The sequence below is a fragment of the Heloderma suspectum genome, chromosome 2 (assembly GCF_057233095.1).
Source record: "Heloderma suspectum isolate Gila_16-S chromosome 2, 16-S_ref, whole genome shotgun sequence".
NCBI classification, from domain to species: Eukaryota; Metazoa; Chordata; class Lepidosauria; order Squamata; family Helodermatidae; genus Heloderma; species Heloderma suspectum.
In genome coordinates this window covers 25,868,301-26,108,261 of record NC_139459.1, presented here as the reverse complement: position 1 = coordinate 26,108,261, position 239,961 = coordinate 25,868,301, and the positions used below count along the sequence as shown (strand labels likewise).

At 44.6% G+C, this 239,961-nt stretch overlaps 1 protein-coding gene across 1 annotated transcript; it reads left to right on the top strand.

Annotated features, from left to right (window-relative positions):
- The first annotated feature begins 1,130 nt into the window (after nt 1-1,130).
- Nucleotides 1,131-235,745, top strand: ADAMTS12 (ADAM metallopeptidase with thrombospondin type 1 motif 12). Its single transcript, XM_084833026.1, has 23 exons — nt 1,131-1,361; nt 4,970-5,331; nt 65,752-65,923; nt 124,511-124,707; nt 132,726-132,809; nt 134,640-134,764; nt 144,761-144,910; nt 146,554-146,697; nt 151,250-151,394; nt 151,567-151,659; nt 160,024-160,169; nt 162,821-162,990; nt 176,768-176,901; nt 186,462-186,582; nt 196,899-197,143; nt 201,108-201,249; nt 205,829-205,955; nt 212,808-213,018; nt 221,425-222,528; nt 230,147-230,299; nt 232,577-232,750; nt 233,283-233,436; nt 234,965-235,745. The coding sequence occupies exons 1-23, from the start codon at nt 1,235-1,237 to the stop codon at nt 235,111-235,113; spliced, it is 4,629 nt and encodes a 1,542-aa protein (XP_084689152.1). The 5' UTR covers nt 1,131-1,234; the 3' UTR covers nt 235,114-235,745.
- Nucleotides 235,746-239,961: the final 4,216 nt, after the last annotated feature.

Sequence of the window (239,961 nt, the reverse complement as noted above, 5' to 3'; positions counted from 1 at the left end):
GAAGAACTTCCAGTTGTTCAGCAGTGGAAGAGGATGACTTGGAAGGTGATGGACTCTCCCAAATTAGAGGTTTTTGAGCATAAGCTGGATGGCATAGCAGTGGGTTTTCTGCATCAGCAGGAGATTGGCTAAATGACCTTTTAGGTCACTTCCTGCTCTATGGGCTTTTTACACAAGGCTGTTAATCTGCCGCATCTACTTTTGTTTTCAAAACAGAATTGAGATATGAGCACTACATGAGGAGCATTTCCTTTCCTGCTTTTCCTCTACATAACCTCTAGGTAGCACTGTGGTAAAGCAAAATAGTGCAACTACACAAGAGGAAATCATGCTTTCTTTTGCTTTCACAATGCAATGCTGCATTTTCCCTGCTCTAAAAAAAATATCTGAATGTGGTGGTTAGACACAGAAGCAAAACTGGAGGGTCACAACATCATCTAAGAAACCTGCAAACTGTGAGTGGGGAATGACAAGCGTCTGACAAATGCCTCATGTAGAAAAACATTATAATTCCAAAATTAAAGCCTGGTTGCAGTTGCAGGGGTCTAGAACATTTTTGCTCTGGTTTGGAATTCTCCTAGAGCCAGAATGAGCTCTTTTCATATTTATGACATTTCCCAGACAGATCCTGGAGCACAGCTCTCTCTCTCTCTCTCTTTGGTCTGCTGATGTTGTTCATGTGAATGTTTTGTATGTGCCTTAGAAAACAGAATGCAAAGTAGGAAATGCAGGAAGTGCTTTTTAGGCTGCAATCCTCTACTCACTTGGAGGAGGCCCCAGTGAACTCAATAACCACTTCTGAGTAGACATGTATATCAAGACATGTGTTTTAGACTCTTAGTATTATGGGTGCAAACATCCTTGCCCTTCTCATCTGCTTTCTCCATATGCAAATACTCTAGCAGGCAGAAAGGAACACTTAACTAGCAGAAGGGAGGATTTCTTACGCCCCACACACAACTGCATTCTATCATCTCTGTGTGAAAGAGAGATTCCCTCGAAGCAACTTCCTCGCTAGACCCTCCTTCTGCAACTCCAGAAATCAGACACCAGGACTTCTAATCACTCCCCCTTTCAGGAAAAACCCTCTCTGCCTTTCGCCTTTGAAAGCAGTCCCCCCCCCCCTCTGTGCATTAATTTTCACAGTCCTTGGCCATGCAACTTGACCGTTCTTCTTTCAACGCAGGGCACCTTTAAATAAAGAAAGAGGCGCTCAGTTTCCTGCAACTAAAACATGTCATGTATCCAGAGAAACTGGATTGCGAACTTTTCCTTTTGGGTTCACCTCCTTAATGTCCAGGCGTTGTGCTACGGTAGGAGTCCTCCACCGGGCTGCTTTGTCTTTCCAGACAAGAGGCAAGGTCAGTGGCTTCTCTTGTTTTTAATTACAACAGCTGCATTTTGCAGATGAAAACGTGGCATCTTTCCTCCACATGCCTGTGTCCTTGCTCTTAAATATATATCTATAACGAGGGCCCCATCAATAAGGAAACGTATCTTTTGTACAATACATCTGCCTCCTGTATTTGCACTATTTCATTGCTTATGTGTAACTCTTTTATTTTATTTTATTTTATTTTTGTAAACCATTCCCTACCCAGCCTAGGCAGCTCTCCAAGCAGACACAAAGACATTCTAAACCCTTCAAATGCGAGGATGGCCACAACCACAGCCATCCCAAAGACTGTGGGATATCCACAAAATGCAAGCCTTACTTAAGTTGCAGTTGCACAGCATTCCTGCAGTCAGGCAGCCTGCAACGTTTAACCCATTCCCAAACGGTTAAGACAAAACAAAACACAAAAAACCTGGCTTGTTAATGATAATTATTCATGGTGAGATCTACTGCTGTCCTGTTTTGAGGAGGTTGTTTTTCAACACTCTGTCATTTAAACAACTAATTTTCCATGCAATTTTCCTTCTAATATTCACTGTTCTTACTAAATAATGACAAAATCTTACTCTACCTCCACTGTCATGCCCTCTTCCATTATTAAAAAGGAAGGAAGGAACTGCAGTTCAGGCAGTTTATTCATAGCGTCAACCACAAATGAAAACAGTACGTGGGTGGCTCTAGAGAAAAGCCACCTATGGAAGGGAAGAACTCTGTCGTCCAAATTCAGACCCAAGAAAGGCCAAACGAGTGTGATGAATATAAAGTATGCAGATCAAGCACATTTGCATGTGCCCTGCTTTTGGCTCATAACCCATTTTACTTCTGCTTGACCGAGGAGCAGCACTGGCAGTGGTAAAAAAGTCCTGCCCCGTGAGGACGGGAAACTGTATTTAACCACTGCTCGGATTACTGACATTTTAGCAGGCACTGTTCACACAGTTTCAAGAACGTATTTAGCGACCGTGGTATCCTTCTGGACCGGCTCTCTGGGATGGGATTTGGGGGCATGGTGTTGCATTGGCTCTGGTGCTGTTTGAGGGTCCAGAAGGTGGTGCTGGGTGACTTCTGAACCACCTTTTGGCATTTGGGGTGCCTCAAGGTTCTATCTTCTCCCCCATGTTTTTTGCAACATCCACAGGATACTATTAGGCAAAGTCATCCGGAGAGTTGGGCTGAGGAGTCATCAATATGTGGATGACATGCAGAGCGACCTCTCCCGTTTTCTAATCGTAAGGCAGTGGTAAAAATCCTGTCTGGTGGCACTTTTGGGTAGATGTGCTAAAACTTAATTGAGACAAGACTGCATGCACAGTTTGGCTTCACTTGTCCTTTGCCTTCGCTGCAAGGGGAGATGAGGGACAAGTGTGCAGCTTCCACTCCCTCAGGGAATTTCCCTTGTTATCTCCGATCTGTGATCGGAGATAACAAGGAGATTGCCCTCTGTGCTGCTCACCCTCCATTGGGAGGGGAGTGGCATGCAGGGGAATCTCTTTGTTAACTCCAGTCACAGGAGATTCCTCTTCCTACCTCCTCCCAAAGTTCCTAGTAGCTGCCAGGTGAGGGGGTGGAGTTCTGGGAGGGGCCTTGGGAAGGGGAGTGGGCAGGGCCCTCAGAAAGTACCTAAGCCTCCATGGGCTGAATGGGCAACCTTCATGGGCTGGAAGTTGGCCACCCATGAGATAGGTGTTTGGTCTGATCCAGCAGAGCTCTTCTTATGTTCATGAGCCTGTTTAGTTTTGCCTTATTTCATTGTCAGTATAGGCATCCCACCAGAGTTGTCATTCAGAGAGTTTCTTACAACACTGTGGTTCTCAATTAAAAGAAATAAACACAGCACACAACTCAGCTGAGTCTAGTAATGCACAATTTGAATTTGAGATGAAGAATGCAAAAGCTGGTGCATGTTGTCCTAATGGTGCCAGAGCAGAAGGAAATGGCTTCTAATAGTGAAAAAATATGGTGCAAACTTTAAAATACTTGTAAAGGAAATTAACTTTTGAGACAACAGTCAGACTAGCATAAGAAACAACATACTAATTTTTTTTAATATAAAATGAGTTTTTTTCATGCTCACTGGTCGGGCTGGTCTTATTACAAGGCAGTTTGCACCACCAGCAACCACTCTGGGCACTACAGGCCACCCCCCTGCAGGGCCTTGAAAGGCCTCATATGGTTGCTGAAACCTCTTCCCAGACTTCGGCAAGGGGGGGCGGTATGCTCCAACCAAACAGGAATTGACTCTTTTCTACATCCTGTGAGATTATTGGCTTTTCTACATGAGGCTGTTAATCTGCTGCATATACTTTCGGCTTCACTGCAGAACTGAGATGTGAGCACTACACAAAGAGCAGTTCCTTTCCTGATTTTCCACTACATAACCTCTAGGTGGCACTGTGGTATAGCAGAGTAGCAAAAATACACAAGAGAAAATCACACTTTCTTTCATCTGAAGAAATAATACCCCATTTTCCCTACTCTAAAAAACCTTGGGGGAAAGTGCTGTTCACAAACAGAAGCAAAACTGGAGGGTCATGACATCATCTAAAGAACCTCTAAACAACCGTGAGTACCCAATGATGATTGCACAACAACTGTCCCATGTAGGAAAGCTCTGTGGCTCATTCCCCTCTCAGAGTTTGGGAAGAGGCCTCAGCAATCACGTGGAGCCTTCAGTCACCAGATAGGTCATTTCTGCCTGCCCTGTAATAAGACTAGCCTGACAAGTGGGAATGAAAAACCCTGTTTTGCATGAAGCTGGATATTGTAGCCTTTAACATGTTAAAAGCAATAAATAAAGGAGATACTATTCTAAAAAAGAAGATTTTGCTAAATCCTGGGGAAATGAAAGGATCTTTACCTGGTGCTGAAAAGACATTAAAGTAGGCAGTCTCTGGGATCAGGGACAGCATTCCATAACTGGGATAAGGCAGTACTAGATGGGTTTTCTTTTGTGACCCCTCTCCACAGGAGGGAACTCTGGTAAGGGTCTCAGTTGAGAATATGAGGGCCTGGCTTGGTATGTATGGAAAGAGGTAATCTTTCAGATATCAAGGGTTGCAGCCATACTTAGAGTAGACCCACTGAAATCAATGGGACTTAAATTAGTCATGACTAACATCCCATTGATTTCAGTGGGTCTACTCTAAGTATGACTGTGTCTCCTCTTCACCACTGTAACCTGCTTGTTCACCAACCTCTTCCTCTGGCCCAGACAACAGAGGTGTTGAGAAAGAGCAGTGAATGCCACTGCCTACTTGCACACTGGATCTCTGCCTGTCAAGCAAGCAGGTGGTAACAATGATGAGAAAGAGTTGGTGACAATGGCAGTCAGAAGGTAGACTCACTGAGGAAGGGACCCTCCAAACCTGGAGCAGGCACTGTCTGGAATCAGTCCCAAGACTCAAGCTAAGAAGGCCTTCAAAGGCCAAAATCAGCCCTTTGAACTGGGCTTGGAAATAACAGAATAACCCCTTGTAGGCCTCCCTGGTTATAAAGTGCAATAGTCATGTTAATAACTACTCTTCCACGATGATAAAAAGTTACATGGCTGTTTTGTCTTCTTTTCTTTCCTAGATCATTTTATTAAAACACTGCAAGACTACCAAGTGGTCAGCCCAGCAAAAGTCAATGCAGATGGACGTTTTCTCTCCTACAGTCTACACCACCATGCTCTAAATGTCAGAAGGAAAAGAGAGGTCAGGAGAAAGGACAGTAAAGTGTATTATAAAATTAACCACAAAGAGAAGGAGCTCTTCTTTAACTTAACTCTCCATCAAGGGTTGCTATCCAATAATTATATTCTGGAAAGGCGATATGGCAACCACGGTGCTGCAAAGATTGTACCACGCCTGGAAACTTTGTGTCACCTCACTGGGACAGTCTTGCAGCCAGGTTCCGGGAATGGGAAAGCGGCGATCAGCACTTGCAACGGGCTAGTAAGTGACCATTGCTTTGAGAAGTTTATTGCTATTGGTGTTTATTGGTGTTTATTGGTGTTTAAACTTTTTTGAAGTTTATTGCTATTGCTTTAACTCCATTGTCATCTAGCGGTCCAGCTGCCTCCCTAGCTGGTATCCTGCTTCTGATATATTTAAATCTTTATTGTTGGACTTGGCGTTGTCTGCTTGCATCTCCTCTGTGCAAGTTTGTGCTCCTTGATGTTGTCCTCATTTGGGCAAGACTTCCATTTTCTGAAGGAAGCCCTCTTTTCTCTCATAGGTTCCTTGACACTGCTTGTAACTGTGCTGGTAACCTCTTGGACTTGGTGCTACCTTTCCTAACCTGTGATATATATTCTAGCTGAGCTTCTAATATTGTGGTTTTGAGTAACCTCCAAGCATTTTGAGAGGATTTAACCCTCTTGACTCCCATTTCAACTTCCTTTTCACCAGTTCCCTCATTTTAGAAAAGTTTCCTCTTTTGAAGTCAAATGTGACTGTGCCTGACTTTCTGAGCAATTATTAGGTCCTGGGCAATACCACTTGGGATTAAATCCAGGGTTGCCTCCCCTCTGGTTGGTTCAATGACCGACTGTGCTAGTCGTTTGAACAGTCATTTAGGGCACTGAGAAATTTAACCTCTTTGTCGTCACTGGAACATACATTTATCCAGTCAATGTGGGGGTAACTGAAGGCACCGAATATTTCAACTGTCTCCATGTGGGGACAAAGACCCTGATAAGAATAATATAAACATAGCCCTGCTGGATTAGACCAAGTGTCCATTCATTGTTCTTGTTCCCAACAACTCCAGCCACGTGATTTCTGGGAAGAAAGGCATTAAAGCAACAGCTGTTGCCTGGCCAGAGGTTCACTGCCTCAGAATCTCGAACTACCATTTATCACTTGTAATTGCTCTTGATAGGCTAATCCCCTATACACTTGTCAAACCCTCTCTTTAGAGCCACCTGAGTGGCCACCAGCATATATATGAAGGTGGGGTGGGGGGAATTGCCCTGACGTGTATCACTCTACACCAGCCTCTCTTAACCCAGTCCCCTCCAGATGTGTTGGACAGCAACCACATTATCCCCAGCTAGCAATGGCCATCTGGTCTTCCCTTACATTGAATGTCATTCACCATTTTGTTGTCCGTGCATTAACATAGGTTGGAGAGATCTTTTTGGACCTCTTCAGTCTGCTTGGGTTTTCACTTTCCTCATAACCTGACCCATATACTAAGCTAGTCAGGCATGGAACTTTTCTTTCTTGAATGTTGAAGACAGAGTTTAAGACTGGCTCAAGGCCAACCAGAATACCTGGAATGCAGGGATTACTGGATTTTTGGAATAGTCCTTAATCACAAAAAGAGATGTGCTGTAACACGCTTGCAGCAGGCTGCAGAACTCAAGTCCAGAGTGTGTTCTCAATCCTTAGCACTCTCTTATGTCTGCAAATCAAACTATGCCAATGTAAACATGTGTGGAACATCCCCCCTCCCTCCCCGCTCCCATCCCATCAGCGGGAAATGAAAATTCTTTTCTTTGGAAACATTGCTGGCCTGCAAAATATCCTGGAACTGTTCAAAAGCAAACTTGAAAGCAGGCCTGGTGTAGATAAAAATGCTGTCCTGTGAGCTCAACACATGAAAGAATAAGGAAAACTATCTGGACAATTTAAATAAGGTTTCCTACAGTCAAGGAGGCAGAAGATATAAGCTGAATGGGCTGTATCCAAGAGTGCTGTTCCACCACCAGAAGGGAACCACTGGTGGAACAGGTTTCCCTTTTCCCCATGCAGCCCCCCAGATCTGCTCTGGAGGGTTGAAGGACCCTCCAGAGCAGATTTAGGGCACATGTGGGGGGCTGCATGGGGGAAAGAGGGACGGGGTTGGAGCCAGCGGAGTGCATATGATCCGTCTATGCATAATCTCTATGTGGTAAGGGAGAGGACACACCTGTTGGCCCTCCCCTCCCAACTTGCACACCTTGATCTGAACCCCTACACAGAGCTGCACACCTGTTGGCATTCTCTGCTCCCTCATTTTGCAGCGGACAGATTGCTCGTACACATGTAGGCTCTGTGCAGTGTTTCAGATCAGTGCATGGAGGTGAGGTGGGTGTTCCCAGCCTCATCCGTACGTTACTTATACATGGATATGTTGTGTGTACAGGTTCTATCTCTGAGTTAATAACAATGAGGAACACTGTTATGGCGCCTTGAAGACAAATTTTAACATTAAAATTTATGGACTATTTCACGAATGATCATGCCATGATAAAATACGTCAGTCTTGAAGGCACCACGACAGTTGGTCTTGCTTAACACACATTAATAATATGTCATTAATAATTTATTGTAATTAAATTAATGATCATTAATTCATTCTTTTAAAAAATAAATATCAAGTATTACTCAAGTCATTATTTTGCCAATGGGCACAGATTTGCTGAAATACCGTTGGTGCATTCCCTCCCCCGCCAAGTTTACCAAGCCATTAGTACCCAGGCTATGAAAAAAGATTTAAGTCCAAAATGCCATCTGTTTCCTTTGTGTGGTTTTGCATATGAAGAGTAACTTGCTAAGATATAAACTGGCAAAAAGAAATACACTCTTTCTTCTGCTTTACAGCCCTGCCTTCCACCCAGGTTGATTGCTCCTTTTTACCCTATAACATTGCCCTACAGTGTGTTTATGGATTTACAAAAATTGGGAGATAAATTTGTAAAGTTATTGGTTGGAGTATTAACACAAGGTACCTCTTTAGAGTTGATTTGTATATGTGAGAAAAGAGGGAATGTGTCATATCTGTACAGGATATCTTTGATGTATTTCTTAACTATTATAGTAAGTTATATGGTTCTGATAATGCCAGATCTGAAGAGGTAGGAATATTAGTCTTTAGGAATACCAAGGAATTCAGAAGATCATAGAAAGGAATCAGATAAACCAAATAGCAAGGAAGAAGTTGTGTGTGTGATTAAGAAATTAAAATCCAATAGCGGACAATCCTATGTATGATAATTCAGAAGTAAGTTTCATGGTGTTCAGTGGGTCTGGTAAATTCATACAGGATTGCAACTTAAAGGCACACCAGGGAATTATGGGTTGTATCTAATGGCGTCTGCCCACCAGCGTAACAGTCATGGCTGGTGGAATGGATTCTTTCCTCCCCACCCCCGCATGCTACTGCATCCCACTCCCCAAATTGGCTTCAGAGGGTTAGCGGAACCTCTGGATCAGTTGGGGGGGAGTGGGGTGCAGGGGGATGAGGAGACAGTGAGGTCTTCTTGCGTGAGCAGAAATCCACTTGCATGATGTTGAATGGAGCCCTATGTTAAAACACTTCTGTGGGAATACTTTCCATTAACCACAGTGTGAGTACTTCTGAGTAAATATTTGAAGAATTGGCTGCATGTTTCTCTAGGTACATATTTTGTCTTCTGGTATGCGGATGTCCCTGTTGTTCCTAGAAAAAGGGTTGTCCCTTGAACATGGTTCTTTGAATCTTCATTACTTTTCCTTGTAAGCCAAAGAGCAACTTATGCTAGGACCTGAACTTGTGGGTGGAAGGCATGTTTTAAAACCTGAAATGTTTTGATGAGTAGCAGCACCCATCTGGCTGAAATGCAGCTTTCCGACTGGATGACATTCCTCTCTTGACACAGATCAGCACTCCAAAACTGAATTATACACTAGAACAGTTTGGTGGAGGCTGTTGACTGACTGTACTCTATCAGGCATCATTTATCTGCCTGGCTGAGTAATTTTTTTTTAAGGGTATGGAGCATGGCTGTGTGTATGGAGCTCCCCTATTCATTCTAAGATAGGAAGCTCGTTTGCACACCTCCTCCTACATGTAATCATACAATCATAGAATCGTAGGGTTGGAAGGGGCCTACAAGACCATTGAGTCCAACCCCCTGCTCAATGCAGGAAGCCTGATTCCCAGCGGTCTCCCATCCAAGTACTAACCAGGGCTGACCCTGCTTAGCTTCCGAGACCAGACAAGATCGGGCACATCCAACTGCTCCATTTATTAGCCTGGCTGTGCATGCAAGTGATCCACCTCTGAACACACACCGATCTCTGGATTTGGGTGTGAGCCTCTAAAGTTTTGCTCCTTAGTTCAGCTGCTTCTCCCTGCTTTGCTATCTTCCCCCCCGCCACCTCATGGTGTTGATCTAGCCATGGGCCTGTCTGGATACCCAGGTGAAGCCTGGAGCATCCTGGAATAGATTGATTATTTACTTATTTAATTTATTTATATGTTCTACATAGCCTGCTTTACAATGGAAACATTTTAAAGATGGCTTTACAAAATCACACTTAAAACAACAAAACATAAAACAATGTTAAACCCAGGTTGCACTCAGATCCAGTTATTAATTTTGGAAAAGAAAGATAATGGAGTTCAGTCTCTCCCCTCCCCACTCAGAAGTCCTGCTATTTCACCCGGAAGTGTTGCTATTCATCCCAGATTGTGGAATCTACCCGTGGTTACTTAGTGATTTGGAAAAGAAACTCTGTACATGTTTAAGGGCATTTTTACGACATTATCACTTGAGAGATTCTCAGGCTGAGTTCTAGTGGGCCGTGGAATGTGTGTAACTTGTGGAATGTGCGTAACTTGTAGAATCAAGAATTCAGTTTGGTGATACATTTTAGTAGGGTAGTTAGGGCTCCTTCACACTGAGCTTTTATCCTGAGATTGAGATTGCTCCTTCATGGAAGTTTGTGGACTCTTTACATGATGCCGTAATCACTCAATTAAGGCGTCTCCCGCACTAAATGCCCTTTGTTCCATTTTTAAATAGATCGCAGATAATGAGCTATCAAATTACTCCCTTGTGTTCCTCTTCAGTTTCCTCCATGAAAAGAGTAAAAGTGGCAAGAAGAGGAGTGAGATCAATGAAAGATAATGGAAGACTCAGATAAGGGGAGAAAGAGGGGGAAGGGAGCAGGGGGGAAGGGAGCAGGGGGGAAGGGAGCATGTGAAAAAAGGGAGTTGTCGTGATCCTGCATTTAAAATGGAAGCAGAAAGCCCCATTTTAAATGCAGAATTTAGACTGGTGTAGAGATGGCCTTAGACAAATGCAAACTGTTGTCTGGGAAATTCTTTTTTTGTTTCTGTTTACTGTGGTAAACAGCATTTGAACATCTAAGAAATGTTTTCCCACTTAGCAAAATAGTGTAGGGTACTATTATTTACTTATTTAAATAAGTAAATATTTACTTATTTAAATAAGTAAATAAGTAGCACAAAAATGCGAATTGTCTCTTTGAAGAATAACCAGTTTGAGGCAGTTTCCTAGGTAATACTTGATAGCTGGGCCAAACATTTTGCAGACAAATACCCACCTACTCAATACAGGCTTTTTAATGCTGTTGAGTGGGTAACCCCTGTGCAAAACACTTGTACAGGAAGCCCCGTTGACTGCAGTGGGACTTGTTACTGCATGAACATGCCTAGGACTAAGCTGAATGCTACTGTGGGTCTCATAAAGGCAGTATTCTTGTTAAATGTGATGCTGCTGGTGAAGATGTTTCCTTTTAAAGGCTAATCATTCTCCACTTTCACAGATGAATAAACACTGGATAGTGATTCATAGGCTATGGCAAAGGTCACGTTCTCCATCTCGCAGAATGTTGCCCCTTGCAATCACTTATTAAAAACTAGAAGAAGATCCTCATAGAATACAAAGAAGATAATGAAAAAAACAAGAAAAACAACAACAGTGTAACTTAATATGAAACGAACACTGTTTCATCCCTCCTTTCCAGGCAGGTGGGAAGCTTAGGGTGGTCTTTGTAACATCAGTTTCCTTTGAAGGAGAGAGAAGTGAAAACTTAGGGAATCCTTGTAGCCATTTTTTTATATACAAAACAAATGGGATCTGCAACAAAATGTTGCAGTGTGGAGTTCAGGATTCCAGCAATTCCATTCCATCCCCTCCCCCCCCAGCATTCTGTAGACACTGAGCATGCTCAGTCCCCATTAGCATGTTTTAGTATCTCCCCCTTACTTAGAGGGGGGTTTGCCCCTAAAGATTTTTTGGGTACTTCTGCAAACCATGGGGTTTCACAAAGCCTGCTGATATCATCCTGTTGTGTGTATATATAGGATCATTGTAATGGCACTCACAGCCTGAACATTGGAAATACAGTGATGTACAGGTTGCGCAGGTATTGAGAAAAGGGTGCAGCAGGAAGTATTCAAACAATACTCATTCCCAAACAGCATTAGTTGCTTAATGCAGGGCTTTCTTCACACGGAGCTTGTGTTCTTCTTCAGAACATATAAATAAAGAGGAAAAGCAGCAAGAAGAGGAGCAAGATCAATGAAAGATAATGGAAGACTCGGATACGGGGAGAAGGAGGGGGAAAGGGAAGCCGGTGAAAAAGGGAGTCGTCATGATTCTGCATTTAAAACGGAAGCAGAAAACCCCGTTTTAAATGCAGGATTTTAGGCTGGTGTAGAGATGCTCCAGGTGTGGGAACTGCATTTTCACTCTCCTTGTGTGTTGTGTTGCCGGTGTGGGGGGTACCACCTCCTTGCATATTCCAAAAAAAAAAAAAAGCATTTTGGGAAGAAGACTGTTGAACCGTTCTCCCTGAAATGTTCTCTCTCTCTCTCTCTCTCTCTCTCTGGGGGTGGGTGTGCATGTCTGTGTGGGGGTGGGGTGGGGGTGGGGGTGGGAAGGCTTTGAGGCTGGTGAGAGGATCCTTCCAATAGGTGAGTCTACCACCAGCATCATCCTGAAGTGGTACAGTCAGTACAGGAAAAACTTTGCCACTAGATAGTACTGAATTATATGCATGGGCCTTCAGTTACACTCGGAGGGCCTTAATCAAACTTCACACAAGCTAAGGGGAAGCCATGGTCCAGTGGGATCTGGATGGCCACAGGTTCCCTACACCCGAAATAAATAGTGCAGGCTCTCTACACGCTAACCACTACAACCCCTGTAGCTCTTAATGACTGTAGAGTTAAGTGGTAGAATTCTGTGCTGTTTTGTGTCGGTTGCTGGAAAGGTGGGCTGTCCTTGCAGGCTGCTCAACTCACAGCTAGTGATGAATAAAACTCCATGGTCGCTTGGAGCAGAGCCTAGGGTTAAACCTCAGGGCCAAGGAACAGGGCCCCCAAATGGCCATCCAAAGAGCGGTAGGTGACAGAGCAGTGGCAAATGGGCCCTGCGTCACCACCTGGGCATGACGGGGACCACCAGGACTGATGCTGCTTGCTGCAGCATCCTTTCTTCTTACTTTAAAAGAGTTATTTTGCATTTTTATTATTAGAGTTAAGGGGCAGCTGACTGGGCATGTCCATGGTTACAGATGTTCATATTATTTTTGCTTTAAAAAGATATTACCATTTTCTACTGCAAAATGATGCTTGTTCCCAAGTAAATGCGTTTAGCATCAGCGTAGCAGACGCAAACTCCCTTTGATTCTTGTAGACATGATGGTGCTATGAATTGAGTTTAAAATGCAAAATTGCACATGTTCAGAGTATTTCTTTCTTTCTTTCTCTTTCTTTCTTTCTTTCTTTCTTTCTTGCTTTTGATCAGGGTTGACAAACAATTTTGTTTTGATTCTTTGCTCTAACATATCAGGAATGTGGAAGCAGTTGTAAAGCATGGAATGGCGGGGAGGGGAGAAGAGAAATGTTAGCTGAAGTAATACACAGCTGAAGTAATACCCATGGCTAACTACAGCTCCCCCCCCCCCCGCACCCCCAGTCAGACCATCAAAGGTACAATCCTATGCATGTTTAGACAGGAAAAAAAAGTCCTGCATGCTGGAAGTTGTAGGAACTTTTTCTGTCTAAACATGCATAGGTTTGCACCCTAAGTCTAGCATCGAAAATTAACTAGCTGCCGGACAGCCTGAGAGGTTCAGGCCCAATTCCAGCCATTCCTCCGGCCTGTTCAACCCCAATCCATCTCCAAACCAAATTTGGGAGCTGCACGTGTATGTAAGGAACAATCAGCTCTGTGATTAGTGAATGTTCAGTGATTAGCGTGCCCTTGAGCATCCTAGCTCAGAGTCCTGATTAATTATCTCAGAAGCCACTTCTACGTTTTTTCCAAGAAAAATTCCAGTTTCTCAGTCAGCAGTTTCACTGTTATAGCAAGGGCAATAGTGCTCCTCGTCATTTTTAGCAACCTGTATCTCTCTCCTCCAGCTCAGAGGAAATTTTGCTTATAACAGTCAATCAGCCTTATGTGCTAGATGAAAACCTTCAGGTTCCAGCATCCTGTAAGCATTTTGGACATTTTGTGCTAGCTTTAAGGTCAGAGTCAAACCAACCAAATCAGGAGAGCTAGGGTAGCCAGGTGTCCTACTTTATAAGGGACAGCCCTCTGTTTTGGAGAGCTGCCAAAGGACAGTTCTCTATTTGAAGGTGTGCTCTATGTGAAGAGGTGCCCAGTCTGGTTCAAATTCAAAGAACCATAAGGAGGGAGAGCAGCAGCCAGCAGGGGCCTAGTAGCTGCACATCCAAATTTAGCACCTGGACAGCGGACTGAGCAGGGACACAGGCCACCTACTCCATGTTCTCTACTGCATTGAGATGCATTGTGTCTCTATTTCACACAATTATTATTTCTAAATTTGCATGCATATATATATATATATATGTGTGTGTGTGTGTGTGTGTGTGTGTATGTATGTATGTATATATATATATATATATATATATTTGCATATGCAAATTGGTGTTGTCTTTTGTCCTCTTTTTGGGTGATGCATAAGTGGCCACCCTAGTGATCACAGGCCATTAATATCCGATATAATATGAAAATACAGCCCAGGGATGTATATCCAGATCTAAACTCCATGTCCATATGAGCCCACTGACTTCAGCAAAATTTGTACGTGTTCAAGCACTGCAGCACCTATTTATTGAGGATCTGAGCAGCCAACCTAGATAAGCATCTGTAGTCTATATTTGTTGCTGCAGGGCAGAAGAAATTAGACTGAATGTCCTTTGAAGTAGTTTCTGTGAGATTATACACACACACACACACACACACACTGAAGAAGCATACTTGGAAATGTCACCCCGTGTTTCATCTACCTGAACATTTGTTTGTCTTTAAGGTATAATCTGCTGTCAAATTCTGTATTAGCCTGAAGCCTTGTTCTTCAAATATTCAAAGCCATGGTGATTAGAAAGCTTGTGGAATTCTTAGGCTGCAATCCTAAGGGAGCAAATTTCACTGAAATCAGAGGGCCTTGCTTCCAAGTAAACATGTTTAGGGTTGTACTGCTGGTTAATACTTCAGACTTTTTTCTCATCTAACCAGGCTGCTATAAAATTGAACAGAAAAAAAGAGACACTGCTTTTAAAGGATGTCAGAAAGCAGGCAGTGTTTTATGAAAACTCATTGTACATGTGTTGTGGTGGTGTGTGTGTGTGTGTGAGAGAGAGAGACAGTCAGACAGACAGACAGACAGACAGACGGAGAGAGTGATATTGGGTGTGGGAGAATTGCAATCTCTTACAGATCTGTCATCTAATTGGAGCTCCAGCACAGCTGATGTTTGTGCAACGCACTAGCAAAACAGTAACTCCCATTTCAATTAGTGAGGGAACAGAGGCACCTGCCAGGTTGCAACCTGGAGAGGGATGCCAAACGGCCATCAAATACCATGTAGCATATTGACATGTAATGATGTAACATATATTTTTTTTTAGTATGGAACAGGCATGTTTTCAAGATGGTAGATGAAAAGTTAGGTATCCATTTGCTCAGAAGTGTCTGGCTCTAACTAGGTTCATCTCTTTACTATGCAAACACAGAGTTAATTACAATAGAGAAGTCAATTTAGCAAGCCAAAAGTCAAGCACAATGTTACTGAGCAAACATGGGCTTTCCAGAGAGAAATCAGAGTTGTAACCAAGGTCAAACACACGGGATATCAGTGAAGTAGAATCAGAGTCCAAAAAGCAGCGTCAGGCAGAAGTCCAAAGATGGATAACACGGTAGTCCAAACACGAGTCAAGGTCAGGGTACAAGATATTGGAGCTGAAGGAAACTGCTTTGTTTACAGCAAGGGCTAGACTGATAGATAATGCACACTTACACTACCAAAGCCTCCTGAGCCCACCCAAGGCTCAATTGCAATACATTCCAAGCTCTACTTCCAAAGAGTTCCCACCTCTTGAGGACCCTTTCTTTGGAGTTGGGTACTTCTTTGTAAAGGAGCCCTCCTAATCTACCTTTTAAAGCAATGGCACTCTCTAGGACAGGGTAGTCACTCAGCCTCTGAAACAGAACTCTCCTCTTTTGGTGGGAAAAGACCCATGGTCCTTTTCTAAGGGCCCAGGCTTCCTCATGTCTCCTGACAGAGGAGGATCTATGACATCATCTGTCTCAGGGTGTTCTAGCTCCTCAGAGGAGGAGGATCCCTCCACTGGGGGCATGACAAGAAGCTTGGTGAGGGCAGCTGGCTAGGTAGAGGGGCACCAGTGCATAGGGCATATAAGGCACAGAGCAGCCTTATACCAGCTCAGTGTCAATCTATTTGTCTATCATCTAGCCCAGGATTATGTCTCTGAGTAGCAGTGGCTCTCCATGGTCTTGAGCAGGGGTCTTTCATATGACTTGCTAGCTGCTCCTGTGAACTCAAGATTCCGGGGATTGAGCATGGGACTTTCTGCATGGGAGCTTGTGCTTTGCCAATGAGCTGTGATGCCTCACCAGCTTCTCATTAGCCCAATGCCTCCAGTATTACATTTAGCAATGTAATACTTCTGTGCATGAGGAAAAAATTGTAGAGATGAGTTGCCTTTGGATAATTGCTGCATATTAGATAGGCCAGGTTCTGAGCAGCAGTCATCCATTTGAGCAGCAAAAACATGGAATTTCAGTACCGGTAACTTTTTAACGGTATCACAGATTGCTCCCTAAAAGGATCAGTCAGTGACCCAGTTCACATGTCATGACTACTCAGGGTTTGTTTGAATCCTGGGTCGTTGTGAATGGATGGGAGTGAGTGTGTTGGCTCCTGCCCACCTCTTCTATATATATTTTTTGTGCTTCCACATACATACATGGAATTTGGAGACCTGGCAGCCCCTATGGAGCTGACTGAACCTGCCAAATTTCAGACAGTTAGGTTCAGTGGCTTTTGTGCTAGCCATGTGTAACGTTTCCTTTTCTCAAACACTAAAACAAAAAGTAAAAACTGCCAAGCTACACAGGGAATTAGAAATCCCAATCAGAAGGTATTTAAGGTGATCATTAGGGGGTCACTATTCCTAATCTCTGGTGTAGGTTTTTTTTGAGGTGCAAAAAACCTGTCTCCCCCTACTTTTCTACTCTTACATGCCCACTGTTGGGAGCTTGCTTGCAATGAAATTTTGAAGAGGAAAAAGGTAGGGAAGACAAAGCTTGTCTTCCCTTCCTTCTTCCTCTTCAAAATTTCATTGCAAGCAAGCTCATTGGCTGAATCCTGGTGAAGTCTTGGCACAAATGAAGTTATGGGGAGGAAGATACAATGAGAACTTGTGCCTAACAAGGAGGAGGTAGAGAGGAGTTGCACAAAACAAGACATCTGTTTTGATGAAGAGCTGCTGGAGGATGGTAGGATGAGGAAGGATGGTTGCATGGAGGGGAATAGAATTGGTAGGGGGAGAATGTAAGTGCTTAGTGGTGAAAGAAAAGCATTCTGCATATGCTCAGAGGCACTCTCTATTTAAGAACATAAGAAGAGCCATGCTGCATCAGACCAAGGTCCATGTAGTCCAGCATTCTGTTCACACAGTGGCCAATCAGATGCCCATGGGAAACCCACAAGTAGAACATGATTGCAATAGCACTTTCCCACCCATGTTCCCCTGCTGCTAATATTGGTGAAATGTAAATAAATTCTAGTCATTCTATATTTGCATGTATGTATATCCTTCAGAAACTTTGCAGGTTTCTTGCCTGGGAGTAGGTGTGTACGAACCCCACCTACCTGGCTCCGCTGGGGGTCCGCGGGGGGGGGGAGGCGATTCGGTTCTCCCCCCCGGAATCCTCCCCGGCCAGCTCCTCTCCATAGCCGGCTCCGTAGCCTATCACAGTAAGGCAAAGGGACGCAAACGTCGTCCGCTATGCCGGATGCCATTTGCGTCCGAAGACCGCCATGGATGGACCCAGCCAGACCTGGACGCAGCGGTGCCAGTAGGATCTTGCCGAGTCGGACTTCGTGGGGTGGGGTGGTCCATTCCGCCACGGACTCCGGGGGGGGGGCAGATTCTAAGAATCTGGGGCCCCCAGAGTCCATGGCGGAATTCTCCGCCACCCCTACCTGGGAGACACCTCTAATGACGTATGCATTTTCATACAAATGTACCCAAAAAACTACTGGGGAAGGGGTGGAGGGAAAGCAAATCACTCCCTCCCCAAACTGGACAACTCCCCTTCCATATGAACTGCTGCGCTTATCCTTCTGAAACTTTGCTGGTTTCTTACTTAGGGACAACTCTAGGCTGTCTGTAATTTTCAGAACAATGGTCCACAAGGAAAATAAGGACAGAAGTATGTCCTCTTTTAGAGCCCTCAAAATGGCTCTAGGCCACCCTTGCACAAAAATCCTTGTGGCTATCATTTTGAAATTTGTAGACATGATCTCCTCTGATGGGGCAATGAATCCTGAAATGTGTATCCAATTCTTCCAAGTAATAAACATTTTATTGGCAGTTCCCTTTAAAAGAAAATCAAAATATAAACCCTGCACCTATGTTTTTGTCATTGGGCAGGTGTAATCCCCTTCTAGGGGGCTACTATGCCTGAAATTATCATCCAGTTCTGACCAAGAGAAAAAAGTTACAGTTTTAAAAAAAATGTCCAATGGTAGTCAACAGGAAGCATAAAGATTCATTTTTCCACACCGTGACTGAGGTTTGGTGCTGAGCTGAAATGGTCTGACTACAAATTGGCCTGAGTAGAAGCAGGATGTTTTCCAAAATGCTGAATCGGGGTCTGAGTTGAAGTGGGGTGGGGGGGTCAGTGCACACTTCTTATGTATGTAATCTATACACACACGCAAGCATACCACATACACACACACACCACACACACGCACACACACATATCATAGAATAGTAGGGTTGGAAGGGGCCTACAAGGCCATCGAGTCCAACCCCCTGCTCAATGCAGGAATCCAAGTCAGAGCATCACAGACAGATGGCTGTCCAGCTTCATCTTGAATGCCTCCAGTGTGGGAGAGCCCGCCACCACCCTAGGTAATTGGTTCCATTGTCGTATTGCTCTAATAGTCAGGAAGTTTTTCCTGATATTAGGGATGTACGAAAATCACTTACCATTTCACGGAAACTTTCGTGAAGGGGGGGGAGGCGCTCCGTCCTTCCCCCCAGGAATCCTCGATGGCCGGCTCCGCTCCGCGGGGATTCCGCAGAGCCACCGGCCAGCTCCGCCAGCAGCCAGACATCCAGCCACTGGCTAACAGGGACGCAAATGGCGGCTGCCGTAGCTGCCACTGTTTGCGTCCCTGTATTCAGCCGTGATAGTCTACGTAAAGACTTACGTAGCCTATCACGTCTGGGTTTAAAAAAAACCCAATGCTTACACAAATGGTGGCGGCTACAGCCTCCGCCATTTGCGTTCCTTATTTTTGGCCGTCTTAGTCTATGTAAATATTTATGTAGACTAAGACGGCGAAAATAAGAGGGAATGCAAATAGTGTAGCGGGCGCTATTTGCATTCTCCTTTATTTTCACGGACTTAGTCTACGTAAATATTTATGTAGACTAAGACAGCCAAAAATAAGGAACGCAAATGGCGGCGGCCATAGCCGCCGCCATTTGCATACGCTTTTTTTTTAAAAACCCAGACGTGATAGGCTACCTCAATCTTTACGTAGCCTATCACATCTGTGTAAAACAAACAAACACAGAAGCGACCAGACTGCAAATGGCAGCGGTGGCAGCCGGTTGGAAGACCAGCCGCCGCCACCGAAGCCGCCGCTGGAGCTGCCGCCATCCGGAACATCCGCCCAAAGGTAAGTCTCATCCCAGGGGGGATCCGCGGGGGGCAGGGGGGTGGCAGGCCGTTCCTCCATGGATTTCGGGGGGCCGAATGCACTGGCATTCGGCCTCACCGAGATCCATGGCGGAATTCTCTGACATCCCTACCTGATACATATATTAGAGGTATACTTAGACTTGGATATATTATAAAGAGAGAGAGAGAGAGAGAGAGAGAGAGATGCAAATTTGTGTTATGGACCTGTGCCCCAGATCTTATAAGAACCTAGCAACACCCCTACTCCCATTCATTCATATATACCTATGGTTTAGTTCAGTTTATTGCTTGTTGACCAATCAGGCCATATGCATACAGAAACATAATAAAATACCCCTCTTAAACAAAAAGTGGCACCAAACATATGTATGTATGTATATATATATATATATATATATATATATGGGAGGGGAATTATAACAAAGCTAATTAAAACATTTCATAGGGGACTATTAAACATTTCACAGAGTCTAGGCAATATTTATTGACATATTATATATGTTAGCAAGTAAATATATACACATGGTTTAAACATCCCATGGATAGTTATGACATGTGAACCAGCTCAATGAATATGTTGTGTTTTATACTTCATCTTATGTTTTGGAAGTTTCTCTTGAATTTGTGTAGTCTGGTCCCTGAAAAGTAGAGGTTGCTAGTTATTTCATTTTTATTACTTCTTGTCCTGCCTCTCCTCCATCTTCCGTTTATCCTAACAATCCTGCCAAGTAGGTTAAGGGTGCTGGCTGGGGAATGCTGGAAGTTGTAGGACTTTTTTTCTGTCTAAACATGCACAGGATTGCGCCCTAAGATGAGAAAGTGTGACTGTCCCAAAGTCACTTGACAAGCTTCATGGCTGAATGAGGATTTGAAACAGGGTCTCCCCCTTCATTGATCACTGCCTTGTTGTGGCGAAGGGGCTTGCGTAACTCAGTGAAGCCATAAGCTATGCCATGCAGGGCCACCCAAGACGGACAGGTCATGGCAGAGGGTTCTGACAAAATGTGGTCCACTGGAGAAGGAAATGGCAACCCACTCCAGTATTCTTGCCAAGAAAACCCCATGGAACGTACCACAAAGATAAAAGATATGATGCTGGAAGATGAGTCCCTCAGGTCGGAAGGTGTCCAATATACTACTGGGGAAGAGCAGAGGGTATAAGAAGCGCCAGAAAGAGTGAAGCGGCTGGGCCAAAGCCGAAAGGACACTCAGCTGTGGATGTGTCTGGTGGTGAAAAGAAAATCCGATGCTGTAAAGAACAATATTGTTTAGGAACCTGGAATGTAAGATCAGTGAATCTAGGTAAGCTGGAGGTGGTCAAACATGAGATGGCAAGATTGAACATCGACATCTTGGGAATCAGTGAACTAAAATGGACAAGCATGGGCAAATTTAATTCAGGTGACCATTATATCTACTACTGTGGGCAAGAATCCCTTAGAAGAAACGGAGTAGCACTCATAGTCAATAAAAGGGTGGGAAAAGCAGTACTGGGGTACAATCTCAAAAACGATAGAATGATCTCAGTACGAATCCAAGGCAAACCATTCCACATCACAGTAATTCAAGTCTATGCCCCAACCACTGATGCCGAAGAAGCTGAGGTTGATCGGTTCTATGAAGACCTACAACACCTTCTAGAAATAACACCAAAAAAGATGTCCTCTTCATCATAGGGGATTGGAATGCTAAAGTAGGAAGTCAAGAAATCACCGGGATAACAGGCAAGCATGGCCTTGGTGTATAAAATGAAGCAGGACAAAGGCTAATAGAGTTTTGCCAAGAGAACACGCTGATCATAGCAAACACTTTTTTCCAACAGCGCAAGAGGCAACTGACATCACCAGATGGTCAATATCAAAATCAGATTGATTATGTCCTTTGCAGCCAAAGATGGAGAAGCTCTATAGAGTCAGTAAAAACAAGACCTGGAGCTGACTGTGGCTCAGATCATGAGCTTCTTGTTGCAAAATTTCGGCTTAAATTGAAGAACATAGGGAAAACCACTAAACCATTCAGGTATGACCTAAATCATATCCCTTATGAATATACAGTGGAGGTGAGGAATAGATTTCAGGGATTAGACCTGATAGACAGAGTGCCTGAGGAACTATGGACGGAGGTCTGTAACATTGTTCAGGAGGCAGCAACTCAATCCATCCCAAAGAAAAAGAAATGCAAGAAAGCCAAGTGGCTGTCTGATGACGCTTTACAAGTAGCTCAGGAAATAAGGGAAGTGAAAAGCAAGGGAGAAAGGGGAAGATATATCCAACTGAATGCAGAGTTCCAGAGAATAGCAAGGAGAGACAAGAAGGCCTTTTTAAATGAAATGAGCAAAGAAACTGAGGAAAACAACAGAATGGGAAACACTAGAGATCTCTTCAAGAAAATCGGAGATCTCAAGGGAACGTTTTGTGCAAAGACGGGCATGATAAAGGACAAAGAAGGCAGGGACCTAACAGAAGCAGATGAGATTAAACAAGAGGTGGAAAGAATACACAGAAAAGCTATACAGGAAAGATCTTAATGTCCCTGATAGCCATGATAGTGCAGTCACTGAACTTGAGCCGAACATCCTAGAGAGTGAAGTCAAGTGGGCCTTAGGAAGCATTACTGAAAACAAAGCTAGTGGAGTATTCCAGCTGAGCTACTTAAAATCCTAAAAGATGATCCTGTTAAAGTGCTGCACTCAATATGCCAACAAATTTGGAACACTCAACAGTGGCCACAAGACTGGAAAAGGTCAGTTTACATTCCAATTCCAAAGAAGGGCAATGCCAAAGAGTGTTCAAACTACCTACAATTGCACTCATTTCACATGCCAGCAAGGTGATGCTCAAAATCCTACAAGCTAGGCTTCAGCAGTATGTAAACCGAGAACTACCGGAAGTACAAGCTGGGTTCCGAAGAGGCAGAGGAACTAGAGACCAAATTGCCAACTTTTGCTGGATCATGGAGAAAGCAAGAGAATTTCAGAAAAACGTCTATTTCTGCTTCAGTGACTACGCTAAAGCCTTTGATTGTGTGGATCACAACAAACTCTGGCAAATTCTTAAAGAGATGGGAATACCAGACCACCTTACTTGTCTCCTGAGAAACCTGTACGAGGGTCAAGAAGCACAGTAAGAACCAGACATGGAACAACCGATTGGTTCAAAATTGGGAAAGGAGTACGACAAGGCTGCATATTGTCGCCTTGCTTATTTAACTTATATGCAGAGTACATCATGAGAAACGCCGGGTTGGATGAATCACATGTCAGAATTAAGATTGCTGGGAGAATTATCAACAACCTCAGGTATGCAGACGATACCACTCTAATGGCAGAAAGCGAAGAGGATCTCAAGAGCCTCTTGTTGAGGGTGAAAGTGGAGAGTGCAAAAGCTGGTTTGAAACTCCACATTAAAAAAACGAAGATCATGGCATCTGGCCCCATCACTTCCTGGCATATAGAAGGGGAAGAAATGGAAGCAGTGACAGATTTTATTTTCTTGGGCTCCAAGATCACCGCAGACAGTGACTGTAGCCATGAAATTAAAAGACGCTTGCTCCTTGGGAGGAAAGCTATGGCAAACCTAGACAGCATAGTAAGAACTAAGAAGCAGAGACATCACCTTGCCGACAAAGGTCCGCATAATCAAAGCTATGGTTTTCCCAGTAGTAATGTATGGCTGTGAGAGCTGGACTATACGGCTGAGCGCCAAAGAATCGATGCTTTCGAACTGTGGTGCTGGAGAAGACTCTTACGAGTCCCCTGGACTGCAAGGAGGTCAAATCAGTCCATCCTAAAGGAAATCAACCCTGAGTGCTCATTGGAAGGACAGATACTGAAGCTGAAGCTCAAATATTTTGGCCACCTAATGCGAAGAGAAAACTCTCTGGAAAAGCCCCTGATGCTGGGAAAGATTGAAGGCAAAAGGAGAAGGGGACAGCAGAGGATGAGATGGCTAGATAGCATCACCGATGCAATGAATATGAACTTGAGCACACTCCGGGAGAGAGCAGAGGACAGGAAGGCCTGGCGTGCTATGGTCCATGGGGTCACGAAGAGTCGGATACGACTTAATGACTGAACAACAACAACCCCCCATTCTAAATCCAACGCTCTAACCCATCTTTCTCCAGACTGCCACCCTCCAGTTGTTTAAACTACAACTTCCATCATCCCCAGCAAGAGCTTGTTAGCTGGGGATGATGGGATTTATAGGCCAGCACATTTGGAGACCACCAGGTTGTGCAAGGCTGCTCTCTAACCAGTAGACCATCTTGGTTCTTTGCTTTGTCAGTATAGCCCTATCATTCCATAATCTGTATGGAACTGCAAGTCCTTTTAAAAGAAAAAAATAATAGTCGATTTCCCATTTCTTTGCATTGTTTCAGGGGATCTCTCCTGTTAGGGGATGTTTGAATGCAGTAATAGTGCATTCAACTCACTACTAAGTAGAGAAAATTAGCAAGGTCATAGTGGACTTGGATGCTAAAAGCTGCAGTATCAATGATAACAATGGAAAAGTAACCTAAACCAGATGATAGCCATGAATAAACTGACTTGTGTGCTGCCTGTTTGGAGTCTGCATAGAGAAGGCTTTCTTTTCATGCTGGTGTTCTCTCCTTCCTTAGCTGTACAGTAGAAACATTATCATCTGGGCTCAGTTTACAGATTTAATAAGAAAATGCTTGGCATGACACACTGTTCAATTGCTGCCAAAAGCATAGGACAGAAACCATTAGCACTTGGCAGTGTAAGTATAATATAGCGAGATCCTCTTCTGTGGCTTTTTGTTTTGTGGCCCTACGTGGTCTGTTTGTCATTATTTGTCTGTCTGTTTGTCTGGTGCCCTCAAGTTGTGTGGATGCTGGGAGTTGTAGTTGAGCACATCTGGGAGGATTGGGTTGGGGAAGTCTGTTATAGTCCATTCCTGATTCTGAAGTCTCTTGCACCTCATGCTGTAGTAATGTAAAGTTCCTGCCAGCAATTTTCTTTCTCACAGCTCTGCTGCCAAATGTGTACCTGCCAACATTCAAAAGCCCCAGAGGTATATATCAAAAGTTTCTCCTCCTGCTCTAGAAATTCCTCTCCTCTGGCTTATTCATAGGGTGGCTGTGTGTCCTACTTTAGAGGACAGTCCTCTATTTGAAGGGCTGTTGGGTCCAACTCCAGTTTAAAGATAAAGAGCCATAAGAAGGGAAAGCAGCCTTGAAGCTGCCCATCAATGGTGCACACCTGGACTGAGTAGGCCCACCAGTCACCTGTTCACAGTCATTCCCACTATGGTGAAACATATAATATTATTATTTAAATTACAGCAATGATTTCTGACTTTGCACCTATACATATACATTAGCATCTACAAATACTAGGCAAACCTATGTCCTTTGTTGCTGTTGTTGCTGTTTGTATTTCCTCTGGCTTTTTGGTGACACATAAATGGCAACCCTGCTTGTTCAAGGGTTTTGGAAGTCCACGTGTCTCAACCAGTGCTGGACATAAAGCCAAAAATAGAGGAATTCTTACATTTGCATTCCCTCACAGATGCAATAAATCTTGGCCTTGTCAGTTGATTAAAGGAATCTTAGTCATTTCATTGTATGTGTTTTTAGCAAGTAGTTAAATTTTGCATATGAATAAAACAATAGTTCTGGAAAGAGAAAAATGCATCTGTTTTTTGTTTCTCGGTGATGCACATCTGTCACAGTAGGCCCCATTTTGGAAGAGGCATTTCCTCTGGTTGTGGGAGGAGGGGGAATGCCTGTTTTATGAAGGGTTGTTGGCCTACAGGAAAAGTCCATCAGGGGCTGCAGTATAATGCAGTATAATAGCTGATTGGGGTGGAGTTTGCAGCATTCCAGAACTGTAGTGACGGCCACCAATTTGGATGGCTTTCAAAGGGGTTTTAACAAATTTGTGGAGGATAAGACTATCAATGACTACTAGTTCTGTTGGCTATACAGTGGCGAGAAAACATTTGTGAACCTCGTAGGATTGTCGCATATTTCCAACCTAAAATGTTATAGACCTAAATCTAACCCCATAATTCTAGATAAAAAAAAAAATAGATAACCTGATTAAACAAATGACACACAAGCATGATGCTTTTTCAACATTTATTTATCCACAACTGATTCAACATTCAATATCCATGTGTGAAAAGGTATGTGAACCTTTAGATTCAGTACTTGGTGGCACCCCCTTGAGCAGCAATGACTTCAAGTAAGCGCTTCCTGTAACTATTGGTCAGTCTCTCACATCGGTTTTGAGGAATTTTGGCCCATTCCTCCTCACAGAACTGCTTCAGTGCAGTGACATGTGAGGGCTTTCTTGCATGAACACCTCGCTTCAGGTCCTGCCACAACATTTCGATGGGGTTTAGGTCCAGACTTTGACTAGGTCATTCTAAAACACAGAATTTCTTCTTCCGCAGCCATTCTTTTGTAGATCTGCTTGTATGTTTAGGATCATTGTCTTGTTGCATGACTCACTTTCAGTTCAGCTTCAGCTCACAGATGGATGGCCTGACATTCTCCTCTAGAATCTTCTGATACACTGCAGAATTCATGGTTGTGTCAAAGATGGCAAGCCATCCAGGTCCTGAGGCAGCAAAGCAGGCCCAAACCATCACATTCCTACCACCATGCTTGACAGTTGGAATGAGGTTCTTCTGTTCAAATTCAGTGTTTGTTTTTCAATAAACATAACGTTTCTCAGTGAGGCCAAAATTTTTACCTTTGACTTGTCTGTCCAGAGAACATTGTTCCAGAAGTCTTGGGGATCACCTCTGTGACCTTTAGCAAAGATGGGCGGCAATGTTCTGTTTAGAGAGCAGTGGTTTCCTCCTGGTTGTCTTCCCATGAACACCATTCTTGTTCAGTCTTTTTCTGATTGTTGAGTCATGAACACTCACATTAGCCAAGGCAAGAGTAGCCTGCAGATCCTTGGATGTTACTGTGGGGTTCTTCTTTATTTCCTTGAGGATGCGCTGGTTTGTTTTTGGAGAGATTTTGGTAGGATGACCACTCCTGGGTAGAGTGACTCTGGTCTTGAACCTTCTCCATTTGTAGACTATCTGTCTGACAGTAGATTGGTGGAGCCCCAAATCCTTAGAAATGGTTTTGTAACCCTTTCTAGACTGATGAGCAGCAATAACTGCTTTTCTGAGGTCCTCACAGATGTCTTTTGATTGTGGCATGACATATTTCCACACAACCTCGTGGTGAAGACCAAACTCACAAAGTTTCTTATCCTTTTATAGGGTGGGGGCTGCCAAATGCACCCCTGAAGATCTACCTGATTACTTAAACACCTGATTCTAATTGAGCTGATGCAACTAGGGGTTCACTTACTTTTGCACATACCTGACTCTTAAGTACTCATTGTTTGCCTAATGTATACATTATTTTATTTCACAAGACATGGAATTGGTTAATATAAACCCTATTGGATATTTAGAAAAGGACTGGTTATGATTCACGAAGGCTATCATGGTGAAACTATGGAATTTCCGTAATTATCATTAGGGTTCACAAACTTTTTCTCACCACTGTATGCTACCTTCAATATCAGAGGCAGTATGCCTATGTACACCAGTTGCTGGGGAACATGGGTGGGAAGGTGCTGTTGCACTTATGTTCTGCTTGTGGGTTTCCCGGGGGCAGCTGGTTAGGCACTATGTGAACAGAATGCTGGACTAGATGGACCCTTGGGCTGATCCATCCAGCAGGGCTCTTCTTATGTATTTATGTATTTATGTATTATTTAAAACATTTCTATCCTGCCCTATATCATTAAGATCTCAGGGCAGATTACAGATAAAATCAATGTAAACAGTATAAAACAATAAATAATTTAAACACCTAAAATATATTAAACAATTAAACAAGCTAAAACCAGTTAAAATCTAAAACAATAAAACAGTTAAAACAATGTGCTAGGGAATGCATTTAGCCCTCAAAGGCTTTGGTAAAAAGCCACATTTTTACTTGGTGCTGAAATGAGACCAATGTCTGTGCCAATCGGGACTCCAAGGGGTGGGCATTCCACAACCGGGGTGCCACAGCAAAGAAGGCCCTGTACTTCTGTTTACACTTCTGTATGTACTTTTGTTTGCAGTATTGCAGGATTATATAGCACTCTTTGGCACCCCATTGCTGCAAGCCACATGTGGCCACAGGCTGCAGGTTCTCCACCCCAGATTTATAATTTCATTCAATGATAGCCAGAGTAATTGTAGTGGTGGAGTTGCACCAAAGAGATCCTGGTTCAAATCCCCACTCAGACATGAAGTTCACTGAATGGAATACAACATGTTGCTGTTTCTTGGCCTAATGTATATCATAGGTTTGTTGTAAGAATGGAAAATGTGATAACCCCTTTTCCCTGAGCTTCATGAAGGAATTCTGGGCTACAAATGTACTAAATAGTTAGGTATTTCTTAGCTCTTCATAGTGTTCCATTTGTGGAGGGAGAAGGAATTGGAAGTTAACTTGTACTGTAGTAATGCAACACAAAAGCAACGTGATAGAATCATAGAATAGTAGGGTTGGAAGACCATCGAGTCCAACCCCCTGCTCAGTGCAGGAATCCAAGTCAAAGCATCCCTGACAAGTGGCTGTCCAGCTTCATCTTGAATGCTTCCAGTGTGGGAGAGCCCACTACCTCCCTAGGTACCACCCTCCCTAGGTAGCATACCCTGTATGCTACCACCTTCTATTCTCTAGGAAAGGCTGACTGGGGGACACCAGGGATTGTAGTCTAAAATATCTGGAGGGCACTACGTTGGGGATGTTTACTCTAGGACAAAAATCCCAGTTTTCAATCACCCCCCCCCCCCCGCAATGATTTGCTGTGGTGTGTGTATTTGTCCTTGTGTTTGTGTAGGTCTATCTCTTTCCAAGCCTTTCCTGCCATACACAATAGAGAGGGGCTGTCATTATCCCTTTCTTTCTTTATTGCTCGCAGCATGCCTCCTTACTTCTCAGAATGAGAGGCCATGTTCAGCATCTCAGCGAAAAGAAAGAGCAAAACCGTTTCTGTTGCTCCCACACAGCTCCAATCGAGATGCACAGGTTATTATTCTGAGACAACCTCTTTCCTACATAAATGTACTATTCTAGTTATCTTCAGACTCCTATATACAGCCTCCTCATCAACTTTAAATTTTTTAACTTTATTAATATCAGATGTATTGACACACATTTAAAACATAAATAAATGAAAGAGTTTAAACAGCATTATATAACACTGAGAAAAAAAATAAGGTCGGTTATTATGAAAATCTCCATTCCAAAAATTAATAAGTGGCAACAATTTTTCCATAAACTTTTAAAAACTTTTTTTATTGTAAAATTTCAACAAAAGAAAAGAAAAAATGTGGCTACATGATTTGAATATCTCAATTTCAATACATACAAATGAAGTGTGTGTGTGTGTGTGTATATATATATATATATATATATGAAAATACAGGTTTCTAAGAACTATACATGAACTTCAACAAAAGTGGGCTAAGGCACAATCCTATGCATATTTAGAGAGAAAAGGCCTACAACTCCCAGCATGCTGGGAGTTGTAGGCCTTTTCTCTGTCTAAACATGCATAGGATTGTGCCCTAAATATCCAAATAAGTATCCATTTGCAGGTGGCAGTTCTACACCATCCATTCAAATATTGAAAGTGTTGTAAGGTCTTCAATATATTACATTCTAGGAGGTGATAATTTATCCTTCCAATGTTGTAATATCAGTCTTTTCCATAAACATACCAGTTTAAGAGTTATGTTGCACTCTTACAAATTTACTTTTGTGGACACAGGTATTTCCCTTTCCCCCACCCCTTTTTTAAAACTAATCTATAGTTTGGGCAGTATGTCCTGCAGATTTCCAGTGGTGGTTCTTGCTGCAAACAGCAGCCATAGGGGTGCAATTTGAGATTCATTGCCCAGAAGTTCAAACGTAGATACTGTGCAGCAGCTTTCCCCAACCTGGTGCCCTCCTAATTCGTTGAACTGTAGCTCCCATCAACCATTGATGGGCCACTGAGCACTGCTGGCTGGGGATGCTGGGAATTGAAGCCCAACACATCTGGAGAGCACCAGCATGAACAGGGTTGATGTTTGTTCCTTGGCTTATCGGAGTTATTATCTTTGTTTTCACATTAAAACAAAAAACAAAACTAAATGACTATATAACTGCCTTTGGCAGTTATCTAAATCCAGGGAATGGGAAGAGTGGGATATAAGGGAAGCTCAAGTCCCAACGAAATAAAACTACGTGTTCTTGTTGTTCCATGTTCCAATGGCCTTTTTGGCAGCTGGATAGTTCAGCTGTCTGGAATCCTTTGCATATAAATACTGAGCTATCTCATTGGGTGTTTCAATGAGTGAAGGATACTAAGTATGGTGTTCTTATGGAGATGAAACATAAATACATTTTAGGAACGATTAAGGCAGGACATACAAAGGAAGATTCATTGCCAGGGAACTCTATTCTGCACAGCCACCTTGCTAGAGAGTAGCCAAAGTTTAGGAACAGCCCATGAACCAGTCTTTTAAAGGATCATCCAGTGAGGCTTGCACTTTCCTTGTGGGCTTATAGTACTGGATGGATTCCAGTTGTGCACAATATCCTGTAAAGATCAATTATCAACAAGTCCAACCACATGCCTCTGGTCATTCTCCCCACTCCCCCCCCCCCGCCCCGTGTGCTACCCAGTAACAAAAAGTTCTCTGGGCAGCTCATGAACAAAGAGAAGCAATTACATAAAAATATAATACCATAAATCCAAAACTTATAAAATCTAAATATACAGGATAAAAGCCAGCAGCAGAGAATAAAACAATCTCATAGCACCAACAAAATTTTCAGATTTTAAACTCCAAGAATGTCAACAGTTATATTAAAAGATGTTATGATTAAAAAGCTGATTTTTTTTTTTAAAAAAACACCATTACTGATAAGACTCCTCAGAGCCAATTTAGCATCTCTGCAATCCTTGAGAGAGCTAAATAACTCCCAGCCTCAACCTTGGCCTAGGGAGGGCTAACTCATCAAAGTGGTCAAAGCTTTCACTATGCCCCCTCCTCATTTAAATAAATGTATCTCTGAGCACTGTAATCTCCACCAATCCCCAGGAAAACAGAGCTTGCCTTAGTCATAGAATCATAGAACAGTAAGGTTGGAAGGGGCCAATAAGACCATCGAATCCAACCCCCTGCTCAGTGCAGGAATCCAAGTCAGAGCATCCCTGACAGATGGCTGTCCAGCCTCGTCTTGAATGCGTCCAGCGTGGGAGAGCCCGCTACCTCCCCAAGCAACTGGTTCCATTGTCGTATTGCTCTAACAGTCAGGAAGTTTTTCCTGATGTTCAGCCGGAATCTGGCTTCCTGTAACTTGAGCCCATTCTTCCGTGTCCTGCACTCTGGGATGATCGAGAAGAGATCCTGGCCTTCCTCTCTGTGACAACCTTTCAAGTACTTGAAGAGCACTATCATATTTCCCCTCTGTCTTCTCTTCTCAAGGCTAAACATGTCGAATTCTTTCAGTCTCTCTTCACAGGGCTTTGTTTCCAGTCCCCTGATCATCTTTGTTGCCCTCCTCTGAACCCTCTCCAGTTTGTTCGCATCCTTCTTAAAATGTGGTGCCCAGAACTGAACACAGTACTCCAAATGAGGCCTAACCAGTGCTGAGTAGAGGGGAACTAGTACTTCCCAGGATTTGGAAGCTATGCTTCTATGAATGCAGCCCAAAATAGCATTTGCCTTTTTTGCAGCCACATCACATCGTTGGCTCATATTCAGCGTGTGATCGACCACAATTCCAAGATCCTTTTCGCTTGTAATGTTGTTGAGCCACATATCCCCCATCTTGTAACCGTGCATTTGGTTTCTTTTTCCGAGATGCAGAACTTGGCATTTGTCCCTATTAAATGTCATTCTGTTGTTTTCTGCCCAGTGCTCCAGTCTATCAAGATCACTTTGAATTTTGTTTCTGTTTTCCAAGGTATTAACTATCCCTCCCAATTTTGTGTCATCTGCAAATTTGATCAGCATTCCCTGCACCTCCTCCTCCAAGTCACTGATAAAAATGTTGAAGAGCACTGGGCCCAGGACTGAGCCCTGCGATACCCTGCTTGTTACCTCTCCCCAGTTTGAGAATATGCCACTGATAAACACTCTTTGGGTCCGATTCTGTAGCCAACTATGGATCCACTGGATTGTTGTTTCCTCTAGCCCACTTTGAACTAGTTTGCTCATCAGGATATCATGGGGCACTTTGTCGAAAGCTTTGCTGAAGTCGAGGTATATTATGTCCACAGCATTCCCACAGTCCACAAGGGAGGTTACCTGATAAAAAAAAATGAGATCAGATTCGTCTGGCAGGATTTGTTCTTGACAAATCCATGTTGGCTTCGAGTAATCACTGCATTGTTTTCAAGGTGCTTACAGATGGATTGCTTTATCATCTGCTCCAGAATTTTCCCTAGGGATGGACAAAAGTCCCTTACCTGGTCCCGCAGCTTGCTTCGCAGTGGGGGGGAGGTGCTCCGTCCCTACCCCCGAAATTCTGGGCGGGAGGGTAGGTGCCCCATCCCTCCCCGCCGAAATTCTGGCCGGGGGGGGAGGCGCCCCGTCCCTCCGGCCGCGAATCCTCCTGGCTGGCCGGGACGCAAATGCCGGCGGCCATAGCCGCCGCCGTTTGCGTCCCTGCAGTCAGCCGTGATAGGCTACGTAAATGTTTACGTAGTCTATCACGGCTGACTTTGGGGGGAAAAAAAAAAGCGTGTACGCAAATGGCGGCGCCCATGGGCGCCGCCATTTGCATTCCTTGTTTGGGCACGTGTAGTCTACGTAGAAATTTACGTAGACTACGGCGAAAATAAGGGCAACGCAAATAGCCGCCAGGGACATTCGCGCAAGGTAAGTCCCATCCCGGGGGTGGGGGGCGGACCATTTCTCCACCAATTTCAGGGGGCTGAATGTGTTGGCATTCGGCCTCCCGGAGATTCGTGGAGAAATTCTCCGACATCCCTAATTTTCCCAGGGATTGATGTCAGACTGACTGGTCTGTAGTTCCCAGGTTCCTCCTTTTTACCCTAGTAAGAAGCATAGATATCACCTTGCCGACAAAGGTCTGTATAATCAAAGCTGTGGTTTTCCCAGTAGTAATGTATGGCTGTGAGAGCTGGACTATAAGGAAGGCTGAGTGCTGAAGAATTGATGCTTTTGAACTGTGGTGCTGGAGAAGACTCTTACGAGTCCCCTGGACTGCAAGGAGGTCAAATCAGTCAATCCTAAAGGAAATCAACCCTGACTGCTCATTGGAAGGACAGGTACTGAAGTTGAAGCTCAAATATTTTGGCCACCTAATGAGAAGAGAAAACTCCCTGGAAAAGCCCCTGATGCTGGGAAAGATTGAAGGCAAAAGGAGAAGGGGACAGCAGAGGATGAGATGGCTAGATAGCATCACTGATGCAATGAATATGAACTTGAGCACACTCCGGGAGAGAGCAGAGGACAGGAAGGCCTGGCGTGCTATGGTCCATGGGGTCACGAAGAGTCAGACATGACTTAACGACTGAACAACAACAACAATAACATTAGCCCTCCTCCAGTCACCTGGCATGTCACCCGTCCTCAATGATTTCTCAAAGATAATAGACAGTGGCTCTGAGAGTTTTTCTGCCAGTTCCTTTAGTACTGTAGGGTGCAGTTCATCTGCCCCTGGAGCTTTGAACTTATTCAAAGTAATCAGATGTTCCTTGACCACATGCCTATCAAACTCAAGCTGCGATCCTGCCCCTTCAGCCTGTACTTTGCCTTTACCAGGGGAGTCATAGACCCTCTTTTGGGAGAAGACTGAGCCAAAGTAGGAATTGAGCACTTCTGCCTTTTCTTTGTTATCTGTTATCATTTTGCCGTCCTTATTTAATAGCTGAACCACCATTTCTTTCCTCTGCCTTTTACTATGTATGTATCTGAAGAAAGCCTTTTTGTTGCATTTAGCATCCCTTGCTAACCTCAGCTCATTCTCAGCTTTAGCCTTCTGGATGCCATCCCTGCAATTTTGTGCTACCTGCCTGTACTCTTCCTTTGTTGCTTGGCCTTCCTTCCACTTCCTATATGTGTGCTTTTTTGTTTTCAGGTCATCTCTAAGCTTTTTGTGAAGCCACATTGGTTTCTCCTCTTCTCTTCCACCTTTTTTCTTGTTGGAATGGTTTGTAATTGTGCTTTTAGAATTTCCTTTTTTAAAAGCTCTCACCCATCTTGGACTCCTTTTCTCATTAGAGTCGCTTGCCATGGGACCTTACTTATCATTGTTCTGAGTTTATTAAAATTGGCCTTCCTAAAATCGAGGGTACGCATTTGGCTACACTCAGCTTTTGCTTCCTTTACAACCAAGAACTCAAGTATAACATGGTTGCTTTCCCCCAGAGTTCCTGTAACTGCTACTTTACCCACTAAGTCATCTCTGTTGGTTAGGATCAAGTCAAGGATAGCCGATCCTCTAGTTCCTTCCTCTACCTTCTGTTGGAGGAAGTTATCCGTAACACAAGTCAGGAATTTCTTGGAGGGGCCATGTTTTGCAGAATTTGTCTCCCAACAAATATCGGGGAAATTGAAGTCCCCCATTACTACTGCATCATGCTTCCTTGAAACCTTGGCTATTTGCTTTTCAAAAGTTTCATCCTTGTCTTCTCCTTGACTGGGTGACCGGTAGTAGACTCCGACCACCAGGTTCCTTTTATTCTTTGCTGCATTTATTTTAACCGAGACGCTCTCGATGGGGCCACCAAGCTCATCCTCCTGTATTTCTGTGCGGAGATATGTATTTTTCACATATAGTGCAGCCCCACCTCCATTTCTATTCCTCCTGTTCTTTTTGAACAAGTTATATCCTTCAACTGCTGTATTCCAGTCATGAGAGTCATCCCACCAAGTCTCAGTTACACCTATCAAGTCATAATTTCCCTCCTGTATTTAGAGTTCAAGTTCGTTCTATTTGTTTCCCATACTTTGGGCATTACTATATAGGCATTGAAGACCATGTTCTTCATAGCCTGGCTTTCTTCCTACATGTTTGTGAAGACTATTATTGGACGCTTTTCTCTCGGTTGCGGTGCATGAGCCTTCGTCCATTGTTACCCCCAACTTTATGTCTCCCTTCCCCATTGGATTCAGTTTAAAGCCCTCCTGCTAAAGTTCTTCATGCTGTGGCCAAACACATTCTTCCCAGCCTTTGTGAGGTGCAACCCATCCCTTGCCAACAGTCCAAAATTTACCTCTATACCACTGCTCCAGGGCCTTGTGTTTGAGACTCCTTCCTAAAGGTATCCCTAAAACAGAGAAGACATACCCCCCACACTTACTGTTGTGATCTTAGTGACAGCTTGCCCTGTGTTCAAGACCTAAGATTAACAACATGCAGTTGCTTGTAAAAGAAAGGGGAGTTGCATCATGCTAAAAGAAGCAGCAGCAGCAGCAAAGAATCCTTCCAGTATATGTCATTGTTGGAGGCCATAATTTCTCCCCAGCAAGCGAAGCAGATAGAACACAGAACCGTGGGAAAGCAACGAGGTCTACAGCCATGCCAGTGTTAAGGAGAGGAATTTGTTTACAAGCTGCCTCCTAGCCTTCCACAGTCATTTATGCAGATCGAGGAGCCAGCCTATGAGGTGGCATCATTTGTCACGGTTCACAAGCTGTCCTCAAAAGGCTTCGCGCGGAAACAACTGTGTACTTCACAGAACTGAATGAAACTGCTAGTCCAGCTACAAGATCAGATCTGATTCAGAGAAGGGATATGATCTTCAGCCTCATGTGCTGTATGTTTTGCTGGGCTGTACATCCAGTTAAAAATGATCAGGGAGAAATGATTCAGCACCCAGAACCCAGCATCTTTAGGCAGATGCCAGGGCATTTCTGACACTTGCCTTGTCCCCACCCCAATTACCTTAAAAAAAATCAGCACTGCAGCACTAAGGGTGCAATCCTATGCAAGTTTAGACAGAAAACTAGCTGCTTGGGTTATGCTGGGAGTTGTAGGTTTTTCTCCTGTCTAAACTTGCATAGGATTGCACCCTGTCTTCCAGCCACAAACTTAGTTTCTACCAAATGCCCTAGAACAAGTGCAGAATCTCATGCCCTTTTGGAGTCCCAACCTGACCCTCCAGAGTTCCCCAGTTGGCCCCAGCCCCCTTTCCCTCAGTCCCTTTCCCCCAACCACCGATCATTTGGGCGGGCTGTGTGTGTCGCCATGACAACGGAAAGAGAAGCACCAAGTTTTTAAACAGGAATCAGTTTTGCTGCGCTTTGGTCCATGCAGAGCTCCACGAGTGGGCGAGTGCTCTGCACCTGTAAAATCGCTTCACAGAACATATTTTGGGATAGGGGTGGGGGTTGGAGTGAATGTCACCTGACTGGCAGGGGCTGCTCAACCAATAAGAGAGGCTTCCCCCCCCCTGCTCTCACCCCACCTTTCTCCTTTCCCCTGAAGTTCCAGATGCACCTGCATTTCAGGAGCAAGCCTCATTGAGCACAATGGGAGTTACTTCTGAGTAGACACACATATGACACATAGACACACTGGCAAGAACTGCTTTAAGCTAAAATATGCTGATATTTTGGGTCCTGCCCCTTTTGCCTTCAGCCCTGCCCACCACTGGAATGTGGCCCTCAAGGGCTTCTCTGAAATGGAGTTTGGTCCTTGCTTTGAAAGATGTTCTGCACCCCTGCCTTAGGCACTGAGCTGTTCTAGAGCACTGTGTACTAAAAAAAAAATGGCTGTCACAAAAATAGGATGGCTAACAGTGAAGGCCACAGGTTTTTTGTTGTTGTGTGTGTTGTGTTTGTGGCAGTACCCTTTAAAAAAAACCTACAATGCCCCATAATGACTCAACTTCTGAGATGATGGCCAGGAGCTGTTTGGTGCCTGGAGGAACGCTTTGTGATTCCAATGAGGTAAGACCCCCACTGGCCAGGGGGCCCGCTAATAGAGGAGAGGGGCCCACTGGATGACATTTTGCGAAGTGTCCCCCCAAGTCTAGAACCTGCCCTGAGGTGATGGAAAAATATCTCTGCCTGAGAATCCCTGGAGAGTTGCCACCAGTTAGAGTAAAGCTACAAGGACAAACAGTCTGATCTTCCTATGTTCCCTGTGGAAGTTTGAACATTTGCTCATGGGTTGTTGTTGTTTTAAGGTGGCATATCTGAAAGACAGCTTGGCTGAAACTCATGGAGATCGCCAAAGAGCTATACAGGGCACTGAAACCCCTACCCCTGGAAGTCGTACTCAGCCAGTCTCTGGCTTCTGAGATTTCACCAGCTGTAGCACCCATGTTTTCAAGCGTATCTTTGCAGACAAAAGGTCTAGAAATTGGTTGGTGTTTTTTACATCCCATTCTGTGCTTGTGTCAAACCAGGCTATTCTGCAACATGATGGCTCTGTATCATTAACAAAAGTGTTTGATGAAGTGGAGAGCATCCAAAGCAAAAACACAGCCCTTGTTTTCTCACAAGGACAAATGTTGAATCCATCTTAAGACCAGTTCGACATGCACAAGTCCAATGAATGTATTCATGCTGGCACAGTGTGGTTGTGAAAAATGGACTTTCGAGACTCTTTGGTGCTTTAAAATATATTTAAAATTCCACTCCCACTCCACTTCAAAAGTGAAGAGCTTTTTTTCACCCAAGTAGCACATGGTCAGGAGAGCTGCTTTTTACCATCTATGTGTGTCAGGGTAGAAACTGAGCCAATAGAACCCCAGAGCAGTTCTGATTCTGAGGAGGATCAGCAATCCGTGGGAGAGGAGCCAGCTCATCCCTCACAGGCACAGCAGCTGGCAGAGATTCCTCCTGCCAGCATTCCTGAGATAGGTAGTGACCCTGGCAGTGAGCAAGTGTGGGAGGGGGGCTTGCTAGATGCTCGACGCAGACGCAGGGAGCGACGAGCGATGGAGGGCGCAGAAAGGAGGCGTAGCGCCTGTTTGGTGCACAAGCAACGGCCGCGTCCCGTGGACCCAAGGGAAAGAGGGAGGATCTCTCCCTAGCCCATACGTTCAGGGTCTTCAAGTGATTCTCCTTCAAACGGGGATCAACTGCCTACCCGGAGCATAGGCTACTCCGCTGTTCATTGCTTAGTTGCTGGTGATTAGCATCTGAAAGAGTCATTAAGTTGTAAAAGGATTAAAGCCTTGAAAAGAATCATTTTGTCTGTGTCTTGAGTTGGCTATTGGAGTCTACTGAAAGAGGCTGCTAGGGCGCTCCTGACAATGTGACAGTCACAGTCACACTGGCCCAGTTTGCATGATCACCGTGGCTTAAACAAGCCATGGTGGCTAGTTTAAGCCACAGCATGTGCCAGCACATGCCAGGCACCATTTGCCGAATTACCCACCCAGGTGCAGCTTGTCATGTACGAATCCAGGGGCATGGTTTGTTTGAGGACAAAACTGTTAGAAAAGTCTAGTGTGACTTACAGCAGAGTTGTCTTATACAAAGAAAGCGTAGTAACACAGCATTTTGTATTCGAGGGAATAAACACAGGCTAGAGCCAGTTTAGAAGACATTCAAATCAACTTATTTTATTAGTGTTTCTATGCCAATCATTGAAGAAGGCTCTCTAAGACTGTTTAACTACAAGCATCCCCTAGAACTGGGTGCATGAGTAAACACCTGAGATATAGTTGCTTCCCGCCCTCAGGAAGAGAGCACATGTTGCTTGTTGCAGAGGCAAAAAGGAAGAGGAAGGGGAGGGAGTAGGAGAAAGGAACCGATCAAGTTACAGGACAACAAGAGGGATGAACAAGACAAGTGGCTGTTGATACAGCACGTTCTCTATTGCCCCCTAGTGTCTGGAAGCATGCAGAGTAGTTCCTATTATCCAACAGGAACAACCCTCAAATACCCCAACAACAGGTGATTATGCAAACTGGGTCATCAAATTTAATGGTTTTAGGACTTCAGTCTTTAGGTCTTCTGTTTTGTACCATCTGAAAAGATAAGCAACCTATGAACTGAAAAAAAAAAGATGGTATTATGACTTAGCATGCTTAAGAGCTTAAAGGGAGAACAGCTTGTATGCAATGAAAACGTTATCTTAAATTGCTCTCTTTGCAAGTATAATCACAGGCTGGTCTTTTTGTTTTTGTTTTGGATGCTCTCTACTTCATCAAACACTTTTGTTAATGATATGGAGCCATCACATAGCAGAATAGCTAATCTACATAACTTGTCTGTTCTTATTTTAGTGAGTTCTCTTTCCTTCTCTGAGGGTTCCTTGTGTTTTAAATTTTATTATTTATTTATTTATTTCCTAAAATGAGAATGTCTTTGCAACGATGTCCTTGTTTGCGTTTTATCCAGAGCCAGCCACACAACTTCTGAAGTCTCAACAGACAGGTCTCTATGGGAATTAATAGAGCACAAATATATGATGATGATTGATGATGATGTCTACACCACAGTGCAAACTCTAGTTTCATGCCATTCTTCTCTCTGTCTACCCCCATACATGTTACAATTCAGAAGGAATGCAGAGACATATATCAGGAGCAGCTCTGTGTGTCTTGTCACAAAATATCTAGTGAAATGCTGATATTTATCATTAAGTTATGATATGTGCTACGATCAGGTCATTCCTTCCAGGAGATTGGGTTTTTGGTTGTTTTTGTTTTTTTAGACATGAACAGAGAGTTGTACTAACATGGGACAAACAGGATGGTCTGTCAAGCAGATAGAATCATAGAATCATAGAATAGTAGGGCTGGAAGGGGCCTACAAGGCCATCGAGTCCAACCCCCTGCTCAATGCAGGAATCCAAGTCAGAGCATCCCTGACAAATGGCTGTCCAGCCTCGTCTTGAAGGCCTCCAGTGTGGGAGAGCCCGCCACCTCCCCAGGTAATTGGTTCCACTGTCGTATTGCTCTTACAGTCAGGAAGTTTTTCCTGATGTTCAGCCGGAATCTGGCTTCCTGTCACTTGAGCCCATTATTCCGTGTCCTGCACTCTGGGATGATCAAGAAGAGATCCTGGCCTTCCTCTCTGTGACAACCTTTCAAGTACTTGAAGAGCGCTATCATATCTCCCCTCAGTCTTCTCTTCTCAAGGCTAAACATGCCCAGTTCTTTCAGTCTCTCTTCATAGGGCTTTGTTTCCAGTCCCCTGATCATCTTTGTTGCCCTCCTTTGAACCCTCTCCAGCTTGTCTGCATCCTTCTTAAAGTGTGGTGCCCAGAACTGGACACAGTACTCCAGATGAGGCCTAACCATATCTTCTGGGACCTCATTTCACAAGGACATGTCTGTCAAAATATTCTGCCATGGCTCTGCCTTCAAGTATGTCCATCCTGCAGCACGGATTGCCGGTTATCCAGCCTGTAATTGAATTGCCTGGAAATCCCAGAAGAATTTCAGAATGTACAGTAGTTTCTCGCCTCCCCCAGTGACATATGGTTTCATTACCCTGCTTGAATCCTCTGGAGATGCATATTCTGCACAATATGTGCCTGTCAGCATGTCAGACCTGGCTCCTGCCAAGTCAGTGGGGGTGAAGTGAAGGGGGCAAGGTAACAAAGCTATGTGCAAGAGAGTCAGGCTAAGCGAAGTCTGTGTCAGAGAGCAGCGCTGGGTATCAAACCCCTGCATCAAACTTGTACACAGTTCAAGCTCTGCAACATGGTCAGAACCAAGCCACTGACAGCCTCACTGTGTTGACTCTCTTTGCACCAAGCTACCTTTGTTCTTCCCAGTAGCAACGTGTGGCTGTGAGAGCTGGACTATAAGGAAGGCTGAGCACCGAAGAATTGATGCCTTCGAACTGTGGTGCTGGAGAAGACCCTTACGAGCCCCCTGGACTGCAAGGAGGTCAAATCAGTCCATCCTAAAGGAAATCAACCCTGAGTGCTCATTGGAAGGACAGATACTGAAGCTGAAGCTCAAATATTTTGGCCACCAAATGCAAAGAGAAAACTCTCTGGAAAAGACCCTGATGCTGGGAAGGATTGAAGGCAAAAGGAGAAAGGGACGGCAGAGGATGAGATGGCTAGATAGCATCACCGATGCAATGAATATGAACTTGAGCACGCTCCGGGAGAGAGCGCAGGACAGGAAGGCCTGGCGTGCTATGGTCCATGGTGTCACGAAGAGTCGGACACGACTTAACGACTGAACAACAACAACCTTCATTCTTGTGAGCAAAGCACACACCTTCTAGAACACGGGCAGGGAAGCAGTTTTAGGTGGGGGCCCGAATTGCCTCCCACCAGGCCCTCTGAGGACTGAATGATTGCAGTGGATGTGGCCACGCCTACTGACATCATTGCTCCGCCCCCGCACATTTTGCCTTTCTCCATGCTGAGTGCTTCTCTCAGCACAAAGAAAGGGACCCAACCAGTGCCAGGAGGAGCAGCCACTCCACGGGCCGGTGGTTCTCCTCCCATGTTCTAGAACAAGCAACTGGGACTACAAAACCTACGATGCAGTGCAGCTGTGCATGGAATACACATGTGTAAAAATATACATGGTTCAGTGAAAAATTGCAGAACAGTTGGAGATGGGCATAATTGGACAGGCAGATAGGCTTTCATAGAATCATAGGGTTGGAAGGGGCCTACAAGACCATCAAGTCCAACCCCCTGCTCAGTGCAGGAAGCCTGATTCCCAGGCGGTCTCCCATCCAAGTACTAACCAGGGCTGAGATCAGGCATTTCCAGCCCTCTTCCAGGGCATCTAGTCTCTGAGGCTAGGAAAATAGAACTGTATTGGAATTTCTCCCGCAATATTAGTATTTGACCAAGAAATATGTTTAAGTCTAATTAATTCTGGTAGTGAAAAGAAAATCTGATGCTGTAAATAACAATATTGTTTAGGAACCTGGAATGTCAGATCAATGAATCAAGGTAAGCTGGAGGTGGTCAAACATGAGATGGCAAGATTGAACATCGACATCTTGGGAATGAGCAAACTAAAATGGACAGGCATGGGCGAATTTAATTCAGGTGACCATCGTATCTACTACTGTGGGCAAGAATCCCTTAGAAGAAATGGAGTAGCACTCATAGTCAACAAAAGGGTGGGAAAACCAGTACTGGGGTACAATCTTAAAAACGATAGAATAATCTCAGTACGAATCCAAGGCAAACCATTCTACATCACAGTAATTCAAGTCTATGCCCCAAAGCTGAGGTTGATGGGTTCTATGAAGACCTACAACACCTTCTAGAACTAACACCAAAAAAAGATGTCCTCTTCATCATAGGGGATTGGAATGCTAAAGTCGGAAGTCAAGAAATCACCGGGATAACAGGCAGGCATGGCCTGGGTGTACAAAATGAAGGAGGACAAAGGCTAATAGAGTTTTGCCAAGAGAACACGCTGATCATAGCAAACACTCTTTTCCAACAGCACAAGAGACGACTCTACACATGGACATCACCAGATGGTCAATATTGAAATCAGATTGATTATGTCCTTTGCAGTCAAAGATGGAGAAGCTCTATACAGTCAGTAAAAACAAGACCTGGAGCTGACTGTGGCTCAGATCATGAGCTTCTTGTTGCAAAATTTCGGCTTAAATTGAAGAACATAGGGAAAACCACTAAACCAGAGCGCAGGACAGGAAGGCCTGGCGTGCTATGGTCCTTGGGGTCACGAAGAGTTGGACACGACTGAACGACTGAACAACAATTCTGCTAGGTATGAATTATTTACCTGTCTTTTGGAGTTGTCCCGCCAACCACCAAACATATTCATGCTGGGCAACCTGAATAGATTTATCTAGCCTTATCTCACTTCTTTGTTCTCCAACATACGAACAGAACTTCAATCCTTTTTCTTGAATAGGCTGAGTGGATCCAAGCACCTTGTGTTTTGAGATGTAAGTTACAATCATTAAGAAGGCGGGTCCACCTACTAGGTAATTTTCTGATTTGCTGGCTAAACCACTGACATCAGAAATGGAGGTTATCACATTATTAGACAGCCGAACCATTGGTCTCTGCAAAGGGGCTGGCTTTTACTGAGCAGAGATCCCCATTAAAAACAAAAAGATCTCCTCAATCCTTCAAGAGCTTTCCTAAGCCAGCTGAAGAACATTCTCTCTGCAATAAACTTGGCATATACTCTATGACCCAAGACTGTACTCAAATACGTAATGTGACTAGATAAGTTAGACTAACTTTTTATTTTATTTGGATCTGTCTCTCTCTCTCTCTCTCTCTCTCTCTCTCTCTCTGTGTGTGTGTGTGTGTGTGAGAGAGAGAGAGGGAGAGGGAGAGAGATTGCTGCCTTCCCTGTCCCCCCCCCCTTTCCTCTTTATATTTGGACATTTGGCTGTGTTGTTTTAAAAGGGATTTCTCATTGAACTCTTTCTTACATGAAAGATCACATGGTTACAAAGCTACCACTTGTTTCAATTTTTTTAGAAAGGTTTTCTGTTTCTGGTCTTTGGGAAGGAAAGCCCAGAATACCTTTCTTTTTCTTTCTTTTTCTAGGTCTTGGCTGAAGGGAGGGGCCCTTGGTAATAGGGCTCAGAAACTCCCCAAGAAACTGGACAGACTAGGGTGTGTCAGAGGTTCATCCTGACTGGTGGCAGCCTATCAGAAATTATTTTCCTGGGGAAGCCACATAAACAAGGGGTCCACCAGGAAGAAAGGTTATTGCACCTCTTTGGGGGTGTTTCCACCAGCAATTTACTCTGAGCCGGCTGCATGTTGAGGTCATTAGGGATACATGACGTTGTGGCCATCTAGCAGCCACCCCGGAGCTTATCATGAAAAAAATGGATTTCCTGAGACTGCTTAAAGTCCGATGCTTTTCCTTAAGTCGGGTTCTCCCCAGTATAGTTGCCATGTGCCCCAACCTTTGCATTTAGCTCTGGTAGGCTAGCCCTGCCCAGGGCTGTGCCTTTCACCATGACCCCAGGCAAGAGGTGTTTCCTCCCATTGCACTAATGAGACTTGCCCTCTGAATGCCCACAGAAATAACAGCGAAGCCCCTCAACTGACAGGCACATCTTAAAGCCCAATTCCTTAAGTGGATTCATTGGTTTAGGATCCACTTCAGAGCTTCCTTATAGAGATCCTGTGTGTTAAAATGGGGGCTGGTTTCCATCTCTTTCCCACAACAAACCCATTAGTGTCTCCTCAGAAGTAGCTCCCATTGTGCTGAATGAGGCTTGCCTTTGAATGAGGCTTGCCATCAGAACTTACAGAGATTCCCCCTCAATTGAAATGGCACATTTTAAAGCCAATTCCTTAAGTGCGATTAAGTGTGATCTCTCATTACCTTAGGAAGAAAGTACTTCACAGCTTTGTTATAGATATCCTGTGGATTACAATGGGGGCTGGTTTCTGTCTTTGTGTTTACTGCTGTCTTTCCCATAACAAACCCATTATTGTCTCCTCAGAAGTAACTCCCATTGTGGTCAATGAGGTCCTGTGGGTTAAAACGGGGGCTGGTTTCAGTCTTTGTGTTCTCCCCCCTGCTCTTTCCCAGCACAAGCATATGTGTGTCTACTCAGAAGTAACTCCCATTGTGCTCAAGGAAGCTTGCTCCTGAAATGTAGGTGCATCTGGACTTTCAGGGGACAGGAGAAAGGGGGGGAGCCTCTCTTATTGGTTGAGCAGCCCCTGTCAGTCAGATGACGTTCACGCCAACCCCCACCCCTACCAGGAAGTATGTTCTGTGAAGCAATTTTTACTGGGCTGGAGAATCTGCTCATGGAGCCCTGCTCGCAGCAAAGCCGATTCCTTTTAAAAAAATCTGGTACTCTTCCATTAGCTTCTTCTTCTGTTGTCATGGAAAGATGGCCCTTGTCTCGTAACAGTGGTAGATTAAGCATACCACATAGTATTAATATTGTTTTGCAAGGTCCTTTAAAAGAATGTGTTAAAATGTATGGTACATGTATACAAATAACATTTCCTAAAGTTTAAATTACTCCATGTAGATGTTCTGTCAAGTAATTCTTAATTTAAAACTCCCCACCACCCTTACAGTTTAAGAAAAAGAAAGACTTTGAATTTTGTTTCTGTCTTCCAAAGTATTAGCTATCCCGCCCCATTTTGTGTCATCTGCAAATTTGAGCAGCATTCCCTGCACTTCCTCCTCCAAGTCATGGTTGAATCCACAGTGGCATGCCATAAATGGCTTCCATAAACCCATCACTAAGCTACTTCCCAGAAGGGATTTTGTGGGGCAGGGTGGCGGGGGGGGGGGAGTTATACAGGATGTGGCACGGTTGCATAAACAAGATTATTACAGTGCAATAAGCTAAATGTTAACGGTTATTGGTCCATGCATAAGCCAACAGACAGCTGACTCTGAAGAATTAATCTCTGTTAAACTCTGTTCCATATTTTGCAATTATACACAGCACAGAATTGGTAATGCTTCTGAATTACTTCACTGATTTCCAGGCCTTTTGGTGGAGGCAGGGATGGGAGAGTATATAGACGACTGAGCAATACATCACATCCCTACTTTTTAAAATCTACCTCTGGGCAGAGTTGAAGGATTCATTTCATTCCAATAACTCTAGCTGGGATTCAAGAATTACCTAAGTAGTAACAGTGGAAGAATAATTCAGCATTACAATAATCCAGTCTAACTGAAGCACGGATCACTGGATCCCAGTCTGTCTTCTCCAGGTTAGACCACAGCTGGTATATCATCTGAAGCTGATAAACAGCACTCCTAGAAACTGCGATCTCCTGAGTATCCAGGGAAAGTGATGGACCCAAGGAGTATCCCCAAGCTATGTAGCTGCTCCTTTAAGGGTAGTGCAACCCCATCTAGAACATGGTGAATCACCTCACCAAGATCACCTGTATTCTTGTCTATTACTACTTCTGTCTTGTCTGGATGAAGTTTCAGCTGGTTAATACCCATCCATTCCTGAGCTGATTCAAGACCCTGGTTTATCACATCCACTGCCTTCCTAGGATCAGATTATGGGAATGAGAGAGAGCTGTGTATTATGCTCAAAGACCCTTAATGTTTGGGAGCCAGCACGCAGGACAGGAAGGCCTGGCGTGCTATGGTCCATGGGGTCACGAAGAGTCGGACACGACTGAACGACTGAACAACAACAACAACAACTGCACAGTAGAAATTCCCTAAAAAAGCAGGGATAGTCTACCATGGGAATGCAAATAGACAGCAAGGGGACATATTCATTCATTTTTAAAATGTTCAGCCTACATTATTATTCCATAGGATTTTCAAAGCAGATCACAAAGTGGGGGTGGGGATACACTAAAATCACAATAAATATTCCAATGTCAAATGAAAAAATAACCAGAATGAACAGGGATTATACAGTGTCTAATATGCAGCAGCCAGGCCAGGACTAAGTTTAAGGATTAAAAAATCCACTACATGCCTTATTTAAAGAAATAATTATACATTTTTGTTATTAGTGGTATTAGTATTTTATTTATAGAGAACCATTAATAATAATAACAAAAACAACAACAACACCATCATAATCAACACCAATAATGCCATCACCATCAGTATAGTTGAACATATATTCAGTTAATTGCACATAATCATTTGATGCACTTTATTGTCTTTCAGTTAACACAGATGCACTATAAACAAAGCCCAGGAGACTACCAGGGGAGCCTTAAGGGATTTAAAAAGAGAGTGCTTGAGACTTCACAAGACAGTGTTTTACCTGTCATGAATTTGACTTTTAATTAGGTTTGTTTGGTCTATGCAGAGGCGAGTGGATGACAAAGCTGAATAGCATTCAGTTCTTGCTTAAGCTGAAAGCCATCTTGTAAGTCATTTACTAGAACACATTAATCATAAGTGTGTGACATGTCCTGAAGTATAGGTAATTCTTCCTTGTAATAGGATCTTTCTGTTGTACCTAATCTACTGTTTTCATGTTGCAATGAAAATGATTTGGGGGAAGGGGAGGAGGACCTGTATTCATTTCACAGAACTGAAGACCTTCTTTTCCATCAAAAAGTTTAATGTATTTCCTTTAAAATAGTACATAAATTTGATTTGATAATATGACTTGTTCATTAACCACACTCTGAATTTAAGAAGTATGAGTACATAGGGCTGCCACATTTCCGACTTTACGAAGGACAGTCCCCTGTTCACATCCAGTTTAAAGATCAGAACCACCAGAAGGGAGAGCAGGGAGGGGCCTTGCCTTGAAGTTGCCCATCAACAGTTAGCATCTGCAGAGCCACAGGTCACCTGGTCACACTCTTGCCCACTATGATGAGATGCATTGTATTACTATTTCAGTTATAGCATTTATTTCCAAATTTGCAACGATGTATATAAATTCACATATACAAATATTATGCAAATCTTTGTCCTCTCTTTTTTTGGTGATGTGTTAAGTGGCCACCCTAATAGTACATGCCCATGAATGAATGATTGTCTTGATTGCAGGAAGTGTGAATAACCACATTCCCCATTACCTACTGTCAATTTTCAGTCCAGGATGGGAAGGAAGAGGGCAGAAAGCGAAGCAGAATGCTTGAGGAATGAAAGGAGGGAGGGAAAAGAGGAAAGGAAAGAAGGCAAGGAGGAGGAAAAGAAATGGAAGGAAGATGAACAAGCACGTGGCTAGGTTGGATTACTGGAGGTGGGATTACTGTAAAGCGTGCTATGGAGGTCTTCCTTTGAAAAGTGTTCAAAATGCAGTAGCTAGTGATAGGTGTCACTACTCCCTTTTAGAGGATTTGCATGGGTTACCAGTTTGTTTCCCCCCTCTAAATAAATTCTCATGTACACTTCAGTACAATAATTTTTGGTTGTTTCCCCAGAACTGAATTGTTGTTCAGTCGTTCAGTCGTGTCCGACTCTTCGTGACCCCATGGACCATAGCACGCCAGGCCTTTCTGTCCTGCGCTCTCTCCCGGAGCGTGCTGAAGTCCATATTCATTGCATCCGTGATGCTATCTAGCCATCTCATCCTCTGCCGTCCCCTTCTCCTTTTGCCTTCAGTCTTTCCCAGAATCTGGGTCTTTTCCAGAGAGTTTTCTCTTCGCATTAGGTGGCCAAAATATTTGAGCTTCAGCTTCAGTATCTGTCCTTCCAATGAGCAGTCAGGGTTGATTTCCTTTAAGATTGACTGATCTGACCTCCTTGCAGTCCAGGGCACTCGTAAGAGTCTTCTCTAGCACCACAGTTCGAAAGCATCAATTCTTCGGCGCTCAGCCTTCCTTATAGTCCAGCTCTCACAGCCATACGTTACTACTGGGAAAACCATAGCGTTGAATAGACGGACCTTTGTCAGCAAGGTGATGTCTCTGCTCCTTACTATGCTGTCTAGGTTTGCCATAGCTTTCCTCCCAAGGAGCAAGCGTCTTTTAATTTCATGGCTACAGTCACTGTCTGCGGTGATCTTGGAGCCCAAGAAAGTAAAATCTGTCACTGCTTCCATTTCTTCCCCTTCCATATGCCAGGAAGTGATGGGGCCAGATGCCATGATCTTCGTTTTTGTAATGTTGAGTTTCAAACCAGCTTTTGCACTCTCCTCTTTCACCCTCAACAAGAGGCTCTTGAGATCCTCTTCGCTTTCTGCCATTAGGGTGGTATCATCTGCGTATCAGAGGTTGTTGATAATTCTCCCGGCAATCTTAATTCCGACCTGTGATTCATCCAACCCGGCGTTTCTCATGATGTACTCTGCATATAAGTTAAATAAGCAGGGCGACAATATGCAGCCTTGTCATACTCCCTTCCCAATTTTGAACCAATCGGTTGTTCCATGTCTGGTTCTTACTGTTGCTTCTTGACCCTCGTACAGGTTTCTCAGGAGACAGGTAAGGTGGTCTGGTACTCCCATCATTTTAAAAATTTGCCAGAGTTTGTTGTGATCCACACAATCAAAGGCTTTAGCGTAGAACAATGAAGCAGAAATAGACGTTTTTCTGGAATTCTCTTGCTTTCTCCATGATCCAGCGAATGTTGGCGATTTGATCTCTAGTTCCTCTGCCTCTTTGAAACCCAGCTTGTACTTCCGGTAGTTCTCAGTTCGCATACTGCTGAAGCCTAGCTTGTAGGATTTTGAGCAACACCTTGCTGGCATGTGAAATGAGCGCAATTGTGCGGTAGTTTGAACACTCTTTGGCGTTACCCTTCTTTGGGATTGGAATGTAAACTGACCTTTTCCAGTCTTGCGGCCATTGTTGAGTGTTCCAAATTTGTTGGCATATTGAATGCAGCACTTTAACAGCATCATCTTTTAGGATTTTAAATAGCTCAGCTAGAATACTGTCATCTCCGCTAGCTTTGTTGTTACTAATGCTTCCTAAGGCCCACTTGACTTCACTCTCGAGGATATCCAGCTCAAGTTCAGTGACCGCACTATCATGGCTATCAGGGACATTCAGATCTTTCCTGTATAGCTTTTCTGTGTATTCTTTCCACCTCTTCTTAATCTCATCTGCTTCTGTTAGGTCCCTGCCTTCTTTGTCCTTTATCATGCCCGTCTTTGCACAAAACGTTCCCTTGAGATCTCCGATTTTCTTGAAGAGATCTCTAGTCTTTCCCATTCTGTTGTTTTCCTCGATTTCTTTGCATTGTTCATTTAAGAAGGCCTTCTTGTCTCTCCTTGCTATTCTCTGGAACTCTGCATTCAGTTGGATATATCTTATTTATTTATTTATTTATTGCATTTATACCCCGCCTTTCTCCCTCTCGCAAGGAACTCAAGGCGGCTTACATTATCCTCCTCCTCACCGTTGTATCCTCACAACAACAACCCTGTGAGGTAGGTTGGGCTGAGAGTCTGTGACTGGCCCAAAGTCACCCAGTGAGCTTCCATGGCCAAGTGGGGACTAGAACCCGGATCTCCCAGCTCCCAGTCCGTCACTCTCACCACTACACTACACTGGCTATCTTCCCCTTTCTCCCTTGCTTTTCGCTTCCCTTCTTTCCTCAGCTACTTGTAAAGCCTCATCAGACAGCCACTTGTTTTTCTTGCATTTCTTTTTCTTTGGGATGGATTGAGTTGCTGCCTCCTGAACAGTGTTACGGACCTCCGTCCATAGTTCCTCAGGCACTCTGTCTATCAGGTCTAATCCCTTCAATCTATTCCTCACCTCCACTGTATATTCAAAAGGGATATGATTTAGGTCATACCTGAATGGTTTAGTGGTTTTCCCTATGTTCTTCAATTTAAGCCGAAATTTTGCAAGAAGCAGCTCATGATCTGAGCCACAGTCAGCTCCAGGTCTTGTTTTTACTGACTGTATAGAGCTTCTCCATTGTTGGCTGCAAACGATATAATCAATCTGATTTCGATATTGACCATCTGGTGATGTCCATGTGTAGAGTCGCCTCTTGTGCTGTTGGAAAAGAGTGTTTGCTATGATCCGCGTGTTCTCTTGGCAAAACTGTATTAGCTTTTGTCCTGCTTCATTTTGTACATTTTGTTCATTTTGTAACAAGGCCATGCCTGCCTGTTATCCCAGTGGTTTCTTGACTTCCTACTTTAGCATTCCAATCCCCTATGATGAAGAAGACATCTTTTTTTGGTGTTAGTTCTAGAAGGTGTTGTAGGTCTTCATAGAACCGATCAACCTCAGCTTCTTCGGCCTCAGTGGTTGGGGCATAGACTTGAATTACTGTGATGTTGAATGGTTTGCCTTGGATTCGTACTGAGATCATTCTATCGTTTTTAAGATTGTACCCCAGTACTGCTTTTCCTACCCTTTTGTTGACTATGAGTGCTACTCCATTTCTTCTAAGGGATTCTTGCCCACAATAGTAGATATGATGGTCACCTGAATTAAATTCGCCCATGCTTGTCCATTTTAGTTCGCTGATTCCCAAGATGTTGATGTTCAATCTTGCCATCTCATGTTTGACCACCTCCAGCTTACCTTGATTCATTGATCTGACATTCCAGGTTCCTAAACAATATTGTTCTTTACAGCATCGGATTTTCTTTTCACCACTAGACACATCCACAGCTGAGTGTCCTTTCGGCTTTGGCCCAGCTGCTTCACTCTTTCTGGCGCTACTTGGAAATACCCTCTGCTCTTCCCCAGTAGGATATTGGACACCTTCCGACCTGAGGGGCTCATCTTCCGGCGTCATCTCTTTTAGCCTTGTGATACGTTCCATGGGGTTTTCTTGGCAAGAATACTGGAGTGGGTTGCCATTTCCTTCTCCAGTGGACCACATTTTGTCAGAACTCTCTGCCATGACCTGTCCGTCTTGGGTGGCCCTATGGCTTCACTGAGTTACGCAAGCCCCTTCGCCACAACAAGGCAGTGATCCGTGAAGGGGATGCAATACATGCATTCTGTCAGTGCGCTATGACAGCTGTCCCCAACCTGGTTGCCTTCCAGATGTTTTGGACTTCAACTCCCATCAGCTCCAGCCAGCATGGCCAGTGGTCAGGAATGCTGGGGGTTGTAGTCCAAACATCTACAGGGCACCAGATTGGGGAAGGCTGCTCTATGCTGTACTGCTTAAGGCTCCTCATCCTTTTTGATTTTAGGAAAGATAGTTGTTTGTTCTTTCTTTCCTCTTTCTTTTTTTGGTTCAACTTAATTGCATCAGACGTATGCAGCTGTTGCTTGCATACATCTTTGTACCTACACAGGTGCTGCTATTGCTAATGATATTTGCTATACAGATAGCATGCCTTATCTATTACCATTTTATCCGACCTTTTCTCCAAGGAGCTAGGGCAGCATATGCAGGATATCTTTTCAACAACCCCCTCTGAAGTTGAGAGAGGATGACTGGGCCAAGGTCACACACTGGCTGTGTTCACATGTAATATCAAAGCATGGTTTAGTGTTACAAGGATGAGCCATAGTGAGCCTCAGGCTCATGCACTTCTCCCTCCTCTCTCTTCCTCCAGTATGGCTCCAAGGAAGAAATTGGAAGCTTCCATTTCTGTTTTATATGAACCACGGTTTAGCGTTTTGTGGTTTATCTTAACTATGTTTTCTTGAAACAAACCAGCTTCAGAAATAATGGTTTGAAATTAGCTTGTTAATTATGGAAATCATGCCCAGCACGTACCATGATTTGAATAAGCCACAGTGGCTTATCTAGATCATGTGCAACAGCCCACTGTGTGAATGTAGCCACTGAGTGAGCATCATTTTAAAGGATTTGAACACAAGTCTCCCAATCCAGATCTAACTCTCTTGCTGCTATACCTCACTGGCTGTCAACTTAAAAGGTAAGGTTTTAATTTGCAAAGTGGTTTATAATTTTTATTCTGTTAGCGCCATGATATTAGGCTGACCACTGTTATTTCCATTTTGCAGATAAAGAACTGAGACTGAGAGTTTGACTTGTTTCAAGGCCTGGGTCTCAAATCCAGGTTTCCTAGATCAATGTCCAGTTCTTAACGGTTCTACCCTTAAGATCGGCCATACATATATGTGTATATATATATATATATATATATGTATATACAGCACTGTGCAAAAGTCTTAGGCCACCACCAGCTTTGTTGTTTTAGCAAAGTTTTAATGACTATCCATAATTATTTTTCTGTCTCTCTATTAAGATACAAACAGAAAATACAGGAAATACGTACAGGCAAAAGTCAGTATTCAGTGTGACCTCCCTTGGCTCTAAGCACATCTTGAACTCTTTTGGGGAGACTATCCTGAAGTTTTCTGAAGTAATCTTCTGGTATATTATACCAGGCTTCTTTCAGCACTTCCCAGAGTTCTTCTTTAGATGTAGGTTGCCTTTTTTTCTTTCTCTGTCCAGGTGATCCCATACTGCCTCTATAATATTCAGGTCTGGACTCTGCGGAGGCCAGTCCATGACTTTCAGTGTTTTATCAGCTGTTTTCCTCGCTAAATATGATTTCATTGCATTAGCAGTGTGCTTGGGATCGTTATCATGCTGAAAAATGAAACCATTCCCAATCAGGCGCTTTCTAGAAGGAATGGCATGATGAATTAAAACCTGTCTGTACTTTTCAGCATTCATGATCCCATCAATACAGACAAGATCACCAACACCATTGGCAGAAATGCAGCCCCAAATCAGGACAGACCCTCCACCATGTTTCACTGAAGGCTGCAAGCACTCATTCGTCCATCTCTCTCCAACTCTTCTTCTCACATATTGTCGACGATTGGACCCCAAAATTTCAAACTTGGATTCATCACTCCATAATACTCTTTTCCACTGATCCTCATTCCTATCTTTGTGAGCTTTAGCATATTTTAGCCTTTTCACCCCGTTCCCCTTCTGCAAAAGTGGTTTCTTGGCTGCTACCCTTCCACGAAGACCATTCCTGGCCAGGCGCCTGCTGTTAGTCTCGTGTAAGGGGAGGTCACACTAAATATTTGCCACTTTTGCCACTTTTTACTGATTTTTTTTCTATTGTGGAATACTGCATACAAATTTCCAGTATTTTCTGGTTGTATTCTAATTAAGAGACTGAGAAATAATTATATATAGTCATTATACAATTGCTAAAACAACGAATCTAATGGTGGCCTAAGACTTTTGCACAGTACTCTGTGTGATTTATACCCCACCTTTCTACCAAAAATGGTACTCAAGGAGGCTTACAAAACAATTTAAAATAGATTGAAACAATAAAACACATTAAAATACATAAAAACACAACAATTAAAATAAAAACAGCACCGAACCCACAGACCCACTGATAGGCCTTCTTGAATCAAGTGTTCTTTGCCTGTAAAGGCAAAGAACACTGTAAAACTTGTAACCTGTAACCTTTTGCCTGTAAAACTTGTAACCCAGAATATTTTTTGATAGTCCAACAAAGTGCTGAGTTAGTGGGGCAAACCAAGAACAGAGTATTGCAGTGATGTTATTCAGGCTTCCACAATAACGTTTGTAAAGAACTTTGCAAATTAAAATTGAGATCATCTTGGCGATCTAGTCACATAATTTTCATTGAGCATTAAATATCGAGCAGGTAAATGTATAACTGCGACACTATTAGTAACAAGAATTGAACTATTCACAATAGAGGATGTATTGCCTCATGGAGTCTTGCTGATATGACATATACTTCATCTGTGACTCGTTACTTATGCAACATGTACTATGTTCCCTCAGGATTTCATTTATTAGGAGAAGTATATCAGGATAATAAAAAAAAAGAAGACAAATTCCATTAACAGACCTTCAGCTTATTACGGAGAGAGCCCCTGAAATATGAACAATCCATTCAAACTATGAAAGACAAAGATTTCCTACTGTGTTTTCAAATGTCACATGGCACTTACGAAGCACATACCAAACCACCCCCAAAATAATGGTTTTCCCGGAATGGATTTTTCTTCTTTTGTATCCTTTCATACTAGCTGGATTAATATTGTCCCTCAAAAGCTGAATTTTCATAAAAGGAAAAGATCACTGATTTCGCTACAAAGCCAAGGACAATTTCAAATGCATATCAAATTCTTCTCAAAACCCCACAAGGACATACACAACTTCAGAGTGTATTATGATGGTTTTCACCCACCCCACCCACAGCTCCAGCTCCCCCCCTTCCTCAATTTAGAATATGATTGGGATAAAACAAGAAGGCAAATTCCTCATCAGGATCCTTTCAGAAATAGACAAAGAAACCATTTATCTTAACATATGCAACTTATCTAAATCTTTTTTACATGAGATGCCACCTTGCAGGAATAAAAATGGATAAAGTAAGACTGTTTCTAAATGCAGCTTTTTTTGTGCAAATGTGCTTTATAATATAATTCTCTGTTACAATCCAAGCACTCTTAAGAAGATGGAAACATAAGTGAATAATAATTCAATGTAATCAGGAATGCCGGCAGGAGGAATCTCTGCTAGCTGCTGTGCCTGTGAGGGATGAGCGCGCTCCTCTCCCACGGAATGCTGTTCCTCCTCAGAATCAGAACTGCTCTGGGGTTCTATGGGCTCAGTTTCCACCCTGACAGGTCATTGGTTCCATTGTCATATTGCTCCAACAGTCAGGAATTTTTTCCTGATGTTCTGCCGGAATCTGACTTCCTGTAACTTGAGCCCATTACTCCTGTGATGTGTCCTGCACATCAGCACCCGTTTGGCGCGCAAGCAACGGTCATGTCCTGAGGACCCTAGGGAAAGAGGAAGAAACTCTCCCTAGCCCATAAATTCAGGGTCTGCAAGTGATTCTCCTTCAAATGGGGACCAAGCTGTCAGGAGCACCCTGGTGGCCTCTTTCAGTCTACTCCAATAGCCAACTCAAGACACAGACAAAAGGATTATTTTCAAGGCTTTAATCCCTTTACAACTTAATGACTCTTTCAGATGCTAATCACCAGCGACTAAGCAATGAACAGCAGAGTGACCTATGCCCCGGATTAGGCAGTTGATCCCTTCTGCCGGATTCTCCGGAATCACCGGAGTGATTCTCCTTCAAACTGCCGGATTAGGCAGTTTGAAGGAGAATCACTTGCAGACCCTGAACTTATGGGCTAGGGAGAGTTCCTCCCTCTTTCCCTTGGGTCCTTGGGACGCGACCGTTGCTTGCGCGCCAAATGGGCGCTACGCCTCATTTCTGCGCCCTCCATCGCTCGTCGCTCCCTGCGTCTGCGTTGAGCATCTAGCAAGCCCCCCTCCCACACTCTGTCACTACCAGGGTCACTGTCTATCTCAGGAATGCCAGCAGGAGGAATCTCTGCCAGCTGCTATGCCTGTGAGGGATAAGCGCGCTCCTCTCCCACGGAATGCTGTTCCTCCTCAGAATCAGAACTGCTCTGGGGTTCTATGGGCTCCGTTTCCACCCTGACATGACCTAGGGAGGTGGTGGGCTCTCCCACACTGGAGGCATTCAAGACGAGGCTGGACAGCCATGTGTCAGGGATGCTCTGACTTGAATTCCTGCATTGAGCAGGGGGTTGGACTCGATGGGCTTGTAGGCCCCTTCCAACCCTACTATTCTATGATTCTATATGGCCATGGAGGTATGGGGAAGTAGAATTGACCCTGCAGCAGAAAAACCCACACCCATTCTTCTAGGGAAGTATGTCTGTCTGTCCGCTTCCCCAACCTGGTGCCCTCCAGATGTGTTGGGCTACAGCTCCCATCATTCCCAGCCAGCAATGGCCATCCTGGCTGGAAATTATGGGAGTGGTAGTCAAGCATATCTGGAGGGCTCCAGGGTGGGGAAGGCTGCTATATGCACTCTTAAGAAGGTTCTGTGTCAAAGAACTGTCTAAGCCAGAGGAAGGAGGTTCTGTTCCCTTGAAAGCCAAAATGTAATTCCCTCCCAAGCACTGCCCCAGTTTTCTTTGATAAGGTATCTTGGCTGCAGTAGGTCCTCGCTTCTGGGTGCAGGCTTTGCCTGATGGAGAACTCTGAGAATCAGGCTTTCTTCACATGGAGCTTTTATCCTGCAATTGGGATTGCTCCCTCATGGAAATTTGGGGGCTCTTTACAAGACACCGTGACCCTCCAGGGTGTCCCCTGCACTAAATGCCCTTTGTTCCGTTTTTAAATAGATCACAGATAATGAGGTATGAAATTACCCCATTTGTGTTCCTCTTGAGTTCCCTCCGTGAAAAGTGGAAAAGCGGCAAGAAGAGAAGCGAGATCGATGAAAAATAACCGAAGACTCAGATATGTGGAGGAGGGAGAAAAGGGAGGGGGGAAAGGAAGCCGGAGGGAAAGGGAGTCATTGTGATCCCGCATTTAAAACGGAAGCAGAAAGCCCTGTTTTAAATGCAGGATTTTAGGCTGGTGTAGAGATGCCCTCAAGCTGTGCATATAATTTTCTCTATCTGCTTTTTCTACACACACACTCACACACCCTTACATTGTGCCTGAGCATTTGATCATGAATGAGACAGGAGAAAGATTCTTTCTTTCTTTCTTTCTTTCTTTCTTTCTTTCTTTCTTACTTACTTACTTACTTACTAACATAGCATCTCTTTTACTTAGACAAGTGTTTCTTCGGTAAATTACTATCAGAACAGGCCATTTGGGCCCACTTGAATTAAATCCAGGGCAGTGTTCCAGGTACACTCCATTCCTCAGTGCTGTATTGTCTCAGCTAAGCTACTCAGAAATTTCAGATTTTAGGAATCCTTCAATGACAATTACACTTCCCTGTGCTTCAGGCTTTTGTGTGTATAGAATATTGTTGTTTTTTAGTTCTGACAATACATCTTTCGAAGAGAAGAGAAGATTCTAGAGAAGAGAGATCATCTCATGCTTTTTCTCTTTGTTCTGCTGCAGTTAATAATTACAATTTCTTCTGTTGCGTTACATAGGGCTTGTCCTCTCATATACAGGACCATCAAGCAACAACAGATTTTATGGGTCTGATACAAAATTTGTATTCTGCCTTCCCACCCACCCCTGCCCATTTTCCTTAGAGGCTCTGGGCTCTCCGTGTGGCCCCTCAACCATTTAAAACAAAAAACCTTGCATGCAGACATGGGAGATTTATCTGGTGGGCCTCCTAAACTCCAGCCCCTCCCCATTACTTCCTTATGTTAGCCATAAAGGCTTTATAGAACCTCCATGTTCAGAGGCAGTATACCATTGAATACTACTTTCTGACCTACTTATGGGATTCCCAGAGATAGCTGGTTGACCACTGTGTGAAACAGAATGTTGGACCAGCTGCATCTTTGGTCTGATCCAGCAGGGCTCTTCCTATGTACCCGTCTTAATCGTGCCTCTGTAGGCCTGGTTATATAATTCACAACTTGAGGCCAGTTCATAGTACAACCATTCTGCTCCCCCAGGCTGCTACAGGGCTTAGTACAAATGGGTCATCTGAAGTTACAGGGTCTGTATGCAGGCTGCATGCTTTGTAGGATGTGGGGAGTGCGATTCTGCTGGGTAAAAAGATGTGTGCTCCCAGCATTCCTGGTTTCCCAGCAGAACTGCTGGAGATCCAGCCACATAGCCACTTCTGGGAACAGCGGGGGAAGGGGTGTGGCCTGTGGTGTGTACCAGTGTGGGCAATGCAGCCCCCCAATGCACCAAAGTTGCCTGCCTCTGCTTGTAAGTTTGGGTAACTTAAAAAGAAAAGGCATAATAGAGCCAGAAGGAGCTCTTAATAGTCTGTGGCAAAGTATGCCAGGCATATCAGTTATTAGGAAATTACAGGTAAGTGGTCCAGAAAGGTTAGGAGATGGCTGGAGAAGATCTCATCCATATTCCCCACTTCAGCCGGAGTGAGGTGGCAAGCTTGATGTGTGTACAAAGAAGGCTGGCCCTACCATTGGACAGAGTGAGGTGGTTGCCTCAGGCAGCAGATACTGAGGGGTGGGGAACAGACAAGAGCTGTGTGTGCAAAGTGGCTTGCCCTGCACTTCCTAACCTAACCTGCCACCCTTAGTTGGAGTGGAAGATGTTGTTCCATCACCATTGTTGAAATAAGATTAAAAACTGCCAGTCTGGTTGGCTTTTGTATTTGGAATAGGGAGCGTGGAGCTATTTTCACCTCAGGCAGCAAATGTCTCAGATCAGCTCTGTGCACAAAAGACAGAAGTAACAGTTCTAGTGTAACAGACAGAAAGAGGCAGAGAGCTAGTTTTGAGATCTGGACCGTGCCGGGGCTGGGGCTGCCTACCTGGAGTTCCAATGTGAGGCAGTGGAATCTCTCTTTTAGAAGTTAAGCTTTGCTTTCCCCTCTGCTCAACTTGCATATTTGTAAATAAATAAACTCAAACATTACAGAAAGACTGTAAGTCTCCAGTGATTTCTTCCTCCATAGGAAGCCAAGTCCTGGTCAGCTTTGTCCCTGGAACATCTCACTGCTCGCATCTCACTGAGGGCAAGCATAGCAATATATCTAATTTCACCTCAAGCAAAATTTGGAGGTGAATCTGAAGTCTCTTGCTTGGGAGAAATATATGAGGAATTCTGAGGAAAGTAAAAAGGGTTCCATAAGACTGAGGGCCAAAGCAGACATTACTTTAAATGTGTGTCTAGCAGCTATGTTGTCTTTTCAGTTTTTACTTTAGAGTAGGGACAGGGGTCACAGTCCTGATCTGAAAAGTCCCCTTACCCTTAGGGTCCTGATCTGTAACGGAGGTCCTGTATGGGGACTGGGAGGAGTAGTTGCCAGACACAGATTTAAAGTAATGTCTATTTTGGCCTTTTAAAGAAGTTCTCAGGGGAGTTCTGTGCATTCCTGCTTCAGACCCATAGACTATTTTAATGCAGGTAATTAGTCAAGTTACAATGTGAAAGTGCTGTAGCTATGCTGCATGTCTCTTTCATCTCTCATGCAGCGCTGGAAGTCCCACTGGGAGTCTATGCCTGGTTCACACACAACGAGAAGCCACCGTGGGTGAATTTCCCGGGGGGCTTCTCACAGCTGCCATTTTGAATATTTGGGGTGTGGCGTAGCTTCTGGTGATGTGCAAAGCTGGCGAGGGGGTGGGTTGTTGGGATGGTTGACAAGCCACCCATAACCCTAAAACAGCCAATGGGTTCTGAGCAGCTTGTCAACCACCCCAACAGCTCACCCTCGCTGGGTTTGCACAGAATGGGAAGATGTGGGCGGCTTGGAATGGTAACTTGGTGTCCATGGGTGCCGCAACCCACCATGGCAAATAAGCTGGAGGGGGGGCAGGCTGCAGTGATCGTGCGAACCAGGTCTATTTCTGGTGAAGAATCCCTCTATGCAGTGGGCTGATAAGACATGTAACAAGAGTTGACCTTGAACTTTTTGGAGATGCCTGCTTGGGAGAAAAATCGAACAAATTTTCAGGGAAGAAAAAAAAATGTTTCTCAGGTTTGTGGACCTTAGACATGCAAATTGTTTTATCTGTTTAAAATCTTTCCAAGCCACTTTTCTGTTGTAACAATATACAAAGCACCTTATAAAAAACAAAAGAGTGTTATAAAACAAAGCCAGAAGCAAAAGAGAAAAGAAAAAGAAACAAGATTTAAAACTTTAAAGCAGAGATAAATAAAACTCATTTTAAATTAATATAAGTCGGAACAGCAATCACTGAAACGCTAAAGAAAAATCTACTAAAAGAAGGAGGTCACATGATTTGTGTTTAAAATATGTTGGTGCCTCCCTTGCCTGTCACACACCATCTGCCATTAGGTTATGGCTTCTCACTCCTTATTGTGCTGGTTAGCAAAAATTGTTGAATAAAGCGGACAGATCCAGAAAGTGAAGGGCTTGGCAAACATTACTGAGTCATAAATGGATAGTCCCCTGATTAAGCAGCCAGAACTATAAAACAGCAGAGCAAATCAGGCCAGGCTTCTAACAGAATGAAACCACCAGCACCACCACTGCTACAGAACATGCTGGTCTTTTTATACACACACACATGCACACACACAAACAGGCTAAAAGGAAACTTATTTGGCGCCATGTGGTTGTAGCTGTCATTCCCCCCCCCTTACAACCCCTGTTTGCACCCTATGCTCTCTGATGCACCCAAAGCCGTTAATTAGCTCTGTATCTGAATGACCCCTACTAACTTCTTTAAGGCACACTCCTATGCACGTTTAGACAGAAAAAAGGCCTAGGACTCCCAGCATTCCCCAGCTATCATGGGAGTTGTAGGACTTTTTTTCTGTCTAAACATGCGTAGGATTGTGCCCCTAACCCCCCCCCCCAAACAAATAAACCCATAGCTTGCACCTTTACATGGTGTGATCCCCTGCCATTGCTGTTTGGTTTCATGGCTGCTCAAGCTTCCCTGTGGTTGCTCTTTACATAACAAAAAAATATATATTGTATGTACACAATCAGTGTCATGTCTAATTTGGCCCTGTGTGTTGGTGTACAACCTCATGCAACATTTATGTGCTTTAAGATTATTATTTTTGTAACAGAGAATAATCTTCCAACACTCTGCAGCTGGTCCTTTCTGGCAAAAGTTGGCTCCTTAGTTTGAAGTTACTGGTTTTCTTTTACCAATTGTCTCCCTTGTTCCTCCTCAGCGATAATCAAGGAGGCAAGCTGGAGTTGCAGCCATGTGGTGCTGTCAGTGTGCCCATAACATGGAGAGTGCAGTGCAGCTGTTTCTTTCCAGCACCTGGGAAATTGAGCAAGCTACAATTATGAAGTGGGAAACAATCACTTTTCCTCACAGGCACTGGGATTAAACTGTGGCTGGCATGGTGATGTATGGAGATAGAGAAATGTTTTTGCAACACAGTTTCTCAAATATGAATAGCTGGCCCAAAACGTTTTGGGGGCAAATGCTGTTTCTTGGCAGATATATATCTTTTAAAAGTATTTCATGATATTTTGCTCTTGCCTTTGCCTCTGGCAACAAACTATCTTGGCCTGCCCTTCGTGTAGGGCTTTAAGTACCAGCAGTTTGAAGCACCAGCACCAATGTAAGTCTTTATTCTTTAAGCAAAAATGAGCTATGATCCCGTTTGTTTATTTGTTTATTTATTTGAAACATTTCTATGCTACCCTTTTATTAAAAACTTCCCAAAGTCTTACAGTCCGGGCCAGAAATATGGGAACAAGGATAACTGTTCTGGCAGTTGGCCTCTGCACACCACCACATTGAAGTTGAAAGGAAACACACCCAGATGGGAGCGAAGTCAGGACTTTCAGCTGTAATTCAAGGGGTTTGACAAAAGTGGGGCACTAACCATTCAGGAAGGACAGCCAGTGGCATGCACACACCCCCATCGTTGGTGGCTCAAAAGTAATGGAACGAATGGCTGACAAGCAGCTGCATGGCCAGGTGTGGCCTGTTTCCTGGGTACCCCATGACCAATCAAGCAGATAAAAGGCCTGGAGGTGGTTCTGACTGTTACATTTGCATTTGGTAGCTATTCACTGGAACTCCCAACATGAGGTCCCAAGGGGTGTCCATGGGAGTGAAGGAGGCCATCATTAGGCTGAGGAAACAAAATAAACCCATCAGAGAGATAGCAAAAACATTGGGAGTGGCCAACACAACAGTTTGGAACATCCTGAAAAAGAAGGAATTAACTGGCAAGCTCAGCAACAGCAAAAGGCCTGGAAGACAACTAAAGTGGATGACCACAGAATTCTGCTCATGGTGAAGAGGAACGCTTTCATAACATCTAGCCAGGTCAAGAACACTCCTGAGGAGGTAGGCATGTCATTGTCAACATCTACAGTCAAGAGACGGCTTTATGAATGTAAATACAGAGGCTTCACAACAAGGCGCAAACCACTGGTAACAGGCCAGATTAGCCTTTGCCAGCAAACACCTAAAAAAGCCTGCCCACTTCTGGAATAAGATTTTTTGGACTGATGAAACCAAGATTAATGTGTACCAGAATGATGGGAAGAGAAAAGTATGGAGAAGGTAAGGAACAGCTCATGATCCAAAGCATACCACATCATCTGTCAAACATAGTGGAGCCAGTGTTATGGCATGGGCATGTATGGCTGCCAATGGAACCGGGTCACTGGTGTTTATTGATGACCTGACTGCTGATAAAAACAGCAGGATGAATTCTGAAGTGTATAGGCCTATACTTTCTGCTCAGATTCAGCCGAATGCTGCCAAACTGATAGGACGCCACTTCATATTGCAGATGGATAATGACGCAAAACATACAGCTGAAGCTACCCAAGAGTTTCTCAAGGCAAAGAAGTGGGATATTCTTCAATGGCCAAGTCAGTCACCTGATCTCAACCCAATAGAGCATTCTTTTAACTTCCTGTAGACAAGACTGAAGGCAGAAAGACCCACAAACAAGCAGCAGCTGAAGGCAGCTGCAGTAAAGGCCTAGCAAAGCATCTCGAGGGAGGAAACTCAGCATTTGGTCATGTCCATGGGTTCCAGACTTCAGGCAGTCATTGACTGCAAAGGATTTTCATCCAGGGTTTAAAGGCGATCCTTAAGTTTGAGATGGTGTTGGTTTGTTCCATTACTTATGAGCCACCAACGATGGGGGGAGGGGGTGTATGCCACTGGCTGTACTTCCTGAATGGTTAGTGCCCCACTTTTGTCAAACCCCTTGAATTACAGCTGAAAGTCCTGACTTTGCTCCCATTTGGGTGTGTTTCCTTTCAACTTCGATGTGGTGGTATACAGAGGCCAACTGCCAGAACAGTTATCCTTGTTCCAATATTTCTGGCCCTGACTGTATGTCTGTATTCTAAACTAGCTGGAATTTCTAGACGTTCTTCAAGGGCAGCCCCAGGCACAATGCGTTGCAGTAGTCCAGCCTTCCCCTCCAAATGTGTTGGATTACTATTTCCATCATCTTCAACCAGCACAGCCACTGGCATGCTGGGTATGGATGATAGGAGTTGCAATCCAACACATTTGGAGGGCATCCAGGTGGGGAAGGCTGCAGTAGTCTAGCCTGAAGATGGCCAGGACATGACTAAGGATGGCAAGTTGTTTCTATCCAGGAGGGGCTGCAACTGGTGCACAAGCTGGTGAAAGGTGCCTTGTGCCACGGACACCATTTGGGCATCTAACAACAAAAATGGATTTAGGAACACCCCCAGGTTGTGCGCTTGGTCCTATAGTGGGACTGCAACCCCATCCAGAATATGTTGTACACCTATGGCCTTGAGATAAAGGGATTTAACTCCATGTTGGATAACTTCCAAGCACTCTTCCTTTTAAAAATTAAGCAAAACTTAAACATTAAGTAGTGCTTCTTCTCTTTTCTCTACTGTTTGCTAGTTTGGATTCTGACAAGGTTGTCACATTAATAAAATATGTGAAGTCTTTCTTTGTTTAATTTTATGATGTTCTCAAGTTCCTGATGGTTTGTTTGTTTTTTGATAAGAGGGAAGAGTGTATGAATAATAATAATAATAACCTTCAAACATACAGTATGAAAGTTATTACATAGAAAAGGGAATGCTCACAATACAGACTGTCCAGAAGTAGCAAGGTAATACTTTAGGTAGATGATTAAAATTTCCATCTGCTCAGTGCAAACGATCACATTTCAGGCTATACCAGAGGATGGTACAGTAGCTAATGAATACATTATGAGAATTGTATGCAGCATGAACATCCAGCTCTATGCAGTGGGAACTTGTCTGCACAAATTGTACCAACAACGTTGGTGAGCCTAGGAGAGGGAAAAAAGTTATATATAAAGGAAATTAATAAGTAGCTGTTAACATTGTGCCTGTGGCCTTTTTCCTTGCTTACCTTGGGTCAGAACTAACTTGTTAACCTGCTTGAATTTGTAATTTCAACTTGTAATGGCTTTAAACTAGCTAGAAAAAAGAAATGAAATGGGTTGTCTCACCTAAAGTCTTCCAAACACTGGATAGCTTTTTTATTATATCACAGGATGGTGTCATCAATGCATATGGCAGTGTACAGAGAAGCATAAGGGGGAAATTATAGCTTCTGACCCTGCGGAGCTTGCATTCTAAATTTCCACAGTGGGGAAGGTAACCAGCGGAAATAAGGGATGACAGAATGGAGAGGGGCTATTTCAGAGCCATAGCTTCTGTGGAACTCTTATTTCTGGTGGTACGCTACACAATTTTCACACTGTTTTACTGCATAAAGAGGTATTATTTGCTGAATGCCTATTTTCTTTCTGCATTGGGTTTTATTAGGCTACTTTTGCCATGATGAAAATGGGTGCATGCTGTGGGAATAAAGCTAATTTACCTAAGGTTCCCCCCCCCCCGCTCCCTGCTCCATCCCTTCTGAACAGAACTCCAGCCATACTCCAGCCAGCCATACAACTGGTGCAAGAATACCAGCTGGCATTTTCAAAGCTGTGTCATGCATTTTCATTGCTTTAATGTGATGGGTTCTTGGTGAGAATTTAATTGCCCTTTTGTGTATTAATATCTTTATACAGGATGGAAAGAAAGATCAATATAGCATGCAAATTGTCTAGTGGAAAAGTAATTTCCCTGATGCTGTCCAGCATAGGAGTACCTAATAGAAGGTGATTGTGACTCATCCTAGCCTGGAAGTGGTTGATGAGATTGGAAGGATTTGCTCACACACACACGCGCGCGCGCGCACACACACACACACAGGTTTCTAGTCATGTAGATAATGGTGAAAATGTGAGTGAAATGACTGCTATACAATAAAATAAAGATAAAACTAACTAGGATTCCTCAGGGGAGGCATCTTACAAGATATAGGAATAAGGATCATGTGGTGTGTTAACTGTGCTGTTGTTGTTGTTTTACATCTGGCAGTGGAAGTATGTTCTCTCTTCGAATTGCTTTACATATCAAAAAGCTGGTGAATTTCTTAACATTATCTAAATTTAATTCCTACTGCATTTTCACACAAGCCTTTCAAATATGTGTTCTTAGATAGTGGTGTGCAAAATTTAAGCTGAGATGGTGAATGGTTCAGGAAGCAAAAAGGTAACCGAACAACATCACAAAAGGATATCTAAAGAACAACACACCATAATATATAATATATATTATTTCTTTGCCAAAGCAAAGGGTAACAATATCGCAGCAGTATTCCAAAAAAGATTTGCAATGTAATGCAAGTAGATGCTAACAATTCTAGCACGTGTATGCTAGAATAACTTGGAAAATACAGAAAAATAGTGTGATTTTCTAGCAATTGTAAGTGTTTAACCTAATACAGAGAAGAAGAAAGCAGAGGGGAGAAGGATCCACTTGGAGGGTTTTGAGGTGGTGATTTTACAAATGAGTCACTTCCTAGGGCAATTTGGATAGGGAAGGGAGCAGATGTTGGGGTGCAAAGAGGTAGGGATTTGAGAGCAGAGGCAGAGGAATTTGGGAAATAGGAGACAGAGTGAGTGATGGTGAGGGAAGGAATGTGGAGAAGGGAAAATCTGGCAAGGATAGAATGAAAACTCTGGCACATAGTAGGGAGAGAAAAAGGAAAAGAGCATTCCAAATGGCTTATGGACCAGTGGAGGAGGTGAGACGATTTGGACTTCAGCTCCCAGCAGCCCTAACCAGCATGGCCAATGGTCAGGAATGCTGGGAGTTGCAGTCGAAAACTTCTAGAGGGCACCAGGTTGGGGAAGGCTGGGTTAGTAAGTAAAATATACCTGTTCTTTAGTCTATGGAGCATTAGATGCAGTAGTGTAGTGGTAATTGCAAACACCCATTACAATAGTCCCCATAGCCCCACCCCCAAGGAGAGTCCAAAAACATTTTTGTGTGATCGTAACAACAAAGCGGTTCTAGTAGTCTTCATCTTCATCAGGAGCAGGTCTTTAGTAATTGCCAATTCAGGATTTTCTTGTGCTGTCATCGTGAATCAATCTGAATGAGGTAAATACTCCGGCTGTCACTCTGATAGGCTTGTGGGTATAATTTCTGGCTCTGGCAGCCACTAGGAACACAGCGCCTGCCACTGATGAGCAAAATGACTAGATACCTGTATATCCAGAGAACAGGATGGCAACTTTGTGGGTGATAGTGGTTCTGCAATAAGGTGTCCAAAGGACAGTGTAATTCAGATATGTTGTCTACTGTTTCTGTGTATACTATGCCTTGTCTCTTTTTATTCTCAGACTGGATACTTCAATTTGCCTGATGGAGACTACTTCATTGAACCAGTGAAGAACTATCAGTCTGAAGAAGGGGCTTACCCTCATATAGTCTACAGGGCAAATATCTTTAATAACATTTCACGGAAACGACGGGACACCTGGGTGAAAACAGAACAGACTTGTGGAGTGAACGGTACACATTTAAACACTTACCAAACCATTTTTGTTGAACAATCCAACCCAAAGGGAAACTTTCTCCCTTGGCTTTTCCATATTACATCTGAGGCTTTTCCATATTACTCAGTAAAATAAACTGAAACATTTAAAAAAGGCCATTGCTTCTTTTAAAGAATTGTGGGAACTGCAATTGTTCAAGAATCTTAAGGAGCTTTTATTAAAAAATCTCCTCCCAGCCCTACAGAACCACAGTTCCCAGTGTGCGGTGTTATGTTAAGGAGTTATGACAGTTGAAGAGATGTGAGGCTGGTTGATATATGTACCAGTAGGAGAAGGAGCACCTGAAAGAAAGCTGACAGGTATGCTATGGTTGTCCCTCATTTTTGACTGTGTCACCTGTGCTGATCTTCATCTTAGCATTAGATGGGTCCAGGTTACTTGAAGGATCGCCTTCACCTGTACCAACCTGCCTGCACTCTTGAGATCAGCATAGGTGTGTATCCACTTGTCGGAGTGATTAGGCTGGTGTGCATGAGGGATAGGGCCTTCTTGGTAGTGCCCCCTATTTGTAGGCCTCTATCCCAACTGATGTCATTACAGACCTTCAAGAAAGCCTTCAAGACATAGCTGTTTGCCTTGGGCTATAACTGAGTTAGGATTCTAGTAATTTTGGTTTTACAGTTGTTTTTATTATTCTTATTGTTTTATTATGTTTTGTGGTTTTACATTTTGGGTTGGGAGGGTTAAAATAGCTGGCATATACGTCTTTTAAATAAAATAAATAAATTGGTATGAAGACCACAGTGATCACTTTCATCCTGGAAATGCTCTAAGAAACAAATCCATATGCAAGATGGAAAAAAAACAGGTTCCATCAATGCTGCTGTTGCTGTTGTTGTTTAGAAAAACTAGAGATAAACCATAACACATGTACAGCAAGGACTGAAACACTAGATTTTGTTGTGCAGGATGGGATGGGCAGCCTATGACCCATTGGCCCTTGATGTCCTTTTGAGTAGGCTTTTGCTAGCATTCCAAGAAGTTCAACTTGCATTTTTGAAGATAATTATCTAGTTTGCAGAGGATTGGTTTCAAATAATGTTGACAGAATTTCTAAAGGATATGAAATGAGCAAGTTTATTAAAACTCATCTATGTTAATCTTTTCACTAAAATTCTTGTGTGGCTTAATCAGATTTGTTCACATTTGAGAGGAAGTTTCTGAATAAGAATATGATGGACTTACAGTGCAATCCTATGCATGTCTACTCTGCTTTCTGTTCCACCCCCCTTTTTTCAATTCCCCCCTCTATTGTGGGGGATGTTAAATGATGGCCTGAGGGTTTGGGAACAATTATGCTCTGTGTGTGTTATAAAAGCCTCCAATACCTCACTGTTTTTTCTAATTTTTCCTTCCTTCCCTTTCCTTCCCTGCCCCCTCATTTTTATTTTTATCTTTCAGTTTTTCAGTCTGCTTTGCACTCATGATCTTGAAGTTATTTACTCCAATTTGTCTTTTTCTGTGCAGCGGGTTGCTGGTGGAGTAGACAAGTATAGGCTCAAAGGAGTGCTTCTCTGATGCTGTATGAGTCAGAGACACTTCATACACACACCCTTTGCTTTGAACTCATGATCTTAAAGTTAACTTGCATGCCTTAATTTGCCCTTGCTGTGTAATGGGTTCCTGCTGTGAAGCAAACCTCTTGGTTCCACCTACAGTACAGTGATCCCTTGGTTCCACCCACTGTTAAACTGTCCTTCTCTCCACCCCATCAGCCCCAACAGACACCAGCCAACACTGCTCCATTGGCTGACATCACCACTCTGTTCTCCCAACTACTGAAAAGAAAGTTTGCAGCTATTGTGCAGGGACATTCGGTATGGGGGGATGCAATGTTTAGGTGGTGGGGACTGAATTTTGTGTGAGGAGTATTCTAGTAATCTTATAGTAATACAAGATGGTCCAAAAGCTTTTAATCTCCCCCCGCCCCCCCGGCACACACATACTTTTAAAAATTTCTTTAAAGGTAAATCCTGCCACATGCTTTCAAAGTAGGGCTGGAAGAATGTCCCTGGAAATGTCACTACGTTCCCTCATAACCTTGTTTCCAGGGATGTCATATGTAAAAGAAGATGGCTTCTACCATGGGCCCCACAGTTCATAAACAGCCCTCCTGTTCTGCTCCCACCTCTTTTGCTCCCCAGCCCAGGGATTCGCCCCCTCCCCCCTTAAACATCAGAGAGAATCTGCAGGATGGTCAGGTAGCCTATTTTATAGAGGACAGCCCTCTATTTGAAAGGCTGTCCAAGGACAGTCCTCTATTTTGAATATGCCCTCTGTTTGAAGGGCTGTCCAGTCCAAGTACAATTTAAAGATAAAGAACCCTAAGAAGGGAGAGAGGCCGGGGCCTTGGTGATACTCATCTTGGTTAGCAACTGGACAGCAGACTCAGTAGGCGTATCACCAATATCTTCCCCCAAATCGTGAGATATATTGTATATCTAATTATTTCTAATTTTGCATCTTTCTTTATGTAAATTAGCACATGCAAATCTGTGTCCTTTTTATTTCCCTTTTTTGGTGATTACTAGAATGCTGCAATTCCTCTTTCTGGGGGGCAATGTACGTATAACTGGCCACCCTACAATCGAGACATCAGACTATACACCTTCCATAGCCTCTCCTTTCATTCAGATCTGGTCATCTCTGTCCCTGGATGCTGTCCCCTGCCTTCTGTTCTCCACCACTCCGCCCCCATTCCTCTTCTAGGGTCTGTAAAGATGGGGTTGGTGAAGGAGACAGTTCCTCAGTGGTCCCCCATCTCCCACCCAAATAAGGACTGCAACTCTCTCAAGACGTGCTGTGTCAAGGAAAGAGTTTTGTGGGCCACAAAAAGTAACAGCAGGAAAGGCAAGAGAGACACACTCTGAAGTCCACCTCAGTAACAATGGTTGGGCAAACAGAGCCCCTGTCTTCCTCCTGTCTAAAAGACTTTTAACTTCTTTGCCTAAAGGACCTAACAGAATTTTGGGGCTTGACAGCTATCAAGAAAAAGGCTGAAAACCCAACAGAATAGCTGCAAACTTTCTCAGCAGTTGCTGGGGGGACAGAGAAAAGATGTCATGATCCTGTCAGCCAGGGAGGGAGGCCTTTTCAATCTCCACTGTTGCTAGGCTACCTTTAAAGTACATTTTCTTGAAAACTGCTAGAGTAACTATTTTTGCTCCTCTCCTTATTGACTATGTAATTGAATATAATTATTAAGCTGATACTGAACCTGGAGAGTCAGGAAAATTCCCCATTGTGTTAATGACTTGAAAACTAAATGCACAAGTGGCACGAGTTTGTTTATTTACTAAGGGCCAAACTACAAGTTACATTAAATAAATGTGTAGTTTGCACATCTCTCTCTCTCTCTTCTTAAAACAGGAGCTACAGGGGGAAAGCTAGATCAGAACCATTTAGAGTGGGTTTAACCCTTTCTCCCTGCACCACGAATCACTGTTGAAGCTGATGTTTGCCCTGGGAGGGAAGCTACTTTTGGTATCAATAGCCGCTTCCCTCCCATGGCAAATAGCAGATGGTGGGGAGATTTTCATCAGGTCTACAGTGCAGCAAAAAAGGGTTCAACCCCATTCACCCTCATCACAGTACTGATCCAGATTGCCCTCCTGGTGCCTTCTCTTTTAAAAAATGATGCGAGTGCCAAGCATGCCTGTTAACATAATGTGTACGTAACGAACTCTGTGATGTTTCATCTAAAATGGCTGGTCTGAATATGGAGGATGCCACTTGTTATCGAACAAGGGCTGTGCCTTTATCAGTTCTCCAAAGGTGCGCACACAGACAAATTGTTTCTCATAATCTAGTCGAAGGCAAGCTTCTCCAACCTGATGCCCTCCAGATGTGCTTGGACAGCAACTCCCATGATTCCTACCCAGCATCTGGAAGGTGCTAGGTTGGAGAAGGCTGGTGTAAGTGGTAGGTGCACCAGACAGTGATTTAGAAACATAAGGAAGCCTGTTACAGGACTGCTGCTTGTGCTCCTGCCGGCAGGTTTTGGATTTCATGAGGAACTTTCCAAGACTCTATAAAAACACAGAAAACAACTGTTTGCCAATGACTGCAGTAAAAATGTGTGCTATGGGCAGTAGGAAGCAGACAAGAATGTTTCCACATCTCAGACCAAGTATCATTTCTACAACTCTAAGGGTGCAATCCTAAGAATGTTTAGACAGAAAAAGGCCTACAACTCCCAGCGTACCCCAACCAGCATGGCTGGCTGGGGCATGCTGGGAGCTGCAGGCCTTTTTTCTGTCTAAACATGCATAGCATTGTGCCTTTAACCGCTTCTTTTAGACTTCCTGATTAAGCATAGAAAGAGGGAGGCAAGTGAATACCACCTCAGAGCCTGCTCCAGCTGGACCGCCTACCCCAAGAGGGCCATTCCTCCCACTGTGAGTAGGATTCTGACCACTTGTGATTTTGAAAAGATTTGGATTGTTTACTGTGATTTTTTGGTGATAATTGATATCACTTGTAAGCCGTTTTATAAGGATTTGTATCCTGAAATGCGAGATACAGAGCTTTTCTACACGGGGCATTTATTGTGTGTTCGTTATTCCTTACTCACGGTTGTTTACAGGTTCTTTAAACAACGTTGTGACCCTCCAGTTTCACTTCTGTTTTTTCAGAGGACTTTCCTGGATTATTATTGTTGTTGTTATGGGGGGGGGGCTTTTCTACACAAGGCTGTTAACCTGCTGTATTGACTTTCAGTTTTGTCAATGGGGGGGGGGCTTTTCTACACAAGGCTGTTAACCTGCTGTATTGACTTTCAGTTTTGTCAATAGAATTGACAAAACTGAAAGTCAGTACAACAGAATTGAGATCTGAGCACTGAATTAAGAGCGTTTCCTTTCCTGCTTTTCTGCAACATAACCTCTAAGGATAGCACAATCACACAAGTGGGAAAAGTGTTTTTGCTTTCACAAAGTTTTTTTGCTTTTAAAACTCACCCAAACTGCTGTTTAAAAACAGAAGCAAATCTGGAGGGTCATGACATCATCTAAAGAACCTGGAAACAATCATGAACAACAATAGCAAATGCTATTTTGGGCTGCATTAATAGAAGCATAGCTTCCAAATCCCGGGAAGTACTAGTTCCCCTCTACTCAGCACTGGTTAGGCCTCATCTGGAGTACTGTGTCCAGTTCTGGGCACCACACTTTAAGAAGGATGCAGACAAACTGGAGAGGGTTCAGAGGAGGGCAACGAAGATAATTAGGGGACTGGAAAAAAGCTCTCTGAAGAGAGACTGCAAGAACTGGGCATGTTTAGCCTTGAGAAGAGAAGACTGAGGGGAGATAGGATAGCGCTCTCAAGTACTTGAAAGGATGTCCCAGAGAAGAAGGGCAGGATCTCTTCTTGATCATCCCAGAGTGCAGGACACGGAATAATGGGCTGTAATAAGTTACAGGAAGCCAAATTCCGGCTGAACAACAGAAAAACTTCCTGACTGTTAGAGCAATACGGCCATAGAACCAATGACCTAGGGAGGTAGTGGGCTCTCCCACACTGGAGGCATTCAAGACGAGGCTGGACAGCCATCTGTCAGGGATGCTCTGACTTGGATTCCTGCATTGAGCAGGGGGTTGGACTCGATGGTCTTGTAGGCCCCTTCCAACCCTACTATTCTATGATTCTGTGATTCTATCTGATTAGGGAATGACATGCACACAATAAATACCTAGTGTAGAAAAGCTCAGGAAAATGGAGTATTATTTCTGAAACCAAAAGAAAATGTATTTTTCTACTTGTGTAATTACATTATTCTACTGTAGCACAGCGCCACTTAGAGTTTTATGTCAAAAAGTAGAAAACTGTGTAGAGCTTGGATCTCAATTCTATGACAAAACCGAAAGTAGATACAGTGATTTAACACCCTTGTTTAGAAAAGGTCATAAATAGCTATAATAATAATACATCATAATAATCCACTCTGTAATTAACAACAAAGTCTCATCGCACCTTATTGGATGCCATATACATCTTGTGGCATAAGCTTTTGTGGACTAGAATCCACTTCCATGAAAGCTTATGCCACAAGAAAGCAGTCAGTCTTTAAGTGGCAATGAATCACTTGTTATTTTTGTTGCAACAGTCTATTATGACCATTCCCATGTGGGCTATGATGAAGAGATTCACAGACAAAAGGATGGAAAATCACCTACAGTGGTAATATTACCACTACCACTCAGTTTAGGAGTGGACACTGCTCTTCTATCAATTTGGGTCTGTTTGGTGGTGGTGGTTGTTTTACAAAAAAAGATTTGTGAACCCCCCCCCCCTTTCTGGAGTAAGGCTTCCTGTGAAGAATTTGACCTCCTTGAGTAGGAAACCAGACTGGCAGTGATAGTGGAAGTATTCATATGACATCCTGGGGTGTGTTTTCATGAGCGATTTACTCCGAACTGGCTGCATGTGGAGGTCATTAGGGATACATGACTTCGTGGCCATCCAGCAGCCGCCCTGGAGTTTATTGCGGAAAAACTGGTTCTTCTGAGACTGGTTATAGTCTGACTTTTCCTCTTTACTTCGGCTCGGTTATGGTCCTGTTGGGGTGTGTTCCATCACACACACTTGCATCGGTATCATAGTCCTGCCTGTGACCTCACTGACCCAACCTTTTCCCTCCCTGTTTTCCAGAAGTTTCACCACCATTTTGGAGCAGGATGCCGAGGGACCAACTTTTAAAAAAACTATGAAAACAAGCGCTACATCAGTAATGCGTATAAGTGTACTATCGTGGGCAAGCAAGTGCTCCCACGACAGCCTGAAAATCAAGTTTATCTCAGGTCGCTTCCCAGGAACTACACATGGGGAGGATCCATGGCTAATGTTCCTTTGTGCAAGCATCATAGTCCAGTTTTTGTATTACACTAAGGTTCTATCTCATTATAACACTGTTGCGCAGTTCTTCCATCAAAATGCATACCCTCTATGTCAGTATCTTGTTATCACTCTATCACGCAATAGCACTAACATGCATTTGCGCCATTGCACATTAGTTCAGGGGTTCCTGCTAACTCCTGGTGTAGTCTATGAGGCTTGTTCCCATAAGTGCACTATCATGCGTTTGTGCTATCGTGCATTTATTCAGGGGTGCCTGCTAATGTGGAAGCCTGGTATTTAGAGGGAAAGGAAAAAAACAGGCGGAATTGGGCATAGGTCCAGGAAGTCTACTCAGAAGTAACTCCCATTGTGGTCAATGAGGCTTGTTCCTGAGATTGCCATTGAGGGGAGTAGAGCCTGGAGGGGGGAGCCTTTCTTATTGGTTGAGCAGCCCCTGCCAGTCTGATGACGTTCAGTTCCAGTCCCCCTACCCCACTCAGAAGTATGTTTCTGTCAGCGACTTATAATGGCGCAGCGCAGTCCTTCGTGGAGCCCTGTGCAGAGCCATGCCGATTCCATGAAAAATCTGATATTCCTTCGTTTGCTTCACCCTTCCGTTGTCATGCAAACACAGTCCTAGAATGTTGTGCTATGGATCCAAGATAGTGCCATCCGTAAAAGATTCTGATCTAGGGAGGAATTCGTTGAATGTTCCCACTGTCACTACAGTCTATCACCACCATCTGGGGATGGGGGAAGTGGGAGCTTTACTTTGGTATAGCTAGAGATGAGAAGGCCTGGAAAAAACAAACAGAAAAATTAGGGGAAAATGTTTTTTTCTCCGTTTTTTCTGAGGACCCCTTTTGGGTTTGTTTGTTTTTTTGTGAAAAAATGGAAAATTGGACAGCTTTGGATTATTAAATATTTTCTTTTAGAATTTAAGACAAAGTGCTTATATATCCAGCCTTTACTCTCCCAAAATGATTTCTAAAAACTATGTAATAACAACACTTTTATAGAAAGATTAGAGATGTAAAAAGTCTGGAAATAATGAAGCCATGGGGGAATTTTTTTAAAAAACCTCTCTGTAAGGTTCCCAGTATAGTTATTTCTTTCTTTCCTTATTAAAACTATTAATCTAAAGTATATTTTACTGATCGACATTTAGGCTCAATTTCCCAACATCTGAGTAGTGTCACCATTGTACATTCTTGTCAGTAAATGTGCATTCTTGACAGTTTGGGTTTCACTCTATAGAATCTTGTGTTTCTGTGCTTGTTCTGGTTAGTTGCTGTAGCTGTCAAATAATGTAGTTCTAATCTAAAACCCTCATGTGAAAAAAACACTGGAGGTTATCCAGCTCTTGTCACCAGATGTGACAGAACAGCATGTGGGTTACCCCACCTGAGTTTCTTTTTTTAAAAAATAACTTTGAGGCTTGAGTCTATATTACTCACTCCATGAAGTTCTCAATTAGACCTCAACACTAGGGAATGCTGCCTCAGCTATAAAACTTTTTAACTGCTGCCACTAGATCAAACCCGCTCTTCCTACTTCAAAAACTCAGTAGCCTAGTTCCTGTGGTGTAGGCATGAAACTGAACTACCACTAGAGACAACTTTTCAAAGTGAACAAAAAATAAGATGTTCATAAATGGAAATTATTTACAAAAGTGAATAAAATGTTTCTCTTCAAATAATAGGTTGAGATTGGTTAAAGATTCTTAATTAAATATGTTTGCTTACCATTCCTAGGTAGGGATGTACGAATCTTTTACCTGGCTCTGCGCAGGGGCATCCGCAGTGGGGGGAAGGCGCTCTGTCCCTCCTCCCGGAATCCTCCCTGGCTGGCTCCGCTCTGTGGCGGCTCCGCAGAGCTGCCGGCTGGGGCCGGCCGCAGCTGGAGTTCTGGCCGCGGCCGGGCTGCTGCAGCCACAAATGGCGGCCGCCATAGCAGCCGCCATTTGCGTCCTTGCTAGCAGCTGTGATAGGCTACCTAAGTATTTACGTAGCCTATCACGGCAAAGAGCAGGGACGCAAATGGCAGCCGCTACGCCATCTGCGCCCCTGCTCTTTGCTGTGATAGGCTACGTAAATACTTACGTAGCCTATCATGGCTGCAAGGTCGCAAATGGCGGCCGCAGCAGCCTGGCTGTGGCCGGCCGGGAGACCAGCTGCTGCTGGAGCTGCCGCTGCCGCCGCTGCTGCTGCATCCACCCCAGGTAAGTTCCGTCCCGGGGGGATTCCACGGGGGGGGCGGGAGGCCGTTCCGCCACAGATTCCGAGGGGATTCCTCACTGGAATCCGTGGCAGAATTCTCTGCCATCCCTATTCCTAGGCTGAGTCTTTTCTGGCTAAATAAAATCTCAATAGCTTTTCCTTCAAATCAGATTTCCCTAAGCTCAACCTGACAAACAGGAACAGGTTTAGGAATTTCCCTAAAATTCCTCTTCCTCTGCCTCCAGTTCTTCCTGCTTCTAGGAAGATTCAGATGTTTCAGGGACTACTTCCTGATGTTCTCTCTGGTCAGTTGTTAAACAGGAATGTAAAATATGTTCTGTATATCTTGGTTTGCTCCTAAAATTATCATGTTTGGTATATTAAATGTGAACATATAGTTTATTCAGACAATAATTACAAATTTACTAACTGAGTTTACTTTTAAAAGTGTTTAAATATAACGATAATTTTATGATCAAATCAACTTATACATAAAATAACTTTTTTAAAGCAGTCCTCCCCAACTTGGTGCCCTCCAGATGTTTTGAACAACAATGTCCAGCATTCCTGACCATTGGCCGTGCTGCCCGAGGCTGTTGGGTGCTGAAGTCCAAAATATCTGGAGGGCACCAGGTTTGGGAAGGCTGTCCTAAGGCAACTAAGGGTGCAATCCTATCAGGATAGGCTATCCAATGCAGGGCAGGAGCAGGAGGGGATCGTCACCTTCACACTTCAGCCACCCTGCATTTGAGGCTAGACAGCCAATTTTGTCTGTCTAGCTGCAAGAAGTCGGAGCGGGGTGGGGGAGATGCTGGATGATGCATAGGAAGCATGAGACCGCACTTCCACTAGCCCCGCCCCCAGGACGTCCTGTTTTCGCCGCTCTGCGCTCCTCTTACAAACATGGAGCATGGGGCTGATCCGCTCTGCCTACAAGGCAGCGCGGGAGGGGATGAAGGTCGGTTCTCAGGGAACCTACCTATCCTATGGCCATCTAGTTGCTGACTAGTGGCCATAGGATTGTGCCCTAAATGACTTTGTATCTGTAAAGAGTGCTAAATTATTATTATTATTATTTTTACATCTCCAGGCATAAGTGCAGGGCTGTATAGCAAGAGCTCCCCTCTTAATTCTGCCCCCCCAACCCCAAATAAACCCTCAAATTCATGCTTACATTCAACTGAGCAGAAAATTCAGCGACAATCCTAAAACCGCAATTGGCTGGAAATAGTGGAAGAATAGGGACAAAATTGTACTGAATGCTGAAGGGGAAAAATAGTGAAGTGGTTGATATGCTCACACAGGACTCTCACATCTCTGGAATGACTTGCATTGTTCAACACAGTGGAAGTTGTCCCTGCAATTTCAGCGCTACACTCCCCTGTTGATGTCATTTATTGAAATGTTACCACTCTTAGCAGTGAACAAGTGAAATTTGCAAGGCTTCTGTCACCCCTGCATGGGAAAATAAGTACTCTGTGAAAACTGTTATAAAAGAAGAAATAATAATCGGTGAGGAGCGGCATTCACATGTGTTAAGTGGGGTGATTCATATGGTTCAAACCTGCTCTCGAACCAGCTTCTAGTCAAAATGAGTTATCTCCAAAAAAAATTACAGCTAGGCCACCACCCTGCTATAGTCTGCCATGAAAACGCCAGCGAAAGCGGCGTCCCTCTAGGGGTCAATAATGACCTGGTGCTTGCACAGGAGGAACCTTTCCTTTCTACACAATGTAGGAATAAAACATGTCCTTTGCAATTGTCTGGGTAAGGGAAGGTGTCACAGACAGTTCTGGGATTTCTGGTTCACTCATTATTGTGCTGCGTAACTTTATCCATTTAATAGAAGATGGTGAAGGAAAGTTCAGAAACCGAGCTGGAAAGTCAACAAAAGTAATCTCGTTTGTGATAGAAAGCATTATAAATTGTTAATGGTGTGGGAGTTTTAAAATAAAACTTGTTAGCCTTTGGCTTATTCAGCATCACAGATAATCTGTTGAGGAGACCCAGCACTTAAATATATTAAGAGACTGAAAAATCATTGCTATCTCTTACCAATTTAAAATTATCTACCTCACTCAGCCCCCACCATCAGCACAACTCTCCCTCTCTACTCAGTGTAAGTTACTCAACCTTGAAATTAAAATACCTTCAAATAATAATATACAGCTGCTAGGTGTGCATAGACCTCCTGATCCCCATATAGGTTGGCCAGGTGTCCTACTCTATGGAGGACAGTCCTCTATTTGAGGGTGTCCTCTGTTTGAAGAGGTTTCCAATCCAGGTGTTACGGTTTGACTTTCTTTGAGGTATCTGTCTATAGTTCAGTACTTTGGGAGTATTTAGCTACCTGTTTACTCTCTATAGCAGATTGAAACACTTCTAAACAAAGTGTACACCTAAGGTTGTTTAATGGGCTGCAAGCCAGGTTTTGTACTAACAAGAATTAGTAAAGGAAAATCTTTTTTGATCCATGTATCATTCTTATTAGAAATATATTTATAACATCACATCAAAACATATTGTGCATATAAAACACTTTGTTGTGAAACAGAGCATTGCCAAAGATCCTTTGATCTTAATAGCTTAAAAAGGAATAGAATTTCTTAAACATTTATTGTTCTTAGACTTCTAGTCTTAACACCTTAAAAAGAAGAGATCTCATGCTAAGTACGAAGTTCTCTATTCAACACTGAATAGGCTATTCAGCTGACAGGTACACAGGCCCAGTGAGCTTCTAGTGAGAAGCTCTCACATTCTAAAATTAGCACACATTTATACTTTTTTGTGTAGAAATGACTTCATAGCTAATATTATCTACTGTCCCACAAATTAGGGCTCACAGTCTTAATTATTTCATTGTTATTAAATATTCTTTAAAAATTAGTACATAAAGGCTTATACGTACACCTTTCAGCCTAGATAAGATCAGTGTTGAATTTTACCTTTGAGAAGATTACTCAAAATTTGTCAATTAAAGACTATACATTTTTTAGATATCTGTATACCAAGCTTTTTGATGTGTATACTTTACACAATATTTTTTGCTGATTAACTGATAAATGAAAACTTCCAGTACACTTTTGACCTGGAATAACACAGTCTCACACCTGCTCATTAGTCAAATAACTTTTTGGCCCAAGTGATAGGGCTTTAAATTAGCATTTTCTCTTGGATACCATCCAGGTCATTTTGACCATTATTTTTATGCTAGTTACCCAGAATTCATTGTGAATCTGCTTGTGTCTCTGTGTTGTCTTCTCGTTAATATAATTTAATACAATACTTCTTATTTACATTTTCAAATTCTTAATTATCCATCATTAATATTTGGCATTTGCATTTCATAATAAGACATCTTATATTGTTTTAAGAGAGGTGGGTTAGCATTTTTTCAATAGTCTTCTCAGCAAGTCCAATAAAGCAAAATCAGCTATTTCCTAAAATCCAGGACACAAGTCAGGTTTAAAGCCAAAGACTCATAAGGAAGGAGAGCAGCAGGGGCCTTGAAATTGCCCATCCACATTTAGCATTTGTAAGGCAGACTGAGCAGGCAGACAGGTCATCTGGTCACAGTCTTTCCCACTATGATGAGTTGTATTTTATCTTTATTTAAATTCTAGTTGTTACTTCTACATTTGTACACGTACACACACACACACACACACACGTGTGTGCAAATTGGTGTCCTCATTTGTCCTCTTTCGGGGGGGGTGATGTGTTTTGTCTTTTTTGGTAATGCATAAATGGCCACTGCAACAGCCTGGCAGTCTGCTTGTATATGCCTCTGCTGACATGTGCGGTCAAAGGGATGGGGGAAATAGGGCTTGACCGAGCCCTATGGCAAGCTGTCTGCACACAGGCACTGCACTCACAGTTGACTGGATCATGCCCTATGAATTAAAACAGCTTTTAAACTGTTTTCATCATCATGGCTTCCTTCTGTGGTGTGGAATGAGGTTGCTCATGATGGCCTCAGATGCCAGGCAGGGCTCTCTGCCCCAGTCATCTCCCCTGTCATCTCCCTCCCTCTCAAGGGCCTCAGTCTCAAAGTGTTCTCATTCTTTGTTATGTTTTTCTGGGTTCGCAGTCTGAGCTTTTCTACATGAGGCATTTATTGTGCGCTGATGCTTCCTTACAGTTGTTTACGGGCTCTTTAGATGACATCGTGACACTCCAGTTTCGCTTTTGTTTTTTTACAGCACTTTCCCAGGGTTTTTTAGAATGGGGAAAATGGGGTATTATTTCTCAAAGTGCTGTCTCTCCTTGTGTATTTGCACTATTCTGCTATAGCACAGCTCCAACTAGAGGTTATGTAGCAGAAAAGCAGGAAAGGAAGAGCTCTTTGTGTAGAGCTCAGATCTCAATTCTGCTATGAAACCAAACGTAGATACAGCGATTAACATCCTCATGTAGAAAATCTCCCTCTTTCTTGCTCCCAGAGAACTCCAGAGGTGCATGTCATCTTCATTCCTAGCCTGGCTGCCTTTTAAATACCTGACACGCGGTTTTGTACTCGCCCTGTCCCTCTCCTTCTCCTTGTGAGGCATCTGGGCCATGTGCCGTTGGAGGCAGCATCCCTGCCACTTAGGCAATGGAACCACGCCTCCAGAATCTCCCTGCCATGGGCCAGTATTGGCCCCATTGCTGGGACAACCACTCTGCTGCCATGTCACTTTGGCAGCTGCAGCTTTTCTTTGGGCAGCAGCACCAGTGCATCTTTTAAACCAAATTTCAATCAGGTTTAAATGTGTTCAAATAGGCCATAGCCCTCACATCTGTCCAGTGAACCATCCTGACATCAGAGGACCCAGTGCTTCATGAAGGTTTTTGTTGTTGTTGCTATCTCTCTCTTTCTCCTTCTTTCTCTCTCTGTCATATTGCTACCCTTATGTGATCTCAGACACCACAGTCTAGTTGCCCTGAGGTTAGGGTTAGGCCAAATCTGTTGAAGCATGACACACTTAACCCCCACCCCACCCCCGCCGTTAAGACTGTCCAGCCTTTTTGTGTCGCATTCCTTCAGAATTTAGTCATGGACAGAATTTGCCAGCACCAGCTGTTTCTTTCTAATTGCCTGTGGAAATGGAAGCTGTTCCCTCACTCGCCGCAGTTGTGCAGGACTTGTTCTTGGTGTTTTTTGGTGTTTTTTTTAAGTTCTATTGCCAAGTTAAATAGTCTGCAGAGTCTCACTTGGAAGGAAAAGCAATGGCCATCATCTGTAAAAGGGAAGAGCATGGCTTGTCAGTATGTGCACATCTCCATCCTAGTCCAATTCCCAGGAAGGCTTGCAGAGAAATCCAGGAATGGGGTCATGTCCTGAAGCACTAAGATATCAGTATATCTACATCTGCATTTCCCAAATTTGTTTTAGCTGAAGTACATGGTTTGGAGGAACGCTTCACTCTTACACCCCAAAAGGTTTACATTAGAATAGGAATTGCCCACCCTTGGTAGAGTGCTTCGGAACACCCCTTGTGCATTCAGCCAGCATAGTGTGAAGGCCAGGCCATGGGCAGCAGTCTGAGGGGACAACGTGGGGCAATCCAGTAGTCAGGCTGAAGAGTAACCGAGGATACAGGAACATGCCAGAGCTTAGGAAGACCTTGTTTCTCAAGCAAACCAAAGCTCAAACAGGAAGCCTTTTATGCTCCTTCCTCCCAAAATAATCCAGTGACCAACCTGGGGGAGCCAAGTGAGTCCACGATATAGAGGTATGTCACTGAGAACGCTTGCCACATGCAGCTCAGTGCTTCACCACACAGGGCAGCCACACATAGATCCAGCAGCTCCTGAAAAGTAGTTACTCATGTAGAGAGAGGACATGTTCCTCCTTCTGCAGATTTGTCAGTCTTGAACAAACAATGGGGAAACAAGAGGGGGGTGGGGAGAGTGGGAGAAAAGAGGTGGGAAGGATTTATATGGGCAGTTTACTGTCTTTTTGAACCCGATTATCCAATTATCTGAGAGGTGTCAGGCCAGTAAAAACAAATACGGCAGGTTGGCAAACATACACGTACCTGAGGGATACTGGATTGGCGTGCACACACTCCAGATTTGGGTTTGGATTTGGATATTGTTGCCCTTGGACCCAGCCTGGTTGTGACGCTGCCTAATTAATCTACTTGGCCTAAAACAGGGGTGCAGAACTTTAGGGCTGGGGGCTGAATCCGACTCTCGGGAGGCAGGGTCCCAATATGGCCCTCTGTGGGTCCCCTGGCCTCAGCCCTTTTCCCCCAAACACCAATCATTTCATGGTTTTCTGGCTTTTGTGCGCCCCCCCCCCCCATTCTAAAAGGCTGAAATGCCTCAGCTAACTATTTGCTACTGGCAGTCTGGCAGTAAGAGCTTTAAGATAAAATATGCTGGTATTTTTGTTTTTGGCCCTGCCCCTTTTGCCTTTTGGCCCCTCCCACCATCAGAATATGTTGTGGCCCCCAAATGGAATTTGACCTGTCAGACTGGAAGAGGTTTGACACCCCTGGCCTAAAAGCTACTCTCTGACCTCTGTGCAGCTGTGGCCGTTCCTTCTATGCATTTCCTCCAATGAACAACTGTAAGGAGCTAAAAGCCCCAAAGTTTATATATCCCCTTCTTCTCCACTCTAGGCAGCAGATACATTTATTTTAGCTCATTCTAAAGAAATCTGATTCCAGTGCTCTAGGAAATTAATTAGAGTACAATTCATAGTATTCTCGCCTCTACCCAACCCAGGCCATCATCTTCATTTTGTGAGGGGAAAAGGCAATATGTTCCTTGAAAGGGGATAGCACAATGGAAATTAGAAGTGTCGGCATTTGGAATACATTTTCATCTTAGCCAGACGACTGAGTTTGATTAGCTGCATGAAAAGCCTGGTCCTCTTCTGAGAAACCATTACCATAACGGCCGCATATGTTATGAGCTTGGCTCCCTGTACAATTGGAGCTTTTGCTGTAGAAATGACTGAAACGATAATGCAATGACCTTAATTATTCCTTCTTATGAATATTATCTCGACTGATCATTTCTGCCTGGACGTCTGAAAAACATAAAAATGACAAAAGCATGTATTCGTTTATAGAAGGTTTTGTTTGTTTGTTTGGCAAAGTTCATGCACTTAAGACAGCCAGATGAGTTACAAACACTGCTTGTTATTCCTGTTGCTGTAAGTAAAAGAATTTGCCTGCATAGAAAGCTACTTGTTCATAGATACTCGCTCTAAGACTGAACCAGTTGCACCAACCCTTTTGATATACTCATGGCCATGGAGGCTGGTGGCTCCGATTTATTTATTTGTTTATTTATTTATTACATTTCTATACCACCCAATAGCTGAAGCTCTCTGGGTAGTTCACAAAAATTAAAACTAGAAGGTACAGCATAAAGCAATATAAAATATGAAAGCTTAAAACTACAATTTAAAAGGACAACCAAGATAAAACCTAGCAGCAGTGCATAGATTTAAAATACTGATTTAAAACAGCAGAGCTGAAAAAAAGACTAGAATGCTAAAATGCTGGAAAAATGGTCTTCACTTGTCACTAGAAGGAGTACAATGTAGGTGCCAGGCAATCCTCTCTAAGGAGCTCATTCCACAACCAGGCTGCCACAGCAAAAAAGGCCCTCTTCCTGATAGCCACCAATGTCAGTGGGGCAGTAAATCCTCTCCAGTCAGAACTCTAAAGGAGCTATCCAGCTGGTTCTGACTGAAACCCGGAGCAGATGCACTGCCCCACTGACATCGGAGTCACCAGCCTCCACTGATTCACGGTCAAACTACACGTTACTATAAAGACTTAGTTAACAACTAACATACAGTGGAGGTGAGGAATAGATTTAAGGGATTAGACCAGATAGACAGAGTGCCTGAGGAACTATGGACAGAGGTCCGTAACATTGTTCTGGAGGCAGCAACTAAATCCATCCCCAAGAAAAAGAAATGCAAGAAATCAAAGTGGCTGTCTGATGAGGCTTTAGCTAAGGAAAGAAGGGAAGCGAAAAGCAAGGGAGAAAGGGGAAGATATATCCAACTGAATGCAGAGTTCCAGAGAATAGCAAGGAGAGACAAGAAGGCCTTTTTAAATGAACTGAGCAAAGAAATAAAAGAAAACAACAGAATGGGAAAGACTAGAGATCTCTTCAAGAAAATCGGAGCTATCAAGGGAACGTTTTGTGCAAAGACAAATCCATCAATCCATCCCAAAGACTCAATCCATCCCAAAGAAAAAGAAATGCAAGAAAGCAAAGTGGCTGTCTGATGAGGCTTTACAAGTAGCTGAGGAAAGAAGGGAAGCGAAAAGCAAAGTAGAAAGGGGAAGATATATCTAACTGAATGCAGAGTTCCAGAGAATAGCAAAGAGAGACAGGAAGGCCTTTTTAAATGAAATGAGCAAAGAAATCGAGGAAAACAACAGAATGGGAAAGACTAGAGATCTCTTCAAGAAAATCAGAGATCTGAAGGGAACGTTTTGTGCAAAGACGGGCATGACAAAGGACAAAGAAGGCAGGGACCTAACAGAAGCAGATGAGATTAAGAAGAGGTGGAAATATACACAGAAGAACTATACAGGAAAGATCTTAATGTCCCTGATAGCCATGATAGCGCGGTCACGGAACTTGAGCCGGACATCCTCGAGAGTGAAGTCAAGTGGGCCTTAGGAAACATTAGTAACAACAAAGCTAGCGGAGATGACGGTATTCCAGCTGAGCTATTTAAAATCCTAAAAGATCATAGAATCATAGAATAGTAGGGTTGGAAGGGGCCTACAAGGCCATCGAGTCCAACCCCCTGCTCAATGCAGGAATCCAAGTCAGAGTATCCCTGACAAATGGCTGTCCAGCCTCGTCTTGAAGGCCTCCAGTGTGGGAGAGCCCACCACCTCCCCAGGTAATTGGTTCCATTGCCGTATTGCTCTGACACTCAGGAAGTTTTTCCTGATGTTCAGTCGGAATCTGGCTTCCTGTAACTTGAGCCCATTATTCCGTGTCCTGCACTCTGGGATGATCAAGAAGAGATCCTGGCCTTCTTCTCTGTGACAACCTTTCAAGTACTTGAAGAGTGCTATCATATCTCCCCTCAGTCTTCTCTTCTCAAGGCTAAACATGCCCAGTTCTTTCAGTCTCTCTTCATAGGGCTTTGTTTCCAGTCCCCTGATCATCTTTGTTGCCCTCCTTTGAACCCTCTCCAGCTTGTCTGCATCCTTCTTAAAGTGTGGTGCCCAGAACTGGACACAGTACTCCAGATGAGGCCTAACCAGTGCTGAGTAGAGGGGAACTAGTACTTCCCGGGATTTGGAAGCGATGCTTCTATGAATGCAGCCCAAAATAGCATTTGCCTTTTTTGCAGCCACATCACACTGTTGGCTCATATTCAGCTTGTGATCGACGACAATTCCAAGATCCTTCTCGCTCGTAGTGTGGTTCAGCCACGTATCCCCCATCTTGTAACTGTGCATTTGGTTTCTTTTTCCTAGGTGCAGAACTTGGCATTTGTCCCTATTAAATGCCATTCTGTTGTTTTCTGCCCAGCACTCCAGTCTATCCAGATCACTTTGAATTTTGTTTCTGTCTTCCAAAGTATTAGCTATCCCTCCCAATTTTGTGTCATCTGCAAATTTGATCAGCATTCCCTGCACCTTCTCCTCCAAGTCATTAATAAAAATGTTGAAGAGCACTGGGCCCAGGACTGAGCCCTGCGGTACCCCACTCGTTACCTCTCCCCAGCTTGAGAAGGTCCCATTGATAAGCACTCTTTGAGTCCGATTCTGTAGCCAACTGTGGATCCACCGGATCGTTGTTTCATCTAGCCCACTTCGAGCTAGTTTGCTCATCAGGATATCATGGGGCACTTTGTCGAAAGCTTTGCTGAAGTCGAGGTATATGATGTCTACAGCATTCCCACGGTCTACAAGGGAGGTGACTTGATCAAAAAATGAGATCAGATTTGTCTGGCAGGACTTGTTTTTGACAAATCCATGTTGGCTTCGAGTAATCACGGCATTGTTGTCAAGGTGCTTCCAGATGGATTGCTTTATGATCTGCTCCAGAATTTTCCCAGGGATTGATGTCAGACTGACTGGTCTGTAGTTCCCAGGTTCCTCCTTTTTACCCTTTTTGAAGATAGGGACAACGTTAGCCCTCCTCCAGTCATCTGGCACTTCCCCTGTCCTCCATGATTTCTCAAAGAGAATAGACAGCGGTTCTGAGAGTTCTTCTGCCAGTTCCTTTATGACTCTAGGATGCAGTTCATCTGGCCCTGGAGATTTGAACTCATTCAAAGTAATGAGGTGTTCCTTGACCATATGCCTGTCGATCTCAAGCTGCAATCCTGCCCCTTCAGCCTGTACTTCGCCTTTGCCAGGGGGGTCATAGACCCTCTTTTGGGAGAAGACTGAGCCAAAGTAGGAATTGAGCACCTCTGCCTTTTCTTTGTCCTCTGTTATCATTTTGCCATCCTTATTTAATAGCTGAACAACCATTTCTTTCCTCTGCCTTTTACTATGCACGTAGCTGAAGAAAGCCTTTTTGTTGTTTTTAGCATCCCTCGCTAACCTCACCTCGTTCTCCGCTTTAGCCTTCCTGACGCCATCCCTGCAATTCTGTGCTACCTGCCTGTACTCTTCCTTTGTTACTTGGCCTTCTTTCCACTTCCTATATGTGTCCTTTTTTGTTTTCAGGTCATCCCTAAGCTTTTTGTGAAGCCACATTGGCTTCTTCTGTTGTCTTCCACCTTTTCTTCTTGTTGGAATTGTTTGTGATTGTGCATTGAGAATTTCCTTTTTTAAAAGTTCCCACCCATCTTGGACTCCTTTTCTCGCTAGCATTGCTTGCCATGGGACCTTACTGATCATTGTTCTGAGTTTATTAAAATCAGCTTTCCTAAAATCCAGGGTACGCGTTTGAGTACACTCGGCTTTTGCTTCCCTTAGAACCAAAAACTCAAGTACAACATGGTCGCTTTCCCCCAGAGTTCCTGTAACTGCTACTTTATCCACTAAGTCATCTCTGTTGGTTAGGATCAAGTCAAGGATAGCCGATCCTCTAGTTCCTTCCTCTACTTTCTGTAGGAGGAAGTTATCCGCCACACAAGTCAGGAATTTCCTGGAGGGGCCATGTTTTGCAGAATTTGTCTCCCAACAAATATCGGGGAAATTGAAGTCCCCCATTACTACTACATCATGCTTCCTTAAAACATTGGCTATTTGCTTTTCAAAAGTTTCATCCTTGTCTTCTCCTTGATTGGGTGGCCGGTAGTAGACTCCGACCACCAGGTTCCTTTTATTCTTTGCTCCATTTATTTCAACCCAGATGCTCTCGATTGAAATAAATGGAGCAAAGAATAAAAGGAAACAAGATGATGCTGTTAAAGTTCTGCATTCCATATGCCAACCAATTTGGAACACTCAACAGTGGCCACAAGACTGGAAAAGGTCAGTTTACATTCCAATTCCAAAGAAGGGCAGTGCCAAAGAGTGTTCAAACTACTGTACAATTGCGCTCATTTCACATGCCAGCAAGGTGATGCTCAAAATCCTACAAGCTAGGCTTCAGCAGTATGCGAACCGAGAACTACCGGAAGTACAAGCTGGGTTTCAAAGAGGCAGAGGAACTAGAGATCAAATCGCCAACTTTCGCTGGATCATGGAGAAAGCAAGAGAATTCCAGAAAAACGTCTATTTCTGCTTCATTGACTACGCTAAAGCCTTTGATTGTGTGGATCACAACAAACTGTGGCAAATTCTTAAAGAGATGGGGTATCAGACCACCTTACCAGTCTCCTGAGAAACCTGTACGAAGGTCAAGAAGCAACAGTGAGAACCAGACATGGAACAACCGATTGGTTCAAAATTGGGAAAGGAGTACGACAAGGCTGCATATGGTCACCCTGCTTATTTAACTTATATGCAGAGTACATCATGAGAAACGCCGGGTTGGATGAATCACAGGTCAGAATTAAGATTGCTGGGAGAATTATCAACAACCTCAGATACGCAAATGATACCACCCTAATGGCAGTAAGCGAAGAGGATCTCAAGAGCCTCTTGTTGAGGGTGAAAGAGGAGAGTGCAAAAGCTGGTTTGAAACTCAACATTCAGAAAACGAAGATCATGGCATCTGGCCCCATCACTTCCTGGCATATGAAAGGGGAAGAAATGGAAGCAGTGACAGATTTTATTTTCTTGGGCTCCAAGATCACCGCAGACGGTGACTGTAGCCATGAAATTAAAAGACGCTTGCTCCTTGGGAGGAAAGCTATGGCAAACCTAGACAGCATAGTAAGAAGCAGAGACATCACCTTGCCGACAAAGGTCCGTCTAATCAAAGCTATGGTTTTCCCAGTAGTAACGTATGGCTGTGAGAGCTGGACTGTAAGGAAGGCTGAGCGCTGAAGAATTGATGCTTTCGAACTGTGGTGCTGGAGAAGACTCTTACGAGTGCCCTGGACTGCAAGGAGGTCAAATCAGTCAGTCCTGAAGGAAATCAACCCTGAGTGCTCATTGGAAGGACAGATACTGAAGCTGAAGCTCAAATATTTTGGCCACCTAATGCGAAGAGAAAACTCTCTGGAAAAGGCCCTGATGCTGGCTGAAGGCAAAAGGAGAAGGGGACGGCAGAGGATGAGATGGCTAGATAGCATCACTGATGCAATGAATATGGACTTGAGCACGCTCCGGGAGAGAGCGGAGGACAGGAAGGCCTGGCGTACTATGGTCCATGGGGTCACGAAGAGTCGGACACGACTGAACGACTGAACAACAACAACTAATTTAAATAAATACATAAATTAAATAACTATGCCCCCCCAATCTAAAACAGCCTTCCCAGCCTGATGCCCTCCAGATGTGTTAAACTACAACTCCCAGCTTCCCCCAGCCAGCATGGCCAGGTTGGAGAAGGCTGGTTTAAGTAAGCTCAAGAAACCTGATCCAAATTGGAACTCAAATTGGACCCCTTCCCCCCCTGCAGTCCTGATCCACCCCCCACCCCCATACACACACACACACACACACTTGCAATTTGCATTACCAAAAGGATCCGGAAATCCCCCTGTGCCCCCCATGCTAGGGACCCAATCCATATCAGGTCCCCTACACTTACTTTTGAGTAGGAAAAAATAGAGGCTGCTAGCTACATGATTAAAGTAACATTTGGCTTGCCCCTGCCCTGAGAGCATTTTAGTGCATGGAAAAGCTGGTGGCTGCCCCCCCCGCCCCACCTTGCCCATGAGTGAACCTACCCAGTGATGTCTCTGTAATGCTAAGTGGTTCACAAAACAATTTAAATACAATAATTAGAAATACAACATTCCAGTAATTTAATTACAGTTCATTTAAAACAGATGGGCAACTTTGGGAGGTCCAGGGGCTATTTTTGTCACCCGGATCTCCTCCCCCTGCTGGCACCAGTCTCCTGGGAGATCCAAAAATGATATTTAAAAGAAAAAGTGGTGGGAGGGAATGGTGTCCATAGCACAAGGTAGAGCCCCCAAAGTCAAAATTTTGCAAGCTAAATTGGACACTTTTAGGGTTCTGTTGTTGTTGTTGTTCAGTCGTTCAGTCGTGTCTGACTCTTCGTGACCCCATGGACCATAGCACGCCAGGCCTTCCTGTCCTCCGCTGTCTCCCGGAGTGTGCTCAAGTCCATATTCATTGCATCGGTGATGCTATCTAGCCATCTCATCCTCTGCCGTCCCCTTCTCCTTTTGCCTTCAGTCTTTCCCAGCATCAGGGGCTTTTCCAGGGAGTTTTCTCTTCGCATTAGGTGGCCAAAATATTTGAGCTTCAGTTTCAGTATCTGTTCTTCCAATGAGCACTCAGGGTTGATTTCCTTTAGGATGGACTGATTTGACCTCCTTGCAGTCCAGGGCACTCGTAAGAGTCTTCTCCAGCACCACAGTTCGAAAGCATCCATTCTTCGGCACTCAGCCTTCAGTCCAGCTCTCACAGGCACACATTACTACTGGGAAAACCATAGCTTTGATTATGCGGACCTTTGTCAGCAAGATGATGTCTCTGCTTCTTACTATGCTGTCTAGGTTTGCCATAGCTTTCCTCCCAAGGAGCAAGCGTCTTTTAATTTCGTGGCTACAGTCACCGTCTGCCGTGATCTTGGAGCCCAAGAAAATAAAATCTGTCACTGCTTCCATTTCTTCCCCTTCTGTATGCCAGGAAGTGATAGTGCCAGATGCCATGATCTTCATTTTTTTAATGTTGAGTTTCAAACCAGCTTTTGCACTCTCCTCTTTCACCCTCAACAAGAGGCTGTTTAGATCCTCTTCGCTTTCTGCCATTAGGGTGGTATCGTCTGCGTATCTGCAGTTGTTGATAATTCTCCCAGCAATCTTAATTCCAACCCGTGATTCATCCAACCTGGTGTTTCTCATGATGTATTAGGGTTCTGTACCAGCTAGGATTCCTCACTGCCCCCCACACCTCAAAAATAATAATAAATAATAAAGAAAAAATTGTGTTTGTAGCAACTTGTTGTTGTTCAGTCGTTCAGTCGTGTTCGACTCTTCGTGACCCCATGGACCATAGCATGCCAGGCCTTCCTGTCCTGCGCTCTCTTCCGGAGCATGCTCAAGTTCATATTCATTGCATCGGTGATGCTATCTAGCCATCTCATCCTCTGCCGTCCCCTTCTCCTTTTGCCTTCAGTCTTTCCCAGCATCAGGGTCTTTTCCAGGAAGTTTTCTCTTTGCATTAGGTGGCCAAAATATTTGAGCTTCAGTTTCAGTATCTGTCCTTCCAATGAGCACTCAGGGTTGATTTCCTTTAAGATTGACTGATTTGACCTCCTTGCAGTCCAGGGCACTCGTAAGAGTTTTCTTGGCAAGAATACTGGAGTGGGTTGCCATTTCCTTCTCCAGTGGACTACATTTTGTCAGAACTCTCTGCCATGACCTGTCTGTCTTGGGTGGCCCTGCACGGCGTAGCTTATGGCTTCACTGAGTTACACAAGCCCCTTCGCCACAACAAGGCAGTGATCCATGAAGGGGGTTTGTAGCAACTACAGAGCCCTAAAAGGGTCAGATTTAGCTTGCAAACAAACTAAATTTGACTTTTGGGGTTCTCTGTAGTGTTATGGATGCCATTTTTTCTGGGGGGCAGTAGGAGCTCCTTGCAGCCAAAGGCTGCCTGTTACCCACCCCTGCTTTAAAACGTAACAAACATTTAAATGACTACAAAACATACCAGTAGGTCTTGTATTGAATTTGCGTTTCATCAAAGTTTGGTTTGTACGTGACATTTTTGCAGATATAGGCACCATTCCTATACCTGAGCATGTGTGATATTTGAATTGGTCACCTATAGGTCTGCTTCACAGACCATAAAACCTGAGAATCCTAAAGGCTGTTTCACTGCATTAAGAAAAGAAAAACAAGAAGAAAAATAGCAGTTTCACTGCTATTGAGAATACCTAGATTGTAGGCTACTCCCATGTGGCTATGATGAACATCTGCAGGTAGCTTTAGCTGCAGAACACGTGCAAGCAGAAATTTTCTAACAGATTTCAAGAATATGTATGACCCATTTTGCACATAACAGTGGCAAATCATGGGTTAATTAGCCTACAATTAGTTGTTAGGTTAACATGGGTTGTTTAACATGATTAACCCCTGGTTCGGACGTCACCGAGGTCGCATTTGCAAATGCAAATACAAATGCAACCTCCAGTCAGGAAAGACCCTCTTCTTAGTAGCCACCCACCTCACTTCCTTTGGCGGGTGCTCCTGGAGAAGGACGGCTGAAGACGCTCCTAGGATCTGGACAGAGATATATGGGAGATGACCTTTCAGGAAACCTTGCCCAAAGCCATTTAGGGCTTTGAATATTAATACCAGCACCTTGAATTGAGCCTGGAAGTAGGCTGGAAGCCAATGCAGATGGAATATGATCATGTTGGCCAATCCCTGTTAATAATCTCGCTGCCCTATTTTGGACTAACTGAAGTTTCTGGACCTTTCAAAGGCATCCCCACATATAATGCATTACAGTAATCCAGAGAACAGGTTACCAGAACCTAGATAACTGTAGCTAGGCTATCTCTGTCCAGATAAGGACATAGTTGGTATATCAGCCTAAGCTGATAAAAGGTGCTCTGTGCCACCAAGCCCACCTGTGCTTCTAGTGACAATTCTGGGTCCAATAGCATCCCCATACTATGAACCTAATCCTTTAGGGGGAGTGCAGCCCCCTCCAGAACAGGTTGAACATCACTTAGCTGGGCAGACGAACCACCTACTAACAGTACCTCTGTCTTGTCTGGATTGAGTCTCAGTTTTCTTCTGGTGCTCTAGTGAAAGCTGGGTGGAAGGCTTGTGAAGCTGCCATTTTAATTTCCCACAATGCCCCTGATGTAGCCCTCATGGGGAAGGTTATGCAAATATTACGTTATATTATTGGTGGTGGTAAAAAGGGGTTACTTGCTCCTCCGCCACACGAAGTGGATCTCTGCCCTAGTAAGTCTGTGAACGAGGCCCAAGTTTTGGTATTACACTGTTGAAGTTCTTGGCACACAATCAACTTTCAATACTGTGCCGACTATATAATATAGTATGTCTCTCCCTACTAGTATGTGCTTTCCTCAGCTGGTAGATATACATAGCTGCATACACTGTTGTGGGTATAGAGGGGGAAATTGTAAGCAGTGCAGAAAAAATGTAATTTTAGATTGATACAAGATCAGCACAGTGCTAATTAAATGACAGAATTGGTGATGACATGGTCATCTTAGCTTTGTTGTGATCATCTCAGATGGCAGACACTCTCTCTCACTCTATATGAATCTAGTGGCCATGATGCGTCAGTGACCTGTCTCCCAACTCTGTAGTTAGTTTTTCATTATTTTTAATGATGTCACTTGATACCTCTGATTATACTTTGGTTACCATAAGCTGTTTGATCTCCTCCTCCGAAGTGATGAATGGTTGGATTGTCCATCACTTGCCCAAGGCAGCCACTCACCTTCGCAGGCAGTCTTGGCTACAGGCAGAACAAAAGAGCTGTTGTATGCAAAATTCTCCATGGAAACAGCTGGATAATATGGTATCTGAAATAGTCTTACCCATATCGAGACATTTATTAAACATGCATATGTAGAGCTGGAAAAAGTGCAGAAAAGGGCAAAATGATCAAAAGTGCAGAAAATGATCAAAGGTCTGGAGCATCTCCCCTATGAGGGAAGGTTACAACAGCTGGGATTGTTTAGCTTGGAAAAAAGGAGGGTAAGGGGAGACATGATAGAAGTCTACAAAATTATGCATGGTGTGGAGAATGTGGATAGGGAGACATTTTTCTCCATCTGTCAAAATCTTAAAACCCAGGGTCGTCCCATGAAGCTGATTGGTGGGAGATTTAGGACAGATAAAAGGAGGTACTTCTTCACACAGCGCATAGTTAAACTATGACATTCGCTACCACAGGATGTAGTGATGGCCACCAATTTGGATGGCTTTAAAAGTGGCTTGGACAAATTCCTGGAGGAAAAGGCTATCAATGGCTTGATGGCTATGTGCTACCTCCAGTACCAGAGGCAGTATGCCAATATACACCAGTTGCTGGGGAACATGGTTGGGAGGGTGCTGTTGCACTCATGTCCTGCTTGTGGGTCTCCCGTGGGCAGCTAGTTGGTCACTGTGTGAACAGAATGCTGGTCTAGATGGACCCTTGGTCTGATCCAGCAGGGCTCTTCTTATGTTTTTATGTACATTGCCATGGAATTGATGCACATTTAGTTAGACTAGAGTTATAATGGGCCTTTTGCTCATTTCCCCTTTCTCATTTCTAAGGGACCAAGGGCAGATTGGCTCAGAATCAGATAGCAGATTGAGATGTTCCTGCTGTCTGATTGCTCCTGTTTGTCAAGAGTCCTCCTCCTGCAGAAAAGTGTAACGCATACAAGGTGCTAATTTATTCATGATAATACAAAGAGAGGGATGGGAATTTAGCACCACCTCTCAGATGCTCTTTCATTAATGACACACTTAAACGGAATAAGTTAAACTGGTACTAACAAGTGTATAACCAGTGCTGTAGTTGAGCCAGGGCTCACAGGGATGCAGCACCAGTCCTTTTGATTATCAGGGACACTGATGTCATCTCCCCCCCCCCCCCCCGCCGCCCTTGGGAATTCCTGTTTCCTCTCCGCTTAGCTGTAATTCTCACAGTAGCTGGGGTAGTGGTGGTGGTGGCAAGGAATTTTCCTAGCAACAATATTTCGTTCCCTGTTGTAATTCAAAGTAACGCTTCTAGTGGAGATGAAAACTGCTGATATGGATCAACACACAGCTGCCTGAATATTTGGACTCTCCTTGGGCGCGTGGCTATAGCGTGGCTGTCATGATGAGTGCCTGCACTTCAGAATTTACAACTACACCACTGTGTATAACTTACAACCTCAGTCTATATTCTACATTTATACCTATTGCGTTATCCTATAACTAAATGGAATTGTTCGTTTTACAAATTTTGATATCCCCATAAAGTAGGGGTGGACGAAAGTCCCTTACCTGTCGTCGAAGGACGTTCGCGGTGGGGGGAGGCACTTCGCTGCTCCCCCCGCGAAGTTCAGGCCGGGGGGAGGGAGGCTTCCTGCCTCGCCCCGGCCGAAATTCAGGCCGGGGGGGAGGCTTCCTGCCTCGCCCGGCCGCGAACATGAAAGTTTTTTGTTTTTTTTTTAAACGCCCCCTGATAGGCTACGTGACAATTCACGTAGCCTATCACGGCTAGATCTGCAAAGTCAGCCGTGATAGGCTACGTCAATTGTCACGTAGCCTATCACGGGTGACTTAAAAAAAAAAAGCGCGTATGCTAATGGCGGCCCCCATAGGGAGCTGCCATTCCCGTTCCTTATTTAGTCGCTATAGTCTACGTAACGTTTACGTAGACTACGGCAAAAATAAGGGCAACGCAAATAGTGTTGCCCTTATTTTCGCCGTAGTCTACGTAAAGATTTACGTAGACTACAGCGACCAAATAAGGAACGGGAATGGCGGCTCCCTATGGGGTCCGCCATTATCCGTACGCGCTTTTTTTTTTTTTTTTAAGTCACCCGTGATAGGCTACGTGACGATTGACGTAGCCTATCACGGCTGACTTTGCAAATCTAGCTGTGATAGGCTACGTGAATCGTCACGTAGCCTATCAGGGGGCGTTTTTTTTTTCTTTGATTGCAATGGCAGTGGCGGCAGCCGGTCGAAAGACCGGCTGCCGCTCCCGCCCCGCTCGAACACCCGCCGAACCGCCGGCCGGACCCACCACCGGGAGGGACATTCGGTGAAGGTAAGTCCCATCCCGGGGGGGGTGCGGGGGGCGGGGGGGTTCGGAGGATTTCTCCCCGAAACTTGTTCGGGGGGCCAAACACGTTGGCGCTCGGCCCCCCGAAGTTTCGGGGAGAAATTCTCCGCCATCCCTACCATAAAGTCAACCACTGTAGGATCAGTGGCTGACAGTGGCTTTTGTGGGTTAGCAAAATTTGCAATAAGTACATTCTGATCGTTTAGTTATAATAAAATGCCATAGGTATAAGCGTAGGATGTGTGGATAGGCTGCTGCAGTTGCAAATCATTGTGTGTGTTTTTTCCAGATCCTGCCCCTGGCTGTGGCAGAGAAGCTTCATAATCCTTTAATTGAACAGCTGCTGCTGCTCTCTTTACATGTAGTTCAATTCTTTACAGTTGACAACAAATCGCATTGGCCAGTTGACTTGTGCCTGTTTCCAACTGCTGGCTGTGTCCTACTTTTTTCCCCTCCTCCTCCCCTATCTTTTTCTCCTTCTCTCTTTTTCAAATACACCCCAAAGTTAATTCTCTTTAGGCAAAGGTTGTGAGGCACTGGCCAGACAAAGGCATTACGTTTAGCCTACAGATATTATTGGAAAGTCACACACGCCACATGGATCTTTTTCATTGGGATGGCCTGACAAAAGACCAGATATGGTTGAAACACACTGTATCTATGACGTGTGGGGACTGGAAGTACAAAAGTACTACAGGCAATTCCCAACACGAGAGCAATCTAATCTTCCCTGTGCCTGTATAAGATGTGTTGCTTTTTTATCTCTATATGCTTTTCCATTTCTTATCTCACCACGATGTTCTGATGGATTCCATAGGGGGTTCACATGGACAGTGAAAGAAGGGGGACCATGGATCTGCGTGGGCTCGTCCCACTCCACTTCCCGTGCACCCAGTGTCTGCGCTCCCTGCTTCCAACACAACCAATTGCCACACCCCTACTGTCACTGTGGTTGGAACATGTCTGAAGGAGCTGTACATGCTTTGAGGCCCTCTATGTGAGGGAGGTACCCTGATAGTCTACCGTCCCTCCTTGGAGGGGGGAATTCTATGCACATACATTGAATATAAGAATATGTGAACAGCCAAGGATCTATCTAATCCAGCATTGTGTTCACACAGTGGCCAACCAGCTGCCCACAGAAACCCACAAGCAGGACATGACTGAATGGCATCCTTCGACCCAAGTTGCTGAGCAACTGTGTATATAGGCATACTGCGTCTGATACTGGGGGTAGCATATAGCCATCAGGACTAGTAGCCATTGATAGCTTTATCCTCCATGAGTTTAGAATGCATCCCCTTCGGATGTGTTCTGAACATGCGGGGCATGGGGCTAGGCTACATGGTTCCACAATACCACTCATTCATTCTTTCTATGCATAGAGGGGGTCATGAGAACTCCCCAAAGCCTGATCTGATCCTACCCCTAGGCAGAATGAGGTGGCCGTCCCAGAGTGTCATGAAATGGTAGCAAATTGTTAGTTATTTAATTATTGTTGCATTTCCACTGCCAGGGAAAGGAAAGAGGTGCTTATGGGATTTTCTGCCTCAGATGCCAAAATAACTTGATTACCCATGGGTACTATGCACCCTGGCACCATTTGCTGCTCCAGACCAGACCCCACATCTCTTAGGTGACCCTGTACAGGCATTGTGGTGGACTTTACTTTCCTATTTCATGAGATTTTAAAGTAGTAAGATGCTGCAGAGACTTGTGTTTTATCTTTATATAGATTTTGTTTCCCAGCATGGTGTACGAGTAAAAGCTGCTACTTTATCACTGCTTTGATTTCCAGCAAGAAAAGATCACAGCTTAAAACTTCTGCTGTCAGCTTGTCTCTTCCATCAAAAAAGGCTTCTCTCCCAGCACCCCATTCCACAGCCTCTAACTTGGACTTCCTGCCCTTCAACTTTCTGCTTTCCCTTTGCTTTGATATATTGGCTTCAATATTCTTGTCAGATATATTTTAAAGCAGGATTGAACATCACAGCAGGGCAAGAGACAAGTTTAAGCAACAATGAAAGACATGTATTTTTTTATTTCTCCCAGAGTGGGCGCCTCTGTGGTAGTTAGAAGTGGGGTTTCCCGTGGTTGAGAGCCAAGGGGGAGAAGTGTTTGACACACTCCAGGTAAGAGATGGAAAATGAGCATGAACTAATGGAAGTAGGTTGAATGGCTAAGAAATAAGCACTGTACTGGTTCTCGATGTTGTTTGTTTGGTTGGCAAGCCTGATGTCTTAGATGTGACCAGCGGCTGGTTATAACCACAAACTACAAATTGTGAATGTGTTATTGTGATAGTTTTGTGATTGTGTTAGTCTGGCTGGGAGTGATTGTTGGATGAGTGGAGTGTATGTGTTGAATGGCTGGGGGTATGTTTGAATGGTGGATGGGTGTTGAGAGTGTGTGGGTAGTTCTGGTGTGGTAATGATGTGCTTGGGAAACTCTGATACAGGGATCCATGGAGGGGGTACCACTGTTCCAGTGACTTGGATCAGAAGGAGATATGGCAGGAGGAGGGGGTTGGGACATCAAAGTAGATTGGGCCACAGGTGTTTATATACTGTTCCCCTTCTACCACCCTCCCCTAGCTCTCATGTACCTGGTAGCTCATCCACTGTGCCCTCCTGTCTTGTGGTACTGCTATTTAATGCCAGGTCAGTCCGCAATAAGACCGCACTAATTCATGATCTAATCATGGATGAGAAGGCCGACCTAGTGTGCATTATTGAGACCTGGGTGGGTGAGCTGCGCGGGGTTGATCTGACTCACCTCTGCCCACCTGGGTACTCGGTGCAGCACCAATATAGGTTGGAGGACCGTCGGGGGGTGGGGAGTCTCTGTGGTTCATAGAACTTCCATCTCTATAACCAGGAAACCACTCCACCTTGGAGCAGGCCTTGAGGGGCTGCACCTGGTGTTGGGCCATTAAGACAGATTGGGGATGCTGCTGGTGTACTGCCCACCCTGCTGCCCAGCATCCTCCCTGACTGAGCTGGCCGAGGCGGTCTCAAGTGTGGTGTTGGAGGAACCCAGGATGGTAGTTCCAGGTGACTTCAGCTTCCATGCTGAGGCTGTCCCTGGAGTTCCATCTTGGGAATTTATGGCCTCCATGACAACCATGTGGCTGTCTCAGTTTGTCATCAACCCAACACATGAAGCAGGGCACACCCTTGATTTGGTTTTTGCTCCAAGTTGCAAGATAGGTAGTCTGAAGATTGGGGGGCCAGGGGTCCAAGTAACTCCATTGTCACAGACCAATTCCTGGCGAGATTTGAACTCACGGCGCTACTTCCCTCCTGGCAAGACGGAAGCCCTGTGGGTGAGTGGTCCCCAAGTCCGAGAGACAGGCTCATTGCCTTTTCTAGATGGGATTGCGCTCCCCTTGAAAGAACAGGTTCATAGTTTGGGGGTACCCTGATCTATCACTGTCACTGGAGGCCCAGGTGCCTGAGGCGGCTTGGAGTACCTGTTACCAGCTTTGGCTGGTTCACCAGCTACGGCGTCCCCTGGACAGGGATAGCAGAGTACAGGCATTAGTAACCTTAGGGATGTTAGAGAAATCCACCGCGGATTCAAATGAGGCCAGATTCTTTGGAATCCGGCCTCTGAAATCCGCGGCAGATTGGCCCCACTTACCTGCTGTCCAGGAGGATGCCGCGCGGAACGGCTCTGGCTGCTTACTCCTGGACCCGCCCTGTTCACCTCCGTGCCGATCGCCTTTTGTTTTTAAAATGGCGATCAGCAGGATGTGTCCATAGACTTATACGCAAACTAGAGCCATAAATCTTGCATATAAGTCGGTGTGTCCATATAATAGATACATATTATTATTACTAATAATAATATTAATAATACAAAACAATATGCAATGAAAACAAATGCACTACCAATCCACAAAGCCAGCTCAGAATTCTTAAATAATAATTGACAAAGAAAGAGTTTACAGATCTTCTAAAGGATAGAAAAGTGTTGGTATTATTGCTCAGCTGGGTGAAACTGTGGCTTGAGTCTTCAGTGTATATATTCAAAGATTTCTTGTTTTCTAAACATCTTTTTGTTGGGTGGTTTGTATCAGCCTTCCCCAAACTGATGCCCCACAGATGTGTTGGATTGCAGCTCCCATCATTCCCAGCCTGCATAGCCATTGGCTGGGGATGATGAGAGTTGAAGTGCAACACATTTGGATGGCTCCAGGTTGGAAAAGTCTGACTTGTATTAATGTTTCAGTAGGGTTCCTTTTCTTAGTGTATGCTATTGCCTTTGTAGCCATGGTAGAAAGCAGAATGCTGGACTTGATTGGCCTTTGGTCTGATCTAGGAGGGTTTTTTATGCCCTTATTATAAGACTTTTCTACACGAGACTTTTCACCTGCCACTTTATCAAGGCTTGCTTCCAGATTCTTTGAGATAGGCTCCTTTACACGTGTTTTTTTCCGGGGTGTGTGTGTGTCTTTCTGTGCTTTTCTATATGTTCCATTACATAACAACTAGGTGGTGTTGTGGTATAGCAGAATTGCAGAAGTAAACCAGGGTTTCATGCCACCATTGACAGAAATACCAGACTTTCCTCGTTAGAAAAATCACACACACTATAAAGGTTGCAAAGCATGGGAGAGGCCCTGGAGGATGACGACGTCATATAAGCCACCTGCAAACTAACATAAGTAAGGAATCACAAGCGCACAACAAATGCTTCATGTAGAAAGGCTGTTAGTAATCTGACCAGTATTGGGTTACATTTATTATTATGGGCTTGACCAAAACTCAGTGCTTAGACATTTCTTTCCAATTCCATTCAGTTGTTATCCTGTGTTATTGTACCAACAATAAACAGTCTGTTTCAATAGTCTGCAAATACATCAAGTAGGATAGATAGATAGATAGATAGATAGATAGATAGATGTTTCTTCCTATGCAAAGCCCATTTGTTCGTCTGAATAGCTGTGTATCAATCATTCCAAATCACGCTTATTGAATATAGCCATAGGCTGTTACAACAAAACATGGAGCCTGCCTAATTGCATCTAGGAAGGTTACGCTCCAGGAGAGAGTGCAGGACAGGAAGGCCTGGCGTGCTATGGTCCATGGGGTCATGAAGAGTTGGACATGACTGAACGACTGAACAACAACAACAACAACAAAGGTTACTAAATACAATACTCATGCACAGTAAAACATCAGACTAGCCTCCCCCAACCTGGCACCCTCCAGATATGTTAGACTACAAGCTGTAGTCCAACATAGCTGGAGGATGTGGGGCAGGGGAAGCTGACTTGTATCAGGAAATTACCGGAATGAGCCATCTTATTCATTATTATGGTAAAATGAAAGTTGGTGTTTTGAGTAGCTGAGAGTGGCAGGGAGTCATCTTCCTATGTTTGGCCATTTCATTCATTATTATGATAAAATGGAAGTTGATGTTTTTGGGTAGCAGGAAAAAAAGTCTTCAATGTCTGGCACATTGATGGCCATGTAGTCGAAGAGGTTCGATCCTACTGATAATTAGTGTGATGTTCTCAGCATATGGGAGTTAGAAAAAATATATTCAGGTGATGGAGTTGAAAGTTGAGCATTCTATCCAAAAGAATTTTGGAGTACCTAAGGCAGGAAACCTATTCTTCCTATCCTTAAAATCTTGGAAGCTAAAATCTGATCCCCAAAATGTATACGAGGCTGAAGTTTGTCTGCAGTAAGTCAGTATTATTTGTTTCTTATAATGCAGATATGGGGCCGTGGTGGCTTAGTGGTTAAGACGCTGAACTGCAGACCAGAAGGTCGGCAGGACAGCAGTTCAAGACCCGAGTGCTGCGTGATGGAGTGAGCTCCCGTCTTCAGTCCCAGCTCCTGCCAACCTAGCAGTTTGAAAGCAAGAAATTGCAAGTAGATAAATAGGTACCGCTTCAGCGGGAAAGGTAACAGCGTTCTGTGCACCTCGGTATTCAGTCATGCCGGCCACATGACCACGGAAGCGTCTTCGGACAGCGCTGGCTCTTCGGCTTAGAAATGGAGATGAGCACCACACCCTAGAGTCAGACACGACTGGATGGGGACACCTTTACCTTTTTAATGCAGATATGCAACTCTATAGGGGTATTGTAAGGATTACAACTAGGGCCAGACCAATATATTTTGCTTCTTGTGGCAGAGCAACAAATGGCAGTCCTCCACCACCACTTCCGACATCAAGGTACATGGTATCCAGGGCTTTACAGTAAGGGACCTGATCAGAAGCTGAAGTGAGCTGAATGAATCAACTGGATAATCAGAGCTTCTTGACTTACCAGCTGCCAGCTCCTTGGAGGAATGGGTAGAATACAAATGTGGGTGTAATTGTCTCCCAGCACATGAAATGACAAACACACCAGCACCTTTACCATTCTGTTGGTGTTTATGACCTCAGTAGTCTGTGTATGGCCATTAATCCTTCACTGTCTAGCCAGAAGGTCAGAAATCACATTTCCCTACAGTTATACGTTAACATGTTAGTTTGTTACAGCACAAAGCCTCTGTATATATTTTATTGGTTTAAAGCCTCTGTATATATTTTGTTTCATTTTTTTATCCTTTGGAGAAATTATTACAGTACGCTAACTAGAGTAGAATAATAGCAGCACCTCAAACAGGGGTACAGGATGGGCATCCAAAATCCATGTAATATTTTGATTGTTGTGAAACATAAATTTGATTATGTGATATTTTCTTTTCCATATGGAATAATTAAGCATGTTTGCAAAATGGTATATGAAAAGCTGGCTATTAGCACATTCAGAGACTTTGGGTAGGCCATAGCTTCTCATTGGCCCTGTGCCAGCAGCCTAACACAGCAAAACACACTTCGGTACTGGATAATAATAGCAGTGGTGGCTGTGGGGAGAAGATAGAACATGTGATTGTAAGTGGGGGAAGCAAAAGCAGCCGTTTCCTGCAGTCAGGAGAGCTGGAACAAAATTTCTTGTCCTTAAGTTCATGAATGACGTCATTAATATAACAGTTAAATAAGACACAGTGCTTTGAATCCCAGCCTATAATATGTACTTCTATGGCAGTTTTTGAACATACCATAAAATGTACATTTTGTACATTTTCAATCTTGATTTAGCTCAAAGACAAAGTTGCTGAACAAGCCCTGGTCCAGCAACCAGCCTCAGACTCCAAAGGTAATCCCATTTACCACTCATCTGATTTGAAATGAGAATACAAACTGGTGTAGGAGAAGGTTCCTTCAAGCCAAACCAGCCAATGGGGTGGTGAATCGTCTCCCCTCCTGAATTCAATGGTACTTAAAAAGGCTTCGCATTTGGTTGGATAGTGCCCAAACTTTAATCGCTTCGAACCTGTGTAATCTCACAATTGTAAATCTTACTGAGAAATAGAAATACAGTCAACAACAGCTGGCCAGGAATGGAGCCAAAAACTAATATAGAGGCAGGAATAATTTTGTGGGGATAAAACAAAAACAAAAACACCCAGGCTGCAGAATCATTATAAATATCAAGACAGATTCTGCTGCAGCTTCTGGCAAATTATAAACTAAACTTGGGAATGGGAATGATAGGTTGTAGTCCATTCTTATGATTTCCCTCGTGCCACTCATAACAAAGGGAACTTCCACTGGGAAGTTCTCCAGCGCAAGCTCCAGGGCTGAGTGGAGCACAAATAGTCCACCTTGCACACTGCCAGTCATATCCAGGGGGCTTGATTCTGCTTCTGTTTTAAAGGAAAAACATGGCTGTTTCTGCCACCATGGCAGGGACAATAAAAACGGCAGGAGGACCATGTGGACCACGTGTTGCCAACCCCTGCAGTAAGGGGTTCATTACACGGAGCTTTTATCCTGCGATTGAGATGGCTCTCTCTCGGAAGTTTGCAGGCTCTTTCGATGACGCCGTTACCCTCCAGGGTGTCTCCCGCCATTTCCCCAGCCTATCCTGTGTTTTCCCCAAATCCAAAAAATGTAGAACAGGAGTGCCATGACCTCCATGTGAAATTCTCCCATAGCGGACAAAACCTCTCTGCCTGCCTGCTGTGGGCATTTGTTTTTGGTTGCTGGGGGCATGGTCAGGGTGACAAAGGCATTGAGGATGGGAGCGGGGTTGCAGGAAAGGAGGCCTGAGCAGATTTGACAGGTGTGAGGGCAAGAATCACCTGCCAATTGCATCTCCTGCCTCTGCATTTCTCAGTCAGAGGGAGAAGAGGGTAAAATGCCTCCCTGCAGTGAAGGGAGACACATCTGATCCCCCACCCCACCAAGCTCTGTTGTTTCAGAGCACCCTATGAAGTTCAGTGGGGCTTACTCCCAAGTAAGTGTGCTGAGGGTTGCAGACTTAGAGGGTGATCTTATGTCTACTTAGAAGTAAGTCCCATTGAGTTCAATGCGGCTTACTCCCAAGTAAGTGTGCCCAGGATTGCAGACTTATACCGTGGTATTATCTCTACTCAGAAGAAAGTCAGAGGTTTCCTGGAGGCTGGGAGAAAACAGTACAGCAGAAGTTGAGCTACGAGAACAAGACTCCCCTCGCCCCCGCTTCTTTGGACACATGCCAGGGAGGGAGGGCAGCACTCCCTCAGTTCCAACCACGTGGCTGCCATGTAAAGGAGCCCTTCCTAATCCCACAAAGAAACCGAAAGCAGGAAGCTCCAGAAAGGATGTGGGGTTTTGCGGGGGTTTTGCTTAATGTAGAAACACCCTGAGACAATGTCCTTCCACCCTAGTTTGGAGGACTGATATGCCGTTGACGTGCCCACAGATGGTCACCCATGCACATGCTGGTAGAGGTATCAGGTGAAGTTCTTCTCCACTTGTACTGCTGCGCCAGGAGCAGCACACATTCCTCCATCCTGTGCTAGCTCTTTTGCCACTGGACAGCTGACAGCAGTCAAAGGAACATCTTGGTGATGGTCTGTCAGTTCTCCCCCAGGTTGCCCAGACTAATCCACATAGCAGCAGCTGCTGCTTCACTGTATTTGGCACTGATACAACCACATCCACAGCACTGAAGTGCAAGGTAGATGCTGATCGCCTCACTTAACCCATAACGCCACCCTGGGTTCAATGCCCCTTTGCATGTGCATGTCAACCAACATAGACTGGGGTTCTGCTATGTTATTTTTTAAAAATACTTTTTATTTATTTTGTCTTTATAAATGAAATAAACAATACCAACAACCTGCTCAATAACTACAGTTTCCCAACAATGCAATATTCTTATGAGGACACAACAGTAACAAAAAGAAAAAGAAAGGAAAAAGAAAGAAAAGGAAAGGAAAGGAAAAGAAAAAAGCAATCTTCCCCTTTCCTCTCCCCTCTCCTCTTTCAAAGTGTTGAATTTAAACTCCAATACCCATGGGCTTCAGCTGCCATTGTATTTTAAAAACTATACCTATATCACTAGCAATATTACAATTTAATAATCAACCTTACATTTCAATATCATATTATCGATCTTATATCAAGAAAGCAGGCCTACGATTCATTCCCAATAACCATATATTGCCCTTAAATTAAAATATAATAGTAATAATAAAGCTTAACAATTCAACCAACCAAAAATCTTACTGAGTAATCTTATAGTAATGATAATGATAATAATAGTAATAGTGATTAAAAAAAGAAAAGATGAAATTATAATATTGTATAATAAAGTTTGAAAGCAACCATACAACAATCAAGGATATATTTTATACTGGATATATAAATAAGTGTGTTCAATACACCTTCAGACAATATAGTTAAATACAACATATCATATGTATTTTGGAAAAAGAGAATTTAAAGAAAAATAAAAAAGAGGAAAAAAATGAAAGAAAGTAAATGAATATATGTATAATCAGATATCTTCTGGCCTAGCCTGAATCATGTAGACTAAACATAAACAGTTAACAAAGCTTATTTAAAAATTCCAGTTCATGGGGCTGGAACAGAAATCTCACACATTTTTACACTGAGCCGTGCCTCTGCCATTTCATGGTTTAGGAACTTCTTCGTCTGACCTTCAGAAACAATGCAAAATCTGGCAGGATATTTTAAATAATACTGTATATTCATTTGTTTTGCCATATTCTTCGCCTTGATGAATTGCTTTCTTTTATTCGCCACCTCTTTGATGTAATTTGGAAACAACATAACTTTATCTTGTTTCCAAAAAAGACTTCCACCCTCTCTTGCCAAATGCAGGATATAATTCTTTGTGGAGACTCTTGCAAATTGAACGATAATCGTATGGTCAGTCCCTTTAGCATTTGGCACACGAAATGCCTGCTCAATATCAAGTAAATAATCAGATGGCACAGGGGGTATCTCATGCAAAAGCTCATCCACAAAGGTAGGCAAATTTACATCAGTAGGCAGATTTTTAATCCCAATAATACGTACATTGGATCTGCACGTGAAGGCCTCCAGTTGAGAAATTCTGGCAGAGATATTTTTGAAAAGAACTTGTGTCATAATTTCATTCGTTGTGAGCCTATCTTGTAGCTCATTAACTTTCGTCTCCATTTTTTGCCAGGAAGCGTTAATTAAATCCATAGCTCCTTGCAGGGCGGTGATGGAATTTTGGACTAAATCCAACCTCTTTGTTTGCTCCGCAAATTGCAAAGATAAAGTTTTTATCAAAGTAAATAATTCTCCTATATCTTTTGTTCTCGGAGCTTTTGACAAAAGTGGAATGGGAGGAGAGGGCGGCGATGCAACCTCCTTTCTTCTCCTCGGTGTAGCCACGTTTCTCTTCAAACAAATCTTGCAAGTCCTCAAATATTCTCAAATATTGTTGATACTCTTAAACCATCCCTCAGGTGTTGTTGATATTTCTTAATCCATATATTACAATGGAACACGTCAGCCCTGTTTTTTTCCTATTAAATAGGAGTTTCAGCACAGCTTTTTGCGATGGTTAAGCTCTACGAAGATAATTTTGGAATCCAGCCCCCCCACTGCCTCGTGGGGAGTACTTTTCTCCAAGATGTTATCCAATCCAGAATGCTGCTTTGCCCCCCCCCCTTTTAATTCCAGGGGGGAGATGAAAAGGTTTTTCAACCTTTTAAAAAGCTGTCTGAGATAGCGTCCTGCAGAGACTCCGCGGGATGCTGTGAGGGCGACATTGGTTCCAACCGGAAGCGGGTTCTGCTATGTTATAATGTTCATTATAATAGTTGCAAGTTTCCCCTGATTCACTTCACAGAAGTTATTGTAGAATTTATGAGATGCAGCATTTCAGTTTAACAGAAGTCGGTTTAAGTAAAATTATCTGGTTTTTAAAACCTTTTTGTCAGAATCACTTTACATACAAGAGCAAATATACATATCTCTCCACCCCACCCTTTTAAGAGAAGTTTTATTTTTTTCACTGACTTGCTCGAAGAAGCCAATGGTGTTGGAGAGTTACGATGTTTTTAGTACCATCCTTCCAGAAACACAGATTATATGCTTAGGAAACTGGTGGTATTCCCAGGGGATTTATGTATAGGTTCTCTGGGGTACTCTCCTTTATAGCCTGCAGTCTAATAGTGTGTAGTGAATATCAAGCCCCCACATAGTCTGTCTTGGAAGTAGGGCAGCCAGCTGGCCATTTTTTTGCCAAAATTTTGCCAAAAAATATGCATTTCTTCTGCTCCACCAGCTCCAGTGGGCACCAGCTACCACTGACAGGCGGTGATTCTTCAAAGTCTCTTTCCTAACCCTGATATCTTACCAGGCCTGCAACATCATCAGATCTAGATGGGACACTAGTCTGACTCAGGCTGTGTACAGATGTTATCAGCATTTTTTCAGATATTATTGAGAACCAGATGTTTCTGTGTAGGCTCAATGCATGGAGGGGGAGCAGGATTGTACCATTCTCCTGGTCCCAAACTCCGTGCATTGACTGGCTCTGTACACATGATGGAGGACCCTGCAAAAAGCTTTAAAAAAGAAAAGAAAAAGATGTCTTTGCTTCAGAGACAATCCCTGTGCTCAGTACAGTTAATTTCCCAGCTGCTGACTGCAGCCACATTGCATATTGCAAAAGTGTGGAAACGTGACAGTATATCAGAGAGTAGAAACAGGTATGAACAAGTATGGGATGTACTCGGTATGGATACAATTTCTCGGTATGGATACAATTTCTTCCCTGCTCAAGAGCATGGCTGACACATGCCATAAAGAACCATTTCTGGGAAAAGTGTTAGCTTCATAAAAAAAAAAAAAGTTGTTTATTATAGCTATTACCTTTGTGTTGCTTCCCTTGTTCTTTCTGCTTGTGCTGAATTTTGTTCAATTGTGTTTTGCCAATGTAAAAAAAAAAGTTAACTAAAATAAAAAAGAAAAAGTTTTTAAAAAGCATAAATTTGCTTTCAATAACAGTGTATAAATTAGAAACTAATAGCACACCCCTCCATAAACTTGGGTTATTTATCTATTTACTTATTTATTTATTTTTAAAACAGCAGCTGAAACATTTTTTCAGGACAGCATTTGCCCTCTAAGTTCTGTGTATTTTGTGGTGACTGTAGGCTCCTCAGAGATGAAGGGTGGGGAAGCTTAGTCCTAGAACTGCAGGGGTAACTTTTGAGTACACCACCAAAAGATACGATTTTCTACAGCAGCTGAAGAGGAGCTAGTCATTCTGGAATCTTGTTCCAAAAAGAGGGGAAAAACGAGCCAGTGACCACTCTACCCATCTGTTCTTATTTTTGTTCCCAAGTCCAGTGATTCAGCTTTTCTCCATATGTTGTACACTACTCTGCTGCTGTATTGCATCTTGAGACATGGACACCTCCACCCACAGATTTTCCTTTCCCCCCTGCTTTCCAGGTTTAATTGATATGGTTGCATTCTGTCAGCATCTCTACTCCTACTTAACATCCTGCATTTAAGATGGGGCTTTCTGCTTCCATTTTAAATGCAGGATCGTGATGGACTCCCTTTACATATGCTTCCTTCCCCTCCTTCTCCCCCTCCTTTCCCCTCTCATCTGAGTCTCCCATATGTTTCATTATACAGCTGCTAGATGGTGACGTGGTCTAGCTCTTATTGTGAGTTTTCCTCTTCTCACCAGGGAACTCAAGCCAAACTCAAACACTGTAATGGGATAGCTCATTATCTCCAATCTTTTAAAAAATGGAATAAAAGTTATTTAGTGCTGGAGATGCCTTGGAGGTTGATGACATCGTCTAAAGGACCCACAACTAGTTGCCCATGATTTATGCTGGATCAGGGACCTAAGCTGCAACCCTAATGACACCTGAGAGTAAGTCCCATTAAAGTCATTGGGGCTTACTTCTGAATAGACATGTATAGGATCAAACTGTTAAGTGTCCTCAGTGCCCTTCCCCAACCTGGTGTTCTCCAGATGTTTTGGACTACAGCTCCCATCTTCTCCGACCATTGGCCACGCTGGTTGGGGCTGAGGGACGTGTAGTCCAAAATTTTCAGAGGGGCACTGTGTTGGGGAAGGCTGGTTTAAGGTGTCATGAACGCCTTGCTTTGCTGTAACAGGCTGTTCCAGGATTTATACTTCAGAGAGTGCATCAGATTGTGATTTCAGTATGTTAGCTTTTTATACTTACAAGCTGGAATTCACCATGGTCTGCTCCATGCAAATCCCACTGAAATAAGTAAAGACTGTGCTTGAACAGTACTCGATGAATAAATTCCAGTTATGTGGGTTTCCCACAGGCAGCTGGTTGGCCACTGTGTGAACAGAATGGTGGACTTGATGGGCTGGGTCTGACTCAACATGCCTCTTATGTTCTTAAAGAAGGCAGTTAAATGCAGAAAATACCGACAGTAACAATCACATGGTTCACTGTGGTCCTTCACAGTACGCTTGCTGCTGGTAACACAAAGATCCTGGTGCTAGGCAAGCCGACTAACATGTATAGTGTGATAACAATCCTTTCTGATTCAAGCTTCTGGTGACAGAGCTGAATTTGTTGATGAAGTCCTTAACTCAGCACTCCTTTGCCCTAATCTCCCTTTGAAGTTTCTTTGTTTCAAAATGGCCACTTTAAGGTCAGGGTCAGTGACAGAAAGTCCTAGGAACTTAGGAAGCTACGTCTCCCTCTACCACTTCTTGTCTGCTAGACAAATGCTAGCCTCCACTTCCTTGATTCCTAGGGCCTTAGTCTTCCCCCACGACTTCCCTCTCCAAAGGCGGGAGAAGCCTGCAATATTTTTTGGATTGCAGTTTCTCAGTATGTGGTACAAAATAAAGGGGGGAAATGCCAAAACTGATCAGCCAGGAAAGGGCAGGAAGCCTCCAAGCAAGAAGCTGGGCTCCAGATAGAGCCAGCCCTGGCCCCTTGCAGTCAACCTTCTAGCATAAGTAGCTGCTAGGAGGTTGCTACAACTGAGAGCTATGGTGACTTATTATCTTTCAGCAGCCTTTTCCCCCTTAGTACACTAAGGGCGTAATCCTGTGGATGTTTAGAGAGATAGAAAATCCTACAGCTCCCAGCATTCCCTAGCCAGCAGTGCTTGCTGGGAGCTCAAGGACTTTTTTGTGACTAAACATGCATAGGATGTTTAGACCCCTTATTATAGATCCAGAAACAGATCTCAGTGTCTTCCTCTTCATGTCATTCTCAGAACCATTACAGAGTGACATTTATCATAAGCAAAACTTGGCTAACCAGATTTTAAATTGGAGGGAAATGTAGAAACAGAGCTGCCACCATTTTCCTGCCTGCTTTACAGCCAGGTGGTTAAGGGTTACTGGGAACATAATGGATGAGAGTCAGGTAGTTCCCAACTAAGGACACTTCACACTCTACCATATGTCTCTTGTTTTCAACACAAAGTATTATGTTTCGAGCAGAGGCTTTGATGCATTTGACAAGTGCCCCTGAATTGTTCCACTTCCTTTAATAGGGAAGTTGAGTTATTAAACAAAAATAGTAATTATTTAGGACAAATGGAACAACAATTCAGGCAAACAAGAATTTGCTTTCTGACTACCATACTGACTAAGCAAAATATATGAAATGCCATAAGCCAAGGCATAATAGCTATGAATGGTCTGTAGAATTAGTCAGTCATTGTTAGAAAACAATTACCTTACAGCTTGGAAGAGAGTCACCCAGTAGGAAAAGCTACACTTTCTTTGTTGTTGTTGTTGTTAAATCAACTTCCTTATTAAAGGAAGCTGAACAATTTTACCTTCATCAGATGGCTGTTTTTCATTACAGCGTTGATGGACAATGGCTAGAAGATGTCCAAGTGGTTGTATGAAATAATCCCTAAGATTTCTGCAATTTGTGTGTATTAAGACTTGGCACTCAGTCACACCATTTCAGTTCAGTGCTATTTTGTTTGAAAACCATGTGGCAGCTGGAGACCATTATGACATTTGATCTCAGAACACTGACTCACTGGGCAACATGTTAAAATGATTTCCATTCTAAACATCTCCCAGCTGTTGGACTAGGAGACTCAGTAAACCCTACTGCAAACTATGGTCTGATAATGGGTAGCCATGTGGGAAAGAGGTGGCAATCTGGGATGTTAGAAGTTGTCACCAGACTAAAGACACCCCGAGCTTTAACATTTGGCGATGATTCCAGCAGTGAAGCCAAAGGCTACAGTCATCAAAACACCTCCTACATCGTATTTCCAATAGCTTCAGTGGCGCTGCTCCAAGTAAATGGTTTGACAAAAAGAAAATGGTTTATCTTGCCAGGAACACAGAAGCTCTTAATGACTGGTGCTAATTGCCCTGTACATTTATGGTGCAATCCTGTTACCATTATTGTTAGCCCCCGAACTCAGAGGTTTACGCTTATAATATGCAGGGTGGGAGGAACGGCAGAGGTGATCTTGCCCCCCACCCCCCGCATTTTTGCTAAACTTTTTTTTTCCGCCTATCTAGTGAAAGCGTTTCAGAGGGGGAAGGAAGGAGGCTGGTGAGGCTCCAGGATAGCTCATAGCCTGGCCTCTCCCCACCTCACCCATGGCAACGCCCCCTTTTCCTCCTCTCTGAGGTCACATTCCTGACTTTGGAGAGGCAGCCAGTGTGGTTCCTTTCATGCTGGCTGCGAGGGGGAGGGGGGGAACAGATTGCAGATTCCCCCCTCTGAGGTCAGAGCACTATCTCCGACCTCGAACCTGGGAATCCAAAGTATCCTATGACCTCTCAGATTTATCTAGGGGCCATAATATTGCTCCCTTCACAACTTACTGTTTAGAAGACTGTTTGGTTCTTACAACAACCCTGCAAGGTTTGTCATTACTGTCCCCATGTGGTTGATGGAGTGACTTAGCTAATTACAGCCCAATTTAACTGGGATTTGAGCCCAAGCTGCTTTCAAATTAACAGCCAGTAGCATTAGAAAACCTAAGAAGAACATTTCCTACAGATGAAGATAACACTAAACAAAATTCAATAACAAAACACTAACAAAATTCAATAAACAAAATTCAAAGTGATCTGGATAGACTGGAGCGCTGGACAGAAAACAACAGAATGACATTTAATAGGGATAAATGCCAAGTTCTGCACCTAGGAAAAAGAAACCAAATGCACAGTTACAAGATGGGGGATATGTGGCTCAACAACACTACAAGCGAGAAGAATCTTGGAATTGTTGTCGATCACAAGCTGAATATGAGCTAACAATGTGATGTGGCTGCAAAAAAGGCCAATGCTATTTTGGGCTGCATTAATAGAAGCATAGCTTCCAAATCCTGGGAAGTACTAGTTCCCCTCCACTCAGCACTGGTTAGGCCTCATCTGGAGTACTGTGTCCAGTTCTGGGCATCACACTTTAAGAAGGATGCATGCAGACAAACTGGAGAGGGTTCAGAGGAGGGCAAAAAAGATGATCAGAGGACTGGAAACAAAGCCCTATGAAGAGAGACTGAAAGAACTGGGCACGTTTAGCCTTGAGAAGAGAAGACTGAGGGGAGAGATGATAGCACTCTTCAAGTACTTGAAAGGTTGTCGCAGAGAGGAAGGCCAGGATCTCTTCTTGGTCATCCCAGAGTGCAGGACATGGAGTAATGGGCTCAAGTTACAGGAAGCCAGATTCCGGCTGAACATCAGGAAAAACGTCCTGACTGTTAGAGCAATACGACAATGGAACCATTCCCTAGGGAGGCTCTCCTGCACTGGAGGCATTCATGACGAGGCTGGACAGCCATCTGTCAGGGATGCTCTGACCTGGAATCCTGCATTGAGCAGGGGGTTGGACTCAATGGCCTTGTAGGCCCCTTCCAACCCTACTATTCTATAATTCTATGATTCTATGACTACAGAGTCTTCTGCTGACTAACATAAAATACCATTTATTCCATTGCCAATTTTAAAAGAAAAGAAACAGAACAGGGTGACCTACGAAGGAAGATGCATCTGAAAGGAATGTAAGTTTGCCGTCTGAGATTGTGACAGCTATGCATGCCACAAAAGAACAGTGAAAGATGGTCACATAAGCAATTATTGAAAGGAGGCAGCGGAAAACAACGTCTTTCAGTCCTTAAGGATGCAATCCTGTTAACATTTACTAGGGAGTAATTTCCATTGAATTACATAGGACTGGCAGAGCCATCCAAACCCCTGCCAAAGGCCGGCTGAGGGATCATTGGATGCAGTGGAAGTATTGCTCCACCAGCAGAGAGGGGCTGTGATGGCAGGCTGACATTTGGAAGTCCCCTCGTGTGGCCATGGAGCGCTCCATGGGCTTAGAAGTACCACCTGCAGTAGCTCTCAAAACAGGGTGTTCCAGGGCTGGGTCAGGGTGATCTTTGATCTGCAGGATCCAAAGCCCCTTGAAACCCTAACATACTCATGGTTTGGGCCTCTGAAGTCCCATTAGTGTCAATGGGAGGGGAAAGCTTCTTTTATAGTGCTTGTGGGGGAGAAAGAAGAAGCCGCCCCTCTGGCTCTGGCTCTAGCGAGCCAGCAGGGCCTAGAAAGTGGTGGGTCCTCTGTCATGGAAATCCCCCTCCCCAATTTAGGATTGCTCTGCTACTTCTAAGTAAACATTTCTAAGAATTGTGCTGTAAGTGATGTATTTTATGTTGAAAAAAACACCCAACAGGCCACATGTCTGAGAGCTGGTCTGCTTCCACAGGATTCATGTGCAAGAAATTACAAGTTTACAACAGATGTGCTGGCTATTTTTTTCCAGAGAGCAAAAGAGAAACAAGAGGGGTGATGATTACTACCCATTGCTGGATTAATTAATTGTCTCTTTATAATAACTTTGCATTGCTCTTTTAACCAAAAAGCTGGCAATCCAGAACCGTTCTAAAGATCCTTAGATCTTTAGTGACTCCGAGGCACTTCTTTCTTTCCCCGTGTACAAAATGTGGGACATTGAATCTGTGCACCTGTGCAGATCTGAGATTTCACAAACCATCAGAGATGGGGTGTTCTGGCATGGAACCCACAAGCATCACCCCACTGTATTGCTGAAATTGGTGGGGGGGAGATAAAACTATGATAAAACTAAACAGCAGAGTATCTGTGTGCATGTGTACGAGGGTTGCTAACACTTTTTCTGAACAGGGGCCTCTGTGTCCTTTAAGAGCTGTTTAACAAGCAGAAACATTCACCCATGTAGCTTTCCTCATCACTGCATTTAGATGCCATGAAAATCTCTATGTGTTAAATTTCTGCATGTCCTACAGGGCTTAGGGTAGCCAGATGCAAAAAAAGGACATGGCTTTTGCACCTTTACTAATTCTGTAGATGGGAATTTCAGCATGTGTAGCATACCATGCAAGCTTTATCTGCGAAAGTTCCCTCTTCTACACAACACAACTATTAAAGGTGCAGGAGCCCTGTCCTCTTTTGTGTCTAGCCACCTGTCCTCTTTTGCGTCTAGTCTGGCAGTAAGCGTATTACAAACTGACATGGGAGCAAGCCTCATTAAACTTAATGGGGCTTATTTCAGCATAAGCATGCATATGATAGCGATGTTATTTTTATGTATGTATGTATGTATGTATGTACTTATCTATGTATGTATTTCATTTCTATACCGCCTAATAGCGGAAGCTCTCTGGGCGGTTCAGAGAAATTAAACCAGAGAGTGCAGCATAAAACAATATAAAATATGAATGCTTAAAGCCACAATACTGGTACTGGTAGAACCAGAATAAAACCTAGCAGCAATGCAGAGATTTAAAATACAGATGTAAAACACGAGAGCTAAAAGATTAGGAAGCTAAAATGCTAAAATACTGGGAGAATAAAAAGGTCTTCCCCTGCACTGGAAGGAGTATAACGTGCCAGGCGAACCTCTCTAGGGAGCTCATTCCACAGTTGGGGTGCCACAGCAGAAAAGGCCCTCTTCCTGGTAGCCACCCACCTCACTTCTTTTGATGGGGGCTCCTGGACAAGGACCCCTGGGGATGATCTTAGGGTCCAGGCAGGCGCATATGGGAGGAGGCGATCCTTCAGATAACCTGGTTATAATCTTGTTAACTGAGGAATGCAAGCCTCCTATTCATATATCAATGATTGAAGGGAATCACAGATACTGTTTTTAACTAGCATGAATTCTGGAGCCTGGAGAAGGTCACCCTTAGGCTTGGTCTGGGAAGTGGGGGTAAGGGAGAGAAAAATGGCCATTTCTGAGACAACTCCTTCCTGCTCTATCTGACTAGCTTGTTTCCCAAACTTGAGCGGGTGAATTTGAGATTCACCAGATCAAGCGGGAATACAACGGCTTTAAGGACAGACCCCACTCAGCAACAGATATATGAATCTAGCTGAGTGTTCTGGGAATCAAGAATCGATGTCTATGGGTTGTGGTTCCTGAAACTTCTCTCAAGCCAGATAATACATTGTGGTATCACAAAATATATATTTATTGCTCAAACAATATTAGAGAATAACAAAACTTTGAAATGATGAAACAAGCAAAGCACATTACTACATACTGTGCAATTAGGATGATTAGAAGCATAATAGAAATTGCAGCTAGCATATTTCTTCGTAAAAATTAAAGTTCTGTTCTTCTAAACCAACAGAACAGTCATCATTAAGAACTTAAGCTGTTTAACAAGCAGAAACATTCACCCATGTAGCTTTCCTCATCACTGCATTTAGATGCCATGAAAATCTCTATGTGTTAAATTTCTGCATGTCCTACAGGGCTTAGGGTAGCCAGATGCAAAAAAAGGACATGGCTTTTGCACCTTTACTAATTCTGTAGATGGGAATTTCAGCATGTGTAGCATACCATGCAAGCTTTATCTGCGAAAGTTCCCTCTTCTACACAACACAACTATTAAAGGTGCAGGAGCCCTGTCCTCTTTTGCGTCTAGCCACCTGTCCTCTTTTGCGTCTAGTCTGGCAGTAAGCGTATTACAAACTGACATGGGAGCAAGCCTCATTAAACTTAATGGGGCTTATTTCAGCATAAGCATGCATATGATAGCGATGTTATTTTTATGTATGTATGTATGTATGTATGTACTTATCTATGTATGTATTTCATTTCTATACCGCCTAATAGCGGAAGCTCTCTGGGCGGTTCAGAGAAATTAAACCAGAGAGTGCAGCATAAAACAATATAAAATATGAATGCTTAAAGCCACAATACTGGTACTGGTAGAACCAGAATAAAACCTAGCAGCAATGCAGAGATTTAAAATACAGATGTAAAACACGAGAGCTAAAAGATTAGGAAGCTAAAATGCTAAAATACTGGGAGAATAAAAAGGTCTTCCCCTGCACTGGAAGGAGTATAACGTGCCAGGCGAACCTCTCTAGGGAGCTCATTCCACAGTTGGGGTGCCACAGCAGAAAAGGCCCTCTTCCTGGTAGCCACCCACCTCACTTCTTTTGATGGGGGCTCCTGGACAAGGACCCCTGGGGATGATCTTAGGGTCCAGGCAGGCGCATATGGGAGGAGGCGATCCTTCAGATAACCTGGTTATAATCTTGTTAACTGAGGAATGCAAGCCTCCTATTCATATATCAATGATTGAAGGGAATCACAGATACTGTTTTTAACTAGCATGAATTCTGGAGCCTGGAGAAGGTCACCCTTAGGCTTGGTCTGGGAAGTGGGGGTAAGGGAGAGAAAAATGGCCATTTCTGAGACAACTCCTTCCTGCTCTATCTGACTAGCTTGTTTCCCAAACTTGAGCGGGTGAATTTGAGATTCACCAGATCAAGCGGGAATACAACGGCTTTAAGGACAGACCCCACTCAGCAACAGATATATGAATCTAGCTGAGTGTTCTGGGAATCAAGAATCGATGTCTATGGGTTGTGGTTCCTGAAACTTCTCTCAAGCCAGATAATACATTGTGGTATCACAAAATATATATTTATTGCTCAAACAATATTAGAGAATAACAAAACTTTGAAATGATGAAACAAGCAAAGCACATTACTACATACTGTGCAATTAGGATGATTAGAAGCATAATAGAAATTGCAGCTAGCATATTTCTTCGTAAAAATTAAAGTTCTGTTCTTCTAAACCAACAGAACAGTCATCATTAAGAACTTAAGCTGTTTAACAAGCAGAAACATTCACCCATGTAGCTTTCCTCATCACTGCATTTAGATGCCATGAAAATCTCTATGTGTTAAATTTCTGCATGTCCTACAGGGCTTAGGGTAGCCAGATGCAAAAAAAGGACATGGCTTTTGCACCTTTACTAATTCTGTAGATGGGAATTTCAGCATGTGTAGCATACCATGCAAGCTTTATCTGCGAAAGTTCCCTCTTCTACACAACACAACTATTAAAGGTGCAGGAGCCCTGTCCTCTTTTGCGTCTAGCCACCTGTCCTCTTTTGCGTCTAGTCTGGCAGTAAGCGTATTACAAACTGACATGGGAGCAAGCCTCATTAAACTTAATGGGGCTTATTTCAGCATAAGCATGCATATGATAGCGATGTTATTTTTATGTATGTATGTATGTATGTATGTACTTATCTATGTATGTATTTCATTTCTATACCGCCTAATAGCGGAAGCTCTCTGGGCGGTTCAGAGAAATTAAACCAGAGAGTGCAGCATAAAACAATATAAAATATGAATGCTTAAAGCCACAATACTGGTACTGGTAGAACCAGAATAAAACCTAGCAGCAATGCAGAGATTTAAAATACAGATGTAAAACACGAGAGCTAAAAGATTAGGAAGCTAAAATGCTAAAATACTGGGAGAATAAAAAGGTCTTCCCCTGCACTGGAAGGAGTATAACGTGCCAGGCGAACCTCTCTAGGGAGCTCATTCCACAGTTGGGGTGCCACAGCAGAAAAGGCCCTCTTCCTGGTAGCCACCCACCTCACTTCTTTTGATGGGGGCTCCTGGACAAGGACCCCTGGGGATGATCTTAGGGTCCAGGCAGGCGCATATGGGAGGAGGCGATCCTTCAGATAACCTGGTTATAATCTTGTTAACTGAGGAATGCAAGCCTCCTATTCATATATCAATGATTGAAGGGAATCACAGATACAGTTTTTAACTAGCATGAATTCTGGAGCCTGGAGAAGGTCACCCTTAGGCTTGGTCTGGGAAGTGGGGGTAAGGGAGAGAAAAATGGCCATTTCTGAGACAACTCCTTCCTGCTCTATCTGACTAGCTTGTTTCCCAAACTTGAGCGGGTGAATTTGAGATTCACCAGATCAAGCGGGAATACAACGGCTTTAAGGACAGACCCCACTCAGCAACAGATATATGAATCTAGCTGAGTGTTCTGGGAATCAAGAATCGATGTCTATGGGTTGTGGTTCCTGAAACTTCTCTCAAGCCAGATAATACATTGTGGTATCACAAAATATATATTTATTGCTCAAACAATATTAGAGAATAACAAAACTTTGAAATGATGAAACAAGCAAAGCACATTACTACATACTGTGCAATTAGGATGATTAGAAGCATAATAGAAATTGCAGCTAGCATATTTCTTCGTAAAAATTAAAGTTCTGTTCTTCTAAACCAACAGAACAGTCATCATTAAGAACTTAAGGACAAGCATTTTTTGCAGAGCTTAGGTGATCCTGTCTGGTAGGCTCCCCATTCTCCCAGGATCTCTCTGGGCAATCACATCAAACTCTTGCAAGTATAACCCTTCTGTTGATAATGACTTCATCCTAAGTTTTGAACCCGGTCATACCACTACTCCTATTTTCTCTCAATATAGCCTGGTTTGCCACTGACACCAGTAACACCTTAATGAAGGTATCTCAGCTAAGCTAAGTAGCTTTCTGGTTCCAGTACTTAACTAACCCACTTGTGGCAACCTTGCTCCGTTTCCAAGAATGTTTTCCCTTGTTTCCAAGAATACATTCCATTGATCACAGTTACTTCATGCCACATACAGAACTAATCTCATCTATTACTAATCACTTACAGTAGCATGCACAGATAATTAGGAATAGCACTCCCATGAAACACAATGAATTATTAACAATACATGTTACATTCATACTCTGTGACATGCAACATTTTATTATGTGCACAGAGCTGCTCAAAGAGTCCCCAGCTGCATCACGTCAAAAAGCAATGGAGGGTGGGACATTGCAGAGCTGTGCCATGACTGGGAAATGGGAGGACGTCTACAGCCACATCCTCAGTAGACCATTCCTCCTACCAGGTGCCTCAAATGCATTTGTCTTGCCCACACACCTGTGGAAATTGTGCCACTGTTCTTTTCCTTCCCCCCCCCCAAATGTTGGATTTTCTGTGGTCTCAAAAGAGATGGAAGAACCATGGGGAAAACATGGTAGAACAACAGTTTGATTACAAGCTTTTCTACACAAGGCTGTTAATTGATTGTTGATCTGCAATATCTACTTTCAGTTTTGTTGCAGAACTGAGATCTGAGCACTACACAAAGAGTGTTTCTTTTCCTGCTTTTCTGCTACATAACTTCTAGGTGGCACTATGGCATAGTGGAGTAGCACAAATACACAAGACGAAATTGTGCTTTCTTTTGCTTTCACGATTAAATGCTGCATTTCCCCTGCTCTAAAAAAAACTCACTGAAAGTGATGGTTAGACAGAGAAGTGAAACTGGAGGGTCATGATGTCATCTAAAGAACTCATAAACATCCATGAGTAGGGAATGACAAGCACACAACAAATGGCTCATGTAGAAAAGCCCTACGATTAGCACGTAGATGTCCTATGAAAAGTGAGCAAACAGTTTAATTCATTTTTACTGTCATAAAAATAGCACTACGGAAACAGACCAAAGTCTTTCCAGTCCAGGATCTTGTTCCCCACCGTGGTCAACCAGATGCCTATGGGAAGACACCCACAAGCAGGAAATGAGGGCAATTATAGCACCCTCTCTCACTTGTGTTCTCCAGTAACTGGTATTCAGAGGCGTACTGCCTAGTAGCCATTGAAAGCCTTATCCACCATCAAAGACATGACTGTGGGGCATGATCCATCTGTTTGCAAAGCAGCAAACAAAGTTATTCCCCAGTATTGTGAAGTAAGGAAGCACTCTTTGTTTAAAATGCTAAACCAGGAAGTTAAGCACTGTGGCATACTTCTTTCTTTTTTTTAAGGCAGCCCAATAAGGCCTGTTTATAAACTTCCTGAATGCCACATTCAATGATGCTCATCATTTGTTGTTGTTGAGCAACTGTAGCAGCATGATCTATGCTGTTGGCATTGCTGATGATTCTGTTAGCAAGGAGGCACTCTGGAAATAAAGCATGCTGATAGTATGTTCCATCAGTACTTTGCCTTAGAGGAATTTGATTACGGGGTGCCAGCTCCCAAAATTCACAAACTGATGGGGCATAAGCAGTAAATGTCATCAATCAGCTAAAATCAGTAGAAATGGGGAATTTGTCTTTGCTCTCGGTGTCATCATTTCATCTATATACTAATTCCAGTCTTCAGGGAGACAGTGCCAATGCATATGTTACCTATAAAACACCACCCACATGCAAGAGGGAGTTATAATCAAGCTTGGAGGAATGCCAAGTTTGCAGAATGCCACGTTTGCAGAAGTACTAAAACCCCTGATGGGAAAAAACGTTCAGGCTGAAAGAAAAATCCTAAACAGCCCAACGAGGACTGAGCATGCTCAGTGGCCACAGAATGCTGACTGGCTGAGCATGCTCAGTGACCACAGAATGTTGACTGAGTGCTGGGAGTGTGAAATGGAAACTGGATGGGAGGGGGAATAGAATGGAGTATTGTGGAGGAGGGATATTCCAGCGGACTGACTGACCAGAGTACTGAACAGGAGCATTCCATGTTGCAACATTTTGTTGCAGGTCCCACTTGTAGGATAACAATCCCAGGACAGCACTTGGTTGCTCAGCACCGTTTGACAGTGAGTCTGAGTTCAGATTTGGTGCCTGATGAGCAAAAGGGAAAGCCAATAGCAAAGACACAAGTCAAGCTGTGTTTGTTAGGGCTGTGCACGGGCCCCCTGATCTGCCTTGGACTGATTAGGACGCCCTCCGATTCAACTTGGATCCAAATCTGAAGTGAGATTCAGATATCCGGTTCGCGCAAGGTTTTGGTGTTTTCCCATTGACTTGCATGGGAAAACACAAACAGCCATAACTTTTTCAATTTTTAGGATGCAGGCATGAAAATTTGGGGATGTCTCCACCCTCCTGGAGAGGAGGCCACCTGCAAAGTTTCAGACAGTTTAGCCCAGTGGTTTTTGTGCTAGGTGGAGTTAAAATCTGATGTTTTCCAAAGGAACTCTCCAAGCAAAGAGCTGTAACTTCTCCCTGTTTCCACAGATGTGTGTGAAACCTGGGCCTCTCCCATCCCCCCTTGAGGGCATTGCACCCCGCAAAGCCCAGGCAGTTTGGCCCACTGGCTTGTGTGCTAGGCGCAGGTAAAATGTGTTTTTTTCCAGGAAAACTCGCAAAGCCAAGAGCCATAACTTCTGCCTGTTTTGGCTCCACTTGCCTCTGCTGGATTTCCTGCTGGGCAGCTCTCAGGACTGTCAGTGCCATCGGCACTGAAAGCACCAGCTGTCAAGGGCTTCCTGTCAAGGAAACCTAGCTGGCGCAGAGAACAAGGGCCTCAGCCTGGCCAGCCCCCAACGCTCTCACCCTAACTGCCTCTCAAGGAAGCCTGGGAGAGAGCGCTGGGGTGCCACGCTGAGGCCTTTGTTCTCCACGCTGGCTGTCAAGGAAACCCAGCTGGCACGGAGAACAAGGGCCTCGGCGCAGCCAGGAGCAGATCCACTTGCAAAATCCAATGGATGCGGCTGTCGGGAGGTCGCCCCTGCTGCCTTCTGAAATCCTCAGGTAGCCAGAATCAACACGCAGACAACAGGGCTCTTTTCCAAGGCTTTATTTCCATTCAGCCTAATGATGCTTACAGATGCTAACAAGTGAGACTGAAGAGAGCTGCCTACTCGGGGATTCTAGCCTTAGGAATCAGTTGATCTCCGTTTGGAGGGTAAGGCGGGAAACCTCTGAACTTATGGGCTAGGAGGAGAGAGTCCAACCCTTTCCTGTGGGGCATTGGGGCGCCGCTGTGGCTGTCGTGCCAAGTGGGCTGAGCGCCTCCACTCAGCGCCCACCATCTCCCGCTTGATGCTGCGCCACGCCTAGTGTCCAGAAACTGCTGTTGTGTCTCCCTCTCCTTGCCAGGGTCACTATCACTCTCAGGAATGTGTACCAGGAGGGGCTGTTCCCCCGCCTGCACCTCTGAACAGCGCGCGGGTTCCTCTCCCATGGATTCTATCTCTTCCTCAGAATCAGAATGGCTTTGGGGCTCTCTGGGCTCCGATCCAACCCTGAGAGCAGCAAGATTCCTGGGGAATTCGTGGGGCCCCAAGCAGCCCAGATTTCCCCACCATGGCTCCCCCCAGTCCAGAAGTTGTGCAGTTCGTAGACCCCTAGCAGCAAATCTGGTCAGTTTATGGATTTTCCAGGGATGTTGCGCATGGGGGAAGGGAGGTTCTGCAATTCGTGCATGTTTATGAGCTGAATTTGCACAAATTATGGCCGAATTTGCATAATTTGTGCAAATTTGGCTATAATTTGTGCAAATTTGGCTGTAGTTTGTGCAAATTTGGCACACATTGCTCAGAAATTTGTGCAGATTGCGGAACCTTCCCCAAAATGTGCAAAACAGTTCCAGGAGTTCAGGAAACATCCCACAGCTTGGCTCGCAGACACAAAGCGAGTCATGCACATTGCTGAACTCCATCGATCAAAAAAAGAACTGGATTTCCCAGCTGCAACAATGGTGCAGCTGAATAATTTAAGACTTTGGACTTAATGGTCTTGGGGGGGCTTTATATTGCCATGTGCGTTACTTCTGTTGTGAAGCGCACAAGTAACATTCCTCTTACAATTCCTCCCCCCTCCCCCGTCAAACCCATTGCACCATTGTGAGGAGCTTAAGGTAATAAAGATGACTAAGATGTCAACGGAAAGAAACTCGGGCCAAATCCCATCGAGTACAGGCTAGAGCCCATCTTAGGACCTATTTGGTGGCAGTGAGGGCAATGTAAAACTTTCTTTTCTGCCACGATTGTGTCAGCACAATGCCATCCAGTGCAGTTATTTCGGGTGGTTAAAGGGCTGCTACATTCTGCCCCCCTCTCCATGGTGGAGAGGAGGAACCATCTGAAGCCCACTGTGACAAGTTTGGGGATGCTTCAGCTCTGGATTTCCTGTATTGGGCTGGGGGTTGGACTTGATGGCTCCAACTCTGTGATTCTATGAAAAATATTTGTTACGTTGCTCTCCAGGCAGTTACTGTGTGAGAAACTTGTCTCTGGACTGGAAGCTTCCAACTTTCGTTACTTAGCAAATTCTGTTAGAGCAAGCTGGAATTTTTAATAATATGCGAAGCTTATGAAAGTCTGATAAGGAAACACAGGAAAGTACAGTATGAAATATTTGATCTTGCAGATGGCATTAGAGATCGTTAAAGAGTTTCGCTGCAACAAGATGCCAATGGAAATCTTATTGTGACTGATCTTGGAGCCGTCTTTGTTCTGGAGCTTACTGAACAAAATGTAATTGAGATGTGTGTTAGACCCTGTTCAAGTGCAGTATATGTGCTCAGTCAAATTAGTTCATAAGAACATAAAAAATGAGTTATGGTGGATCAGTCGAAAGACCTATCTAGTCCAGGCAGCATTCTGTTTGCACAGTGGCCAGCCAGAGATGCCCTAATGGGAAACCCAGAAGCAGGACATGAACACAGTAGCACTATCGCATTCATGTTCCCCCAGAACTTTGCATTCATGTTCCCCCTAGGGATGTTGGAGAATTTCTCCACGAATCTCCGGGGGGCCGAATGCCAACGCATTCGGCCCCCCGAAATTGGTGGAGAAACGGTCCGCCACCCCCCCGGGATGGGACTTACCTTCGGCGAATGACCCATGTGGCGGCGGCCTACGGCTGGGGCAACACAAGTCTAGATGGGAGGAGACCACAGCATGTACTACCAATGGGAGCAGAAGGACGGGAAGGTAGGGGTGCAGCTGCCGTATCAAATGGAGTTGGTACAGTGCTGTCCAGCTCACAGCTGACACCTGAGCCTCCATGGACAGCTGGGAGTCTAAAATGACCCCTAGGCTGCGGACCTGGTCTTTCAAGAGTAACCGTACCCCATTCAACACCAGGTTGAGTCAGCTTCAGCTTATTCCTCCCCATCCAGCCACTCACTGTCTCCAGACATTTGGATAGGTCCAACCTCGGTGAAGATTTGAACGAGAGGTAGACCTGCATGTCATTCACATATTGATGACGCCATACCCCAAACCTCCTGATGATAGCCCCCAGCGGCTTCACATAGATGTTAAATAGCATCGGGGAGAGGATGGAACCCTGTGGCACCCCACAAGTGAGCAGCCACAGGTATGAATCCTCCTCTCCCAGTGCTACCCTCTGGTACCTGCCGGAGAGGAAGGACTGGAACCACCGTAATACAGTGTCTCCAATGCCCAACCCCTCCAGGCGGTCCAGGAGGATACCGTGGTCAATGGTATCAAAAGCTGCTGAGAGGTCGAGGAGAACAAGGAAGGAGCATTCACCCCTATCCAAAGCCCTCCTCATATCATCCACCAAAGCGACCAAGGCTGTTTCTGTCCCATGCCCAGGCCTGAAGCCCATTTGAATTAGATCTAGATAATCAGCTTCTTCCAAGTGTATGTAATATATAGCCATATATATATGGCTATATATTACATCTACATAGTATGAGTACAGGTGTGTGTGTGTGTTTTAAATGAACCCCTATTGAAATTATTGGGACTATTTTAGGAATGATGTGACGTTGCAGTTTCCTGGCTCTCCAATCACAGATCCAGTAGTTCTTAAACTGGAGCCCAGAGACAACTAGTGGTGCCTGGGGAAGATGGGGAAAGAACTAAGAGAGGATATCCAGGTAAGAAGAAGGAGGAAGGCTGCCGTCAGTGAGAGGTGTGACTGCCATTGAGAAGACCAGCATGTTGCCTTTGTGGAATGGAAATCCTTTTCACCTTCTATGTAGTGTATTTTTATTTTTGCATTAGCCTCAACAGTTTTAAGCTGTGGGATTCGGTCAGTTTATTTGTATTATTTTTATACAGAGTTGAGTTGATTGGCTGATTTTATGTATTTACTCATTGACACTGTGGTCCTTTGTGTGTTCTTATCCTATCATGCACTTCAAATTATTATATTTACTGCTGTTCGTTGGATACGAAGCGCGCTGCTTTGGACAGAATCTTACAGGGAAAGCGACATACAAGTGAGCAGATGGTGGTGGTGGTGGTGCATTTTCAGATGGAAGACTTGGTGACCTTGTCAAAGTTTCTACTCCATGCTGAAGAGTCAGTCCGCTTTTCAGTTTAAATGAAGAGTGACATTTCAGTTTTCAGCTTTTAGAGAGCTTGTGTATGTGTCAGTGCTCTAGTGTTTACGAGAAGACAACTTCAGTATGTCAAAAGCCATTTCTAAAATTCAGATATAAATAGTCTCTATTATTATTATTATTATTATTTATTTATTTATTTATTTATTATGTTTCTATACTGCCCCATAGCCTCTGGGAGGTTTACAACAGTTAAAACATTAAAATACAATATACAGAGTTTTAAAAACCATTTACATAAAACATACAGACAAACAACGTATAACTAAAAAGAACTTTGAACTTTTCTGTTCTATTCTTTTTCTATTCTTAAATGCCACATGTTCTCAGGATGTACCCCAATCAATTATTGGAGTTCTTCTTCCCCATAAAAAAGAGAAGTGTGTCAGTTACTTTCCACAGCAATCGCTTTACAGGAAAATAAAGTTGGTGCCATTTGCCTCCCGTTTCAGAAACTTTGAACTTTTTCAAACAGCAAGAACTTCGCAGGGAAAAGTGGGAAAGGAGCCATGTGACGGCCAAAGCAACCTCTCGCCGCTCTGTCAGCAGAGAACGATGGGTGGAGACTCTGGTGGTTGCCGACAGCAAGATGATTGAATACCACGGAAGCGAGAACGTGGAATCCTATATCCTCACTATCATAAACATGGTGCGTAAAATATTTCATTTCCCCCATAGCTTTAAAGCAGGGGTGGGCAATTTGTGGCCATCCACTGCTTGTTGCCATCCAGATAGTTTAGCCTACCACTGGTTATGCTGACTGGGGCTGATGGGAGTTGCAGGCCAAAAGATCTGGATGGCCACAAGTTGCTCACCCCTGCTTTAAAGCTTATAACCTGGTGCATCCAGGGTCCTGTTTCCATGACAACGGAAGGAGAAGGGAGGAGACACTTTTTTGTAGGAGACACTTTTGGTCTGGGCAGGGTTCCATGAGGGTGTACATCGCACCATTCTAAGTGGCTTCACTTACTTCTGGGGGAGGGGGGCGGTTGGAGTGATCATCATCTGAGTGGCGGGGGCTCCTCAACCTATAAGAGAGGCTTCCCCCCCCAGCTCCGTAAGGAAGGTGCAAAGTAATTACTTCCCCCTGCGTGCATTTGTAAGACAAGCCTCCCAATGAGCCCCAAGCCTCATTGAACACAATGGGTGTTACTTCTGAGTAGATGCACATATGCTTGTGCTGGGAAAGGCAGGCAGAGAATGCAGGGATGGGAAACCAGCCCCCTTTCTAACCAAACAAATACTGCGCAGGATCTCTATAACAAAGCTGTGAAGTAGTTATTTCCTAAGGCAATAAACCAAACATTGGAAAATCGGAGCTTTGAGATTACACTTAACCATACTTAGGGAATTGCTCTTGAAACTGTGCCATTTCAAGGGATCGCTGTAAGTCCTGATGTGGGCATTCAGAAGGCAAACCTCATTCAGCACAATGGGAGTGTCTGAGGAGACACACTGATGGGTTTGTTGTAGGGATGGTGGAGAATTTCTCCACGAATCTTCGGGAGGCCGAGCGCCAAGGCATTCGGCCCCCCGAAAGTGTTGGGGAAATTCTCCGCTGGCCCCCCGCCCCCCCCCGGGATGGGACTTACCGTGGCCGAACGTCCCTCTCGGCGGCGGGTCCCGGAGGCGGTTCGGCGGTGGTTCGTCGGGGGCAGGGGCGGCGGCCAGTCTCCCGACCGGCTGCCGCCGCCCCCATTACAAAATAAAAAAGTAAAAAACAACAAAAACACACACCCGTGATAGGCTACATGACGATTTACGTAGCCTATCACGGCTAGATTTCCAAAGTCAGCCGTGATAGGCTACATAAATCGTCACGTAGCCTATCACGGGTGACTTTGGGGAAAAAAAAACACATACGCAAATGGCAGCGGCCCATGGGCGCCGCCATTTGCGTTCCTTATTTTGGCACGTCTAGTCTACGTAAAGATTTACGTAGACTATGGCGAAAATAAGGGCAACGCAAATAGCATTCCCTTATTTTCTCCGTAGTCTACGTAAATCTTTACGTAGACTAGACGTGCCAAAATAAGGAACACAAATGGCGGCGCCCATGGGCCGCCGCCATTTGCGTATGCGCTTTTTTTCCCCCCAAAGTCACCCGTGATAGGCTACGTGACGATTAACGTAGCCTATCACGGCTGACTTTGGAAATCTAGCCGTGATAGGCTACGTTAATTGTTACGTAGCCTATCACGGGGTTTTGTTTTGTTTTTCCACTTTTTCTTTCGCGGCCGGGGAGACGGGGCGCTTCTCCCCGGCCTAAATTTCGGCGGGGCGCCTCCCCCCCCGGCCTGAATTTCGGCCGGGCGAGGCGGGGCACCTCCCCCCCCTCGCCTGAACTTCGGGGGGAGAAGCGAAGCGCCTCCCCCCCACCGCGAAGCAAGCTGCGGGACAAGGTAAGTCCCTTTCGTACATCCCTAGTGTGGGAAAGAGAGTAGTAAACACAAAGACAGAACGCAGCAGCCCTCATTTTAACCTGCAGGATCTCTATAACAAAGGGTCAAATTGGGAGTTACTTGTGCAGGGATGGGAAACACACAGGAAACACCCCTTGACTGGGGTCACGGTGAAAGGCATACTGCTGGGCAGGGCTAGCATACCCATGATAAATGCAGGGGTTGGGGCATACGGCAACTATACCAGGGAGAACCTGACTTGAGGAAAATAATCGGACTTTAAGCAGTCTCAGGAAATCTGGTTTTTTCCTGATATACTCCGGGGTTGGCTGCTGGATGGCCATGACATCATGTATCCCTAACAACCTCAACACACAGCCAGTTCGGAATAAATCGCTCATGGAAACAGGTCCCTGGATAGGGCCATATACCCTATTGGCAGAGTATATGTCCTTGAAGTAGAAGGCCCCGCATCAAACCATCGACAACTCTAGTTGAAGTATGTCAGAAACAGGCTGGAAAATATCACTGCCTGTTGGAAAACTACTAGTTACAAGAGATGATGCTTGGCTAGATGGAAAAATGGTCTGGCTTAGCTTTTTACGAAAGTCTGGCTCAGTGGATTTAGCATGTTTAGGTCCCTTACAAGATGGTACTGAAGTTGTGGGTTAAAAAACATGCAACCCATACCTTTGGGGGAAGGGGGCTATATAGCTCAGCAGCACAGCATATGCTTTCGGTTCATACAAGAGGGCAGTGAGGATCACTGAAGCCTAGTTCAGATGTAATAGTCCTGGTCATATAAATCATTGACTGACCTGTGAATTTCAGGTTCTGTAATGGTGGTGGTAGCAACCCTGTTACTTGTCACTGGTGCCTCTCTTCAGGACCAGTGCACTGGGCAAATGTCCCATTTGTGTAATGGATGACTTGGCCTAGATCTAGCACAACATGAAGGTTGTCCAAACTACCTCTGGTAAGAATGTGGGCAACGGCCATGTACTTATTAATTCCTTTCCACTGTAATGCATGAATAGGAACATAGGAAGCTGCCTTGTACTGAGTCAGGCCCTGGGTCCATCTAACGCAGTGCTGTTGACACTGACTGGCAGCAGCAGCTTTCCAGGGTTTCAGGCAGGATCCTTTCCTAGCCCTACCTGGAGATGCTGGGGATCGAACCTTCTGCATGCCAAGCAGGTGATCTGCCACTGAGCTACAGTCCCTCCCTTTGAATACTAGCAAAAATGTCATCACTTATGGTTAGAACTTCCAATGTACTTCTCATCATGAAACAAACAAATAATTCAGATTTAATGCTGAACTACATGCTGGGGCGTTTCTGAACATAATTCATGGATTAAACGACTGGGAAAATGCTATTGCAAATGTACTCTCTTCTGCCTTCGAGACTAATAATGGCAGAATGTTTCTTCCTATGTCAGCACTTCATAGTAATTTTAGAAAGTATCATGAACTCTGAATGAATCATGTTCATGCAAAAATGGCCCCCAAAATAAAAATTTCTACTTGAAAGTAACAACCTATGACCAATTCCCCAGAAGTACTGCTTTATTCCATCCAGCACATTTCTGTCTGGCTGTTGACTCCTTTGCATCTCACATAACCTAGCACAGCCTTCCTTAACCTGGTGCCATCCAGATGTGTGGGACTACCAGCACCTGTCATCCCCAGCCAGCATGGCTGTTGACTTAAGGCCTTGCATGACCCTTCGGATGTATTGGTGGTATGATGAAGTCTTTGTAAGTTGCTTTTTTGGGTGTGGCAATTTATCTTGCGAGTGCTCCTACACCCCAGCTGACAGGTATTGACAGAGAAGCTCCATGAGACACATGTTACATGCATAGTTGCTGGTGTGTGTCTCTTTTTTAAACTGCAAATAGCAACCACCAAGGAGGATGCTCAGCAGTGGGAGTGTGGTGCATAATGAGATTTTTTAACCCGCCTTTTTTTTTTTTCATGCCACAGTTCCAACACACACACACACACACACACCCCCTCTCCAAAGGGAAGAACCAATGGGAGCTTCTCTCCAGAGCCAGAATAGCTTCAGTGGGGAAGGCAATTCCAGGGTGTGGTGTTGGTGGTGAAATGGTGGCCACCACCAAAATATTCAGCATTTTCTACGTGGGTGAGAGAAAGAAACATCTCAGAAGTTTTCTCAGAAAAAGGTATTTGGGGAAATTTTGGCTCAGCTTTATTCCCTTGTGCTCCCTTTCTTTCTCTGCCAAGACTTCTGGAATGAATGGTCCAGGAGGAGAGAGAGCTCCATTCTCTTCCCCTTCCCCTCGCCATGCATACTAGAAAAAGTTGCCTGGGCTGCTATAATTAACAGACATGTGTGCTGTTTCTCCTGCATGAGTACTAATGATGTTTTGTTATACCAAAACTATTTTGATTCTAGTCTGATTAGGTGTGTGGTATTGGAAATCTGCTCAGAACAGTATAGGTCATTACAGGAAAACAGTATAAGTTGTTATAGGGAATCTATATAAAAGAACCAAAGGCATATTCTTACAATCACTGCCTCTTCATGAGGTTTCCACAGGAAAATGCCCTGGATGCAGGTGTCATATGGATGCTGCTGCCAAGTGCTGAACTCAGCCAGGGTTGGCTTTTGGCACACACCATCTCAGTGGTAGAGCACAAGCTTTGTTTGAAAAAGGTCCCAGATACCGTCCCTTGCATCTCCAGTTTAAAAAGGATCAGGTAGGAGGTGATGCAAGAGGCTTTTCTCTTTCTGAAATCCTGGAGAGCAGCTTCCAGTCAAGAGTAGACAACGCTGAGCTACATAGACAAATAGTGTGACCCAAATCTGTCTGATCTGGGGTGAGCAGCCCCAATCAGACCTGGGGTTGAAAAAGAGTTGGAGTAATGAAACTGCACACCGGAGCTCTTCTACTTTTACATTGCTTTATTAATTACACCAACTACATATAGAGAATTTGCACTTCAAATTACAGATATCAGATGTCCTATAAATAGAATTTGGTCGCTATCCGATCATACTCACCACTCACTTCAGTGGGGGGCTGACCCCACTTTGTGAGACTTTGCTGTGGAGATTATGGAGTCTCAAGGTGTGCACCTTCCTGAAGTTATGAGAACTCCGAATTGGGCTGATCTCAAGCCCACTTGTATATCCATCAGTCTTTTTGTGAACCGCCCAGAGAGCTTCGGCTATTGGGCGGTATAGAAAGGAAATGCATACATACATACATATAGTCACCACGTGGCCACTGCCCCTTGGTCTACTGTCCTGGTATTACCTCATGACTGGTTTGGCTGTTGACCCACATCTATTAATCCACAGTCATTGCAGTCTCTCACAGCCATTTGACCAGTGACTCATAAGTCAAACGACGGGCTTCTTGCTGAGGGTGCAATGGTCCGGGGTGAGCTGCCCATGGACCTAATTTGCTAATTGCTATTCCACTGGATGTTACAAGGGCTACTCCGGGCTGTTGTTCTACAGGATGTTTTAACTGCTGATACAACACTTGCTGATCTCAGACTGTGAGGGCCTCTTCACCCAGTTTTCAGAAGTGCTTATGGGCTCATTCTCAGTCCCCTAATACTCCATAGCTCACGGCCCTGCTGGAACCCATCATCATTCATACTGCAGGAACCATTCATCTAAAATGTAATATAAACTATAGATACATAAATGCTCATACATACATGATAACACATACAATAAAATGTAGCACACACAATGCAATGCCTAGTGCCACAATAGTCTGACCTCGTATAGGGTGGCTTCCCACATTCTCGTACAAATGTGGCTTTACAAACCAGAGTGATATCATTCCAAGGGCCAATGCCAGCTGAATCCAGGGTGTAGGTGAAGTGTTCAGCCACTTCACCAATCACCACATGCCGAAGTCACTGCAAGCACTAATTGGACATTTTGCTGTAATTACTCTATGTTGTTTGTGGAAATAGGCCCCAAGTGAACTAAGGTTTTGACACATCAGAGTATTTGAATGACTGGCCTTGATGCTGAAAACATGCTAGCTCTGCTTTACCTTGTTGAATTGGTTTGTGAATGAGCCCTGAAATGGTATAGAGACCCAAAACTATGGTAGGGATGGACAAATCTGTCAATTTCAGTTTCTCTCAGTTTCTCATTTTTCCAATCTTAAGTTTGGTTCATCCCAAACTTTGAGTGTGTGTGTGTGTGTGTATGTGTGTATGTATATACATACATTCATGAAAATTTGTATACATTTTTATGTGCGTTTCTCCTAATAAGTACATTTTTATATGCAATTTTGCCTAATCTACACATTTTTTGCAAGCAATTTTTCCAATAGCATACATTTTAATGTTATTTTCACTAATATACACAGTTTTGTGTGCCCTTTCCCTCTGTACACAACAGACTCCCAGCTGTCCATGGAGGCTCTGGTGTCAGGTGTGAGTCGTACATCGCTGTACCAACTCCATCTGATATGGCAGCTGCGCCCCTGCCTTCCCGACCATCTGCTCCCATTGGTAGTACATGCTGTGGTCTCCTCCCATCTAGACTTGTGTTGCCCCAGCCGTAGGCTTTGAACTCTTAATTTAGTGGTGCCAAGATAGTGATAAATCAGACTCAAAGGTTTACTTACAAGGAGTACTGTATGGGTAAGTTACAGCACACAGGCGTACTCAATGGTTGGATCAGACAGCTTCTCTGAACCATGAGCCATTGGGTCAAATGGTTTTGTACAATACATGTTAGCCATGAGGCAGGACAGCACTAGCAAGCACCCCTAGCATTCATTCCCAGCATTGGCTAGAAGTGTTTGGTTCTCAAGCACAGCCACCTGTAAATATACTTTGCTTCCCAGGCACATCAGAGATAAAGACTCTCCTCATTAGCAAGGAATGCACCAAGAAGGCTGTTGTCGGCCTTTTGACTCATCTGCACATGCTCAGAGGCTTACTAGCATGGGAATTGCACCAATAATGAACTTAAGCAAGCATTATGGATCTCTAGGCCCCTCTAATACTACAAATGACTTGGCTATGCTCCTGGGGCCAATAGTGTAATGCGCTCTACGTGGGGTTACCCTTGAAGATGGTTCGGAAGCTGCAGCTGGTGCAGAACGCGGCGGCTCACCTGATTAAAGGCAGCCGCCGGTGTGATCACATCACTCCAGTGCTGAAGGAGTTGCACTGGCTACCAGTTGTTTTCCGGGCCAAATTCAAGGTGTTGGTTTTGATCTTTAAAACCCTATATGGTTCTGGCCAAGCCTATCTCAAGGAGCGCCTCCAGCAACACCAGACAGGCCACTCAACGAGATCAGCCTCAGATGGCCTTCTCTCTGTCCCATCAGCCAGGACAGCTAGGCTGGTGAGGATGAGGGAGAGGACCTTCTTTGTGGTGGCCCCCACTCTGTGGTCCCCCTAGGGAACTCCGCCATGCCCCCTCTTTAATGAGCTTCCACCACACGTTGAAAACTTGGTTGTTCAGGCAGGCATTTGGGGTGGGTTAGGGTATTTTTTGAGTATTTTTTTTCTTTTAGGGTATTTTTTGATGATGTGTGATTTTACTGTTTTAAATTGTACTGTTGTACATCGCCCAGAGTGGCCGAGTGACCTGCCAGATGGGTGCTTAAGAAATTTAATGAATAAATGAATAAATATTTTGATTGGAGAACTCCATGGCAAAATTCAGAAAAGTGTCAGTTTTGAAGGATAACTGAGTTTCAGTTCATATATTGGTTCAAAAATGCAAAATTACCTAACAAATTTCTCATCCCCACATCCTTACATTATGCCATAGAAACTTTGAGATAGGAAAATTCTTCATTCCAAAGATACCTGAGAAAAGATGTGAAGCTGAAGATGGGATAAACAGAGCAACTGCCTTCTCTAGGCTTTCCCCCACAGTTTACTTTCACCCAAGGCAACTGGTAGCAACACTCCAGTTTGGTTTAGCCTTAGTCCTCATTCACATCAACCAAAACAAAAGCCAATTTCACATCAATGCAAATGCTCACATTTGCCCTTCATTCTCCTTGTATCTTCCACTCCAGCCCCTCTCTTTGGGGCTTGTTCTTACTGCCTTTCTCTCTCCCTCTATTGTCTCCCTTCCCTTGTCCCTGGGGTAAGGACCTATCTTTTGTTTATGTTATGCTGTAAAGTGCCAGATACTCTGATGGTGCTATAGAAATAAATTATCATCAACATTGTTTAGACAAAAATACTGCTCTGGGAAAGAAATCAATTAACTTCATATTGTCTGACTCTGGCCCAGGTGGCAGGCTTATTCCATGATCCAAGCATCGGCAACGCGATCCACATTGTTCTGGTTCGTCTGATTCTTCTCGAGGAAGAGGAGGTAAGATCCCAGCTTCACGCTTGTACACTTATTTAATTGTGGCTGCTTAAGGAAGACAGATTTTGATAGCTTTTAGGGAAGGATGAAGGAAATTGGACCAAAGGGGATTTAAGCTATGCCCTAAATATTATTATTATTATTATTATTATTATTATTATTATTATTAAATGTATTAATCGCCCATCTGGCTGGTCACTCAGCCACTCTGGGCGATGTACAACATAGAATAAAATAGTTTAAAACAATAAAATTCTACAGTAAAAACATTTTCTAAAATACCCTAACCCACCCCAAATAAATATCCATATGTATCTTATGAAAGTACAACTGTTGAGTTAAAAGGATTCTTATTTAATTAACCAGGTAATAAAATGTTACTTTTTGAGTTACATGTTCAGATATCTGAAGCCGATTCTTCAGTTCCTGTTTCCCTGCCAGAATTCAAATACTTTGATTCCAAAATTAGAATTTTGGATTGTATCCTGCAGAACAGACACTGCTAGTGGAACAGATTCCCCCTCCTCCCTGCAGCGCCCCCCCCCCGCCCCAGATCTCCTACAGAGGGTTAAGGGACCCTGTGAAGCAGATATGGGGGGCATGCAGGGGGAGGAGGGGGAGTGAAAGTGTATGTCCACTTGTGCTGGATGTAGCCTTCAGTTTTCAGCCTCACGATTATTCTGGAATTTAGTTTGAAGTATTTGACTTTCACACAGACTATTCTACCTTAATCTCAGGATTCTCTCATCAGTATAGGAATGGTAACATTAGGAAGTCAAACTGAATCTGAACCTAAAACACAACTAAATGTTTATTATTTTTCTCAACCAGAACAGAGCCTAGATTACAGTTGCCAGATTGTAACTCAGAGACCTCCCCCTATATACCTTTGCATTCACAGCTGCACTGGTAGACAGGGCAGTTGCCATTCTTAGTGACATTGCAGGCACTGGCCAATCAGCACCCTCCGCATCCAGCTTCTGTTACAAATGTACAGAACTGTTCCCCATCCCCACCCACCCCCGATCTTTAACTTGGAGAGTAAAGGTTTGGATTAAACTCAGTAAGGTAGGGATGAGCAGAAAGTAGAACAGAATCTACGGGTAGATCTCTGGGTGATTTCCTGTAGATCAGCAAATGTTTCTGGCTCCCAGTTGTTTCACAGCAGCAATAACAAAAATACTCCCTCATAGACTGCGAAATGAAGAAACGTGTGAGTGGGTGGGGGAACCAGGAATGGATTTTCAAGTGAAAGAACTGCAGGCTCAGTTCTGATAACGAAAACAAATTCTTGGTCTGAGCCATGTGCTCAGAGGCTCCCTGTTCCTTAATCCTACTAAGTGTGTCTGCTCTGAGTCAGTATTTTGCATCTTGCTGCAGCTGGTGAACCTTGAGGTTCTAGTAAATAACAAAATAGGTCACAGAAACCTGAGGTCTGCCCATCCTTCCAATAAGGGTGTTCCCAAATTGGCTCTGTTGAACTAAACACATTGCATCTGTCTTAACCCTAGGATCATGTTTCAGGTTGTCCTTGATTTAGGGGTAACATTTTACTGTAGCTCAAGAAAATATTTAAGCTGTTTATTTATTTTTAGTTCTTTGGAGGCCTCTTCATATACTGAGTTGCTCAGTTTTGTTTTGTTTTTAGAATTCTTTGCAATAACAACAAAAGTTTTATCTTAAGTTTCAGGACTCAGTAAGCAGCTATCATAATGATTTCTGTTGCTTCAAGCAAAAGTGTCATTTGTTGATTACATTACTGAGCTCGATAATTAATGCTGATGCTGTTTGTGTTCTGGCAGCGTAATGATATTTTTCTTTCCCCCGCTTTAGCAAGGGCTGAAAATAGTTCACCACGCAGATAAGACATTAGTCAGCTTCTGTAAATGGCAAAAGAGTATCAACCCCAAAACAGATGCCAACCCACTGCACCATGATGTGGCGGTACTTCTTACCAGGTATGAGGATACAGAGGGAGGCAATGTTCAGGAGATGGTCTCCTGCTAGATGGGGATCTCACTGTGTCGTTGAATGAGATACCCATCAGAGCTTGAAGAGGGAGGTGCCATTCTAGCTGGCAGATGTTTGAGAAACAGCAGTTGGCTCTTTGGAAGAGGTGGAGGTAGAAAGGACTGGCTGAGCTTCTAGCTGGAGCTAGCTGAAAAGTGGGTGCAGCCTTTCCTTCCTTCCTTCCTTCCTTCCTTCCTTCCTTCCTTTCTTTCTTTCTTTCTTTCTTTCTTTGCATTTCTATACCATCCAATAGCCAAAGGTCTCTGGCCAGTTCACAACAATTAAAACCACAAGATACATCATAAAATACAATATGAAATGTAAAAGTTTAAAACTACAGTATAAAAGTACAAACTAAAATAAAACGTAGCAGCAATCCAGAGATTTAAAATATAATTAGGTGCAATCCTATGGCCACTAGTCAGCAGCTAGATGGCCATAGGATAGGTCGGTTCCCGGGAGCCGACCTTGGAACCTGCGCTCCGAGGTCTGTTCCTGGAGAACCGACCCCCCCCCCCGCTCCTGCGCTGCCTTGTAGGCAGCATGGATCAGCCCCCTGCTCCATGCTCATAAGAGCAGCATGGTAAAATTGGGGCGTTCCCAGGGGTGGGCCAGGGCAGGGAAGTCAGAAATGCTGGTACGACACATCCTATGTGTCATGCAGCTGCTGCTACCCATGTTCCAAGGTCCCGTGGCTAGACAGCCAAAATCGGCTGTCTGTGTCAGGAGCGCCCTGGCGGCCTCTTTCTGTACACTCCAATAGACAACTCAAGACACAGACAAAAGGATTCTTTTCAAGGCTTTAATTCTTTTACAACTTAATGACTCTTTCAGATGCTAATCACCAGCGACTAAGCAATGAACAGCAGAGTAGCCTATACTCCGGGTAGGCAGTTGGTCCCCGTTTGAAGGAGAATCACTTGAAGACCCTGAACTTATGGGCTAGGGAGAGATCCTCCCTCTTTCCCTTGGGTCCACGGGACGCGGCCGTTGCTTGCGTGCCAAATGGGCGCTATACCTCCTTTCCGCGCCCTCTATCGCTCGTTGCTCCCTGCGTCTGTGTCAAGCGTCTAGCAAGCCTCCCTCCCGCACTTTCTCACTGCTAGGATCACTATCTATCTCAGGAATGCTGGCAGGAGGAATCTCTGCCAGCTGCTGTGCCTGTGAGGGATGAGCTGGCTCCTCTCCCACAGATTGCTGATCCTCCACAGAATTAGAACTGCTCTGGGGTTCTATCAGCTCAGTTTTTCCACCCTGATAGTCTAGTTGCAAAAGCAGGGCTGTGGGAGTGAGGAGGAGATCCACTCCTCACCATTCCACCTGCCCTGCACTGGACAGGCGGTTGCCCCTGGGCTCGGAGGCAACCATTGATCTTGGTAGGATTGCTCCCTTACAGATTTACAGCACCAAAGACCTTGTGGGCTGTCAGCTTTCTCTCCGGGGAACCTTCCTTGTATGAGTGCATGTTTGCATCCAGTTATGCTCTGCTTGTATATTTGTAAATAAAGCATCTGTTACAGAAATATATTACAAAGCATCCATGCAGAGGTGCACCGTACCCCCTCCTGGTTTATTTTTTAATCTGACATTTTAAAATCCACGAATGTTAAATGTACATATTTAAATACATATTTGTGAATGTGTTTTCTTACAAAAACTTTTTTTTTCAAAGTATGCATTTCTAAACATATTTTATTCAAAAATATACATTTTATGGGCATTTTGGTACATTTTTTTGAACTGAGAACTGCATCACTTACTGCTAAATTTAGAGAAGTGCTGAATCTAGAGGGTAATCCTGCTCAGATCTGCAGTCAATCCAGGAAGTGTGGAACAGGTTGGTTTGCTTCCAGATGCAGGATGAACAAAATTCTTAAGTAGAGATGGGAGAACATGTGATGTTCGAGCTTGTTGAGGTCCCCAGAATGCTTCCTCGAAGCTTGGTTCATCCCGAATGGGAGCGTCTTTTTTTAAAATCAGGAAAAATGTGCGTTTTTGATTGGCAAAAGTGTGTGTTTTAAAAAACGCACACCCAAAATGTGCGCTTTCCCCCATAGGCTAAAGTGTGAAAATGCAGATCTGGGGTGGCAGTGTGCACCTGTGCAGGTGCGCACTTTTGAATGCAAATGCAAGCTTGGGAAATTGTGAAAAAAATCCTGATAATTGCGCTCCTGTTCCCTTCACGTTTGGGGTTGTGAACGGGCCATGTTCACATGACGTGCAAACAGGAAAGAAATTCTCGCACATCCCTATCCTTGAGCATCCCTATTTCCGGCCTAAAAAGGTGAAAAGGTAAAGGTGTCCCCAACCAGTCGTGTCCGACTCTGGGGTGCGGTGCTCATCCCCGTTTCTAAGCCGAAGAGCCAGTGCTGTCCGAAGATGCTTCCGTGGTCACGTGGCCGGCATGACTGAACACCGAGGTGCACAGAACGCTGTTACCTTTTCCGCCGAGGTGGTACCTAGTTATCTACTTGCAATTTCTTGCTTTCGAACTGCTAGGTTGGCAGGAGCTGGGACTGAAGACGGGAGCTCACTCCGTCACACAGCACTCGGGTCTCGAACTGCTGTCCTGCCGACCTTCCGGTCTGCAGTTCAGCATCTTAACCACTAAGCCACTGCGGCCCCTAAGCCAGTGATATCCAAATGTAGAAATGCCTTAAATAACTGACAATCTGCCACTTTTTAATTGGGTCTTAAATCTAAGAGCTGGCATAGCATATTGGCTAAGAGGAGAAATCCCCAGTTTGAATCTTTCCTGTGCTATGAACTCATCAGGTGGTCTTTGGCAAGCCATTCTCTTTCAACCTGGACTAGATGGACCCTTGGTCTGATCCAGCATGGCTCTTCTTATGTTCTTATCTTAATTGCCCATTCAAGAACAAGCCACCTCCAAATCCCTTACGTTACAACAAGGAACAATATGTTGTTGCTGAGAAAATTCTTACCCCTCCCCCAGGTACCGTGAGGATTGCTGCTAAGCTCAGAGGGAACCAGGAACACTGAAGGGTGCGTGGCAGATGACGCCAGCGTCCGTGCTAATAAACGGTGCTGGGGCTGCTTTCCTGCTGGCCCTGGTTCCACTACACCACTGCTTGCAGCAGCAGCAGCAGCAGCAGGCAACCAGAAAAACCAACAAAAAGTACACTTACAATGATGATTCCTTCATTTGACCCCACTTACTCAAATCAACAACTCACATAGGAACTCATATAACAAGCTCTTATACATGATGCACATATTCATAACACAAACCACACGAAATCATAGTGAGAAGCATTTTATGAGTCAAGGCCATTTTCTATGGAGCTATACAAAAGGAAGTAGAAACATTTTGCAAACAACTGCCCCCTCCCCCCATAAATCTTTTCTAAATACAACGAGCACAAAAGCAAATATTTTTGGTCCTTATTCTTACTGTTGTTTGCTACAAAATCACAGGGTTTATTGCTTGTGACTTTCCCAACAGCAACACTCAGTAACAACAATTGCATGCTTCTGAATACTGCCATAACGATCAGAAATCTGGGACTCAGTATGCCAGTTATTTTTGGACGATGCCATGTGCTTATTTCTAATTTAGGAAATTATGATTAAGCATTTGAGCACAATTTATGTTAAAAAGCAGTGCACAGAATGAGACTAAAAAACTAACTAGCCCACACACTAAGCTGGTGGTTCAAAAAATGCAGAAGAAATGAAGTTTGTTTAAAGTATGTTCAGTACATATTGAGCATATGAGAGCATCCATGCCATCATCACCATCATCACCATCATTTTTTTTTGTATGAAGGTTGTATACTGAGTACATTTAATAATACATTATTTCTTTATTTTTTAGTAATACGTTATGTTGTATGTTCTGGGGTCATTGCACTTATGTGTGCATATGTTTTTCTCTATCTTTCCTTGGTGAATGCAGAAGAAACAGATGTTAAGGTATAAGTAAAATGAAAATTTTACTTCCCAATTCTGCACCCGTACCTGTTAGGGCTCTAAATCTTGCTCCTATTGGTCCACGGTGGCATGACGAGTTCATAGAGGGCTTATGTGACCCCTCTGGGCCAATCCAGTGAGGGTTTAGAAATGGCCCTTTGGGCCATTTCCACACCCGTACCTGTTAGGGCTCTAAAACCTTGCCCAGTTCATCCACGGTGGCATGACAAGTTTGTAAAGAGGTCACATGACCCCCATCAGGTGAACCTGAAGGTCATATGACCTGATCAGCTGATCTCTCCTTCTGGGGCAGGACTTCCGAAGGTGGGACTTCTGGCTAGGGCAGGACTTCTGGTCTCCAAAGGGGGCGGGGCAACTGTCACTTTTGAAAAGGGGGTGTGGTTTAGAGTTTCAGCGAACTAAAATGGACAAGCATGGGCGAATTTAATTCAGGTGACCATTATATCTACTACTGTGGCCAAGAATCTCTTAGAAGAAATGGAGTAGCACTCATAGTCAACAAAAGGGTGGGAAAAGCAGTACTGTGGTACAATCTCAAAAACGACAGAATGATCTCAGTACGAATCCAAGGCAAACCATTCAACATCACAGTAATTCAAGTCTATGCCCCAACCATTGAGGCCGAAGAAGCTGAGGTTGATCAGTTCTATGAAGACCTACAACACCTTCTAGAACTAACACACAAAAAAGATGTCCTCATCATCATAGGGGATTGGAATGCTAAAGTAGGAAGTCAAGAAATCACCGGGATAACAGGCAAGCATGGCCTTGGTGTACAAAATGAAGCAGGACAAAGGCTAATCGAGTTTTGCCAAGAGAACACACTGATCATAGCAAACACTCCTTTCCAACAGCACGAGAGGTGACTCTACACATGGACATCACCAGATGGTCAATATCGAAATCAGATTGATTATGTCCTTTGCAGCCAAAGATGGAGAAGCTGTATACAGTCAGTAAAAACAAGACCTGGAGCTGACTGTGGCTCAGATCATGAGCTTCTTATTGCAAAATTTCGGCTTAAATTGAAGAACGTAGGGAAAACCACTAAACCATTCAGGTATGACCTAAATCATATCCCTTATGAATATACAGTGGAGATGACGAATAGATTGAAGGGATTAGACCTGATAGACAGAGTGCCTGAGGAACTATGGATGGAGGTCCGTAACATTGTTCAGGAGGCAGCAACTCAATCCATCCCAAAGAAAAAGAAAGCCAAGTGGCTGTCTGATGAGGCTTTACAAGTAGCTGAGGAAAGAAGGGAAGCGAAAAGCAAGAGGAGAAGATATATCCAACTGAATGCAGAGTTCCAGAGAATAGCAAGGAGAGACAAGGAGGCCTTCTTAAATGAACAATGCAAAGAAATCGAGGAAAACAATAGAATGGGAAAGATTAGAGATCTTTTCAAGAAAATCGGAGATCTCAAGGGAATGTTTTGTGCAAAGACGGGCATGATAAAGGACAAAGAAGGCAGGGACCTAACAGAAGTAGGGATGTACGAAAGGCACTTACCTTTTGTGGATTATGTTTATGGTTGGGGGGGAGGCGCTCCGTTCCCCCCCCTCGGAATCCTGGCCAGCTGGCTGTGCTCTGCAGAGATTCTGCGGAGCCGCCGGCCGGCTCTGCCAGCAGCCGGAAATCCGGCCGCTGGCTAGCAGGGAAGCAAATGGCAGCGGCTGTAGCTGCCGCCATTTGCGTCCCTGCAGTCAGCCGTGATAGGCTGCGTAAATGTTTATGTAGCCTATCACGGCTGACTTAAAAAAACAAAAACAAAACAAAACGCGCGTACGCAAATGGCGGCGGCCACGGCCGCTGCCATTTGCATTCCTTATTTTGGCACGTCTGGGTCTACGTAAATATTTTTTTTAAAAAACACGTACGCGCGGTTGTTTTTTTTTAAGTCAGCCGTGATAGGCTACGTAAACATCTACGGAGCCTATCACGGTTTTTTAAAAAAACCTAACCGTGATAGGCTACGTAAATCTTTACGTAACCTATCACGTTTTTTTTTTTTTAACTGGAAATGGTGGTGGTGGCAGCCGGTTGGAAGACTGGCCGCCGCCGCCGCTGCTGCTGCACCGCCACTGGAGCCGCCGCCGGAGCCACTGCTGCCAGGAAGATCCGCCCCAGGTAAGTCTCGTCCCGGGGGGGGCGGGGGGGAAGGCCGTTCCGCCACCGATTTCGGGGGGCCGAATGCGCTGGCATTCGGCCTCCCCGAGATCCGTGGCGGAATTTTCGTACATCCCTAAACAGAAGCAGATGAGATTAAGAAGAGGTGGAAAGAATACACAGAAGAACTATACAGGAAAGATCTTAATGTCCCTGATAGCCATGGTAGTGTGGTCACTGAACTTGAGCCGGTCATCCTAGAGAGCGGAGATGACAGTATTCCAGCTGAGCTATTTAAAATCCTAAAAGATGACGCTGTTAAAGTGCTGCACTCAATATGCCAACCAATTTGGAACACTCAACAGTGGCCACAAGACTGGAAAAGGTCAGTTTACATTCCAATTCCAAAGAAGGGCAACGCCAAAGAGTGTTCTGACGACCGTACAATTGCACTCATTTCACATGCCAGCAAGGTGATGCTCAAAATCCTACAAGCTAGGCTTCAGCAGTATGCGAACCGAGAACTACCGGAAGTACAAGCTGGGTTTCGAAGACGCAGAGGAACTAGAGATCAAATCGCCAACATTCGCTGGATCCTGGAGAAAGCAAGAGAATTCCAGAAAAACGTCTATTTCTGCTTCATTGACTGTGCTAAAGCCTTTGATTGTGTGGATCACAACAAACTCTGGCAAATTCTGAAAGAGAAGGGAGTACCAGACCACCTTACCTGTCTCCTGAGAAACCTGTACAAGGGACAAGAAGCAACAGTAAGAACCGGACATCGAACAACCGATTGGTTCAAAATTGGGAAAGGGGTACGACAAGGCTGTATATTGTCGCCCTGCTTATTTAATTTATATGCAGAGTACATCATGAGAAATGCCGGGTTGGATGAATCACAGGTTGGAATTAAGATTGCTGGGAGAATTATCAACAATCTCAGATACGCAGACGATACCACCCTAATGGCAGAAAGCGAAGAGGATCTAAAGAGCCTCTTGTTGAGGGTGAAAGAGGAGAGTGCAAAAGCTGGTTTGAAACTCAACATTAAAAAAACAAAGTTCATGGCATCTGGCCCCATCACTTCCTGGCATATAGAAGGGGAAGAAATGGAAGCAGTGACAGATTTTATTTTCTTGGGCTCCAAGATCACCGCAGACAGTGACTGTAGCCATGAAATTAAAAGACGCTTGCTCCTTGGGAGGAAAGCTATGGCAAACCTAGACAGCATAGTAAGAAGCAAAGACATCACCTTGCCGACAAAGGTCCGTCTAATCAAAGCTATGGTTTTCCCAGTAGCAACGTATGACTGTGAGAGCTGGAGTATAAGGAAGGCTGAGTGCCAAAGAATTGATGCTTTCGACCTGTGGTGCTGGAGAAGACTCTTACGAGTCCCCTGGACTGCAAGGAGGTCAAATCAGTCCATCCTAAAGGAAATCAACCCTGAGTGCTCATTGGAAGGACAGATACTGAAGCTGAAGCTCAAATATTTTGGCCAACTAATGCGAAGAGAAAACTCCCTGGAAAAGACCCTGATGCTGGGAAAGATTGAAGGCAAAAGGAGAAGGGGACAGCAGAGGATGAGATGGCTAGATAGCATCACGGATGCAATGAATATGAACTTGAGCACACTCTGGGAGAGAGCGGAGGACAGGAAGGCCTGGCATGCTATGGTCCATGGGGTCACGGAGAGTCGGACATGACTTAACGACTGAACAATAACAACAACCCCCCCTTCACTACTTTTGTCCAGTATTATCTACTCCAGTCTTGCCTACTCTGCTGGTTCCCTCTTGATGTGACAGAGTGCAACTCCTATCATTCCCAGACAATTTTACTGGGAAGTAAAATTTTCATTTTACTTATACCTTAACATCTGTTTCTTCTGCATTCACCAAGGAAAGATAGAGAAAAACATATGCACACATAAGTGCAATGACCCCAGAACATACAACATAACGTATTACTAAAAAATAAAGAAATAATGTATTATTAAATGTACTCAGTATACAACCTTCATACAAAAAAAATGATGGTGATGATGGTGATGATGGCATGGATGCTCTCATATGCTCAATATGTACTGAACGTACTTTAAACAAACTTCATTTCTTCTGCATTTTTTGAACCACCAGCTTAGTATGTGGGCTAGTTAGTTTTTTAGTCTCATTCTGTGCACTGCTTTTTAACATAAATTGTGCTCAAATGCTTAATCATAATTTCCTAAATTAGAAATAAGCACATGGCATCGTCCAAAAATAATTGGCATACTGAGTCCCAGATTTCTGATCGTTATGGCAGTATTCAAAAGCATGCAATTGTTGTTACCGAGTGCTGCTGTTGGGAAAGTCACAAGCAATAAACCCTGTGATTTTGTAGCAAACAACAATAAGAATAAGGACCAAAAATATTTGCTTTTGTGTTCGTTGTATTTAGAAAAGATTTGTGGGGGGAGGGGGCAGTTGTTTGCAAAATGTTTCTACTTCCTTTTGTATAGCTCCATAGAAAACGGCCTTGACTCATAAAATGCTTCTCACTATGATTTCGTGTGGTTTGTGTTATGAATATGTGCATCATGTATAAGAGCTTGTTATATGAGTTCCTATGTGAGTTGTTGATTTGAGTAAGTGGGGTCAAATGAAGGAGTCATCATTGTAAGTGTACTTTTTGTTGGTTTTTCTGGTTGCCTGCTGCTGCTGCTGCTGCAAGCAGTGGTGTAGTGGAACCAGGGCCAGCAGGAAAGCAGCCCCAGCACCGTTTATTAGCACGGACGCTGGCGTCATCTGCCACGCACCCTTCAGTGTTCCTGGTTCCCTCTGAGCTTAGCAGCAATCCTCACGGTACCTGGGGGAGGGGGAAGAATTTTCTCAGCAACAACATATTGTTCCACTGGTTTTGAGTCCCCCACTGGCTAGGAAAATGTTTTGAACAAAGGGAATTGAAGAAGTCCAAGGAAAGCCAGGAAGGTATTTAGCTGCCTCCTGTTTTTAATTGCCTTTGCTGTATTACATCTTACTGCCCTGTGGAGCCTGTATCCTCTATTAAAAAATGGGATCTCTTCAGAATCATGAAGCAAATCATGAGGATGACTGGATAACGTGTGAGGCAGTAATGGAAGAAGAATTGTTCAAGCATGGCAGCGTACGTATGCTGGGGGGGGGGGTGCACGTGAACTACACCAATTGGTCCACAAATGACAGCAACAACTGAGAGAGCATTTTGACTGATAGCGGAGGAGACATGCAGTATGGCCAGGTGCTGCAACATGGCATCCCAAGAGCATCCACATAATGCAGGCTCAGCTGATGGCTTCATTGGCCCCTGCTCCCGGCTCCATGTTGCTCTGCGTTCCAGACCTGTAAGGGGTTAGTCGGAAGGGCAAAGCAAGTGAATATGTAGTCCTGATCTAGCCAAAGTCCACACAGGGGGAGAGGGCAAAGCTGCTCCTTCTCTGTGCTCCTGCCATGCTCACTTGCTTAGAGGGGCAAGCGAAATGGCAGCGACAACAAGGAAGAGGAAAAGCAAAGACAGCGGTTGGCAGAGGGGCCCCTACTGGAGTGTGCGCCTTGTCAGGTACCCAGCAGTGTCAACCCCTGGCACCAGCAATGCTGTGCACCCTTACCTGGGATGAAGTTCCATTAAACATAGTGGGACTTACTTCTAAGCATAGGGTTGTGCTTCGTACATAGCTCTTTTAATTGCAAGCTTTAAATTGCAAGCTTTTAATTGCAAGCTTCGTACATAGCTCTTTTAATTGCAATGCTGTGCACCCTTATCTGGGATGAAGTTCCATTAAACATAGTGGGACTTACTTCTAAGCATAGGGTTGTGCTTCGTACATAGCTCTTTTAATTGCAAGCTCTTTGCTGTGTTCACAGAAAAGACATTTGCACCAGCATGAATCGTCCATGTGAAACCCTAGGTTTGTCCCATCTCTCTGGAATGTGTCAGCCTCATCGGAGCTGTAATATCAATGAAGATTCCGGCCTACCCTTGGCATTTACGATTGCGCATGAACTTGGACATAGGTATGGAAACACTGAGAGTCTTAACATGCAATAAGAGACTTAGACCATGCTGCTAACTGCAGCTGAAATAGCTGCAGTAACACATTCTCAGGAGAAAACCAAGCCGCATGTTGCTTTGGTGGCAGTAGGGAGCCTAAAAGCAGCGTCATCTGTGTTTAGAGTTACTTATTTAATAAGATTACAAAGCTTAGCTGGAAGCAGGTTTTATTTGGGCAATTGGTGCAATACTGCCTGTATGCTTTCTTATGTTCCCATAAGTAAAAGAGCCAGTGACTTACTTGTCTAGCTTTACATCTTCTAAAAGGTGCTAGGATGTGCATTTATATGTGTCTCTTGAATCATGCCAATTTCTGGGTGCTCTTTTTGCAGTTTGGAAAATAGAATAGGATGAATAGATACAACGCATTATTGCCTACACTGTTTCATATGTGCACTTTCCTGAATTGAAGAAAAGAAGAAAAGAAGAATTTTTAAAAATAATACCCAACCTAACTTTGGACCTCTTGAGTCAATGTGTTGACTCAACTTAGACAAAATTTATCTTTGCCTCTAAGGCACTGATTGCATATATTTTTCTACTGAGGTCCTCTTCAGCCTCTCTTAGGGAGCAATCCTATGTCCCCTAGACAGCATCTGCAGGGACATAAGATAGTTTGGTTTCCTGGCTCTGAGCTTGGAGACAGGGTTCCAAGCAGGAAGCCAGGAACTGTGCTCCCCTCCGTCTCGCCCTTGTAGCTGGCACGGAGAGAACCGTGCCAGCTACCTCTGTACATTTGTATAATGGAGTGCAGAGCTGGGTGAAAGGAAGTGTTCCTGGGGGCGGGAAGGGGAGGAGACCAGGATGGCAACCATATGAGAAATCCTGTGACCACCCCAGCCTCCTTCCCTCCCCAGAGCCTCCACTAGATGTGCGAAAATGCCCATTTAGCTTAAATGCCTTGCACCTCCAGCTCTGCATAGGATACTTGTAAGCCTCTGGGTTCAGAGGCTTACAAGTATCCAAGGTACATCCCATAGGATTGTGCCCTTATTTCTTCTTCTACCTGGACTTGCCTTTGTTCCTCTCTAGTCCTTCCTCCTCGTCTTCTCTTGCATCCATATTGCATCCATATTGCAACCAAAATTGCAGTCCCTTATTACCCCCGCACACAATCTGCTCTAGGGAGTTGGAGAACCATCTCGAATCATCGGGAAGGTGGAACTGGGGGCTGCAGCGGGAGGGAAGAATCAACCAAGATTGCCTCCTCCCCTCCTCCAACGGGAGTGTTCAGAGTGGAATTCTGTAGGCCTTTCAGATGTTTTGGCCCGTCAGCTCTAGCCAGCATCGTCAGTGGGAAGAGATGATAAGACTTGTAGGTCTAAACATCAGGAAGGCCACAGGTTGCCCACATCTGGCTCAGAGGCTGCTCCCACATGCAGAATAAAAGCTGGGTCCAACCCACTGACTTCTTTCATAGCTTCTTCCATCATTTAAAATATATTGCTATGAATCTCCACCAAGGCCATTCAGATAATAGACTTTATATTACCTGATAGCCAGAATCAGATTTTCTGCAGCACTTTAGGTTATTTGGAGATAAGATATTCTGTCTTTATTAAGTTTTCCTGACAATACCTTGCACCTGGATTTATTTCCCTCCTAGTTTTGGTATCCAGCATGATGGAAAGGAAAACGACTGTGAGCCAGAGGGAAGACGCCCATACATCATGTCCCGGCAGCTGCAATATGACCCCAGTCCCCTCACCTGGTCACAGTGCAGCAAGGAATATATCACGCGTTTCCTAGAGTGAGTCAACATGGCAATTTTGCCACAAGGACATTAAAGCACATTAAAAGGAAGCCTTAGCCTCCTCCTCCCTTTGAGCACCTTTCGGTTTTGGGTTGTTGGTATTTACATAGAATCTTTTGGTATGCAGGTCAGAACAAAGGTCAGGCAAGTCTGGCATTCTGTTCCCATCGTGGCCAACCAGGTGGCTCAATGGGAAGCCCGCAAGTAGGACATGAGCACAACAGCACTCTCCCACCCCTGTTCCCCAGCAACTGGTGTCTAGAGGCATATTACTCCTGATACTTGTGGTACTGCAAACTACAAAGCAAGCAAAATTAATAATGGAAGCTGGGTTTCCTTGTGGATTTGGTCTTCTGAGGATTCAGTTAATATACTAGAAGAAAACTGTTGTGGTTATGGACTTGGTGATGGCTGAAGATAAATCCTTGGGAGCGAATTTTGTTAGAATCCTGGGATAGCATTATCATCTGTTATGGCTACATGCCTTATTTTGACTTTAAAAAGCAAGCAAGCGTGAGAGAGAGAGGTTTTATTTTACTGTCTTTAACTGATGTGTTGCATAAGCTTTGGGGAGGTGGGGGAAGAACACTTGCAATCCCCGTTGGCTCCGGGTTTCGAAGGGCCTCGGGCAAGGCACCCAATGGGCCTCCTTTCTCAGGGAGTTCTAACCACCATTGTCATTAGCGGCTGCATCACTGTCGCTACCTGCTTGCTTGTTCCCCTGGCAGAGACCCATTGAGCAAGCAGGCAGCGCATCTACAGCTCCTCCGTCACACCACTGCTGTCTGGGCCAGAGCAAGAGGCAGGTGAACAAGCAGGCTGCAGGGGCTCTTGCTAGTGGGGCCCTTGCTGGGGGAGGACCCTCGGCAGATGCCCCATTATGCCAACCCTCGACACCAGCCCTGCCTGCAACATCCATACTGATGGATCAGAAAAGTCTGGCTGGGTGAGGTCAAGGGTCCGTCTTAGCTCGCATCGTGTTTCCAACAATGGTCAGTCAGACTGTTTCAGGAAGCAAAAGCACAAGCACAGGCACAGCACAAAGGAAACAGCCTCCACCGCTGTTGGCTTCTTAGCACGTGTTATTCAGAGGTATACTGCCTCTAAACGTGGAGGTTCCACTTAGCTATCGTGGCTAATAGACATAGTTAGCCCTATCCTCCATGAATCTATCTAATCCTTTAAAAAATACTTCTAAGCTAGCTGCCGTCATCATATCATGTGGCAAGGAGTTCCATCGTTATCCCTTCTGGGAAGAAGGTGTTCTTGTTCTTGTCGTTCTTTTGGTTTCTCTTGAATCTGCTGCTCATCAATTTCATTGGGTGACCGGGAGTCCTTCTAATAGTATAAGAGAGGGATTTAAAAAAAAACACCCTCTATCCATTTCCTACACACCATGAATTATTTTATATTCTGTATCACTATGGCATCTCCCAGGTAGTCCTTTTTTACCTGAACTAAAAAGACCCAAACCTGTTAGTCTTTCCTCATAAAGAAGGTTCTCCACGCCTTTGATTGCTTTGGTTCCCATAGCATTATGGATTTGGCCTTTGCTGAGTGTTTACAAACTATAGTTTCAGTATATAGGTAGCTGCCAGTTGATTATTCATAGCTGATCAATGTACTTCAAACGAAGCATACATCAAAAATTCTAGGTGGATTCAATTTTGGTTTCATAGTAACAAGAATTAGTAAGGGGGAAATCTTTTGATCCATTTTTAGTTTTTATTAGAAATACGTATACTTGTAACATCTCATCAAAATATAACTTGCATAAAAGAACATAATAGCATATCTTGTTGTTAAACAGCTTTGCTAAAAATTCTTAGTTCTTAATAGCTGAACAAGGAGAGATCTCACTCTAAGTACCAAGTTCCCCATTCAGTACTGAATAGGCTACTTAGCTGACAGGTACACAGGCCTGGGCTAGATCTACACTAGTACTTTTTGTTGGTATTGAAGTGCTCTGATAACTGTCGGGGCACATTATGCATTCCATATATTGCTTTTCTAGTGTTATTTCCCGCTTTTTATTCCATATTATCCAAAATACTGCAACAGATGCCATTGTGTGTGCTACGAGGTATAAATGCGCAAGAGGGATACAGCGTCACCATGATGGGATCCTATCAATATGACATGAGCTATAGATCTTACCCTGGTGAGCTTCTAATAAGAAGCTCACTCATTCCAAAATCAGTACATACTTAAACCATTTTGTGTATAGATTACCTCATAGCTAATATTGTCTGCTGTCCCATAGATTAGGGCTCACACTCTTATTTTGTGACTAAAGATTCCGGAAAAATTAAAACATACAAGAAAAAGCTTACATGTACATTTCTTAGACGCTTGCTCCTTGGGAGGAAAGCTATGGCAAACCTAGACAGCATAGTAAGAAGCAGAGACATCACCTTGCCGACAAAGGTCCGTCTAATCAAAGCTATGGTTTTCCCAGTAGTAATGTATGGCTGTGAGAGCTGGACTATAAGGAAGGCTGAGCGCCGAAGAATTGATGCTTTCGAACTGTGGTGCTGGAGAAGACTCTTACGAGTGCCCTGGACTGCAAGGAGGTCAAATCAGTCCATCCTAAAGGAAATCAACCCTGAGTGCTCATTGGAAGGACAGATAATGAAGCTGAAGCTCCAATATTTTGGCCACCTAATGCGAAGAGAAAACTCCCTGGAAAAGACCCTGATGCTGGGAAAGACTGAAGGCAAAAGGAGAAGGGGACGGCAGAGGATGAGATGGCTAGATAGCATCACGGATGCAATGAATATGAACTTGAGCACGCTCCGGGAGAGGGCGCAGGACAGGAAGGCCTGGCGTGCTATGGTCCATGGGGTCACGAAGAGTCGGACACGACTGAACAACTGAACAACAACAACATTTCTTAGGCGAGAGACAACCAATTTTGAATAGTGCCTTTGAGAAAATAATTCCTTACTCAAAATTTGCTAATTAAACCTAAGTCTGTGATTTTTTTCCTCACATCTGTATATCAAGCTTTTTGATGTGTATACCTTGCACAATAATTGCTCGTTAACTGATAGGCAAAAACTTTTCAATACACTTTTGACCTGGAATAATACAGTCTCTCACTTGCTCATTACTCAAATAATTATTAGCCCAAGTGATAGGGCTTTAATTCAGCATTTTCTCTTTGGATATCATCCATTTCATCTTGACAACAATGTTTTATGCCCATTACCCAGAATTCATTGTGAACCTGCTTGTGTCTTTTGGTGTCTTCCCTTTAATACAATTACTGCTTTTTACTTATTTACATTTAAAAATTCCTAATTATCATTAAACATTTGGCAAATGTATTTCATAATATCTTATATTGCTTTAAGAGAGGGAGCTTAGCAGTTTCTCAATAGCCTTCCCAGCAAGTCCAATTAAGCAAAATTAGCTGTTTCCTAATTTGTTGTAGGTCTTTTCCAGCTCTACTTGGAGATGCCAGGGACTGAATTAGGAATCTTCTGCATGCAAATTGTGTGCTGTACCACAGAGCTACAGCCACTCTCTAGAAAGGGGAAGTTTTGAGGGAGCACCGAGAAAGGGGTAGCATTGGGCAGTATCCAGTGGTAGTCCTACTTAGATTAGGCCCATTCACTTCAATGGGTCTACTCTGTGTAGGAGTACCATTGGATACTACCCCTTGAGAGGTTAAGGAGTAACTTGATGTGTCACTGCTGTTTTCAGTGGCAGTCTTGTGTTCCTTGTGGCATTTAGTTCTGCTCTGGTTTGTTTGCTAAACTGATTGTTTGATTCAGTTTTTTTTGTAACCCACCCTTCTTCCAATTATGGAACACAGGGTGGCTAACAACCCAAGGTAATAAAACAACCATAAAAATAAGGATCAGCAACACTGATATTAAAAAATACCCTACAACACCAACTACAAATCTCTCTAGGGCCTCATCTAACACACAATATATATCAAGATACAAATGCCTGAACAAATAACATTGCTGATTGTCTCCTCTCGAAGCTAACTGTCTCAAACCATTGTCATAATTATCTACATCATCTCATTAGCTAGTAATCTTTCTGAAAATGTAGTGTTTTTCACTATGATCAAGGATACTGTGGTCAAGCTGGTGTCTCACCAGCATTGAATAGAACAGCATTTTCACTTCCTGCACCCAGTTACATATAGTACTTCTGTTAAAACAACCGAATACACCCAGCACTGACAGTTTGGCCTGTGCGGAGCCTTTCTTTACACATTTTCCTGTTTTCCTGTCTTCCCATTATTAGCACAGAACAGCCTTCCCCAAACTGGTACCCTCCAGATATTTTGGACTACAACTCCCAGAATTCCTGGCCACAGGCCATGCTGGATGGGGATGAGAGTTGAAGTCCAAAACATCTGGTGGGCACCAGGTTGGGCAAGGCGTAGAAGATAGGGGTGAGGTTGACCTTCCTTGAGGTCTGTGAGAGGCTGCTTCACTAGAGTTGCCACAAGATGAGAGGTGGGTATTGTTGTTTTTCATTGAAAACGTCAAAAACATTAAGAATTAATCCCATGTGTCAAATTCAGCCGAGGATGGGGCTTCTGCCTGGATGATGTTCCGAAGAAGAAAGATCTAAAGCCTCCTTTCATTGCACCCGGAGTGATTTATGATGTGCACCATCAATGCCAACTGCAGTACGGACCCAATGCAACGTTCTGTGATCAAGTGGATGTAAGTTCAGTGTCACTCCTCTGCCCACACACTATTTAAAGATGGGGATATCAAGCTTCTGCACCCGAATGGGACGTGAACATATTGCAATGGGGGGGGGGGTATTTATGCTACTTTTGCCCTTAATTGTTTTGTTTTACAACATTTGAAGTTGTTGCTGTTGATGTTGCAGAATATTTGCCAGACACTATGGTGCTTTGTGAAAGGCTCCTGTCGTTCAAAACTGGATGCTGCAGCAGATGGAACAAGATGTGGCGAGAATAAGGTGATTATAGGATTCTCTCCTAGGAAAAGGCAAGAGTGGGAAATGTGAGTTGGGGAGCTTCCAGGCAAGGTTTTTATTGTGCAGTGGTGCTGCCTCATCCATGGAGTTTTATGGGGTTGGGTGGATTCCAGTTGTTGTCATGTTCAACTCTGTATTTTCCCACCACTCATCCTTCTTTTTTCTTACCAGAAAAAATCTGACGGTCCCTGGAGAGTGTCCCAGGGACCATAGGATATTTAGATTTCCCCTCCCAAAGCTGTAGACACTCCTACAACCTCAGGAGTGGGAATCCAACATTGGATCTCTCCCCGCATTCCTGCCTCCTCATGACTGTCACAGAAAGAACCACACCAGCTGTTTTCCATGGTTGCAACAGTGACCGCAGACAACCTTGCTGAGTTTGAAAAGGGGGCATTCTGGTGGGTGGGGGAGGCGGAGGGGAGAGGCCATGATCCGCAGAATCCTATGGCCTCTCCAACATCTGTTCCCACCCACCACTGGTAAGAGAGCTAGATGGACTCAGAGGCCCATCTAGCTGTTTGTTTTTTGGGGTGGGGGAGGAATGGGAGCTGAAATCACCTCCTCTTGTCCTGCTGGCAACATCCCAGCAGTTCATAGGATGGCTTCCATCTAATGGGCAGCAATCCCATAGGACCACACGTGAAGGGGAGAAGACTGAATAGATGCAGGATGCCTAATTAATTAATTAATTAATTAATTAATCAATCACCCATCTGGCTGGTCACCCAACCACTCTGGGCAATGTACAATAATACAAACAGTTGAAAAACAATAAAATTACACATTAAAATATTGTTTTCTAAAATTTCCCTAGTCCACCCCAAATGCCTGCGTGAACAACCAAGTTTTCAATGCGTGGTAGAAGCTCATTAAATTATGTTAGCGAGGGGAGCCCTGTGTCAGAAGCACCCTTGGTGCCCAGCTTGTTTTATTGGTGCTCCAAGACCTCAGATCAAAACAAAAGTAGAACCCTGAAAAATCTGCTGCTTTTCCTGCTGCAAGCTTTGCATTCAGTCACATTCTCTCACATTAATATTTCACTGTGATATCAATCTGAAACCCTGATTGTATCTGACCTTTTCATAAAGTCATCACCATACAACTGCATTTGCTTTCCCAGCCAGGGAGGCAAGAAAATGGCTTTCTTTTCCAGTCAATGCCAGTTCCTCCACTAGCAGGAGTCTAGACACCTAGCTCCTTCAGATCAGATACATAATTTCCGTGTTTCTCCATAGCATTGAGAGCTGGTGAAAAATGGCTTGAGAACCTTCCTTTGCTCAACCTGTAGCTGAGGGTCAGCACCGATGCCAGACTCCACTGGGCCATCGGCGTAGCGCTGCTGTTGATCCCCTGCCTCACCCCTTGCTGCTGGAACCCCATGTTTATCTGTCCCCCACTTGCCAAAGGCTCACCTGGCCTGGCTGGCCTCACTGGTAAAGCGCAGCAGTGTCCAGCCAGCTGGCTGACCAAGCCCTCAACCCTTGCACATGCACTTGAAAAGGGTTTTCTTACTTACCTTTTGGCAGCTATTTGAACCAATGAGATACTACCTTTGTGGAGGGGGGACGCAACCAATGAGAGCACAGGAGTGATGTAAAGACAGTTCTGTGCACTCATTGGCTGTGTCCCTCCCAAAGGCAGTGACTGATTGGTTCAGATCGCTTACTCAAAAGGTAAGTAAAAAATATTTTTTTCTTTTAAAATGGGATGATCAGGGGACTGGAAACAAAGCCCTATGAGCAGAGACTGAAAGAACTGGGCATGTTTAGCCTTGGAATTGTTGTCGATCACATGCTGAATATGAGCCAACAATGTGATGTGGCTGCAAAAAAGGCAAATGCTATTTTGGGCTGCATTCATAGAAGCATAGCTTCCAAATCCCGGGAAGTACTAGTTCCCCTCTCCTCAGCACTGGTTAGGCCTCATCTGGAGTACTGTGTCCAGTTCTGGGCACCACACTTTAAGAAGGATGCAGACAAGCTGGAGAGGGTTCAGAGGAGGGCATCGAAGATGATCAGGGGACTGGAAACAAATCCCTTTGAAGAGAGACTGAAAGAACTGGGCATGTTTAGCCTTGAGAAGAGAAGGCTGAGGGGAGATATGATAGCGCTCTTCAAGTACTTGAAAGGTTGTCCCAGAGAGGAAGGCCAGGATCTCTTCTCGATCATCCCAGAGTGCAGGACACGGAAGAATGGGCTCAAGTGACAGGAAGCCAGATTCCGGCTGAACATCAGGAAAAACGTCCTGGCTGTTAGAGCAATGACAATGGACCGAGGGAGGCGGTGGGCTCTCCCACACTGGAGGCGTTCAAGACGAGGCTGGACAGCCATCTGTCAGGGATGCTCTGACTTGGATTCCGCATTGAGCAGGGGGTTGGGCTCGATGGTCTTGTGGGCCCCTTCCAACCCCACTGTTCTACGATTCTGTGATTCTTTGGGGCACTGAGGAGCCTGCAGGCTCAGCCAGGGTGCCGCCTTTCATCAGCAGGGCCTGCTGGGAGGGCAAGAAGGACGATGGTGGCAGCTGCGGCAGGGACAGGGAGGGACTCTTCTGAACCTCTGGGCCCTTGGCAGCTGCCTGCTCATGCTGGCCACTGATGCCGGGCCTGCGGAGGGGTAAACTATACACTGTGTTAAATATGTAGCATACAGCAGGTATGGGAAGTTTGAACCTTTCCACCCAGCGGATCTTTCCCCTAAATTCACACCTCCTTCGGCGGCGGGGGGGGGGGGGCTAAAAAAATAAGAAAAAACCTCAATTGGCACCAATGGAGGTGGTGATGGTTGTTTTTCACCCCTGTGTGGGAGAGTAATTTTGCGGGGTGGGGAGTAGCTGACTGAGAACGTGCAAACCTCCCCAACCAATGTGTGGTGGTCTCAATCTGTATTGGGGTCCTGCACACTTACACTACGGTAAAAAAGAAAGCAAGCGTCAGCCACATGCTATCTATTTAACATAGTGCATAGTTTAATCCTCAGTTTCAAATTTAGCAGCTTCTCAATAATAGGGGTGGTTCATTATTCTGAAAGTTCTGCCACCGATCCAGGTGCTCCCTTTTGCTTTCGTAGCTTACCAGCACCTTCCCCAGTTTATCAACCCATTACTGTAATCAGCTTCCCTCTTCTCTAGAAAAGCCAGCCTTGCTCAGCGCTCCAAAGGCTGTTGGCAGATTTATGGCTGAGCAGCAGGGGCGTCGGAGAAATGGATTCAGATTCCACAGCAGGCCAGTTTTTTCTGAGTTGTGCAGATTCCATGGACTTATGGACCAGGTTTTTACTTTTGGGGGGATTTGCACAAATGTGAATTACTGCAAGTGCAAATCAGCACAAGTGAGCATTAGTGAAAGTGTGCACTTAGGCTAACGTGCATCAGCTAATGCACACGTGTGCAAAAGGAATAAAATTCTCATACATCCCTAAAAAAATCAGATTCCCTCAATGAGCAGTTGATGGAATGAAAGACGCCTGACAATGTGCAAAACACAGGCAGAATGGATTTAACAAAATCCGTATATCCATATGGAGGAGTAGGACCATAACACATCATTTCTATGGAGCTCGTCATACATAGTGCCAAACAAAATCAGTTTGCCATCATGTACAGACTCAGCTAACTATGCTTTGCGCAAACCAAGATTAAACCATTGCAGACCATTGTCGTGTCTAGCTGTGCCCTCGTTGTGTATGTAAATGTTTGTAATTTAAAGATGCAGTTAGGGAATATGCTAATTGTTTTATTGGATCAACCTTGGGCTTGCACTGAAGTGTAGAACTAGTTTTGCATAAGGTTTTTACACCATTCTAGAGCTGAGCTGTCATTCTCAAAACCATTTTTCTGAGAAACTTTCAGAGATTTTTTTTCTTTTTCTCATACCTACCATCACTGCCAAAAAAGAAGGCCACTTTGCTAAATTTTCTCTGAATATTATCCACCATTTCTTTTATTGGCAGATTTTCCCCCTCACAATGCCCTGGAACAACGCTAGGTTGGTGGCCCAGCTGTAACATATAGAAATAGTCAAGGATGCATTCTCGCAGGCTACCAGAGAGACCAATAAAGAGCACTACTCACTGTTGTAAAGAAGGTACTGGAAGTCTGGATAAAAAGGGTATAGTTGTTACAAAGACAAGATGGTGTCAGCCTGTTTGTGAGAGACCAGAGATAGAACACCGGCTGCCAACACACAGTTGCTGTTCCTGCCACTTGCAGCAATAGCAGCAGCCACAGCAAAACAAAACAAAAACCATTAGGAAGGAAGGAAGGAAGGAAGGAAGGAAGGAAGAAAGAAAAAGAAAGAAAGAAAGAAAGAAAGAAAGAAAGAAAGAAGCAGTGCTACTATCACTGCTAATTGTGAGCCCTGTCAGGAATTATTCTGAGCATGTGGAGATCGTTAGCAGCTCAGATTCAAATTGGGAACAGCAAGAACTGGGGGAGGTTTCCTCCCTAGTGACCTCAGAGATGGATAGGTGTTCTTCTCAGGAACTTGGCTTGCAGATGGCTGGACCTGAAGGCCCCCCCCTTCCTCCCCCATGAGAACCCAGGTCTCAGAGGAGGAGGAGGAGGAGGAGGAGGAGGAGGAGGAGAGTGCAGGGTGTGACCTGAAGGATGCTAGAGTCCGGCACAGAGCAAAGCGGGAAAAATTAGAGGCAGAACTCAGATGTTCCACCTGGTTGGCTATCCGTGATAGCTTACGTAGGGGGGCACAACTGTAAGGGAGGGGCATTCCCCCCTACCCCTTCATGGATCGCTGCCATATCGAGGGAACATTTTGTGCAAAGACAGGCATAAAGGACCAAGAAGGCAGGAACAGAAGCAGATGAGATTAAGAAGAGGTGGAAAGAATACACAGAAGAACTATACAGGAAAGATCTTAATGTCCCTGATAGCCATGATAGTGCGGTCACTAAACTTGAGCCGGACATCCTAGAGAGTAAAGTCAAGTGGGCCATAGGAAGCATGACTAGCAACAAAGCTAGCGGAGATGACAGTATTCCAGCTGAGCTATTTAAAATCCTAAAAGATGATGCTGTTAAAGTTCTGCACTCAATATGCCAACCAATTTGGAACACTCAACAGTGGCCACAAGACTGGAAAAGGTCATTTTACATTCCAATTCCAAAGAAGGGCAACGCCAAAGAGTGTTCAGACTACCGTACAATTGCGCTCATTTCACATGCCAGCAAGGTGATGCTCAAAATCCTACAAGCTAGGCTTCAGCAGTATGCGAACCAAGAACTACTGGTAGTACAAGCTGGGTTTCGAAGAGGCAGAGGAACTAGAGATCAAATCGCCAACATTCGCTGGATCCTGGAGAAAGCAAGAGAATTCCAGAAAAACGTCTATTTCTGCTTCAGTGACTACGCTAAAGCCTTTGATTGTGTGGATCACAACAAACTGTGGCAAATTCTGAAAGAGATGGGAGTACCAGACCACCTTACCTGTCTCCTGAGAAACCTGTTCGAGGGCCAAGAAGCAACAGTAAGAACCGGACATGGAGCAACCGATTGGTTCAAAATTGGGAAAGGGGTATGACAAGGCTGCATATTGTCACCCTGCTTATTTAACTTATATGCAGAGTACATCATGAGAAATGCCGAGTTGGATGAATCAGAGGTCGGAATTAAGATTGCTGGGAGAATTATCAACAATCTCAGATATGCAGACGATACCACCCTAATGGCAGAAAGCGAAGAGGATCTAAAGAGCCTCTTGTTGAGGGTGAAAGAGGAGAGTGCAAAAGCTGGTTTGAAACTCAAAATTAAAAAAACTAAGATCATGGCATCTGGCCCCATCACTTCCTGGCATATAGAAGGGGAAGAAATGGAAGCAGTGACAGATTTTATTTCCTTGGGCTCCAAGATCACCGCAGACGGTGACTGTAGCCATGAAATTAAATGACGCTTGCTCCTTGGGAGGAAAGCTATGGCCAACCTAGACAGCATAGTAAGAAGCAGAGACATCACCTTGCTGACAAAGGTCCGTCTAATCAAAGCTCTGGTTTTCCCAGTAGTAACGTATGGCTGTGAGAGCTGGACTATAAGGAAGGCTGAGCGCTGAAGAATTGATGCTTTCGAACTGTGGTGCTGGAGAAGACTCTTACGAGTGCCCTGGACTGCAAGGAGGTCAAATCAGTCAATCCTAAAGGAAATCAACCCTGAGTGCTCATTGGAAGGACAGATACTGAAGCTGAAGCTCCAATATTTTGGCCACCTAATGCGAAGAGAAAACTCTTTTTGGAAAAGACCCTGATGCTGGGAAAGACTGAAGGCAAAAGGAGAAGGGGACGGCAGAGGATGAGATGGCTAGATAGCATCACCGATGCAATGAATATGGACTTGAGCACGCTCCGGGAGAGAGCGCAGGACAGGAAGGCCTGGCGTGCTATGGTCCATGGGGTCACGAAGAGTCGGACACGACTGAATGACTGAACAACAACAACAAATTCCCCCCTAAGTTATTCTGGCTGGCAAGTTCTTGTTCAAACTGCCAGCAACATCTCTGATTCCCACTTGGCTCCACTATTGATATTTGTAATTATGTGGAGTAGCTGTTTTCCTTTGTAGTCTGACAGTCTCTGAAGATTTGCATTTGTAAGGAACCTGGTAGCTAACTAATAAAGTAGTGAGCCTGAAGCCTGGTGCCTTGGAGCATGTGATTGCCAAGGGACAAGCCCCACCCTCAAGAAAATGTTGGAGAATTTCTCCTACCCCTGGAGAAATTCAGTGAAATGTTTCCCAGAATACTCTGCCCACGTATAGGGTGGATAATTTCAAGAGGCCATTTGCTCACAACTCTGCACCATTCTTCCTGAAGAAAAGGGCTGTATAAGGGCCAAACTACATGAGGTACTGGAAATCTTTAACTGGACCTCCTGGCTTTTCTTTTCCAAAAATGAGACATGGGGCAGGGGGGAACCTTTTGTTCCTGTGCTAATTTTCGGAGGTGAATTGCCTCCTTCTACCCCCAAAGCTGCCATTAGCCATGGAGGAGAAAACATGCAAGAACAGAACAAGTGCTTGTATATTTTCCCTTTGCAGCTGTTAATAGTTTGCGCAGGGCAGTTTGCACTGGGGAGTTGGCATGGGCACAAGATTAAAACCCTGCCCCCCTTGCACCCAGACCTGATACAAGTTGTATGCTTTTCAGATAAGAAAAGCGTGTCAACCCATGGGGCTAAAAGCTGGAAAACTGCAGAACTTCTAATGCTGAAGTATTGGTACATGAAGCTGTGCCAAATAGCAATGGCAGAAAAATTGACATATCAACTAAAATTAGCTAAAGGCAAAATCAAAATATCTGATTTTTTATAAAATAGGGCATGATTTTATTTTATATACAAATCAGGGACGTACACAGTAATATTTGTCAAAGTCTTTGCTCAGAATGGAAAAGAGTCCAAAACAATGGAAAAGAGGCTAAGGGCTTTTCTATATTTAGCATGCACTCGTCATTCCCTACTCATGGTTGTTTACAGGTTCTTTAGATGACAATGTGACCCTCCAGTTTCACTTCTGTGTCTAAAGAGCACTTTCTGTGAGTTTTTTTTAGAGCAGGGAGAGTGCGGTATTTAAAAGGAAAACTGAAAGAGAACATTTTTTCACTTGTGTATTTGTGCTATTCCGCTATATCATAGTGCCACCAAGAGGTTATGTAGAAGAAAAGCAGGAAAGGAAATGCTCCTTGTATGGTGCTTGGATCTCAGTTCTGTGATGAAACCAAAAGTAGATACAACGGATTAACAACCAGTTAATAGCCTTGTTTAGAAAACTCTAAGGGCACAACCTTATGCATGTTGAGACAGAAAAAAGTCCTACAACTCCCAGTATTCCCCAGCCAGCCATGCAATCCTATATTCACTTACCTAAGACTACACATTATTGAACTCAATGGCACTTACTTCTGAGTAGACATGCATAGGATTGTACCATAAATATAATTTGCAAAGAAAACCTCCAAGCAGACAATGGATTCCAGCCATATTTTTGTCTGTAAACTTAAGGGGGGGGGGACATTAAATGTACTACCCTGTTGTCAATAATGAGATTTAAATTCAATGAATTTTTGTTATTTTGTTTTTGTATTTCATACATATCTATATTTATATATCTACACACACACACACACACACACACATATATGAATGACATGGCGATCCATTCACAGATCTCCTGTGTTATGTGTGTGGGTTGGCCCCAACGAAAAAATCTCCACAACATTCAATGACAGGAAAGGTGATCTCTTTTACACCAGTCTCCAACAAGTTACTAAGGAAGAGGAGTATTTTAGTGCCAGTGTGTTGTGTTTTCTTTTCTGACCTACTGCATTTGCTGCTTTATTGTTTAGTGGTGCTTCACAGGAGAGTGCATAACAGTGGGCAAGAGCCCAGAAGCAGTTCACGGTGGATGGGGCTCGTGGTCATCGTGGTCCCACTGCACACGGACATGCGGGGCTGGCATTCAGGCCGCCGAGAGACAATGCAGTAATCCAGAGTAAGTTGTGATGTTTCAGGTTTCTATAACTAGGATGAGGAGGGGCAGATTTCAGTCACACCAGAGACAAACAAAATAGATATTTAATAGTATTTACTTAACTTTAGAATGTTTGGTAAATAACAATATTAATAACTATAAACCAACAACTCTAACTTTAGGCCGCAGTTCACTGTAAAGTGTAGTGCTACTCTTGCTAGGCTCACAACAGTTGCTTGTCCCAGTTCCTTTAGTCTTTTGTTGCCAGTCTCTGTTGTGGAGGTTCACTCTTCGTTGAGCTGTAGACTGTCTCCTTCTCCACCACACTGCTGGTTTGTCCATCTGTTCTTCTCTTTTCTCCTCCTTCACTCTCTTTCTGCCTCCTCCTCTTCTCTCGCATCAAGCGCCTTCTCTTTCCAACTGAGATTTTGCGCTCTCTTCCCTCCATTCTACTCCCCACACACTTTACACAAACCACATTCCAAGGCCCTTAGAGGCAGGCATTACAAAATCTCATGCCCAGCTGCTTCCTTTAATCCCTTGACATCTCAGTCTATTTGTAGCCCAAACAGTCTGGTTCCAGAGCATCTCAAGGAATGTCTCATCCTATATGTTCCCTCATGTGCAGTGAGATTGTCAGAGGAGGCCCATACACGGAGATGCAAACAGAGATAGCTAGACCTTGGGTCTTCTGTGCAGCGGCACCATCTCTCAGAAACTCCCTACCTGGAGGAAGTGTGCCTGAGATATTATTTTCTCAGCTTCCGTAAAATTGGTTTAGACCAGGGGTGTGTAACCTGCTGCTGTTGGCCTAATTATAAAGGCCACCTGTAAGTGATCAGTTGAGACTTCTGTCAAGAGTCCACTTCGGTCCACTGCGCAGAAAGGGGAGGGGGGACAGAGAAAGGGGTGGTAGAAAGAGGGGGTGGCCCTGCCCACTTTTAGCTTTGGCCCTGCCCACCACCAGCATGCTGCTGCCAGGAGGTTCCCACCCCACATCAGAACGTGGACCTCGACAAAAAAGTTCCTTGTCCCTGATTTAGATCCACCTTTTCTGGAAGGCTTTGGAAATGCTGGGATCGATGTGTGCATCATAACTTGTTGCTTTTACTTAATGTTCACTGAACAGAATAGGTTTTTGAAAATTCGTTTTAAACAGTTTATGTTGTATGGATTTTTATATAACTTTCACATCACCATTGGGGCTTTCTAGTTGAGCACCGTGGGATGTAAATACATAAATAAATAAATGATCATCAAGGCAACTCTTACTCATTCATGCTGGATTTGGGGCTCTCACTTACTGCATTCGGAAGGCTGGAGCTCCACATGGATCTCTAGACATGGGGGCCTACAGGAGATTTGGACATTGAAGGACTGTGCCCTTTCACACTGAGCTTAAGTGCATTTAATTCTTCATTGGATGGCGGTCAGTGGGTCTTCCCCCAAATCTACATAGCTGTAGGCTAACTGCTTGTATCCACCCTGAACCTCTAACACTGCCTTCCCCAACCTGCCCCCCCCCCGGTGTTTTGGACTATAACTCCCAGTGTTCTTGCCATTGGTCATGCTAGCTGGGGCTGATGAGAGCTGAAGTCCAAATCCATCAAGTTGGGGAAGGCTGTTCTAACAGTAACCTGTCATGCTAACATTTAGCAGATTAATTTATTCCTGGCATGTGCATATGTCTTGGGGAAAGCTTCACTTACTAAATTTCTGACTATTGGGTTGTTCTTAACGGCACAGGAGTAGAGCTAATAAAAAGTTGGCAGCCTTATGTGATTATCATTGCAACTGATGAAAGTTTTTCTTAGTAATTGTAAATGGAACCTCCATGTACAAACACAGTATGCCAGTTAATAGCAGATGCCGATAGCAACAAGGAAGTCTTTTGGCAAGCACCTTCATGCCTTCCTTGTGATTGCTCAGAGACACCTAGCTGCTGTTGGAAAAAAGAATGGTGAACAGATGGACTGTGGTTTGATCCTGTGCTGCCCCCAGTTCTGTATTGTATTAAAGCATAAGAAATGTACATGTTTATACTGTGAGTGGAGAGATCAGGGATTTGCTAGCCAGGCTTGCTGTAGTTGGATCCTAGCAGTCTGAGATGAACTAGGACAGACTTTCCTTGCGGGGGAGTCTTTCTTTACTTTCCACCTAGCCAGCAAAGGAGCACGACGCTCAGAAGACCTGGGGGAGAATACTCTGTTTTTACCAGGCTTCACCCCTTTTTATCCAGCATCCACCAGTAACTTCCCACTGGACCTAATCCTCACAACCTCCTTATTTACTGTGGACTGTGAGTTACTGTTTCTTTGTTGTTCCCCTGAAAGAGACTGTTAGATAAAGAATTGTTTGTTGGATTTAAAGAGAGGCTTGAGTTAACCTGGCTGAGAAGTGTGTACACACAGGGCACATGGGCATGGAGACAGCACAGATCCAGTAATAGCCGGTGTGGCGTAGTGGTTAGAATGTCAGACTAGTACAGGGGAGATCCAGTTTCAAACCCCCACACAGCGTAATCTCGTAGACTAATCTACCTCATAGGCTTGTTGTGATGATAAATTGAGGGTGGGGTGACCATGTATGCTGCGTTGGAGGAAAGGCAGGATATAAACATAATACATAAATTCTAACGTTCCTAATTTTCAAAACCACCCATGTCATTTTAGGCCACAGTTTGGAGGGAAGTATTGCACAGGAGAGAGAAAGCGTTATCGCATGTGCAATGTTAAGCTGTGCCCAAGAGCCATGCCAAACTTTCGTCAAATGCAGTGCAGTGAATTTGATACTGTCGCCTACAGGAATGAATTCTATGAGTGGATTCCAGTTTATAACACAGGTAGGAATCACCCATTTCTAATGGTGAAAATTAATGTCAAGATTTTGGCTTTAAATGTCTTCCTTCAACATTTGAAGAGGTGAACAGGGCTAAAGGCTCTGTTCAAAGAGGTGGAGGTTCCCAAAATGGAACAGGGACATAAAAATATAAAAAAAAAGGAACCACAAGAGGCAAAGGAGACATAAAAATATCCTTTTGATATTTTTATGTCTCCTTTGATGTACCTATCTGCCTTTGGCCTTGAGCACCATTTGGTGGAAAGGCAGGATTTAAACTAGATAAATAAAACAAATAAATAGGCTTGGACTCTTAAGTGTGTGTCTTTGCAGTATATTGGTCCTCCTGGCTTGCCATACCAGGATGTGCCTGAGTCAGCTCTCAGACACTGTGCTTTCACTTTCCTGTTCAGTCTTACCCGCAGCGGTATGCTGCATGGCCTTTGCTCAATGAGCTTTATTTATTAAAGTTGTTAGTTTTCCACTGTGTGGTCTTCTCTTCACAATATGCTTCATATCTCTATGGGAAAATACATGGTTTCTCTCTGTTATGGGGGAATGTAGGAAGCTGACCTATACCAAGTCACTCGTTGGTCTGTCTAGCTCAGTGTCGTTTACACTGACAGGCAGCAGTTCTCCACAGTTGCAGGCAGGTTCCCCCCCGCCCCATACCTGGAGATGCTGGGATCTACCACTGAACTACGGCCTTTCTCAAGCCTTGTGTGGCATTTGTTTGCTATTTGTAATTGCTCTAGCCTTCAGTCACCTTCACAGGATTGCCAAATACCAAAATTAGTGCTGTTCCGAAGTATTCACCCAGCCAAATTTCATACATTTCATGTAGTTGGGGTGAAAACACTCCACAAGATTGGATTAATCTTCAGTGGGTGGACAAACTTCTGAGAAATACATGATAATGCATTGTTCCCAGGGATACCCTGTGAGAGCAGCCAGGCTGGTCCTTGAAGTAGTGGCAAAGTTTTTTTTTACTTTTGGTAACAGAAAGAAAAGCTCCTTGCCACCTCATATTTAAAGGTAAGATCACCCCCCCCCCGAATTTTGCCCACCCCTCAAAACTCTCCAGATATCAAGGTGTGGCCCTTTTAAGCAGCTCCCGTGTAAATGGATGGAGAAAATTATCTGCTTGCATAAGGGATGCTTTGGTCTATTATATCAGCCTTCCCCAACATGGTGCCCTCCGGATGTTTTGCCCTTCATTTTCCATCAGATCCAACTGGTGGCTAATGGCCAGGAATTCTAGGACTTGTCTTCCAAAACATCTGGGGTTGCATCTAGTTTTAAACTGGATCAACTGGTCTGGTGAAAGTGGAGTTCCCCATCCACAGCAGCCCCTCCAACCCCCTGAAAATGCTACACAGAGAGTCAGGAGACCCTACTGAATGGGGTGTGGCAGAGGAGGGGGGATTTCCAAAAGTTGGGCAGAGGGACCTTCCATAATTGGAAGGCAGATCCTGAAACCAGCCCCTGGAGGTCATCAGGTTGAGGAAGACTGTATTACATGTAGACTTCTGATACCCGTGCATTTTTCATATGGGTTGACTTAAAAAGGTAAAGGTGTCCCCAGCCAGTCGTGTCCGACTCTAGGGTGCGGTGCTCATCCCTGTTTCTAAGCCGAAGAGCCAGGGCTGTCCAAAGACACTTCCGTGGTCATGTGGCCGGCATGACTGAACACCGAGGTGCGTGGAACGCTGTCACCTTTCCCGCCGAGGCGGTACCTATTTATCTACTTGCAATTTCTTGCTTTCGAACTGCTTGGTTGGCAGAAGCTGGGACTGAAGACGGGAGCTCACTCCGTCACGCAGCACTCGGGTCTCGAACTGCTGTTCTGCCGACCTTCCGGTCTGCAGTTCAGCGTCTTAACCACTAAGCCACCGCGGCCCATGGGTTGACTTAGTTACAGTTAAAATGCAAATGTTCTTTTTCAGTTGATACATGATGGGGAACCAAGGGGCTTTTTGGGCCCAGGCTTCTGGTTCTGAACTGCACAGATAAGGAAGACCTGCTGTCTGCATCAATGTAGCTTTAGTTTACTGTTTAAATGAAGAGAGAACTGTATCATTCTCACATAAGTTTATAAATCAATAAATAATCAGTGTTAACAGCATTCCATTCAGAGGTTTTCAAATTGGGGGAACCTTAGGGTTTCCTTAAGAGCCTCGTGTGGCGCAGAGTGGTAGGTGGCAGTATTGTAACTGAAACTCTCCCCACGACCTGAGTTCGATCCCAGCGGAAGCCGAGTCCCAGGTAGCCGGCTCAGGTCGACTCAGCCTTCCATCCTTCCGAAGTCAGTAAAATGAGTGCCCAGCTTGCTTTGGGAAAGGTAGTCACGACTGGGGAAGGCAATGGCAAACCACCCCGCTACAGTCTGCCAGGAAAACGCCAGCGAAAGCGGCGTCCCTTTAGAAGTCAGCAATGACTCGGTGCTTGCACAGGAGGAACCTTTCCTTTTTTTTCTTAGGGTTTCCTTGGAAATGTACCAGGGGTTCCTGAATAAGACGATTAAGTGATGGCAAAGAAACTTCCCTGAGAGACAGCTTTGCCCATCACTATCGACCTTCTGCGGTGTGGACATGCAGGGAGAACGTTCTCACACCTAGGGCCAGGGCCACTTGAACTTAGTGTGCAACTGCATCTTGGACCATATCCCAGAATCCTTTGCAAAGCACCAGGTTTCCATGGCACAAGAGTCTGTCATCAAACAAGTTGATTGAAAGGGTTCTCTGAAGATAGAAAGTTTGGGATAAAGGGAAACTACTGTCCTATCATTCTCTCTATTTCTGATGTTCAGGCTATGAGTGCAGTTGCTTATGTAGCTGAAATGGCAACACACACACACACACACACACACACACAGAGGAGGGAGGCATTATCAGGCTTGGGGTTTGCAAAAGTACACAAATATTTAGGGGGAAAGGAAGGGTAGGGAATCCCCCGCCCCCAAGAACAGCCCGATAAGGAATGAGCTTACTCGATGGCCATGCAATGCTGATGGGTGAGTGGGGGCAAAAAACCAAGGGAAATAGAATGGAGTGATTAGAATTCTGAACATCAACACTCTACACTGCAAAAATTCGTTGCAGGTCCCACTTGTTAATTCTAAACTTCAAAAATGTTCAGGAAATTGCTTTGATATCTGTTTGCTACTTCACCCAGAGAAAGAATTTCTCTGGAAGCCAGATTCCAGCTGAACATCAGGAAAAACTTCCTGACTTTTAGAGCAATACGACCATGGAACCAATGACCTAGGGAGGTGGGGGGATCTCCCACACTGGAGGCATTCAAGACGAGGCTGGACAGCCATCTGTCAGGGATGCTCTGACTGGGATTCCTGCATTGAGCAGGGGCTTGGACTCGATGGCCTTGTAGGCCCCTTCCAACCCTACTATTCTATGATTCTATGAAGAATGCTATAAGCACCACTCATTTGCAGGTGTCGATCCATTCAAATACGTGCACTGTTGAATTATAAGTAAAACTAATGATCATGATAATGTAAGCTAAGCAGATATCTCAGTCAATGCTTGGATGGGAGATTGCCAGGAAGCAGCAGGTAACACTCTCTGCACTTCCTGAAGGAAAGAAGAACATAATACATGTGTGGCAAATAAATAAAATAACTTCTTGACTAATGTTGAAGCTGAGTTAAAATACACACACACAGAGCGCCAAATGACACAAAGAAAACCAGTTTACAACCTACGCTTATAAGCGATTGTTCTTTCAAAGTAGCAAAAACAAGCTGTAATTTTTAAAACGGTCAGCCTGCTCCCTGGCAGTAATGCTTTCCCCCTACTGTAATAGCTATGCTCAACTGCCAGAAGGAAACCTCAGATGTATCATAAATGCTGCACTTTGTCCTTTAATAAGAACACCACTGAGAATCAACAGAACAATATGGTTCCAGAAGGCATTAACAAGTGTTGTTAAATACTGGCAACTTTCATGGCAGTTTTAGGAGCCAACATGATGCTTTCAAAATTGGCACATCTGGGTCTAGTAGGAATTGTGGGATAATGGCAATGCAGATTTAACTGGTATTTTTGCCCTCAGATTCCTGCAAGAAATATGTGTTAATTGGAGGCAGGGGCTTACTGTCATCTGTAGCTAAGGTAGTTAGTTATTTTTATACAGTTTTAAATCTCTAATCTATAGTATTGGGTGTCACACTGTTGCAGAACTCAGAGTCAGAGAGACCACAGAGTGAAGGAAAAAGAGTTCCTTTATTTAACGCGCGGGCTTAAGGCTGGAATCATTTCCAAAGAGCCAAAAGCCCCGATTTACATCAGCACATTGTTTTTATAGATATTGTGACACATAGAAAACGGCTCCTCCTCTCCCACCCGTGTGGGGTTGCAGTCCTCAACATTTCTTCTCCTAGCACCATTGTATATAATACAAGAAATGGGTTATAGGGTAGCCATGATAAGCAGAGAACAGAAGAGAACAGCAGAGAACAAGATATACAATTCTATGACCTTAGCCTTTGTTGACAAGATAAGAAATTCCTGTGTCTCGTCAGCTTACAAACATATATTTCAGAGAGCAAGAGCTCAGCAAGAACATGAAGCATGAGACTGCATGAGGCTACTTAGTCTGACCCCCGATATGGCTGCTACATTCCCCCCTTAAATGCATAATTTCATTACAATTATAGCATTTCATTACGCAAATAGACATTCTGGTTTGCGAAGCATAACACAGGACTCTTATAGCAACCCTCTTACTTAATATCTTGTTGAGCTATTAGAGCGTAGAGGGCGGCAGTTTTACTAGCCGAGACATAAAACAGATTGGTTAAACAGCGCATAAGACAAGGAATGCAAAGGCATAACAGTATCTCTATGAACAACACTGGTAGAATTAGGATGAACAATGCTTTAAGCCAGCTAAGATCTGGAAGCCAAGGGGTTAACTAATTTAGCTAATTGTTTTGTCCCATTGTTATGTTAGCTACTATATTATGCATGCAGATTATTGATATGAACATCTACAGCATTACTGTTATTAGTCAAATTAAATGATGGAGGAGAAAAAGATAAAAAAACCTGTTTGCAGGTATATCTCTTGGCAAACAAAAATGTTTTACTCCAGTGATGTTAGCCAGGTGAAGCCAGTAATTATCAGCGAATCGCTGGGACAGATTTCTCTCTCTAGGGGCAGACCCCCCTTTGTCGCACCTTATTAAGGAAACACAATGCAACACTACTAACACTACAACACACATGTTTGATCTTCTTTGGGATCTGACCGTATGCTGGGCAGCTATTCACCTGGCAAGCTGCATGTCAAGGGCTCCTTGGAGGGCTCTCTCAGTCTAATCCAGTAGCCAAGTCCAGACGCAGACAAAGGGATTCTTTTCAAAGCTTTATTCTTCTTTTACAACTTACAACTCTACAGGTAGCAACTAGATCTGAGCAGCAGCATCCCTATGCCCTAAGTTGGAACAGTTGGTCCCCGTCTGAAAAGCAATTACTGGCAGACCCCTGAATATAAGGACTAGGGAGAATCCCTCCCCTTTTCCCTTGGATCCTCTGGGCGCAACCGTTCTTTGAGCGCCAACCGGGTGCTACGCCTCCTTTCCACGCTCTCCATTTGGCGCTGCTCTCTGCGTCTGCGCCGCGCATCCAACCAGTCTGCTATCGGTGCTGGGTCACTCCCTGGACTGCTTTCTAATCTAGGAATGTGGGTGGGAGGAATCTCTGTCAGCTGCGGGCCCTGGGAAAAAGGGGCACGCTCCTCTCCCAGGAGCGACTGCTCTTCCATCCGAATCAGAACTACTCTGGGATTCTATGGGCTCAGTGTCCACCCTGACATCATCCCCGCTCCCATGAGGCCCCCCCTCCTGCTCCTCCCCTGGAGCCCCAGGCTTGTGGGGGTACAGCTGGTGGAAGCGCCGCAGCAGCAACGAAGCATGCACATTTTCTGCGGGTTCCCAGGATCGCTCATCAGGCCCGTACCCCTTCCAGTCAACCAGATATTGCAAGCGGCCACGAGAAAGGCGGGAGTCCAGAATCTCCGCGATCTCAAACTCCTCCTCCCCCTCCACCAGCACTGGTGGTGGGGGGGAGCCGACTGAGCGATGAGGATCGCCAGAAACGAGGGGGGACAGCAAGGACTGGTGAAAAACAGGATGGATCTTCATGGAGGGTGGGAGAGCCAGGCGAAAAGCAACAGGGTTAATCTGGGCCGTAACCTGGAAAGGCCCCATGCGGCGAGGCGTGAGCTTCCGTGCGGGCGAGTGAGAGGGGAGGTATTGGGTGGACAACCAAACCCAGTCCCCCGGTTGCAGAGACGGACCCGGCTGGCGCTGCCGGTCTGCCGAGGCCTTGTAGGCTGTCTTGGCTTGCTCAAGGGAATCCCGTAAGAGGTGGTGTACCGCTCGCAACTCCTCTAAAAAGTCCTGGGCTGCTGGCACCGAAGAGGGAGCTAGGGTGGACGGGAAGGCCTTGGGGTGGTAACCAAAATTGGCAAAAAATGGAGTTTGGAGGGTGGAAGCATGGCAGGCATTGTTATAAGCAAATTCTGCGAGAGGAAACAAGGAAACCCAGTCATCTTGCTGGTAACTGACATAACAACGCAGATATTGTTCCAGAGTAGCATTGGTGCGCTTGGTCTGACCGTCCGTCTGTGGATGGTGGGCGGAGGAAAGACGGAGCGTCACATGGAGCAATGCCAGTAGCTCCCTCCAGAAATGGGCAGTGAATTGGGCCCTCCTATTGGAAATGAGGCCCTCGGGCCATCCGTGGAGGCGGAAAACATGTGTCACGAACAGCTCTGCCGTCTCCCTGGCTGTGGGCAACCCCGAGCAGGGGATGAAATGGGCCATCTTAGAAAACAAATCCACCACCACCAGAATAGTGGTCTTACCATGTGAGCGAGGCAAGTCAGTGATGAAGTCAAGGGAGAGCAGCTTCCAAGGTCCAGAGGGGGTAGGCAGGGGGTGAAGCAAGCCTGTGGGCTTGCCTGAGGGGGCCTTCGCTCACTGGCAGGTTGGGCAGGAGTCGACATAGGACTTGACATCCTGACACACACGAGGCCACCAAAAATCCCTAGTCACTCCATGCAGGGTCTTGGCAACGCCAAAATGCCCCGCTGTGGGGAAGTCGTGGCACTGATGGAGGACCCTCTCGCGGAGGGGTCTAGAAGGCACATAGACCCAGCCGGAATGGTAAAGCAGGCCACCTCGCAAAGAAAAGGGGGTAGAGTGGGGTGGGGCAGAGGCTAGCCCCAATTCCTGCACCTTTGTGCAAACAAAATCATCCTGAGCCTGTGCAGAGTGAAGGAGCTCTTCCCAAGAGTGAGGTACCGCCAGGCCTTGGGGGGGAAGCCAGTCGGTCTCCTTCTTGTCAAACACATGCCGAAAAGCTGCATACTTCTCTGGGAGGATGACGGTAGCTGAAGGACTGCCAGAAGCAGAGAAGGGGGGAGGGTGAAGGCCTGGGCAGGGACTGGCGCCTCCTCCATGAGGCAATGCTCCTGGCAGTAGGGAGATGCAAACTCCATTTGCTGAAACCCCCAAGAAATCTGAGGGTTGTGCTTAGAGAGCCAGGAAAAACCCAGCACAATTGGGTATAAGGGAACCTTGGCTAAGTGAAATTGAATCTGCTCAACGTGTGACTGGGCGCGTAGAGTGATTGGAACTGTAATACGGGTCACCTCACCCGAAGAGAGAGGACGCCCATCAATGGTCTGCACTGCAAAGGGGGCAGGAAGGGGCAGGGTAGGAATCCCGTGTAAGAGGGCAAAGGTCTCATCCATGAAACTGGTCATAGCCCCCGAGTCCACTAAAGCTAGTGCCTCCACCCCACCCCGCTGTGGGGAGAGGAGGTGAACATGCAACCGCAGATGGGAGGGGGGGGTTAGGGAAGGCACCCAGCCGGTGGGGAGCTGACCCCCACACTGGAGGCCCCCAACAAGCTTGGGGGGCAGTCTAGTCAAGCCTGGGGACGAGGAGGAAGAGGAGGAGGAGGCAGCAGAGCCGTGGATTTAACTGGGCAGGTCTTGGCGAAATGTCCCAGACTTTCACATCGAAAACATCGGCGCTCAACTCGCCGGCGCTGAAGCTCCTCTGGCAGCAGTGAGGCTTGGGTAGCCCCCAGCTGCATCGGGGTCTCCTCCACCCCCAGCACCAGAGCGGGGGGTGGGGAAGGAGGCAGAAAACGTGGGGGAATGGGAGGAGGGAAATCCCGGTTCCCGGCGCCCTGCCGGGTCTGGTGGCGCCCCTCCAGTCGACTATCTATCTGAAGGCAGGTCTGGATGAGCTCCTCCAAAGTAGGCGGGCAGGGCGTGCGCACCAACTCATCTAAGATCTCATCGTTCAAACCGTCCAAAAACTAAGCCACTAGCGCGGCATCATTCCATTGTAAATCCTGCATCAGCAAGCGAAAGGTTGTTGTGTAGCTGGAAACTGAGTCCTTGCCCTGCCGGAGGCGGCAAATCTTCCAAGAAGCCGTCTGCGTGCGCAGGGGGTCACCAAAAAAACGTGCCATGGCTGTCATGAAACCTTGATAGTCCCCGAGCAGGGGGTCATTAGCGAGAAGAAGTCCCGAAGCCCATTTAGCGGCCATGCCCGACAGTAGATTAATAACAAAACACACACGAACCTGTTCCGTCTGGAAATCCTCAGGTCTAAGACGCATGTACAGCTCTGACTGGGCCCTGAAAATCTGAAAAAGTCCTCTCTCACCAGAAAACTTCTCTGGCAACGCCACCGGGCACTTGCGGCGTGGGGGAATCGGAGGTGGGGGGGGGTGAAACGTTGCCTGTAGATTCTGCACGGCAGCCGTCAGTTGAGCCATCTGATCACGGAGCATCTGGCTTTCTTGCGCCAGAGCTTGCACCGTTGGGTTCCCGGCACCCTCCATAAGGCAGTAGGAGAAAAGAGGGAGAGAGGAGAGAAAAAAAAAGAGGAACGGGGACCAAGCTGTCAAGGGCTCCTTGGAGGGCTCTCTCAGTCTAATCCAGTAGCCAAGTCCAGACGCAGACAAAGGGATTCTTTTCAAAGCTTTATTCTTCTTTTACAACTTACAACTCTACAGGTAGCAACTAGATCTGAGCAGCAGCATCTCTATGCCCTAAGTTGGAACAGTTGGTCCCCGTCTGAAAAGCAATTACTGGCAGACCCCTGAATATAAGGACTAGGGAGAATCCCTCCCCTTTTCCCTTGGATCCTCTGGGCGCAACCGTTCTTTGAGCGCGAACCATTTGGCACCGCTCTCTGCGTCTGCGCCGCGCATCCAACCAGTCTGCTATCGGTGCTGGGTCACTCCCTGGACTGCTTTCTAATCTAGGAATGTGGGTGGGAGGAATCTCTGTCAGCTGCAGGCCCTGGGAAAAAGGGGCACGCTCCTCTCCCAGGAGCGACTGCTCTTCCTCCGAATCAGAACTACTCTGGGATTCTATGGGCTCAGTGTCCACCCTGACACTGCAGTAGGGTCTAGTCCCCTTCTTCAGTTCTCCAGTTGCAGGTCTGACCATATGCAGGGTGGACAGTCTCCAGGTGTGCCCACAGTAAGTTCTAGCCTGAGTCTTCTTACTGCTTTTTCAGAATGGTTTTTAAAGGATTTTCAGCTACAGTCCACTTTCCTTTTTGCTTTTTTTTGACTCGTGTCCAATGTATCCAGGGTTTAACTCCAGCATAGCTGCGGGGGTGGAAAGTATGACAGTTTTTGGTCTTCTCCACTTGGGAGTTAAAGGGTTATTTTTTCCCTCTTTAACTCATACTTCAACTCTTGGTTGGAAAGGATGAACTTCTGTGATGGGAATTGGGGCTTATTTTTTAAGACAAAGCAACACTGGGCTTGAAGAACTTTGCCCAGTGTTTGGACTTCTTGTTTAAGGCTAACGTTTGCTTGCTCTTGATGCCACTCCAGTATCAATTATGAAGTCAATGTCACGGCCCCTCACAGTCAATGTCACGGCCCCTCACAGTCAATGTCACGGCCCCTCTCAAGCTGTCTTCTCTCTCGCCCGTTCTGGCTCCTTTGGTTTTCTCCTTTGTGTATTTGATTCATTTTATTTGGGCATTCATGCCACCAATGTCCATCTTGTCCACACTGGGCACACTGGTTCTTTCTTAAGAATCCTCTGCCTCTGCTGGGTCTTCTTCTATTTTTTCATCCACGTCTTCTTGGGCCTCTGGGTCAAGGGGGGTATACTGGCAATAGGCATCTAAAAGACGCTCCAAGTATGCTCTGGGGCTTCGGTGGCACCTTGCAGCACTTTAGACACTTTGGTCATATTAATTGACTTCTTTATACCTGCCTTCATGGCTTCTAACAGCAGGGTTTGATACTGGGTGAGGCGCTCCAGCCCCACTTGTGTCTTGGGATTCCAGCGGGGGAGGGGGGGGGTACTTACAAGGAGACTTTATTGGGTAACTTACAGCACACAGGCGTACGTAATGGTTGGATCAGACAGCTTCTCTGAACCATGAGCTATTGGGCTAAATGGGTTTTATACCATACATGTTACCCATGAGGCAGCACAACACTAGCAAGCATTTTCAGCATAGGCTAGAAGTGTTTGGTTCTCAGGCACAGCTTTCTGTAAACAAACTTCGCTTCCCAAAGTGCTTGATAACACTTTTATTTATTAGTATGGGAAGAGAAATCTCTCTCTCTTTCTTTTGCTTTCTTTTTCTTGCTGATCTGCCTGTATTGCAGATCATGTTTCAAACTTTTTACATAAAACTTTTCTCTCTATGCACCAGCCTTGTCTCTTTATTTGTCTTTTTTTCAAGTTAAACTCACTTACTTAAACCTTTCTGCCTTACACTAGTCCCAATGACGCACATTTGGGATAGGCTCTTCTTCTCCTTCTAGTTACATTTTTTTTTATCTTAAAGAACTATTACGTTATTGTGGCTACTTTACCCCAGGTAATAAGCTCTAGGCATAATTAGCTGCTTCTAATTCACCCTGGGGGCAACTATGGCCACGCTTCTTCTCTACAAATGTTCTTTCTCTTTGCCTCTTGCCTTCTCTTTCTTCTTTCCCCCCCCCTTCTCTGTCTGCCACTTTCTCTATTTCTCTGTCTTTTTCTACTTGCCTCTGTCTTTCTCTACTTGTCTTTGTCTTTTCTCTTGTCATCCATTGGGAACCACACTCAATATCATTTGGAGTTGCAACTAACACTAATCTGCAAATATCACATATATTTTATGATATTTAAGAAATCATAAAATATACACAACAAACTTTTTCTGCAATTTAACACAATGAATGGAAAACACTTTTTGCATGGTAAGGCATGATGGAGCAGATTCAGCAATTGGGGGGGGGAAAGCTCTTGGGGTTATCTATCACTAGACAAGCTAGCCAGGGATTTACAATATCACACACACACACACACACCTCGTTTCTTCTCTTCCCCTTCAACTTGGTACACGAAAGCAAAGTGCTGAAACTCAGGACGCTGGGGGGTGATGGGCATCGCCTTATACTTGCATTTTTCAGGCAGCCATTAATCTTCTTCGGGGAGGCGGTGGGGTGATTTGCAGGACTTCAAAGGCAAGCTTCTCAGTTTGTTTGTATTTGTAAATCCCAAGCTCAAAACAGGACACGATGAGGTACAGGGCAGCTAAATTTTTGCTTTGGCACGGGCAACAAATAACTCGGGTCAGCTTTCTTCGCTGGGGTCTCAAACAGGAAAACAGTCTTAATTTAAAGTTGTAACATCACTGACAGCGTCAGCTAGCCAGCTACACAGATTTTACTGTTTTTTAAAGACAGTTACTCCAATATCTTCTTTTCTTCTCAATCAGGTTGGGTCTTCCAGCTTACACAGTTTATTGCAGCTTCCAGGAGCATGGTAGTAGCGTGATTTTGGCTTGGCCAGGAACATGCTGTCTAGTTTCTCGGTCTCTTCAGCACACACACTCAGGCAGTCTATGACACTCAAATTAGTGAGATTTCTTCATTGCAGGGAATCCCACGGCAAAAGCTTAATGGTTACGCCCTTCAGAAATCATATAGCTGATGGTCTACAGGCTCTATGAAATTCTAGGACAGTTCAAAGCTAAACACAGCTACCTTGACAGAGATCTTCATCGTGGTCTTTCCACTTCATTCTGCCTTGGGACAGTCTTATGGCACACTTTTCACTCGAAGAGGGGTCTAGCCTGTGCCCTGGGGGCTGATTCTTCACTTTTATTCTCCATTTTGCACCTTCATCTTCTGGGTCTTCATTTTCAGTTTCTATTTCTTAGGGATTTTATTTCAATTAGGCGAGGTGATGATGTTGCACAACTCAGAACGTTGTGGGCAATTTTCCTGCCCCCCCTCTCGGTGCGCTAGGCTAACAGCTACTTCTTCGGCCTCACACTCCCACGCTTCATTAAAAGCTGGGCTGTCCCGCAACATTTCTCTAATTAACAGCCTCAGATCTTGTTCTTTTTTTTCTCTCAGCTCGACCTTGAGCTTTTTGCTGTTTCCTCTCTCTATTCTGAATCCTTTAAAAAAATATATTTTTCCTTCTTTTTTGACATACATCTCAAGGGGGTGCAAATCTTGCTTCTCCCACCTCCCATAGCCTCCCTCCTAAGATGAAGACAGACACAAAGAGGGAAGGGGATTGGTCAGCGAGTAAGGGGTCTCACTGACCGACACAAAAGGAATTTCACACCACGCACTTTGCTACTGGCCAGGGCACCCGGACGGTCGACGGTATGCAACAGAAACCGCAGTAGCCACTCACACAATCATCAATTTCATCACTTCATTCATATGTCCCTGCCACCCACTTTCCCACTTTTCCACTAGAGCGAAGCAGTTTCCTCAGCGCCTTGCTGAGTATTAGTGCCTGCTCGGGGGTGTGATCAGGCCCCCCTTCTACCCTCAAGGGGTAGGTTCTTTTGTATACGTATACCAACACTGACCTTCTTCATAAGGTGGGGCCCTCTTTTTTTCTGCCCAGTGGCCTTTCTCCCTAAAGGTGGGGCCCACTTTTACTCCATACTTGCCTTTCTCCTGAAGGCTTCCAATGTGGGTTTCAACTCAATTGCAGCTGCGATACAGGCAGGGCTCAAGTTCCTTCCTCCGCTTCCCAAGGTTCTCTTGCTGCTCGCTGCCGTTTGGGCGGTCCCAGCGCAGGCTTTCTCCCATTCACCCGACAAAAAGGTCGGTGGCGCCAAGAAAGGGAGGCGTGCGCCGAGCCCTCCCTCCCAGTGCGGTGATTAAGAGCAGGCAACTGCCACCTCTCTGTCTCAGAGCCTGCCACATCTGAGTCACGGCACCATTTATGTTGCAGAACTCAGAGTCAGAGAGACCACGGAGTGAAGGAAAAAGGGTTTCTTTATTTAACGCGCGGGCTTAAGGCTGGAATCATTTCCAAAGAGCCAAAAGCCCCGATTTACATCAGCACATTGTTTTTATAGATATTGTGACACAAAGAAAACGGCTCCTCCTCTCCCACCCTTGTGGGGTTGCAGTCCTCAACATTTCTTCTCCTAGCACCATTGTTTATAATACAAGAAATAGGTTATAGGGTAGCCATGATAAGCAGAGAACAGAAGAGAACAGCAGAGAACAAGATATACAGTTCTATGACCTTAGCCTTTGTTGACAAGATAAGAAATTCCTGTGTCTCGTCAGCTTACAAACATATATTTCAGAGAGCAAGAGCTCAGCAAGAACATGAAGCATGAGGCTGCATGAGGCTACTTAGTCTGACCCCCGATATGGCTGCTACAACACTACAACCCTGTGACTGTGCTTTAAGATGTGTTTTACTGATATCACTTTTGGGTTTCCCTCCTCCAGCTAATCCTTGTGAGCTACAATGCCGGCCTACAAACAACCACTTTTCAGAGAAAATGCTAGACGCTGTAATTGACGGCACGCCTTGCTTTGAAGGAAACAACAGCAGAGACGTCTGTATTAATGGCATGTGTAAGGTATTGGGTATGTTTCCTTCATGGGACTACAGATTTACAGGCCTCAAAAGGGCTGTCAGGTTTATAGTCTTAAATATTGATGCTGTTCCATATGTTCTTGCTGGAGATGTAAGAAAGAGTCATATTTCCGGTTTTAGGGTTGGTAGGAAGGTAGGTGAGGGTCTGTGAGCTTATGGCGGGAAGGAACTTCAGAGTTCATTGGGATGAGGTACGGATCGGACCGCATTGCATCCCAGATTCCAAATCAGTTTAGACTGGATCAGGTTAAGATTGCAGTCCTATACACACATGTCTAGGAAGAAGTCGCATTGTACTTAGTGGGACTTAGTTCTCAGTAAACATATATAGGATTATATTATAAGCCAAGCTGTGTTCCTGTCAGGAGGCCTAGCTTCCTCACGATAAGACAGCATGATGGAGGCACAGATTCAGTGAATTAGCTTTATTCAAAGGTAAGGCAAGTGACACAGATCACACTTCAGAAGTCACAGCACTTAAGTTTAGAAGTTATAAATCAGTTAACTCAAGAGGTAATGGCCTATGGCTTAGATTAAGGAACAGTCCAGAAGCAAGTACATAGTCAGAGATGTAATTCTTAGGACAACATTAGGGGTTCTAAGCTCTTAGAGATCCAGGTTCATGATACAAGATTCAAAACCAGGCTATAGTTCACAATTCAAGAGGAATCAAGGCTAGAGGCCCATGCAAAAATAGAGACATTCCTAAAAGCAGGATCTCCATGCTCAGGAGCCCTGAGCTGACTCAGATTTAGGGTCATGGTTGCAGCCAGGCTGAGTCCCCACTTTTGGAGAAATTCCTTTTACAGGATTGCTACATGGCAGGGGTCCAAGCTGAAATAAGTGGAAGATCAAGAATAGGTACAGCCAGGCAGAGTCCCTTCTCTTTATGTAGTTCCTTTTAGAGGATTGCTACATTGTATGAGCGCAAGTCAAACTAAGTACAAGATTCACGAACTAACCAGGCCAGCGAACCCCGGCCAAATTGGGACATTCCTCGATGCAGGGTCTTTACACACAGGGGCCATTTAACTGACTTAGGTTCAGGATACAGGCTCTCTTCACACCTGGCATTTTATTCCACTACAAACTGTTCCTGTTGATTCCTGGTCCTTTCCAGGATTTAGACTGGCCCTGTATACAGGCATCTCTCATAGCGCTTCCCTCCACTGTATTCCTTTTCATGGCTGGGCGGAGCTGTATGGAAAAATCGGGACAGAAGTGGCTGCTGGCCCCTCACCACCACCCTGCTGATCATTGGTTCCTGTAGCGTGATTGATGCTCTGCCCATTGCTCCTGCCTTCCTTCCTTCCTGCATCCCCTCCTTCCTTATCTGTCATCAGTGGTGGCTCCTCTCCCTGCTTATTCTGCTTTCCCATCAACTGTCTTGTTTCCCTGCCCCCCCCCATGCACTGTTGTTGCTTCCCCCCCCCCTCCGTTATTCTGGCTACCCAACAACCCTATAAGGTGTGCTAGGAGAAGAGATAGTGGCTATCTCCCCGCCCCCCTGCACTGTTCTTGCTCTCCCCCCTTATTCTGGCTTCCCATTGACCCTGCAAGGTGGACTAGGAGACGAGATAGGGGCTGGCTAGGTGGGAGGGAGTACAATGGAAAACCACCTCAGCATTACTGCCTTATCTAAAACAACTCCACACTAGGGATGGCGGAGAATTCCGCCACGGATTCCAGTGAGGCCGAATGCACTGCCATTCAGCCCCCCGGAATCTGTGGCGGAACGGCCTCCTGCCCCCCCCCGCCCTGCAGAACCCCCCGGGACAGTACTTACCTGCGGCGGATGCGGCAGCGGCTTCGGCGGCGGGTGCGGCAGCGGCGGTGGAAGGTGTGGCGGGGGGGCGGAAGGTGCGGCGGCGGGGGCGGCAGGTGCAGCGGAGGCAGGTGCGGCGGCGGAAGGTGTAGTGGCAGTGGGGGCGGCAGGTGCGGCAGTGGGGGGCAGGTGCAGCGGGGGTGGCGGCAGCGGAAGGGGCGGCGGCGGAAGGGGCGGTGGCAGGCGCGGTGGTGGGGGCAGCGGGGGTGGCTGGTCCCCTGGCTGGCCATGGCTGGGCACAGCGTACGCAAATGGCGGCGGCTATGGCGGCTGCCATTTGCGTTCGCTATTTTTAGCTGTTCTAGCCTACGTAAATATTTACGTAGAACGGCTAAAAATAGTGAATGCAAATGGCGGCCGCTGTAGCCGCCGCCATCTGTGTGCGCTTTTTTTTTTACTTTGCCGTGATAGGCTACGTAAATATTTATGTAGCCTATCACGGTTAAGTACAGGGACACAAACGGCGGCAGCTACGGCCACCGCCATTTGCGTCCCTGCTGCCCGGCGGTCAGATGCCCGGCTGCTGGCGGAGCTGGCCGGCGGCTCTGCAGAATCCCTGCAGAGTGGAGCCAGCCGGGCAGGGTTACGAGGGGAGGGATGGAGCGCCTCCCCCCACCGCGAAGCAGATCCGCGAAACGGTAAGTGACTTTCGTACATCCCTACTCCACACACAAAAACGAAACCATTAAAAATGGCCATTGCAAGCTTCACATAATGAATTTATTCAGGGGAGGAGAAAAGGCACTTTTGATACCCATTGAAATCCTAACTGTCAAGCCTGCGTGGCTGAGAAGGGAGACTCCCCCATCCACCCTGGGAGGAAAAAAGCCCATCAAGCTGGTGAGCAAAAGGGAGAACAAGCTGTCAGTGAAGTCAGTGGAAGGAGAAGGTTCCAAGTACATGCATTGAAGGAGATGGGAGACCTTAAGAGTGCTACTCCTAAGTAGACTTGCAATGCACGCCTATGTATGCCTACTCAGAAGCAAGCCACACAGATATCAATGGCACTTACTCCCAGGAAAGGAAAGCCTTACAGCCAATGGGTTTACTCAGAAGTAAGCATTACTGTGCTCAGGGGCATCTCGGAGAAGCATTTGGGATGGTTAAGCACTTTACAGTTCAAGTGCCTGTAGTGGAATGGGAGAGAGGCAGAAACAGTCACTGGAAGCGTGGTCAGTGACCTGCCCGCAACTTCCCACCGATTTGTTGTCATGACAATGTTATTCAACAGTGGGACCCCCTAGCAGGCACCCACACAAAGTGGAAGAAAGCGCTAGGGATGTCAGAGAATTCCGCCACGGATTTCAGTGAGGCCAGATTCTTTAGAATCTGGCCCCCCGGAATCTGTGGCGGAATGGCCTCCCACCCCCCGCCACCCCATGGAATCCCCCCGGGATGGAACTTACCTGGGGCAGATGCGGCGGCAGCTCTGCCAGCGGCTCTGCTGGCGGCTCTGGCTCCAGCTGGTCTCCCGGCCGGTTGCGGTTCGGCTGCTGCGGCCGCCATTTGCATTCTTGCAGCCGTAATAGGCTACGTAAGTATTTACGTAGCCTATCACAGCATAGAGCAGGGACACAAATGGCTCTTTTCCTACGATAGCCTATAACGGCTGCTTCCAAGGACACAAATGGCGCCCGCTACGACGGCTACCATTTGCAGCCGCAGCAGCCCGGCCACGGCCAGAACTCCGGCTGCGACTGGCCTTGGCCGGCGGCTCTGTGGAGCCAGCCGGGGAGGATTCCGAGGGGAGGGACAGAGCGCCTCCCCCCCACTGTGGATGCCCCGGCATGGAACCAGGTGAGTATTTCTTACATCCCTACAAAGCACTAAAGGGGAAATACACAGGGGGGAAATGGCGATTTCAATCTCAAGCACAGAAAATGCTGGGTTTTCCCCATTCTCAGATAACATGGAAAGAGGGAAGGAAAGTTATGAGATAGCAGCAGGAGAGCAGTGGCATCATCTAAAGCTCCCGCAAAAAACAGTGATTAAAGAAGAACGATCCTGCTAAAAAAACAAGGTGTAAAGAGAGCCACAGAATAGGCATAGGCCGGTTGGGGTGCCAAGCTTCGCAGACAGGAAGACCTGGCTAAAGGAGTCCTAAGCAGCAGAGCAGTTTCCCCTCAGGGCTTCTACTGAAAAGGGCCCCTGGCAGAACCTGGTCCAGGAGACAGGCCTAAAGTCAGACAATGCTAGGAATGCATGCACGCCAGCAGAGATCAGGCCCAGCAACAGAGTCTGCACTGGAAATCTCTACTGTACGAGTGTCAAGGCAAAACAACAGTTTTAAAAGTCACTAATAGTCCAGACCAGAAGGCATTCTGCGCAATCAAAGGCGAAGGTACTTGGTTCATGGCAAACAATAATTGATGGTCTATAAAAAGACCAGCATTATATTACACAGCAGGTTTAAACAATACAAGGTTGAACGGACAACAGTCCAGAGCAGACAACGAGTCCAGGGAGAGAGCATTTTGGTAGTCCAACTGACGGAAAGCACAGGCAGCAAGTGTAACAGGCATTAAAAACAGAGCGGCTGTTCCCTGCCAGGAACCAGACAAAGTCCCAAATTACTTGTGCAGCCTCAGTTGCCAGTTTGGACTTTTTATGTTACAAGATTCTCTGGAAGTATGAACAGACCATGCAGAAAGCATTCGGCAAAGAAAGACCATTCCAGATGGGGACGAAGAGTTCTAGGCAATAAAAGGTATGCGTGGGCGCAGACAATCCTTCAGGTAACTCTGTGTAGCAGACGCAGCTGAATAAAGCAATAGTTTGCCAAGCAGAACATAAAGGGTTTGGCAAACTCTACTGAGTCATAAACAGACAAACTGAACAAATAACAATAAGACTGCTGTAAATAACAGTTTACAGACAAAGGGCAGTATCCAACGGTGTCATTCCGCAAACTCAAATAGTGCTAGCGGAGCTCTGCTGAATATTTCTGTTGCGCAAGCAGTTGTCCATTATGCCTGCAGAACCAGTTGTGCAAGAACTAAAGTTGCATTTGCACAGGCACAGTTGTGCAAGCAGTTTGCATTATGCTTGTGCAACCCATTGTGTAACCAGTTGTACATAACTCTTGTGTAACTGGTTACACTACAGGTTGCACTATGGGGTGCACAAGAGATATGCAACGGGTTGCACAAGCATGATGCACAATCACTGGCACAACCATGCTTGCGCAAATATAACTTCAGTTGGATTCTTCCCTTTCACATAGTTCAGAACCTAGTTTCTGCCAGCACAACATCATTTGCGCTAACAGAATGACACAGTTGGATACTGCCCAACTTCTCCTGACTAAACTGTCAGAAGTGAAAAACAGCAGATCAAATCAGGTGAGCCTTCTAAGTGAATAAAACCACCATGACTAGTAAACATAGTGAATGTTCTAGTTTTTATATACACAAAAGACCCAGGCTAAAAAGGAAATCTATGTAGTTCTGCCTGGCTGTTAGGAAACATCCCCCCCCCGGCACCCCCCCCCTCGTATCCCGCTTGTGACCCCTGTTTGCATCCAAGGCTCTCTGTGATACATCCAGTGTGTGTGTGTGTGTGAGAGAGAGGGGGGGGGGAGGGGTGCCCTGCCATCACTGTTCCAAGAGTCTGTTTGAATTGAGCCCAGAAATGGACCTGTTACCAGTGCAGTTGGTACTTCAGAGGCAGCCCAACACATTGCAGTAGTCTACCCTGTAGGTTACTGGAGAATGCCATTAAGGGGAAATGAGTTTCCTGTTGGTTTGAAAGATCACTGCTGTAGGGAATTGTGACCATGAAAATAGGACATTTGCCCATTTTTGATGAGAACAGCCTTGAGTAGTAATAAAATGTGTCACATGGTCACATCTACTTATCCTGGAAATCCATCAGGGAATTAGATTTGATGGAAATGGGACTTCAGGGGTGCTAGTTAGAAATATTTATATGAAAACAACTATTCTTATGGGATCCCAGACAACAGCTCTGATGATGACCCAGATAAGTGGGTTGTTGTTGTTTTTAATTTGCCACCACTGAGCAATTCTGACCTTTGAAAATTCACTCATCGCTATAGATTATGACTATTTCAAGTCATACGAAGCAAAGGTTTCAATTTATTTTTCTCAATAAAGATGGACTCGCACATCTCACCGGGAGGCTGTATGTAAGGTCTCGTGATAATTCTGTTCCATTTTATATGATTTTGAGGTGTGACATTTCGGAAACAGTTCTAAGGAATAAAAGCTCTTTTGTTGTAATAGAACCACAACAGCATCTTGTTCAAGATCTCTTGAAATAATAAATGGACATATGATGGATGAGCCAATAAGCAAGGCAAATTACGAATTCCAGTTATCTTGGACAAATGCTGATTAGCCAACAAATATTGAATAGTGACCCCTAATTACGGGAAGTGGTGGTGGGGAAATGTAAATAACAATGAGATACTAATGTACAGGGGGGCCCAGCTGGTGTATCCTCTTCCCCACACACCCACATGTATTAGTCACCCAATAACAAAAGTTCTTCGGATATCATACAACTTAAAACAAATTAATATCATAGTTCCAATAATACATCGATCAACAAAACAGCACACATGCCCACTGCCCCCCAAAATAAGCAACCGTATCAAGACAGAGATTAATACCATATTGGTTGCCGTCGTATTACACAAAGAGCCACAAAACAATTTTCTCAGAGCTAAAAGAATTATGCATAATAACTGGCTATGGCTCTGTACAGACGCTTAATAAGGATGTTTTAAGGCACCTGTTTAATGCAGTCTCCTCACATGAAAGGGGAAATGCATGTATTTATTTAAAACATTTTATCCCATCTTGCAATTAAAAAATCTTGCAGAGTTTGAAATGATGAATTAAAATGCAATGGTACAAATAACATTAAACAGCATAATAACATCAAAGAACAGACTAACAAATCAGCAGTAAAACATTTTAAATGGCTTCAGTATGTAAAAAAGGTATTGGCCTGGCATCCAAAGCTGTTAAGAACACAATTCTATACATGTTTAGACAGAAAAAAGTCCTAATACTCCTAGCATCCCTCCAGCCAGACAGGATGGCTTATTTTATTTATTTATTTATTTATTTATTTATTTATTACATTTATTAATAGCCCATCTGGCCGATCACCTGGCCACTCTGGGCAATGTACAACAGTACAATTTAAAACAGTAAAATTATACATTAAAACATTATTTAAAAATACTCTAACCCACCCCAAATGCCTGCCTGAATAATCAAGTTTTCAGTGTGTGGCGGAAGCTCATTAAAGAGGGGGCATGGCAGAGTTCCCTAGGGAGGGAGTTCCACAGAGTGGGGGCCACCACAGAGAAGGCCCTCTCCCTCATCCTCACCAGCCTAGCTGTCCTGGCTGATGGAACAGAGAGAAGACCATCCGAGGCTGATCTTGTTAAGCGGCCTGTCTGGTGTTGCTGGAGGCACTCCTTAAGATAGGCTGGGCCAGAACCATATAGGGTTTTAAAGGTCAAAACCAACACCTTGAATTTGGCCCGGAAAACAACTGGTAACCAATGCAACTCCTTCAGCACCGGAGTGATGTGATCACGCTTGTTTTACAAGGTTGCCAACCCTGATGCAGATGGTGATGCTGCTGCTAGTCATCATCATCATCTCTTGCATGTGCAATTTGTATTTTAAATTCATTTCAATCATAGCTCCATCATGACTACAGGAATATATTGGAGTCTGCGTCTGATGCCCTCATCCCCTGCACTCTCTGGGTGGTCATTTGAAGGGTGGGGTGGCTGGGCTGAGGGGCCCTGGCTCTCGGCCCCCAAGGTCCAGCCCTAGCTGCACCACTGTGCTGTTGCCCTCATGCCCAGTTTGTCAGCTTCCCGTTGGGATTTGGCTGACTACTGTCAGAAGCAAGGTGCTGGATCAGATGGAGATAAGTGACTTGCCCAGGATCGCAAAGGAGCCTCAAACTATACATGGCACTCAGGTGTGTAATTCTTTCCCCTGTTTGATTTTTTTAATGCAGAGCATCCTTGGAGGCTCTCAGCAAGAGTGGGAAGAGGGGTGGTGGTGGGTTGGCTTAACCCATTCCCTTCCTGCCATTTTTCCTCTCAAAATCGCACCCCCCACACAAGTTGCTTTCCCACCCACAGGAGAAAACCCTCCAAGCAGGACTCTCTCCTTCAGCTTTCTTCCATGCAGGGAGCTTGATCTTAACACCTCTGTCCTCACAGTTCTATCCCCAGGCAGGGAAACAAACATGAAATTTAAAATGGACAGCAATTTTCCGATCAGGAGCTACCAACCAGTGGCCCAATATCCCTGGCACTGCTGGGCTTTCACACCTCACTTCATAAGAACAACACCTCCTTCTCTCTGTACCTGAATGGATGTGAGTGAATTTGTTAGCCCTTAAGATACCACCAGGTTCTTCATTGTTTTAATATATCTTTAAGGATTTTCTTTCACTCTGTTCCGAAACAGCTTGTGTCAGTGCAGTACCAACTGATTCAGAATCCGCAACTGGTTATATAAGTGTCCTCTGAAGTCTCCAACATTGCCCTTTCGTGTCTGATGCAGAGAGCAGCTGATTAAGTAAAAGTGCTACTGTTTTGTTTTTATGGGCAGATCCGTTGCTAAACTGCAGGGAATAAGCAAACGTTCCCTGAATGATAAATGTGTTCCTGCATTCAAGCTGCTATAAAGGCAATTTCATATCATCGAGATGTCTAGTTATGGGAACCCCCAACATATATGGGAGATATATGAGCATTCAGAATACAGGTGGAGATGTAGGGAGTTAGGATAGAGCAGCAGTGCCCCATGTCAGCAAGATGAGACATTGCTTCAGCAGGGTTAGACTTCAGCTGAGCAGCAATATGGTTGGTGTTGCCGTGGCACCCCTTCCTGGCCTGTATCTGGAGCTCTTGAGGAATCAGGTATCCTCCTCATGAATAGAACATCAGAAGAGCCCTGCTGGATCAGACCGAGGGTCCATCTAGTCCAGTATTCTGTTCACACAGTGGCCAGCCAGCTGTCGACCAGGGACCCACAAGCAGGGCATGAGCGCAACAGCACCTTGCCACCCATGGTCCCCAGCAACTGGTGTACAGAGGCTCACTACCTATGGGGCCAGGGAAAGGTTTTTTTAAATTGTGCTTTTAAACTTTTGGTTTCTATTATTGTTTTTGTCAAGTTTTTATTTTAAACTTGTTTTTATTATTGTTATCCACCTTAAGCGCCATTTAATTTTTGTGGAAATAAATAAATAAAAGTTATCCTTGTGCTGCTAGACAAGCTTGGTGCTGCTCTGTCTCCATTTCCATTTAGACATGTTACCACCTCGGCTCCTAGGGGATGAATTTGGTGGGTCTGAAGTGAGGGGATAAGACCAGTCAGGATGTAATAGTTTCTCCAGACCTGTGGCCTCTTCAAGCAGGGTATCTTTCCATGTAATGGATGGACTCAGCAGGAGTTATTGTCTCTGCTGAATCTCTGTCAGTTCTGGGGCCAGCTATAGGGTTCTCCTCATCTTCTGGAGACTCAAGCATTTCAGGTTTGGTTCCACTAGAAAAGTGGTGGGGCATGACATCTGTGTGAAAATGTGATGTCCACTTTGAAAGTATCTCATTTTCCTTTCTAAAACAACGGATATATGAGCAAATAGTGAAACCGTCAGTGATCCAGTATATTATGAATACAACATTCATTCTAAAAAATGTCTCTTTCCTTCAGGCTGTTGGCTGTGATTATGAGATAAATTCCAATGCAACCGAAGATCAATGTGGAGTTTGTCTAGGAGACGGTTCCTCTTGCCAGACTGTGAAGATAACATTCAATCAAAGTGAAGGATTAGGTAAAGAAAGGTTTCTGACACATCGCTTTGCTACAGCCATTTCAATAAACAGCAACATTGAAAATGTTCTCTGCCAGGGGGGAAAAGTGGCAACCCTTACAAACAAATAGGAGGAATTTCAGACATCACAAAAGCAGGCCCAGAAAATATTAATATTTAGCCAGAGGTGCTAATTAGGAAAGGCCAAAGGTTATAATTGCCTCTTCTTCGTCTCCCCCATCTTCCAAACCAGATGTGCTGATTCCTCAAGAATAACTATTTTTCTGCTTATTGTAAAGGTATACAATAGAGGGTTAGATCCAAAGTTCCCTTTCTCCAATGGAAGGGGCTTCCTCTATAGCAACTTTCCCCAAGCTGGTACCCCCCCAAATTTGTTAGACTACAACTCCCAGCATCCCCAGCCAGACTGCTGGGAGTTATAGTCCAACACATCTGGAGGGCACCAGGTTGGGGGACGTTGCTCTGTAGGAAGGACTAATCCTGTTGGCAGAAGGACTCCTTCAAATACAGCCAATAGTTACAACAAATACCCATAAAATTTACTGCTGTTTGCAATTTTATACGAACTGGTTGGATGAAGGGGAGAGAAAATGGGTGTGTGAGTGGGTGAGTAAAGAAAGGGTGGAAAGAGATAATTCTTCTAGGTGTACACTTAAAAACATCTTTTTTTATGATTCTGGCTTTTCTCAGCTCCTTTTTTTTAAAAGTAGGAAATCACTTTGGCAACTTTTTTTATATCTCAAATATTGCTGCTGGGAAGGGAAGACGGGGTGGAAGAAAAGAGAAAAGAACTCAGATCAGATTCTTTAAAACCTCAAGGGAGAAAAAAAAATATAGCCTGTCCTATGCATATTTCCTCATACCTAAGTGCTACTGGATTCACTGGGATTTATTTCCAGTTAAGTGTGAATAAAATTGCAGCCGTCCAGCCTGATTCTATGCATTTTTTGAGTAAGTTCCGCTACGTTCACTGGAACGTACTCCCATGTAAGTGTACTTAGGACTGACATTTCAAGGGAAAGAGGAACCCATATTTAGCAACTTTGTTCCGAAGGCCTAGTCTGGGGTAGGCAGTGTGGTGCCTATGCTCCCTTGGCCACCTTTCTTGGCACCTTAGCACCTACCCATTCTACTTTTTATTTAAAACAAATGTTACCGAAACTCAGTTCTCCTTCAAAGTTTGCACCTCTCCAAATTTTGCAGTGGGTTTCTCCAATCAAAAATGTGTGTATTAGTGAAGATTATATTAAAGATGCATTATATTAGGAAAATTGTTGCAAAAATATGTATGTTCGGCAAAATTGCGTACAATTATGTATGCATTTGGAAAAATGCACACAAAAATGTGTACACATTTTCAGGTGAACTTAAAAAAAATTCTCAAACTTCAGGTTGAACTGAACTTAAGACTGGAAAAATGAGAAACTGAGAGAAACCCATATTGACAGATTCGTCCATCCCTACGCCCCACAATGCCTTGCTCCAGGGAAGAGTGAGACAGTGTGGGGTGACCAGGCACGAAGGCCTCGGAGAGCTGTGCAGGAAGGCCCTTGGCTGTTTTGCTGCAGCAGCAAACACTGTTTAAAGTGTAATAATAAACCATTAAACTTTGAACAGTTTTTGCTGCTGTGGGTGAGGTGGCTGCTCCACTGGGGAGGGGGAGCGACCTCAGTGAGAGGTCAGGAGGCGGCGCAGAGGTGGAACAAGTGGGAGCTGGCTAGCATTCGTTCGTCCGCCTCAAGCGGCAAAATGTCTTGGGCCAGCCCTGCTTCTCCAGCTTCTCTGGCTGATGTTATGGGGGGAAGGTGAGTTGTTTTCTGACTTCTGTACTTGAATTAAGAGCTAAGAGTTTTGAACAAAACAGCATTTCCTTTAAATCGGTGGTGGGGAATGTGTGGTCCTCCAGATGTTGGACTGCAATAACCATCAGCCTGAGCCAGCATAGACAATGGTGAGAGATGGTGGGAGTTGTAGTGCAACAACATCTGGAGGACCACACATTCCCCGCCCCTGATTTAAATAGTATTTCTAACAAAATAAGGTAATTTGATGTGATTTAGTTTCTAAGGCTGCAATCAAATGCACATTTACCTCTTAAATCCCATTCAGCACAGTGAAACTTATAAAAATTGCATTATTATGTAAATTGCATTAGGGGCTGTAAATTGCATCATTATAATTTTTAAAAATTTATTTTGTTAAAAACTGAAACTGGAAAGATTATAAGCTGAGAAAAAGCACAGTTAAAATCAGTGGAGCTTTCTTCTGAGTAAACAGAGATAAGATTCTGTTGCTCTGATATTCTGAGAATGCCTGACAATAATAATTCTGTTGGTTTTATTTGTTGATTTGTACTTGTATAGCCATGTCATCCTCATGGGTTTCGTTGAGTAATTATAACTGACTCCTCCCCCTAAGCAACCTTTTTTGTGATTGGTCCCAGTTCCTATATTGTGACTGGCTCCTCCCACAACTGACATTTTGTGACTGCTCCAGCCAGTAGACACTAAGGCTCTGGCAAAAAAGGAAAACAGATCATGAAAGCTTGATGTTTGTCCAACTTAGGGATGTCAGATAAATCTGCAACAAATTCAAATGGATTCAGATTTCTATGAATCTGACCTGTGGATTCCGCAGTGGATTGTCTTTTTCTGAGTCATGCAGATTCCGTGGACTTGCAGACTGGCTTTTCACTTTGGGAGAGCGGGGGGATTTGTGCTTATTTGCATTAGTGCATTACCACAAGGGTTAATCATGCTAGATCTTAATGATATAGGGCAGGATACAAATGTTTTCAATAAATAAATAGTTAAGGCACTAATATGCAAAAGCACAAATATGCATTAGTGCTAATGTGAATTAGCCCAAGTAGAACAATATGCTGGTAAAAAAAAAAATCCGGTTCCGTCAATGAGCAGATGACAGAATAAAAGACACCCGACAATCTATGAAACACAGATGAAACAGATTTAACCAAACACATTCACCCCTAGTCCAACCTGCTCCTAAACAGGACAAGAGATGTGAAGGCCTGGGGGAAAAAAACAGAAAAAATGGGGGTGGGATGGGGAGGGAAACAAAAACACTTGGGGAAAAAAGGGGGTTTTCAATTTTTTCAATGGATATTTTTTTGGAAAATTGGGTGGGAAAAGTTTTTTCCTTAATTTTTATATTTTTTCCAGTCCCCCCCCCCCAAACCTTCACATCTCTAGGCAGGACACATTCCCAATTAGTAGTGAGTAACTGTGAGGCCCAGTGGTGCCTCACATTAATTGAGTGCATGCCTTAGGTCATGCCCCAACATCCTTTGCAACTTGTCAGGGCTCTGTGGCAAATGCACAATGGTTTCTTTGCAAACGAGTCAGTGCTTTGCAAACAAGCCATTGTTCCCTGAAGGTTAGTGTATATACCACTGATATTGTGTACTAGCACTATCTGAAGCCAAATAACATGTCATGGCAACTACCAAATGCTTGTAATAGGTTTACAAATACTGTTAACAACTGTTTGATACCAAATATTGAAATAAATGTATAATCGAGTAGCAAGCCAGGGCCAGCCCTACCATTAAGTAGAGTGTAGCAAGGGCCAGCCCTGCCATTAAGCAGAGTGAAGCACCACCTCAGGCAGCAGATTCATCCGCAAAGCACCACCTTTTGGAATGAATGGGAATGCATAGCTACATCCAGAGCCACCGGTTGTAGCTTACACATAACTAGTTAGAACTATAGCTGGAAAAGGACCAATATTTGCAGCCATCTTTTCTGAACTAATTGTGCAAAACTTCCCATTTTTCCTTACCAGGCCTTGTGAAAAAATGAGGGTAAGAGGCAGAAAGCAGAAATCTTTGAGACAAAACAGTAATGGGAAAAAGTTTAGGTAGAAACAGAACCTTATCTTAGCTATTGTTTAATTTTCTGTGGGTGTAGTCCTATGTGTTCTGTCCTTGATACTCATAAGCCTCTGAACTTGGAGGCCTACGAGTATCCTGCAAAGAGCAGAAGGCATGGCGAAGGCAATCCTCATCTGCTCTGCCTCCTGCTCTGCCTTTCTAGACAGGCTTTTTGCCCATCTAGCTGAGGTGTCAGGGAGTGCCTTCAGGGAAGGAGGCTGGAAAGGCTGCAGGATGTGGCATAAGCCAGCCTCTCCAGTCCCCTCCCTGCCCACAGAAATGCCCCTTATACCCCCTCTTATAGGTCAGTTTTCCGACCTCGGAGAGGCAGTCGGCGGGGTTCTCTCTGCACCAGCTGTGAGGTTGGGTGGGTGGGGCGCTCAGATTCCTGGGTCTGAGGTCAGAGCGCTGTCCCCAACCTCGGATCCAGGAATCCGAAATATCCTATGGCCCCCGAGACTCTGTTTAGGGGCCACAGGATTGCTCCCTCCAATTATGTAAGAATTTTATTTTGTGCTTATTAAAAGGAGAGCAAAAAAAGGTAAAGATTTCAATTTGTCATGCTAGTCACCTCATTTTATCTGTGGATTTTCAGCGGCTTTAAAGTTCTGTGGGTTTAGTGTTGCTTTAAAAAAAATCGTGTAATGATAACGGTCTCGGGCTTTAGAGACCTTCAGCATATTGATCAGAAACCTCTGAACCAGGGGATGCACTGTAGATGGAGGTCTGACTAGGTTATTCCATTTCTTATAGAGTGTGGCAGTAAGGAAAGAAATCATTGATGTAGCTGTTTACAAAAACTTAGTACATCTGGTCCTCCCTGATAATTCTTTTGCCTTAAACACTCCTGTTGAAGCATATTTTTCAATCAGATGTGCACCTACTGAATCCTGCTGTGGAACAGCTGCTTTTTGCAAGAGGACTGGGAGAATATTTGAAAAATATTTTCTGACTGTTTTCCTGCATACCTCTTAAGTGTCCTGCATATTGAGGGACATCAAATCCTGTCTGATCTCCAAGTGTATTGTTATCTGCAAGCTGTTTCTCTGGCTAAAATTATAATATGGGATTTTTTTTTCCTGTTAGCTTTCCAGTTAAAAGTTTTCTCATTAGCGAAAAAGGTCTAACAATACATTACAGATCACTGTGACAAATTAGGGACAGATTAGAAACTCTCCCCACGACCTGAGTTCGATCCCAGCGGAAGCTGGGTCCCAGGTAGCCGGCTCAGGTTGACTCAGCCTTCCATCCTTCCGAGGTCGGTAAAATGAGTACCCAGCTTGCTGGGGGAAAGGTAGTCATGACTGGGGAGGGCAATGGCAAACCACCCCCCTATAGTCTGCCATGAAAATGCCAGCGGAAGTGGCGTTCCTCTAGGGGTCAGTAATGACCCGGTGCTTGCACAGGAGGAACCTTTCCTTTCCTTCCTAGGGATTATGATGATGTACCAGCCACAAATCTGCCCATCAGCCTCCCTGCCCAAGGCAGATGGTGTTGGGAAACCCCAAGACAGTCTTGGGGAATTTCAATATTCATCTTGGAGACGCCTTAGGGCAGGGGGTGGGGAACTTCAGGCCTGGGGACCAAACGCATCCTTCCTGGGGTCCCCCAATCTGGCCAGCCATGGTTACCCAGAAGGCCACACACCTCCCCCTTTCCCCCAGCCACCAATTGTTTGATGGTTTCCCAGTTTTTGTGCAGTTTTCTCCCTTTCTAAAAGGCTGGAATGCCTCTCTGAAGGCTTAGTTACTGTCAGGAAGAGCTTTAAGGTAAAAGATGCTGGGGGATTCTTGTGTTTTTGTATTTTTTGTATTTTGTCTGTCCACTAGGGATGTATGAAATCCCTTACCTCCAGTCTGCTGGGGGTCCACGTGGGGGGGAGGCAACCCATTCCTCCCCCCTGGAAACCTCGACGGGGGGGAGGTGATCCGTTCCTCCCTGCCCGGAATCCGGCCAGGCCAGCTCCACTTCGAAGCCCTGTGGAGCCGGCCACCAACTCTGCAGGGCTGGAGAAAGTCGATACAGCCGGCAGCCATTGCCATGCTGTTACCTCTGTGTAAGTCAGTCCCCCGATGCAAATGGCGTAGTGGGTGCCATTTGCGGCTGTAGAGCTGGTTGATTAGCCTAAATGCAGCCATTTACGGCTGCATTTAGGCTAATTGACCAGCTTTGTGGCCGCAAATGGCGCCCACTACGCCATTTGCGTCGGGGGACTGACTTACACAGAGATAGGGCACGGCAATGGCTGCTGGCTGTATCGACTTTCTCCAGCCCTGTGGAGCTGGTGGCTGGCTCCGCAGGTTCGACGTGGACAGGGATCCGACCCAGATGGATCCCGCAGGGAGGCGGAGGTGAGTGATCCGTTCCACCACGGACTCCGGGGCCCAGATTCTTTAGAATCCGGCCTCACTGGAGTCCATGGTGGAATTCTCCGCCATCCCTAGCATCCACCCCTTTTTCCTTTGGCTCTCCCCCTTTGAATGTGGCCCCACCCACCACTGGAACCTAAGAGCCTAAGAACTTCTCCAAAGTGGAATTCAGTCCTTGGGTGGAAAGGAAAGAGATTCCCCAGTGCTGCCTTAGAGGGCCTGGCTTGGGACTTCATCCCTGCCAGATTGTCTCAATATGTCATTGGTCCAACACATTTGGGAAGGTGTAGCTTTAACCTGATGTTTTCAACTGAGTGTGAGGCTGGAAGTTTGGAAATAGGGGTTGGGTGGGATTTCTTTGTGACCTTATTGTTATGGTCAGATCACTAACTCATGAAGTTTAAGTTGACAGCAGCCACTTCTTGGATTACAAGAGAGGGAGAGAAACTTTATATGTTGCTGTGTTTTTTGAAACAAACTGGTTTGTACTGGTTGAATCATATTTTAAAGCAGCCTTTCTCAACCCTCCAAATGTTCTGGACTATAACTCCAGCATTCCAGACCACTGGCCATGCTGTCTGGGGCTGATGGGAGTTGCACTTCAAAACTTATCTCAAGGGCTCCCAAGTTCAGGAAGTTGGGTTTTAAAATATGTGTTCCAATCTAGCAGTATTATAGCTCTTACCAGTGGGAGTTGCTGTACAGCTGTAATACCTGTTTTGCAACACTCCCCGGTAGGATCTACACTTCTTTTGTTCCCTGCTTTTTCCTTGCACTGCTTTTAAGGGGATTTGCGTGTAGAAATCCATAACGTTTTGTGTGTGGCTATTTTTTACTGTTCACCTGCACAGCAATGAATAAGCACACCCTTTATTTTTAAACCTTCATTCCTGTGCAGTGCAAAGGTTCACATGCACTCAGCAGACTAAAAGAAGAAGCAAACTGAAACAGCAGCATACCCCTCCCATTTCTCCTGCAACAGCAGCACAATACTATAGCTTCTGGCATATGGTTGTTGTTGTTGTTGTTTATTCGGTCAGTCGCTTCCGACTCTTCATGACTTCATGGACCAGCCCATGCCAGAGCTTTCTGTCGGCCGTCGCCACCTCCAGCTCCCCCAAGGTCGAGTCCGTCACCTCCAGAATATGGCATATGGTTACACTGTACATATAAATGATAAAATGCATGTGACCATTCAAACTCCTGCTGCTGCTGCAATTACAACACTGTGCATTTGTGTGTGGCACTCAACTGAGTTATAGACATGGTTGATACTGCACTGTATTCATTACTATGTACCCCCAGAGTAGCAATTGCATTTAAAAAAAATAACAGCACGTCACTGCCTCGCAAAACAAATGGGCTCTAGTATAGATTTCTCCAGGCATACCACACGGCAGGCAAGGGGGTTGTCAACAGGGCAGAGAAAGGAGAATGGGGAGGTATCAGTAGACTTCAGGGAACCCCAATGTTTGTAGGAGAACAAAACAAGTTTAGGGGGGGAAAGCCCAAAAATGTAACCCTCAAAAACCATCCAGTGAGCACCAAGCATACTCAATGACCATAGAATGGTAAAAATGCCTGGGGGGTGGGGGGATGGAGAACCAGGAGAGGGGGAATGGAATAGAGTATCCTGGAAGCAGACATGGCTGGCTGGCACCCTGAACACTCCATGCTGCAATGTTTTGCTGCAGGTCACACTTGTAGCATTCTATTACAGATGCCAGTTAACTTATCTGCATTCTGGGCAAGTGTGACAGGATTTTCAGGTTTTTTTCCATCATTGTCTATCTTCTGCTACCATCTCTGTTTAAAAAAAATGTAGAGAACTGATGAGTTTGTGAGATTGCGACTCAGAAACGTGCACTGTACCTTTATATTTCCCAACGCAGCTAGAAAATGAGGCAGATGTCCTTTTTGTGTGGATGGTGCTGTTTTGGCTACATAAGGATCCACACTCAGAGAAAGGGTATTAGAATAATCCGATATTAATATAAAGGATTTTAACTGAGAGCAGATGGAGGTATGTGAAGCAAATACAATACAGTGACGCAAGTGTGCATACTTACTTCAGTGCCTCAGCGACTTGTCAGTTCAAGTCTATATTTATGTTTATCAGCATTGAGACTGTGTGATTGAACAAAGACAATGTGTGTGTTGTTTGAATGTAACCTTTCAGATCTAGTTTTGTATTCAGAAATCAGCTAGTTGTTTAGGGGAAGTGCTGTATTAATTGCCGAGCTTTTATTAGAAACAGCTGGGAAGCATAATAGCTGACACTGATTATACAAAATGAAGTAAAATCCCAACAGCTAATTAGCTTCGAATTATTATTGGTATTAGTAGTAGTAGTATTAGTATTATTATTCTATTCAAAAGGTATACAATAAGCTTTTGAAAACAGCACAGTTTTGGGGGGAATTTAAAGCTGGTTCAGCTGACCGAGACTAAATGGCTATCTTAATGAAGCACGTAAGGCAAAAGTCTGTTATCAAACTGTCAAGGTGAATTTAAAATAATGATGACTTATGCCAAAATAAATCTGTTTGCAAAGCTGCTGTTGCGTTAAAAAAAATCCTTTTTGCATTCTAATGTAGAGTAATTTAGGACGGGTTATCGTTGCATTTCATAGGGTAATTGATAGTAACAAATGTTTTTCATGTGTTTTTATTCATAGCATGGTTACTTGCACAGGAGTGGGACCAGTGGCATTCTTTTGATAATGACCGCCCCAGTAAGAAAAAGCCTTTATATTAATGGCTGTCTCAGTTCTCTGAATGCCAGTCCTTGTATACCCAAAATGGCAACACCCATGCACAAGGGGGAGATATCAGCAGGCTTGGAGGAACTCCAAGGTCTGCTGAAATTCAAAAAAATCCTCTGAGTGCTGCGGATACCTCCCTGTTGTGCATGGTGGTACTGTTTTGGCTAGACAGAGACTGGCACTCTGAGAATTGAGATCCCTATTAGAAGATAGGATGATAATTCTGGGATGGAATGAAAGGATTACATAAGCCTTCTTACCCTGGCAACTTTTTTCTGCAGATAAACTGTGGTATGTACATTTAATTTTGTTTAAGCTCTTTGATGTGTGCTAATGTACATGCTAAGACTCGTAAAATAAATTTATTTATTTATTTATTTATTTGTAAAGCCCTGTTGCTGTGCACTGATATGCATGAACACCTGCATTTTTAAAACAAGTCCAGATATCCCTTTCTGAACAGTTTGTGCCTTTTAAGTTGCCCCATCCCACATTGCCAAAAATGAGGGGGACACTTTCCATGGGCATGAAAATGGTCACAAAATCCTCCATCTTCCATGCCTTCATTCAGGATTCTCCCTTCCCTCCCCCCAACTGCCACTCAGTATTCCAAGCCTACTGAGAACACTCAGTCCTGATTGCACATCTGCAAGCCTTGGGATTACTCTTAAGCCTGCTACCTTCCTCTTTTATGTAGTTGGTGCCATTTTTGCTACATAATCATTGGCACTCACACCTGAACATCAGAAATAGGGGAAATGATGTTGGCTTAAGTGACATGAATGACACCAAAGGACACTTAAGGTTTTTCTCACTAGGCATTTATCATGCACTCGTCATTCCCCTACTCACAGGTTTTTACGGGTTCTTTAGACAATGTTGTGACCCTCCACTTTCACTTCTGTGTCTAAAGAGCACTTTTGCTGAGTGTTTTTCGAGCAGGGAAAGTGCGATGTTTAATTGTAAAAGTGAAAGAAAATACTTTTTTCACTTGTGTCTTTGCACTATTCCTCTATATCACAGTGCCACCTAGAGGTTATGTAGCAGAAAAGCAGGAAAGGAAACGCACCTTGTGTAGTGCTTGGATCTCAGTTCTGTGACGAAACTGAAAGTAGATACAGTGGATTAACAACCAATTAACAGCCTCGTGTAGAAAAGCTCTTATACAGAATAAAATCATTCTCTTCTATAGATACTCTCAAATAGGGGTAGCACTGATAAATTTTAGAAGCTGGCAAGGTGCATTAATGTCATTGTTAAAGCTGATAAATGTCCCCCCCCCCCTGCATAGGTTATGTTGATGTTGGCCTGATTCCAAAAGGTGCAAGGAACATCAAAGTGGTAGAAATGGAAGAAGCAGGGAATTTCCTCGCATTGCGAAGTGAAGACCCAGAAAAGTATTACCTAAATGGAGGGTTTATTATCCAATGGAATGGAGACTACAAAGTGGCAGGAACAATATTTCAATATGGGAGAAAAGGTGACCTGGAAAAACTCACTGCGCCTGGACCCACAAACGAATCTTTGTGGCTACAGGTATGCCAATGTGTCGTATGAGAAACTAGCTTTAGCAGATTGCTGTGGGTATTGAGATGTGCAGCAGTTTTCTGTACCTTTACTAATTGTAGCATAAGAGAAAGAATTTTAGCAGGCTCAGCTTTTCTCACCCCTACACAATGCTCTGCACCTGCAGAGTTGCCACCTTTTGAACTGGCGCCTGGAGCTGTGCCTTTAACAGTAGCTTGGTTTGCAGCAAGCAACAGGCGATAATGATTATCTTGCATGCCTTTGAGAAGCTTTACTTCCAAGTTCCTGCCTATCTAGCCACTGTTAAAGGCTAGTTCAGAACCTAGCAACTCCCATGCACTTGTCAAGAGTTACTCTTCTATTCAAATATTAAACACATTGGGAAGCTTGCCCTATTTTACATCTGGCCACTCTCAATGGAAAACCTTGTAGCAACAACTAGAGCCCTGCAACGAAATGTTGCGGAGTGGAGTGCTTCTGATCTAACCACTCCATTCCATTCCCCTTCCTTCTGGTTTTCCATTTTTTCCCAAACAGTCATTCTACATTTGGTGCCCACTAGATATGCTCAGTCTTCATTGGGTTGGGTTTTTGTGGGGGACAGGACTTTGTCCTCCATTCGTTTTGTTTGTCTCCATTTTGGTTGGGGGTTATTGAAGGGGGTTGGACACTGGTGCCCAGTACCAACTACTTTAACATCTTGGATTTCTCTGTGGATTTCTCTGGGAAGTTCTCCCATATATCCCTAGGGACATTTAAAAATACTTTCTCAGTGTGCACCAGGAAATTACCTCTCCAGACAGTGAGGTAGTTCTTGCTATCCTTTTAATATCTATGCATATTTTCCTCCATTCTCCTTTTGCAGGCACTCCACTCCATTCCCCCTCTCACCCATTTTTTTCCTCCTAGCATTCCATGGGGACCGAACATGCTGAATTCTCACTAGGATGTTTTAGGGTCTCCCCCAAGGATGGGATTTTTCCCCCTAATTTTTTTTAGTTCTTGAAGTTACCATGAGTCCTGCTGATATCTCCCTCTTCTGGCAGACAGAGAAGTGTGAACATGCCTTACATTAAATCAGAAATAGAGGGAATATTCTTCTTGTTTCTATTTGAAACCGTTCTCACTATAATCAGACGTAATTCTGTCCTGTTTCTCACGCAGGTGCCTGGACTAAACCTGTGTCTGGACTGCCCCACTTCAGATTACAGATGCATGATCACATGATTGAATGGTTCTTGTGGGGGAAACTGTGGGGAACCAAAAGGGAATGAGAACCACCCCCGCCTAAAGGATGAGGCTGGTGGTAAATGTATCTGAAATCACACTTTATTACCAAAAACGTGTATACACAGCTAGGTCACAAAGGAACTACAATTTGGGAACAAGTTACATGGGTTTTAGAGGAAAACAAAGTACATAGTAAAAATATGAAGAGAAAGACTTTTGCCAATTAAAAGCTTACATATGTTATCTATATCCAATCACATTAGGGTTGGGGTGCTGACGTATGCATCAGTGCTCCCTAACCGTGAATATACCCCTAAATACAGCTGGGGCACAATGATTTGCAAATTCCTCCCACCAGGCAGTACCTTATCTCAGTAGGGAATGGGTTTGTGCCTACCCATTGCCCATGAGTCAGGAGTTAGAGCCTGCTCTGTCTGTGTGCAGAAATGTTTATTCTACCCTCTTACTCAGTTCTTTGTGTCTTGTTTTTCTCAGCTACTCTGTTACAATATTCTCTGTATTTTTCCCTCTTGGTGACTTTGGTTCAGGCCTTATACAGGCTTTTTCTCCCACATTCTACAGACAAAAATAAATAATCCCCACAGATAGAAAATTAGCATGTCAGGGAGAAGGCTGTGCTAGAACCAATCTCCCTAACATCTAGTTTTCCATAAGACATTTTTATTGGATGGAGGAGCATTCAGCCATGTGAACCAGCACCTGCAGTCTGAAGTTGGTACCTGTGTGAGAACTCAAGTACCTCTGTGAGAAATCAGCCCATAGTGCAGATGGAGATGGATCATATGTCGAAAGCATTGTTAGTGACATGAGTTAAGTGCATTTCAGAACACACCTGATCCAATCCCAACCAATTCATGTATTTATAACCTTTTTTTTCTCATTAGAAAGAAGGTTTTGCCACTATTCCTTAAAGGAGTGGGAAACCTGTGTGGCTGTTCAGATGTTGTTGGACTACTAATCCCTAACATAAGAAGAGCCCTGCTGGATCAGACCAAGGGTCCATCTAGTCCAGCATTCTGTTCACACAGTGGCCAACCAGCTGCTCATGGGAAACCCACAAGCAGGACATGAGTGTAACTGCACCCTCCCAACCATGTTCCCCAGCAACTGGTGTACACAGGCATATTGCCTCTGATACTGGAGGCAGCGCACAGCCATCAGGACTAGCAGCTATTCATAGCCTCCTCCTCCAGGAATTTCTCCAACCCCCTTTTAAAGACATCCAAATTGGTGGCCATCACTACATCTTGTGGTAGTGAATTCCATAGTTTAGCCATGTGCTCTGTGAAGAAGCCCTTTTATCTGTCCTGAATCTCCCACCAATCCACTTCATGGGATGACCCCATTGGGTTCTAGTATTATGGGGGAGAGAAATGTCTCCCTATCCACATTCCCCACACCATGCATAATTTTGTACACCTCTATCATGTCTCCCCTTACCTCCCTTTTCTCCAAGCTAAACAATCCCAGCTGTTGTAACCTTCCCTCATAGGGGAGTTGCTCCAGCCCCAATTTTAGTTGCCCTTTTCTGCACTTTTTCTGGCTCTACAATATTTTTTTTAGCTGCGGTGACCAGAACTATACAGAGTATTCTAAGTGTGGTCGCACCATAGATTTGTATAAACTATGGTGGTGTGTCGTGCTCCAACTGGAGCAGTCCTCCTCAGTGGAAGAGCTGGAGCTCCCAGAAGCCCTGGGGACCCCAGACCAGGGATGGCAATCAGACCCACAGGAGCCTGAGCCCTCAGGGGAGATAGTTGCAGGGCCATCCCTGTCAAGAGAAAGGGACTCCGCCTCTGAAGCAGAGGCTGAGCAACCCCCTGACCCCTGGGAGCGTTGTCGCCTCAAACAACAGGCTAGTAGGGCCCCTGTGCATAGGAGTGCTCCCCTCCAGAAAAGATCTCCTCAGGAGAAAGGGACTCCTCAGGAGTAAAGCTCTGGAAAGGGAGGTTGGATTACTACAGCTGAGCTCTGGGTGGGGTCCAGCAGGCTTTGGATTTAAAAGCCTTCACTGAAAACGCAGCCAGTGTTGGAACAGCATCATCTATCCAGCCTCTGTGCTGTGTACCTTGCCTCTTGAACCATGCCCTGTGGTTGATGTTCTGCTTCCTAACCTGTTGGACTGCCTGCTTCAGGACTATATAACATACCTGACTGATTTACTGTGTTTGACCTCTTGCCTATTACCTTGACTACTGCTGTTGCCTGATCCCCACTGCCTGCCTGCATCTGATTTCTGCCTGAATTTAGACCACCTCTGTTTTAGCCTGAACTCCATTGGATAGCCACCTTTAGGCTTGGATGTTTGCTGACTCCACTGCATTTAGAGTTTGCTACAGCCAGCACAGGACATATTGGCCATTCTCTCCTCAGTTCCTTTCCTAATTATGCCTAACACAATTTACCTTTCTTACAACAGCTGCACACTAGGTTGATATCATCACTGACCTGTTCACCACCATGTCAAGATCTCTTTCTTGGTCAATCACCACTAGCTCAGATCCCATTAGCTTATACTTGGTGTTGGGATTTTTTGGACCCATTTTTTAACCATTGACCATGCTGCCTGGGTCTGATGGGAGTCAGAGTCCACCGTCTGAAGGGCCACAGGTTGCCCATCTCTGCTTTAGAACATACCAAAAAATAAATAAATCAAGCTTCTTACTTTCATGTTTGTTGCCATTATGTGATCAAGACTTATAATAAACTACATTCTTTTCAGCTCCTTTTTCAGGAAAATAACCCTGGAATAAAATATGAATATACCATTCGTAAAGATTGGAGCTCTGAGAATGAAGTGGAGGAGCTGGAGTATTTTTGGCAATATGGAAGCTGGACGGGTTGCAGCGTAACATGCGGGCGGGGTAAGAAGTATTAATGCCACCATCTCCCCCCACCCCCTCTCTCTCTGGCTTTGGCCTCACCATTCATTCATTATTCTAAGAGCATGCCAAGTAGGGAACAAATAGATTGTGCAGGGGTTGGCAAATGGAGCTTTAAAATCTGGTTTGAAAACCATGTCCTTCGATAGGCAACCCTGTAAATAAAAATTGGCATTTTGAGAGCTGCCCCATGACACTGCTAATCACTGATTAGTTGGAGCTGATTTAGCTTGGATTCCCCTCCACCTCCACAGCCAGACAACAATGCAGGGAGTTTTTTTTCCCCATGACTGAATTAAGTAAACATTTTTGCATTTAGCTATGTTACACTGTAAAAATCAATATTTCTCCATGCTTTTTAAAGATAAACAGCTATTTTTTTAAAAAAATCTATTTGGAAAACATGTTAAACATTTCTGTAGCCCTTTGAAAGTGTTCAAACTAAATGGTGCCTGATGAAGTAGTTCCCTAATAGTGACAGGTGGCTGCTCTTTTGGAGTGATCAAGGAGGGAGGAGAATTCCTATCTTTATCAGAAACTAATGCTAAGTGGGCAGCAGATGGAGGGGGCCCCTCCCTCAACACCATGCAAGTGTGCATTGCTGATTGGCTAGCTATTCTGTCTGTGTTTGCTGGTGGAGTGGCTAGCTCTCTGCTGCCACCTCCTGCCAATTTCTGATAAGGACAACAATTCCCCTCTTGTCTCAGTCACCCCACCGCTGGTGGTTCTTATCAGAAAACTTCTTCATTGGCTGCTGGTATTCAGAGATTTCACACACCTTGGCCTCCTGCAAGCGTAACAACAAGCAGTGATTTATTGTTCCATGCATAAACCTCTGGCTCATGCACTCTCTCCTCCTCCTGCATGGTCTCATGGAGGAGATGGGAAGCTTGCTTATTTATTTATTTAATTTATTAACCGCCCATCTGGCTGGTCACCCAGCCACTCTGGGCGATGTACAACAATAAAAACAGTTCAAAACAATAATATTCAACATTAAAAACATCACATTTCTAAAATTACCCTAGCCCACCCCAAATGCCTGCCTGAACAACCACGTTTTTAATGCATGGCGGAAGCTCGTTAAAGAGCTTTCACTTTCTGTTTCAATTAATCACTTTAGCATTATGTCCAAAGTCTAAACTGTGGAATTAACAAATCAGCCTCATGGTGTGAGGCTGGTTTCTTTCAACAAACCATAGTTAAGGTTAACCACACTTCAGATTTCATACCAATCCGCAGTTAGAGAACAATCCTGTTCTCTAATGAGCATCCCAGGGATTGTAGGATAGTTTGGATTCCTCCATCTGAGCTCTGACCTTGGAAGGGGGAGTTGGCGATCCAATCCCCCAACCCTACTCCCAGGCAGCCAGCGTGGACAGACCTGTGCTGGCTGCCTCTGCAAGGTCAGAAACTTGGCCTCAGAGAGGGGGGAAAGGGGGCATTCCAGTGGGTGGGGTGGGGTGGGGAGGGGAGGAGTTGGGAGAGGCCAGGATATGATTTATTCTGAGCCTCCTCCAGCCTCCTTTCCTCCGACTTTGATGCTGGGCTGAAAAGCCCGTCTAGCGAAAAAGCAATGAATGGAGGGCAGGGAGGCAAAGCTCACCACTGCCACTCCTCCTGCCCGGCTGGCTTCAGCCCAGCAGGGCATAGGAATCTCTGAACCCCTCGAGTTCAGGGGCTTCGAAGCAGCAAGGGCGCAATAGATGGGATTGTGCCCTTAGTCTAAAACAGAAGCAAGCAAAGCTTCTGACCTCCTCCTTCCAGCTGTGCTGAAGAGGAGGAATAGCTGAGCCTGTGTGGAGGCTAGGCTCATTCTCAAAGCATCGGAAGAAAGCCAATATCTCTACCATCCTTTCAACTATCATGTTGCAATATCCCTATATTGCAATTTGCAGGTGAGAAACTGAGGGTGAGAATCCATAGCTTGCCTAAGACCAGCTAATGAGTCTGTGGCTAATATAATATTTGACCTAAACATTTCCCAGCCCACGGTCTGCACCCGTTCTCTTCACTACACATCTAAACACCAGTTTGACTTTCTTTGGACTGGCTTTGTTGTTGCTGTAAATAAGTGGATTCTTTTTCCCAATTTAACAAAAGGTTTCTCTACAAGGGAGCAATTGCTGCCTTTTGATTGACACTTTTTTTCTGATAGAGGCTCTGTGTAGGATAGGACAAAATGCTTTTCCCAGCATGGAGATGCAGTGTTTGGGGAAGCTCCATCTGATGAATTTCTGTCTGATGCTGCTGTTAAAAATGTGGCACTTCTGCAAAGAAGGAAAATTGGCATTTCTAAATGTGGATCTAAGATTTGAGAGCTTGTGTAGGTTATGCAGTGAACTTAGGAATTACTCCAAAATGTTCCAGTGACTGTTCTCTCTTCTGTCTAACTGGACCTTTTCTGGAAGCAAAATGTAAAACTTGCATAGCTGGGGCCACGGATATATCTTGCTGTGTGGATATGGCATAATTCAGACTTGCAAGGCTTCTTTTCTTGTTGACAAAATGGCAAGAGCTATTCAGTCCCATTTGCACTGAAGTCCCATCGCACGGATCTTGCCTCATCCTAGATGTGGGGCCTTCTCTGCTTCCCAGTCATTTCTAGTCATTTAATGACGCTAATTACTTAACTAACTTACGGAAATTACTTAATGACATGTAAAGGTGGACGGCTGACCAAGATGAGCCCTGGTTTTCTGCTTTCAGTTAAATTGATGGATAAACCATTAACTCCTTCCCTGGTTCACAAGTGCACTGAAAACTGGGTATGCTTGGTGTTTCTGAGGGTCATACAAGCAGGGATGCTAACTGACCAGGAAACAAACCAGCTTGATCAGCTTTTGCTTCCTGCCAGGAAAGCCACTCCACCCTGCCTCCCGAATCCCCACCTTTCCGGTTCTTTTTTATATTGTATTCCTGAACAGATGCTTTGCACTGGGCTCCACCAAAAACCAACGGACTCCATCCCCTGGTTCAGTGGCTGGACTCATTCTGAACTCTGCCTTGGAGTGTTCATCTTCTTCGAGGGCTCACCCATAACAACAAGAGTCCTGCCAGAGCAGACCAAGGGTCCATCTACTCCAACATCCTGTTTCCCGCAGGAGCCAGCCTAATGCTGCTGGGAAACTCAAAAAGCGGGCAGGAAGGCACCCCCCCTTTTGTTGCCCCTCACTGCCTGGTGTTCAGTGGTATACTGCCTCTGAACATGGAGGTTCCATCTATTTCTTATGGCTCTGTGATGACAGATCTTGTTTTGTTTCCAGAGTTGGCAATTCAACATGCCACCCAGCCTTTTGCATGTTTTCTCAGATGTCTCATGGTGTCCGGTGGGCCGTATTCTTAGGTGAGCGTGTCCTTCTCTGGCCCAGCCTCTCCCAACTTTAAATGGTTAAATTTAGCTGGGAATGGATACAGGGCAGAGAAAATACCAATGCAACTACCCTCTTCCCCATGTCATCCAAGGCCATTGCCACAGGGTGAGAAAGGGTGCTTCCAGACAGAGCCCTCCTAGCACTACTACTCCAGAGGCATTGTGCACCTATCCCATCTTTTCTTTCTTAATGGTTTTTTTCTGCTAAGAAAAAAGACAAAAGAAGCAGTGGAAAAACTCAGATGGGTTACAAATGAAAGATGCCATCTTCTAAACGCCTCATCTAGAAGCACCCTGAGAGGGATTGGAATAACCTAGCAACATAGCTAGGTGGCCATTGCAATGACAGAAGAATCAAACTGCTATCACGCCAGCGTGAAATGTTCAGTTTGGCCCGTTATGCTTACAGGATGCCACTAGTCAAGATGTTACACATCCCTTTGCCGTGCAGACAATGGCTAATTCACTAAGATTAGAACAATGCTTGTGTAGTCAAGCAAGCTACATGGCAAGGAGGCTATGCTAGGCAGGATCTGAAACGTTACAGTTTCTCCTCACCTCTCTCCTTGAGCATCTTTGGAAGTCTAGTCCTGCAGATCAGAATAATACAAGAATTCTAAAGGGAAACAAGGGAATGTAATGCAGCTGTTAGGATACAACTGGGGATGGTGGCAGGTTTTGTGGGGCCCTTGGTGTCCCCCCAGGCAGGCTCCTCAGTGGTGGGGCACCCCTCCAGATGAGCCTTTCAGCAGTGGGTAGGCCCTTGGTGGTGGCAGCATCCCCTCTTCTTGCCTTTGTGGTGCCACATGGGCACAGCAACAGCAAAAAAAAGAGAGAAAAGAAGCCAGTCTAGCCAATGATTGCTTCTGCTGGCACCTGCCATCTCAGTTCTGCCTCAGTGCCTCTGAGACCCCAATGTAGCATCACTCTGGAGAGTTGTGGGGGAATTAAAATGGTGGGCTTCAGTGCTGAGAGAAACACCAGACACAAATGGCTGTAGATGGCATTTGCGGTCAGTGGCAATGTTGACAGTGGGCCCTCCTGAGGACTTGGGCTGTTGGAAACTGCCCAACAGTACCAACTCCTGACACCAGGCCTGGATGTAACAGCTACTTTCACATGCAGAAGTGTTCACCTACCTAAAGCCATGTGTTGCCTCTGAATACAGCATATTCTTCTTCCTTGTAGGTTTCCAACGACAAACTGCCCGCTGTGTGAAAAAGGGGAAAGGTGTGGTGAAAAACCTGTTTTGTGATCCAGAAACACAACCAAATGGAAAGCAAAAGAAATGCATTGAAAAAGACTGTCCACCAAGGTAGCCTGCACACACACACACACACACACACACACATATACAATTTAGGGGAGGATACGTGTGGCGCAGAGTGGTAGGTGGCAGCATTGCAACCGAAACTCTCCCCACGACCTGAGTTCGATCCCAGCGGAAGCCGGGTCTCGGGTAGCCTGCTCAGGTCGACTCAGCCTTCCATCCTTCCGAGGTCGGTAAAATGAGTACCCAGCTTGCTGGGGGAAAGGTAGTCACGACTGGGGAAGGCAATGGCAAACCACCCCGCTACAGTCTGCCATGAAAACACCAGCACAAGCGGCATCCCTCTAGGGGTCAGTAATGACCCGGTGCTTGCACAGGAGGAGCCTTCCCTTTCCTACTCACAGATAATGATGGCAATAAATAACAGTCTGTCAGAAGAAATTTATATGTTGGGCCACAGACCATAGAAACTTGCAAACAAAATTAACTATGCAAATTTTTAAAGGAACTAATAAAACAGCATAAGAGATTATGAAGAAGAATATGAAATCAGCATAGCATAGTAAATTATAAGAGAATGAGTTTTTAGCCAGTGTCTCCTTTTCCAATTTCACTTGAGCTACAGGCTCTCTGGGTGGACAGTCTTCTAAGGCAACCCACTGACTCAGTTTCCTGATTTACTGACACTATAGAAACCCAGCAGGGCCAGCCCTACCAAGAGACAGAGTGAAGCAGCTGCCAAAGCAGCATCTTTTTGAAGGATAGCACTATGTGTGCTATAGAGCCTGCCCCAAGCCGCCTAAGTTAGTCTGCTTCCCTCAGGTGCTGTGAAGGGCACTGTCCAGTGCTGGAGTAAGACTGAAGTGCTATTCTGGTTGCCTTCTGTATGTGGAATGGAGGTGTGCCACCTTGTCCTCAAGCAGGAAAGTGTCTTGGGCCAGCCCTAAAACCCACCTAAATCTTAGTCAAACTAGATGGGATGCTAAACGTTTTCATTTAAAAATTCCTAATAGCAGGTGTATTTTTGCAGGAGGAAATTTTTGTCAGAACGGTGGTTCATGGGGAGGTGAGTAACCCTTTCTTCCCCCACCATGGTACTGAGGAAAATCCCCTAGCTGCTATTAGCCCCAGTTGACATCAAAGAAGCTTTCCTCCTGGGGCTAACAGCAGCCATTGAGATTTGGGGGGGGGGGGTCATTTCTGTCAGAACCATGGCAGGGCAGGAGAGGAGAGGGTTATACTCCCCTCCCATGCATCATTGTCCTGATAGAAATCATGCCTCCCTGCACCTGCTATTAGCCATTTTAAAAAATGAAAGATGCGGAAGGAAATGATGAAATGAAATGACACTAGTTTGGCCCTGTGTTACATTTAGTGACACACTGACAGTATAATCCTAGGATGGATGGATGGATGGATTGATTGATTAATGGATTGATTGTATTTTTACCCTGCCCTTTAGCCAAAAAGGCTCCCAAGAAGTAAGTTCCACTGAATTCACTGTGGGTATAGGATTGTACCTGAATCTGTTATTGTATGCTCAGGGACCATTGTGTACCCAGAAATCAAGTTTTATCCTTGCTAACAGGTGGTATGAGTCGAACCATAGCTTCCAGATGACAGAGGTGGCTTCTTTGGCTGAGGGTATTCCTCCTGACCGGTCTTAACCTTGCATTCGTCAGCAGTGGGTTTTACAACAGATCCTGCTGGTTGTACAGAGTAAACACTGAGCATCTGTAAGCCAAAAAGAAATGGCAAATTGCTCTGTGTATAGCAATAACATCTCAGTGGGGGTACTCTGGAGGCACTCCTTGAGATGGAGGCACTCCTTGAGATAGGCTGGGTTTTAAAAGCCATATAGGGTTTTAAAGGTCAAAACCAACACCTTGAATTTGGCCTGGAAAACAACTGGTAACCAGTGCAACTCCTTCAGCACCGGAGTGATGTGATCATGCCTGCGGCTGCCTTTAATCAGGCGAGCTGCCGCGTTCTGCACCAGCTGCAGCTTGCAAACTGTCTTCAAGGGTAACCCCACATAGAGCACATTACAGTAGTCTAGACGAGAGGAGACCAGAGCATGCACTACCGATGGGAGCAGATGGTTGGGAAGGTAGGGGCGCAGCCACCGTATCAAATGGAGTTGTACAGCACTGTCCGGCTCACAGCTGACACCTGAGCCTCCATGGACAGCTGGGAATCTAAAATGACCCCCAGGCTGCGGACCTGGTCTTTCAAGGGTAGCCATACCCGTACCCCATTCAACGCCAGGTCAACATCCAGGAATGTCTTTTCAGTGCCATTACAACCCATGTAAATATTTTTTGAAGTATATGATCTATGCAGTGCAATGATTTGTTGTTGTTGTTCAGTCGTTCAGTCATGTCCAACTCTTTGTGACCCCATGAAAGTGCAATGATTATTCAGTGCTAATTGCTAAGAAGTCGGCTGACTGTATTTAACGACTGAACAACAACAACAACAGCTGACTGTATAACCTGATTTGATCACTAACAACCTCTGTAATATCCAAGCCTCAGAGGCATTCTCTGCTTAGATTAAAAAGAAGTGAAAATTGAGTTCAAGTCACACCAAGGAAAAGGGGTGCAGTGCAATTCTATGCATGTTTACCTGGAAGTAATCCCCACTAAGTTCAAATATATTTATTCCCAAGTAAGTCAGGCTAGCATTGCAGCTTTAATTGTTTCAGGCACAGCCCACTGGGATATTTGCACTGCAGTTCTCAATGATGAATGGGGCTTGTGTAACAGCACAGTGGCACAACTGGATCCATTTGCGTTATGATTTATATCTGCCTTGCACCTTTTAGAATTCTTTTAGAGTGTTGACACGTGCAACCATAAGAGCAATCCAGTATTTGTTTATGTACAGTTTTGGAAATTAAACATTTATTGTGTTGGAAATGTGGACAGTAACACTGGAAAGAAGGTGACAGTTCTGCTGGCTGTGGTGACTATGGCACTGCCTTCTGACAAGTTGGGTCCCCCAACCCTCTGGTGCAGATTTGGGGGCTGTTGGGGGGGGCGTGCAGGGAAGAGGAGAGAACCAGGAAGTCCCATTGCACCAAGCCTAGATTCTAGATCCAGCCCACCATCTAAATGAATGGAGTTTCATTTCTGCATTGAGCAGGGAGCTGGACTCAGTGGTCTTATAGGCCCCTTCCAACCCTACTATTCTATGATTCTATGAGTTTGTGTGGAAGCGGTGCCTGTTTAGAGTAGCCACTTACTTATCACTAAAAAAAAGAGACAATGCATCACCAAAGAAGAGGACAAAAGAGGACGTAAATATGCATAAAATTTGCTTGGATAGTGCCTTTTGAGTTCTGAGTGGTTCTGACTGAAAACTGGAATGGATTCACCAGCCCACTGACATCAGAGCCACCAGCCTCCACTGCTTCAAATAGAGGATTGTCCTCGACAGCCCTTCAGACAGAGGACCGTCCTCAGTAAAGGAGGACACATGGTCACCCTACATCTGATAGATTTTTTTCTAGTATGCTGGGAAGAAGCAAAGGATTGGTTGCGGACAAACGACAATATTTGGGAAATGCAAATTAAGGAACTGAGGAGGGTTGCTTGACAGAAAACAATCTAAAATGACACTATCCTTGTATCTCAGTTTATTAAGAAGTAGCTTCTCCCACTTTGTACACTGAGAGTTAGCAATGTAGTGGGCTGTAGAGATCAATATGTTATATAATTTCCCATGGATGGGCCTATTTGCTTTTGAACAAATAGGCAAAATTCTAAGGTTTGAGACCAAGACCTGCTCAGTCTCTGTTTTCCAGAAAGGCTGCTAATCTCTCCTGGGCAGGTAATTGGCAAAGGCTGACTTTCAGTCAGTGTGGATTAAAGGGCTTACTAGCTCAACATTAATATATAGAGTAGGATTATGCAGACTTCCTCGAAAATGTCAAGGGTGTAGTCTACAGTAATTAACCAAGTGTGCAAAGAACCACGTTCATCACAAACTGTCTATCATTCAGAAATGAATCCTTTGCCCTAGCAAGACAGTTTTCAATATATAAATTTCATAAATTGGTTGGCTTGAGGGCTTTATTTCTCAATGCAGGAACACAAAAATAGGTACAATGTGCATCTTTATTAGGGCTGTGTTATTTAATCAATTGGTTAAATTAATTGAGCTGGTTTTTTGGGTAGCAGTCCTGTAGTACTTAGGAGGGTATCCCAGGGGCCATACAATATAGCATCAATTCCTTCACCACCCATGGAGAGGGAGATCCACGGGGTGGGGAGGGAAGTCAACCCTTGGGTGCCTCATCCAGGCAGCAGTGGGCAGGTCCTGCACTGTTGCTCCCCCACCATCACCACTCCGATAGTGGAGAGGGCAAAAAGGAGGCATTCTGGGGCAGATTTGGGGGAGGCCATGGAGCTGCTGAACTTGCTTCCAGATGTCAGACAACCTGCACAAGTCCTGGAGTTGGTGTGGATTATTTCCCTCCCAGTTGATGCAATGGAAGAGGAAAGTAAATTTTAAAAATGGCCACAAACAAAAGAAATTCCACACACATACACACACGCGCGTGTGCGTGCGTGAACACACCTTCTGTGAGCTCAACAGGGCCTATGGAATGGCATTCTGTCCATCATGGATTCCCCCTCCCCCACCTCCTCTACATTGCTCTGCCCGCCAACGAAAAGGTTACTCCCAAATAATCTGGCAGCAGACTATCTAAATTTTAAAAAAATACTTTTAACATAAATACTCATGGCAGGGGTGTTGAACCTTTTTCAGTCCAAGGACCAACTTCCATTTTGGAGAAGCTTTCAGGGGCTGTATTCCAGTGGTGGGAGGGGCTGAAGTCAAAAGGGGGTGGGGCCAAAAATACCAACATATTTTGGCTCCAAACTCTTACTGCCAGTACCTAAGCCTCAGGAGAGATATTTCAAGCTTTTAGAATAGGGAAAAGGCTACCCCAAAGTTGGGAAACCACCAAGCTGTTGCTGGTTGGAGGAAAGGGGGCTGGGTAGAGTTGGGGCAGAAGAACCATCTGGGGAACTTCAGAAGGCTGGAATGGAGCCCCGAGTGGGCCAGATTTGGTCCCTGGGCCTGAGGATTTACACCCCTGACTTCTAGAAATTGCAAATAACAAGCACTGTCTCTAAAGAGACATTTCCCCTCTTCCCATTCCTGAGTGTGTGTCAGAGCAGGCACAGAACACTTCTCTGCATGCTGAATGACAACCACCACAAGTGGAAGTAATCATGGAATCCAGCCCCCAGTTTCTAGCATGCTGTGTGATATCATACAATTGTATACTGATTAGGGATGTTAGAGAAATCCGTCACAGGACCAAAAGAGTTCGTTTTTTTTTAGTGAATCTGACCCATGGATTCCGCAGCAGACCGGCTTTTCCCCAGTCAGGCAGATTCCTCAGACTTGCAGACCATTTTTCTAACTTTCCAGACTCTTGAGCAAATTTAGTAAAAATGCACAAAACTTTAAAAACTGCCAAAAATGTGCGTTTACCTCGTAAGCTGAACCGTGAAAATGTGCATTTTGTGGGAAATTGTACATTTTTGCAAGTGTGAATTTGTGCAAATTTGGAAACAAAGAAGAAATCCAATTCCATTGATGAACAGATGCCAGAATGAAAAGTGCCTGACAATTCGTGAAACACAGATGGAGCGGCTTTTACACACTCCGTACATCCCTAATACTAATAGTATTCTGTTTGCGTTGTGATACTGTACTAACGGACACTTGGGGAAGGGGCTGTAGCTCAGTGGTAGAGCACATGCTTCGCACATGGAAGGTCCCAGACTCAATCGCCAGAATCTCCAGGTAGTGCTAGGAAAGAATCCTGCCTGAAACCCTGAAGACCACTGCCAGTCAGCGTCAGCAGTACCAATGGTCCAGCTCCGTACAGGGCAGCTTCCTATGTAACCACTGACTGATGATGTTTGAACTGGGATGGAACTTCTCACCTTGAAACATGGGAGCAAAATGGCTGACACAGTACTGCTGTGGTGTGGGAGCTGCTTCCATTTAGTTAGTTCCCACACTGCACGGGAACCATAGAGATCCTGGAGCCAAGTGAGATGGACCAATGTGGCTATTTCCAGTCCCCAGAAAGGAATAAAGGTGGCATATAAAATAATCATATCTGTCCCCATCCCATGAGGTTCTCCCATAAAGATACTAGTGTGATATGATGACTTGTCCTAAACACATGAAAGTGGCATCTGGACTGCAATGCTCAAATAAAAATAGGCCTAAATTAGGGCCTATTCTGGTGCCCTCCAGATGTTTTGAACTACAATTCCCATCAGTCCCAATCAGTATGGCCAAGGAATGATGGAAGGCATAGTCCAAAACATCTGGAGGCCCCTAGGTTGCCTACTCCTTGCCTAAACTGGGTGACCCAAGAGAAGAGTTACTGTGGTCCAGTGGATAGTAATCTGGGCATATTTTATCTGGGTTCAACCCACCTCTTCCCTGGACCTATTTGGGTGATATTTTGCATGTTGCAGTGTCTCATCCCTAGCTGACCATCTGTAAAATGCATATGATAAGGACCCACCTCTTCCAAGGCTGTTTGTTGTGAGGGTAAACAGGATTGCACTTTGAAATTAAAGATGTTATGTGAATGGCAGACATTATCAAAATACTTCTGCTGAGCTGGCATGAGTTTATCTTCATCCAATTTTACTGCAGCCCCATCATTTGGGAACAGGAAAAGTTGTAAGCCTAATATTTAATATGGAGAAATCAAGTCCAATCCCAGAACATAAATAGTTCAGCAATATTTTTGGTTCCCTTCTCGAAGCGTCCATAGCATTGTTGGTGCTCCTCCTCTCATTTGATGTGCATGTCCATTTGGTGTTCCCCATTCCCTTTTGGCTGGCTCTGCAGATGGTGGGCGGGAGAATGGCAGAAGTGTTCCACCACTTGTGGTCCAACAGGAGAGAAGAAGCGAACTGTCCTTTGCATCCAGGCCGTGGGCTTCGATGAGCAAGCGTTGCCTGCTGAAGAATGCCAACATCTGCTGAAACCAAAAACACGTCTTTCATGCAACAGAGATATCCTGTGCCCATCTGACTGGACAGTAAGCAACTGGACTCAGGTCAGTTCACAACTTACTTGATGTTTATGTTCTTCCAAAGAGCAGTTTCCATAAGCCATCCATGGCTTGGCTTCAGCAAGAGAAGCACCTCATGTGCCTTCAGACCATTCTCCAGGCCTGTGAAAAGACCCATTTTCCTATTGCACCTTGGGCTTGTGCAATTATTGCATTACAATGGATGCGTTCACATGTCACATAGCCCATGATGGGGTTTCCGCCGCTTTTGCTGAGTGGCTCACTGCCTGATGCCCTTTATGCATGATGGTTTGGCATGTCTGGGTTCACAGAACATGCCAACCAAGTATAGGTAAAACTACCCCTACCGCAGATCATTAGTTATCACGGTGGGTTGTTTGGGAAAAAACAACCCACCCTGATAAGAATGGTCCGGGTTCACATGACACGCTAACCCATCATGGGCAGTCACCCGTGATGGGCTAGCATGTCGTGCAAACCCAGTCATTATATCTCGGGTAAAGAAGAGATGGATACATGGTTTTACATCTTGCCAACAGCTACATAATTCTTTGAGAACATCATAGCAATGCCTCAACTCATTCTAAAATCGTTATCTAAACTCCCACTGTCTTTCAGCTATTGTTAAGGCAGCACTACAATCCACCACAACCCCAAAGCCTCAGCTAAATAAACCATGCAGGAGGGGATAAACTGCCCAGGTAGTCACCCTACCGCTAAAGGGTAGCATGGTGAAATAGCCAGGCTCTCGTTGCTTCCTTCCTCTTCCCTAGAGATATTGGAGGAATCCATCCGGGGGGCCAAGCCCACCAAGCTTTTGGCGGCTTGGTCCCCCAGACTCCCGCTTGCTTGTCTGCGAGCTGGCCTGACTTGATCTGCGCCAAGTCGGGCCACCTCGCAGACTTCCACAGCTGCTGTTCCCATTGTCGACCGCTCTGCACAACTCTCTTGCGCAAGAGAGTTGTGCAGAGGAGCCGGCAGGTGGCAGGCAATTCCAGCACCGCTGTTATGTGCAAAGTCTCCCTTCTTCCCGCCGGCACACCAGCAGGGAGAAGGGAGACTTTTGTGCACAATGAGCTGTGGTGGGCAAGTCCAGCCTCGGTCATTGTGCAGAAAATGCAATAATGGCCTTTGTCTTCATTACTCGTTTTGCAGATCTGCACATTACACAGACGGCAGAACATATGTTTGGTTATTGGAAGCTTTCCCCCACTGCTGTAGCTCCAACCAGCAGGACTTAAGGCTGTTTGGTTCCCAGGGGAATCACTGCATGACGTGCAAGCTGAAGAAGCTTAATACAAATCTGAAAATAAAAACAATTCCGCGTTGCCATTTGGGAAATTGATTTGTTGGCGGGAGGGGTTCATACAAAGAAAACTACATAAATATACCAGATTTTCCATTTATCTGAGGTAAAGAAAAAAGTTTCCTCCTTTGTATTAATCAAAAGCTTATACTAGCAAGAGACCTTTCCTATGGCAGCATAGTCCAAAGGATGACCTCTGTTCTATATTAAAAGGGCAAAAGTAGGATCGCAGCATTCCAATCTGGAGATAAACACTGTACCATAATGTGCCCCAATGCAGTGAGAAATGGGGCAGTCATGAAGTCTCCTGCCTGCCTAATTCTCAGATCCTGTTGTCTTCCTCCCTCACTTGCTGTGTAGTACACCTGGATCCACGCCCATTAGAAACAGTGAGGGAGGGGAGCTGTATCAGAGGACCAAGGGAAGAACAGGAGGAAGAAGCTGCAGCTCCCTTGTCTCCTGCTCTCTCTTGTAATTTAAAAGGTACAAAGTGGGTTGTCTGAATCCTAAGAGGAGGAAATTCCTTGGGCCTCCCAGAGGAACAGTGGCAAAATATGGGTAGTCCAGCCATTCAGTACATCAGTTTTTCTTCACACAGCACACAGTCAAACTATGGAATTCCCTCCTACATGACGCAGTGATGGCCGCCAATTTGTATGTCTTTAAAAGGGGGTTAGACAAATTCCTGGAGGAAAAGGCTATCAGTGACTGCTAGTCCTGATGCTACCTCCAGTATCGAGGCAGTAAGCTGGGGAACATGGACGGGAGGGTGCTGTTGCACCCATGTCCTGCTTGTGGGTTTCTTGTGGGCAGCTGGTTGGCCACTGCATGAACAGAATGCTGGACTAGATGGACCCTTGGTCTGATCCAGCAGGGCTCTTCTTATGTTCTTAAGTTCAGTAAAAAAAAAACAAACCCTGAGAATCCCATCCAGAAGTTTGTTGTGAACACATTTAATCAGAAATGATAATTTTTATTGTGGTAGTCATGGCTATGTTATACTCAAGAGTATCTAGTTCCTCTGTTTCATTTGGGGTGAGATCATATGCATGTTTAGACAGCAAAAAACTCCTACAACTCCCAGCATGCTGAGAATTGTAGGAGTTTTTCTGTCTAAACATGCACTGGATTGTACCCATAGTTATTCAACAAAGAATCGGAAAACCAAACAACTTGCTTATTGCTTAAGAGTCATTAGAATTCTTTAGTATTCTAGACAGCAACTACACTTTTCAGGTGCAGACCAAGTCAGGGAGGATGACAAATAGAATTACACAGCAAATATCATGCTTGACAGTTCACCCTTATTAGTATGTTTAAAACACATACTTGCTCTTTGCTTTCTTTTCTATAAACACTTATTTTTACAGCCAAATACACAATTGATCTTTTCTAATACGCTGACCAATAGGCCATAACAAATTGGGTAATGGGAAGGCCTACTAATAAGTGATCCCCATGTAGGGTTACACCTATGTGGTGCAAACTCCATGCCCGTCTTCTCCTAGCCCTGCTCAGTTCCGTTGCTGAGTGCACACTTCTCACCCATGCCAGATCCATACCCCCAGCCAACCTTGCTTTGGCACTGGAGAGAACCAAGAGCCTAGCAACAAGCCAACCAAAATTAGATATCATCTACTGCTGTGATTTTTATTTCATGTTGGTCAACTGGATGCAGGCTGTTGCAGCGGAAAAGCGGGATATCCCTTTAAAATAAAGACAGGTATGAATCTCTGAGGTCACAATGATGCCTATACAACCATGCCCTGAGTTTCAGCTGAAGAGTCAGTTGCTGCTTTTCATTTCAAAACCTTTGGACAGTTGGAGAGCACAGTGGGTTACAGAGATCATTGTTAGGTTCATAGCTAGGTTCGCTATGCAATCCTTTACAGACAGGATTGCTTTATATTTCATTGTGTTAGCTAGTTGTTCAAGTATTAAAAATTTGGGAAATTTAAGTAAATTAGTAATTTTGATGAGTTAATATCTCACACTTGACTGTGTCACTTCATGCAGGCAAATCCATGTGTAGGGTGAATTGGTGTGTGTTGTGTGAGGAGAGGGGATGGGATGGGTGTGTGTTATGTGGAGGGCTGATGAGGAATGTGTGTGTTTTGCCAGTGGACAGGGAAGATGGGAATATGCTGTGTGTGGAAGGTGTTGAGGGGGATGGGGTGTGTTGTGTGTGCAGGGGTATGTGTTAGAGTGTTGATGTGTGACTGGGTTTGCTTATGTGGGGATGGGTGTATGTTGGGGTGTGGTTTGTGGGGATGGGTGTGCGAGATGTTTGTGTGTATGTGGTGCATGTATAGGGTGGGGAGATGGGTGCATGTGGATGTATGTGTGTGGGGATATGGTGTGATGTGTAGATGGCGGGGGGTTATGGAGTATGTGTATGGGGGGACATTTGGTGGTGTGTGTGTGTGGAGATGGGTGTGGCAAGGGGCAATGGGGAGATGAGTGGTGTGTGGGGATGTTGGATTGGTGCACTGAGATATGTATTTGTGGCATGAAGTTCAGTAGGATTGGTGTATGTGGGTTGAGGGATCACGCATAGATGGAAGGGATGGGTATGTCTGTGTCACTGAGGTGTGTAACTGGACTGGGCTGAGAATCTGAGTTCCCCCAATGCGTTTACTTATCTTTTATGTAGAAAACCTACAATAGAATATGATTAGTTTTGATCTCTTACCTGATAAGTGTCTTTGCATGCATAATGAAGGAACACAATCAAATGGAACATACTAACCTACCTACACCTGCTATCAAAATTCAAACATGAAAATTTGAAGGAGAACCTTTTAAAAGCAAATTATTTTCAGCTCTATCAAGGCCAGACATATTCCAAGTTCCTTTTCTAATGTCCTGGAGCCAATGCTAACTTGTGACAGCTAACCAAGAGCTGTAAACGTTTCTTACCTGCCAAATGGCTTTGCCTGCAGGAAGAAGCACAGTCAAAACTACTGTGCATATTAACCTACCTAAATTCTCTGCTAAATTACTATTACCTTAAACTTTGAATAACTAAACATGTAATCCTATGTTTAGATAGAAAAAAGTCTTACAAGTCCCAACATGCCTGGCTAGGGCATACTGGGAGGACTTTTTTCAGTCTGAACATGCATAGGATTGCACCTTAAGTAATCCAGCTTAGCTCTCCCCCCTCCTACTGGCTTACTTGGCCATTTTTATCTTCTTTAATTTTTCTCAAGACAGGCTAATTTTATCTGTTAAGAGATCCATACCCCTCTCCTCCCCCAGTCGAATTATGGTACCCAGGAGAGAGATACATTTTTGTATTTGGTTCCCCAAAACGTATTGACATACCTTGTCTACAGAAAAGCGACAATAAAATACAATTACATTGGGTCTCCTGCCTGGTAAATAGATTTGCCTGCATGAAGGGGCACAGTCAAGTGCAAGGTATTAACTCATCTAAATTACTAATTTACTTAAATTTCCCAAATTATTAATTCTTGAACAACTAGCTAACACAATGAAATATAAAGCAATCCTGCCTGTAAAGACTGTGCATAGCTAAACTAACTATGAACCTAACGACGATCTCTGTAACCCACTCTGCTCCCCAACTGCCCCTAGAGTGTTTTGAAATGAAAAGCAGCAACTGACGCTTCAGCTAAAACTCGGGAACGGTTGTGTAGGCATTACTGTGACCTCAGAGATTCATTTCATGCATGTCTCTATTTTAAAGGGATATCCCGCTTTTCCACTGCAACAGCCTGCGTCCAGTTGATCAACATGAATAAAAACCACAGCAGTAGATGATATCTAATTTTGGTTGGCTTGTTGCTAGGCTCTTGGTTTTCTCTAATGCTAAAGCAAGAGAGGCTGGGGCAGGGGTAGGTAACGCGGTGCCCCTGGGCACCAATGTGCGCCTAGACACCTCTCTTGGGGCCCACCAAAGTGCCCTACTCCTCTCACTTAAAAAAACACCACCACATTTTCTTACTGGCCGCTGAGATTGCTGTGAAATAGGTTTCTATTGGTGCTGAAAACTGTGGGTTCAAAGGGTTCTTTAGTGAATTGGGTCTCTGAGCCTACCTCTGCCTTGGACTCAGTCTTTTGAGCAGGTTACTTGTCCTTTGTCATGCCTCCCGTGGCAGCCATTTTGTGGTGGTGCCCAGGACAATTTTTCAAAGTGCCAAACGTGCTTGTGACCCAAAAAGGTTGCCTAACCCTGGGCTAGGGGGTTGGGCTTAGTGTTGGTAAGTGTACACTTATCAACAAGTGAAGAACTGAATGGTAGTAGGAAGTGGCAAGGGCTGACGTTTGCACTAAAGAAGGGTAACACTACATGGGGATGTCAGTGTGATAAATACCATCCTCAATTAGGTGAAGCTGACTGTAATCCCAGTTAACCAGGCTTTCCCCCCGTCTGCCATCAGCAAGCCCATTTCTGAGGAGGAAGAACCAATTGGAACCAGCACTGTTATATTCCTGAGCAATTCTGACCATGCTACTTTACCAGACACGGGAAAGAGGAGGTAGAATTCTGATGGAGCGTGCTACTTTTCTAGTCATCAGTAGACAAGAAACCATGAAAGAACAATTAGCCTTGGTTTCTTATAAGGTCCACATAGATGGGGGTGTCATTTCCCTCCGAAATTTGGTTTCTATGTAATTAAACCCCCAAAAGTAAGGCTCTAAAGCACGGGTCCCTTACCTTTTTGGGTTTGGGGCACATTTGAAATTAAGAGAGGTCTCACAAAGTGGCTGCCATGCAGGAAATTGTTCATAAAATGGCTGCCATGGTGGGCATGGCCAGTCACAAGAGACTAGTTTCATAAAAGGAAGACTGTATGACTAAAAGAAAAGTAACTTGCCCAAGACCTAAGTACAAGGCAGAAGTGGGGTCTGAGCTCCAAAACCACTTTTTCGAACTCAAATAAAGATGGCACAAGAGAGCAGCACTTCACTTTGCAGCATACCAGCATACCAGTTTTATTTTTTAAAATCTTAAGAAAGAAATAAGAATCAGGAGGAGTAGGGAGCCTGGCAGGCACCAAGAGAGATGTCTACAGATTCCATGGTGCCATAGGCACCATGTTGGAGACCCCAGCTCTAAAGCCAAGGGTGGCCAGACTTCAGGCTTGCAATGTCCGCTTTGTTTTTTTATTAAGATCCTGAGGTCCACCATCCAGAGCCAGGTGCAAAATACTTCCATAAAATTTAAGGAAATGGGTGGGGGTACTCCAAGCACATGCTCAATCCAGGAATTCTTTTTCAGTCCCAGAACTAAGCTCACAGTCCTTTCGCACAAAAGCCCACTCTTGGTTTCTTCCTAACTGTTCTTCATTTTAGCAGCCTCATTCAGAAAAAAAAGCAAGGCCTTTTCGTTGCAATTGTTTTTTTAAAATGGGAGTCAGAAACCTTTGCCTCTGTGCTGCAGATCACCTCCTAAGATCTCGTGGGAGGCCCTGCTCAACCTTTTTCCACCCCACTGCTCCAACGTCAATAAAGGAAAAAAGGCCTACAACTTGTAGGCCTTCTAGCATGCTTTTTGGCATGCCCCATGTCTTCTGTTCAAGTCACGTAATGGTTTCTCTTCCAAGAAACTTCCAAAAAGTGATTTTTTGTGCAGATTTCCCCCCCCCCTCTTTTTTTTTTTTAACACAGGTTTCTACTGAAACAGGTTACTACTGAAACAGGAGAGCCAGTGTAGTGTAGTGGTGAGAGTGACGGACTGGGAGCCGGGAGATCCAGGTTCTAGTCCCCACTTGGCCATGGAAGCTCACTGGGTGACTTTGGGCCAGTCACAGGCTCTCAGCCCAACCTACCTCACAGGGTTGTTGCTGTGAGGATACAACGGAGAGGAAGAGGATAATGTAAGCCGCCTTGGGTTCCTTGCAAGAAGAAAAAAGGCGGGATATAAATGCAATAATAAATAGGATGACATGGACTTATGAAAGCAACACCAACCAGAAATAGAGTGATCTACAACAATCCATCCTCACAAAAAAAAGAAATATCTCTCCCCCTTTATAATTAAACATCTCATTCTTTAATTTAAAAAAAGGATGCTTATAAGAACAACTGCTCACTTCTGAACTCAAATGTGGAACGTTAGGTTTTTCACTTTCCCATTACCAAGAACACCTGGCTTGATTTTGCTGTGATTAGTTAATAACAGGTGTATAATAGTTTTGTTGCTCCTAACTCCAATGCCTTCAAGCTGTTATTCCTCCCTCCTGTAAAAATTAAATGAAGGATGAAATTGGATATGCTTTTACCAAAATTCCTCTGTTGATCATTTTGTGTGCCCTTTCAACTCCCACTTCTCTTCTAATTTCTGTGATGCTGGTAGTAATTGAATTAAATTAATTTTAGCTAATATTGTTGATGAAGCATAAGATCTGCATTAATGACTCTCTTTTCAGCAGAGCCATGTTCCAATTTCCTGTGATGTGGCTTGACAGTCTGGTGTCTGCTAAAGAGCCGAGTAACTAGGGTGGGGACGTCAGTTATCATGGTAGATATGGACAGATGGAAATAATGCCAAATTATAGAATATTTTCTTTGCAGTATGGAATAATACTACATTTTAATAACATTTTTTTCCAGGGTGAATGATAAACCTGAAAACGCATTCAGAGTCTTAAGGGAGGTTCAGGTGCCCCCTACAGACACATATATTGAAAGAACATGTTAGGACTTTCCCAATCTGATGATCTCTAGTTGTTTTGGACTACAACTCCCAGCATTCCTGAACATTGGCTGTGCTTGATGGGAGTTGAACTCTGAAACATCTGGTGGGCACCAGGCTGGGGAGGCCTGCATTAGGGCAAGGGTAGGGAACCAGGATTGGTCCAAGGACTAATCCGGAGTCCCAGATGACATCAGGGAGCAAGACCCCCCCCCCCAAACCCGCCCTCCCGAAAAGCACTCAGCCAGTGCCTGGAGGACTGGATCCACCAGGTGCTGGCTAAGTCATGTGCCCGGTTTTCCCACTGCTCACTGTCCCAGTCGGGACACCACACTGCGCTGCTGCACACAGAACAAAAGGTTCCTGGTTATAGTCCTTGCAGTTCCTAAAAGCAGGTTAGGTATTTTTATATGGCTATGTGACGGAGAAATGGATGAGATAGTTTGTGTTTATTTTACAGTGTACAGTTACCTGTGGTGGAGGGGTACGGACTCGTAACATCACCTGTACCAAAAACAATGGGGAACCTTGTGATGTTTCAAAGAAACCCCATTCTAAAGCTCTATGTGGTCTCCAGCAGTGTCTATCCACCAGAAGACTACTGACCCCCCATATTAAACCGCCGAGTTGGAAGATAATCAGGAGAATGGGATCTAACCCCAGAAGAGGCCCTGCGGACAAATTGCCCACCCCAAAACCAAGGCCAAGCATCCCAATGACAACAAAAATGCCTGAGCCCAGAAATGTTACTTTGATACCCACATCTGTTAGCCTTATGAATTTTCCCAAACAAGAAGACTTGGAAGTAAAAATATTACAAAATAATTCAAGTGGTGCAGGCAATCATAATAATTATTCCAACTTATTTAGTGACAATAGTTCACTGCAAAATAGCACTTATGGGCCTATCACAAATAATGCAGGTATTTCAGATGTTACAAATGTGGGAAGCATATCCAACATGAAACCCTGCAATTCTTCAGGAGGTGGCTTTATAAATAAAGGCTCCTTTACCACTAACCCCATGTCTTGGATTGTCACCCCAAGGGATCATTATTTAACTGAAGTACCTGATACAGTGTCTAACAGTACTGATGGAGAAACAAAAGACAAAACCCAAAGTGAATGGCCAACAAGAAGATCCCCTACTACCATCCCTGGCAACACCTCAAAAACCTCACCAATAGATGACCATCTTGACAGCTTTAGTCAAGTTCCTGTTACCCCAATAGCAGGAGTGGAAATTTCCTTGACAACAATAGATCTCAAAGGTCTTCATGTACAAATAAATACACCTGTAGCAGCAGATCCTGTTACAGAACAGCCGACACTGTTAGATGATACATCAAGAGACAAGTCTGCAAATAGAATGACACCAAATCCCTCTGTCAATGAAACATCCACTCGGCCCACAGAAAGTCAATTTCAGTGGGACACCAATGTGCCAAAGAACCAGGATGAGGCTTTCAGGAGAACATTGCTGAATGGCTCTGATCCAAATCCTCCAGAGGAGCCCATAAATTCATGTCTTGGTGCCTACTGGGTGGTGGGGAACTGGAGTCAGGTGAGTGTTAGAATTTCTTTGTTTTGCTCATGGTAACTCAAGTCATGCTTACTGTATTGCCACCACCTTTATCATTATTATCGTCTTAAAATGAAGAGCCTTTAGCTGCATTCTTAATAAAACTATTATCCATGCACAGCACCTACAAACCAGTCTTTATTAAATAACCCTAATCACTTTTGTTAACCTCTTCTGGGTCATTCCATGTCCATTTTATCCTTCCTTCAAGATGCTATAATTATCGCCACTATGGACAACGCCAATAATATGAGGCTTGGCTGGGAGGAAGACTTAGAAATTAAAACTGATGAGCACAAATGGTTGCAGATGTGGTCTCAACCACCTTTAAGAACAGCTTCAGCTAGAATTCAAGAGGCAGCTCTGCTTTTTAGATGGCACTGGACACCTCTAAAATTACACCATATTGAAAACTCCGTTTCACCACTTTGCTGGAGAGGTTGAAATACAATAGGTTCTTTTATGCATATGCGGTGGACATGTTAGCCAGTAAAAAAAAAAAAATTGGGAAGCTGTCTTGAGGAAAATTTATAACATTACAGGGCAACTGCTGGCTCCTACTCCAGGTCATGCTCTCTTGTCCCTTACTGGCCAATTAGGTGTTCCTATAGTCCACAAGGAGTTGGTCACTGTTATTCAGAGAAATTAATGCAACACAGCAAAGTTGTGCGTGGTTTGTCTAGTATAGACAAGTTTGATGAGGTAGGGTTCCCTTTCATCAAATATATTCATCCTCATTTTTCTCCTCCACTTACCCATGTTTCCCTGTGGCGGTGTTCAATAAGACAACTTGACATGGATGGTTAAAAGATTGTGCTTTGTTTTTAATATTGTGGATTAGATCTATACAGTATTTTAGACAAGATACATACATACGCACATACATACATATATCATCCTGACTGTGTAATGTTGTACTTCAGTATTGCTTGTAGTTTGTTTTTTTTAGTTTGTATAATACAGTTTTTAAAAAGATGCTGTAATTACAACTACACACAGAAATAAAAACGGGAGTGGGCCACTGTTTTGTACAGTGGCTCTTAAATCCCAAGGAATAAAGGAGTTACTCAGGTCTGAATGTAGCAGAACATCAAGAGAGCAGAAATATAGGCTGTTCTGTATAAGCAGAGTTGAAATCAGGACAGCTGAAATATTTTAGGTTGGTCACCTTTTTGGAAACCAACAGACATTCATTAAAAGACAATTTGGCACTAAAGAGAGTAATGTGGACGGGAGGCCCAGTTATCTGAATGAGGAACAAAAGGGGGGAGGTACTTGCTCTCTTATTAATCTTCCTTTCCAGGGATAAATACAAAATTTGGCTATGCTCCTGCCTTCGTTAACAATGCTGTTAGGTCAAAATTAGATATGACGTTAAAACGCATCTTTCATTTACTGTGCATTTTTAATACACATAGCAACTGGGAGGGCTGACAATTGCCAGGATTGTAACAGGCTGTGAGGGGGAGTTTAACCCTTTCCTCCTCTGCTGTGGTCCTGGCAGCAGGACTGGGGAGGTTTCTCCCGACGCAAATTGATGCTTCGAGGGAGCCTTTTGTTGTTGTTTTTACAAGACAGCAGCACTGGAGAAGAGCTTCTTCTTCCTGCTTGCTGCAAACCCAATAATTATCAGTCCCACCCACCCAGTCATGTGGCTGCTATTTGCATTTAGCTGCATTTAACCTCACGTTCATTTCGGCCCTCAGAACTAGCTGTCTGGGCTGAATAATCTAGTGATTTTGGCAGAATAAAGGTTTCTGCCCGAAAAGCACTTTGCACAAACCATTTTGCACAGCAGTTCATGCTACATGATGAATTGCTGTGGTAAGTGAGGGCAACTGAAGGAAATTTATAGCACCAGTAGTCCCCATAGCCATGCTCCTAAGGAGAGTCCAAAAATCCAGTTCTAGCAGTTTTCATCTCCACCAGGAATAGTTCTTTTGTAAAGCTAATGAGTCTTAATTGCCCATTTGAGACCACGTCACTGCAGAATCCCTTAGCAACCTGCCTGGTCACTGAGGTCATCGGAAGGCTTGCTCCTGGTGGTTCCACAGGGACCCATGGCCTGATTGGAGTCCACCAGGAGAAGAACTTTCAGTGTGGTTGCCCCCTTTCTTTGCAATTCCCTGCCCCTGGAAGTAGGGATGGCAGAGAATTTCTCCATGAATCTCCGGGAGGCCGAATGCCAACGCATTCGGCCCCCCGAAATTGGTGGTGAAATTCTCCGCCCCCCCGCCCCCCCCGGGATGGGACTTACCTCCTTCGAATGTCCCTCTCGGCGGTGGGTCCAGGCGGCGTTTCGGCGGGGGCGGCGGCCAGTCTTCCGACCGGCTGCCGCCACCGCCGCCATTACAAAGTAAAGTAAAAAACAAAACAAAACATTTGATAGGCTACGTAACGATTCACGTAGCCTACCACGGCTAGATTTTCAAAGGCAGCCGTGATAGGCTACGTAAATCTTTATGTAGCCTATCACGGGTGACTTTGAAGAAAAAAAAAAGCACGTACGCAAATGGCGGCACCCATGGGTGCCGCCATTTGCGTTCCTTGTTTGGGCAGAGGTAGTCTATGTAAAGATTTACGTAGACTATGGCAAAAATAAGGGCAACGCTATTTGCCCTTATTCCAGGAGTTATTCCAGGAGTTATTCCTTATTCCAGGAGTTATTCCTTAATTGACCAGTCACGGTACTCTGTTTTTAAAATAGCATAAATCTGGTGTTTCAATCTTTTTATCCTTTTACTGTTTTATCTCTTGTGTTCACTGCTCTGAAATCTCTTCTAGATATGGAGCGGTATACAAATATTGTAAGTAAGTAAGTAAATAAACTTCTGCCAACCTAGCAGTTCGAAAGCAAGAAATTGCAAGTAGATAAATAGGTACCGCCTCGGCGGGAAAGGTGACAGCGTTCCGTGCACCTCGGTGTTCAGTCATGCCGGCCACATGACCACGGAAGCATCTTCAGACAGCGCTGGCTCTTCGGCTTAGAAACGGGGATGAGCACCGCACCCTAGAGTCGGACACGACTGGTTGGGGACACCTTTACCTTTTTAAAGTAAATAAATAAATAAATAAATAAATAAATAACTGCATTGCAACAAGGAAAAATTCATTCCCCCAAGCTTCTGTGAGGATTGCAGCTTACCACAGAGAGAACAGGGAATTCTGAGGATGGTGACAGATGACACCATTGTCCCTGAGAATCACAACATGCCAGCATGGTGTCCCTGAGAACCCTGGCTCCATTACACCACTCTCCAGCACAATGCTATGTATGTCTCCTCAGAAGCATGTCCCAGTGAGTTCAGTGGACCCTGCTGGCAGAGCCCTAGCCTGAGAGTTGTATTGCTAGTAATAAAAAAAGTTAAAAGGTTGTGGTGATGTTAAAGCCTTGTTTTATAAAAACTGGAGCTGTGCACAAATGGCCTCTCAAAATTCTCCACCCTATTTTGGGCAGAGAAATTGGTGAGGGGCATTTTACCAAATTTCTCCGTGGAGAGAATAAATTTTCCAACATTCCCTTGGGAGTGGGTTTCAGCATTCGCAGTGGCAGTAGCACAGCTTCTTTCTTTTGTCTGAAGGGTTTCTTTTTCTGCTGCTGCGTTGGCAGCCTGTCCCATCATTTTGCATCCTCCACGGTGTCCCAGACCTAGCATCATTCCAGGGCATTGTGAGGAAAAAATGGCTGCCGCTACAAAAATAAAATAAAATGGTGGAGAATATTCAGAGAAAATTCTGCAAAGTGAACTTCTTGGGAAAGAAAAAAAAAACATTCTTAAGAAATTTTGGCACAACCGCAGGAACACAGAGACAACACATCTCAATTTTACAAATGGATTATACAAATAATTCACTTCTCTGAACCATTCATTTATGCTTCTTGTGAAATTGATGAGAATGGCTTGTTACACAGCATGCTACAACTCACTGGAAAACTCTGAGGTGCTGCCATTAAAAAAATTCATAACAGCTTGTAAAAGCAGTAAGGGAAGAAATTAATGTTCTCCCATTTTGCAGTTATAAAATTGTCAAGTCAGAGTGCCATGGAGACTTGCAGTACGATGGAATAGTTCTGCACAGCTGTTGCTTGTCTCTTAAAAGGATTCCCCCTTCTGACTGAAAGAGAAGCAGCCTTTTCCAAGACCTTATTAAGGCAAAGTACTTGGCACTTCAACCAATTTAGGCCCACTGAAGGTAAAGGTATTAGATCAGTTTACTTTCAAGTGCTTCAGCTTGACCTCAAATTGGCATTGCCACCAAAATTTTAACTAAAACAAAATAGAAATTAAATTCTGCTTGTATACAACATTTGAAGAGTTTTCAAGCCAAAACAGTCTCAATAAAATAGTGAAATTTTTCAGGGTTGGGCAGCCTACGCAGTCCTTAGTGCAAAGTGATGGGGTGTTTTTTTTAAAAAAAAATTGTATGAATCATGGATGGGTGAGGGTCAAAATCCAATGTCACATGAGCAGACTTCCACTTGGGCAATGGGATTTCCCCCTCCTCTCCTCCCCCTTGCAGCCCCCTCTGCCCTCTCCCCCATGCTCTCGAGGAGCTCCTCAATTCCCAGGAACAGATTTTGAGGGCATGCAGGAATCTACAGGTGGGAGGAAAGGAGAGGGGAGGCCTGTTGCATGAGCAGAAGTCTACTCTTACGACATGGGACTTCACCCTTCATCCATCCATCCCAACTTGAAAAACTTCTTCTGTATTCATACAAATCTGAAAAAATTCAGTTTGCAGTAAGAACTGTGTGAACCTGTCCAGCCCTGAAAAATACAGCATCGTCCTCCGTCGTGCTGAGAGTTCTACTCACATTCAAGTTAATGCCCCTTCAGACTTTGTTGAACAGGGCCTATGTCTTTATATCGTAATGCCCTTGTAGCCTCCAACACTGATTGGCTAAGCCAGTGTGATGTCACCAACATTCCTTTCAGCTGCTCAAGGAACAAGTTGTTCAGCAGCAGAATGTACACAGTTCAGCTTTAGTGAGTTAAGGGAAAGTTGTCCGTTTAGCTAGGATTCAAGTTTCAAACAGTAGGAAAGCTGAAGTGCAAGGAGAGCACAAGCAGGGAGTGGAAGAAGTAGCAGGCAATGGGCTGAGAAAACCCAACCTGAGGGGCAAGTGTAGGTAGAAGAGTCCAGTTAAGCAGATAACACGTTTTATAGATCTCCATGCCAGGAAAAGTTTCACCTCTGTCAAGCAGCTGTTAAAGGTGGCAACCTCAGGACCCCAAGGCAGTGGTGTGGGATTAGTCACAGGGCATTGTCTAAAGCAATCTTCCCCAATCTGCTGCCCTCCAAACATTTTGGACTTCAACTCCTCTTAGCCTTAGCCAGTGTAGCCAATTGTCAGGAATGCTGGGAGTTGTCATCCCAAACATCTGGAGGGCAGCAGGTTGGGGAAGGCTGGTCTAAAGGTACATGAAGTAGCCGCCTTGCTGAAGCTAAGCAGGTCTGGCACTGGCCAGTGTGTGGATGGGAAACCACCTGGGAACCTCATAAATACCACCTTGAGCTCCGTCATGGAAGCTGCCTTATACCAGGTCAGGCTACTTGTCTGTCTAGCCCAGTATTGTTTGTTCGGACTGGCAGCTCTAGAGTCTCAGGAAGAGGTTATTCACATTGTCTGCTACATGGTCTGTATAATGAAGGTGTTGGGGATTGAGCCTAGGACCTTAAGAACATAAAGAAAGCCATGCTGATTCAGACCAAGGGTCCATCTCATCCAGCATTCTGTTCACACAGTGGCCAAGAAGCTGTCAACGGGAAACCCACAAGCAGGACATGAGTGCAACAGCATCTTCCCGCCCATGTTCCCCAGCAACTGGTGTACAGAGGCATGCTGCCTCTGAAACTGGACCTTCTGCATTCAAAACATGTGCTCCACCACTGAGCTATATGGCCCCTCTCCCCAGGGAAGAAAGGCAATCTTCATATTGATTTGAACCAACCTGTCCTGATTTAGCAAACCTTTCCAAACACAGTCCACTTAATTAGGCTGGGGGCCCTGCCAGCAGAAGTAGCAATGACTGATAATGGCCTCTTCAAGACCACTTCTACTCACAACAGGTTGATAAGGGCTGGTCCGAAAAGCCAAAGGTCAAGCAGCCCAAAAGTCATGCGGGGCAAAGTTCTGAGCATGTTATCTAGACCAGGGTGAGGCAAGAAGCAAGTCAGGTCCAGTCCAAAGGTGTGAGAAGACTGGTTTTCCAAAGCAGAAGGTCAGGATCACTGCATGAGCACAGGAAGTACACCAAGATGTTGTGTTCAGTGGCCTGCTTACGCTGCTTGCCACGCTTTTATCTGAGATAAAAGCCTGGGACACTCCCAACTCCCAGCTGCAACACATTAATGAGATTTCTGGTGAAGCTGGCTATAAAAGGAACGCATTACAGAGCTGAATTTCTTGCTTGTGGCCTGGCTTTTTTCTGGAGATACTGGGTTTGCTGCCTGTGCCTCATTCTTCATCACTCTTGAGGGCTGGGTGGCCTTGCCATGTCCGGCTCTGAATCTGAGTCATTCTGGGATGGAAGAATGAGAGGAGGGAGACCCCCCACCATCGGGCACTCCAGATGGGCCTGCCTCCTCTTCAGCTGCATGACCACTATCCTCCTGCAAAGCTGTCTCTGGAACATCCTCAGGTAAAGGAGAGCTCTCAAGCTCAGGTAAGGCAAGTTCTTCATCGGAAGAAGACTCTTGGGAGGGCAGGGATAACATAACTATTTAGCTCTGTTAGCAGTAGGCTTTTTGTAATGTATTTTATTTTGTGGCATATACACATACCAAAAGAGACATGTGATGATCCTGCAGAGCATGCTTGTTCCTACAGAAGTGCTATCAATGTGAGGAAATTATTTCCATTTGAAGCAACTCTGAAACAACTCTAGAAAGTAGGTTTATTTATCTTCTTGACTGTTTTAGTCTTCAGCCTCATTGAAAAGAGAAAGAGGGAAGTGAATTGGTATAATCGCAAATGATATGAAAGAGCTTCCTGATTTTAAAGAATGCTTAATACTGGGTGAGGTATAATGTATATTTCACATTATTTTCCTGAGCTGTCAAGATTTGAAGGAAAAAACAGCCACTGAAGAACTCAGTCTGAAGAAAAAGTGACCTTCATAGAAATCTTTACTTTTTGAATGTCACAAAGTTCACAAAAGATTGCAACTGTTGTGCTAACAGAGCCACAGATATTTCCGTCTCTGCCCATGCCATGTTCTTCTGTCAATTTTTGTCTACATTAAATATGATAGGTTAAGTCAACAGTAGAAGAAATTAGCTTCTGCTTCTATTTACTCTAGAGCACATGCTTTGCAGGCAGAAGGTCCCAGCTTCAATCCACAGCATCTCCAGATAGGGGGGCTGGGGAAGAATCCTGCCTGAAACCCTGGAGAGCCGCTGCCAGTCTGTGTCGACAGTACTGGGCTAGATGGACCAAGGATCTGACTCAGTATAAGGCAGCTTCCTATGTTCCTGTATTCCTCTCTTGTGCTGCAAATGAAATGCTTAAATATGCATCTCAAGAGGCAATCCCAGCAATGTAATTAAGATATGAACGTCAAGGCCCCAAGCCCTTTATTTCTGGGTTGTTTTGCAGTGTTCCACCACATGCGGGGTGGGGGCTTTTTGGAGGCCGGTGGAATGCAGCACCAAGAACGAATCCGACTGCCTGCACATTAAAAAACCTGATCTGGCCAGGAGGTGCTACCTCCGTCCATGTGCCCAGTGGAAAGTTGGGAACTGGAGCAAGGTAATTACTCTTAGAAATTTATTTTCATTTGCAGGTCCTTTTTAAACATTTATTTCTGTCTTTTGGAAGCAAGAAAAAATGCTCTCAAGGCATCACATTCTCTGACCCTGATTCAGAGAGCTGCATGTGGTCCTTCCCACTTGCAATGCTGCAAAATTGCCAAAAAGGGAAATGTATTCTTTGCTGAATGCTTCCTAAGAAACCAGTGCGTAATTTTGGCTCAGCCCTAATCGTAGACTAATTTATTTTACCCCAAACACATTTCAGTATCTCAGGTCCAAGTTGATTTGATGATTATATCATTAAGATAGAAAGTGGAAAGGGAGGTTTAATTAAAATGGATTGTATGGCATTGATTATAAATCCCATTATGGAGCTAATTTTAATACAAATATGTTTTTTTCATACCAGCTATTTTTAAATTTAATATCAGTTGTCTGTTCTTACATACGGAGAGGGTTATATTTAAAAAAACAACTGTCCTTGATTAATTAAACTGTGGCTGGTCTTTTCATTATAAAACATGACTATTATTATTCCTGGCAGCTATAAAAAATAGTATCTAAGGATAACAACCTAAGCCTATTCAGCATGAAAATTTTAAAACACTGAAAGACTTTAGCTCCTCTCAGAAGGTACGCGCTCAGGCAGGAGCAATGCTGCGGAAAGGACTGTAGAGTTTCTCTTCAGTCCTTGATCTTAGTAACTTCTTGTTCACTGGATTCACGGTGTCTGAGGTAGGGATGTCAGAGAATTCCGCCACGGATCTCGGAAAGGCCGAATGCCAGTGCATTGGGCCCCCCGAAATCTGTGGTGAAACTGCCTGCCACCCCCCCCGTGGATCCCCCCCGGACGAGATTCACCTGGGGTCTCACCTAGCGTAGCGGGCGCTATTTGCGTCCCTTTTTGATTCACCGTTTTGGCCCACGTAAATATTTACGTAGGCTAAAACGGGGAATCAAAAAGGGACGCAAATAGCGCCCGCTACGCTATTTGCGTTCCCCTTTATTTTCACCATCATAGTCTACGTAAATATTTACGTAGATTAAGACGGTAAAAAGAAGGAACGCAAATGGCGGTGGCCGTAGCCGCCATTTGCGTACGTGTTTTTTTTTTTTACCCAGAGCCCTCTGTGGCCGGAAATCCGGCTGCGGACGGCTCTGGCCTGGCCTGGGCGGCTGCTCTGCAGAGCTGCCGCAGAGCACAGCCGGCCGTTCGAGGATTCCAGGGGGAGGAACGGAGCGCCTCCCCCCCCCCGGCCAGGATTCCAGGGGAAGGGACGGAACGCCTCCCCCCCACCATCAACATAATCCACGAAAGGTAAGTCACTTTCGTACATCCCTAGTCTGAGAAGCCCCTACTTCTCAAGGCTTCTTCACTGGAAGAGCTGCTCCGTAGTTTGCTTGCTCCCCAACAATTGAGGAGATTAGATTTTTGCAATTGGCAAAAGTAGTCTGGAAATTAAAACCTTAAGCTGAATTGCGGGGGAGTGAGCAAACTTCAGACGTCTTGGTCTCCTCTGAATCCTCCTCATTTTTATACAGTGAACAAAAACCCACCGGTGCATGTTGGAAAATCACCACACCCAGGGACGTTGCTTCCCGTTATTGCTGTCCATCCTATCCGTACACTCTCAACCAGCTTTGTGTTGCTATAGGAAATCGAGGCAGTATTTAGTACCAACAGGAAGGCTGGTCTGGCCTTTAAGACACTGTAAGTGACAGGGCCAGTTCTACCATTGGGCAGAGTGAAGCAACTGCCTCAAGGCATTCCCTCGTCTTGGAGCACAGAGCTGTGTGCCACAGTGTGTTTTTTGCACCCCTTAAACTAGCCTGCTCCCATTGGGTGTGGTGGAGGACCCTAACCTGTTACTAGTATTAAATAAGATTCAACTCTAATTCAGTGTCATGAAGGGCAGGGGCAGCAAAATGTCTTGCTGGCCCTAGTAGGTGGCTGGCAAGACCAGCACTTTGTAGCATGCGACAAGAGCAGATGGAGGAAATGTTCTCGAGGTTCATGGCTTCTCGAGGCTCATGACACACACCGCTTTTGTCCTTCCTAGGATGAACACCAGCCCTGGGAGGTAGGTTAGCCTGAGAGATGCTTACGGGCCCAACAACAGTCAGTGATCTTCATGGCCAAGCAGGGAGTTTTGCCGGTTCAGGCCCAATACTCCATCCACTGCACCACACTAGCTCTCTTGTGAAGTGGACCACAGATTCCAGTTAGGCTTTGCTAAAGCTAGAGACCACCTTCTTACTGCTCTTCTCTCCACAGTGCTCCTCCAGCTGCGGCAGCGGTTTCAAGTCCCGTGATGCTCATTGCCTCGATGTCCGTGACAACAGAATCCTGAGGCCATTTCATTGCCAGCTAGTAGAACGCAAGCCACAGCTGAACACCAGCTGTAACGCAGGGCCCTGCTTGGAGTGGCGTGCAGAGCCCTGGAAGGAGGTACATGGTCTCTACTAGACCGAGCAATTAGCTGCCAATTACAGGCACAACCAGGAGGATGTTTCATGACATTATGTATGTTTAATCACATAATGTCCTCAAGGAAGGCACACAGTTATTATTGAATCTGGCGCTGCAGTTCCTCTTGGGACTACCAGATCATTTTTTATGTAAAACTGCCCAAGCTGCATATAGCCCCGAATGTTCTAGAATGCTCTTTTGTACAACTGTTAAGGTTCAGGAAACTTGTCCCCCTTTGCATCTGCCCTGCCCCCCGGTCTTAAAAACAAGGAGGTAAGTAGACATCAGTCCTGTTATAGGACAGAGTTAGGGGTGGATCCTGGACTTAAAAGAGTTGAACATTATGGACCTAAAGTACCTCAGGCACGTAGAGTGCCCTGCATGATTGGGCTCTTGTGGCTGTCAGTCTGCTAAGAAGCTGAGGTAGATGAACCCTTGGTCTGATCAAGCATAGCATTTCTAATGCTCTTCTTTAAAGTATCTGTGCATTGCCATTCAAAATGTCTTCCAGTGCTCTGTTCCATGCGGAGGAGGCACTCAGCAAAGAACAATACAGTGCATCAGTCTGGAAGACGGTGGGGCTAAGGATGGGAGCATGTGTGAACATGAGGCCAAGCCTCCAGACTCTCGAAAATGCAACCCACAGGAGTGCATGGGGAACACAGGTGGGTTTAATTCAACAGCAATCTGTACGAAGGTGTGCTCTTGTTTCAGGAATATAGAGCATCCCGCACAATAGGCCAGTTCACTGGGGATGCTATGGCATTGCTCTTTTGATCAACAAATATATGAAGACGTGTATCTTTAGACCTGCGACAACATGCAGTTTTCTGTTCCATTGCCACAATAATCTGCAAATTTAAAACGGGAAATCTACATGATAATCTCCATTTAAGTATGTGGTTTTTAATGTATTTTTCTCACCAAATACACATTTCTAGACATATTTTGTCCTAAGACACACATTTTCAAACACGCATTGGTATGTTTTTTGATCCAAGAACCGAATCACAAAAGAAATCCACAGGATAATTAGGTTCCGGGAGGTGCAGATGTAGATTCAGTTTGCATCAGAATTCATCAAGATGGAATGCTTCCCTGCACACATTAATTGTATGCCAATTCCACTTCCCAAAACAAGTTCAGAAAAACACATACACAAACATTTGAAATTTAAATAAATGCCTGCAGTCACTCTGAAGTGGCACTGACTTGAGCCATAAGATCAAGGCACAAACTAATAGGGAATAATTCTATTTACGGAATTATGGTGTCCTTATTGACAAGTACAAAAATAGAAATCACTTTTCCCTGTAAATTGAAAGAGACTGAATTTGGTTAATAAAAATCTGGAACAACGTCGACGTGATTAGACTACCAAACAAACTGGCCTGGATCTAAAATTGTTGTTCCGCCAGCAAAAGGACACCAGTGGCGGAACAGGGCTTCCTTGCCCTCTCGTACCCCCTGCAACCTTCTACGCACCCTCCAGATCGTCTGGAGCAGATTTGGAGGACACATGGGGGTGGGAGATGACATGGAGGTCCCATTCCACCAGTAATATCCTTCTGGTGATGGAACAGTGATTCTGGATCCAACCCAGTCACTGCAATTCAGAGAAGGAGGTCCATGAACAAAAGCAGGATGCTGCCTGTGTATGGCTTCCTGGATAAGGAATTGCAGGCATTAAGCAGATAGGCCTTGGCATGTGCCACTGAGCATAGATGTTGGCTATGTGCACCGCATTGCATTCAGCAGGGTGCATGCATGAATGCAAATTTTCCATCCACCTTTTGGCATCATGAGTCACATGCAAATACCATTTTTACACATGTTCGAGATGGATCTGGGCAAATATGTACAAGGAAAGGAGGAAAGAAAAAAGTATAATCATTTTCTGGAATATGTTATCCATTTATTTAAAATGTAGATATGGGCATTTGGAATTCTGGGGAATGCCAGGAGTTGTATAAACATGCATAAGGTTGCATCCTTAGGCTGCCATCCTATACACATTTATCTGGATGTAAGTCCTATTGAAGTCAATGCCGCTTGCTTTTGAGTAGACATGTATTGGATGCATTGTTAATTTCTTTCCTTCCATCTTTATGCAGTCTTACTGTCTTATGGTACCTCTGTTGGCACCAAACACTATTCACTTTTATTTATGCATATGTGCATTTTTTACTACAGGTTTGCCTTGCAGCAAGGATAGGCTGTCAGCGAATTTCTGCAGGATAGTGAGGGATGTCGGCAAATGTTCCATGCCATCGGTGCGGAATCAGTGCTGCTTCACATGCAAGAGACCTTGGGCTGGCGACAAGATGGGGACTCAGAATTGACCAAGCCTGAAACCATAATGTGACTGAGAAACTAGGATTGCCAAACCTGAATTTGACACTAAGAATGCTCTAGAGCTCTAGTACCTGTCCCACCATGGCCTATGGAACTATCATGCAGTGGCTTTAAACCTTTCCAAAGCACGGATACCCTTACCCCAGATTTGCAACATTGGACTTCCCGATTATTTTTGTCTGTTCAATATTTTAGGTTTTCTTACTTTTACTGTATCTATTTTCTCTGTGTCCTTCATTCCCCTGCCTTCTCCTTTGTCCTCTCCTTCAAGAAAAATGGTTGTAGTGTCACATTCCTGACTTGATGTAGGTCAGTGTTTGTTCATTCTCATAACTTCCTTTAGAAATGATATCTATTGAAGACCTTCATTCTAGCAAGGGAGAACTACAGGCAGTGGAAGGAGGGTTATCTGTGTTCAACTAATGCAAATGCCGCTGCACACCTCAATCTGTATTCAAATGTGCATCCAGGCTCCACTGAACTGGTTGAAAACATCTTTGGCCATCCCCATGGAGAGACATTTGTTTTCCACACAACTACTTACCACCATCATCCATTTATTTGTATGCCGCTTTCCCACAAGACTGTGCCCAAAGCATCTCACAACATATCAAACAGCAATAAATAGAATAATCCAAAACAAAATAATAGGAACAATTAAAATTAACCATTGTGTCAATAACTAGACAGGTAATAAAAATATCAACCATTCCCTACAACTCTGTATAAAAACAATACAGACAAACTGACCTAATCCAGCAAGTTAAAACAGGACAGAGAATAAAGCCTAACACAGAAATAAAAATACCCTGCATGCAAGACAAAATAGTTCTTCATTCTACAAAGGCAGCATAAGGTTATCCTTATGCTGCCTTTGTAGCATAGAGATAGGCAAATCTTTTTGTTTTCTCCTGCATTTGAATTTTTAAAATCTCAAGTTCTTTCTGTCTTGAATATGAAGAACTTTGCAAATTTGGGTGAATTTTTATAAAAAAACAAACAAACTGAAATGTAATGCTCTCACATTTGCACCAGCACAATTCAATAGATGGAGCTGTTCCCAGCGTGGAGAGGACAATGCTGTACCTGCCTGCCATACAGCTCTTAAAGATGAGGAGCCTGTCAGAAAAAAGAGGTGGCAACCCTAATTAAGCAAGCTTAGTTAAGCACTAGCTTAGTTAAATATACAGGGATTCAAAGCCAGACTTTTAAGAGCTAAGCCCTTGGCCCTGGATGGACAAATCTGTCTGTTTCTGTTTATCCCACTTCCAGTTCTTTTTAAATCTCAAGTTCTTTTTGCCCCAAATATGGCGAACTTTGTGATCGTTAGTAAATTCTTATCAAAGCTGAACTGAAACGAAATTCTTACTCGCCCCTCATTCTTCGCTGGAGCCACCTCTCATTTCTCCCAGCCCTCACCAGCATCTTGTCTCAGTCTCCTGCCCATCCCTCACAGTGTAAGTGGTGCTGGATTGGGACTCTAGGATTGAATGTTTTGAATCACAGCCTGTCTGGCTGTGATATTTTGGTTCTGGAAACGTATTGAACCAAGTGATGTCTTAAAAAATGCAGATGGGGAATATCTAATCAAAGACAGAAGCTGGTAACCTGCCACATGTTAGGCCTGCTGTAACTTGGCTGACTTAAACACGGTCTAAAACTTGTTCAGCTATCTTTCTTCTTTCCACTCAAACCACCTAGCATGGTCCTACATTGTATCCAAGATTCCCATTCCAAGCCACCATCCAGCAGCAACAACCTGAGGTTGCGGGAAACGGACTTTCCTAGGCCTGTTACAGGAGGTTCTTTAACTGGAGATGCTGGGATTGAAACAGAGACTGTGGGTATGCAAACATGTGCTCCACCACTGAGCTATAGCTTCTCCTTACATGTCTACAGGGATTGTGATACTGATAATCTTGTGATACAGTGAGAGCCAAGCTAGATGAGGCAGACCCTGTGATCCGTTCTCCCTTCGTTGGAACTGTTTGTAAAAAGCAGCTGCAGTGGGTGGGTTTAGCATGGGGAGAAAAAGTGAATCCAGGGCCTGGAAATCTGTGGCCCTCCAGATGCTGTTAGACTTCAGCTTCCATCATCCCCAGCCAATAGGGCCAATTGTTGGGAATGATGGGGATTGTGGTCTATCAACATCTGGAGGCTGCTGGATTACCCCCCCCCCCCCGCCACTACATTCTCTTCCAAATCTATGCACTCAACATGCTGGCTTTTTACAAAAAATGTAAATATACAGGAGATCCAATCACAGCTTTCCATTATCTCATCTACTTTGACCCTGAGACTCTACATAGTTGCCATGATCATCTTTCTCACAGTACACCTCTGATCCAAGATATATCCTACAAATTATAATCTTGCAAAGCCTGGAGTTCCCTGGGAGGAGATAAGCCACAAAGGTGAGCTTGAACAATAAAACCTTCCAGAATCTTTTAAGTTAGCTAGAAATCTTTGGCAATTCTGTTCATGGAGAGTTGCAAAAGCTGTCATATTCGTGTACATCAAATTAATAGATGTACATCTCTAAGTGAACTGAGCAGGGTTTTTTGTTGTTAAATGTGGTGCTATTATACCATGGTGCTAAAACTTGCATGGTGTCTAAAACATTGTGTAGTGTGTGTAGATGTATTTCTATTCTACATCTGCTCTGAAATTCTACCTTGGCACAGCGTTGCTGTGCAATGCCTACTGTATTGCTTTTTCAAGTGTTACAGGATGTATTTGTCTGCTTCCTTTTGTAAAATACTGAATGTTTTATAGCCCCCTTATGAGAATAAAAAGTATATCTGCTTCTTTGATGTCAGAAAGCGCTGTAAGTGTGTAATTGGATTTCTGCATGAAAGAGCATTTTGTGCGTGGCTGAGCTCTGATGCACGCGAACAAGCAGCGGCCAAATAGCCACCTAGAAGAACACTGTGACAAGAATTATGCAGAAAGTGGCCTGGATCCATCCTGTGAGAGAGAACGTGTGCCTTTCTTGATTGGATAGACTCGGTTGCCCACAGCTATCTAGTAAGGTGGTGTACAGATGCACACAATAATATTGAATATTTGTATGGTGCAGCCTTTCCCAACTTGGTACCCTCCAGGTGTGTTGGACTGGAACTCCCAAGCTATTAAGACAGGGGCCAACCAAAATCAGTGCTGTGGGAATCAATTTCTGCTCTAACAGGAAACAGTTGGCTCAGTCCTCGGGAGAAGGCTTTATTTCCGTCAGCAATGGTTGGCATTATGTGTTTTTGGAGCTGTACCCTAAGTTAATGGCTAGGCTAAGATATGAAGCAATGTCTCACTCTAATTCTTAACCCAGGGAGCTGATTCTCAGGCCCTCGGCCCAAATCTGACCCACCTAGTGTCCCAATCCAGGAGTCCCCAAACGGCCCTGCCCTTTTCCCTTGACTGTTGAACGTCCGGTGGTTTCTGGCTGTTGCATGGTTTCCGTCCCCTCCTCCCCCCACTTTAAAAGCTTGAAATGCCTCTCGTAAGGTTTGCTAGTTACTAGCAGTAAGCTCCAGGTTAACATATGCCGGTAGTTTGTGGTCTGCTCCTTTTGCCTTTGGACCCAGCCACCACCTGAATGTAGCCCCCAAGACCTCCTCCGAAACTGAAAGATTCAACACACCTGACTTAACCAGTGGATCAGAATCAAGACTGAAGTGGTGAGTGACCTATGATTGTGTATAGAATTCTTTGTTCTGTGTCTCCCCAACCTATTTGCAGAACACAGCAGTGGCGGGCAGGAAAACAGAGGAGCCCAGTAGAGGTGGGGCTAGGGGTACTGGAGAAATTCAAGACAGACTGAAATGAGCTCAGATTTCTAAGAATCCAAACTCTGGAATCCACTGCAGAGCGACCCCCTAAGGCTGTGCGGAGCCCATGGACTTTCAGATTTTTAAAACTTTTCCAAACTTGAGGCATATTTATTTGTAGGAAACTACGCAGGTTTCTGCTTAGGAAAAGTTGAATGGAATGTGGGACAATATGCTAAATGTTATGTACTAAGGTAAATTGTATAAATCCTTACAAAACCTCTTAAGTAATTATTTCCATATTTTCCCGCATGATGAAAAATATCCTCATCCATCTCTGAGCAGTTGACAGAACAAAAGGCGCCTGACAATCTGTGGAACACAGACGGTAGGGATAGGCAGATTCCCTACCTTCTGGGCTGTGGGGAATCTGCCCGCAGGGGGGAAGCGATCTGTTCCTCCCCCTGGAATCCTCTTCGACTGGCTCAGCTCCGTGGCAATTCCGTGGAGCCGCCAGCCAGCTCCAAAGCGCCAGCGATACAGCCGCCATGCCGTATTGCTGGCTGAAGGGGACTTGACTGACTGCAGATGCAAATGGCGTCCAGGACGCCATTTGCAGCTGTAAAGGCCTTAGTTTAAGGTAAATGCAGCCGTAAATGGTTGCATTTAGCTTAAACTAAGACCTTTACCGACGCTATTGGCATCCGTGCTTTTCATTCATGCGATAGGCTACACAAATATTTGCATAGCCTATCACGTGAAAAAACAGGGCTGCAAACGGGATTGCCAAGCTGGGATTGTTTAGCTTGGAAAAAAGGCGAGTAAGGGAAGACACGATGGAGGTGTACAAAATTATGCATGATGTGGAGAATATGGATAGGAAGACATTTTTCTCCCTCTCTCATAATACTAGAATCGGGGTCATCCCATGAAGCTGATTGGTGGAAGATTCTGGACAGATAAAAGGAGGGACTTCTTCACACAGCACATAATCAAACTATGGAATTCACTACCACAAGATGTAGTGATGGTGAGTGGCAACCAGTTTGGATGGCTTTAAAAGAGGGTTAG

Excerpts from the sequence above, each read along its gene's own strand:
- ADAMTS12 (XM_084833026.1), top strand. The coding sequence starts at position 1,235 with ATGTCATGTATCCAGAGAAACTGGATTGCGAACTTTTCCTTTTGGGTT. Across the intron at positions 124,708-132,725 it reads TCCTCACTATCATAAACATG|GTGGCAGGCTTATTCCATGA; the intron begins GTGCGTAAAATA and ends ACTCTGGCCCAG. Across the intron at positions 230,300-232,576 it reads AAGTTGGGAACTGGAGCAAG|TGCTCCTCCAGCTGCGGCAG; the intron begins GTAATTACTCTT and ends TTCTCTCCACAG.